This window comes from Mobula hypostoma, chromosome 16 (genome assembly GCF_963921235.1).
Source record: "Mobula hypostoma chromosome 16, sMobHyp1.1, whole genome shotgun sequence".
Classification (NCBI taxonomy): Eukaryota; Metazoa; Chordata; class Chondrichthyes; order Myliobatiformes; family Myliobatidae; genus Mobula; species Mobula hypostoma.
This window is the reverse complement of record NC_086112.1, coordinates 36,391,815-36,659,399: the sequence shown is the minus strand read 5'-3', so window position 1 is coordinate 36,659,399 and position 267,585 is coordinate 36,391,815. Positions and strand designations below refer to the sequence as shown.

The 267,585-nt window shown below is 40.7% G+C and overlaps 3 protein-coding genes across 10 annotated transcripts; all 3 read left to right on the top strand.

Moving 5' to 3' along the window:
* Positions 1-9,007: 9,007 nt before the first annotated feature.
* carnmt1 (carnosine N-methyltransferase 1) lies at positions 9,008-49,090 on the top strand. Of its 4 annotated transcripts, none has more exons than XR_010020646.1 (9): positions 9,008-9,138; positions 15,618-15,822; positions 17,708-17,874; positions 18,752-18,892; positions 24,005-24,183; positions 30,751-30,864; positions 31,335-31,396; positions 41,349-41,452; positions 46,007-46,038. XR_010020646.1 is itself a non-coding variant. In XM_063069179.1 (8 exons), the coding sequence occupies exons 1-8, from the start codon at positions 9,011-9,013 to the stop codon at positions 46,145-46,147; spliced, it is 1,179 nt and encodes a 392-aa protein (XP_062925249.1). In that variant the 5' UTR covers positions 9,008-9,010; the 3' UTR covers positions 46,148-49,090. The 4 variants fall into 4 exon arrangements, 2 of the variants coding, with proteins under 2 accessions (XP_062925249.1, XP_062925250.1); XR_010020647.1 differs by lacking the exon at positions 46,007-46,038 and adding an exon at positions 31,161-31,228 and having other exon boundaries at positions 41,349-41,399; XM_063069179.1 differs by lacking the exon at positions 31,335-31,396 and having other exon boundaries at positions 46,007-49,090.
* Positions 49,091-68,119: 19,029 nt separating this feature from the next.
* Positions 68,120-76,827, top strand: LOC134357549 (uncharacterized protein C9orf40 homolog). Its single transcript, XM_063069178.1, has 2 exons — positions 68,120-68,600; positions 76,383-76,827. Exons 1-2 carry the CDS (start codon positions 68,211-68,213, stop codon positions 76,557-76,559), a joined length of 567 nt encoding a protein of 188 aa, XP_062925248.1. The 5' UTR covers positions 68,120-68,210; the 3' UTR covers positions 76,560-76,827.
* An 11,049-nt stretch (positions 76,828-87,876) lies between these two features.
* Positions 87,877-267,272, top strand: trpm6 (transient receptor potential cation channel, subfamily M, member 6). 5 transcript variants are annotated; one of them, XM_063068751.1, is made up of 39 exons: positions 87,877-87,971; positions 139,974-140,053; positions 140,413-140,451; positions 147,161-147,341; positions 152,426-152,639; positions 155,067-155,191; positions 158,378-158,549; positions 159,061-159,235; positions 162,174-162,297; positions 170,976-171,048; positions 171,140-171,240; positions 178,324-178,458; positions 184,872-184,925; positions 186,269-186,409; positions 188,124-188,267; positions 192,842-193,122; positions 196,722-196,950; positions 202,548-202,703; positions 203,503-203,646; positions 204,050-204,178; positions 210,947-211,198; positions 212,409-212,583; positions 215,349-215,463; positions 217,645-217,844; positions 220,411-220,543; positions 222,746-223,890; positions 231,476-231,576; positions 233,862-233,958; positions 235,366-235,463; positions 236,751-236,806; positions 237,430-237,452; positions 238,353-238,403; positions 241,064-241,129; positions 242,235-242,521; positions 245,709-245,791; positions 253,258-253,463; positions 259,886-259,937; positions 260,705-260,811; positions 262,063-267,272. In XM_063068751.1, exons 1-39 carry the CDS (start codon positions 87,969-87,971, stop codon positions 262,143-262,145), a joined length of 6,030 nt encoding a protein of 2,009 aa, XP_062924821.1. In that variant the 5' UTR covers positions 87,877-87,968; the 3' UTR covers positions 262,146-267,272. The 5 variants fall into 5 exon arrangements, with proteins under 5 accessions (XP_062924821.1, XP_062924820.1, XP_062924822.1 ...); XM_063068750.1 differs by lacking the exon at positions 87,877-87,971 and adding an exon at positions 97,493-97,722; XM_063068749.1 differs by lacking the exon at positions 87,877-87,971 and adding an exon at positions 99,886-100,615.
* Positions 267,273-267,585: the final 313 nt, after the last annotated feature.

The following is a 267,585-nucleotide window of genomic DNA, read 5'->3' as shown; positions in this document are numbered from 1 at the left end:
TCACCTTCAGCAGCGCCACAGAGGGAGGGGTTCCAGAGGGTCCTGGGGGCACTGGGTGAGTTCCAAGCTCCTTGTCAGTCTACATTGCTCTGCCATTTGCCTCCATCTACAATTCCCGTTCCAAAGCCCAAGGCTATGCATGTTGACTTTACCTGCCTGACGCCAACTGAAAATCAAAGGAGAGTCAGCACTCATTCCTATCTGTACTGTGGCCAACCAGGCCATTTCATCTCCACCTGCCCAGTAAAAGCCAGCGCTCACCAGTAGGATGAGGAGTACTGGTGAGCGTGATCCCTGTCCTGCCCTCCTTGACACCACTTACTTTCATACTCGTTTCTCTGGAGTGGGGCATTCAACGCCAAGCAGTCTCCGTCTTGGTTGATTCTGGTGCAGAGGGGTGTTTTATTGATTCCAGCTTGGCTGCCCAGTGGAGATTACTCACGTCTGCTCTCCAGTCACCATTGATGGCCAATCCCTTGAATGGTCAGAGACTGGCTAACATCACCCACTTCACGGCCCCAGTGAGTCTCAGTTTATCCGGCAACCATCATTAACAGTTAGCCCTTTATGTTATTGACTCTTCTGAAGCTCCCATTGTCCCGGGCCATCCCTGGTTAGTTAAACACATCCCCAACACTGACTGGCTCAGTCGCAAGATTGTAGGCTGGAGCCCATTCAGTCACTCCCACTGCCTCTGCCATGCTCAGATCCCCTTGTCTCCAAGCTCAGATACCCCCGAGGAATTTCTGGACCTTAGTGCCATCGCTCCTGAATACATAGACCTCAAGGCTTTGTTCAACAAGTCCCAGGCCACTTCCCTGCCACCTCATCGTCCATATGATTGCGTCATTGACCTCTTGCCTGGCACATCTCCCCCAAGGGGCTGCCTGTATTCCCTATCTGTACCTGAAACAGAAGCCATGAATAAGTACATTCAAGAGTCTCTGGCTGCAGGCATCATCTGGCCGTCTTCCTCCCATGCTGGTGCTGTTTTTTTCTTTGTTGAAAATGAAGGACAGCTCCTTGCATCCATGCATTGATTACCAGGGACTGAATGAAATCACTGTTAAGAACCGTTACCCTCTTCTGCTCATGACCTCAGCAGTTGAACTCCTACAAGGACCCTCAGTTTTCACCAAGCTTGATCTCTGTAACGCCTACCATCTTGTCCGCATCCGCGAAGGGGACGAGTGGAAGACGGCCTTCAACACCACCTCAGGCCATTACGAGTATCTGGTCATACCATTCGGTCTCACCAATGCTCCTGCCGTCTTCCAAGCCCTGGTAAATGACGTACTCAGACATGCTGAACCAATTTGTTTTTGTGTATCTCGATGACATTTTGATTTTTTTTTCCCAAGTCCCTCGCTAAACACACAGGTCAAGTCCGCAGAGTTCTCCAGTGCCTTCTGGAGAACCAGCTCTTTGTAAAGGCTGAGAAATGTGAGTTTCATCGCAATACAGTCTCCTTCCTGGGGAGTGTAATTTCAGGCGGTTCCATTCTGATGGACCAACAGAAGGTCAAGGCAGTGGTCAAATGGCCCCAACCTTTGATTCGTCGGGAGTTACAACACTTCTTGGGCTTCGCTAACTTCTATCGCTGCTTCATCAGAAATTACAGTACACTGGCTGCACCACTCACTGCTCTTACCTCATCTGCTGTCAGATCCTCCTGGTCCCCTGCTGCTGAAAAAGCATTCCCTGACCTGAAGGAACGTTTCACCTCTGCCCCCATTCTGCTTCAACCCAACACCGACCGGCAGTTCATTGTAGAGGTGGATGCATCTGACATTTGTGTAGGAGCTGTTCTCTCTCAGCGCTTGGCCAAGGATGAGAAGGTACACCCTGCGTCGCCTTCTCTCACTGCCTCACTCCCTCGGAGCAGAATTACGATGTTGGAAACCAGGAGCTGCCGGCTGTGAAGCTAGCTCTGGAGGAGTGGAGGCTTTGGCTGGAAGGAGCAAAGTTGCTATTCTTAGTCTGGACTAATCCCAAGAATCTGGAATGTATCCATACGGCCAAGTGTCTCAACTCCCGTCAAGCTCATTGGTCCTTGTTTTTCCTCAAGATTCAATTCTACTCTGTCCTTCCACTCCAGTTCCAAGAATGGAAAACCTGATGCCCTCTCCCAAAGATTTCCTTCCTCTGAGACCCCTGAGGTACCCGATGCCATCCTCCCTGCTTGCTGTCTATTGGGTGCAGTGCAATGGGACATTGAAGCCATGGTGCAACAGAACGAGGCAGCCCCTAGTCAATGCCCCACTAGCTGTGTTTATGTTCCCAGCTCTCTCCGCTCACAGGTATTGCGTTCTTCCTGGTTATCCTGTCACCCTGGAACCAAACGTACTCAGGCCTTCATCAGTCGGCGGTTCTGGTGGCTCTCCATGGGAGATGACATTCGCAACTTTGTCTCAGCCTGCTCAGTCTGTGTTCAAGGCGAGAACTCTAACCAGTCACCTGCTGGTCTGTTACAACCCCTCTCTATCCCCAAGAGACCCTGGTCCCACATTGCCCTGAATTTTGTCACCGATCTTCCCCCATCAGATGATAATACCACCATTCTCACAGTAGTTGATTGTTTCTCCAAGTCTGTACACTACCTAAACGCCCCTCGGCCAAAGAAACAGCCATATTACTAGTACTGCAAGTTACATGGTTTACCTCTAGATGTTGTATCAGACAAGGGCTCTCAATTCGCATCCAGCTTCTGGAGGGCATTCTGTAATTTTCTGGTTGCCTCTGCGAGTCTGTCTTCAGGATTCCACTCACAGACCAATGGCCAGACTGAGCGGGCCACCCAACAGCTAGAGACAGTATTGTGGTGTCTGGTCTCCCAGAACCCCTCTGTGTGGAGTCAGCAGCTACCTTGGGCCGAGTACGCCATAAATTCTCATCCGTCCTCATCCACCGGTCTGTCCCCTTTCGAGTGCTGCCTTGGCTACCAGCCTCCACTGTTTCCTGCCCAGGAGGAGGAGGTTGGCGTTCCATCTGCCAAGGCATTCAACCGCCGTTGTCAGCAGACGTGGAGGCACACTCGCTCTGCCCTTCTCCATGCCTCTGCTAGGATCAAGCATCAAGCTGACTGCCACCGCTCCAAGGCCCCATGTGGCCGCCAGGGACAGCATGTGTGGCTTTCAACCTGAGACCTGCCCCTCAAGGTGGATTCCTGCAAGCTAGCCCCTCGATTTATCAGCCCCTTTCTCTTTGCTAAAGTCGTCAGCCCTGCTGCCGTCCGTCTCAAGCTCCCCTCCACTCTCCGTCGCATTTGTCCCACCTTCCATGTATCCCGCATCAAGCCTTTCATCAGCCACCCACTGTGTTCTGTCCCCAAACTTGCCCCTCCCCCACAGCTCATCAATGGGTCAGAGGCCTTTACGGTGTGTAGACTGCTGGACGTTTGACACTGGGGCCGTGGCCTCCAGTACCTTGTGGACTGGGAGGGCTACGGTCCTGAGGAGAGGTGCTGGGTCCCCACGCATAACATTCTGGACCCCTCTCTTATCAGGGGCTTTCATCGCCAGCACCCAGCTCTACCTGCCGTGACACCAGGAGGTGTCCATGGGAGGGGTGGGGGGGGGGTACTGTCAGTACCTCCAGTTGAACTCTGTCTTTTTGTGTGTTCCCCCAGCTGTCAGTCTGTGGTTTTGTATTCCCATGTGCTCCTGCTCTACTCCGGCCCCTGTATTCCTGAGTACTCCGTCTCTCACCTGTTTCTCATTATTACCTGTATTGCTGCCACCTGTGTCTCATTGTGCTCCACCTATCATCTGCCTCTCTGTTTATTGCTCAGTATATTTCATTCCTGTTTTTTCACATCTTTTTTTTTCTGCCAGATTGTGCCAGTGAATTTTCCTGAACCTTTCTAGCGTTTGTATCTGTACTCTGTCTGTCTGAATATCGACTCTGCCTGTTTCCCTATTGTTTTTTGGATTTCTCTGGATGTTTTGATCTCTGCCTGAACTTTGATGCCAACTTTGCTCCTTGGGATTTGCTACTCAGGATCACTGTGTGCATAGTGCTGGGTCTGCAATTGAATCCTACTCCAGCGTCCTGACAGGTGGTTCTTGGAGAGGATTTCACAAGCCCATTTGGGCCCTTGCTATGTCTGGGGTGATAGAAGCATAAAGCCCAGAAAATCAGAAGCCAGAGCAAGGAGAGGGGATTGGAAAACTAGTGTGCCAGGAGGTAGGGAGGAGAAGAGAAATGAGATTGTAAGTTCAAAGATGTATGAATGGGTGGAAAATGTATGGATGGGTGCACAGCCCTCCGGTGAAAAATGATATTGTATCCGTTAAATAGGAGCCATGGACAATTCTGATTTGATGGAGACAGACGTGAAAGCACAGAGGAACATCTGGAGAAATTTCTGAAACACTTGTTCACTACTGTCGTTACTGTCTGGTTGGGAATCTTCCGGAGGGTAGGCCTCAAAATCCCCGGCTTTGCCTGCTGTTGGCGACTGAAATTGAGGTCGAATCATCGGACAGAGATGGCGCTCAGTACTCTGTGTCAGAGAGCTGATTCAGAGACTCGAAGTTTTCGGATGACTCAGAGATGGATTATGGTCGGGCATAGCAGGGAGAGTTTTTCTTCCTTCTCCCGTCTGCGTGAGATGTGGAACATTTGAGAGACTTTGAACTTTTACTGTGTTCATGGACTTCTTCATCAAGTTATGGTATTGTTGCACTGTTGTAACTATATGTTGTAATTATGTGGTTTTGTCAGTTTTTTCAGTCTTGGTCTGTCCTGTGTTTTGTGATATCACACCGGAGGAAATATTGTATGCATGCATTACTAAATGACAATAAAAGAGGACTGTGTGTCTTCATAATCTAAAAAAGACTTTTTTATGAGCCGGGGATATTAAAATTGGAGACAAGCAAGTGACTGAGCATTCGGGATAGGAATTGATGATTCCAATGATGAAGGCAAGAGGTAGGGCTGAGGGAATTGAGGGTAGGCCAATGAGTGCCCAGTGGGTAGGGGTTGGGGAATGTCAGTTGAATAGCTGGCAAGATCAGGGACTGACATTTTTAACAATGCTGATCTTAATGAGTACAAAACTAGAGTTGGTAGAATGGACCAGGGCCTCAAGATAAAGTCAAGTCATTTATGTACCTTGTCAGCATGCTATTTTAGTAACAGTATGATAAAACTATGTCCTGGGTGTGCCAGAGGAATGTGAGCCATGGAGCCTTACTCCAAAAGAAATGTTTTGTAGAAAATGAGTCCTCTTCAAGCATCCAGTCATTTCTAAAATAACACAGAACAATGTGGAAATGGTGAATGTGTGTATCATTTTATGATTCTAAAAAGAAAAATTTCAGTTGTGTTTCCAAAAACAAAAGCAGTACATGGGCTGCTTCATTTTCTAAGGAGTTATGAATGGAATTGAATTCCAGGCAATCAGTTTAGACATCCCATTTCTGACCTTAGCTTGAAATTGTACACCACCAGTCAATTTGGCAGGGCTGCAAAGCTTTGATAGAACTGTTGGTTGGTGGATTGCTTAACTATCTGTTTTCTGGTGTTTTTGCCGTTGAGTGAGCATTCAGATTGTTGTCTTGTTTTACAGCTTCAGAAGCGTGCTACATTTCTGATACAGGTCCCCCTCTGCTCATTAAACCAGCATTGATCCCCTGGCATAATGTAGAAAAGTATAAGCGGAACTATGAGATACAAATGGTGGTAAATACATTATTGTTGGTGATGTGTTGGTCACACACAAGTTTCTGGATGCCAGCTTTGAACTTTCACATCTCCCTTTGTCACAACGATAGTGACATATATGATGATGGGTGAAGAGAGCAAGCAGCTTCAAATTCCTAGGCATTTACATCTTGGATGACCTGTTCTGAGCTCAGCACACAGATGCAAACAAAAAGGCATGCCAGCACCTCTCTACTGTCTCAGAGTGCATTTAGGGAAGATGTTAGCTGATAATAAAATACTGATATCCTGGCCCATTTTTGACATGATGTTTTAAGTCATTGAAGATTCTCAGTGCCACTACCACCATTCCACCGCTTGTGCTGTGAGATGGAACCTAAACAGTGTTGTAATGGAGAAGTCTGGCATGTTACCTGTAAAGTATGATTCTGATACAATTGTGTGAGGTTGTTGCTTGACCAGTGCGTAGGATATTTCTCGCAGTTTAGACACTAACTCTTGGGTGCTTGTATGAAAGAACACAAGGTTGGCTGGGCTGGGATCAGCTTTGCTGTCCTGGAATTCGGTGCCTCAGCTGGTGCCGGGCATTCTGCAGGGCTTATTTCTGTTTAAAACAACAGTTTGGATACAATTAGAAACGCTTGTTTCTCTGTGTTGGTGGGTGACGGACTATGAGAGGAAATCTGTGTGGTGGGGAGCATTTAAAGTGGAAAGCCGTTGCACTGGAGTATTTCCACTCCCTCGACCTCAGGAGACCGAGTCCAGTGGTACGAACAAGTGTCACAAACTGGGTCGTCCTTGGTGAAAGTGAATGACCATGCTGTCTTCTGTTCCTTGTCATGCCCTTTGCTCTCCACGGAGCGTTGCAGTACCGCCTTCCCAGCCACTGGATCTCACTATGGATCTCATCCGCCCAGTACGCCAGAGCTGGCTTCGCATGCTGGAACGTGGAATGTCCCAATCTCACCAGACACGAGGCCGCCGGCTGCTCATACCTGGTTTAGCTTGCCTGTGGAAGCGGTGTACTGGGGGATGGCCACTGTCCCTTGGAGCCGCAGGTGAGAGCAAAGTGTCTGGTGGGATCCAAAGGTGCATGAGCTGCCCTGGAATGGACTCGATAAGCCCCCTCGACAGAGGTATTACCCCTCCCTGGATGCCCCATCCAAATTCATGTTCAATCAAATGTATTCTTACAATAGTCAGGCAATTTTGCACTATTTTTAAAAAGGAAATTCCAGATTATTAACTTGCGTCTCTGGTTTGTTAGTGAAGGTTTCTTGATTATTAATCCACAGTTTAAACTAAGCAAAGAATCCCAGAGGACAGAAATGAATGTTCGTGCATTCCAGGAAGTGGAGGTTCTGGTCTGCCTCCTCCAACTTCACTGCACTCTTTACCTGGATAACAACAGATCTGAATCTAAATAATTGATCTAAATTAGAAACAATTGTTATTCCAAGAGTAAGTCTCAGCCTCCTGACAGTAACCCTATGTTTTTATTTATAAGTAAATTTCCCTTTATGCCAATATCCTTGGGCTTAATTAATAGTGTTGAGCTTCATCAAATACTTATATAAACACAATAAACTACAGGGTCCAACAACACACACAAAAAATGCTGGTGAATGCAACAGGCCAGGCAGCATCTATAGGAAGAGGTATAGTTGACTTTTCGGGCTGAGACCCTTCGTCAGGACTAAGTGAAATAAGAGATGGTAAGAGATTTGAGAGGGGGAGGGGAGATCCAAAATGAGAGGAGAAGACAGGAGGAGGAGGGATGGAGCTAAGGGCTGGAAAGTTGATTGGCAAAAAGGATACAAGGCTGGAGAAGGGAGAGGATCATGGGATGGGAGGCCTTGGGAGAAGGAAAGGGGGAGGGGGGGAACCCAGAGGCTGGGCAAGGAGTTATAGTGAGAGGGACAGAGGAAGAAAAAAAAGGGGAAAGAAAAAATATAATAAGGGATGGGGTACAAAGGGGAGGTGGGGCATTAATGGAAGTTAGAGAAGTTAATGTTCATGCCATCAGGTCGGAGGCTACCCAGACAGAATATAGAGGCTCCAGCCCCCTGGTATGAACATAGAATTCTCCAACTTCCGGTAATTCCCTCCCCCTTCCTTCCCCTATCCCTATTTCACTCTGCCCCCTCCCCCAGCTGCCTATCACCTCCCTCATGGTTCTGCCTCTGTCTACCACCCATTGTGTTTTCCCCTATTCCTTCTTCACCTTTCCTGCCTACCACCAACTGGCTTCCCCTCCCCAACCCCTTTATCTTTCCCCTTACTGGTTTTTCACCTGGCACCTACCAGCCTTCTCCTTCCCACCCTCCCCCCACCTTCTTTATAGGGCCTCTGCCCCTTCGCTCTTCAATCCTGATGAATGGTTCCAGCCCGAAACGTTGACTGATCGTTTCCACGGATGCTGCCCGACCTGCTGAGTTCCTCCAGCGTGTTGTGAGTGTTGCTTTGACCCCAGCATCTGCAGATTATTCTGTGTTTACGGAATATAAGGTGTTGTTCTTCCAGCCTGAGTGTGGCTTCATCTTGACAGTGGAAGAGACTGTGGATAGACAACTACAGGGTCCACCACGATTAAGTTCTTATTTAATTAAAATCATGGAGATTGCTTGGACTGTATTTATACATCTGTATTTGCTGCTGCTTACTGGCTTATTTTTCCATAATCCTGTTGAACACTCTAAAATTTGATTTTACTATTTGCAGTGATTTTACTATTTACTATTTTCTTACCTAGAATTTTTCTTCAGAACTTTGGAATTAATGTTATTTCAGAAATAATTCAAAAGTCGATTTGTAGCACCAAAGAACTAATTGTTAATACTTCTATTTATATCAGACGTTTCCTGCTGTGATGTTTAAATAAGTTTTGACCCAAAATGAAAGCATTTTGACAGGTAAACACGAGGAATTCTGCAGATGCTGGAAATTCAAGCAACACACATCAAAGTTGCTGGTGAATGCAGCAGGCCAGGCAGCATCTCTAGAAATCGACGTTTCAGGCCGAGACCCTTCGTCGACTGTACCTCTTCCTAGAGATGCTGCCTGGCCTGCTGCGTTCACCAGCAACTTTGATGGGTGTTGCATTTTGACAGGTCCATCCTGCCTTTCTCCGTGTCATGTGCGATCTCGGGAGTTGTTCAGTGATCCTCCAGGCCGGCAAGTGTCGCTGTTTCGCCAAAGTCTCGGCGATTCCTCAGCACTGGACGTGGTGGTGCATCCTCCGAGTAGGCGGGTGTCGCTGTGGTGAGCGTGTGACGTTTGTGCCGCCGTTTTCGTGGCGTGGTTGTGAAGGCGTCGTTACGCTGCCGGTGGGGGGGAAGCGATGGAGAACGAGCGGGACTGTCTCTGCCCCATGGAAGAAAAAGAAGAGGCAAAGCAGCAAGAGGACGAGGAGGAACGGCTGGAGAAAGAGCATTTCTGGAAAATCATTAATGCTTTTAGATATTATAGGTAAACTTGAAAACAAAACAGCCGGCAACCGACTGAGTGAGAGGGTGGGTAAGACACGAATCCAACTCAGGCCTGAGCTCCGGGGTAGAGGAGGTGAAGAGGGTAGCCGGTCGCAAGGCCAGACTGACATTGGCACCGGCAAGTCTTTAACCACTGGTTACTCGGAGATTGTTAATGACCTGAACATTTGTCCCGAGTCTTTCCTTTTCAGGAAAAAAAAATGTTTGGTTTCAGGGTTGGTGGGCTTCCTCAAATGGCATAACATATTTATTGGAGTATGGGCAATTGGTCCCACGGTTAAAATGTAATTTCGCTGATTGGTTATCTAAACTTGGGGTAGTTTTTTTTTTCTCGCGGAACTAGTAAGGCAGAGAACACCATTACAAAGTCTTGGTTCAAATTGAATGAATATCCTTGAGATTCTTCATGTCACCTATGTATAGCCCTACTTCGTGTTTGTATCACCCTCTGTCGTTTATGCAGTTTTAGGATAGAGCTTAAGCCAATTTGTAACTGATAGTTAATGCCCATCTACTTTTATTATGGCTGGGGATTTTAGAATACTTAACGTTTTCTTTATTTTATAAATTATGATTTCAGTGCACAACTCTTGCTAAATTAGGTGTTCCAGCTTTATCTAGAATAATTATGTTTTATAACTGAACTGTTTTAAAAATAAAATATATAATTTTCAATTGTTTCTTTGCTTTTTTAATCTTTCAGGCTTTGGTAATATTTTCCTTTATGCTTTGTAGTGTTTACACAGTGTATGAGAAATAAATAATAGTACTGATTGACTGTGTTTTAGTCTGTTAGCATTAATATCTACTGTACTTATTCACCACAAATCTGCCTTTTATTAGAATGCTTCTCAAATCAAATTTCAAAATTAGGGCACTTTCTTCTGCACTTTTGTCATGGAGCACCTTTAATTTCTAAAAATACCAATAACTGATATTTGACACAATAGATTTGTCCAGGAGCACCATAGCAAGATTTGGCCATTTGACCTTGGTCTGCTATTTAGATTATGGCTCACTTGTGACCAAAAAGCATAAATGTCTTTATCTTTTACCCTTTACAATCACTTTATTAAGAACATATCAATCTTTTATAATTGACTAAGCATCAATTATGGTTTGTGGAAGACTTCTCCAGATTCTGCCAATGACTGCATGTTGGTGTTTATTTAAATTTTACTCCCAAAAGATCATTAGACAATACTCCTTTTGCTATAGATTCCTCAGCCAATGGTCCCCATCAATTCTTCATAAAATTCCTTTACACGTACTATATGTTATGGAAATTAGCAAAAGGAGACGGGTAATTCAGTGTAAAATTCCTGTCAGTAAAATAACACATTTGGAGACAAGAAATCAGGGAAAGATTTTGAAATAAATTAATTTTAATATTCTACCTTAATAGTATCCATTACAATAAACTGTGATGTCTTGTGAAATGAGATTTTGCATTTACTCCATTACCATTCCATCATACACTGGAAAATAATATTAACTAGCTATGGAAAGAGCTATTTAGAGAAGTCAAAGTAAGTATTTTTACACGCACTAAAGCTATGCAAACTAAACAATAAAATTGCATAAATAGCATTGATTTTAAATATTGAGTCTGTAATATTGAGAATGTGTTCAAATTTATATATTTTAAAATTGAATGACTCAGTCTGAACTAATAGATCCAGGTTGCTAGTGCTCCCATCAAAATTATGAACATTGAATTTGAAACTGCAAGAAATTGAAGAAAAAAGGTAGAAAATGATAGAAACACAATGATCAAACACCATTTGTGGATGGAGCAACACTGCTGAGATAAAAGTGGACCGAAGTTGGGGAGAAAAGTTGCAAATTGAACATAATTTGGGGATGTTTGAGATTTTGCATTTGGTGAGATACAGCATGGAAAGAAAATAATAGTGTTCTTAGAGATGTGTAGGAAGAAGCAGATTTGAAGTAATTATTGACAGACCCTGAAAAGTTATCAGGACAGGTCAAAGAAATAGTTTAAAATTATCATCTGATGTTTTTATTAGCCAAGGCACATAATTTAAAAGTACAGAGATTATCCCGGCATTGCTCATAATGCTAGTCAGACCACGCTTGAGACTTGTGCAGTATCATAATCACCAAATTGCTGATAGGATATCAGTACTCTAGAGAGGATCACTGAAGATTTATACGGGTATTGCCAACATTGGAAAATGTTAGCGAAGACGAAAGATTGAGTACATTGAGGTGTGTAAAATTGATATGCCTAAATAGAAAGAACCTATTCTCATAGGAATTGAAAATCATAGAGCATTGATTTGAAATAATTGATAAAAGGTTAGAGTCGAAATGAAAATAAAAATCACTCAAGAGAATGGATAAAGGTTTGGAATACTGCCTGAATGGGTAGTTGAGGAAGGTACTCTCATCACATTAATGAAGTTCTGGCTGTGTTTGTTCATTTTCTCCATCTGGGATGGTCAAGTTGTCTTGAATCATAATTTTTCTATGATTTGTGTTTGGATCAATGACCTTTTATCATTGTTAGCAACAAAAGAAAATATAAATGGATGAGAGTAGGGGAAGAGGATATCTCTGCTAGGCTAGAATACGGTCAAGATTAACTACCAATGAGAAGCTGTAATGCAAAATACTGACTTTGTAATGTATTGCTCCAATGAACCACCCTCTTGCAAATAAACTAATGCTTTTATGATATGCAAATCACCAGATTTAAATGAAGAATATAAGGTATTACCATATTGAAAAAAAGCCTTACTTAGAGCAGTGCATAACCTCTGTACATCAGCCTACTTGAAATAGAATAAAAATGGTTAGTTGATAAATTGTAGTGGTTAGATTTTCTCACTACTTTCTTATAATAATGATCTATCTACAAGATCAATCTGTTTAAATGGTGTGGACAAAAGCAACAGACATAACTAGGAAACTTTAACTATAAATCACAAATTAAGATAGAGGCATGAAATTCTCATGGATTATTTATCATTCAAAAGCACTAAGGAAGGATATGCAGATGACATGAAGTATCAGTAGAATGCTGATGTTTCATGCTTAAACTAGTTGTCAGACATGCAATTTGATTATGAATTGGTTTTAGTGAGGAGATAGTGCATGGATAGTGGAAAACTAGGCTTTGTGAGATCACTGAAGTGCTTGGCATTCTTTTGAGTTTTGTAATTACACTGTCCCCATCTGTGTGAAGAATAATATACTTGATTTCATTAAACTATCCAGTTTGTTCAATTGAAGGACATTAAAATCACAGGAGCAGTGCCCAGTAGCACAGTCTGATGTCTGACACATCTAAGTTTTCAAGTGAAGATTTTGCATGGATTTGTAAACAAGTATATTGCTGTGTTATATAACTATTCAAAGTGATAATAAGTTGTTGCTGAAATAGAACCTTTAAGAAAGCACATTACATGGATTCTAAAAACTTAACTGTAGTTGCAATTTTAATTATATAACTGTTCTGTAACTACCCCAAAAGCATATTTTGGTGGTCTTTCAGATATTCATGTTGTATAACACTTGTAGTTTAAATATTCTTCAAAAAATGAAAGTTAATTATTGTTTTTCATTGTGTCTTTTATATATGATTAGCAGATAGACATAAGGTTTATTGTTACTGACTCATCTGAAATCATTCTTTTGTTCATGTAGTGAAAATCCTTGCAGTGCTGCAGCTTTGGGGTTGCAAGGCACAAATCAATTACTGTATCAGTTATGTTTTTTTCCAACTTAATTCCTATGCTATCCTTTTCTTAAGTGTCTGGCTATTTTCTGTTAAGTTCTGCACTCAGTATTTTAAATGTTGCCATTAAATAAACTCCACCCCCAGTTAAACAATGGAGCTGAATCTCATGCAGGTGATCAGGCTTAAATTTCAATTAAATGATAAGAGATTTCTTTATCTCACCTTAAGTATGTTTGTTGTTCTATTCAAGAAAAAGGTCCTTTTCGTTGAATACGCTGTTTCTAAAGCCATCTCCTGTTGCTTTGAATTTATTATCCCATCATCATTACTTGCTAATGTGTCTAAAACTGTGTATAGTGGCTGCAGCATATTAAAGTATTTGATGGCGAATACTCAGAGTACATTTAATTGCTGAATTTTGATAATTGTCGATGCTCTTTGGTATTGTTATGGTAATGTCATTTGTATTAACTCAAATACTACAGGTATTTCAGGTACCAGTTGCTTGTTTTATGTTATTTCCTTTTTGTAATTATAGAGTCATAGACAATTGGCCCAACAAGTTGGTGCCAACTGCTAAAAACCGATTTACGCATATCCTGTTTTAATTTGCCCATATTCCCTTTGTCCCTAGATTCTACCACTCACATACACACTTGGGTCAATTTACACAGTCAATTAACCTATCAGCTTGTAAGTCTTCAGGAGCAGGGTTATACGAAAGCAATGAAATTTAACTAATGTGCGTTCAACAGTGAGGAAAGTGAAATGTGAATTTTATACACGTCAGAAGTGATTCACAGTTGATATGAGTTTCAAATTAGAATGTTGGAAAATTCAGTGTGGTTCGTGGTTAAGTCTTTGTAGCCTGATTAGTATTCCTTGTATTTAGATTTGTTTAACTATTTACAGTGTGTATATTTTAAAGTTTATATGATGTTGTCCAGCAAGAGAAATATGTTTTTCAAATGGAAATGTGCTATCCAGAAGGTATCTTTTAGAAATAATAGCTAACATAAGGCTGAATTGCAGAAATAAATTGGCTCATCATTACTAGAAGTTTTCTGTTCATTGTCATTGTCAAGATGATGAAATGCAATTTCATTTGGATATATTAGGCTGTGAATTTAGACTTCATTTACTTATAGAAAATAATGTTTCCTCTTAGTTTGCAGGATTTTAGCTAAAATATGAATACTTTGTGCAGATGGGTTGAAATATTTTTTCCATTAAAATATAAGTGGGAAACATTCTATCTGGGTTTACCAATGCACTAAACTAAACTTATGTAAAATATTAGTGTAGCATTTGTTTTGGGCAGAGCACCATACCCTTGGAATAGTTGAAAGCTTTTGACAGGGTACAGAACTGTGGAACATGAATGGACGCGTTATGTTTACACAGACCAGAAACAGAATCTGGAGTTTCTCTGCTTAAAGCAGAAAAGGCTCAAGGGAATCCGGGAACCATACTTAAGTTACCTAAGGTGTTAGAGTGAATGGTTTAGAGCTAATGACAAGAGTACACAAATTTAGGGTGATTAGCAAATTTTTGTGTTTGGATTGTGATGAATGCTCAAACAAATAAGTTATTTTATCATTTGGCCGATAAAATCTAAAGTAATTTTTTTTTGTCATGTGACATGTAAGAAGATTTTATTTAACTTAAGTTATACTGGTTGCATTATTGCAGTCATTTTCTACTGTGTATGCATAAACATATGATTGGCATTGATCTGAGAATTCTTAATGCCAAGTGGATGGTTGGCATAGTTTTCAGAACATGAGAGCATGATGCAGTCATTTAAAAAAAAAATCAGTGTTGAATGAAACTGTTCAAAACCACTAAACTATAATAGATTGATAGGGATCAATGTAGAATTAGTGTAAATAGGCAGCTGATGCTCTGTTTGGATGGTGGGCCAAAGGCCAACTTCTATACTGATGTTTTTTTGACTCAGAAATAACTTTTCTCATGTCACCTTTGAATATGTCCACTCACTTCATTCTTATCAGTGGGAACAGTCTTTCTTTGCTCAGTTTGTACCTTTCATGAATTTAAATACATTCATCAGATCTTTTCTCAACCTATTCTTTTCCAAGGAAAACAATCTCACCTTCTCAGTCTATCCTGATGTCTCCAGAGCTAGTATACCTTTCCAAAAGTATAGTTCCCAGACTGTAAACAGTGCTTCATTTGTACCCGAGGCAGTGTTTTATACAATTTGTTGTGGCGTCCTTGTCCGTACTTTTTTTTGTAACCACTTTCTTAACCTTTCTTGCCACTTGACATTTCCAACAAACTACACATGTACCCGTAGTTCTCTCTGTAATTATACCCCTTTTGGGATTTCACATTTTCCAGCACCACTTTCAATGTTTCCTGACAGACTTTTATAGGTTGGGTTTAGGAAAGGCTGTCACCAGTACTTGACTCTGACAGCTAATTACTTATTTTCTCCAAATTTGTAATGGACTTTAGCCTGATATGTAGTGCACAGCAATTAATGGATTCTATTGTGTTTTAAGCATATTTTCATTTCTTACTGCAATATAGTCAAATACAGAAACTTGTAACTGTAAATGTATGCTCTGAAATGTGATCATTATAAGTGCAGACTTCATAAAAAAAGTATTTAAAACATACATGTAAGTTAAAAGCAACAAGATTTTAATTTGTAAGTTAAGTGATTTTGTCAATGCAATTATGTTCAAAATTTTTAAGCTTATTTATAATGCAATTTCACATTACAGGATATATGCACATGAGAGGGTAACTCGTTCTGAAAAGCAATTTCGGTCACTTCCAGCAGCTCATCGGAAGCTGCTTCCTAATTTTCTTCCTCATGTGAAAAAATTAAGAGAGTGTATTGAACATAACTATGAAATATTAAAAGAAATCATAAACAACTGCAATCATATGTTTGAAAATAAAGAATATGGATTCATTGACATGGAGGTAAGTGAAGCATTAATGTAACTTTTTGAAAACTGAACTCTATGTTGCCTTCAAATAATTGGATTTGCTTGCATTTTTAACTCAATTGTCCCGTGTTCTTAGCAGGTCTAAGTAAATTTATGCATGTGTGATCAAAATTACCCTTGGCAAACTTGGTGCAGTATTTTGGTATAAAATTGTAATGTAGGTCAGGCAGCATCTGTGGAGAGACAGAATTAATGTTTCAAGTCAATAACCTGTCATCAGAATTAGCTGTGATAAAAGTGCTAATAAATAGCATTCAACCTGAAAGTTTAACTTTAGTTTTCCACATATGCTGCCTGACATATTGATGCCTGATATGACATGCTGATCTTACTGAAGATATTTAATTTTACAGTATTTTGTTTTGGTATTCCTTCCTGACTTGGGTTAGTATAATTGTATAATATTAAAATTAGACTCTTTGTCCTTTACAATTCTATTAAATATTGTGACCTTATGATATATTTAACTGATGTCACCCAAACTCTAAAATTAGATAACAGACTTTAATTCAAATGCCACAGAGGCTTTATTTCTCATCTCTGAAGCTCTATCAATTCCAATAAAATCACTAAGTATTGTTTCTCAGTAGGTAAATAGTATAGCATTAAACTGACAAGTTGCAAGTTTTGAGATTCTGTCTCATTAAGTTATTTCAACTGGCATGAGAATTGGAATGACCTTTGTATCCCATTTGTGGGACAACATGAAAATGAACCTGACTTCTTTGATGCTAAGTTGTGAGCCCAGCTGGAAAATAAACTTGGGTGGACAGTACATGATGATTACCAACCATTTCTGCATATTTCTGGATTTAATATTTCATATTTAAATGACGTGTTGAGCTCAGGTTCATCAAAGCGAGTTTGTCAGGGTATTATTTCACTATTCGTATACATTTAGCTATTTTGCATGATAAATGAACCACCTTTGATAGAATTAGAGACAGGGAAATTTTGAGGTATCAGGCAGGGAGTGGTTCGGGTTTGCATTCAGAAGCAGCACCTAAAAGCAAAAAAAAAGTCATTTAGTCCATGAGGCAAATGTGTCAACATTGAAGGGGATATATTTCACTGGGTGCATGAGAAAATATAAGGAGGTACTGAAATTTAGGAATATTTTGCTTAAGCTAATAGAGGTAAAATAGAGACATCTGAGATTATGAAAAAATAATAGAATAGATAGATGTTCTCAGTATATACATTTAAAAGCAAGAAATTTAAGATTGGGTGCAGCAGGTGCTCGTATGCAGAGTAACTACTTAAACTGCCACTAATCTTAGAAAAGTCTGCCTTTACTTAGAAGACTGTAGATTGATTCTCAGTCCCGTATGTAATTTAGGTTGCCATTTAGTGTAGTACCAAGCAGTGTTGAATTATTGCTTTGTATGGTAAGGAATAGGAAGACAATGTCCCCTTTGATATTTTAGGTTAACTGAAGAATTCTGTGCCACAGTTTGAGGAAGAATCCAGCATTAATTCGCGTATCAACAATTTTTTTCTTATTTCTTGCTTTGTTTCATAGAGGTAAGGATATAATACTGGTGAAAGCAAGGCTATATCAGAGTTTAGGAATAGGTTCATTGGGTAGTTGAAGGAGAGAAAATGGAGATATGGAAAAGCAGACACAGCTATAGGAGCAAGAATTCATTTGAAAAATTAATGCAGAGGATGATCAGAAAGGCTAATTCTTGATTTATAACTTCTATGTAATTCTGATTAATTGACAATGAGCTGAACAAAACAAATATTTCAAGAAGCGAAATATAAATATTTTTGCAACAGGTCTTTCTTAATGGATTATTAATTTCCATGAGCCTTTCTCCCATTTGTTAATAAGTGATTATTTTTGGTTATAATAGACTGACTTGGGAAGATTAAAACCAGCATCCACCTTTGACATGGACAAACTCAAGTCCACCATTAAGCAGTTTGTAAGAGACTGGAGTGAAGATGGCAAGGCTGAGCGGGATGCCTGTTACCAGCCAATCATTGAAGAAATCATAAAGCAGTTCCCTCGAACAGAATGGTATATTATTGGTTCCACATATCTTGAACTTAAGCAAGTTGAGAGATAGATTTGTTTTTGAACTTGTTTAATTGTTTTTGAAATGCAATTAAAAAGAAATCATTGTGTGTTTCAGTTATCATTCTGGAAAGATACTGTGCTAAGGCAATATTTACTTTAGCATAGAAACCTTCTGAGTGTAACTTCTCTTCTTACTCTTCTCAGAAGTCCTGTTCTTTCAGAGAAGCTGCATTTTTATGGCTAAAAAAACTTAGCATCTTGTGTTTGCGTTTATGCCATTTGTTATTTTTGCTAACATGAGAGCTTTTGTAGGAACCTCCAGATTTAATGTGTTTTGCACTCCAAATGAGGAAAATTAGCCGTTAACTTATGTATTTATGTCATGTACTTGTATAGAATGGGAAATGGGCCTACCAGTTCATGATGTCGTGCATAGCACTAGCTCCATCGAGCATAATAACAATAATGGAATATGTTGTGATATTTCTGTGCTGCACAGTAAATAACTGAATTTTTAGTAATGTTTCAAAATTTTGTGTCTTTTGAACAAAAGTACAGTTTATTAAAATGAGCAACTCACCACTTCTGTGTATATGTAGTCACTAACCAGGAAGAGTTGTTAGTAGTGGTATGAAATATGTGTTAGCCACTTACACAGAAACTTTTGGAGCATACATTGTCAAACAAGCCATTGTCTCCCATAGATTTGAAAACAAAATCAGTAAGATTAATTGTTGCTGTTTAAGATGCAGTGAGATTAACAAGTTGAAGGAAAATCCATGCAAACGATTTGAAATGCTACTAATAGAATATTTCATCTCCCAGCTTAGTCCTTGCACATCAAATTAATTGTTTCATTTTGCTTTTTTCAATGAAGCAATCCTGCTGATTTGAACATCCTTGTACCGGGAGCAGGACTTGGAAGACTGGCCTGGGAGATTGCTCGACTGGGTTATAGTTGCCAGGGTAATGAATGGAGTCTATATATGCTCTTCTGTTCACATTTTGTACTCAACAGGTAGAGTATAACTACAGAACTTGAATCCTCTTTGTTTATCGTACATGATATTAAAGTATTATTCCAATTTGAAATGATTATATAGGATTTGTTTTAGAAACCAAAAAAAACAGAAATTGCTGGAATGCACACTTAAGGCTGCTACACCAATTCAATTAGATTATGCATAAGAAGCAGTCCGTTAGTCACTTTTCTGCCTTATCTCAATTCTTCTCATAGCCAAAAATCTAAGTGTTAAGTGTTCAGTATTCTCACTGAGTATCTACAATTATTCATTGTTCCTCTGTGGTCACTCTTTCAATGAAAGGGTACTTATTTTGTATATCTTCTCTCTATGCATATTCTCGTCATTCAAAGACCTGCCAGACAAAGTTACTCTGTTTATTCCTTAAATTTGCTATTGATACAAAGCTGTATGGGAGAGTAATTTGTGAAATGACAAAAATCTATAAAGAGAGGTAGGCAATTTAGGCACATGGACAAGAATATAGAGATGAAATATAAAATGGGGAAAAGCTGAAGTGGGAAGAATAGAAAGTTTTTTTATGTAAGAAACTAATAAATATTGATGTATGGATCTTGTTTTGCTGATTAATGAAACAAAAAACACAAGTAATAAAACAGTTGGCATCAAAATTAAGTGAACTTTGATACAATTCTGCAGAATTTTGATGAGAGCACACCTGGAGGGTTTATGTGCATTTTTGGTTTCCAAAACTAAGGAAAGAAGTACTTCCCTTTGAGATAGTATTTGTGGTTTTACTGGATCAATCCCTGGGGAAGAAAGAGAGAATAAGACCATAAGATACAGGAGCAGAATTAGGTCATTTGGCCCTTCGAGTTTACTCCGCCATTTCATCATTGCTGACCTATTTTCCCTCTCAGCTCCATATGCCTTACCCCCATATCCCTTCATGCCCTGACTAGTGAAGAATCTATAAAGACTTGGACTTCACAGCTGTCAGTGCAACGAATTCCACAGATTCACCACTCTCTGGCTAAAGAAATTCCTCCTCATCTATGTTCCAAAAGGACACCCCTGTATTCAGAGACTGTGTCTTCCGGTCTCGGACTCTACCACCAGAGGAAACATCCTCTCCACATCCACTCTATCAGGGTCTTGCACCATTCGATAGGTTTCAATGCGTTCACCCCTCATTCTTCTGAATTCTAGTGAATACAGGCCCAGAGCCATCAAATGCGCTTCATATGACAAGCCATTCAATTCTGAAATCATTTTCATGAACCTCCTTTGAACTCTCTCCAGTTTCAACACATCCTTTCTAAGATAAGGGGCAAGTGAAGCCTTACTAGTGCTTTATAAAGTTTTAACATTACATCCTTGCTTTTATATTCTAGTCCTTTTGAAATGAATGCTAACATCGTATTTGTCTTCCTCACCACAGACTCAATCTGTAAATTAACCTTTAGGGAATCCTGCACAAGGACTCCCATATTCCTTTGAGCCTCAGTTTTTTTGTATTTTCTCTCCATTAGAAAATAGTCAACCCTTTCATTTCTTCTACCAAAGCTTAAGGTAGAAGGAGATGAGTTATACAGCTCTCGTTACATGCATGTGCAGTTCAACTCTTTGAGTGATTATGCAGAAAGTTTGAAGTTAATAACTCATCTCCTTCTACCGTAGGCCACAAACTTATCAATCACCCCTGCTGTGGACCACTTTCTGGAGGTCCAAGACGCTGACTTCTACAAAGAAGGGATCCATATGCTCCACGACTGTTGGACTACGTGTGTAAATGTAGGAGGGGACTATATTGAAAAATACATGTGCAAGGTTTTCTAAAATTGACTCCTTCTACCTTATGTCACGAACTTATCAATCACCCCTTGTATTATGATTACTTTCCCCTAAGGAATCTTTTACCTTGAGGTCTCTAATCAATTCTGGTTCATTGCACACCACCCCACCCCCCCCCATCCAGAGTAGCTGACCCCCTAGTGGGCTGCTCTAAAAAGCCATCACATAGGCTTTATAGAAACTACCCCTTTTGGAACTCTGCAGCAACTTGATTTTCCCAATCTACCTGCATATTGAAATCCCCCACAACTATTGTAGCAGTTCCCTTTCAGCATGCATTTTCATTTCCCATTAGTAGATTACATCCTTACTACTGTTTGGTGGTCTGTATACTACTGCCATCAGGGTCTTTTTACCCTTGCAGTTTCTTAGCTCTATCCACAATGATTCCAACCCTATGTAACCTCTTTCGAATGATTTTGAGTTCATTTTTTATCAACAGAGCAATGCCACCCCTCTGCCTTCCTGCCTCTCCTTTTGATATAATGTGTATTCTTATAGCTCCCAGCTATAATTTTCTTTCAGCCATGATTCAGTGATGCCTACAGCATCGTACGTGCCAATCTGTAACTGATCTACAAGTTCATTTGCCTTATTCCATATACGCCGCGCATTCAGATATAACACCTTCACTCCTGTATTCACATATTTTGATTTTGTCTGCCTTTTACATTACAACCCATCCTGTTGACTGCAATTTTGCCCTAACATAGCCTCTCCTCATTACACATTGCCTTTGTTTGTAAACCAACTGCCTTATCTTCAGCACTATCACTCCAGTTCCCATACCCCTTCCAAATTAGTTGGTCCTCCTGAACAACTCTAGCCAACCTGCCTGCAAGGATATTGGACCCCCTTGGGTTCAGGTGTAACCCGTCCCTTTTGTACAGGTCGTACGTTCCCCAGAGGAGATCTCAGTGATCCATAAATCTGAACCATTGCCTGCTGCACCACTTCCTCAGCCCTGCATTCACCTACCAAATTCTTACCCTCACTATCACATGGCACGGGCAGCAATCCAGAGATTATTACCCTGTAGGTCCTGTTGTTTAGCCTTTAGCCTAGCTTTCTAAAATCTCTCTTCAGGACCCCTCACCTTGTCTACCTATGTTATTGGTACCAAAAGGTACCAGGCCTTCTAGCTGCTCGTGCTCGCCCTTGAGAATGCAATGGACCCGATCTGGGACATCCCTGATCCTGGCATCCAGGAGGCAACATACCATAGATTCTTGATTGGTCAGGGCATGAAGGGATATGGGGAGAAGGCAGGAGATTAGGGCTGAGAGGAAAATTGGATCAGCCATGATGAAATGGTCGAGCACACTCAATGGGCCTAATGGCATAATTCTGCTCCTATATCTAATGGTCTTGTTGTCATCTGGGTGTCTCTATCACGCCCACAGAACCTCATCTCTGTTTCTCTGACTATGGAATCTGCTTTCTGCACTGCAGTCCACTTCACCTCTGTGCTCTCCTCAGTCGCAGGACCAGACTCAGTGCCAGAGGGCCAGTCACTGTGGCTCCCCCTGCCCCCCAGTAGGCCGTCCCCCTCAATTGTATCTAAAGTTGCATACTTATTATTGAGATGAACGGCCCCTTCCTTCTTCTGACAGTCACCCAGTTACCTGTCTCCTCCAATCTAGGGGTGACTACCTCCCTGTAGCTCCTGTCTATCACCTCCTCACTCTCCCATATAAGTCAAAGGTCATTGAGCTGCAGCTCTGTACACTTGGTACAGATGTGTTCATCTGAGAGTCTAGAGGTCTCCCAGACTTCCCACATCCTACACATAATACAAAACACTGCTTCTGGAGCCATTCTCATTGAACTACTATGCCCTGACAGATGAGGAATGAACAAATAAGAAAACAAAGAGAGTAATTTACAAGTTACTTTAACTCACCCAAGCCTAATCTCACCTAAACCAGATGAGCCATAGCCACTTTAAACACCGGCACTTTCTATAGAATGGCCATTCCACTTGCACTTGGCCCTTTATAATGAATCCTTCTTGCTGATTGATTGCTCCTCAACTCAGAGAAACTGCCGTGAAGCTCCACCTTTACAATCTCAATCACCGTCCTGATTGAAAGCTAACTCTTTTTATGCACCTTTCATATTGATTGTCCAACTCAAAGAAAACTACTGCGAAACTCTGCTTTTTAAATCTTGAGTGCGGACGTGACTGAAAGATAGTTCTTTTTACACTCTGCCTCTTGCTGATTTGGCACACCTCAACTCAGAGAAACTGCCGCGAAGCTTTCCCTTTAAAATCTCAGTTGTCCTTATTGAAAGTTAGCTCCTTTTATGCACCCCTGACGTTGATTGTCCAACTCAGAGTTTGAGTTATAGTCACAAAAGATAAAAGGATGGAGATAGGAGAGTAGATGCTAAGAGAGTGATATCTTAAATTTAGAGGTGAATGATGAGGACTGATGAAGAATTTCTTTCCTGTATGTAGTGAAAATTTTGAGAATTTTCTGTGCTGGAGCTCTGTGGTTATTTAGAATACTGAACACAGATTTTTGGCTTCAAAAGGGATTGAGGAGTGTGTGGATCAGGCTGGAAAATTCAAAGTTATTGTTATCAAAGTACATATATGTCACCATATACAACCCTGAGATTCATTTTCTTCTGGGCATACTCAATAAATCTATAGAATACTGACCATAACAGAATCAATGAAACCTCCCAACCAGAGTGCAGAAGACAACAAACTCTGCAAATACAAAAAGAAGAAATGATAATAATAAATAAGTAAGCAATAAATGATGATAACATGAGATGATGAGTCCCTGAAAGTGAGTCCATTGGTTTTGAGAACACTTCAGTAATGTAGCAAGTGAAGTTGAGTGGTTATCCCCTTTGTTTCAAGAGCCTGATGGTTGAGGAGTAGTAACTGTAACTGAACCTGGTGGTGTGAGTCCTGAGGCTCTTGTATCTTCAGAGAGTAAGTCCTGGATGGTGAGGGTTCCTGATGACAGATGCTGTTTTCCTGCGATGGCGTTTTATGTAGATGTGTCAGTGGTTGGAAGGGCTTTACCCATGATATACTGGGCCGTATCCTCTACTTTTTGGAAGATTTTCCATTTAAGGGCATTAGTGTTTCCATACGACCTTAATGTACTGCATTAGCCATAATCTACATGAATTAGTGGAGCAGCCTCAAAGGCCTTTAATGACAGTGTTCATAGGTTCTTGCTGTGTATTCCCTGTTGTCATGTTTGTTTTAGGGTACCAAAATTTACATTTTTTATATGAGTATGCTCATAAGATTTATCAATTTTTTTTAGATGTTCTGGAGTCAATACAATGACTATCTATCCTTGGATCCATCAATTTAGTAACAATAAGCGATCAGCTGATCAGATTCGACCCGTACGTTTTCCTGATGTTGATTCTCACAGTCTTCCTCCTCATGCTAACTTTTCTATGACAGCAGGAGATTTTCAGGAGATATACACAGAACCAAGTAAGTACATCATCTCTTGATCTGTGAATATTATTTTTATATCGTGTGTGTATGTATCTAATATATATATATATATATGTATATGTGTGTGTGTGTGTATATATATATATTAGATGTTTAATAATGAACTGTAAAACGGTTGTGTTAAGGTGTTAAGAAACCTTATACTTTTTTAAACATCATGTTTTATTGCAAAGCTAGGTAATGTTTTTTAAATCTTTTATGGCCTGGATCATGGTGGGTGCAGCCACTGTCTCCTGCACTACTTACAGTTTCATTGAACAGACATGCACCTGGTCTGAATTTGGAGAACCAAACGCACTGGCCTTCAATATCTTTGAGTCCGGCAATAAAGCCTGAAGTAACAAATTATTATCATATATAATATTTTGTCAAAGGGTGTTAAAAACCTTGTATCCATCGCTTTGAGGAGGATTGGATGAATCCTTTATGATAAGAATGTTAACAAGGATATGTGAAGAACAGAAGAATGGGATTAATTATTTAGGATACACATGCTTTTGAAATACATGCTTCTGGATACTGTTGACCTATACGGAGAAAGCTGCAATGATCAGGTCTCTGGCACTGAGGCTGGCTCTAACTCAGAAGAGAAGTGGGGGAAGAAGAGGAATGCAGTAGTGATAGGGGATTCCATAGTTAAGTAGGAGAGGGATAGGAACAGACAAGTTAGGAAAGCGTTTAACTAGAGTAAGGGGAAATATGAGGCTATCAGGCAGGAACTTGGAAGCAGATGTTCTCAGGGAAATGTACGGAAGAAATGTGGCAAATGTTCAGGGGATATTTGCGTGGAGTTCTGCATAGGTACGTTCCAATGAGACAGGGAAAGGATGGTAGGGTACAGGAACCGTGGTGTACAAAGGCTGTTGTAAATCTAGTCAAGAAGAAAAGAAGAGCTTATGAAAGATACAAAAAGTTAGGTAATGATACAGAGCTAGAAGATTATAAGACTAGCATGAAGGAGCTCAGGAAAGAAATTAGGAAAGCCAGAAGGGGCCATGAGAAGGCCTTGGCGGACAGGATTAAGGAAAACCCCAAGGCATTCAACAAGTGTGTTAAGAGCAAGAGGATAAGACGTGAGAGAATAGAACCAATCAAATGTGACAGTGGAAATATGTGTATTGCACCGGAGGAGATAGCAGAAGTACTTAATGAGTACTTTACTTCAGTACTCAGTACAGAAAAGGATCTTGGCGATTGTAGGGATGACTTACAGCGAACTGAAAAGCTTGAGCATGTGGATATTAAGAAAGAGGATGTGCTAGAGCTTTTGGAAAGCATCAAGTTGGATAAGTCACCAGGACTGGACGAGATGTACCCTAGGCTACTGTGGGAGGTGAGGGAGGAGATTGCTGAGCCTCTGGCGAGATCTTTGTATCATCAATGGTGACGGGAGAGGTTCTGGAGGATTGGAGGGTTGCAGATGTTGTTCCATTATTCAAGAAAGGGAGTAGAGATAGCCCAGGAAATTATAGACCAGTGAGTCTTACTTCAGTGGTTGGTAAGTTGATGGAGAAGATCCTGAGAGGCAGGATTTATGAATATTTGGAGAGGCATAATATGATTAAGGATAGTCAGCATGGCTTTGTGAAAGGCAGGTTGTGCCTTACGAGCCTGATTGAATTTTTTGAGGATGTGACTAAACACGTTGATGATGGTAGAGCAGTAGATGTAGTGTATATGGATTTCAGCAAGACATTTGACAAGGTACCCCATGCAAGGCTTATTGAGAAAGTAAGGAGGCATGGGATCCAAGGGGAAATTGCTTTGTGGATCCAGAACTGGCTTGCCCACAGAAGGTAAAGAGTGGTTGTAGGCAGGTCATATTCTGCATGGAGGTCGGTTACCAGTGATATGCCTCAGGGATCTGTTCTTGGACCCCTACTCTTCGTGGTTTTTATAAATGACCTGAATGAAGAAGTGACAGGATGGAAGATGTTATATTTAAATGCATGCAGTATATGATATAAGGTAGAAGATCTTGTAGCACAGTTAGAGATTGGTAGGTATGACGTTATGGACATCACTGAGTTGTGACTGAAAGAAGATCATAGTTGGGAGCTTAACATCTAGGGGTACACTTTGTAAAGCATGGGCAGGTAGACAGAGGGGGTGGATGCCTCTATCAGTAAAAAAATTACAGCAAATCCTTAGAGAGAACTTCTGGGTAGATTTAAGAAACTGCAATGATAAAAAGACCGTGATGGGTGTTATATAAGCGTCTTTGAACAGTAGCCAAGATGTGGGGTACAAATTACAACAATAGGTAGAAAAGCATTAAAAAAGGGCAATATTACAATAGTCATAGGGCATTTCAATATGCAGGTAGATTGGAGAAATCAGGTTGGTGCTGGGTCCTACAGGTAAAATTTGTTGATTGCCTATGAGATGGATTTTTAAAAGAAGCTTGTGGTTGAGCCCACCAGGAAAAAGGTAATTGTGGATTGGGTATTGTCTAATGAATCAGATTTGATTATGGAGCTTATAAGGTAAAGAAATCCTTAGGTAGCAGTGATTGTAATATGATAGAGTTCACCCTGCAGTTTGAAAGAGAGAAGCTAAAGTCAAGAGGGCACAGTCTCAGAATAGAAGGACGCCCCTTTAGGAAAGAGATGAGGAGAAGAAATTTGTTTGGCCAGAGGATGTTGAATCTGTGGAATTCATTGCTACAGTGGGTGTGGAGGCCAAGTCATTGGGTATATTTGAAGCCAATGATAGGTTCTTAATTGGTAAGGATGTCAAAGGTTACTGGGAGAAGACAGAAGAATGGAGTTGCAAATCATAAACATGAGGAAGTCTGCAGATGCTGGAAATGCAAAGCAACATGCACAACATGCTGGAGGAACTCAGCAAGTCAGGGAGCATCTATAGAAATGAATAAACAGTCAAAGTTTCGGCTGAGATCATTCATCAAGGTTGGAAAGGAAGGGGGAAGATGCCAGAATAAAAAGGATGAGGGGAGGGGAAGGAAAATAGCTGGAAGGTGATAGGTGAATTCAGGTTGGTGGGAAAGATAAAGGGCTAGAGAAGAAGGAATCTGATAGGAGAGTGGTCCATAGGAAAAAGGGAAGATGATAGGCAGGTGAGAAGAGGCAAGAAGCCAGAGTGGGAAAGAGGGGAGGGGGAGGGAATTTTTTTTTAAAGAAATTGATATTCATGCCATCAGATTGGAGACTACCTAGACAGAATATAAGGTGTTGCTCCTGCACCCTGAGGATGGCCTCATCTCGGCTTGAGAGGAAACTGTGGACCGATATGTCAGAAGGGGAATAGGGATCAGAATTAAAATGTTTGGCTACCAGGAAGTTCTGCTTTTGGTGGATGGAGTGGAGGTGCTCAACAAAGCGGTCCCCGAGTTGCAATGGGCCTCATCAATGTAGAGGAGGCTGCATCGGGAGCACCCCAGCAGATTTGCAGGAGAAGTGTTGCTTCACCTGGAAGGACTGTTTGGGGCCCTGAATGGAGGTGAGGGAGGAGATGAGTGGGCAGGTGTATCACTTTGGCCGCTTGCAGGGATAAGTGCCGAGAGGGAGATTAGTGGGGAGGGACAAATGGACAAGGGAATCACGGGGGAAGCGATCCCTGTGGAAAGTGGGGGGGGGGGGCGGGGTAAAATGTGTTTGGTGGTAGCATCCCTTTGGAGATGACTGAAGTTATGGAGGATGGTATGTTGGATGTGGAGGCTCATGGGGGTGGCAGGTAAGGACAAGAAGAACTGATATCACTGTTAAGGCAGAGAGAAGGTAGGATGAGGAAATTCAGTGCAGTGCAACGACAGCAGAATGACAAGGCAATGTTTGTGTGTGTGTGTGAATGCACGTGTGTAAGGAGTGCATTTAAATAGTGCTCTCTGTCACAATCCAGAAAGTGTGAAATGAGGGCAGCGTCTATGATGACGGAAAGGAAACCGCGTTCTTTGAAGGAGGATATCTCTTATGCCCTGGAGAAGGGATTTGAGAGGGTTAATAAATCAGCCATGATAGAGTGGTGGAGCAGACTTAATGGGCCAAATGGTCAAATCTGCTCCTGTTTCTTCTGATCTTACGTCTTATTTTTGGGAACTTAATCCAGAAATTATACCTATCCAAATAATTAGCCACTTCTCTGCACTTAGATGCAAAAGTTCATGTGAAAGAATCAACAGGTCTAGAAATAAGAAATTCTATTCATGTTAGGTGACCAAAGGAAAAATGGCTGGAGTCACTTTGCATTTTAGTGCAAGAGTATTTATTAGGTGCATCAAAAATCCAACTTACAAAAAAAAAGCAAAAATGCTGAAAAGTAAACAGCCAATATTTACAAAAAGGTATCTATGAAAAAATAATAGCTCCGTACTTATTCTTGCCAAGTGTGAACTCCTGGCAACCCCATCTCTCTTCCCTACTGAGGGCAGTCAGCAACTTTTTTATACCGGGACATACTGTCTTGAATTACCGACAAAGTTTACTTAAGACTACACATACAAATTGCTGGAGGAATTCAGCAGATCAGGCAGCATCTTATGGAAATGATAGTTGATGTTTCTGACTGAGACCTTTCTTTAGGACTGAGAAGGAAAGGGGAAGATGCTAGAATAAAAAGGTAGAGGGAGGGGAAGGAGGCTAACTGGAAGGTGATAGTTAAAACCAGGTGGGTGGGAAAGGTCAAAGGCTGGAGAGGAGGGAATCTGATAGGACAGGAGAATGGACCATGGGAGAAAGGGAAGAAAGAGGGGACCCAGGGGGAAGTAATAGATGAAAAGGGGTAAAGACTACACATGAATGCACCCCACAATGTAGTTACAATCATATTCTTAAATAAACAGAAGTATCAACGTTAAATACAGTATACAAACATTATATACATATTATCATAGCTCTATTACTAAACAAATGGAATATTCTGCCTTGTATGGCAGGAAAGGCATCATAAAATAAAGCAAACCCGAGTGCATCAGCTTGGTTTAGGACCCATTATGAGAATATTCCATGAAAGACACTAAAGTGCATAAACTCAGTGTAGTGCAGCAACAGCAGGATGACAAGGCAACGTTTGTGTGTGTGCGAATGCGCGTGTGTAAGGAGTGCATTTATTGAGTGCTGTCTGTCACAATCCAGAAAGTGAGAAATGACTTATGGTCAAGTGTCCAGGATGGTGATGGGGTGATAACAGGGGGCTCAGAAGAAAAATATCTGTTTGAAATACATTTTACATATAATCCGTAAACTTGTTGGAATCTAAGAAACATCATCTATGGATAGCTTTCATATGTATACATCACAAAGTATATATGCAGGAAGTGCAAAAATTAGGAAGTCTATTGGCATACTAGCTTCTAATGCAAAGTGATTGGACATTTTCAAAGATTTTAGTAAATTGCTGTAAACACACAGGCCCTTCCATTCTTGTGCACCCCTTAAAACTGAACCATTTAATATGTTTTCATGTGAAAGTGCCCTTTTTCACTTTTCTGTTAAAGTCCATCTGCTAGCTTTCTAATCTTAAGGCAACCTTCTCCTATCTTCTCCCGTCCACTATTACCCACATTGGAATTTACTACCCTCTCAAGTTTTATGTTATATATATATATATATATATATATATATATATATATATATATATATATATATATACACAGATATATATATGTTTATTATTGTAATTTATAGTTATTATTATGCATTGCAATGTACTGCTACCACAAAACAACAAATTTCAGGATGTTGTGTATGCCAGTGATATTAAGATGGATTCTGATTCAGATTCAGTCTTTGGTTTGAAAAATAGCTATTAACCACTACTTTCACTTTACTATCCATTCTGCTACTAATTGATGAATTTCATTGGGCCTCAATTTTGTTAATCTGTCTTTTCTATGAACCTTTATCAAATTCTATTTGAAAATCCATTTAATTAATATTTACTGCAATCGTTCTGTTTGCCTTCTCTCTCCCTACTGAATAATATCAATTTGGTTAGTTGGACAATTCCCCTTTGACAGTTCTCTGCTGACTTTCCTTTATGAACTAAGTTTCTTTAAGTTTCTATTTTTTTCCCCCTAATCCTCATTTCTAAAACTTTTTCACAATTGAAGTTGACTGCCTTGGAAAAGTGTCTTTGTGTCCCTGTGTGAATAAGAGTATTACATTTGTCATGTTGTGTTTCTTTGCAACACCCATATCAATGGAGCAGCAAAATCTTATGGCAAGCATTGTTACAATATCCAACACCACCAAGTCCAACAACACAGATCAGATACTTGTTCATTTTAAGTATAGTTAGTCTGTCCTGCATCTCCTATCCAATTTTCACACTGTCCTGTATATGAGATTTTGGCAATATCTTCTTTGGTATAGTCTGATATAATTACTCATTTTTCCAATAGTACCTTGTTTCTGTATGCTCAAGTTAACCTATGTTATAAATATAAGTTAACAGCATAAATTGTAATGACTGTTTTAGTGCAACTGAATCTGAATTTTATATTATAGCCTTTATTTTCTTGCGTTAGCAATTGTTATAAAAATGGGAGAAATATTTACTTCAGCCTTTCTATTTTATCAACAGATGCATGGGATTGTGTGGCAACATGTTTTTTTATTGACACAGCTCATAATGTTATTGATTACATTGAAACTATATGGAAGATTCTGAAACTTGGAGGAATATGGATAAACCTTGGTAAGTACTGTCTAAATAACATGTTTATATATAAAATTACTTTTTGCTAACCATCTAAAATAGTATACTGTGCATCAACAAATATTATAATTATAAATTGAGTACATATCCCATGGTTTAAGGCTGAAATGTTTTAACATTTGAAACAGTTTCAGGGACTGTTTAAAAAAGAATACTGCGTTAGCTGTTTAGAACGTTTCCATTTTTAAACCTCTGGCATATAAATGACAATGACAAATCATGAATATATATATACTGAGGAAATCATTTTGTATGTCTTGTTCTGTTTTCTTCAGAAATAATGATCACATCTGCCTTGATTCCTTGAGGGATAGCCATGACAAAGTAAAATGTGAACATAATGGTATCTGCATTAATAAATGTACTTTAACAATATTAAATGTAACAGAGCACTAGTGGTATTTTAAATTATGTTCCTCTGATGCTTTTCCACCTATTTCCTTATATAGACAACACAAATACTTCGTGCAAAGTGCAAAACCTGATAAAGAAAGCACCTTGAAGACTCTTTGTAGGTGACCATTATTCTGCAGATTGTTTTATTTTACTTTTTAATTTTATATATAAACTAAGCAGATTGGAGAAGTGACATAAACCAAAATGTGTATCATCATAATGAATGCTCATTTATGAAATTATTAATGATTTGAATGGAGAAAAAATATAGATACTGCATCTTATTCTCCTTAAAGGAATACTGGGATATCAGTGGGGCAGTTTCAGGCTACAATACAAGTATTGCTTATTCAGACATTTTCATCGAAGTAATGATGAACAATTTTTTTATTTAAAAGACTAGATTAATATTGAAAATACATATATTGCAGAGATATTTTAGAGAAGTGTAAAATATGTAACTAAGGAATGTGGACTATTCAGTTTTAAATTTTGGACATAAAAATTATATTTTTATACATTTTTCTAACTAATATATTTTGTTCTCAAAGGGCTAGAACTAAATATTTTTTAAATGAATGTTTTGTACTGTTGATTGAATCAAGTATATGCATTTGTATGAAAGGTAGCCTGTCACTATTTCAGTAAGTTTTCCAAAGAATACATAGCTAAAAAATATCCTTGGACCAACGAGGCTTGTTTTTTTTCACATGCTGGGGTAATGTGGCCCTACCATGCTTAGTAAGTTTTATGTAATTATCCTTTGATTGTGCTTCTAAATATGCACATCTAATTGTTTAACCCATAGTATTCATTATTACACAATTGCTTTTTATAAGTATTTTTGTGGTTCCAGTAACGTAGGAATAATCTTATTCCATGCTTTTTCTTATACTTTTTTAAACCTCCCCTTTACCAAATGTTTTAAGCTATTAATGCAACTTTTCCTATATTTACATGTCTAATAAGTGGAGAGAGATTTCTTGCTATTTTCTAGTCTCCTTAATTTTACTCTTGAACTATGCTTTCCACTCTAAACTAAATGCTCAGTTTTATCTCTTAATTATCTGAATCATTAAACATTTTAAAAGTCATAATTACATCTCCCTTTCTAGTTGATCTAGAGAATAAAATTTATTCTGAGGTGCCTTCATAACTTGAAGCTCTGGATATTTTATCACTTGTCACACTTCTCCAAATTCTCTTAATTGGATTGGTCTGCTTTGAAACAGGGTGGAACAAACATTAAATGTTGTTCAACAAATCAGTGAGGATTTAAATATCTTTTGATGTATTCAGACATGTTCAGATACAATGCCAGATGATTGTTTTATACAGTAATGTGCTTAACTGGTACAGTTTTAGTATAACTCTTTCTTAAACTAGTTGCCAATGAAGCATCACCACAACTTTTTATGTAATTTCACTACACAATCAACAAAGTTTGCATATAAGTATTGTCCATCCTTAGAAATTGTATTTTGTTTAAATCTCAGATATAAGGTTAAATGTTTTCTTTTGCTCTATGAAATGAAAAAAATATATATTCACCTCCCAGAGATAACTATTTGAACTGTTTCTGCAAGGATTATGTTCTTAACAAAAAATTCAAAATTGAAATATAATAGTCAGCTAAAGCTTAAACCAGTTATCAGGTTGACACACTTGAAGCCAGATTTCACAACTTTTGGAATTGGAATTGAAAATGTAAATTAAGTAAATAGTATTATATGGTTAGCTTTAGCACCATTTTATTAATATGTCTCATTTGTTTCACCATGATGCGCACAGGAAACAAAATATATTATTTTTGAAATGTAAGTCAAAAAGTAGTATTTCTGGAAAGAACATTAAATATAAATGGTATAAGTTTTATTTCTTAGATTAAAACATGTAATTACATTTGACAGCACAAGAAACTAAACTAAAGTCGTCTGTTTTTTTTAATCTTCAGTCCTTGTTCTCTGTGGTTTTCAGCAAAATCTCATTTTGGAATTTAGATAGGTATTAATTTATAGAAATTTAGAACAAATTAAAAAGTCCTAAGGGATTCAGGCCCAGATACCCAATACACAATCTTAGCACTTAAAGTTTTGTAACAGAAATGAAATCTAAGTTTAGTCTTCTTTTCGACTTGAAGTTTCATTGGAAGAGTAACTTTATTTTAAACAAAGAGGCAAAGCTAAAAAGATCATTTCTCGGATTAAACCACCATCGGTTATGATTCCTATAGGTTTGTTGTACTTATTAATGTCTACTTCTTTCTTTTCTCTGCCAATGTGTCTCTTACAAAATTAAAAGTCGAATTTTAATACTAATTTATTTCATACTATTAATATTAAAGTAATCCAGTGTATTATTTTTTATATGTGTATATTAAAATGTTGGATGAACTTATCCATTCAATTTGCTGTGATCCCTTTAGCAATTTGATTCACAGTGGCTTGGCTCACTGCTACCTCTGTCCTGATAAAATTAAAAATAATTTACAATGCAATAGTCATTTCAGACTGAAAGGGAAGCATCCTTGTCAGCTCCCTAACTGATAAAAAGTATTCAAAAAGAAAATATATTACTTATAAATGCACCAAGGTTTCTGCCAGAACCATGAAGCTTGTCATGCATTTTAATGTATCCAGTGACAGTACACATAACATGACCAGAAACTTAATTCAGTAAGTTTGCAATCACCTGAGAAAAGAAGAAAAATTCCAAATACCTAACCTGCTTTTACCACTGTGCAACCTATACAGTGCTTGATTTACTCCATAGTATTCAGTCGTTATCAGCTGTCATTTTGAATACAAGCTTATTTTAAATATATCTATTACATCACACCTTGTATCTTTGTATGTCTATATTTTTTAAACTTATCTGACTAATATAGATTAAATGTAGAAAATGCTTATCCGACATGGCAGCATATGTGTAGAGTAAAACAATTTAATGATCTTTGTTCAGAACTGGAAAATGGTATTGGTTTATTATTGTCATATGTACCAGTGAAAAACCATGAAGTTTTGCAAATCATCCATACAGATCATTTCAAAACATAAGTAATACCAGGAAAAACAATAACAGAATGCAGATATAATAGCTGCAATTACAGATAAAGTGCAGTGCAGGTAGATTGTCAGGATAAGAATTTATCTTTAATGTATATGAGGTTGGTGTTATAGCAGTATAGAAACTGTCCTTGAGGCTGGTGGTGCATGTTTTAAGTTTTTGTGTCTTCAGTCCATTGTTGTGGTTGCAATAGATCTTAAAGATTGCTCACCTAATCTGTATGGAGGTGTTTAGCAAAATGCCCACTGAATCAGGAAATGTAAGAGAGCGGGTCTTTAGGGCCTGAAAATGATAAGATACTGTGCAGTATGTAGGTAAGTGTTGTTAATGAATACTTGGGAGCATTCAAAGAACAGAATAGATCTAGCATTGAGTATAAGTTTTAAAAAATGTAACTATTATCCATGATAAGCACAGTAAATGAGGAAGCATGAAAGGCTTTAGTGATTTTGAAATTGGGTAAATTGCTAGATCTGGACAAAATATATCCCAGACTTTTAAAAGAAGCAAGGAAGAAATATGGAAGGGCTTGCTATCATTTTCATAATCCTTGGCTACAGGAATAGCATCGAGGATTCGAAGACTTCTAACGTACTATTGTTTAAGAAGGAAAGAAAGGATAACAGCAATTACAAGCCACTTAAGCAATGGAGGCCAAATTACTGAAATCATTTCTGGAAGATATTAGAAACCATCATTTAGAAAAGCATCAATTAATCTAGAACCAAATAAGAGAAAATCTGCAGATACTGGAAATCTAAGCAACACATAAAATGCTGGAGGAACTCAGCAGACCAAGCAGCATCCTAATGCAGACAAATCAGGTTAGTGTAGCTGGGTAAAACTTGCATGGATGAAGTTAGACTGAAGGTGTAACTCTGAGTTTGATCTTAAGATAGCAGTAAGGTCATTGTTGAGGCAGGTGAAGATTGTTGGGCTTTGGAGTCCAACAATCATTTTCCAGAGCTGAGACAAGTGACCATCAACAATTATAACTGATGTCCTATGTGCTTTTTTTTCCTCTTTGAAGCCTATTGATTTTGTTTTTATTGAGCCCTATGATCAATTGTTAAGTTCATGACAGCAGAGTTATTTTTACTTTACCAAGCTTCTGAGATCTGTCCAATTTATCTGTTTCAACCGAAGCAATAGAAGGATCTGGTGTCTAGTTATCCTGGGAAAACACAGTAGACTATTGCCAGCTAAGTTATCAGTGAGGAAGCACTACTTGCTCGCCACTTGATTACGTTGCTGATGTCTGGGAGGAGACAGGTGGTTGGATTTTTCTTGTTTTGTTTATGGGCAGGATGTACCTAGGTAGTTTTTCATATTATTACATCAATGCCAATATGTAAATGTCCTTCAACAGCTTGGCTTGCAGTATGATTAATTGTGGAAGGCAGATTCACAAAATGCAAACTTCTCATCCCACAGTCTTTTAGTATATGATGCTCTGAGCTAATTCTTAATATCATGTGGAATTAATTGAATTGCCTGTAGATTAGCTTTCTTTGAACAGGTTTGTCTTTAATGCTCACATACTGTCCTCTGCCATCTTTGAGGTGCCTCCCTGTCCCTCTGAATTGTACATCTGGCCATAGTTACAATTGGATGTGGCTGAATTGTGTAGATTTAATCTGATTTGTTTGTTGTGAGATCTCTTAGTCCTAATTTCTGTTCACTCTTCTTTGCTATTTAGCATACCTATAGTCTTGTGTTGTACAGTAGCTTCACTAGCCTGACAGCTCATTTTTACCTACATTTACTGATGCTTCTGTAACGATTTTCTACATTGACTTTTGACCGCATATCCTCATAACATCAATTACAAAAAGAAGAATGAAAACTTTCTGCATGTTTACTGCCTGCGATTCGCTTCAGCTGATAAGCTGGTGTTCATCCATGATGATCAATACTTAAAAGCAATGTAGGCAGCAAGGATGCAATATCACGCTGGTGCTACTTCAAAGTGCTATTACCAGTATGGCCTAACACTGGCTTTGGTGAACTGAATTGCACTGCACCGTACAGATCTGAGCAACACATCTACCAGACTGGGCCTGCAGGAGAGAAGTTCCTTCCATGAGGGCATTAGTAGGAGTAACAACTGCCCAGTTTTTGCAGAGACAAAATCTCCTTTTCACACTGACAGTGTAATTCTGTTTGGCAGTAGGATTTCGGGTAAGGATGGTGCTGAGCTGTGGTCTCCGTCAAGGTCGTAGCTTAGTTGTACTTTAGGTTCATAAGGATGGTTTTAGGGTCAGAGAGGGGAGTTGGGGGTTAGGCTAAGGTTTAGACACAGGCTGGAGGAGTTAGAACTCAGGCTAGAGTCTGGGTCTCTGTTCAGTGCTTGTAGGCCAGAGACATGGACATAAGATAAAGGACACCCGTAGGTGGATGTTGGGCTGTCAGACTAGAAAAGACAAAGACTGGTGGCCACCACCCCTTCATCCCAAGTCAGTAAATCATTGGCATGTTTCAGGAACAGTATTCCATGTGGGCAAGATGTACAAGCGATGGTGATGGCCTAGGTATGGGAGTCGGCAAAGACTGGGGGCCTGGTGCTCGGGGTCTCGATCATCAGAAAGTACAGCATTAGAGGCCTGGAGGTCAGGGTCACCATTCATCATCATTGGTGAGTCCTGGGGTCGAATTCGAAGATCAAAGCCAAAGGTCAAATGGAAGCCCAGAAGTCGAGGCCTAATGGCTGAAGTCTGTGAGTCCACGAGGGAAGTTGAAGGCCCGATGTCTGCAAATCCGTGAGTCTGCCGGTGGCCGAAGACAGCCGGTCCTGGGGTTAGAGGACTGTGTGTCTGTGTATAGAAGGAACTGGGCTTTTTTTGTTGCTATTCTGTTGTTTTTGTGAACATGGTGGGCATGCTATGTTGGTGCTAAAATATGTGCCGACACTTGCGGGCTGGCCCAGCACATCCTTAGTTTGTATTGGTGGTTAATGTAAATGATGTATTTCACTGTATGTTTCTATGTACATGAGATAAATAAATGAATCTGAAACTGACAAATTGAGACCAGACCTAACAGTTCAAAACTGTCTTGTTACAGTATTGTATATCAGCTGTAAAAGGTGGTAATCATGCATAAGGTTTCCATTCCTCTGTTATCCACTGATGCCATGAGAATATGGAGTCAAGAGTCAATATTAAAAATTTCCCAGCCTCTACATCTTGAGATACTTCCACTGTACCGAAGATATTTGATGGAGGAGTCTATATTGAGTAGTCGTATTATTAGTCTTTTGCAGCATTAGTTAGTGGGGCAGCTCTTGTAAAGCGGGCTTTACTGGATAAGCTAGGTTAGGAGCAACACTGCTATATCGGAGTCTGAGTTAATCTACTATTTTTCCATCTTTACTGAGATAAAGTAAACACAAAATACTCTGCAGATGCTGGGGTCAAAGCAACACTCACAACACGCTGGAGGAACTCAGCAGGTTGGGCAGCATTCGTGGAAAAGATCGGTCGATGTTCCGGCCCGAAACATCGACCGATCTTTTCCACGGATGCTGCCCAACCTGCTGAGTTCCTCCAGCGTGTTGTGAGTTTTGCTGAGCTAAAGTAAGTTCAGTGGAGCATAAACAAGCTGAAATAATGAGTTATCAAGATAGGTCATTAGGACTAATTGTAAAAGTCTGAGTCAGTCTGTTTTGAGTTACAAATTTTTAGACTAATGTGAGGTAAAATCTCCAAAGGAAATGGACATCAACAGAATGGAAATCGTCACTTGATGTGCAGTGGTTGCTTGTGGTTGTCGGTGAAATAATGCTATTTCATTTGGTCCTCTATAAGTTAGACACCTTTTCATCATACAACTGATTTGCTTTTGAGTGTGGATTTACTAACAGTGTCACAATTAGAATGAAACATTGCAAATTCAAAGCGAACTATGCAGAAAGCTTATAACAACTCATATTGTGCCAATTGTTCTCAGTGTAGAGGTCCAGAAACCATAAAAAGCTGATATCTGGTCCAGCTCTGATGAAAAGACTGAGCACAACACAGTGAGATTAAGAGTGCAAGTATTTTCAGCCCAACATCGATTTGACCTTTCGTTAAAATATTTCCTGTTTCCCTATCACAGCTCAGAAGAGTGAGGCCATAATAAAATAACTAGAAGTAACAATGAGGTTTTCACTGCTCCCCCCCACCAACATTAATATTCTCATTAATCAGTAATGTCAAAGCTGATCCTCTATTTCAAATGCACGTTCCTTCTCAATTCCTGTATATCTCACTTCTGTTGATTTGTTGATATATTAGGCAGTTAAACATCCATAGCCATTGGGGGCAGAAACTTCCAAGGATTTTCAACCCTTTGTGAACAAAATTCTGTTGATCTTAGTCTTAAATGATGAATTTGTCATCATGCTTTGTAACCTAAAAACGTTTGGCTCTCTACTCAAAATGTAGGAGTTGTATGTCTGTGTGATGTAAGAGTGAATGACATTAACATTCAAACAGCATCGTATTTTTTGAAGTTAGATGCAACTTTCAAAATATTAACCCTTAATCTTATTTATTTCCCCATACCTTCACAGTCCTTTTATTTTATCTGCGAACTTATCGATCATTCTTCCAAATGAACATTTAAGTCATTAATGAAGAAAGTAAATAGTGATAGATTAACAACTAGTCCTTATAAGGAAACCATTTTTGTATTTTAATAGTGCAGGTGTAACGTAATGACATATTACATATTCTGGACATTAAATCAGGGATACTGATAACCTAACATTAATAATGCCATAAAAGGCCACATAAAAAGTTTGTGCAACCCACACAAAATACTGGAGGAACTCAGCAGGCCAAGCAGCAACTATGGGAAAGCATACAGTCAACGTTTCGGGCCTAGACCCTTCAGCAGGACTGGAGAGAAAAAAAGATGAGCAGATTTAAAAGGTGGGGGGAGGGGACGGAGAACACGAGGTGGTAGGTGAAACTGGGAGGGTGAGGGGTGAAGTAAAGAGCTGGGAAATTGATTGGTGAAAGAGATACAGGGCTGGAGAAAGGGGAATCTAATTGTTGAGAACAGAAAGCCATGGAAGAAAGAAAAGGTAGGAGCACCAGAGGGAGGTGATAGGCAGGCAAAGAGATATGGTGAGAGAGGGAAAAGAGATGGGGAATGCTGAAGGCAGGGAGGGGGCATTACCAGTAGTTTGAGAAATGGATGTTCATGCCATCAGGTTGGAGGCTACTCAGACGGAATGTAAGGTGGTGTACCTCCAACCTGAGTGTGGCCTCATCGTGACAGTAGAGGAGGCCATGGACTGACATGTCGGAATGTCAGTTTACTGTCGCAATGAGGCCACACTCAGGTTGGAGGAACAACACCTTATATTCCGTCTGAGTAGCCTCCAACCTGATGGCATGAACATCGATTTCTCAAACTACTGGTAATGCCCCCTCCCTGCCTTCAGCATTCCCCATCTCTTTTCCCTCTCTCACCATATCTCTTTGCCTGCCTATCACCTCCCTCTGGTGCTCCTCCTATCTTTTCTTTCTTCCATGGCTTTCTGTCCTCTCCTATTAGATTCTCCCTTCTCCAGCCGTGTATCTCCTTCACCAATCAACTTCCCAGCTCTTTACTTCACCCTTTTCCCTCCCGGTTTTACCTAGCACCTTGTGTTTTTTCCTCCCCTCCCCCCACCTTTTAAATCTGCTCCTCATCTTTTTCTCTCTAGTCCCGCTGGTCTCGGCCCGAAATGTTGACTGTTCTCTTTTCCATAGATGCTGCCTGGCCTGCTGAGTTCCCTCCAGCATTTTGTGTGTGTTGTTTAGATTTCCAACATCTGCAGATTTTCTCTTGTTTGTGATAAAAATTTTATGCTCTGGTTTGCAATCTAAATAAAAGGATTAAATCAGAAGTGTGTTTTTTAAAGCGCATCATACATGAACTATTCTCAGTTCATGGAGTAGCAATTATTGGAAATGATATCCAAAGTCAAGATTATCTTGGTTCATCCACAAAATTCTTGTATGCTGAATAAATTAAAATCTTTGAAAGGTTTGCCTTTCACCTCCATTTATGGAAGGCTGAATGGAATTTGCGCATGAATAGCTTAATTAAAGAACAAAGATACTAGCTCAAAACTGGGAATACCAGCAATGTGAATGAGACAGGAATTCTGTAAAATCCAGGTACTTTTCAAAGGTAAAAATAAAAAGCATAGTGACAATTCCAAAGTTTTTGGAACTTCTATTTTATATAGAATTATGTAAAATACTATGTGTATAACACTGCAATAATTTATATTTTTACAAGTTGAATATAATTGTGCAGAAATAAACCAACCAACTAAAAATGCATCCATAATAGATGTTATTGCAAATTCTCTTCTGTTACCTCTGAGCCAGTACATATTTTTTCCAATTATTTCTATTGTAATTGACTATCATGGTTAGCTTTCTGCAAAAAAATACAACTATCCCCAAAATACTCTGACATCATAGGAGTAATTAACATCAACAGGCAAAATATTTTGTTTCAATTAACAGTTGATAAAATTTAAACTCCACATATTGTTTTCAAAGGTAGCACGAATGTCTATAGAATTTAAAAATAATTTAGCATTTCTAAGTGGAAAGAAAGACAATGCTAAGAAATTGCTTCAGAACATCATTAAAATGACTTAAAACAATGTATGATTTTTAATTTTCATTCTAAATGTTGATTATATTTATAAATAAAGCCAATTGTGTCATAATGGAAGCAATGATCAAGAAGGACTACAAATGTAGTTGATAAATGTGAATTTTCAAAATGAAATTCACATACTAAAAGTAGAACAGTGTGACAAAATTCAATGTATATTTCTAATGTAACAAATCACAAATGTTCTAAATGATACCCTATTACCTAACTCTCCTTTTATAACCACTTTATATGCAACTTCCTCTGCATTTATGTGGTGCTGTGATCCTTTTTACTTGTTATCTTGTAAATTAATTAATGGATTATTACTCAAACAACCTTATTTCTCCTAGGTCCTTTACTCTATCATTTTGAGAATATGGCAAATGAAAAATCAATAGAACTGAGTTATGAAGACATTAGGCATTGCATTCTTCAATATGGATTCAAATTGGAGGTAAGAACATTGACTATGAATAATTTTAAGACTAGAAAATATGACAATGAATATATATAATGTATATACGGTTCTTTTTATAAATCAATTTAAGCACATGATTTTGCACTATATTATTTATTTTTATTTTATCTACCACACATGATGAGAGAAGGAGGTAGCATATGTATGGATGAAAATGTTGCCATGACCTGAAACTGTGACAAAGTTGGCATGAACTCCTGTCCTCCCAACTGGTATACCAGGAACCTGGCATGAACTCTTATCATCCCTTTTGCTGTGTACTGCTGTACCGGGAGCCTGGCAAGAGCCAGTCAATGGATCGTCAATAAACTTATCAGCCTGTAACCACAAAAATTTGGTGAATAGTTCAGTTAAAATCGAACTGCCACCGTAGCACAGCGATTAGCGCATTGCTATTACAGCCCGAGGTGTTGGAGTTCAATTCTGACATCAGCTGTAAGGAGTCTTGTTCCTCCCCATGAAATGCATGGGTTTTCTCCGGCTCCTCTGGTTTCCTCTCACAGTCCAAAGATATACCAGGTCAGTAGGTTAATTCGTCATCGTAAATTGCCCTGTAAGTAGGCTAGGGTTAAATTGTGGTTTGCTGGCTGGTGTGGTTTCAATGGCTGCAAGGGCCTATTCTATGCTGTATCTTCTAAATAAAGTAAAATAAAATAATTAACTTTTTCCGCAAGTGCTAACAGAGATGTAATGTTTTGTTTTTAAGATTTATGATTAGTGGGGAGGGAATTTCATGGAACTATATACTTGCTGGTATCCTTCGGTCTCTGTTTTACAAAACTATCCATGGCCTCTAAGTCCTGCTGTGGTTTAGCTTCCCAAAATGCAACACTTCATGCTTGTCCGGGTTAGACTGCATCTGCCATTCCTTGGTCCACTTCCCCATTTGATCTAGATTTTTTTTTGTAATATTAGAAAATCTTCTTCATTATCAACCTCATACCAATTTTGGTGTCATCCGCAAGCTTATTATGCCAACTACATTCTCATGTAAAGTGTTAATAAACACTCAGTGGTCACTTTGTTGGGTACATCTGTTCATTAATGCAAATATCTAATCAGCAAATCATGTGGCAGCAACACATTACGTTAAAGTATGCAGGCATGATTGAGAGGTTCATTTGTTTAGACCAAACATCAGAATGGGGAAGAAATACAATCTAACTGATTTTGACCATGGAATGATTGTTGGTGCCAGTCAGGATGGTTTGCATATCTCAGAAACTGCTGACCCCCCGAGATTTTTGTGCACAACAGTCTCCAGAGTTTACAGCGAATGGTACAAAAAAAACCCAAAAAAAAATCCAGTGAGCAGCAGTTCTGTGGACAAAAACACCTTAATGGGAGAGGTCAGAGGAGAACGGTCAGACTGATTCAAGCTGACAGAAAGGCAACAGTAACTCAACCGTTGTGTGCAGAAGAGCATCTCTGAACACACACAGCATATCAAACCGTGAAGTGGATGGGCTATTGCCGCAGAAGACTACAAACATACACTCAGTGGCCACTATATTAGGCATAGGAGGTACCTAATAAAATGGTCACTAAGAACTAGTGCAAGGTAAAACAATAACAAAGTGCATAATAAAATGTTGCAGTTACTGAGGAAGTTCAGTATTGGTAGATGATAAGGTACCAAGGTTATAACAAGGTTGATTGTGAGGTCAAGAGTCTATCTTATCATACTAGCAACCATTCATTATAATAGTGGGTTATAGGCTGTCCTTGTACATGCTTCTGGGCCTTGCCATCTTAGGCTTGATGGGGATGGGAAGGAGGGAAAAAGGGAATGTCCAGGTGCATGCATGGGGTCTTTGGTTATGCTTACTACTATACCAGGGCAGTGAGAAATGTAGACAATCTATTGAGGTGTGCTGAACTGAATACACAACTCTCTGCAGCTTCTTGCAGGCATGGACAGAGCAGTTGCCATACTAAGCAATAATGCATCCAGATAAGATGCTTTTATGGTGCTTGAATCAAAATTGGTAAGGGTCAAAAAGGTATGGCAATTTCTTTAGCCTCCTGAGGAAGTAATTATGAGTTGGAGTACAGGAAGACAATATAGAGCTGGGTGACATGGAGTCATGGTAGGAATTTTCACTCCACGTCAACTAAACAAAAGGGCATATTATTGACTTCAGGAAGGGGAGTTGTGTACATTGATTGTGCTGTGGTCAAGAGGGTTGAATGCTTCAAGATCCTAGAAGTGAACTTCACCAATGGCCTGTCCTGGTGAGCTTTCCTGGCTGTGATGTCAACATATTTGGACCACGAAAGAGGGCTTAGGATACAGCCTTGTTGCGGATTAGTATTGAAAGTTAACTGCAGCAGAGGTGCTGCCGCCTATTCTTACTAATTTTGGTCTGTTGGTCAGGAAGTCAAGGATCAAGTTGCAAGTGGAGGTGTTGTGTCCTAGGTCTTGGAGTCTCAAATGACTTATTGAAGGCAGAGTTGTAGTAAATAAAGAATCATCTTTCATAAACGCGAGATTCTGTAGATGCTGGGAATCTTGAGGAATACACACAAAATGTGGAGGAAGTCAGTAGATCAGGTACCATCTCTGGAGAGGAATTAACAGTTGATATATTGGTTCAAAACTCTTCATCAGGACTGGAGAGGAAGGGGGAAGAAGCTAGAATAAGTAGGCGGGAGTGGAAGGAGTATGAGCTGGCAGGTGATAGATGAAACCAGTCGAGGGGGAAGGGTAATGAAGTAAGAAGCTGGGAGGTAATAGGTGGGAGAGGTAAAAGACTGAAGCAAAAGAAATCTGATAGGAGAGGATAGAACCTTGGGAGAAAGAGAAGGAAGTCACTAGAGGGAAATGATGGGCAGGTGAGGAGAAGTGAGTGGTGTACGAGAGGAGCCAGAATGGGGAATGGAAAAAGAGGAGGGAGATGTTACTGGAAGTTAGAGAAATTGATGTTCATGCCATCAGGTTGGAGGCAACCTAGACAGAATACGAGGTGTTGCTCCTCCAACTTAAGTGTGGCCTCATTATGGCAGTTGAGGAGGCCAGGGACTGACCTGTCAGAATGGGAATTGGAAATTGAATTGAAAAGGGTTGCTACAAGGAAATCAGAATCAGGTTTATTATCACCAGCATGTGACGTGGAATGTGTTAACTTAGCAGCAACAGTTCAATGCAATACATAACCTAGCAGAGAGAGATAATAAATAAAATAAAACATAATAAATAAACAAGTAAATCAATTACATATATTGAATAAATTTTTTAGAATGTGCATAAACAGAAATACTGTGTATTAAATAAAGTGAGGTAGTGTCCAAGGGTTCAATGTCCATTCAGGAATCGGATGGCAGAGGGGAAGAGCTGTTCCTGAATCGCTGAGTGTGTGCCTTCAGGTTTCTGTATCTCCTACCTGATGGTAACAGTGAGAAAAGGGCATGCCCTGGGTGCAGGAGGTCCTTAATAATGGACGGTGCCTTTCTGAGACATCGCTCCCTAAAGATGTCCTGGGTACTTTGTAGGCTAGTGCCCAAGATGGAGCTGACTAGATTTACAACCTTCTGCAGCGTCTTTCGGTCCTCCATACCAGACAGTGATGCAGCGTGTCAGAATGCTCTCCACGGTACAACTATAGAAGTTTTTGAGTGCATTTGTTGACATGCCAAATCTCTTCAAGCTCCTAATAAAGTATAGCCACTGTCTTGCCTTCTTTATGACTACATCAATATGTTGGGACCATGTTAGATCCTCAGATCTTGACACCCAGGAACTTGAATCCTGCCTTTTGTGATGGACAGAGTGAAGGTGCTTGACAAAGCAGTCCCCCAATCAACGTTAGGTCTCATGGATCCATGTGCAGCTGGAGTACCAGATTGTCTTTATTATCCAAATGCTCCAGAGATGAGAGTAGTGCCAAGAAGATAGTGTCTTGCCGTTGACCTGTTTCAGTGGTGTGCCAGAGGGGATGGAGGAGTGTAGACCATGTGCAGGCAGTTGGGATTAGTTTACTCAATCCATTCTTTTTCAAGGAGCATAACTTGAATAAAATTATAGTTTTTGCTTCAGTATTCATCCAATAGAACTATATTTCAATTTTCCTTTTTAACCTTCTTCAACAAGTCGAATTTGGGAAAGTAAGAGGTACAATACATTTATGTATGAAACTATACCCACCAAACACTCTATTTTTGTGTCTATACTTGAGATAGTTTAAGTATTAAATATGGCAAAAAGAGGCATGGGGAAAAGAATGGGAAATTTTCAAAAAGGACAATTGCAAAATGAATGTGAATATCTAAAACAGAAAATAGGATCCAGCTATGGAATAAAAAAGTATGAAACAAAGCAATATCTGAAAATCTATAAAAAACAATTTAGAATAATACCTTGCATAACAAAATAGTTTATAACCTTTAGGAAAGCACCTATTTATGAAACAAACCTGTTTGCCCTGTAATATAGAAAAAAAAGATTTTTTTTTGTATTCTTGTCTGACAGAATTTCTGTACTATTTTCATAAATTCTGTGCTGTGATAAAATTATTTGCTTTTCTTTTTCAGGTAGAAAAGAACTCTGTACCATCAACTTACACAGAAAATGACCATTCCATGTTAAAATACCTTTATGACTGTGTCTTCTTTGTAGCCAAAAAACCTGCACATGCATCACCTCTAAATGGCTTTCCACCGGTAAACAGTTGAGAAAGAAAATGTTCATCTTTTCTGTGATTACAGACTTTAGATTATGAAAATGGAGAAAGGAGTTACTCAGAGTCAGGACAATCCAATGACTCCAGAGACCACCGTACTCTTAATAGTGCCTTTTTCTTTCTAAGTTACTTCAGGAATTCCAATCTATTTCAGCCGTGTTTTGGGACAACCAGAAAAGTGCAATGAAATAATTATCTGTAAGACTGGCAAAATGAGCAAAGTTGAAGAGAGGAAGAAATAAAATATGATACTCAGTGTTATTTTCTGCTGAAGTTACCATGTTGGTATTTGTATGCACACCTTTGTACCTTTTGTTTTAGTTACTGTTGTGCCCCCATGTCCAGCTAGCCAATTCATAACTGACATTATTTCATGAGGTAACCCACTCCCCCGTGCGTGCATGTGCGGACATTCACTCCATGTGTTCTTAACCTCGATACATTGTATTATCATGGTTCATGTACTGTACTTTCATCTTGTTGAGATCGGAATGATAATGAATTCAGTACTTTTTTTGTCGACTTTGAGCTTGTTGAATATTTTGTGTGATATTACAGCTAGATACTTTTTCAGTTTCAGCTGAATGAATCTTCCACGTTTACCATGTAATTTTCTAAAAGCTGGAATGGGAGATCTGAATTAGGTTATGGGAATCTATTCAGGTTGGGGTTTAATTAAAACAACATTGTTTTATCAATGTAAAATGCTCAAAATATGCTATATTGTCTGACTTCTCAGCTTTGTGGTTGCTGTATTTTAAAATTCATTAGTTGGCATTGTTCTTATGGAAGCAGTTATGGATTCTTGATGGAGCATTGTTTCTAATATAGCATCATTCAAAACAAAAGCTTTGAGCTCTATGGAAATGAATGATATATATTTTGGCTTTCTTCGCTTGGAAAATAACTACTGTTTGCTTCAGCAGTGCAATTTAGCCAGTCCTGCTGAAGGGTCTCAGCCCAAAACACGACTGTACAGTCCTGCTGAAGGGTCTTGGCCCGAAACATCAACTGTACTCTTTTTCCATAGGTGCTGCCTAGCCTTCTGAGTTCCTCCATCATTTTGTGTGTGAGGTCTGCTTGAGCATCTTGCCAAAACACGTCAACATAGTTGAAAACATTAACAATTTTCTTAACATCTTATACTATTAAGCACAATCTAATTGCAGTCTATGTTAACTGTTCTTTGTAGCATGGGGTGAAGTACAACCGTGTGATATGCAAATCATGTTGTTTCATTGCACAATCTTACTCCGCACAATCCAACTTAATCCCCACTTTAAAAAAGGCAAGCAAAAGATCCTCATAAACTTAGTTTCCATAGAAACACACTGGCTAAAGGATTATTGAAAATAACGTTCTTTCAGGATTATTTTGATAACCTTTACTTCAATATGTATTTTAATGCATTGCCATGAAACTCATTGTAGTCTATATGATAGAATCTCACATGAGTTATTAATATAATTTATAGTCACATAGCAGTAAAATGAGTCCCATTTGTTACTCATTGCTGTAGGGTAATTTAACGCTTCATATTAGAATCCAAAGGATGTGACAGAGAGGTCTCATAATTAAACTTCCATGACAAATGCTTGTATCAATCACTACTTTGTACTTTCATTACTCACATTTGGTGTTGTGAATACAGTGTAGCATCAGTTGTTGGTGACTGGGTTGTTATCCTTTAGAATTGTCAGAAGATTACTTGCTCCCTTTTAATTGAAGAATACCTTGCACAAATCAGTATGATAGCTGTAATTCAGAACATGTTGATTTGTAAAATGCATTAGGGTAATACGGTTAAAGCAAAACCCAATAAGACAAAAAACAAAATATGCTTACTTTTAAAGCTGTAATACTGATGTGTTTATTCTGAATTTTAATTATTTTAACAAAAATCTGCTAAACATATGAAGCCAACTTAGTTCCTTAAAATGTTTCCATTTAAATTAAGGTTAAACTGTAAACAAATAATGTGGTATCTTTGCAAATCAACATCGTTTTACACAATTTGATTGTAAACCGTGAATGTAGAATATTTGCAAATATACTTCGGTAACTACAAACGTACAATTTTAATTAATATGTTAAAACTTTTGCAGCTGGGATTCTTGAATATTAAACAGTTTGATGCAAAACAAAATTAGGAAATTATTTTTGTGACCTTAAGATAGTAGTTAATGTAATCAATATTCCTGTTGACTTGTCATTGTTTCCACACATCTGAAAACATTGAATTGCATGTAATGAAAAATGAAAAAAATTGCAATTGTATTGTTAACCACTACCTCCTGTTCTCCCAAAGTAGGAAAAAGTACAAATCCTTATGAATACCTTTCATAATCATATGTTATCTAATACAATGCCAATGACTGGCTTTATATTTTTTTAAAAATTCTCGTTCTGCCTACTCTCAGAAGAACTTTTCAGTTCCGGTTAATTGTTGGGCTACCATGAAATGGATTGCTTCCTTTAATCTTAAACTTTAATTGCACTCCAAACAAATCTAGGTGTAGTCCCAAATTGGAATTGACTGTGTTTTGGATTTCACCTTTATGTTTTCCTCCTGAGTTTCATATACTCTTCCCCTTAGGGGAAAAAAGGGGGTGTGGTTATGCTTTAAAAATTCAGGAAAGCTCCTTTCTGACTAGGTGATAGAAATTGTATCAAAACTGATGACTGTTATTTCAATTTTAACTTCAGTGTGATGGAATTGTTTAAAGAAAGGCATATCCTTTATTACTGCTTTCTTCCTTTAAATGATTGCCAAATGCTTTTCATAAATTTACTGCCAAACTGAAATTAACAACAGGATTGGTGTTGATGAATTGATTAAAAGCACCTCTTGTCTCACCGGTGCTCATTCTTAGTTGAAGTATATTGTTATAATACTAATAACTATTGTATAAACAATTTAAGAATTAGCTTGACTAAATTGAATTTGCGTTTCTGGTTTAATTTCATTTTGAAGGATAATGTCCAATTTGAATCTTGTTACCATGAAAAGTAAGATGCCAGCATGAAATTGTAAAATCAATTTAATAGGTTACCAATTCTTTTAAACACTATTTCAGCAAGCAGACTCCACTAACGGATTTTTAAGTAAGATTTGTGCAACTTAAAATGTAATTTGCATCCATACTCGTTTATTTGTGGCTCAGCTCTCTTTAAGATTGTACATTGGTTTACAACTGCCCTATTAGTATTTCATAAGATTGGTTAATATATTTACCGGTTTCATCTTGCAACATAATTGCCTTTAGTGATGTGATAAGGCTCCAACTGAACTACTGGCGAGAGTAGGCAAATACATGGGTAAATAGCAATAGATATGTAGTTCCATGTGGAATTGAATTAATAATACATTGCAAACTGAATGTCAGCTTATTGAAAAGTATATAACACAGTATTGAATAATATTAATTATACAAAATTATACTTAAAAATTATATAACAATTCAAGCAAATTGTCAGTGCCTTCAACATTTAAAAAATCTATCATAGTTCAGGCTAGAAATTTTATTTCCAGCAAATCTTTAACAATTTTGTCATTAATTTTTTTTTTAATGATGCTATAGAAATTCTTTAAGATGTTACAAAATTCCAGTGGAATTGTGTGAATAGGATTTGTTCTGGAAATGCAAACTATATTTTACATTTTCTATTGATTGTGCTTGAGATGAGTACAAGTGGTTTAGGTGAAAGGTTATTGACCTGAATATTAACTCCATGTTTCTCTCTGCAAATGTTCTTGCCATACCCACGGATTGCCATCAATTTCTGCCTTCAGATTCCTACACCTTTGGTACTTAGTTTTTACTTCATACCTGCATCTTTTTGGCAGTTTACCAGTGGACATTTGAAAACAAAATAATATCCATATAATTTTATTCTGAGTCCAGTGACCACATGCTTGAATGGAAAATAGAGACTAAAACAAAATATTTGAATACAGTACAACTCCAGTAATCTGCATGCTAAGGATATTGACAGTGCCAACCAGGCAGATTTTCTGAACTATTGGATGCTCTTTCTGTTGAGGCCTCAACACTTCATAATTCATTTTTATTAGATGGTATACACTACGTGGAACAGCTCAAGTCTCATGTTTGAAAATGGAGCACAGGTAAGTGGAAAGGGAGTGTAGAAATCATTACTGAGTGAGTCAGATGCTGAACCATCATAATTTCCTAATAGTCATATAGTGGTTTATCAGACTTTTAATAGTAATGCATTTTGTGGCAAGAACTATTACAATTATTGCATCTTTGACATGTTAATATTTCAATGCAATGTTCTGAAACTAACTGCAATAGTGAACCACAGAAGCAAAATTAGAGCAACAAAAAGTAATTTATATTGTATATTATATTAAAAGAGGAAAGTAATTTGGAGAGGTTTATCAAGCACGTGGAAGTGCAGGTCCAGCTGCCTTTCCGATGGACTTCGAGTTCTGTGGCTTGAGGTTTGAGCAGAGTAAGATTTGAAAACAAGGATGAGAATTTTAAAAATTCCCAAAACATGTAAATGTTATATATCACAATTAACACCATTTAAAAGCCATGGTAAAGAGAGTGACAAACTGATTCATCAGAATTTCCAGGCAATGTCCCTACTCCTTGATGGCTTGTTCAGTGAAAATTATTTTATTCACCTACTATGGACAATATTTGAAGTACAATATTTTGAACCAGTATTTGCAATTAAAAGCATTGTTCAGATGCTCATTGAAGTAACTCCATTTCTGTAACCGAGTTTTGCAAAACGAATAGTAAGAAACTCCAATAAAATAATATTAATATTTCCCTATGTTCTGTTCTAATTGTAAATATACAGTGGCATGCAAAAGTTTGGGCACCCCTGGTCAAAATTTCTGTTTCTGTGAATAGCTAAGCAAGTAAAAGATTAACTGATTTCCAAAAAGCATAAAGTTGAAGATGACACATTTCTTTAATATTTTAAGCAAGAAAACTTTTATTTCCATCTTTTACAGTTTCAAAATAACAAAAAAGGAAAAGGACCCAAAGCAAAAGTTTGGGCACCCTGCATGGCAGTACTTAGTAACACCCCCTTTAACAAGTATCACAGCTTGTAAACACTTTCTGTAGCCAGCTAAGAGACTTTCAATTCTTGTTTGGGGGATTTTCGCCCATTCTTCCTTGCAAAAAGCTTCTAGTTCTGTGAGATTCTTGCGCCGTCTTGCATGCACTGCTCTTTTGAGGTCTATCCACAGATTCTCGATGTTTTGGTCGGGGGACTGTGAGGGCCATGGCAAAACCTTCAGCCTCTTGAGGTAGTCCATTGTGGATTTTGAGGTGTTCTTAGGATCATTATCCTGCTGTAGAAGCCATCCTCTTTTCATCTTCGGCTTTTTTTTTTACAGACGGTGTGATGTTGGCTTCCAGAATTTGCTGGTATTTAATTGAATTCATTCTTCCCTCTACCAGTAAATGTTTCCCATGCCACTGGCTGCAACACAAGCCCAAAGCATGATCGATCCACCCCCGTGCTTAACAGTTAGAGAGGTGTTCTTTTCATGAAATTCTGCATCCTTTTCTCTCCAAACATACCTTTGCTCATTGCAGCCAAAAAGTTCAAAGGAACATCTAAACAAGCCTGATGTATTTTAGAAACAAGTCCTGTGGACTGATGAAGTTAAAATGCTTGCCAAAGGGAGTGTTACTAAATACTGCCCTGCAGGGTGCCCAAACCTTTTCTTAAGGCCCTTTTCCTTTTTTGTTATTTTGAAAGTGTAAAAGATGGAAATAAAAAAGTTTTCTTGCTTAAAATATTAAAGAAATGTGTCATCTTTAACTTCATGCCTTTTGGAAATCAGTTCATCTTTTACTCGCTTAGCTATTCACAGCAACAGAAATTTTGACCGGGGTGCCCAAACTTTTGCATATTTTAATATTTTTCTTGCCGGCCTTTGTAATGAAAATGAAATTCCAACTTCCTGGAAATTAAAATTACTTCAGAACTTGACCTCTTTAAGAAATGTACATTTTTTTAATTCAACTACAGCTAAATCAAAAAGCAAAGGACTCAATGGACAATCTTGTCTAGTTCCGCAGTGAAGTTTAAATGGTTTGGAATTTTGAAAATTAGTAAGAACTCGAGCAGGAGATAAATAAAGTAATTTAATCCATTGAATAAAATTAAAATTCTCAAAGGTTTTAAGTGAATAATGCCATTCAACCCAATCAAAGGCCTTCTCAGCATCTAAGAATATCACACATTCTGATATTTCCTGAGAAGGAGAGTAAATAACCTTTAATACATAGCGTATATTAAAATGGGAATGTCGGATTTTAATAAATCCAGTGTGATCATCAGAAATAATAGAAAGTAAAATATTTTCAATCCTACAAGCCAGAACTTTAGAAAGAATTTTAGTATCTACATTAAGTAATGAAATTGGCCTATATGAAGAACATTCAGTTGGATCCCCTTGTTCTTTTTTAGGATAAGCGAAATAGAAGCTTCATAAAAAGATTGAAGCAAACTACCCAATTTGAAAGAATCCAAAAAGACAAGTGTAACTGCGGTATAATTAATGAAGAAAAAGCCTTATAAAATTCTCCAGAAAATCCATCTGGACCCAGAGCCTTCCCCGAGTGTAATGAACATATAGCCTTGGCCATTTCCTCATAAGAAATGGGTTGATCCATCTGTTCGCAATTATCTGCAGAAAGTGCAGGGATATTTAATTGATCTAAAAATTGTTCATTACAGTATTTAGGGGAGTCAGAACTATAAAGTTTAGAATAGAATTCTCTAAAGGTATCATTTATTTCAGACTCCTTGCTATTGCTTTTCAAGAATCTAATGATATCCGTGGTATTTCAAGGAGAGGTATCACCCACAAAATCTCGCTTTACGCTGATGATATATTGCTTTTTATCTCTAATGTTGAGATTTTGTTACCTTGTGTACTTTCTTTACTCTCCCGTTTTAGCCAGTTTTCAGGATATAAATTGAACCTACATAAGAGTGAATTATTTCCTTTAAATAATTTGATATTACTTAATACTAACCTTCCTTTTAAAATTGTATGGAATCAATTTACTTATTTGGGTGTAACAATCACTAAGAATTACAAATACCTGTTTAAAGAAAACTTTCTTACTTTTTTGAACCATGTAAAAAAGATACTATTAAATTGGTCACCTCTTTCAATATCGTTGCTTGGACGAATTAATTCTATTAAAATGAATATTCTACCTAAATTTATATCTCTTTATCAGGCTTTACCCGTTTTTATTCCTAAATCCTTTTTTGACTCTTGAATCTATTTTATCCTATATATGGAAAAATAAATGTCCTCGTTTAAATAAAGTTCATCTTCAAAAACCTAAAAAGTCTGAGGTTTAGCCTTACCTAATTTTAGGTTTTATTACTGGGCAGTTAATATACGATATCTTAACGTTTTGGATATATTATATTAATCGTGTAGACTGTCCGGTATGGGTTTCTTTAGAGGCTAATTCAACTACTGGCTATATTGGTTCTTGATCTCTCAAGAGACCACAGGGATAATGAGTACGAACAAGAATTAGTCTGGTTTTAAATTCAGCTAACAAAATTTTGCATTACCATAATTTTATGTATAACGTTTAGGCTAGCGAGCAAATCAAGTCCAGAGGTAACAAAGACATTTTAGAAGATTTTAGCAACAGAGAGCTAGGATTGTGTAGTTCAATGCTTGGAATTGTACTATGTACAAGGGAAGATAGTTGTGATTGTTGCTGTTCAATCATCCCAGGTTCAGCACATCACTGCAGGAGTTCCTCAGGACTGTCTCACATATGGGAGGATCAAACCATTGTGTTGGCGTTTAAAGACAATTACATTCATTGAGAACCAACACCATCAAAAACCTGGTTGTTACAATCATTCAGAAACTCAGTTAGATCTGCCACATAAATATGCCTATAAACAGGTCAACGTTTGGTGCCTCCTTCCAGGACAAAAGATCCCCATTAACCACTCCAAATATCCATTCTCTCCATCCGTGGTCCACAGGGGCTGTAACATGTGCTATCTACAAAATGCACTGCAGTTACCCAGGTTTTTCCAACAGCACCTCCCAAACTGTATCCCTTATTCCCAAAAAGGACTAGGACACAATGGGAATACCTTCACTTGTAGGTTTCCCACCAGGATGCACACTATTCTGACTTGGAAATATATCATGTGTCTAAAGCAGCATTTCAAGGTAGCAACTTATGGCCACATTCTCAAGAACAAGTAGCAAAGAGCAATAGCGGCTGATGTTGCCAGCAACCTTACGATCCCAAAAGTTTTTTTCAAATTCAGGTTTTTTTAGCAGGAGTGTAAAAGTGGCCAGTCTACTTAATTTAAGCAATGTACATATACTTAATTTAAATAATGTTTCCAAATGCACCACCAGTTCCTGTACTACCGAACGATCACAGGTTAATTTATCCCATTCCGTGTGAGCATGGTTCACCATATTTTTATATTATTAGGACACTCAGTCCTCATTTATTGTCATTTAGAAATGCATGCACTAAAAAATGATACAACGTTCCTCCAGAATGATATCACAAGAAAACACAGGACAAACCAAGACTAAAACTGACAAAACCACATAATTATAACATATACTTACAACAGTGCAAAGCAATACCATGATTTGATAAAGAGCAGACCATGGGCACAGTAAAAAATAAAGTCCCAAAGTCCCGATAGACTCATCATCTCACGCAGGCAGCAGAAGGGAGAAACTCTCCCAGCCATGAACTTCCAAGGGCCACCAACTTGCTGATGCAGCACCATTGGAAGCACCTGACCGCAGCAGACTCCGAGTCCATCCGAAAACCTTGAGCCTCTGACCAGCCCCTCCGACACAGCCTCTCTGAGCACCATCCTCTGCCAAGCGCTTTGACCCTCCCCCGGCCGCCGAGCAACAAGCAAAGCCGAGGACTCGGAGCCTTCTCCTCCAGAGATTCTAGACCACACAGTAGCAGCAGCAGCAAAGCAGGCATTTCAGAAGTTTCACCAAATCTTCCTCCGTGCTCTCACGTCTGTCTCCATCAAATCAGGATTGTGCATGGCACCCTACTTGACAAATAACAGACATCACCACCGGAGTGGCCGCCGCGAGCTGTGCCATGCTGCCATCTTCTCCCGCCAAAGAAGTGAACCAATGGGAAACATGACAATACCTACACAAAGTGCTGAAAGGACTCAGCAGATCAGGCAGCGTACGTGGAAGATAATGGAAAGTTGACATTTTGTCTTAAGACCCTTCATCTGGACTGGGGTCAACCTGAAACATACTATTTTCTGTCACGGATGACACGTTGAGTTCCTCCTGCTGTTTTTTTTTGTTTCTCTAGATTCCAGCCCTTGTGCTTCCATGTGGCAGCATCTAATCCAGATGTACACATAAACTTTTCCAGGCATTTCTTTTGAAAGTCTAGAACTTTTCATCCAACATTAATAGATATTTTCTCCATCCATTAATGTTGGATGAAAAGTTATTGACAGTAATGATGGCAACCAAGCCATTGTCAGGAGTCTCCTAGAACTAAACACACTCCCTCAATGAGTGACCCAGGACATTGTGCAGTCAGAAGTTGACTGCTGGTAAAGAAATGAAATCGAATTTTTAGAAAAAGGTGACATAAGATCCGAAATTGGCGAATCCTCCTGGGTAAAGTTAAGAAACCGCAAGTGTAAGAAGACCCTGATGGGAGTTATTCACAAGCCTCCAAACAGTAGTTTAACTGTTACAAATTACAGTGGGAAATAGGAAAACATGTTACAAAGGCAATGTTATGTTAGTCATGGGGGAATTTCAATATCCAGATAGATTTGGAAAATCAATTTGATGTTGGATCCCAAGAGAAAGAATCTGTAGAATGCCTCTGAGACAGGTTTTTGGAGCAGCTTGTGGTTGAGCCCACTGGGGGATCAGCAATTCTGGATTGTGTGTTGTATAATAAACTGGGTATGATTAGGAAGGTTAAGGTAAAGGAACCTTTAGGAGACAGTGATCACAATATTTCAGAATTCACCCTGCAACTTGCGAGGGAGAAGCTAAAGTCAGGTGTATTAGTATTATAGTGGAGTAAAGGTAATTAAAGAGGATGAAAGATGAGATGGCCAAAATTCGTTGGGAAAGAACACTGGCAGGGATTATGACGGAGTAGTACTGGCTGGAATTTATGGAAGTAATTAAGGAGCAGGATATACACAAACGTTTGTACATCCCAAAGACAAAAGTATTCTAAAGGCAACATGGCATAACAGTGGCTGAGGAGGGATGTAAAAGTCAACATAAAAGCAAAAGAGTGCATATCACAGAGCAAAAATTAGTGGGAGGTTAGAAGATTCAGCATTTTTTAAAAGCCAACAGAAGGCAACTAAAAACAAACATAAGGGAGCAAAAATGAAATACAAAGCTAAGCTAGCCAATAACATCAAAGAGGATACCAAAAGTCTTTTTCAGATATATCAAGAGTAAAAGAGTGTCAAGAACTGTGTCCAGTTCTGGTCGGCTCACTATAGGAAGGATGTGGAAGCATTGGAAAGGGTATAGAGGAGATTTACCAGGATGCTGCCTGGTTTAGAGAGTATGCATTATGATCAGAGATTGAGGGAGCTAGGGCTTTACTCTTTGGAGAGGAGGAGGATGAGAGGAGACATGATAGAGGTGTCACCATGGGAAAGTGAGCCTGGAGAGAGAGAAACAGGAGAGATAGTAACAGGAGACAAGGAAATGATGGATGTACTGAATAAGTATTTTGCATCATTCTTCACTGTGGAAGACACCAGTAGTATGCCAGAACTTTGACAGTGTCAGGCGACAGAAGTGAGTGCAGTTGTTATTAATAGGGAGATGGTAGCTTGAGAAACTGAAAGGTCTGAAGGTAGATAAGTCATCTGGACCTGATGAACTATACTCCAGGGTTCTAAAAGAAGTAATGAAGAGATTTTGGAGGCATTAGTAATGAACTTTCAAGACCATAAGATACAGGACCAGAATTAAGTCATTTGGCCCATTGAGTCTGCTCTGCCATGCAATCAAGGCTGATCATTTTTCCCCTCCTCAGCCCCACTACCTGGCTTTCTCTCCATAACCTTTGATGCCATGGCCAATCAAGAACCTATCAATCTCCACATTAAATACAACCAATGACCTGGCCTCCAGAGCTGCCTGTGATAACAAATTCCTCAAATTCACCACCCTCTGGCTAAAGAAATTTCTCTTCATCTCTGTTTTAAATGGACAGATCTCTATCCTGAGGCTGTGCTGTCTTGTCCTAGATTTCCCCACCATGGGAAACATCTTTTTCATATCTACTCTGTCTTGGCCTTTCAACATACAAGAGGTTTCAATGAGATCACCCTTCATCCTTCTAAATTGCAGAAAGAACAGGCCCAGAGCCATTAAATGTTCCTCATATCTCATATGATAACCTTTTCACCCTTCCAGAATCATCCTTATGAACCTCCTCTGAACCATCTCCAATGCCAGCATATCTTTTCTTAGATAAGGAGCACAAAACAGTTCACAATACTCAAAGTGAGGCTTCACCAGCACCCTAAAAGGCCTCAGCATCAAATCTCTGCTTTAATATTCTTGACCTCTTGAAATGAATGCTAATGTTGCATTTGCCTTCCTCACCACTGACCCAACCTGCAAGTTAACCTTTAGGGTATTCTGCACAAGAACTCCCAAGTCCTTTTGCATCTCAGATTTTTGGATTTTCTCCCCATTTAGAAAATGGTCTGCACATTTATTTCTTGCGTGACCATGAATTTTCTAACCTTGTATTTTATTTGCCACTTTCTTGCCCATTCTCCTAATCCTTCCAAGTCCTTCTGCAGTCTTCCTGTTTCCTCAACACAACTGTCCCTCCACCAATCTTTGCATCCTCTGCAAACTAGGTAAGAAAGCCATTTATTCCATCATCTAAATCATTGATATACAGCATAAAAAGAAGCAGTCCCAACACCGACCCCCGCAGATCACCTCTAGTCACTGGCAGCCAGCCAGAGAAGGATCCTTTTATCCCACTTGCTGCCTCCTACCAATCAGTCAATGCTCTAACCATGTCAATATCTTTCCCGTAAAATCCTGGGTTCTTAACCTGGTAAGCAGTCTTATGTGTGGCACCTTGTCAAAAGCCTTTTGAAAGTCCAAATATACAACATCCATTGCATCCCCTTTATCTATCCTACTTGTAATCTCCTCAAAGAATCCCAACAGGTTCGTCAGGCAAAGATTTTCCATTAAGAAATCCATGCTAACTTTGTCTTATCTTCTCCTGTGTCACCAAGTACTCATAACCTCATTCTTAACAATTGACTCCAGCATCTTCCCAACCACTAATTGGTCTATAATTTCCTTTCTGCTTCCTCCCTCCTTTCTTTCTTAAAGAGTGGAATGACATTACAATTTTCTAGTCCTCCGGAACCTTGCCAGAGTCCAATGATTCTTGAAAGATCATTACTCATGCTTCCACAATCTCTACCGCTACCTCTTTCAGAACCTTAGGGTGCAATTCATTTGGTCCAGGTGATATGCACCTTTTGGTCTTTCAGCTTCTTAAGCACCTTCTCTTTTGTAATAGAAACTGTACTCACTTCTCTTCCCTCACACCCTTCAATATCTGGCACACTGCTCATGTCTTCCACAGTGAAGACTGATGCAAAATACTCATTTAGTTCATCTGACATCTTCTTGTTCCCCCATTATTATTTCTCTGGCCTCATTTTCTAGTATTTCTATATCCACTCTCATCTCTCTTTTATTTTGTATATACTTGAAAATGCTTTTTCTATCCACCTTGATATTGCTTGCTAGCTTGCTTTCATATTTAATCTTTTCCCTCCTAATGATTCTTTTAATTACTTTTTGTAGGGTTTTAAAACCTTCCCAATCCTCTATCTTCCCACTAATTTTTGCTTTGTTGTATGCCCTCTCTTTTGCTTTTACATTAGTTTTGACTTCCCTCATCAGCCTTGGTTGTACCATTTTGCCATTTATGTATTTTACTGTATTTGGAATACATCTATCCTGCACCTTGCTCATTTTTCCCAGAGACTCAAACAATTGCTGATCTGCTGTCATCCCTGCCAGCAGCTCCTTGCAATGTACTTTGGCTAACTCCTCTCTCATACCATTGTAATTTCCTTTACTCCACTGAAATACTGCTACATCAGACTTTACTTTCTTTTCTCCCTATCAAATTTCAAGTTGAACTCAATTATATTGTGATCACCTACCTGCATCACCTACCTACCTACAATGCTGTCATCTACCTGCTGAACAGCACCTACTCCTATTTGAATAAGCAGGGCAGCACTGTGAGAATCATCTTTTTTGACTCCTCAAATTCCTTCAATACCACACCGCCCTTATTACAGGGGGAAAAGGTCCTTTCAATGCAGGTTAGTTCTTCCATTGTATCCTGGATAATGGACTACCTGACCGGCAGACCACAGTTTGAGCAGCTTCAGATCTGTGTGTAGCCCTGTAGTAAGCCTCAGGCTCGCTCAACTCGTTTTTGCCTAGGGGGAGCAACCTTCGGCCCCGTCAAACTGGGTAATCAAGTTTGTGTGAATGCTGTGTGATGTACCCCACCCCGCTAAATAACAGACAATAAACCATATGCGATTAAATGATTACAATTTATAGATCTTACTGGAACTATGTAATTAATAGAGGTAAAATATAAAAGGAAAGTAAAAGGCACCAAACTTATCAAAGTTCAACCACTTCTTCTTTGCACCATTTGATCCCCTCCGACCACCTCGACCCGCTGCCTGGGACCAACCACGGTGGTCAACCAGACCCTCCACATGAGTCTGTCTTCGTCTCCTCTCCTCGCTGAAGACCCTGGGCCTCGGACTCCCGCTCGGAGTCCGTCCTGTCGGCCAGCTTACAGCATCATGTCTCCTCTCTCTGTCCCCATTGTGCCTTCTGCCTCAAAGCCCGCGCAAACGATAGCTTACAGACACACAAGAAAGAATAACATCTATCCCAATTGGTTAGCAAATGAATACAATTCTCTTTATAACCCAAACAAGCTGCTAGAGAGAGAACTTTCTCAGCAGTTAACATAACAAAGAAGCCATTCTGATTAGCCTACGCAGTAACATAAAAGAAGAAACCACTTACATGTGTGTCAGACATGGCTATAAGCGGCACTGGGGCCCCACAGCGGACTGTATTGGCTCTCTTCCCATTTACCTTGTATACCTCGGACTTTAGATACAACACTGAGTCATGCCATCTGCAGAAATTCTCTGAATACTCAGCAATAGTTGGGTGTATAAAGGGAAGATGGGAGGATGAATGCAGTGCCCTGGTGGAGGATTTTGTTAAATGAAGCAAGCTGAATTCAAAATCAGTAAGACATAGAAAATGGCGATGAACTTTAGGAAGACTAAGTCTACATGGCTCCCTGTTACTATTGGTGGTGAGGATGTGGATGTAGTGAGGACCTACAAGTACCCGGGGATGCACCTGGATGACAGACCTGAGTGGAGCACCAACACAGAGGCTCTGTTCAAGAAGGGCCAGAGTTGCTTCTACTTCCTGAGGAGATGGAGGTTCTTTGGAGTATGCAGGCCTCTCCTTTACATGTTCTACCTGTCTGTTGTCACCAGTACAATCCTATATGCGGTGTGCTGGGGCAATGGCATCAACACGGGTGATGTCCACAGGCTCGATAAACTGATTAGAAAGGCTAGCTCAGTTACAGGAGTCAAACTGGACACACTGGAGGCTGTGGTAGAACAAGGGACCCCATGGAAAATTCTGGACAATATTTCTTACCCTCTGCATGCTACCTTGGCTTTTAGTTATAGACTAAGATAACTGTTCTGCTCCAAAAGGCGCTATACAAGGTCGTTCTTATCCTCGGTCATCAGGCTCTATAATGAGTGAACCTATAGCCAAGGAAGTGATGATTCCCCGTGAGTCTGTTTAAAGTGATTCTTTTTTATATTCTTTCTTATTTCTTTTCTGATATTTGTATATCTGGGTACTTATAATGCTACTGTGACATGTGATTTCCTTTGGGATCAATAAAGTTTCCTTCCTTTCTTCCTTCCCCTTCCTCCCTCCTTCATTTCCCCTTCCTGTTCCCCATCCTCTCCCCTTCCTCTCCCCTTCCTCTCCCCTTCCTCTCCTCTCCTCTCCTCCTTCCTCTCTTCCTTCCTCCCCTTCCTCCCTTCATCCCTTTCTTCCTCCTCCTTCCTTCCTCTTCCTTCCTACTTCATATCTTCCTGTTCCTTTTTCTTTCTTCCTTCCTTCCTTCCTTCCTGTTCCTTTTTCTTCCTTCCTACCTTCCTTCTTTCTTGTTCGTTTTTCTTCCTTCCTTCCTTCCTGTTCCTTTTTCTTCCTTCCTTCCTGTTCCTTTACCTTAAGCTCCTTAATCACCTCCAGTTCATTACATAACACTCAATCCTGTATAGCTGATCCCAAATAGGCTCAATGTCAAGCTGCTGTAAAAAGCCATCTCAACAAATTTACTCTCTTGAGATCCATTATCAAACTGATTTTCCTAATCTACCTGCATGGTAAAAACACCTCCTATGACTATCATAACATTGCCCTTTTGATACCACTTTCTATTTCCTGTTATATTCTGTAGTCCACATCCAAGCTACTGTTTGAAGGCCAGTATATAACTGCCATCAGGGTCATTTTACTCTTGCAGTTTCCTAACTCAACCCACAAGGATTCAACATCTTCCAATCCTATGTCACATCTTTCTACAGATTTCATGCCATTCTTTACCAGCAGAGCCACCCCACCCCCTCTGCCTACTGTCTACCTTTCTAAGTTCCTAACTCTCCAATACAATGTGTAACCTTGGACATTCAGCTCCCAACTACAACTATCTTTCAGCCATGATTCAGCAATGGCCCACAACATCATACCCGACAATCTGTAAAAGTGCAACAAGGTCATCCACCTTATTTCTTATACTCCATGCATTGAGATATAACACTTTGAGTATTGTATTTGCTTCTCTTTTTGATTCTGCATCCCTAATGCATTAATACTCTCCCTGCTGGCTGCAATTATGCCCTTCCTAACAGTCTGACTGCATGCTATCTTTGCTTTTTTACCACCTGCCCTATTCTGAGTCCCTTCACTCTGGTTCCCATACCCCGGCCAAATTAGCTTAAACCCTCCCCAACAACTCTAACAAGAGTATTGCCCACAAGATTATTGGTCCGTCTCAGGTTCAGGTGCAACCCGTCCCTTTTGTATGGCCCATACCTCCCCCAGAAGAGATCCCAATAATACAAGAACCTGAAGCCCCTACCCCCAGCAACAGCTTCTCAGCTACACATTTATCTGCCAAATCATCCTGTTTCTACCCTCACTGGCACGTGAGACGGGTAGCAATCTGGAAATTATTACCCTGGAGGTCCTGCTTCTCAGCTTTCTGCCTAGCTTTCTCTCTTCAGGATCTCTTTGCTCTTCATTCTTATGTCATTGGTACCAATATGTACCAGGACAACATAAACCATTTCCTCTTTGTCTATTCTGCTTGTTATTTCTTCAAAGAATTCCAACAGATTTGTCAGGCTAGATTTTCCCTTGAGGAAACCGTGCTGACTACAGCCTATTTTATCACGTGTCTCTAAGTACCCCAAGACCTCATCCTTAAAAATTGACACCAACATCTTCCCAACCACTGAGTTTAGACAAATTGACCTATAGTTTCCTTTATTTCCTTCTCTCCCTTCTTGAAGAGTTGAGTAGCATTTGCAACTTGCAACTTTCCAGTCTTCCGGAACCATTTCAGAATCTAGTGATTCTTGAAAGATCATTAATAATGCCTCCACAATCACTTCAGCTACCTCGTTCAGAACTCTGGGGTATACATCATCTGGTCCAGATGATTTATCTACCTTCAGACCTTTCAGTTTCCCAAGAACCTTCTTTCTAGTTATGGTAATTTCACACACTTATGACCCCTGACACCTGGAACTTCCACCATATTGTTAGCGTCTTCCACAGTGAAGACAGATGCAAAATACTTATTCAGTTTGTTTGTATTTCATTGCCTTTAGTTGGTTTTTAAAAGTGTCCAAATCCTCTAATTTCTCATTAATTTTTGCTCTATTATATGACCTCTCTTTCTCTTTTATGTTGGCTTTGACTTTTCTTGTTAGCCATGGTTTTGTCATCTCTCCTTTAGAATACTTCTCCCTCTTTGGGATGTATATACCCTGTGACTACGAAATTGCTTCCAGAAATTCTAGCCATAGCTGCCCTACCATCATCCCTGCCAGTGTTCTTCTCCAATCAATTCTGGCCAATTCCTCTCTCATGGCTCTGTAATTCCCTTTAGATACACCTGACTTTAGCATCAGCTTCTCAAATTTCAGGGTGAATTCGATAATATTATGATCAGTTTCCTCTAAGGATTCTTTTACTTTAAGCTCTCCAATCAATTCCGGTTCATTGCACAACACCCATTCCAAAATGGCTGATCCCCTAGTGGGCTCAGCCACGACCTGCTCTAAAAAGTGATCTCGTAGGCATTCTAGGAATTCCCTCTTCTGGAATCCATTACCAACCTAATTTTCCCAATCGACCTGTATATTGAAGTCCCCCATGACTATTGTAACATTTCCCTTTTGGCATGTATTTTCTATCTCTTATTGTAATTTGTAGACCCTTTCCTTACTACTGCTTGGGAGTCAGTACTCAACTCCCTTCAGTGTCTTTTTACCCTTGCAGTTCCTTAGCTCTATGCAAAATGATTCAACACTGATTATGGGGAACAAGGAAATGCTAGACGAGTTGAACAGGTACTTTGGATCTGTCTTCACTAGGGAAGACACAAACAGTCTCCCAGATGTAATAGTGGCCAAAGGACCTAGGGTACTGGAAGAACTGAAGGAAATTTATATTAGGCAGGAAATGGTGTTGGATAGACTGTTGGGTCTGAAGGCTGATAAGTCCCCAGGACCTGATGGTCTGCATCCCAGGGTACTTAAGGAGGTGGCTTTAGAAATCGTGGATGCATTGGTAATCATTCTCCAGTGTTCTATAGATTCAGGATCAGTTCCTGTGGATTGGAGGATGGCTAATGTTGTCCCACTTTTCAAGAAAGGAGCGAGAGAGAAAACAGGGAATTATAGACCAGTTAGCCTGACGTCAGTGGTGGGAAAGATGCTGGAGTCAATTATAAAAGATGAAATTACGACATATTTGGATAGCAGTAACAGGATAGGTCCGAGTCAGCATGGATTTACAAAGGGGAAATCATGCTTGATTAATCTTCTGGAATTTTTTGAGGATGTAACTATGAAAGTCGACAAGGGAGAGCCAGTGGATATAGTGTACCTGGACTTTCAGAAAGCCTTTGATAAAGTCCCACATAGGAGATTAGTGGGCAAAATTAGGGCACATGGTATTGGGGGCAGAGTACTGATGTAAAATTGGTTGGCTGACAGGAAACAAAGAATAGCGATTAACGGGTCCCTTTCGGAATGGCAGGTGGTGACCAGCGGGGTACCGCAGGGTTCAGTGCTGGGACTGCAGCTGTTTACAATATACATTAATGATTCAGATAATTAATGTATTTGCAGATGACACAAAGCTAGATGGCTGTGAAATGTGAGGAGGATGTTATGAGAATGCAGGGTGACTTGGACAGGCTGGGTGAGTGGGAGGATGCATGGCAGATGCAGTTTAATGTGGATAATTGTGAGGTTATCCACTTTGGTGGTAAGAACAGGAAGGCAGATTATTATCTAAATGGAGTCAAGTTAGGAAAAGGGGAAGTACAACGAGATCTAGGTGTTCTTGTATATCAGTCACTGAAAGCAAGCATGCAGGTACAGCAGGCAGTGAAGAAAGCTAATGGCATGCTGGCCTTCATAACAAGGGGAATTGAGTATAAGAGCAAAGAGGTCCTTCTGCAGCTGTACAGGGCCCTGGTGAGACCACACCTGGAGTATTGTGTGCAGTTTTGGTCTCCAAATTTGAGGAAGGACATTCTTGCTATTGAGGGAGTGCAGCGTAGTTTCACAAGGTTAATTCCCGGGATGGTGGGACTGTCATATGTTGAAAGATTGGAGCGACTGGGCTTGTATACACTGGAAATTAGAAGGATGAGAGGGGATCTGATTGAAACATATAAGATTATTAAGGGATTGGACACACTGGAGGCAGGAAGCATGTTCCCGCTGATTGGTGAGTCCAGAACCAGAGGCCACAGTTTAAGAATAAGGGGTAGGCCATTTAGAACGGAGTTGAGGAAAAACTTTTTCACCCAGAGAGCGGTGGATATGTGGAATGCTATGCCCCAGAAGGCAGTGGAGGCCAAGTCTCTGGATGCTTTCAAGAAAGAGATGGATAGAGCTCTTAAAGATAGCAGAATCAAAGGTTATGGGGATAAGGCAGGAACTGGATACTGACTGTGGATGATCAGCCATGATCACAGTGAATGGTGGTGCTGGCTTGAAGGGCCAAATGGCCTACTCCTGCACCTATTGTCTATTGTAACACCTTTCAACCCTATGTCACCTTTTTCTAATGATTTGGTTTTATTTTTTACCAACAGAGCAGCACCACCCCCTGCCTTCCTGCCTGGCCTTTTGATATTGTGTGCATCCTCATACATTAAGCTCCCGGCTATAATTTTCTTTCAGCCATGATTCAGTGATACCTACAACATCATACCTGCGGATCTGCAACTGCATTGCAAGCTTTGGTCTCCAAATTTGAGGAAGGACATTCTTGCTATTGAGGGTGTCCACCTTATTCCGTAGATCAATAGATCCTGGCATGGTTCCAGAGGATTGGAAAATTGCAAATGTCACTCCACTCTTCAAGAAAGGAGGGAAGTATAAGAAAGGAAATTTTAGGCCAGTTAGCCTGACATCAGTGAGGATTTCAGAGTCGATTTTAAATGATGTGGTTTCAGGATATTTGGAAGCACATGACAATATAGGACAAAGTCAGTATAGTTTCCTTAAGGGAAAATCTTGCCTGACAAATCTATTGGAATTCTTTGAAGAAATGACAAGCAGAGTAGACAAAAGAGAATCAGTGGATGTTGTGTATTTGCAAAAGGCCTTAGACAAGGTTCTTCACATGAGGCTGTTAAACAAGATAATAGCCAAGAGTATTACAGGAAAGATACTAGCATGGATAGCGCATTGTCTGATAGACAGGAGACAAAGACTGGGAGTAAAGGAATCCTTTTCAGATTGGCTATTGGTGACCGGTGATGTTCTTCAGGGGTCCGTGTTGGGATCAGTTCTTTTTACGTTGTATGTCAATGATTTGGATGATGAAAAGATAGATGGAGGGGCAGGTAGTGTTGAGGAAGAAGAGAGGTTGCAGAAGGACAGACAGATTAGGAGAATGGGCAAAGAGGTAGCAGATGAAATCTAGTGTTGGGAAGTGGTTGGGCATACACTTTAGTAGAAGGAATGAAAGCAATAACTATTTTCTAAGCGGGGAGAAAATGCAAAAATCCTAGGTGCAAAGGGATTTGGTAGTCCTTGTGCAGGATTCCCTGAAGGTTAATTTGCAGGTTGAATTGGTGGTCAGGAAATTGAATGCAATGTCAGCGTTTATTTTGAGAGGACTAGTAAATATAATCAAGGATATAATGCTGAAGCTGCATAAGGCCCTGGTGAGGCCTCATTTGGAGTATTTTGAGCAATATTTAAGAAAGGATTTGTTAACATTGGATAGAGTTCAGAGGAGGTTCATGAGAATGATTCCAGGAATGAAAGAGTTATCATATGAGCAGTGATTGAAGGCTCTTGGAATTTAGAAGAATGGGAAAGGGGATCTCATTGAAACCTATCGAATGTTGAAAAGCCTGGACAGAGCGGATATGAAGGGGATGTTTTCTTTGGTGGGGAAATCCAGGATCATGGGACACAGCCTCAAAATAGAGGGACATCCACTTAGAACAAGGATGAGGGGATCTTTTTTTTAGTCAGAGGGTGGTAAATCTGTGGAATTTGTTGCCACAGGTGGCTGTAGAGGCCAGATCACTGGGTGCATTTAAGGTGGAAGTCGATAGGTTCTAAATTAGTCAGGGCATGAAAGATTATGGGGAGATGGCAGGAGAACAGGGCTGAGAGTGAAAATGGATCAGTCTTGATGAAATAGTGGAGCAGACTCAATGGGTCGAATGGGCTAATTCTGCTCTTATGTCTTATGGTCTTAGAGTCTTAAGGACCGAACCAACCCGAAGTCTGCATGTGTGGGACTGAAGTTTGGGCTGTGGTGGAGAGAGGACAACATACGCAGAATGCTGGGGCAACTTAACAAGTCAATCAGCATCGATGGAGGAAAATAAACAGTCAATGTTTCAGGCCAAGATTCTGCAATGAAGACGAGAAAGAAAAGGAGCAGAAGCCAGAATAAGAAGGTGGGGGGAGGGGAGGAGTACAAGCTGGCAGGTGATAGGTGAGACCAGGTGAGACCAGGTGAGGGGGAAGGTGGGGGTGTGGAATGAAAGGTAATCATGTCAAAAGCTGGGAGGTGATAGGTGGAAGAGGTAAAGGGCTGAAGAAGAGAGGATGGTATCAGCACAGTTGCACTTGCGTGGAGACATTTCCCTCTGCACCCCGGATTGGGGGTACTTGAACCCAGTTCACAACTCAAACTGAGGACTTAAGGCGTCCTCCTGGTTGGCTCCAGGGCTGTTACGCTGTTGGAAGTCAGTGTCAGGCATTTATTCCTCCCAAATAAATCAAATGGAAGTTGAAGGGTTGTCTCTTTGTGCATTATTATTGACTGGTCCCTCTAATAGCCTGCAAATTTATCTGAATGTCTATTTCTGTTTCTGCCCCTACAGATACCGCCTGACTTGTTGAGCATATCTCATTATTTTCTTTATTTATAGATTTATTTCGATGGTTTCGGCCTCCAGACTCCGGGGGCACTATTGCATTTTTTTTGTTTCATATTGGAACGAGTGTGCCTGTCAAGAGCTCCGGTTGAAAGGTTAGAGGACTAGAAAGGCGTTTGAATTTCGTGGAGCGAAAAGTAGTACAACTTTAAGCGCCAGCTGATGTCGAAGAGGAAAGCCGAAGATATTCTATCGTGTTGCCCCACCAGCAAACGCTTCATTTCCCTGTTTGTCGACTGTAAGAGCGTGAACCCGCTGCTCAGCCGCGAGCGGACGAAGAGGAAGCTGCACGAGGCCGAGCTGGGTCCGCAGCCCGACTACAAGAGAGTGGAAGGCGCGAGTCGCGGCCCGAATCCCTGGGACCGGAGCGCGAGCCGCGGCCCGAATCCCTGGGACCGGAGCGCGAGCCGCGGCCTGAATCCCTGGGACCGGAGGGCGAGCGGCGCCGCCTGGGCACCGGCTGTGCGGGAGACGGGGACGCAGGAGCGCCGGGGCAACCGCACAAGCAGTAGCAGCTTCACTGGCTCTGCGCTTCCAGCTGCACGGCCGCCAGTGAGTCACGTTTGTGCAAGTAATGCAGATTGTGTTCGAAAGAGCGGCTTTGGTTGAAATAGCTCTTTTGTTATTTTTGCAGAGTGACTTTGGTCAATACGACTCGACATGCTTTCCAGTGCACACTGAGGTCTGTGTATATGTAAGGAATTAAGAAACACACATCAAAGTTGCTGGTGAACGCAGCAGGCCAGGCAGCATCTCTAGGAAGAGGTATAGACATTTCGGGCCGAGACCCTTCGTCAGGGTACTACTTCCTGGAGATGCTGCTTGGCCTGCTGCGTTCACCAGCAACTTTGATGTGTGTTGCTTGAATTTACAGCATTTGCAGAATTCCTCGTGTTTAAGGAATTAAGAATGTAGTTTTCAGTGCTATTCAGCGGGACAAACCGGTTGTAGTCATCATTGCCTGACATTAAAAGCCGTGCATGCCTCTTTTTTTTAAAAAGGACAATCCACTTGAAAGGAAAAGTGCTTTAATTTTTTCATCCAAGCAGCCATTTAATCAACAAAGGTGGGGGGGGGGGTGATGGTTGGAGGGATGAATGTGTGCCCAGTCTTTGCAAGTTTCGCCGAGGGAGAGCCTTTTCACATCCCTCTATGGTCAAGCCAGGCACTTTCTAAATGGTAGCTGCCAGCAGCACTGATTAGAATACTTGGAGCCACTGACTATAGGAGCAGAATTAGGCCATTTGGTCCATCGAGTCTACTCTGCCATTTCATCATGGCTGATCCAATTTTCCCATCAGCCCAAATCTCCGGCCTTTGCCTTGTATCTTCCTGCCCTGACCAATCAAGAATTCATCAATCTCTCCCTTAAATGTACATAAAGACTTGGCCTCCACAGCTGCCTGTGGCAAAGAATTCCATGGATTGATCACTTCTGGTTAAATAAATTCCTCTGGATCTCGGTTCTAAAAGTTCACCCCTCTATTCTGAGTCTGTTTCCTCTGGTTTTAGACTCCCCCATCTTAGGAAACATCCTTTCCACATCTACTCTATCAAGGCTTTTCACCATTTGATAGGTTTCAATGAGGTCACCCCTCATTCTTCTGAATTCTAGTGAATACAGAGCCAGAGCCATCAAATGCTCTTCATATGACAAATCATTCAATCCTGGAGTCATTTTTGTGAACCTCATTTGAACCCTCTCCGGTTTCAGCACATCCTTTCTAAGAGAAGGGGCCCAAACCTGCTCACAGTACTCTGAGTGAGGCCTGACCGGCGCTTTATGAAGTTCCAACATTACATCCTTGCCTTTATATTCTAGTCCTCTTGAAATGAATGCTAACATTGCGTTTGCCTTCCTCACCACAGACTCAACCTGCAAATTAATCTTTAGAGAATCCTGCACAAGGACCACCAAGTCCCTTTGCACCTCAGTTTTTTTTTGTATCTTCTCTCCATTTGGAAAACAGTCAACCTTTTCATTTCTTCTACCAAAGTGCATGACTATACACGTCCCAACACTGTATTCATTTGCCATTTCTTTGCCCATTCTCCTAATCTGTCTAAGTCCTTCTGTAACCTATTCTACTTCCTCAAAACTACCTGCCCCTCCACCTGTCTTCATATCGTCTGTAAACTTTGCAACGAACTTATGAATTCCATCATCCAAGTCATTGACATATAACATAAAGAGAATTGGTCCCAACACAGACCCCTGTGGAACTCCACTAGTCACCAGCAGCCAGATTGAAAAGGCTCTCTTTATTTCCACTCTTTGCCTCCTGCCAATCAGCCACTGCTTTATCCACATTAGAATTTTTCCTTTAATACTGTGGGTTCGTAGCTTGCTAAGCAGCCTCGTGTGGCACCTTGTCAAAGGCCTTCCGAAAATATCAACATAATATCAACTGATTCTCCTTCATCTACAAATAATTCCATCAGATTTGTCAGGCAGGATTTTCCCTTGAGGAAACTATGCTGACTGCGGTCTATTTTATCATGTGCTTCCAAATACCCCGAGACCTCATCCTTAATAATCGACTCCAATATCTTCCCAGCCACTGAGGTCAAACTATCTGGCCTATAGTTTCCTTCTTCTGCCTCTCCCTTCTTGAAGAGTGGATTGACATTTGCAATTTTCCAGACTTCCAGAACCATTCCAGAATCTAGTGATTCTTGAAAGAACATTACTAATGCCTCTGCAATCTCTTCAGCCACCTCTTTCAGAACCCGGGTGTACACCATCTGGTCCAGGTGACTTCTTTACTTTCAGACCTTCCAGTTTCCCAAGAACCTTCTCTCTAGTAATGGTAACTTTACTTGCTTCATGCCCCCTGACACCTGGAATTTCAGCCATACTGCTGGTGTCTTCCACAGTGAAGACTGTTGCAAAATGCTAAGTCCATTTGTCCCCTATTTCGTTGTCCCCCATTACCACCTCTATAGTGTTGTTTTCCAGCAGTCTAATATCCACTCTCACCATGTTTACCTTAATGACTTTTTAGACACCCTCTGTTGGTTTTTTAAAGCTTCCCAATCCTCTAACTTCCCTCTAATTTTTGTTCTATTATATGCCCTCTCTTTGTCTTCTATGTTGGCTTTGACTTCCCTTGTTAGCCATGATTGTGTCATCTTCCTTTAGAATACTTCTTCCTCTTTGGGATGTATATATCCTGTGCCTTCCAAATTGCTTCCAGAAATTCCAGCCATTGCTGCTCTGCCATCATTCCTACCAGTGTTCTTTTCCAATCAATTCTGGCCAACTCCTCTCTTATGACACCGTAATTCCTTTTACTCCACTCTATACAGATACATCTGACTTTAGCATCACCTTCTCAAACTTCAGGGTGAATTTGATCATATTATGTTTACCTGTCCCCAAGGGTTCTTTTACCTTAAGGTATCTGATCAATTCTGTTTCATTATATGACACCCAATCTAGAATAGCTGATCCCCTAGTGGGCTCAACCACAAGCTGCTCTAAAAAGTGATCTCATAGACATTCTAGAAATTCCCACTCCTGAAATCCAGCACCAACCTGATTTTCCCAATCTACCCACATATTGAAGTCCTTCATGACTATTGTAACATTTCCCTTTTGGCATGCATATTCTATCTCCTGTTGTAATTTGTAGGCCATATCCTTACTACTGTTGGGGGGTCTGTATACAACTCACACCGGGGTCTTTTTACCCTTGTAGTTCCTTAGCTCTATTCATAATGATACAACAGCTTCCAAACCTATGTAACCTCTTTCTAATGAAACCAGCACAGCACTGCCTTTCTGCCTATCCTTTCGATACAAGGTGCCTATCTATCTACAATCTTTCAGCCACGAGTAAGTGATGCCTTCAACATCATACCTGCCAATCTGCACTATGCTGCTAGTTCTAGTATCTTATTCAGTATACTGTACGCATTCAGATACAACACCTTCAGTCCTTTATTCACCTGTTTCAATCTTGTCCACTCTTATGTTGCAACTCATCCTTTTGGCAGTAGTTTTGCCTTATCAACAGCCTCTCCTCACTACACATTGTCTCTAAACCAGCTATCTCATCTTCAGCACCATTATCCACCTTTCTTATGATCCTTTTTGCATTTAAATATAGGCAGATCTGGACACTAGTCGCACCATGCTCAATTTTTCAATTCCTAACTTTGTCTGAAATCTTACCAACATTTGCCTCCACAACCTCTCCACTGACTGTTCTGGTTCTGTGGTTCCCATCCCTCTGTAACTCTAGTTTAAATCCCATCGTGCAGCATTAACAAACCTTCCCGCTAGGATATTAGTCCCCCTCCAGTTTAGGTACAAACTGTCCCTTCTGTACAAGTCCCATCTTCCCTGGTAGAGAACCCAGTGATCCAAAAATCTTACACTCCTCCTCCTACACTGACTTCTTAACCACGTGTTAAAGCACGTGGCACGGATAGCAATCCTGATATCACATCGCTAGAGGTCCAGCCCTTTAATTTAGCACTTAACAGCTTGAACTCCCTATGCAGAGCCTTGTCGTTTGTTCTACCCATGTCATTGGTACCTACGTGGCCCATGACTTCTGGCTGTTTGCCCTCCCACTTAAGAATGCTGAGGATTGGATCCGAGATATCCCAGACCCCAGCACCCAGGAATCTTATTCTCGTCCACAGACCCTCGTGTCCATTCCCCTAACTAATGAATCCCCATCACCACAGCGTGCCTCCTCTTCCCCCTTCCCTTCTGAGTGACGGAGGCAGACAGTGCCAGAGACCTGACCACTGTGACTTTTCTCCACTAGGTCATTTCCCCCCCCCCCCCATGATAGTATTCAACCTGTTGTTGAGGGAGATGGCCACGGGTACTCTGCACTCGCTCCTTAAACCATTTCCCCTTCCTGACTGTCACACAGTTTCCTGTGTCCTACACCGTGGGTGTAACTACCTTTGTATATGTCCTGTCTGTCACCCCCTCAGCCTCCCGAATGGTCTGGAGTGCACCCAGTTTCAGCTCTATCTTCTTGTTATAAGCTGCAGCTGGATGCATTTCTCACAGTTGTAGTCGTCAGGACACTGGAGGTCTCACTGCCTTCCCACATCCTGCAAGAGGAGCATTGTCCTATCCTGTCTGTCATCCCTACTGTCCGAGCTGAGTAGATATATAGGAGAGAGGGAAAAAAAGCTTGAGCTTTTCTTTCTCTAATTGAGACTTCTCTTGGCTGAGCTAAAGCCTTAACATCACCACTCTGACTATCTCCACTGACGACGGCCATTGTGCTTGCCCTGCCTTCCTTTAATTTTCTCTTACGGATCAATCCCAAACGCCGATTGGCCACTGGTCAAAGCTTAAATTACAGTGCCACGATGAGCTCCTGCTTTTTATCCTCGGTCAGTGGACTTAATTGAAGTCCCGTCCTCTCCAAGCTTCCGATGACCGGATTGGCCGCTGGTCAAACCTCTATTAAGCATGACCTTCAGGGTATTCCACAATACTGTCTTGGATTCATTCAGCCTGGGATTGATGTTTATATTACACGGTTTTCCAGGCAGATTGTCATCCTTTTGCACCACTCATCACACCTTATCAATATTAGTGTCATGTACTTCCTGAAATCCCACTCATGTAATATTCATTTTCTATTAATCCATCATTCTTTGAGTTCTAGTATTTGCTTTCAGTGCCCTTCTATGGTTTTGCGTTTAGTGCTGCCATCTACTATGATGCTTCTGAAACCACTGACTGTTATGGTGGTGCAGTCCTCTCCACAACCAGTGTGGCTTTTTATTTCTGTCAACAGCTTGTTTCCCACATGCCATAATGTACTTCTATTGGCTTTAATAACCCTTCTACTGGCATCATTTAAAATGTATCTCAGATGACTCTTCCGGCCCTATCACCTCGCCTTGGGGATGCAACCATCTTTCATCCTGTGCACATGTCTGTGCCAAGGATGGCCCTTTATTTCTTTATTAATGCTTGGGATTATGCCATCATTGCATCAGAGAGAGCTTTTATGTTGGAAATATTTTTTCTTTCATGAGATGCCACGGATAGTCAAAAGGATAGATTGCTTGCCATCCTTACGTTGTGAGAACTTGGATGCAAATTTCCTGCTGTGGTTCCTACAACACAGCAATGCCTGTAATCAAAAGGGCTTCATTAACTCTATTTTCCCAGGCCAGATCCCCAGGTTTAAGGGTCACTTGCTACCAGGATAATTGTATGCAGGCCAGTGAGGCCGAAATGGGACCCAGAGAGTCTGCAATGAGGAAGAGATACTTTAACATGGCGTGCTGATAAGAGTGAGTTGGTGCATTGCTGCTGCCATTTACCCTGTGCTTCTCTTCCCGCTCAACAAATGGACACCCCAGCTGCCTGTCGATGATCCTTCAGCCTAAACAAAATCCCTAAACGAGGTGCAACCTGACTGACTACAAGGCCACCTTTAAACCCACAGAACCACTGTCTTAAACTTGTGCTTTTGTTTCTGAGATATCTCAGACGCCACTGTCACAGCTGGTCAGCACTGAATTAATTTTGGCTGTGAGGCAGCTCGGCAATACTGAGATCACTTCCATACGAAAACGTCACTGTTTCTTCTTGCTGTGGAATTTCAGCCGAGTCATGCATTAAGGTCAATGTAGAGCAAAGTTTTTATTAGAACGTGAATTGAATTGTCACTGGGAAAGTAGAGCAGGGCAGACTTCCCCTGGGACTGGAACGCTGAAAGCTGAGTAATTCAGCAGGGTACCAGTGAGTGTGACAGCACTTCATTTGCCACAGAGTCAGCGACATCTTTATTCCTCTAGAAAACAGAGGCCTGGAGCCATTTTAGAATCTAAACGTAACTAACAGTTTCTAGTAATTAAGTAAATCTGGAACTAAAAACTTGGTACCATTAATCGAAGCATGGAACTACTGGATTGGTTATTTTAAAACAAATCTGAGTTGATTACTGTCCTTCTGAGAAGGGAATTGTCATCCTTACCTGGTCTGCCTATATGTGACTCTAACCAGCTGGTGCAGTTAGTTCTTAATCCCCTGTAGTTGAGCAATAACTGTGACCCTTTGGCAGCCATTCCCAAATCCCATAAAGGAATAGAAAACAGACAAAGTACAAGAATACAGTAATGATAAGGGATTCAGTAATCTGAGAGAGAAAGACAGTATGGTGTGTTGCCTTCTTGGAGACTGAGGAAAGACATCAAGGAAAAGTTGTAGGGGAATGGGGAAGAGCCAAAGGTTGACACCCATGTTGAAACTGTCAGTGTAGAAAAGGAGACTGATTAGTATTGCAATAATGGTTAAGGAGCCAAGGAAGAAGCTAAAAATACGTTCGAAGAGTTTGTCATATTTGGATCAGTATGAGGGTCATATGCTCCTGCCAATGTCAAGTTTACTGTCAAACGGAAAAGTACATGCATAACAGATGGAACACAAACAGATAAGCAGCATTCACAAGAAGATCATAACTTAAACTATACACAATTTTTACAAGAAAGAACACAATAAAGACATTAGAAGTCCCTTATAGTGTAAAGTGATCATAATGTTGCTACACTGATTTAGTGATTAGGGCCATGCGGTTTGGTTCAAGAACTGAATGCTTCAAGCGAAGTTGCTGTTCTTGATTCTGGTGATGTGGGACTTCAGGCCACTGCACATCCTGCCTGATGGATATTTAAACAGAGCGCTGCGTAGGCAGGGCACTTAGCATTGTCAGAGGTCCCTCCTATCCGTCCAACAATCTCTGAACCTCCTACCATCAGGCAGGAGGTACCATAGCATTAGGACAAGGACGGTCATGATGGGAAACAGCTTCTTCACTCAGACCATGAGACCACAAAACTCTCTGCCACTACCTTCATCACATATGAAGCACTAGTAGTGTTATACTGTTTACTTTTTAACTTATGTCACGAATGCACCTTATTATTTGTTGTAATATTACTTTTGTGTTATGTGTGAGGTATTGTGCACCGTGGTCAGGAGGAAGGTTGTTTCATTTGGTCGTGTACATTTGTATGGTTGAATGACTTGAAGATGGCAAGGCCCTGATGGTGAAGATTATTGATGATGGATGTTGTCTTGAATGAGTGCCACATGTAGGTAGGGAGAGATGTGCCCGAGATATATTGTGCTGAATCTGGCCGCTGAAATTCTAAGATATGTCAAGTTAAGGTACAGGAGGAAGAGCTTCAAATTCTTACGACATTGGCATCAGTTGTGTGGCCAGGTGGTGCTGTTCAAGATAGATAGGCAAAGCAATGTATTTGGATGATCTGTGTTTTGTATTCTCAAGCTGGGTTTCGGCATTCTTTTAAAATTAATTTATATTTTGTTTTTCCTCCTAGAATGTCCCAGGGGATGAAGTGTCTTCTCAGTACAATTCATTTCAGTTTTGGAGAGTTCCTTTACCTAAAATTGAGTTGGCTGAGATTGAGGATATTGGGGATATGAAGATGATTGAAGAAATGAACTGTGATATTCCAGAAGAGGCAACAGAAATAGAGATGGAACTACAAAACTGAGATTGTGATAATGTTTAAGAATAAAATTGTTTCCATGTTTTGAAATAAATAATGCTAGTTTTTGCTGGTGGAAAGAGGAGATTGCAGTAGCCATCTTTGTTTTTTTGTAGAAATGTTCATTCTTATGACTGACAAATTTTTGTATATAGCATGTCTTGTGCTTTGCAGTATTTGGGGAGGAATTTGGGTTTTTTAAAGGAACGGTACTGTACAAAGATGCATGTAATCCTACTATAAAGTTGTAAATAAATGGGTCTTCAAAATCTGATACAGAGATTGAAATGATTGGAGTTAGACATGATCAGATTCATTTCTATGGTATCGAGTCCAGATAAAGAGCAGTCTTATGAACAACTTCAGAATGTCACTACGATTTGTTTTATGGCTAGTTCCTCAAGTTAGTTTTAATTTTCATTTGAAAAGCTGATGTCAACAAACAGCTGAGTTGGTTGAGGATCATTTCAACATTACTATGAAACAGCAGCAATTCAATTTTAAGACCCCTTTTCCATATTCAAAGCATTAACCTTTCCAGATATTTTTTCCCCATTTGACACTCTCATTCTCCAGTATCTCATCTAAAGAGTCCTTTTCATATTTGAGAGTTTTTTTTTTGGTGAGTTTCTGATGAGGTATCAAAGCCAAGAGTTGCTGAAACTGATGTACTGCCTTGAATCAATGAGGGGAGAAAAACAAATAATGGCTAAAACATTAGAGTTAACTCTGAAGATTGCAGCTGATTTGATTTTTTTGGGGATTTGTTGGGCTGTTCTGAATTTTATTTGTTAACACTAAGTTATGAAGTGTTCATTGTGTGAAGTGTGCCATCCAGCTTTTACAATTCAGAGTTATATAAAGGTCTAAGATAAAAAGAGAAGAACCAAAGAAAGTATAGGCTTATATTTTTAATGAAGGTTTGTACTTTAAGTGTTTATAGCTAATTTGTTGTATAAACTCCATTAATTTTTTAAGAGGTGAAAATAATGAGGTTTCCCTTGAATGTGATAAAAGTATTAAAAATAGAGTTCATAAATGTCCAGGATATAAACTGCTGTGAATTCACTGATTTGTGCGATGATCTTATGAAGAACTATGAACTTGAATGATTTCCATTTATGTTCATTTGCCTTTATTGATTTTCTTTTACTATTTACAAAGCAAGTTTTGGGAGAATACTTTTCTCCAAGATACTTTAACACATTTCTGAATTCCAATATGCTTGAATTTGATTTTCTTCACCTTCAGTATTACTGTTAAGCTAATGTGATGCTTTTTGCTAAAATAATTACTAAAATTAATTGAATGTAACTGTTAAAGTAACTCCATCAGAAATAATAGGTGCTACGGCTTCAGGACTTGAACAATGGAATCTCTGTGAAATTATTTAATAGGTTGGGGAAGCAATTTAGATTTCAGATGGGTGCGCCAGAATATTCCACATAGGTTGGAATTGTGCTACTTGATGTATGAATGAATTCTTCTTCAAGCCATCAGAACCAGAAGAAGAAATGCTTTATCTCAACTAGTATGAAAATTAACATTTTTTAAAACACTGATTTTTCATGAATTTGAACAAAACTATTTTCCACTGGATTATCACTTCCTGTACATCTCAAGTGAAGTGTATTTTGATCATTCTTGACTGATGTACAGCTGGTTATTTAGCCAAAACGTTTAAGAATATCAGTGTATACTTGAAATTAAGGTCTGTTCTAAGTTGTGCATGTGAGAAGATATTTAATTTGTTTTCAACTTTTGACAATATATGTAAGTGAGAGTTACAAATTGGATAAATTGAATTTCTACTCTTAAAAATATTCCTCGCATTCAAGTTCTTATTTGGCAGATGCTTTCTCTTCTCTCTATATGCATCCCTCTTCCATCCCACATTTCTGTCTTTTGAATGAAGGAAGATGGGATCCAGAATCAAAAATAGCTATCCCTTTGGTAAGAAAGGAAAATAATGATTCTGGATCCCATTGGAATGATCACTTCCTTTGCAGAACCTTGCAGTTTGAAAGTTACATTTTATTCCTGGCAACAAGAGAAAGGAGTAAAATTGTTGATTTTTCAATTACAATAAAACAGTTGTGCAGCTTCTTAGATTCCTTGATCTCACTGACATGAGCACTAGGAAGGCAGAATCAAAACTACATGTTCTTTACTAGGTGTACCTCTCATTTAAAATAAATTTTAATTAATTTGCACTATGTATAATACATGTTATATCCACCTAATACTGTGATAGACTATGCAAGTACAATGACTTAATCAGTGATGGGAAGTTTACTGCTTCATCTTCCTGTTCAATAACTTAATGATTTAAATTGCCTTTTAAAAATCTGAACACAATCAAATCCAGAGCAACACGCACAAAATGCTGGAAGAACTCAGCAAGTCAGGCAGCATCTATGGAAATGAATGAACAGTTGGATGTTTTGGGCCAAGACCTTTCATCTCTGCCCGGTGTCCAAATGGTTATTCATTTCCGTACATGCTGCCTGACCTGCTGAGTTTGGTATTTTGTGTGTGTTGCTCTGGAGTTCCAGCATCTGCAGAATCTCGTGTTTAAAATCAAATCTATATTTCTTGCAGACCTGTTAACTTTGCAGTTCTATTCCATTGCATTTTTGTTTAGTATTTTTTTTTTACTTAGCCAATTTCTTTTAAATACAGCGATAAGTCATGCATTTCAAACTGATAAGATATTTTTCTTCTATTTTTGGTATTGTTAATATATTCATTTTTATATCCTTTTGGGTTCTGTGTTTTGACATGAATAAAATTTTGAATAATGTTTTTAATTATTTGGTTCCAGGACTAATTTGTTTCAAATGTTTTATTGGTTTTACTTAAATCATGTAACGGCAAGAATATGGAAGAGTTAAATGCATTGCTGCTGTAAAATGTAGAGTGCATTTTCAGACATCCCACCCTGCAAAAACTCATTTTAGGGAGGTAGCACCATCAATTTGCAGGAGACTTCTGGGAGAGGTGGAATGTCTGCAATAGAGTAGCTCCTTAGCAGCTAGTCAGCTAGGTTAAATAACGTTAGCTATGCTAATGAACGAATGACACCTGTTAAACTCACCTCAACATGTCTTTTACAGTCTTAAACCACCATGGGCAATAGAAAAGTCACTGTTGCAAACAGTGCAGCGAGCAACACTATCATTATTTTTGACCCTTATTAGGCAGGGGTACACTTTAGTTTGGAGCGAGGTATGTTTTATATTTTCTTGGAACACTTTGCCATGGCGTGCTCTCTCTCTTGCTCTGGCTTGCTTTCTCTCCTGTTTTCTTGCGCTCTCTCGCTTGCTTTCTTTCTCGCTCTCGCTCGTGCTCTCGCTCTCGTGGTCGCTCTCGCACTTTCTCTTGCTTTTGCTCGCTTGCTCGCTCTCAAAAAAATTGATTTCCGTGATACTGTATATAATTTGCGGGCATCAGGGAGCCACTATTCATATGCGGGAGACTCACGGAACTTCTGGGAGAGGCGGGATGTCTGCATACTATGTGAAATTTGGTACTCAGGAGGAGGAAACAGCGTTCCATGAGCCAGCCCTCATCAGGGAATCGGAGGTGGAGAGGGTCAGCAACTTTAAATTCCTCAGTGTTACCATTTCAGAGGACCTGTCCTGGGCCAGCACATAAGTGCAATTATGAAGAGAGCACAACAGTGCCTCTACTTAGGAGTTGGCAAAGTTTCGGCATGAAATCTGAAACTTGTGACCAACTTCTATAAATGTGGTGGAAAGTATATGGACTAGCTACATCACAGCCTGGAATGGAAACACCAATGCTGTTGAATGTAAAATCCTAGAAAAAGTAGTGGATATGGCCTAGTCCATCACTGGTAAAGCTCTCCCCAGCACTGAGCTAGCACATCCACACAGAGCATTGTTGCAGGAGAGCAGCATCCATCATCAGGGACCCACGCCACCCAGGCCATGTTCTCTTGCTGCTGCTATCAGGAAGAAGGTACAGGAGCCTCAGGACTCACGCCACCAGGTTCAAGAACAGTTAATACCTGCCAGTCATCAGGCTCTTGAACAAAAGGGGATAACTTCACTCAACTTGTCCCATCATTGAACTGTTCCCACAACCTATGGATTCACTTTCAAGGACTGTTCATCTCATATGTTTGTTATTTATTATTTCTTACTATTATTTCTTTTGTATTTGCATAGTCTGTTGTCTTTTGCAAACTGGTTACACAGTTAGTGTAGTCTTTCATTGATTGTATTATGGTTATCGGATTTATTGTGTATGCCTGCAAGTAAATGAATCACAGGATTGGATATGGTGACATGTATGTACTTTGGTAACAAATTTACTTTGAACTTTGTCAGAATCCCCTGGTCACTTAAGTGGTGTGGCCATTCCTATCTCTTAAATGTGTTTTTATTTTTGCTGGTTATTTAATGACAGTCTTTGTGGAATTTGTAATTTTTTCTGATGAAATAAGTTCAAAAGAGGAGGCCTTAAGTCATTGCGATAATGGTGTACCTGATATGTATGTGTCTCAAAGGTAGCTGTCCCAGAGTTACTATCAGTTTAACCCAGTTTAAAGGTGGAGCCTTTTGAAATTATTCCTGGAAAGGAACTGGGTGACTAACAGGCACAGTCAAGTATTGTAATTTTAACAGTTTAGAAGTTTGGCAGATCAGTATTTACTACATTTTTTGCATCAAAAGATGTAAGGTATTAACTAAATCCAACTCTAAATGTGGACTATTTCAGGGGTACGTGGGAAAGATAACCAATTTGTGCTCTATTATAAAGTCCTTCCAGTCAGAAACAGTTTTTCTTTCCTCGATAATGACTATAAGGAAAGCGCAGCAATAAACCACTCAGCCCATCGTGCCTCTTCTGCCTTTCAACAATATTGTTGCTGTTTCAATTTTGCTCTTTTCTGAATAAGGCCGGTACAATCTTTCAAAAAGCATATCTTAATGGCATCTTTTGAATCTGTTGGTACCACTCCAAATCCTAAAGACTTTTGAAAGCCCGCAACCAATGCATTCATTATTTCTGTGGCCATTACTTGGTTGAAGCCATCTGGGCCAGAGGGACTGATGGCCTTTGTCTGTTTATTTGTAATTGTCTAGTGTTGTGATAATAGTTAATTCCTTCACAGCATTATCCATAATCAATTGGATTTTTGTAGCATCTTCTTCCATAAAGACTTATGCTATACATCTTTTTAAACCCCTTTGCCAATTTCTTCTTTACTGTATAACCCTCCAGCCTCATGCTCTAAACATCCAACGTTCACAAAGATCTTTCTCTTAACTTTATATGTATTTAAAGCAACTCTTATGATCACTTTTAGTACTTCTCAGCAGTTTGTCCATGCAGTTTACACACAGCGGCCTCTTTATTGGGTATCTTCTGTACCTACTAAAGAGGCCACTGAGTGGATGTTGTGGTCTTTTGCTGCTGTGGTTTGATGTGTTGTGCGTGCAGAAATGCTGTTGTGCTCAGCACTGTCGTAACACGTGGTTATTTGAGTTAATGTCACCTTTCTGCCAGCTTGAACCAGTTTGACCATTCTCTGATCTCTCATTAACAAGGTGTTTTTGCCCACAGAACTGATGCTGACTGGATATTTTGTTTTGTTTTTCACACCATTCTCTTTAAACCCCAGAAACTGTTATGCATGAAAATCCCAGAAGATCAACGGTTTCTGAGATACTCAAATCACCCTGTCTGGCACCAACCAACATGCCACAGTCACTTAGATCACATTTCTTCCCCATTCTGATGTTTGACCTGAACAACAACTGAATCTCTTAATCATGACGTCATGCTCTTATACATTGAGTTGTTGTCATGTGATTGGCAGATTTAACAAGCAGTTGTACCTAATTAAGGGGCCACTGACTGTACTAACTCCTTGATTATTTTGTTTTCTTGACTTCCTTTCTTGCATTCTGGGTTTATCTCAACCTTTGGGTCTGCCACTCTTTTGCCACCTTGCTGTTTTCTTTTTCAACTTGATGTATTCCTAAACCTGTCCTCTACATTCTCCTGTCCTTAGAGTCTTTCTTCCTCATTGGGATGTAGTTTTGTTGAGAGTTATGAATTATCACCATGAGTGCCTTTCATTACTTGTCCTATTTCCCAGTTCACTTTAGTCCATTGTGTGGGCACGTGGCCAAGTGGTTAAGGCGTTCGACTAGCGATCTGAAGGACGTGAGTTCGAGCCCCAGCCGAGGCAGCATGTTGCGTCCTTGAGCACTTAATCACACAGTGCTCTGCAATGACACTGGTGCCAAGCTGTCTAGGTCCTAATGCCCTTCCCTTGGACAATGTCGGTGTCGTGGAGAGGGGAGACTTGCAGCATGGGCAGCTGCCGGTCTTCCATACAACCTTGCCCAGGCCTGCGCCCTGGAGAGTGAAGACTTTCCAGGCGCAGATCCATAGCCTCGCAAGACTAACGGATACCTTTACTTAGTCCATTTAATTCTCATTCCTTTGTGATTCTCCTTATTTATGTTTAACAAATTGAAAACTCAATTCTGTCATGTTGTGATCTCTCCTGAAGGATCCTTCACTTTGAGCTTATTTATTAAATCTATGTTTCATATGACCAGATCAAAAACAATCTGTTCCCAGGTTGGCTCCATAATATATCCCTCTGGGAAACAGTCCCATATGCACTCTCATGGCCAATTTCCAATTGGATGGACCCAATATAGAGGAAAATAAATTGCCATTTATCTCATTTCTACAGTGTGGCTTCAATTCAGGGGCAGGGGTCTTGGAACCACTGTCTTTCCCTTGCCACATCTTCCCTATACCCACATAGGCTGTATGTCTTTTAAAGCTAGATTGTCACTCATGCTGTGCTTGATTCATCTCTTATTTGCAGTGTAATGGACTTTTTTTCCTAATTGTGTCATTCCTTATAAATACTGCGGGAACACTAAGTTCCCAGTATGATTTCCGTCAAGTCCTGTCTTTGTAATGGTTACCAGATCAAACTTTTTTTTTCTCTATTTGTGTTGTTTGTTCATTGATTTTGTTTCAGAAACTATGTGTATTTAGATATGTTTCTTTTTACTACCTTTCCTTTAAGTAATCCTATCCATTGGATCTATTTTTGGTCTATTGCTTCTTATTCCTCTTTCCCATTTTGTGCTTCTGTCAATTTACTTTTCTATATTTTATTGCTATCCTTTTTTTTCTAATTCTCTGCTCGGGTACCCATTGCCATATACTGTATACTGTAGACCTCCCCTAGCAAGCAGTTCTGTGATGATTAACCCTGGTTCTACCTGGAGGTGACTTGTTCATCTTGTTTAGGGGCACTTTCCCCTCTGGTCCTCAACTTACTGCCATTTTGGGCAGCAATTACGGTTTTCTTCATTGCAGTATCCATACCAATTTTTTTTGACCAGTCAGGGTTGTTAGCCCTCAGCTGAACCCCCAAACCTGGAGGACTGGTGGACCACTCTTAGTCTGGCCTCTACCCTTTGACCTATATGGCATTTGTGACCCTACCAAGAGCCAAAGCACAAGGCCCTGATTCTAGCCAACATAGCTCTCTGGATCACTGAGGTATGCAAGCCTCCAAACCTTACGACAAGGTTGTGGTCCTCTTGGAGGTCTGGCCCTTAAACCTTGAATATAAATCCCATCTTCCTACACCAGACATTTATCTTATCTATCCTGCTCCTGCTCTTGCTGGTACATACTATTTCCCTTTCCTCTCCTGACTTGCTGAGCTTGGATTTATACTTCAAATTTGGCAACTTCTACACTTTATCTCTATACACATTTTGTCTATATTCTTCTCTACCTGCACCCATTAACTCATCAACCAGAAAAACCTTGTTTACAGCATATCCTCATGGCCAGGTTAATTTTACTCCATCAAAGGTATCCCCCTTCCCCTCTCTCCTTGCAGCTTAACACATTTCTTTTGTACCCTTTCCAGCTAGGACGAAATGTCTTCAAGTTGAAATATTGGTTCTATTTCAGATGTATCTTGACCTGCTGAGTATTTCCAACATTTTCTGTTTTTATCCCGTGATGAAGAATGACTACATGGAGTAAAAACAGAAAATACTAGAATACTCAGATGGGAGGACCTACACTCAATGTGTTAGGACTTGCTTCTTCTAGTAATTTTTTCTTGCACTGTATTACTGCTGCAAATGAAACAAATTTTACAACATACATGCCAATAAACATGATTCTAGTTCTGATGAGGAATTCTTAGCATATCACCTTTCGAGGTCCTGTTTTGTAAATCTATCTCCCATTTTCCTGGATTCAGCTTCCATGCTTTATCCACCTTTGTTTTTTTCTGGTAATGATCACCCCTGGCCTCCAGAATCTGTTGCAGCCATTTCCTGGGGTGATTGACCCTAACACCAAAGATGCAACATACCACCCCAGCGTCATGTTTGTGACAATGGAAGTGCCTGTTTATTTCCTCTCCAACTGAGTTACCTATCATCGTTGCTCTCCCACTAGTGTCCTTCCTCTTTTGTGCCACTAAGCCACCCTAGGTGGCGTAGATTTGACTCTTGCTGCTTTTCCCTGTGAAAATATTTCCCTCCACTGTATCCAAGGTCATATATCTAATGAAGAAGGGGAAAGCACTTAGGGAATGCCTACACTACCTGTCATCTACTCAGCCTGGCGATAGCCCCAGTTCAAGAATTAAGAATGACTAAATGAAGAACCAATTCCAATTGTTTTGTTAAATTAATATTACTACCATATATTTTCATATTCCGTAATTGTATGTGCTTGGCACAGCACTAAGGTATGACTTTGAGCTATTATGCAAAAGCAGGTGCCTCCACATTTGGCTTTTGTTTCTGCCTCACACTTCAGATGCCATCACCATTCTACATGAATGGACCCGAGTCCCAGATGAAGTCAATCATGTAGCATGATGTGGAGCACTCAATATGCATGCACATCAGTTTTCTAAAGTATGGCACTTAAATGCTTCAATCAGCAAATATTGTCAACCTGTATTGAAACGCTATTGTTCACTCTCCTTTGTTAATGCATTCATTTCCGCTTAGATTTGACTTCGGGTTTTATTCTCTGTATTAATGTTACGAGATGTCTTTCTCTTTCCATTTGCTTGCTCAGACGTATATCAAGCATCCAAACCTATTCTTCGCGTGGCCAAGTGGTTAAGGCTTTCATCTAGTGATTTAAAGGTCGCTAGTTCGAGCCTTGGCTGAGGCAGCGTGTGTGTCCTTGAGCAAGGCACTTAACCACACATTGCTGTGCGACAACACCGGTGCTAAGCTGTATGGGTCCTAGTGCCCTTCCGTTTGACAACATCGGTGGCGTGGAGAGGGGAGACTTGCAGCATAGGCAACTGCCGGTCTTCCATACAACCTTGCCCAGGCCTGCGCCCTGGAAATCTTCCAAGGCGCAAATCCATGGTCTCATGAGACTAACGGATGCCTATAAAAACCAATTCTTCATGTTCCCATTTCAGCATTATGTTTCAGCACTGATACATGACTTATCTTGTTTTCGCTTTAAACAGTGTCCGTGCATTTCAGAATTCCATAGCTTTTTTTTTTGCTGTATCTATGTATTAACTCATGCTTCTATTATACTTTATTCCTGCTTTCTCAAAAACCCAATCTTCCAGCTGGATTAAGGATTCTTTGTTAAAGAGCATCCCCATATTTTTACTTCTTACGCAGAAGAAGCATACACCTTCAGAGTATAAGGCAGAAAAACAGATGTATAAAATGATGAGGCATAGATTGAGTGGCCAGCCAGCACCTTTCTCCAAGAGCAGAAATGGCTAATACAAAGTACATAATTTTAACGTGATTGGATTAGTGAATGGGGGTGGGGGGGTGGGGGGATGTAAGACATCGGCTTTTTACACAGAGTGGTAGGTATATACATGGAACACTCTGCTGGGGTGGTGAAAGTGCAGGGACATTAGGGACATTTAAGAGACAGGCACGTAGATGAAATACAATGGGGTATTATTTGGGAGGGAAGCATTAGATTGATCTTGAAGTAGGTTAAATATTCAGTACAGCATCGTTGTATTGTGCTGCACTGTTCTGCGTACTATGTAATATACTTTACAGTATTTAACAGTTATAATTGTGCTATTATAAAATGGGATAACTCAAATGATTTTTCTTGCATTTTTATTATACTGGCAGGTATAAACTTCTAGCCAGTAATGTGAAGATGAACTTGAGGCTTGCTATCATGAAAATTTGATAATTTATTTCTATTTTCAGCATGGAATAGGTAAGTAAAGCTCTCAAGACAGTCCATGAAAATAGCCCATAATTTTTCCCATGGTATTCCTGTTTTTACCCTAACAGAGAAATCCCATTTGCCCTATTCACCCCAAACCAGTCTCTCGGCCTTAAAACCAATGTTTTCTCTCTTTTCCAGTTCTAAGGATCCCAGACTTGAAATCCTATCTCCTTTTTTTCTTCGCGGAGCTTCTGATCTGCTGAGCGTTGTATTTTGTATTACTCGCCTTAACGTGTGACACCTGTGTTTTGTTAGTTCACTCTGTACATCACTGGTGGGCTTGTTAATGAAAGAAGTTGGTAAATTATAAACTAGCACTGCATTTCTGCATTGGTTCCAGTATCCAATTCTTATGGAGAGGTGTGCACAAAGCAACACGAGCTAAACATTCCTGATAATTTCTCTGTTTAGTATCTACAGGGTATTTCAAGAAATTTATGCTGGAATCGGTACATCTGTTCATCCAGCCTTGTGCTGATTTTATTTGTAAAACTATTCTAACACTAGTCTAACACATTATTAGCATTAGAAGAGGAATAACCTACAGTCTTGATTTAATTCAACGTGAAGATAAGGTGGTTAGGAAGTAAGTTTGCCCATTTGTGGCGTTCAAAACCGAGCACTCCTTTGCTGTTCGGCTTTAGTTCCACAAGCTTCTGCAAAACTGAAATTTGACGGAATTTATTGGAGATACTTCATGTCATAAATTGAACTTGAATGAACTTGAACCTTGGTGTTTAATTTCATTGCACCATCGGCGGTATTATTGCACCAGGTGTAATTATATAAACAGGCTCTAGGTGGCATCGAGTTAAAACCAGATTATACAGAATCCTTAAAGTCAATCTCGTCACCTTGTACAATTATGATTCCTGGAAAAGCCTTCGGGCATTTACGCACACTTCTAAATAACGTGCCGATGTCATGAAAATCAGCTGTTATATTTTATTGCTTGCAGCACAGTTTAAAATTGAGAAAACCTTTGCTGTGTGTTCATTTAGAAATGAACGCTTTGTTCTTTGTACTACTGAAATTTCTGAGTTTTGAAAGTTGGATGACTGAGTCAGAGAAACATTAAACTTTCCAGTTTAATGGTCAGTGCAGACTCCTGTATGATAGATTTTTGTGGAGTTCAACATGGTAAGTTTTCAACTTTTTGTTCGACTTTATATGGAGTTCCAGTATTCCAATAAAGACTTTATGTGTTGTAATTTCCGTTTTTATGTATTGGATTTAAAATGCTACTGCAAAATATTATCGAGGCATTCAGTACATTGATAATTTAATCTAATGGCATTAATTTCTTTCGGAGCACATTACCGTTAGTTGAGATTGGAAGCTTGTAAGGATGTAAGCACATAATTTTGTCTTACTAAAGCATTTAATATAATAGATTCACTAATTCTTGTATTTAGTGCTAAATACTTGGCCAAATTAAAACCTTTACAATCCCAATCAGATCATAAAATTTAGGTTTTTAATCATTGAAAACAATATTACAATTCAGTATTTTAAGGAAGTACTGGACTTTGTTATTACATTTGCAGTGGGGTGAACTAACACCCGAGACCAGTGTTGAAGATATTATCTGAAATTCGTTTCCAATTGACCCCTCAACTGAAATATTGTGTATTCAAATTCAAAATATGCTGGAAACTAAATTCTAGCTTCAATTTGTCAATGAAACGCACTTTGGTGTTCTCCCTTTGCAGATCACTCATGCTTCTCCAAACCTATTCTGAAGGGAGGGGGGTGACCAGCCAGAAGTCTTGGTACACGGCGGTACCAATGGCATAAGTAGAAAAAGGGAGGAGGTCCTGAAGAACGAATTCGGGGAGTTGGTTAGGAAGCTTAAAAGCAGGACCTCTAGGGTAGTAATCTCAGGATTGCAGCCTGTGCCACGTGCTAGGGGGTGCAAAAATAGCACGATCAGACATATTAATGTGTGGCTGAGAGACTGGTGTAGGGGGCAGGACTTCAGACTCCTGGATCAGTGGAGCATCTTCTGGGAGAGGTACGACCTGTACAAAAAGGACGGGTTACACTTGCACCCAAAGGGGTCTGATATCCGAGCGGGAAGATTTAATGGAGTTGTTAGGGAGGGTTTAAACTAATTTGGCAGGGCAAGGGAACCGGAGTGATAGGGCTGAGGAAGGGGAAAACAGAAATAACTCAAAGATAGCGTGCAACAGAGATTATAGAAAGAACAGGCAGGAGATGAGGCTTAAATTAATCAAAGCCAGTGGCATGAGTTACAGGGCAATAGAGATGTGGTGCAGTTAAAACAGAAAGCAACAAATACTGGACTGAGAGTGTTGTATTTGAATGCACACTGCATAAGAAATAAAATGGACGATCTTGAAATTCAGCTACAGCTTGGCAAGTATGACATTGTGGTCATCTCTGAAACTTGGCTAAAGAATGGCTGCCATTGGGAGTTGAACGTCCAAGGATACACAGTGTACCAGAAAGACAGGTTAGTTGGCAGAGAGGATGGTGTGGCTCTGTGTATAAGAAATAATATTAACTCATTGGAAAGAGATGACATAGGATTAGAAGGTGTAGAGTCCCTATGGGTTGAGTTAAGAAATGGCAAGGACCCTAATGGCAGTTGTATACAGTACAGGCCTCCAAACAGCAGCCGGGATGTGGATTACAAATTACAGCAGAAGATAGAAAAGGCATATCAGAAAGGCAATGTCATGATAATCGTTGGGGATTTTAACATAAAAGTGGATTGGGAAAACCAGGCCAGTACTGGACCTCAAGAGAGAGAATTTGCAGAATGTCTAAGGGATGGCTTTTTAGAACAGCTTCTTGTTCAGCCCACTAGGGAATTGGCTGCGCTGGATTGGGTGTTCTGCAATGATCCAGAGGTGATAAAAGAGCTTAAGGTTAAGGAACCCTTAGGGAACAGTGATCACAATATGATCGAGTTCACTTTAAAATTTGAGTGAGGAAAAAATAAAATCTAATGTGTCGGTATTTCAGTGGAATAAAGGAAATTAAAATGGCATGAGAGGGAAACTGGCCGAAGTTCACTGGAAAAGGACATTTGCAGGAAGGACAGCAGAGCAGCAATGGCTGGAGTTTCTGTGAAAAATGAGGGAAGTGCAAGACAGATATATTCCAAATAAGAAGAAATTTTCAAAGGGAAGAAGGACACTACCGTGGCTGACAATTGAAGTCAGACCCAAAGTAAAAGCAAAAGAGAGGGCATACAAGGAAGCCAGAGGTAGTGGGAAGATAGAGGATTGGAGAGCTTTTAAAAACTTGCAGAAGGAAATTAAGAAGGTAATTTGAAAGGAAATGATGAATTAGGAGGGGAAGCTGGTGACTAATATCAAAGAAGATACTAAAAGCTTTTTAAGTATATAAAGGGTAAAAGAGAGTTGAGGGTAGATATAGGACCAATACAAAATGACGCTGCAGATATTGTAATGAGAGATGCAGAGATGGCAGAGGAACTGAATATGTATTTTGCATCAGTCTTCACAGTGAAAGATGTCTGCAGTATACCTGACATTCAAGAGTGTCAGGGACGTGAGGTTTGTGCAGTGAAAATTATGACTGAGAAGGTGCTCAGAAAGCTTAATGGTCTGAGGGTGGATAAATCTCCTGGACCTGATCGAGTGCACCCTCAGGTTCTGAAGGAAGTAGCTGGAGAGATTGCAGAGGGCGTTAACAATGATCTTTCATGAATCGATAGATTCTGGCATTGTACCGGATGACTGGAAAATTGCAAATGTTACTCCACTATTTAAGAAGGGTAGGAGGCAGCAGGAAGGAAACTATAGACCTGTTAGCCTGACATCAGTGATTGGGAAGTTGTTAGAATCGATTGTTAGGGATAAAATTATGGTGTACTTGGAGGCACATGACAAGATAGGCCAAAACCAGCATGGTTTCCTGAAAGGAAGATCCTGCTTGACAAACCAACTGCAATTCTTTGAGGAAATTATAAGCAGGGTAGACAAAGGAGATGTAGTAGATGTAGTGTACTTGGATTTTCAGAAGGCCTTTGACAAGGTGCCGCACATGAGGCTGCTTAGCAAGATAAGAGCCCATGGAATTACAGGGAAGTTACTAGCATGGGTGGAGCATTGGCTGGATGGCAGAAAACGGAGAATGGGAATAAAGGGATCCTATTCTGGCTGGCTGCCGGTTACCAGTGGAGTTCCACAGGGGTCGGTGTTGGGACTGTTACTTTTTGCAATGTATGTCAATGATTTGGACCACGGTGTTAAGGGATTTGTGGCTAAATTTGCTGATGATACAAATATAGGTGGAGGAGCAGGTAGTGTTGAGGAAACGGAGAGCCTGCGGGAAGAATGGGCAAAGAAGTGGCAAATGAAATACAATGTTGGAAAGTGTATGGTCATGCACTTTGGTGGAAGAAATAAATGGGCAGACTATTATTTAGATGGAGAGAGAATTCAAAATGCAGAGATGCAAAGAGATTTGGGAGTCCTTGTGCAAGATACCCTAAAGATTAACCTGCAGGTTGAGTTGGTTTGAAGAAGGTGAATGCAATGTTGGCATTCATTTCTAGAGATATAGAATATAAGAGCTGGGATGTGATGTTGAGGCTTTATAAGGCACGGTGAGACCACACTTGGAGTATTGTGTGCAGTTTTGGAAAAGATATACTGACATTGGAGAGGGTTCAGGGAAGATTCACGAGAATGATTTCAGGAATGAAAGGGTTACCATATGAGGAACGTCTGGCAGCTCTTGGGCTGTATTCCCTGGAGCTCAGGAGGAAGAGGAGGGGATCTCATAGAAATATTCCAAATGTTAAAAAGCCTGAACAGATTAAATATGGCAAAGTTATTTCCTATGGTAGGGAATTCTAGGACAAGAGGACACGACTTCAGGATTGAAGGATGTCCTTTTAGAACTGAGATGCGGAGAAATTACCTTAGTCAAATGTTGGTAAATCTGTGGAATTTGTTGCCATGAGGGGCTGTGGAGGCCAAGTCATTGGGTGTATTTAAGGTAGAGATAGATAGGTTTTTGATTGTCCAGGGCATCAAAGGGTATGGGGTGAAAGCAGGGGAGTGGGGATGACTGGATGAAGTGGATCCGTCCATGATTGAATGGCGGAGCAGACTCGATGGGCCAAATGGCCTACTTCTGCTCCTATATCTTATGGTTACTTTGAGCAAATGTTCTGCAAGTTTTAATAGATATTGACCGTCTTGATGACAGGTCTCGGGTAACGTCGTCTCTGTTGGTTCCATTGATGCTGCCTGATTTGCTGAGTTCCTCCAACCCAGAGCGTGTCACTGCGTATTTCCAGCATCCGAAGAATCTCTTGTGTTTATCATACAGGTGCGATGTCCCAAACGAGCAGTGATACCCATCTGCTTTCACAGTTTACTCGGTTTCCGGATTAACAAGAAATTTTGAATAATGAAACACTCCGTCAAAATCATTCTGAAGGAGACCCAGTTTTAAAATATGAACTAAAATTCTTTCTCGAGTTCATGTGCACCTCCAACATTTATGTGTATTAGTTACATTCACTCGTACAAAGAACATGGTTATTGGCAGTCCTCTAATAATGGAAGACGAAATTTTAAAAAAAACTGGAGAGGCTTGAAATCAAAAACAAAACAAAACACAAAATCAGCATACCAGGACCATTCGGGAGGTCAAGTAGTGTCTGTGGATTGGTTAAAGGTCAAAGACCTTTCCCTTCATGTTTTTTTCCATAAACATCTGTTACGTTCTAATTATTTTTTAGTGCCAGTTACTTTCAAATAGTTAACATTTAGAAAGTGCAGATGTGATATGTACTCCTAATAATTTTGTGACAAAACGCTGGAAGTGAAAGTTTTCTCCTGTTTCTCTTCTCACCGCACTGTTGTGGCATAAGGTTGGTAGGCTATTTGTTTGTTCTTCACGCAGCAAGTTAAGCGATGGCGATACAGAAGGTAGCTGCTAGTTTAGTTTAGAAACGTGGAATTGATTAAAAAACTTGATTACCGGACAGAACGAACGAGTTCCCGATTGCTTACCATCAGATATTCGATTGCATCGGGCACACTAACTATTCGTGTCGTTGGATACCAATGATTGATGTTAGTCTGCAAATTCTCTAACTTCTCCTAACATTCTCTGCACATTTTGGTGCTATCCAATTGAAAAAAAAAGGCCACACGTGAAGTTAATTTAATCTTGAACCGAACTCTCAGAATTTGAAATTTCATTACAAGCGGCAGAAGGTCCAGCCGCGTAGACGAACTATTAAACTCATTGATTGTCAACATGGTTGATAAGGAATCATTGAGTCGTAGAGCACAGAAACCCGTTTTTCAGCTCACCTCGTTATGCCGACCATTTCGTCCATCTACACTAATCCCATTTGACCTCATTAGGACCTTGTCCTTCTATGCCTTGCCAATTTCAATGACCGTCTAAGTGTCTCTTATCTGATTCCATTCCCCCCTCTGGGAACGAAGTAACAGATGTCAAGCACTCTGTGTGTGTGTGTAAAAAAAGAATCCATCGGATCCTTAAAACTCCTTCCTCACCTGTCTCATTATGCCCTGGTGTTTTTGATACATCTACAGTGGGAATATACTTTGACAACAACACAAGAGAATCTGCAGATGCTGGAAATATAGAGTAACACACAGAAATGCTGGAGGAACCCAGCATGCCGGTCAGCATCCCTGAAGATGAGCCCGAAATTTCAACTCTTTATTTCTTTCCATAGATGCTGCCTGATCTGGAACAGGTTGCTCTGCTTCCTGACTTGAGGATAATTGAGGACACTTGCGAATGATACAAGCTAGATCATTTGAAACACGAAAAATAAGATTATTTAATGATTTGGGGAGATATTCAAATAAAATTGAATGCAGAAGCTCGATGAAATCAGGAGGCAGTTTATGAACAGCAGAACATTATAAAATGTGGCCCTCTTCCAAACGACCCAGAATTTCATTTTCAGTTGCCAGGTAGAAGATCTTCTCTGAATCACAACTTTGGCGTACATGCATTTATATTTTTTCAATTAATTTTTACTTTTTATTACAAACAAACAAAAAAATACAGCACATCCACAAAAACCACAACCATAACAAAATCAAATTAAATATTGAGCAGCAAAAGGGAGGAAAATATTAAGGCAAAAGTAAACATACACAGGTGCACTGCACCAAAAAACCTCAGACCTCACTCCGTAAGAAAGTCCAATACAGGGCCCCATATCCTTTCAAAGATGTCCCCTCTGTCCTTATTACATAGTCCCATTCTCTCCAAATGTTAAGTATTTGCCAGTTCTCTCAGCCACAGATCGTAGGTAGGCACAGAGTCCATTTTCCACATTTTCAGGATTAGCAATCACCATCCCAAACAATACAGCCATTTTTCATACATATTGGCTGAAGATAGGGGGCTTGTTGCTCCAAGGATGGCTATGAGTGGGTCTGGTTCCCACCGCTTCCCAAAAGCCTCAGAGAAACAGTGAAAAATACTTTTCCAGTATGCATAAAGTTTACAACATGACCAGAATGAACATGACAAGTTACTATTCACAGATTTACATCTGTTACAAACTGGTGAAACATCAGGGTAGAAAACTGTGCAACTTTTCTTTGGAATAATGAAGTCTATGTATTGTTTTTAACTGTATAAGTCTGTGTCTGACATTGATCAAACAATCATGTATACTCTTTAAACACTCATCCCAGACCTCCTCTGTCAGTTCATCCACCCATGCCTGTTTAAAACCTGCAGTATTCACCCGAGTTCCATTATATAGACTATAAGAAAAAGGAGCAGAAGTCGGCCATTCAGCCCATCGAGTTTTCTCCGCCATTTTATCATAAGCTGATCCAATTTCCCATTTAGTTCCACTCCCCCGCCTTCTCACTACAACCTTTGATGCCCTGGCTACTCAGATACCTATCAATCTCTGCCTTAAATACACCCAATGACTTGGCCTCCACTGCCGCCCGTGGCAACAAATTCCATAGATTCACCACCCTCCGGCTAAATTATGTAGGATCTGATAAAAATAGGATACCGCACTATGAGTAACAGGATCACATTTATTTATTGCCTCCAGAGACTCATGTTTGTCTAAAATTTCGAAGTTGGGTATATATTTCCTAACATAATCTCGAATTTGTAAATATCTAAAAAAAAACTAGATTGCGGGATATTGTAAACTGCTTGTAACTGCGCAAATGAGGCAAAGTTTCCATTAATATATAGGTCACCTACACTACAGATGCCTCTCTGCTTCCAGGTAGAAAAAACAGTATCATACAGGCCAGGCAAAAAGGAATGATTGCCACAAATCAAAGTGTCAATATAAGTTTTTGGGGCCTTAATGTGTAGTTGAATCTGCTTCCAAGACAGCGCTGCTAACCATGAAGCTGTTACTAAAATGTGACTTATTAACTGCAGTGGGGCTATTAAGGAGAGCTGGTAAGGAAATCTTCTTACAAAGCATTCGCTCTATGAGTAACCATGCTGGGCACAAGTCTGAGGTAGAGGGTGGGCCTTTTTCCCACCATGCAAGAATGGATAGGTGGGCAGCCCAGTAATACACTTCAATGTTCTGTAGGGCAAAACCACCTGCTTCCTTGGGTTTTGATAAATTTTTTTTAGTAATTTTAATGGCTTTATAATTCCAAATGAAGGGTATAATAATTGAATCCAATTGCTTAAAATATGACAGAGAAATAAAACATGGAACTGACTGGAAAAGATGAAGAAATCGTGGTAGTACAATCATCTTGATTGCGTTAACCCTCTCCACCAATGAAATTGGAAGGGTTTTCCAAAAGTCAATATTGCGTTTAACCTGCTCAACTTTCTTTCGCCAATTCACTTGCAAAAGGTCATCTAGGTTTTTTGTAAAAGTCACACCAAGATAGGAAAAATTAACATAAGTTATTTTAAAGGGAATGTACTGTAAATACGCTGTATTAACCACTGCAGTGTCTGGCATTAGTTCACTCTTATCCCAATTAATAGAGAAACCTGAGAAACTACCAAAATTATTAGAGTCAGAAGGGCGGGTATTGATGTTTGTGGGCTAGGGATATATAAGAGGACATCGTCAGCGTATGACGAAAGGTGATATTTATGTCCATGCATATCAATGGGAGATATCAAAGGGTCCTGTCTGATGCTAACAGCCAATGGCTCAATGATAACTGCAAACAAAAACGGAGAAAGGGGCAGCCCTGACGAGTCCCACGATGAATTGCAACAGGGGAGGAAATATTCTGATTAGTGACAATAGAAGCAGATGGGTGTGAATAAATTACCTCAATCCATTTAATGAAAAATGGTCCAAATCCAAATTTCTTAAGTACAAACATCATATATGGCCATTCCACTCGGTCAAACGCACGTTGCGCATTTAATGAAATGACTACAGCCTCATCTGCATGTTTTGTATATAAACTATTGAAAAGACGACGCAAATTAAAATACATATGTCTACCTGGCATAAAGCCAGTTTGATCTGGATGAATAATAGAACAAATGTATTCTTTTAACCTATTGGCCAGGACTTTCCCAAGAACTTTGGTTTCAATGGGCAGCAGCGAAATGGGGCGATACGATGAAACCACCTCGGGATCACGGCCTGGTTTTGGAATCAGAGAAACATTGGCTTTACATAAAGTGGGTAGCAATCTGGAAGCTATCCTAGAGTGATTCAGCATTCGTAAGAGCAGAGGTGACAATTTTGGACCCAATACTTCGAAGAATTCCATGCTAAATCCACCCGGACCCGCTGCCTTATTATTGGGGAGGGAAGAGATGACCTTCTTGATCCCATCTAGGCTTATATCAGCATCAAGTGTATTTACTGAATCTGTTGACAGCGTGGGCAGATTCAGATGATCAAAAAATGCTTCCATAGCTTCAATGTCCGGACCGCCTTGTGATTGGTAAATATTAGCATAGAACTCCGCAAAACACTTATTATTTTTTTTCCGGGTCCGTCAATAAAAAGCCATCTTTCGCCTTTTATACGATGGTGCATTTATTTTTTTTACATGGGAGGATTGTGCGGATCATGTGATTCAATCATGCGGATTGAATAACTTCGTTTTATTCCCTTCCCGGTTCTCTTGGTTGTTTTTATTCACCTGTTCCCCCACTCCTACTTCAGAATTAACTTCCGCCTGAAAAGAAAACTTGCATAAACTCTCACCTTGCTCTTTGGGTGACAATCAAAAACTTTATATAGTTTTTTTTTGGTTGAATAAGGGCCAATAGACGTATACTTGTCATTTCTCATCGTTTCTCCTTTTTACCGTAGGAAATTAGGGGGCTCGTGTCCTTTATCTATCTATTGCTTTCCTGATTTTGCTCTTTTAAGAAACCCAATTGTTGAAAGAAATCTTTTTGTATAAGAAGAATTAACCATACTTTGGAGACGGCTATGATCAATGCCGAAGAAATGTGGGGGAATTCGAAGTTGCACTTGTTCAAGAACGGCTAGCTCACGCCTTAATTCCTGAAGCAAAGTCTGCAATATACAGCAGTTATTTCAAAAGATTATGAACAGCGATCATGCAGGATCATAAAACATTTATTGAACTTGCGCATTGAACTACCGATCAGCAGAACCCTGAAGTGAAACATTCAGTTATATAACCATTTGCATCAGAACAACGTTACCACCCCCGGGGTTCAAGGGTCGGGGCTGTTCTCTCAATCTCGCAATCGTGTAATAGTCTGCGAAATGTTGGATAATGGTGGCACTGTGTGATTTACGATGTCTGGGGAGATCTATCTTTCTGTCAATACTTTGGAAGTCGACGAGATTTCATTGTGGCAATAGGATCATCCAAAGACATCGTTTGTCCCACTTACGCTGCAGAAGTGGAAGTAAATGAAGGTTCATTGTAAGGTAATGCACTTCGCCCTGATCTGTAAAGTTAGAACACTTCCCTCGCGAATCACGACAATCTAACTCTACTTATTAATTTATTTATGTTCACGGGATGTTGAGGGTTTTGCTTTCCATCTTTGTGCTTGTGTCAAGTGGCGGTGAAATATTGGGGCAGTAGTCTGTAGCACGAGTTCACAATGTTTGTGGAATGCGATTCGAAAAAATCCACAGCTCCCATTTAATACTTCACCTGCTTACTTTCGCCGTTTGTGATTCCAAAGTTCAATTCTTCTCTCGGGAACAGCTCCTTCGCCAATTTCACCTGCAGAGAGCAGATAAACAAGGTTTAGCTCTGGATTCAGCAGGGGCGAAAAAAAACAGACGTGCAGTATAAACACAGTTGAGGCAATAAATTGTCGATGGACGTTGTTTTGGAAATGCATTTTGATTATGGAGCAAATGAATTGACAACTTAACATCTTAATAAGTACTTCTCGAAAATGCCGGTTTCAAGACGCGAGCAGAAGTGAACAGTATTACTTTTAGACAAGAGTACTGTCTTCTGAAAACACGTGTTGCAGTTATTCAGATAGACGCATTAGTGAGCTGGAATAGTATTCCTGGATGGTTTTGCTTTTGCCTTTATTTTCAGCGAAGTGTGCGAAAACTGCATTTCCAAATCGCCTGCCAAGCTATCAACCGCACCGCCAGTGTTGGCACTCGGCAGGCCACTTTATCAGGGTCTCTATGTTTAAACATGGCGCCCCGAAGAAACACTCCGCGTTTATCTCACCAATGACTTCTGAAACCCCTTCGTTTCCTCCCACATTTCTTTTATTTTATCTTACGGATCAGCCTGCCACGTGGGACTTTGACAAAGGCAACTTGTAACTCAAGAAACTTGTTGACCTCAAAACAATACATTTAAGTTAGTCAGGTCGGCTTGCTCGAACGACGCTATCTGTTCTTGATTGAATTCTGGTTCTGGTGTGGGTGTGTCTCTGAATAATTTGCTCATTAATGACGTGAAACTCCAGTTACCCTGTGTGTTCCCCGTTATTATTGTAAACATTGGCACTGCATAATCATTCTCCTAATCCATCCCAACAGGATTGGAAAAGGAAAGTCTGAATCTGCACTATTCTTTCTTTTGCTTCTTATAAAAAAACGCCTGGACTGGGCGATTTATCAACTATTTAAGATGCTAAAAGCTAAACATACAGTTTATGTATTAATTGTTTCATCACTTCATATTCCTCCTCCTGAATCTCAGTATGTTCACGCTCTCCATGAAGTCCCTACGCGACTCCCTTGTCCATTCATTCATCCCTCATGGTACTTGCAAGCAGAACAAGTGCTACACCTGCCTCCAAAAAGTCCTTCCAGGTGAGGCAACACTTCACCTGCAAGCAGGGCCGGATTTAGTGGGGCCAGGGCCCCTGCTGACACCGTAAAATGCTGCTGTACCAAGCAAAAAAGTGGCAAGAACAAGAGCAAAGCTCGTACTGGTCTAAATATCAAAGCTGAGGACCAAAACATTGGTTTAGTACAATACATAGGCTGTAAACTTACAGGCCTTAAGAGGGAGGACATTAAGTAATGCAGATTCTTAGTCTGAAGGACAGCATCTAAAGCACTCAAAAATTGACCTAGGCTTAGTTGGCTTAGTAAAGTTATGAGGGAGACGAAGTATAATGTACCCAATCTTAAATCTTTATTTAGCTCTTGTTGCACATACCATAGGCCCTATTTCTCAAACAATGCCAAACCATTTTTATCTCGGTATTTTTCTCAGCCGTGTGTTCTGAGAAAGTAAAATGGAAATAAGAGACAAAAAGGCCAAGCGAGATGGCACTGTGGCAAACTAGGAAACTTGACAATACTCCAACAATCTTTTTGAGAAATGCGATCTAGCACATATTAACCTATTGCTGTACTGTGTGGCTTGCAGAGTAAAGATCACTTATTACTTACTAGGTTTGTAAACAGTCAACTATTAGCCTGCCACAAAAACAGCAACAGCACTGACACACAAGCCTAGGTACTTACAAAGTCAGATGCTTGTTTTTCAAAATTAAAGTCTAGTTCTTCTGGATTTCTTCACTGCAAAGTCCTTGATCAGATCACCAAAATCCAGTTTCTGAACAAGATCACCTTCAAGTGACATCAGAGTAAGATGATTCAGCCTGTCCTGTCCCATTGTGGATCTGAGCCTGTTCTTCACTAGCTTGACACACTCTGACTCAAACTGTTCTTGCAGTTCTGTATCTATTCTTCCGCTGTCAGACGCTAGTGTAGCGTAGGTCAGTATCGTTTTCCTGCGGTGTTTCATGCTCTCCTATGCGCTCAGCGGCATGTTTCCAGTCGCTAAAGCCAGTTTCGAAGATGGACTGACAGTTACCATCACTGAAGATGCGACATGCAAAACAAAACACACAGCCGGTGGAAGGGGAATATAAGAGCCATTGCCTTGATATGTACTCACCATTTACGAGCTAGCATTTGAAGTGAAATTTGGAGAAAAAATGTCTCTGCTGTTTGTATACTCGTTCCGAAGCTTTGATATCCACACCTTTATTCTGGCAGGACTCCGGTCCTTTCTTAGCCCAGTATGCTCGGACTGAATCATCTAACGTTTCCTTTCCCCAGCGAGGACGATCAGTGCTGGAAGGATCCTTAGTAGCGGTAACGTTAACATTAATGGTGGCCCGACTTGGTTGTTTGGAAGTCTCTGTGGTCGGGAATCCCAAAGTCATACTCTCTGCCTCTTCAACGTTAGCTGCTGACTGTGGCAACGATGGTGATCCTGTGCTAACGCTGGTGCTAGCACTAGCTGTTGAACAAGTCTCCATTTGTCCACAGGTCTCAGACTGTAACAAGAGCGATGGTACTGCTGCATCATCGAGAACAGGTTAAAAAAATTCTGTCAATTTCAATGACTTTTTTAATGCTTCTTTCTCACTGTCCCCTTTTTCTTGTTTCTTTTTTCTTTTCTGTGCTCCACTCTCGTATTTTTTTTTGTCCGCCATGATGATAGCTACCTATTTTGGGCCTCTCTGCAGCTCTGGCCCCTGGGCTGCAGCCCAGCCTAGCCCTGCCTAAAATCCGGCCCTGCCTGCATGTCTGTTGGAGTCATCTACAGTATCTGGTGCTCCTGGTGTGGCCGCCTGCATATCGGTGAGATCCAATGTAATTGTGAGACCACTTCGCCGAACACTAATGCTCTGTCCGCCAGAAAAAAAATGCGGGATCTCTCAGTGGCCACTCACTTCAATTCTACATTCCATTCCCATTCCGACATGTCAGTCCACGGCCTCCTCTACTGCCGCAATGAGGCTACACTCAGGTTGGAGGAGCAACACCTTATATTCTGTCTGGGTAGCCTCCAACCTGATGGCACGAACATAGATTTCTCAAACTTCCGGTAATTGCCCTCACAATTCCCCATTCCCATTTCCCTCTCTCACCTTATCTCCTTAGCTGCCAATTACCTCCTTCTGGTGCCCTTACCCTTCCCTTTCCTCCATGGCCTTATGTCCTCCATCTCCCATCCCTTTATCTCTTTCACTAATGGACTTGTCAGCTCTTTACATCATCCCTCCCCCTCTCAGGTCTCATTCACTACCTTGTACTTCTTCCTCCTCTTCCCTCACCTTCTTACTCTGATTTTCCTAGTCCTGACGAAGGGTCTCGGCCCAAACCGTCAACTGTTTAACTCTTTTCCATAGATGCTGCTTGGCCTGCTGAGTTCCTCCAGCACTCTGTGTGTGTTTCAATCTTATGAAACCTATCAAATATTGAAAGACTTAGATCGAGTGGATGTGGAAAGGATATTTCCAATCAGGAGAGAGTCTAGGACCAGAAAGCACGGCATCAGAATGGAAGAGAGAGGAAGATGAAATTCTTTAGCAGAGGGTGGTGAATTTGTGGAATTCATTCCAAGAGTGCAGTGGAGGCCAAGTCACTGGGTATATTTAAAATGGAGTTGATAGATTGGTGATTTGCAAGAGCATCAATGGTTATGGGGAGAAGAATACCGTTGAGAGGGAAAGTAAATCAGTCATGATTGAATGCAGAGGACCCAATGTGCCAAATGGCCAATTCTGCTCCTATTTCTTATGATCCTGTGGTCTTATTGACTAGCACAAAGTATTCATATGGGATGATATACCCTTCTTCCACCTCAGCACTGTGCTGTTTTGATCAATAATTTGACCATAGGTCAGCGAGGTGGCAGGTAAATTACTGGAGCTGTGCTTATCATGCATAGTTTACATGGTTTTCGGCAGATGAAATTTCTCACCAATGTCAGTTTTTTAGGACACAACAATGACGACAGATGATGGCAGGGTGGTAAATTTGTCTATATAGACTTTGATAATGCATTTGACTAGGTCCCACTTGATAGGCTGATCCAAAATGCTAAGGCACATGGGACACCAAGTGATCTGGCTGGTTGGAACCGATACTGGTTTAGTGATGGGAGGCAGTGGGTAGTGGTAGAAGGAGTGTTTTCTCATTGGAAGTCTGTGACCAATTGTGCACCAAAGGATCAGTGCTGGCATGCTTGTTGTTTGCGACACATGCTATACATATGTATGTATATGACTTGGATGTGAATGTAGGAGGTATGATTAGTAAGTGTGAAGATGGCTCAGCAGGTTTTAGTGTTGTGGAGTCAATTCAGTGCAAAAATGCGTTACCCCACATAACCATATTTTACCCCACATTACAATGATGATCATTTATTGTGTTGTTTCCTTCATCCATAAAGCAACGAGGTTACATATGCCATTAAAAGATTATTGGGGAATGTTTTGACATTAGCAGAACAGTCTTTGATCTTTGTTCATTTAAAAAGATAATCACTAGAAATTTTCAAACTTTTCCTCAGTGACACCATTCTATAGTAAATATTTCATACTTTAATATTTCCTCACACTACAGAAGAAGGCTCTTTGGCCCATTATGTCTCTCAGAGCAGTCCCTTTCCTTGTTGAATTCTCTCTCACATCCACCCTCTCAACCTCTCCTATTTAGTCAGTTGGTCTTTCCTTCCTGCTTATACCTGTCTAATCAAGATTGCTCTGCAACAATGTTCACTTTGCAAAGAGCTGAGAATGTAGCCCTAGCCTGAAGAGTAGGGCACAGCAGGAGTGAAACAAAGGTGTGTATTTATCTTCCATGTTCAATGATAGGCCCATTTGTAAGCTTTGAACATTAAGCTGTTTGATAGAATTATGTCATTGAGATTGACATACTTGCTTGTCGAGTAACCAGGAGTTAATTCAGTTAAGACTGTTTGGTCAGGTATTGGATGGAAGTGCAAGTTAAGCTATGATTCATGTTCTAAAGAGCATTTTGCAGATTCAGCTTTTGTAAATTGTTCGGGTAATTATTCAAAACAGTTTTTTGGACTTGTATCTAATGATTTATTGAAACAGTTGCAGCTTGACATTTTTTAAATTTCCCATGAGTAGAATTTGTAGGGATGACTGAGCAGTGCACAGGGATTTTGTTAATAAGTGTTTAAAGTCTGCTGTAAGGTGCTCCTTCTCATTTAATGAGGTAAAGTACAGTACGTACTTGAGTGGTAACATGATATGATGATTAAAGTACTGATAAGTATAGTGAAATTCAAAGTTCAATCAGTCAATCGATTATTTTGAGAGTGAGTTCCTACTCAGTATTGGAACCTGGATCCTTCTATCACTGATATTGATCCTAAATTAGCTGATGGTAATTCACAGGAAATTCCCTATTGAACCAATCCTGGGCTATGCAGCCTTAATTAAATTAACTCCTGGTTATCTTATCATTTGAGTTACCCCAGTGGAAAACTATAACTTCTTTTTCTCAAAACTCCACAAGCAAACATCAATACACTGCAGCAGAGCTTAATGAAATCTATCATTGATTTATTTTTCATGGTGATGCTGTTTAACCCTCAATAAGAAAGAAAAGCCCAGGAGATCTTCTCAGATTTCCATATCACATTGGCAATGCTACAGATCCTATATTGGATGCTACCAACAAGTACAAGTTCCAAGACCACCAATTAATTAGACATGTGTGTAATAGAGTAATAAAGTCATAGAGCACTACAGAACAGAAAAAGGTCCTTCAGCCCATCTAGTCTGTGCCAGACTATTTTTCTGCCTAGTCCCATCAACCAGCACCTGGACAAGAGTTCTCAATGTACCTCCCATCCATGTACCTATCCAAATATCTCTTTTAAAATGCAAACAACAGGAATTCTGCAGATGCTGGAAATTCAAGCAACACACATCAAAGTTGCTGGTGAACGCAGCAGGCCAGGCAGCATCTCTAGGAAGAGGTACAGTCGACGTTTCAGACTGAGACCCTTCGTCAGTCTCGGCCTGAAACGTCGACTGTACCTCTTCCTAGAGATGCTGCTTGGCTTGCTGTGTTCACCAGCAACTTTGATGTGTGTTGCTCAAATATCTCTTTTGATAGGACTCAAAGTCCGCTGTGGTTGGGTGCTTCCAATGGTGCTGCATCGGCGAGTTTGCAGCGCTTGGAGGTTCATGGCAGGGAGAGTTTCTCCCTTCTGCCGCCTGCGTGAGATGATGAGGCTATCGGGACTTTGAGACTTTTTTTCACCGTGCCCATGGTCTGCTCTTTATCAAATTGTGGTACTGTATTGCTTTGCACTGTTGTAACTATATGTTATAATTACATAGTTTTGTAGGTTTTAGTCTTGGTTTGTCCTGTGTTCTTGTGACATCATTCTGGAGGAATGTTGTATCATTTTTTAATGCATGCATTTCTAAATGACAATAAACGAGGACTCATAATCTAAATCTAAATCTAAATGTTGCAATGGAACTGGTATCCACCACTTCTGCCGGCAGGTCGTTCCACACTCAAACCACTTTCTAATTGAACAAGTTCCCCTTCTGGTTGTCCTTAAATATTTCACCTTTCACACTTAACCTATGAGCTGTAGTTCAAGTCTCACCAACCTCAGTGGAAAAAAAAACCTGCTTGTATTGACCCTATTTATAGCCCTCATTATTTTGTATATCTGGGTAAAATCTCCCCTCATTCCCCTATGCTTAAGGGAATAAAATCCCAGTACTGTATATTCAATCTTTCCCTAGTACTCAACTTGCTCAAGTTGCATCAACTTCCTTGTAAAATTTCTCTGTCCTCTTTCAAGTCAAGTCAGGTCAAGTCAAATCACCTTTATTGTCATTTCAACCATAACTGCTGGTACAGTACACAGTAAAGACGAAGCAACGTTCCTCCAGGACCATGGTGCTACATGAAACAGCACAAAACTACTCTAGACTACCTGAAACACCACAAAACTACATTAGACTTCAGACCTACATGGGACTACATCAAGTGCACAAAACAGTGCAAGACAGTACAATAATTAATAAACAAGACAATAGGCACAGTAAAGGACAAATTACAATATAATAATAAATGATGTAAAAGTAAATGTAAACAATGTGTTACGTACCCCGTAACTGGGTTGCCAAACCAGCAGAAATGGATCACTCAGTTGGAGTCTGGATTACTAGAACTAAGAAAGTTTTATTCAAGAAACAAGCAACACAGTGCTCTAATCAAAAGGATAATAAATGCAACAGTTCAGCAATGATAAACACACATGTACACAGAATTAAGATAACAGGATCAATCAAGCTCTACCGTTGTCTAGGGGTAAATGACCAGTTTCAAAGTGATGCAAAGTTCAGTTCAATTTAGTTCAGTTCAGTTCGCAGTAATCGCTGCCGTGGTGATGGACAGTTGGGGGGGGGGAGGAGAGAGAGGGCAAAACGAATGAATATTCAAAACGGCTTCCACACAGACCTTCACAGTCAGCTTTCGGGCGAGTCCTTTGTGATGTCATCTGAGGTCACCGACCGTGACCCCTCCGTTTCCAGATACGATTGTTTCTCTGCGGTAAACCTGGCACCCAGACAAGGGTGGACACACACCAGGTTCCCGCCGATTGTGCCTTTCCACCCTGAGCATCTATGGCTTGATCCCGCGACCAGCCGTCCAAAAACTTCCCACCGGCTTGTGAGAGACACACCACTTCCAGGGTCTCGTTACCTCGGGGTGTGGTGTGTGTGTCGCCTTAGCGAACCTGTCCCTTTTTATCCCCCTGCTGGGGTATCACCTGTCCATCACTTCAAACAGTTCAGGGTTCAAAGGGGGAGCCGATCTTGACAGCTCTCCTTCCTTCATTAACATCTCCAAATGCTGCTCCATTGTTTTCCTTATCTCTCTCTCTCTCCTGAAGACAGGTGGCAGACCAACTGCTGATCCCACTGGTGCCAGCACGGGACAGCTAACATCTTAATCTATGTGTATTCTCGTCACACTTCCCCCCTTTAAGGATTTTTACCGGGGTAAAAATTACAAACATGAATACATTATTTGATACACACAAATACACATCTTTATCAGCTATTTGGCTAATACAGCGAATTTGAAGTTGTCAACACCTGACAGACAGTCAGCCATCACATTTTCTGTTCCTTTTATATGTGTTATTAATAATCCCTTAGACCAGGCTCCAACTTAGCAAACTTCATAGTGGCCAGAAACACTGATGAATTGCAATCAATGTAACCTCTCATTGGGTTTCGTCCCGGACCACAATAACAAGGGTCGTCCCATTCCGACTTAGTTTCCTCTCGCAAGGGCTTAGTAGGAGGGGCAGGGGTAGTAACCGCAGAGTTATTGCAAAACTTCCTACAGTACCCCACCATCTCCAAGAGCCTTCTGAGAGCCCTTTTGTCTGTTGGGGTTGGGATGTCAGAGATAGCCCGCACTTTAGCTTGCATCGCTGCCAGCTGCCCCTGTGTCACCACAATTCCCAGGTAAGTGACCTTCGTGTGGCTGAACTCATTTTTTTCAAGGTTCACTATCAAGCTGGCTTCAGACAGCCGTATTACATCGCCAATACACACCTCTGTGTTCGTCAGCCTTTTTAGCCTAGTGTAACAAACACCACCCAACGTCCCAGTTCTTTGCATCGCCTCGGGATAATCAAACACACGTGTGTGAGTCGTTTAATTACTTCTCCTAAAGAGTCGCTTTGTTCGGGGATTAAGGGAGAGACCTTATCAGCAGCGCTGGCCAAAACAATAGCCTTCTCCCATCTGGTCGATACCATACTCATCTTTTCAAAATGGTTTTTTTTCTCTTATCAGGGGGCCCCTAGCTTCATTGATTTCCGTGCTAACACCGACTAGGTTTGTTAGCATATCAAAAACCTGTGACCGTCTCAGTTCGCTTCAGCCATAATCCATAACATCCTTCCTCCGGTGCAGCCGGTAAACCTCTTTCATGATTCCACCAACTGTTCCCTCCAGCACCGCAAAATATCCACCGGGGGGTACCTTGTGGGCCAGGTTAAAAATCTCATCCCCATAACTCTTTTGCACCACCCCACATTCCTCATCTGCAGGTACGGTATTTGGTTTCCCTTTCTTCCTTAGCACTTCCTCCTCCACACAATAGCCTACTGGTTCCCTTGTTAATTCTGAGTCAGAGGGAGCTGTCTCTGCCAAAACCATCAGCCCCTCGTCTCGCTCGTGCACCTGCACAAATTCTTTCCTAGCTAATGCTAAGTCTGTCTCAGCTCCCTCCCTACCACTTGTTTCACTACACTCCTTCTTTTCACTTTCTACCCACTTCTCATACAAGGCTGGCAGAAACGTCTCAGCTAAATTTACTACCGCAGTCCCATGATGAACCTGTGAGCCCATGGGCAGGGCCTCAATGCTGGCAGGCTGACCTGTTAATCTCATGGCTGGGAACACGATTCCCCCGGCGAGGTCATTACCGAGCAAGACTTCCAATCCTTTCATCGCTAGTTCGGGCCTCACCCCGATCGTGACTAGTCCAGAGACCAGGTTGCTTTGTAAGTGTATCTGGTGCAAAGAGACGGCCTCTGTCCCTTCCCCAATACCTTTGACCTTGACCTCCCCAGTCTGGGTCTCTGAGCTAAACTCTAATACACTCTTCAGTAGTAGTGACTGACACGCTCCCGTGTCTCTCCAGATCCGCACTGGAACTGGTTTTAACCCCTCCTTCACTGACACCAATCCGGCCGAGATAAACCTCTCGCGCCCTTCCTGCACTTTGGCAGACCTGTCCTGTCCTAGCGGTTCGTTTACCAGCTCGATACAGCCAGTCAAAATCGCCGTTTTTCCTTTTCCCGTCTCCTTCTTTGGGGCAAAGCACCTGGATGCAAAGTGTCCGACTTTCCTGCAATTATAACAGATGACCCCAGGAGACTTCCTACCAGACTGCTCCCGGTCTACCTTATCCTTCTCACTAGTCCCCGGCTTACTTTCTGACTTTTCTGGCGGACTCTCCCCGCCGTCCTGACTACCCTTCTGGTAGCCTTTACTCGGGGCAAACTTCATTTTATGAGTCAACGCATACTCATCCGCTAACTTAGCAGTTGCGGCTAACGTGGCTGCCTCTTTCTCATCTAGGTAGGGTCTCATACCCTCAGGGACACAACCTTTAAACTGCTCAATCAGGATCAGCTGTAGCAGTCTGTCATAATCCCCCTCTACCCCCTTCGAGGCGCACCAACGCTCACAATATGTCTGCATCTCACGGGCAAACTCTAAATACGTGCGGTTCCACTGCTTCCTCGCATTCCGGAACCTCTGCCGGTATGCCTCCGGGACCAACTCATAAATCCTGAGGATGGCCTCTTTCACCACCTCATACTTCTGGGCATCTTCCGCGGACAAAGCTGAGTAAGCTTGTTGGGCTTTCCCTTTCGGTACACTCTGAAGCAAAACAGCCCACTTATCCCTCGGCCAGTCCTGACTTGTAGCAACTTTTTTGAAATGGAGAAAGTACCGATCCACGACGGTATCGTCAAATGGGGGAACCAGCCTAACCTCCTGGGTCGCCCGGAACCCTCCACCTTGGTTCAGCACGGGCCCCTGCTCTGCCCTTATCTTTAACTTCTCCAGCTCGAATTCCCTTTTCCTCTGTTTCTCCTCTCGCTCCAACTGCCTCTCTCTCTCTTTCTCTTCTCGCTCCGACTGCCATACCCAGAACTCGTGCTCGAGTCTCAGTTTTTCAAGCTGCACCTGTACTGCGTCTCCAGCAGGTTTTTCAATAGACACCACCTCCAGCTCGCCTTGGGGAAACACACCTTTAGATACATAGTGCTCTATGATAGCTCTGTGTATCTCCTCTCTCCTCATTGTCGACTTCCCCTTAGCAAGATTCAACCGTTTGGCCACAGCTACCAATTCCGATTTCCTGGCATCCTCTAATGTCTCCAAGGTCGGCGCCTTTATAAATTCCTCAGCCTCCATTTCTGCTGTTTGTCTTTTCTTTCTTTCGGGAATTTTGACCCAATCAATTTACTCCGTCCCAAATTTAGCGTTCAAAATCGCGGACGAGAACCCCACTTATGTTACGTACCCCGTAACTGGGTTGCCAAACCAGCAGAAATGGATCACTCAGTTGGAGTCTGGATTACTAGAACTAAGAAAGTTTTATTCAAGAAACAAGCAACACAGTGCTCTAATCAAAAGGATAATAAATGCAACAGTTCAGCAATGATAAACACACATGTACACAGAATTAAGATAACAGGATCAATCAAGCTCTACCGTTGTCTAGGGGTAAATGACCAGTTTCAAAGTGACGCAAAGTTCAGTTCAATTTAGTTCAGTTCAGTTCGCAGTAATCGCTGCCGTGGTGATGGACAGTTGGGGGGGGGAGGAGAGAGAGGGCAAAACGAATGAATATTCAAAACGGCTTCCACACAGACCTTCGCAGTCAGCTTTCGGGCGAGTCCTTTGTGATGTCATCTGAGGTCACCGACCGTGACCCCTCCGTTTCCCGATACGATCGTTTCTCTGCGGTAAACCTGGCACCCAGACAAGGGTGGACACACACCAGGTTCCCGCTGATCGTGCCTTTCCACCCTGAGCGTCTATGGCTTGATCCCGCGACCAGCCGTCCAAAAACTTCCCACCGGCTTGTGGGAGACGCACCGCTTCCAGGGTCTCGTTACCTCGCGGTATCGTGTGTGTGTCGCCTTAGCGAACCTGTCCCTTTTTATCCCCCTGCTGGGGTATCACCTGTCCATCACTTCAAACAGTTCAGGGTTCAAAGGGGGAGCCGATCTTGACAGCTCTCCTTCTGTTACTCTCTCCCGTCCCTTCATTAACATCTCCAAATGCTGCTCCATTGTTTTCTTTATCTCTCTCTCTCCTGAAGACAGGTGGCAGACCAACTGCTGATCCCACTGGTGCCAGCACGGGACAGCTAACATCTTAATCTATGTGTATTCTCGTCACAAATGTAAACAATGTTTTAGCAGGAATTGAGAAAGAAATGTGCAAAAATTGCAAAGGGAGTAGAGTGGTGTTCAGTTGAGTGTCAGTCAGCCAGTCAGTGGGTACCGTCCCGAATCCGGGGTTGGCGGCTATGCACCTCCATCTTCTTCGATCTTGCACTCCTTTTCTGGCCTCAGCATAACTCAACCCAGTCCATTGCCTCACATTATCGTACCAAGTGGTTCGCTGCCTTCCTCTTTCCCTCTTTCCTTCTATCATCCCTTCCAATAACAATTTCGGCAGTCCACCACCTCTTACCAAGTGCCCGGCATATTCCAGCTTCCTTTTCTGCACATTCTTCAGCAACTCCTTTTCTCTCCTCACTCTCTTCAACACTTCCAGATTACTGACCTTCATCGCCCATCTAATTTTCTGCATTCTCCTTAAACACCACGTTTCAAATGCCTCCAGTCGTTGTTGCACTTCCTTGCGTAAGGTCCATGATTCGACTCCATACAACAGACTGCTCCAGACATAGCATTTCCAAATTCTACAACACAGCCCAAAGTCCAGCCTCTTGCCACACAGCACGTCACTCAGGCTCAAGAACGTTGATCTTGCAATCTCAATTTTTCGTCTATTTTCTGTATCACATTTCCCATCCTCTGTGACCATCTGTCCCAAGTACACAAACTTCTTGACTCGCTCTATGCCTATGCCATTAATTTTGATACTGATTTTGGGGACTTCTTTCTTCCGTGAAACTACCACCATCTTTGTCTTTGTAGCATTTATTTTCATTCCAAATCGTTTTCCTTCAGCATTTATCTTATCTACTATTCTGAGTAAGTCTCGGCTAACAACACTGGATCATCTGCATACCTCAAATTGTTCACCGTCACTCCACCAATTTGGACACCAGCTTCAACATTCAACACCCTGAAGATTACCTTTGAGTAAATGTTAAATAATAAAGGGAAGATAATGCAGCCCTGGTGAACCCCTTTTTGGATCTCAAATTCCGGTGAATTCCCACCACTAGTTCTTATTACTGCCTTCTGATGCCAGTACAAACTCGCAATCAGTCGAACATCTTTCCCATCCAGCTCCAATGAGTTCAGGCAATTGACCCGTTGTTCATGATTGATTCGGTCAAAAGCTTTTTCATAATCCAGGAAGCACATGTAAATATCTTTTTTTTCTAGACCTCGTTCGCAAATTGAAAATCCCTTCACGGGTACTCTTACCCAGTATAAATCTGCTCTGGCACTCATTAATTTCATTAAAAACTGTCCTTTTTATTCTGCTTAGAAATATTCATAACAAGATCTTGGAGGCATGACATAAGATTTATAGTTCTAAAGTCTGAGCATTTCGTGCTCTTACTTTTCTTTGGGATCATAACAAACTCTGACACCACAAAATCTGCTGGCCACTTTCCTGTTGAGTAGATTGTATTGCAAAGCCTTGTGATCTTCTCAACCTCCGAGTTGCCAAGGCATTTCAATATTTCAGCTGTAATACCATCTACACCACAAGCTTTACCAGTTTTTAGCTTTCCAATAGCTGCTCTTACTTCTGCTACCAAAATTTCCGGACCTTCCGTGTTCTTCTCACTCTGATCATTTCTAGCATCGTAGTACAATTCCCTAATGTATTCCATCCATCTACTTTCCACCTTGTCATTCTGAAAGGGTATGTTTCTGTCCTTGTCTTGAATAATGCCAGTCCTTAATTGTTTCTTGTTCCTGTTGGTCATCTCTGCAATCTCCCTGTGCATATCCCTTGAATGATGCAACATGTCCATGGTCTCTATCTTTTCACACCGTTTGATAAACTATTGTTCTTTAGCTTTTGCACATTCTGCTCTTATTTGTTGGTCCAATTCCTTGTACTTAGATATGTCCTTCTTGTGCTTCCTTCTCTCTTCCATGAGCTTCAGAATGTGATCCGTCATCCAGGCTTGTCTAGCTACACGCCTTCTTTTGGGGAGACATTCTTCAGCTGCCAATTGCATACAGTCCTTCAGGATTGACCACATGTTGTCTGGTGTCTGCTCCATGTCATCTACTCTCAGTCCTTTAAACCTATCTTGTACCGCTGCAGAAAATCTTTCACTATACTCACTCTTCTTCAGTTAGTCCATATCCAGCCTGGCTTTCTTGGTTGCAGCCTTAATCTTTGTCTTTAGTGAAATCTTCACCCTAACAACCACCGAGTTGTGATCCGAGCCTATATCGGCACCTGGATAAGTCTTGGCCATCCTAATACTTCTCCTGAAGTGTTTCCTCACTGCAATACGTATAGTCAATTTGTCTCCTTCCAGTATCCCCAGGCTTCTTCCAAGTGTATAATTTTCATTTGGGTAATTTGAACCATGTGTTTGCTACCATCAGCTCATACTGTTCATAAAATTGTATAAATCTTCCCCTCTTTCATTTCTCTCATCTAAGCCATACTGACCAATGGTATCCTTGTATTTCACGTTGCCTACTCTAGCATTCAGATCTCCCATAACGAAAAGTACATCAGAGCTCTTTGCATTTTTAAAAACAGATTCTACGTCCTCGTAAAACCACTCCACCTCTTCATCCTCATGCTCACCTGCTGGTGCATACACTTGGACTATGGTAACATCAAAAGGCTTTCCTTTTAATTTTATCATTATGACTCTATCAGATATAGGCCAAAACCCATCCATTGCATTGTAGATTTTCTTCTTCATAATAATTCCAACACCATTGGCATGGCTCTCTCCCCCAGAGTATATCATCGCAAAATCATTCTTGTCAACTGTTCCAGCCTCTGTCCAACAGACTTCGCTTACTCCCATAATATCCAGCTTCATTCGAGATATCTCAAGAATTGCATTATCAAGCTTCCCTGCTTGATACATTGTTCGAACATTCCATGTTCCTATCCATAAGATACTTCCCTAGTTTTCAGTCTATCATTAACCGGTGCCACACGTCCTTTTGGATTTGGTGTGCCGCCTTCATTCCCAACAGGCCTACAATTCCCAAGGTTGTTATCTTCTTCCTTGTGGCTATGTACAGCAGAATTGCTCGCAATGGGCCCAGGATCACCTGCACAACGAATGTCTCTTCTAACTAAGTGCATAGCATACAATTCGTAAGAGGGAGATACGTGCTGAGGCTTTAATCTCTTACACGGACGATAACCGTTGGCTCACAAGGAGCTCATCCGCCCTTTGTCAGGTTTTGTTTTTTAGTTCCGCTGGGTGTCCTCGCACCCTCCTCACCAGACTGAGTCCAGTGGGGGAGCCGGTTTAGTCGCTGACCACTTGACCATGAGCATGTTGTACTGGATTACATGGTTACCAGCAGGGATGTGACGGCTGTTCGCCCGCTCGGCTCTGAGGAGAGCTTCTGGATCGATGGCATCGGTGTTTTCGGTCGTGCACCGGGTGCTCGCCTCCCGTTGAATCTCTCCAGTCTGCCACTCAGAGAGAGAAATGCACTGCTGGAGCTGTGACGGCCACTCTCCCGCTCCCACCGGCAGTTGAGTGGATGTGTGTGTATGTGCGTGTGTGCGTATACGTGCGTGCGCGCGTGTGTGTGTGTGTGTGTGTGTGTGTGTGTGTGTGTGTGTGTGAAAACTTATTGATATTCTTCCTGTAGGTAGGTGACCAGAGATGCTTACAATACTCCATATTTAGCCTCATCAATGTCTTATATAACTTCCACATAACATCCCAACTCCTGTACTCAATACTTTGATTTATGAAGGCCAATATGCCAAAGCCATCTTTATGACCTCATTTACCTCTGTCTCCACTTTCAAGGAATTATAAGACAATGAGACATAGGAGCAGAATTGGGCCATTTAGCCCATCAAGTCTGCTCCACCATTTCATAATGACTGAGTTATTATTCCCATTCTCAGTCTCCTGCTTTCTACCTGTAACCCTTGATGCTCTGACTAATCAAAAACCTACCAATCTCCACTTTAAATATACCAGCCACTTAGCCTTCAAAGCTGTCTGGGCCAATGAATTCCACAGAATTACTACCCTCTGGCTAAAGAAATTCCGCCTCACCTCAATTCTAAATGGACATCCTCTACGCTGAGGCTGTGCCTTCTGGTCCTAGACTCCCCCCTAAAGGAAACATCCTCTCCACACCCACTCTACTTAGGTCTTTCAGCATTCACTGGGTTTCAATGAGATTCCGCGCCCCCCCACCACCATTTTTCTTCCAAACTCCAGCGAGTACAGGCCCAGAATCACCAAATGCTCCTCATTTGTTCATCCTTCTATTTGCGGAATCATTCTCGTAAACCTCCTCAGGACCTTCTCCAAAGCCAGCACGTCTTCACTTAGTTAAGGGGCCCAAAAACTCCTCACAATACTCCAAGTGCAGTCTGACCAATACCTTATAAATTCTCAGCATTACATCATTGCTTTTATATTCTAGTCCTCTCAGGATGAATGGTAACATTGCATTTGCCTTCCTTACCACCAACTCAACCTGCAAGTTAATCTTTAGGGAATCCTGCACGAGGATTCCCAAGTCCCTTTGCACTTCTGGTGTCTGAATTTTCTCCCTGTTTAGAAAATATTCTATGCCTTTACTCCTGTTACAAAAGTGCATACCATATACTTCCCTACACTCTATTGCATGTGCCACTTTTTTGCCCATTCTCCCAATCTGTCTAAGTCCTTCTGCAGACTCTCTGCTTCCTCAACATTACCTGTCCCTCTGTCTGCCTTCATATCATAAGACCATAAGAGATAGGAGCAGACTTAGGCCATTTGGCCCATCAAGTCTGCACCGCCATTTCATCATGGTTGATCCAACTTTCCAATCAGCCTGAATCTCCTCCCTTCTCCCCGCATTCCTTCATTCCCTAAACAATCAAGAATCTATCATTCTCTGCCCTAAATGTACATAAAGACTTGGCCTCCACAGTTGCTTGTGGCAAAGAATTCCACAGATTCACCATTGTCTTGCTAAAGAAATTCCTCCTCTAAAGGGATGCTCCTCTAATCTGAGACTGTGTTCTCTGGTCTTGTACTCTCCCACCATAGGAAACATTCTCTCCACATCCACTCTATCGAGGCCTTCCAAGCATTTGATAGGGTTCAATGAGGTCACTCCTCATTCTTCTGAATTCTAGTGAATACAAGTCTAGAGCCGTCAAATGCTCTTTACATGACAAGCCATTCAATCCAGGAATCACTTTTGTGATCCTCCTTTGAACCATCTGCAAACTTGGCCATAAAGCCATGAATTCTGTCAACCAAATCGCAGACGTATAATGTGGAAAGAAGCCCCAGTACTGACCACTGCAGGACACCACTAGTAACTGGCAGAAAACCAGAATAGGCCTCCTATATTCTCACTCTTTGCCTCCTGCCAGTCAGCTGATCTTCTATCCATGCTAGTTTCTTACTTGTATTTCAGTGGAGTAAAGGAAATTACAGTGGCATGAGAGAGGAACTGGCCAAAGTTGACTGGAAAGGGACACTGGTAGGAAGGACGGCAGAGCAGCAGTGGCTGGAGTTTATGCGAGAAGTGAGGAAGGTGCAAGACAGATACCTTCCAAAAAAGAAGAAATTTTTGAATGGAAAAAGGATGCAACCGTGGCTGACAAGAGAAGTCAAAGCCAAAGTTAAAGCAAAGGAGAGGGCATACAAAGAAACAAAAATTAGTGGGAAGACAGAGAATTGGGAAGTTTTTAAAACCTTACAAAAGGAAACTAAGAAGGTCATTAAAAGGAAAAAGATGAACTATGAAAGGAAGCTAGCAAATAATATCAAAGAGGATACTAAAAGCTTTTTCAAGTATATAAGGAGTAAAAGACAGGTGAGAGTAGATATAAGACCAATAGAAAATGATGCTGGAGAAATTATAATGGGGGATAAGGAGATAGTTGAGGAACTGAACGAGTATTTTGCATCAGTCTTCACTGAGGAAGACATCAGCAGAATACCGGACACTCAAGGGTGTCAGGGAAGAGAAGTGTGCGCAGTCACAATTACGACAGAGAAAGTACTCAGGAAGCTGTATAGTCTAGGGGAAATAAATCTCCTGGATCAGATGGAATGCACCCTCGTGTTCTGAAGGAAGTAGCTGTGGAGATTGCGGAGGAATTAGCAATGATTTTTCAAAAGTCGATAGATTCTGGCATGGTTCCGGAGGACTGGAAGATTGCAAATGTCACTCCACTATTTAAGAAGGGGGCAAGGTAGCAAAAAGGAAATTATCGACCTGTTAGCTTGACATTGGTGGTTGGGAAGTTGTTGGAGTCGACTGTCAAGGATGAGGTTACAGAGAACCTGGAGGCATATGACAAGATAGGCAGAACTCAGCATGGTTTCCTTAAAGGAAAATCCTGCCTGACAAACCTATTGCAATTTTTTGAGGAAGTTACAAGTAGGCTACATAAGGGAGATGCAGTGGATGTTGTATATTTGGACTTTCAGAGGGCCTTTGACAGGGTGCCACACATGAGGTTGCTTAACAAGATAAGAGCCCATGGAATTACAGGAAAGTTACGTACGTGGATAGAGCGTTGGCTGATTGGCAGGAAACAGAGAGTGGGAATAAAAGGATCCTATTCTGGTTGGCTGCGGGTTACCAGTGGTGTTCCACAGGGGTCCTTGTTAAGGCCACTTCTTTTTACATTGTACATCAACGTTTTGGATTATGGAATAGATGGCTTTGTGGCTCAGTTTGCTGATGATACAAAGATAGGTGGAGGGGCAAGGAGCGCTGAGGAAACAGAGAGTCTGCAGAGAGACTTGGATAGATTGGGAGAATGGGCAAAGAAGTGGCAAATGAAATACAATGTTGGAAAGTGGATGGTTATGCACTTTGGCAGAAGAAATAAATGGCAGACTATTATTTAAGTGGGGAGGAATTCAAAGTTCTGAGATGCAACGGGACTTGGGAGTCCTTGTGCAGGATACCCTTAAGGTTAACCTTCAGGTTGAGTCGGTGATGAAGAAGACGAATGCAATGTCGGCATTCATTTCAAGAGGAATAGAGTATAGGAGCAGAGATGTGATGTTGAGGCTCTATAAGGCACTGGTAAGACCTCACTTGGTGTACTGTGGGCAGCTTTGGGCTCCTTATTTAAGAAAGGATGTGCTGACGTTGGAGAGGGGTCAGAGAAGATTCACTAGAATGATTCTGGGAATGAGAGGGTTAACATATAAGGAACGTTTGTCTGCTCTTGGACTGTATTCCTTGGAGTTTAGAAGAATGAGGGGGGGACCTCATAGAAACATTTCAAATGTTGAAAGGCATGGACAGAGTGGATGTGGCAAAATTGTTTCCCATGGTGGGGGAGCTTAGTACGAGAGGGCATGACTTAAGGATTGAAGGGCACTCATTCAGAACAGAGTTGCGAAGAAATTTTTTTCGCCAGAGGTTGGTGAATCGATGGAATTTGTTGCCACGGGTGGCAGTGGAGGCCAAGTCATTGGGTGTATTTAAGGCAGAGATTGATAGGTATTTGAGTAGCCAGAGCATCAAAGGTTATGGTGAGAAGGCAGGGGAGTGGAACTAAGTGGGAGAATGGATCAGCTCATGATAAAATGGTGGAGCAGGCTTGATGGGCCGAATGGCTGACTTCTGCTCCTTTGTCTTATGGTCTTGTAATACCATATGCTCTTATCTTCTTGAACATCCTCATGTGTGGCATCTTGTCGGAGGCCTTCTGAAAACCCAAGTAAAGAACTTCCACTGACTCTGCTTTGCTTCTTCTGCCTGTTAGTTCCTCAAAGAATTCCAACAGAAGCACTTCCGGCGTCGAGTATGCAGTGTGTTGGTGCGTGTGACTCCCGATTTTTATTGAAAATCTACCTGTTTATCTTTGCCGTATGCTCGAGATAACTGGATACTTACCATTGTGAACAACGCGGGACATAGCTGGACATTGAAATGGCAAGTAGAATGTACCTTCGAAGTAAAGCTGGGGAAAAGATAGCGAAGCCTCGAGCAAGAAGGCGGATGTTACAGTAATGGCGCCGTTGCACGCTGCTGGAGCTGGTCCCGGACCTGCCCTACCCGATGACTTGGAGAGGCTTCGTTTAGTGCTTATTACTGACATGACGCAAGCGGTGCATTCTGCCCTAAAAAGGGAACTTGAAGATGCTTTATCACCAGTGACTGCTACCATGGAACAAATTATGTCTGCTTATGAGACACACGACGAACGCATTCGTGAGGTTGAAGACGGCTTGAATGATTACAATGACCGACTGGTGAGCGCCGAAGCCGCCATTGCAGCGTTGCAGAGCGAAAACGCAGTTCTGAAGGGAAAGCTTGATGACCTCGAAAATCGGTCGCGGAGATCTAATTTGAGAGTGGTCGGCATTCCTGAAAATTTGGAAGGTTCGGACCCTGTTAAATTTATGACCGAGTTTTTTGACGAAGTGCTGGGGGCAGATTTTTTCCCAAGTCCTCTCGTACTTTCGCGTGCTCACCGAGTCGGACGTAAACCATCCGGTGTCTCTGGAGCCAAGCGAACGAGACCAAGAATGTTCCTGGTTTGCTTTCACTCCTTTCAAGATAAGCAACGCATCATCAACAGACGGAAACAGGAGCTGTATTTCCGCGGACACCGCGTGCTTTTTTATGAAGATTTTAGTGCGGAGCTGGGGAGAAAACGAGCAGCTTTCAAGGAGGTGAAATCCCTGCTTTACGGGAAAGGGGTCAGGTTTGGCCTCTTGTATCCCGCCCAGCTCCGGGTCATGCATGAAGGTAAAAAGCATTATTTCGATACACCAGAGGCGGCCAAAGAGTTTTACCATTCACGCTGGGGAGAACAAGAACGAGAAGAGCAATGACTTTTTTTTAGGTTATTCGTGCAGCATTGAAGGGGCCTCATGCCGAAGCAAACTGTTAATTTTCACAATCCACTTCTTTGTTCATTTTTTCCAGTTTAATTTGTGGAACGCGATCGGGTCGAACTGCTATGCTGCCGAAACTGATTAACAAAAACTTTCAACCAGCAAAATGTAAATATTTGGGATTTATATCTCGGGTGTTTAAGTTGCCCAGTGTGTTTTTTTTTATATTAAAGGTAGTATAAGTGATAGGATAAATTTTAGGGAGGGGAGCCACCCTAGATTAGATTGAAAGTTGGGTTGTATGGGGGACGCCTTGGAAGTTTTTTGTTGGGTACTGCCTGCGATCATCCTCAATTGGGGAGGTAGATCTAGGCTTCGGAGGTTAATTGGGTTTTTTTGTTTGTGTAAAGGGGTGGGGGGAGTGTTTTGGGGGATTACCATGGCAGTTTATTCTTTTGTGTGTTACGGATTGATCAGACTTTATTTTTATTGTGCGTTATTGTGTGCAACTTATACCCTCGCACTGTTTTGGATTGTAGGCCCTGTGTGTCTTTTGATATAGTTAACATGAGTGCAGCTGATGGAGGCCACCCTGTGAGGTTTATTTCTTGGAATGTAAAGGGGCTTAATGGTCCGGTTAAAAGAGCTAAAGTTTTCTCTCATCTGAAACAATTAAAAGCTGATATACTATTTCTACAAGAGACACATTTAAGAGTGGAGGACCATAATAGACTTCGTAAAGCATGGATTAGTCAGGTTTTTCATTCCAGATTTAATAGTAGGTCCAGGGGGGTGGCAATATTAATCACCAAAAGAATGCAGTTCACACCATCTGATGTAATCAGTGACCCTAATGGTCGCTTTATTATAGTCTCTGGCTCTCTCTTTCAGATACCTGTTATTTTGGTAAATGTTTATGCTCCTAATTGGGACGATGTCCAATTTGCAAATAGGGTTTTGTCATTAATACCTAACCTGAATACACATAAACTAATCTTTTCCGGAGATTTGAACTGTGCTATTGACCCACTGCTTGATAGGTCTTGCCCTAGGGGAACATTTTCTGGTATGGCAAAGGCCTTCTCGATGTTTATGCAACAAAATGGTTATATGGATCCTTGGAGATTTTTGAATCCATCAGTTAGGCAATTCTCTTTCTTCTCTCATGTTCACCACTCCTATTCCAGGCTAGACTATTTCTTTATAGATAATTCCTTGATACCTATGATTAGACAAATTGAATACACTGCTATAGTTATATCTGATCACTTGCCCGTGAAACTGGACCTATGTTTTCCTTTAAACGTTAGAGAACGGCCTCTGTGGAGACTTAACCCCCTTTTGCTTTCTAATGAGAAATTTTGTAGTTATATATCGGCTAACATTGACACATTCTTCGAGACTAACAAAACTGAGTCGGTATCGTACTCTTTGGGAAACTTTAAAAGCTTACTTGAGGGGTCAAATAATATCTTATACTTCACATGCCAATAAAGAGCGTAGGAAGGAAATGCAAGTGTTATTGAAATCTATTTGGGACCTGGATAGAAAATACTCTGAGGCACCCACTGCGGAATTATATAAAAGCCGGGTTGATTTGCAAGCGAAGTTTAATCTTCTATCTACAAACCTATCAGAACAATTAATTCTTAAGACACGTGGCCTCTATTATGAATATGGTGACAAGGCGAGCCGGCTTATGGCTCATCAGTTGAAACGTCAAGCTGCATCACGACTTATTCCTCAGGTAAGAGACATGCACCAGAACTTGACAAGCAATCCAAAAGAGATTAATAACATCTTTGCAACTTTTTATTCCTCTCTGTATGCCTCAGAGTTCCCCTCAGATAAAACAAATATGGAACGTTTTTTAGATAATTTGGAAATACCAACTCTTGAACCAGAGGAAGTGGAGAACCTAGATCGGGCTCTTGGGCAGGAAGAGATTAATAATGCCATTATGGCTATGCAGAGTGGTAAGTCCCCAGGTCCTGATGGTTATCCAATAGAATTTTATAAGAAATTTAAGGATAAGCTCACACCGGTCCTTCTAGAAGTGTTTCAGGAATCTTTGGAGAATGGCTCCTTACCCCCTTCTCTTTCACAGGCAGCTATTTCACTACTTCTTAAAAAGGACAAGGACCCGACTCAATGTGGATCATATCGCCCCATTTCACTTTTGAATGTAGATGTGAAAATTTTGGCTAAAGTGCTTGCATGTCGTTTAGAACATCCCCTTCCCAAGATAATTTCAGATGATCAAACAGGTTTTATTAAAAATCGCTATTCTTTTTTTAATATCCGTCGACTGGCTGATGTGGTTTATTCACTGAGTGATTCTCCAAGTCCAGAGGTTGTTATCGCCTTGGATGCGGAGAAGGCATTTGATAGAGTGGAATGGGTATACTTATTTAGTGTTTTGGAGAAATTTGGATTTGGCAGAATATTTATAGCTTGGGTTAAGCTATTATACCACTCGCCTTCAGCGTGTATACAGACAAATTATTTTCGATCTGGCTATTTCCCATTAAAACGTGGCACTTGCCAAGGCTGCCCACTGTCCCCTCTTCTTTTTGCAATTGCAATTGAGCCTCTTTCTATTGCAATTAAGTCAACTACATTATTTCAAGGTGTTATAAGAGGGGACATGGAACACCGTGTTTCCCTATATGCTGATGACCTCTTACTTTATGTTAGCGACCCTATAGGTAGTAGTCCTGCTATTGTGTCATTATTAGGTCAATTTGGAGCCTTCTCTGGCTATAAACTGAACTTTCAAAAAAGCAAATGCTTTCCCATTAATAACTTGGCCCTACAGATCCGACAGGAATCCTTGCCCTTTCCTTTATCTCAAGATGGTTTTGTATACCTAGGAATACATATTACTCGCTCTTTTACATCTCTGTTTGAAGCTAACTACAGGCCTCAGGTTAGCCAAATGAAGGCTGATTTCGAGAGATGGCACAGTTTACCCCTTACTATAACTGGGAGAATTCAGTCAGTGAAAATGACTATACTTCCTAGATTTCTCTATTTGTTTCAGTGTTTGCCAGTTTTCTTATCTAAGTTATTTTTTAAATCAGTTGATCAAGCTATAACCTCCTTTATTTGGGAAAATAAGGTCCCAAGGGTTAATAAGCGCATTCTTCAAAGAGGTCGTGACATAGGTGGAATGGGTCTTCCCAGCTTTATTCATTATTACTGGGCATCGAACATTCAAAAAGTATTATTTTGGCTTCACCGGCCAGATATAATCTGGTGCCTGCTTGAGTCACGATCTTGCCACTCCTCGTCTCTCCCAGCTTTGGTGTATTCTTCCTTACCATTGAAATCCTCTCAATTCACATCTAACCCGGTCGTGCTCTCTACCCTCAAAATTTTTAATCAATTTCGCTGCCACTATAAGTTCATATCAGCTTCAGTTTTGGGCCCCATTCATAAAAACCATTTATTTCCTCCCTCCACATTCGATTCAGCTTTTAGACAATGGGGTTTGAATGGTCTTATGCGCATTAAGGATTTGTATACTGATAACATATTTGATAGTTTTGATAACCTGCGCGGTAAGTATGGCCTTCCGCATAATCATTTTTTAAAATACCTGCAGATTCGCCACTTTGTCAAGGAAAAATTTCCCTCTTTTCCTGTTCTACCACCTGCTATGTTATGGGAAAAATTCACTCTTAGCTTTAACAATAAGGGGCTTATTTCTGAACTATACTCTCAGCTGATGTCTTTGGGAGTTCAAGATCTAAACAAAACTAAGAGTAGGTGGGAGGACAACCTCGGTATGGACCTTGCGGAAGAATATTGGGCAAAAGTATTGAATAGGGTTCATTTCTCATCATCATGTGCTAGACTGGGGCTCATACAATTCAAAGTTTTACACAGGGTACATTTAAGTAAAGCCAGACTGGCAGACATATACCCTGGGACAGACGCTAGCTGTGACAGGTGTTCCTTCTCTCCGGCTGGTTTAATACATGCATTTTGGTCATGCCCTCGGCTTGATGACTATTGGGCACTGGTTTTTAAAATTATCAGTGAGGTTTTGGGGGTGACACTGAGACCTTGCCCACTTATAGCTGTATTTGGTGTGGCAGATGATGATTTGGGTTTAAATGCAAGCCAGTCGGATATCATTGCATTTACATCGCTATTGACCCGTAGGAGAATTTTGCTGGTTTGGAAATCTGCCACTCCCCCAACTGCTGCTGCTTGGTTAGAAGATGTAATGTTTTTTCTGAAATTAGAAAAGATTAAATTCACTTTGAGGGGGTCTGTGAAAAAGTTCTATTCAAAATGGGGACCTTTCTTATCATATTTTGGGAGTCTTAAGGAATTACCTACTAGTTGAGGGCATTTGATTGTACTTAGGAAGTTGCCTCCCATTTAACACACTTATAATTTACCTCACAGGGTGGTTGATGAATTGTAAATATGAGTGTATTTTGGATCATCTGACATGTTGCAGATGTGTATGAGCTGTCGTATTGAAGTAGTGTGGGGGTACGGTTGTGAAATGTCCATACTTGTATTTGTGAATTGTTGTGTTGTAGATATATTAGCTGCCATGATATGTTCGGGGAGGGTGGGTGGGGGGGAGGTTTGTTTTGGGGGTACGATACTAAAGCAAAATGGAGGAAAATGTAATCCATTATATATTCTGTATTGTGTCATTCCTTCAATAAAAATAAATATATTAAAAGGTCAAAAAAAAAGAATTCCAACAGAGTTCTCAGACAAGATTTCCTCTTAAAGAAACCATGCTGTCTTTGGCCTATTTCATCATGTGCCTCCAAATCCTTAATAATAGACTCGAACATCTTCCCAACCAAGCACTGAATTCAGGCTAACTGGCCTATAATTTCCAATCTTCTGCTTCCCTCCCTTCTTAAAGAGTGGAGTGACATTTGCAATTTTCCAGTCCTCCAAAACGATGCCAGAATCTAGTGATTTTGAAAGATCATTACTAATGCCTCCATAATCTATTTAGCTACCTCTTAAAAAATCCTAGAGTGAACCAGGTGACCTATCCATTTTCAGACCTTCAGCTTCGCAAGCACCTTCTCCTTAGTAATATCAACTACACTCACTTCTGTCCCCGACTCTGCTGAATTTCTGGCATACTGCTTCCACAGTGAAGACTGATGCAAAATTCGTATTCATTTTGTCCACAATTTCTTTGACCCCCATTGCTACCTCTCCACCATAATTTTGCAACAGTCCAATATCCACTCTCATCTCTCTTTTTCTCTTTATATATCTGAAAAAATCTTTGGAATCCTCTTTGATATTATTGGTTAGCTTACATTCATATTTAATCTTTTCTCTCTTTATGGCTTTTTAGTAGCATTTTGTTGGTTTTTAATAGCTTCCCAATCCTTTCACATCCTACTAATTTTTGCTCTATTATAGTCCCTCTCTTTTCCTTTTATACTGTTTTTTTTACTTTGCTTGTCAACCACGGTTGTGTCTTACTTTCCTTTAGAATATTTCTTCATCTTTGAGGTGTGTCAATCCTGTGCCTTTGGAATTGCGCCCAGAAACTCCAGCCACTGCTGTTCAGCTGTCATCCCTGCCCATGTCCCTTTCCAATCAACTTTGGCCATCTCCTCTCTCATGCCTCTGTAATTCCCTTTACTCCACTGTAATACTGATAAATCTGACTTTAGCTTCTCCCTCTCAGGGGTGAATCATATCACTTTATGATCACTGCTTCCTAAATGTTCCTTTACCTTAAGCTCCATAATCAAATCTGCTTCGTTATACCACAGCACCCAATCCAGAATTACCTTTCTCCTAGTGAGTTCAATTACAAATTGCTCTAAAAAGCCATCTTCTGCAAATTCCAACCTGATTTTCCCAATCTACCTGCATACTGAAATCCCCTATGACTATTGTAACATTCTCCTTTTAACATGGCATTTTCTATCTCCGAATGTAACTTGTATGCCACATCTTGGCTACTGTTCAGAGGCCTGTATAAAATTCCCATCAGGGTATTTTTATCCTTGCAGTTTCTTAACTCTACCCGCAAGGATGCTACATTTTTTGATCTTATGTCACCTCTTAAAAAGGACTTGATTTCATTGTTTATCAATAGAACCACCCACCCCCTCTGCCTACCTGTACATTCTTTTGATACAACGTGTATCTTTGGATGTTAAGCCCTCAACTATGATCTTCTTTCGGCCATGACTCCTTGATGCCCAAAACATCATACCTACCAATCTCTAACTGTGCTACAGAACATCTACCTTATTTACCTTATTCTATATATTACCTGCATTCAAATATATTCAGAATCAGGTTAACTATCACAGACATATATTGTGAAATTTGTTGCTTTGTGGCAACAGTACCTTGTAATACATAACAATAAAAACTATAAATTACAATAAGTAGATACATAAATTATATTATGTAAGTTGTGCAAAAAGAGAGGATGAAATACTGAGATAGTGTTCATGGGTTCATTTATAGATCTGTATTCCCAGATCCCTCTGTTCTACTGTACTCATATGTGCCCTCCCATTCACTGTATAAGTCCTACCCTGGTTTGCCATCCCAAAGTGCAACATCTCACAGTTACCTGCATTCAATTCCATCTGCCATTTTTCAGCCCATTTTTCCATCTGGTCCAGATCCCACTGCAACAGCAATCTATGTCAGAACTGCAGCTGAAGAGATTTAGTGCAAAATATATTATGAGTAAAAAAGCTGTCATCCAATCTACATCATTCTGAAGGCTCTCTCTGTAGATAATGGCTATTGCATTGCTCACTAGGCCTGTAACTTTACTTGATGTAAGAAGGTAGTTTGGGGATGAGGCACAACTTTAACAATAAACAACTGCCAGAAAAATGGTGACATGCCATTTTCAGAGTTTCATGCCTTTTCTTTAAATTGTGTACATACATCTACTGATGCCTCTGGACACATCTTCAGTGATGTTCATGGAATCGTCGAAGTTTAAATCCTTGGTGTAGATTCAAAGAAGGTATATTCACAGACTGCTAGAGGAATTTGAGTATGAACATTTAGTGCCTTTCTGGATGCAGGGGGCTGGAATATGATATGGAGAAATGGAATTGTTTACAGGGGATGGCATCTGCTTACATTCTGTGAGAGGTCAAGGGAACTGAAGGTGAAATTTTAAATATTAAACTTTGTTTCTGCATATAATGATAGTAAATTAGCCAAACTCTGCACTAGAAGCCATTAAGCAAGTTATTTTGTAACACGAAGCAGCAAGCCTGAATTTCGATTTACTCAATGTGATATGAAGACTCAGTTGAGAACTCTGGAGATACTATACACAGGCAATTTGATCAGACAACGTCCCGGCTGTAGCACTGAAGACCTGCATTCTGAAAGAAGCTGTGCCTTTAGCCAAGCTGTTCCAACACACTAACAGAATGGTAATATCAAAAATTGGCCAGGTAGGTCTTGTTCACAAATCCAGTGTAGCTAATTACTGTCCACTAGTCACATCAGTATTCCAATGGAAAGAGTCATTGACGGTGCTATCATGTGACACATGATCACCATGCCCAACTGGATGAGTAACTGCTGTATATTTTGTAAATGGCACACTTGTGTTATCGTGCTCCTGTGGTGGAGGGGCTGCGTTTTTAAAGCAGTGGGTGTATTGTCAATCAAGTGTTGAAGACCATAAGGCCATAAGGTCATTGAAAGTGGGCATGCAGGTACAGCAGGCGGTGAAAAAGGCGAATGGTATGCTGGCATTTATAGCGAGAGGATTCGAGTACAGGAGCAGGGAGGTACTACTGCAGTTGTACAAGGCCTTGGTGAGACCACACCTGGAGTATTGTGTGCAGTTTTGGTCCCCTAATCTGAGGAAAGACATCTTTGCCATAGAGGGAGTACAAAGAAGGTTCACCAGATTGATTCCTGGGATGGCAGGTCTTTCATATGAAGAAAGACTGGATGAACTGGGCTTGTACTCGTTGGAATTTAGAAGATTGAGGGGGGATCTGATTGAAACGTATAAGATCCTAAAGGGATTGGACAGGCTAGATGCGGGAAGATTGTTCCCGATGTTGGGGAGGTCTAGAACGAGGGGTCACAGTTTGAGGATAGAGGGGAAGCCTTTTAGGACCGAGGTTAGGAAAAACTTCTTCACACAGAGAGTGGTGAATCTGTGGAATTCTCTGCCACAGCAAACTGTTGAGGCCAGTTCATTAGCTATGTTTAAAAGGAAGTTAGATATGGCCCTTGTGGCTACAGGGGTCAGGGGGTATGGAGGGAAGGCTGGGTTCTGAGTTGGATGATCAGCCATGATCATAATAAATGGCGGTGCAGGCTCGAAGGGCCGAATGGCCTACTCCTGCACCTATTTTCTATGTTTCTATGTTTCTATAAGACTTAGGAGCAGAACAAGGCCGTTCAGCCCATCGAGTCAGCTCTGCCATTCCATCATGGTTGATCACTGATCCCACTCAACCCCATACACCTGCCTTCTCGCCATAACCTGTGATGCCCTGACCAATCAGGAAACTATCAATTTTTGCTTTAAATATACCCACTGTCTTGGCCTCCACAGCTGTTTATGGCAGAGCATTCCACAGATTCAATACTCCCTGGCTAAATAAATTCCTCCTTACCTCTGTTCTAAAAAGTCTCCCCTCAGTTTTGAGGCTGTGCCCTCCAGTTATGGATACCCCCACCATAGGAAACATCCTCTCCACATCCACCTTATCTGATTCTCTCAATATTTGGTAGGTTCAATGAGATCCCCCTGCATTCTTCTTAATTTCAGTGAGTGCAGGTCCAAAGCTGCCAAATGCTCGTCATATGTTAACCTCTTCATTCCCAGAATCATTCTTGTGAACCTCCTCTGCACTCGCTCCAATGACAACACATCCTTTCTGAGATATGGGGCACAAAACTGTTGACAATACTCCAAGTGCAGCTTGTCTAGTGTCTTATAAAGCCACAGCATTATCCCTTTGTTTTTATATTCTATTCCCCTTGAAATGAATGCCAACATTGCATTTGCCTTCTTTACCACAGACTCAGCCTGTGAATGAACCATCTGGGAGTCTTGCACAAGGCCTCCCAAGTCCCTTTGCACCTCTGATGTTTGAATTTTCTCCTTATTTAGATACTAGTCTGCACTTTTGTTCCTTTTACCAAAATGCATTATCATACTGTATTCTATCTGCTGCTTTTTTGCCCATTGTTCCAATTTGTCTCAGTCCTTCTGCATTCTGCAATCGCATTGCTTCCTCAGCACTACTCACCCCTCCACCTACCCTCATATCATCTGCAAACTTTGCCACAAAGCTATCAATTCCATTATTTAAATAATTGACAAACAATATGAAAAGTAGCTGTCCCAATACTGACCCCAGATGAACGCCACTAGTCAGTGACAGCCAAGCAGAAAAGGCCCCCTTTATTCCCACTCACTGCCTCCTGCCTGTCAGCTATTCCTCTATTCATGCCAGTCTCTTTCCTGTAATGCCATAGGTCTTTATCTTGTAAAGCAGCCTCATGTGTGGCTCTTATCAAATGCCTTCTGAAAATCCAAGTAAATGACCACCACTGCCTCTCCATTGTCTAGCCTGCTTGTTACTTCCTCGGCGAACTCTGACAGATTTGTCAGGCGAGATTTCCCTCTACAGACACCATGCTGACTTTGACTTATTTCATCATTGGTCTCCAAATACTTCAAAACCTAATCCTTAATAATGGACTTCCCCAACCACTGAGGTTAGGCTAAATTACCTATCATTTTTTTTCTTTTGCCTTCCTCCCTTCTAAAAGAGTAGAGTGACATTTGTAATTTTCCAGTCCTCCAGAACCATGCCAGAATTAAGTGATTCTTGAAAGATCATAACCAATGCATCTACTATCTGTTAAGCAACCTCTTTCAGAACTCTGAGATGTAGTCCTTCTAGTCCAGGTTGCTTTTTCTTTGTAATAGCAATGGCATTCACTCCTGCTGCCTTACACTCATGGACCTCTGGCACACTGCTAGTATCTAGAATGAAGGCTGATGCAAAGTACTTGTTAAGTTTGTCTGCCATTTCTTTGTCCCCCATTATTACCTCACCAACATAATTTTCCAGTGGTCTAATATCAACACTTACCTTCTCTTCACTCTTTATATAACTGAAAAAACTTTTGGTATCTTGCTTTATATTATTAGCTAGTTTGCACTTATATTTCATCTTTTTCCTTCTTATAGCTTTTTTAGTTGCCTTTTGTTGGATTTAAAATATTTCCCAATCATCCAACTTCCCACTCATTTTTGCTACATTATATGCTCTTCCTTTGGCTTTTATGCAGTCCTTAACTTCCCTTGTCAGCCACAGTTGCCTACCCCTGCCATCTGAGAGCTTCTTCCTCTGTGGAACATATCTATCTTCGCCTTGTGAACTATTCCCAGAAAATTCAGCCACCTCTGCTCTGCTGTCATCCCTGCCAGTATCCCCCTCCAAACCACCTGGGCAAGCTCCTCTCTCATGCCTCTGTAATTCCCTTTATTCCATTGCAATACTGATACATCTGACTTATTCTTCTCCCTCTCAGATTGCAGTATGAATTCAATCATATTATGGTCACTGTCTCCTAAGGCTTCCTTTACCTTAAGTTCCCTAATAAAATCTGGATTATTAAACAACACTCAATCGAAGATAGCCTTTCTCCAAGTAGGCTCAGGCACAAGCTGCCCTAAAAAGCCATCTCGTAGGCATTCAACAAATTTCCTCCATTGCGATCTGAAACCAACCTGATTTTCCCAATCCCCTAGAATATTGAAGTCCCCCATTACAATTATGACATTAGCCTTACTACATACCCTGTCCCTCTCCCTTTGCAATCTCAACCCCACAGCTTGACTTAGTTGGAGGCCTATATATGATTCCCATAATGTTTTTTTTTTACCCTTCTTATCTCCACCCACTAATTTTTGACATTCTTTGATCCTATGTCACCTCTTTCTGAAGATGTAATTCCGTCTCTTACCGACAAAACTACACCACCACCTATGCTTTCCTGCCTGTCCTTTCAATATAAAGTATATCCTTTGCTATTAAGCTCCCAATTATCACCTTCTTTCTACCACGACTCAGTGATGCCCACAATGTCATACCGACCAAGCCCTAATTGTGCCACATAGAAACATAGAAAACCTACAGCACTATACAGGCCCTGTGGCCCACAAAGCTGTGCTGAAAATGTCATTACCTTAGAACTACCTAGGCTTACCCAAAGCCCTCTATTTTTCTAATTTCCATGTACCTATCCAGGAATCTCTTAAAAGACCCTATCGTTTCCGCCTCCACCACTGTCACTGGCAACCCATTCCACGCACTCACCACTCTCTGCATAAAAAACTTACTCCTGACATCTCCTCTGTACCTACTTCCAAGCACCTTAAAACTGTACCCTCTCGTGCTAGCCAATTCAGCCCTGGGAAAAAGCCTTTGACTATCCACATGATCAATGCCTCTCATTATCTTGTACGCCTTTATCAGGTCACTCCAAGGAGAAAAAGTCGAATTCACTCAACCTTCAGGCAACATCCTTATAAATCTCCTCTGCACCCTTTCTATGGTTTCCACATCCTTCCTGTAGTGAGGCGACCAGAACTGAGCACAGTACTCCAAGTGGGGCCTGACCAGGGTCCTATATGTCTGCAACATTAACTCTCGGCTCCTAAACTCAATCCCATGGTTGATAAAGGCCAATGCACCGTATGCCTCTTAACCACAGAGTCAACCTGCATAGCAGCTTTGAGTGTCTTATGGACTTGAACCCCAAGATCCCTCTGATCTTCCACACTGCCAAGAGTCTTACTGTTAATGCTATATTCTGCCATCATATTTGACCTACCAAAATGAACCACCTCACACTTATCAGGGTTGAACTCCATCAGCCCAGTTTTGCATGCTATCAATGTCACCCTGTAACCTCTGACAACCCTCCACACTATCCACAACACGCCCAACCTTTGTGTCATCAGCACGAATTCATCCACCTTATTCCAAATACTATGTATATTTAAATACAGTACCTTCAGTCCTGCATTCTTTACCCTTTTGAATTTTGCCTCTGTGGTACAATTTAACTCTTTCACTATCTACATTTGAACCCAGTCATTGGCTTGTCCTTCCTTACATTCATGTTACACCCTTCACCTACTTGTAAACCTGCTGGCTCATCCTCAGCTCGAACATATTGGTTCTCATCCCCCTGCCACATTACCTTAAACCAATCCCCACAGAATTGTGAGGACTTATCTACATAATTGTGGGCAATTCCACCAGGTTCCTGACTTGAGCTCTATGGCTGGTAGAAAAGCTTTGGAGTCTCAGGAGGTAAGTCACTCTCATATACCTCTCCTTATGACACATGGAAACTATGGAGTACAGTAGTTAATTTCCTATTAACTAAAATAAAATTATTTTATGTATTGATCTATTTGTAGAATTTCATTAAATCTATCTGCAGGGAAATTGAAAGTGACATCATCATGATGATGATCTAACCCAGTGGTGCCCAACCATTTTTTGGTTATCATCCACTTGGCTCCCAGACCACATCCTCAGAGCCCCTCTCTCCCGTTCCAGCCATTGCGTAAAAACTATAAAGAATTTTGATTTACGTTGTACAGTGAAAGAAAATCTGAATTGCAAATTCAAAGCAGTGACAAATAATTGCAAAAATTATTCAGATCTATTTAAAGTTAAAATAAAAATTATTTAATTACAGTTGAAGCAGTTTTCATCAACAATTTTAGAGCATATAGTAGCTCAACTATTCACTACTTCATTGCTTTTTCACCTTTCACTGAGATGGATGAGATTGGTGGGGTAATATCGGCTTCTGAACATCAGGCTGAATGTCACTCTGTAAGTGTCTCAGATCCCCAGTAATCTGCGGTTTGCTCATTGCTTTCAAAGAAGTTGGGTGACTGCACTGAAACTGCGTTCCACTAAATATAATGTTGGAAAGGCAATAAAGAACATCTTGAACTTCTTCACATTCAGAGATTTCTTTCTGCCACCAAAAGTCTTGATATGATTTTTTTTGGATCTCGGCTTCAGTTCAAAGTCACCTTGTAGCGAGATCAGTTCTTCTTCCATCTTTCCTGGTGAACAATTCCAAGTGTTCAGGAATGGATTTATTACCTAATCTAGAATTGGGATCTAGAGAAGATCCTGAAATCTCTCTGACTTGTCTTTTTGCAGGCCACCCAGGTGGACACAATGTACTTGAAAGTTATCATCTGGTATTATTTCTTTCAGAGAGGCTTGGAAATTGGAAAGGCTTGAAGATCAACGTTGCACTTAAATAGGGTTAACTTGGACAAAAAAGTGGCAATTGGCTGATTTGACTTTCACTATGATTCAAAGCATTCCTTGCAACTGAAGTTTGATTTCATTAAACCCTGTGAATAATTCGGGCAAATAAGCAATGTCATGCCTAATATTTTTGAATTGATTACTGAATAAAGCATTTAATTCTTCAAAAAATTTTATCACAGTTTCAAAAAGTGCATGAAGTCATCTCAGGCAGATTCCCTTTGAAAGCCATCTGACTTCTGTGTGCAGAAGCAAGCATTCAAACTGTTTACCATTCTCAAATCAAAGCTCTCTAAATAGTTGGGAATTGAGAGCTTGGGACTTTATTTTAGTTGCTGCTGTGATAACAGTATTTAGTGATTTGTATAGCTGATCACTTAGGTGTTTTGCGACAAGATGTTGTCTATGAATTATATAGTGAATGATGAATCTGCTATGCACAGCTTTTTTCAAGAAAGTAATAACCCCACAGTGGTGTTGTTGGTACCCCATCTGTTACCCAAGCAGGAATATTGGTAAGCTGAATGCCATTCTCTTTGAAAGATACTGTTTCTAGTCCTCTTGCAAATAACAACTCTTGATCCACGCTTTCATCTTTTATGAAGTGAACATAACCAAGAATCAAAGAGTTGCTTCCTAGCAAATTGACTCATCTATCTGCAGGACAAATTCAGTTGTCCTGATGTATATTGTACAATGTATATTCCACATTTTTTAGACATTTCATCTATACATCTTTGAACAGAGTTGTCACTGAGCAGAATCACTTTAGTTAAAACTTATGCAAAACCTTACGCAGAACCTCCTTTACTGCTGGCAGAATCAGTTCTTTTCCAATTGTATGGGGTTTTCCATATTTAGCATGAGCAATGAAATGGTGTCTAAAGCATGCAAACGTTTTGTTGTGAATTGCAGGCAAATATGTTTTGAAGTTTTTTCCATCTCCGAAAGAGATGAAGTGATTATGTGATCATTGTAATCACTTATAAGGCACTGAGGATCAATGCTTATTATAAGTAATGCATTTCTTAAACTAAGCCTGTAGTCCCTCAGACACCCCCCTGCTACTGAGCCCTGCCCCCTTTATCTTTATTGTCCTCTTAGAAACCCCATCACCCCCCCCCCAGGGGAGCAATATCACCCACTTTTGTAACCACTGATCTAACCTCAATTCCTTTAAACCTTTTCACCATAGCCTTTAAACTGCTAATGATGTCATACAGAGTTTATATTAAGACAACTTCAGCCGACTCACAGATTTTATTTTAGTTTGTCAGCTTAGGCTTATATTATAGCTATGAACATTTCAGTAAGTGGTTCAAACTATCATGATCTACTGAATTTAAACAATTGTTATATTGGTGGTGTGCTTCTAATCAGGGTTTGCCTGCCCTGTATTTGTAAATTTCATATAAATCCAATAAAATATACTGAAAAAAAACAGGCAATTCTGGTTATTGTTGAGTTTCAGCTGAGGAATGCAGATATACCTGTATTTAAACCCCTCCACAAACCAGGGAGTTGTGGAGGGAAGAAGGTTTAACCTTTTATCTACTTGTTGTCTTTTGCTGTTTCTAACAAAGTAATTCATTTCTGTATTGCAAACTGTGTCAAAGAATCCTGTTTTCTTTTAAATGATGAAATTTTACAAAATACATGTTGGAAGACAGAAGGAGAGGAAAAATTGCTGTGCACTGAACTGAGGTGCCTAAATAAACTGGTGGATTTTACGTAGTGTCTTGGAAGGGTTAAAGTATGTCACTAGATATGTCCTTGACATATGCACTTTTCACAAAGGTCTTGTCGATTTAGCAGTTGGTAGAGCCTTTCCTTGTTTTACTGCTAATGGCTTTACAATTTCTCTGAATTTGTGGATGACAAATGGGGAGTACATCATCTATTATAGATGGTTTGTTTTTCTGTTTCAGACTACATACTATTGTGTAGTTCTGTGCTCATGGGTGTTAAAACCAAGCAAAGGCATTGCCTTAGTATTGCTACTGTGCTGTAGATTTTTGTGTTCCTCCTTCTGTAGAGTACATATTTCAAAAAAAAAGGCTTACTTCTTCAACAATTTGGAAACTAATACAATTGATTCTAAAATATGGTAAGTCACATTATTTTTATGAACCAGATCTTTGATGTTGATAATCTGTTTCTAATAGTATCTATGTTCATGTGTTCTTCATGAGGGCAGTTGTTAGTGCTAACTGTATGCTCAGTGGTAACAAATACAGACCCTAAGTTTGTACTAAAATGCTAACGTTGGCATATTTAGCAATATGAACATTTTCTGAATTGCTATCTATTTCTGAAGTGCAGTTTATTCACATCAACTTTGCAGTTTTATTTGTGATTCTTAAATTGAGCAGTTACCAAAGTAGATTGTAGTCACTTCCACCACCTAATTGCTTTACAGTTAGATGTTAATGTTTACCCCGATGCTTGAGAGTTTAATTATCACCTGGTATATAAAAATACCTCCAATTATTTATTCCTGCTATCACTGTAATGGAAATAAAACTCCTATCCTTTCAATGCAAGCTGCAACCTGCGTAGTGCTGCATTTTATTAGTCACTTCTTGATGAGTTAAACTTCCAGGGGTGTTATTGAGTATAAAGTTGATATATTCAATCACACTCCAGAATATATGCACACAATTCAGGTAGCACTTTAGTGCAGAGGAAATACTGCATTGTCAAAAGACACTGTGGAATGTTAATTCTACAGCAATCACATATAATTTGAAGAAGAGCCAGGTATTACCCAAGTCAACGATACTCTCTTAGCTTACAGTTTAAAAAAATCAATCACCTGGTCATTCATATCATTTACTGTTTGAGGAACTCTGCTAATTAGCTATGTTTTTATATACTAGTGATTACTGCACTGCAAGAGTAATCCAGTGGTTAGTTACACTTTGTGAAACCATTCGTTTGGAAGAAATTACTGAGTAAATATTCTCTTACTGTCACTGCCACACCTGTAGTTTCTATTTTGTATTCCAAAGGCTTACTGCTTTATTTATCAAGGTACTTCCTTTTTCTACAACAAGAAACTGTGAATTAATTCTCTTTCATCTGCTGCTTTAAAAATATGTTTTATATATCAATTAATTATGAAGAATAAGGCAAGATATAAGAATAATTTAAAGATGGGAGACACTTCTATCCATCCACTTGGTTTCATCCATTGTGTGGCCAAGCCCCCTATTTGATCTTTATGATAATGTAACCACTTTTTCATTTCTCACTTTGCCTCCAGCATTGCTCAACTTGAATAAATGCCCCACTAAGAGATATTCGATAGTGTCCAGGAAATTCGTTCAACTCCGGTCCAAAGTGAAAATGAACTTTAACTGTGTTCTCTTCCTTTGTTTCCCCCAAAGGAGAGCTTGATAGAATGTTTGTAGCTGGCATTACCAAACAGATTGTGAGGCTGCTATTTAGAAGTATTTCTGGAGTTTTGGAGTTAATTAGATGGAAAATGTGCTGGTGTGGTAGTGGAAAGCATTATGAACATTCAAAGTGAAATTTTAATCCCAACTTCATTCACCTTCATTTCATTAAAAATAAAAGGCTGGTGCAATTGTCAGCAACCTGAAGAATAAGATAGAATGTTGACTGATAGCATATCCGAGAAAACAATGGATGATAAAACACCATCAGCTCATCAAACTATTTTGGCTTTATCAGCTCAACTTATAGCCTACTTAACTTTGCAGCAATAGTAATGGCAAAGAAAACCTGAAGAACAAAAAACTAACTAATAGTTTGATATCAACCACGTGCGTCAGATATATTAGATTTCTTCAGCGTGTAGGCAGGAAAGACTGCAGAGGTGGCAACCACGCTCTGGAAAATGATGACAGGAGAGCTATCTCTAAGATGTCTAAGTACTGAGGTCCATGGCATCTGTAAACTGAGCATTGGTGGTGCAGGGGTAAAATATTCACTTTTTGCATGAGTTCAATTCCCAGCCAATGTATTAGGTTTGTTTTTTGGTATACAAAATTATGATGGGTATAGAACCATAGAACCATAGAACACTACAGCACAGAAAACAGGCCATTGGCCCTTCCAGTCTGTGCCGAAACATTATTCCACTAGTCCCAATGACCTGCATCCAGTCCATAACCCTCCAGACCTCTCCCATCCATGTACCTATCCAATTTATTCTTAAAACTCGAGTGAAATTTCAATAAAAAATAAATTACAAAAAAATCTTAAGCGTGAGCCCGTATTTACCATGTCAGATGACAGCTCGTTCCACACTCCCACCACTCTCTGAGTGAAGAAATTCCCCCTAACCCTTTCTCCTTTCACCCTAAAGCCATGTCCTCTCGTATTTATCTCTCCTAATCTAAGTGGAAAGAGCCTATTCACATTTTCTCTGTCTATACCCCTCATCATTTTGTAAACCTCTATCAAATCTCCCCTTATTCTTCTATGCTCCAAGGAATAAAGTCTTAACCTGTTCAATCTTTCCCTGTAACTGAACTCCTGAAGACCCGGCAACATCCTAGTAAATCTTCTCTGCACTCTTTCAATCTTACTGATATCCTTCCTATAGTTAGGTGACCAGAACTGTACACAAGACTCCAAGTTTGGCCTCACCGATGTCTTATACAACCTCCCCATAACATCCCAACTCCTATACTCAATACTTTGGTTTATGAATGCCAGGATGCCAAAAGCCTTCTTTACAACCCTGTCTACCTGTGACACCACTTTCAGCGAATTATGTATCTGAACTCCCAGATCTCGTTGTTCCTCCGCATTCCTCAGTGCCCTACCATTTATTGTGTATGTCCTACCTTGATTTGTCCTTCCAAAATGCAACACCTCAAACTTTTCTGCATTAAATTCCATCTGCCATTTTGTGGCCCATTTTTCCAGTTGGTCCAGATCCCCTTGCAAGCTTTGAAAGCCTTCCTCGTTGTCCACAAAGCCTCCAATCTTAGTGTCATTAGCAAACTTGCTGATCCAATTTACCACATTATTATTTAGATCACTTATATAGACAACAAACAACAATGGTCCCAGCACTAGTCACAGGCCTCCAGTCTGATAAGCAATCATCCACTACCACTTTCTGTCTTCTCCCACACAGCCAATTTTGAATCCAGTTTACAACATGTCCATGGATACCTAGTGTCTGAACCTTCTGAACTAACCTCCCATGTGGGACCTTGTCAAAGGCCTTACTAAAGTCCATGTAGACAACACCCACAGCCTTTCCTTCGTCTACTTTCTTGGTAACCTCCTCAAAAAACTTTACAAGATTCGTTAAACACGATCTACCACACACAAAGCCATGCTGACTATCCTTAATCAGCCCTTGGCTGTCCAAATACTTGTATATCCAATCTCTCAGAACACCTTCCAATAAATTACCTACTGCTGATGTCAGGCTCACCGGCCTGTAATTACCTGGTTTACTTTTGAAGCCTTTTTTAAACAATGGAACAACATGAGCTACCCTTCAATCCTCAGGCACCATACCCGTGGCTAAGGACATTTTAAATATTTCTGCCAGGGCCCCTGCAATTTCTACACTAGTCTCTCTCAAGGTCCGAGGAAATATCATGTCAGGCCCGGGGGATTTATCTACCTTTATTCGCTTTCAGGCAGCAAGCAACTCCTCCTCTTTAATCTCTATATGTTCCATGACACTGCTGCTTGTTTCCCTTCCTTTCATATACACTCTGCCAGTTTCCTGAGTAAATACTGATGCAAAAAAATAGTTTAAGATCTCCCCCATCTCGTGAGGCTCCACACATAGACGACCACTATGATCTTCTAGGGGACCAATTTTGTCTCTTACTATCCTTTTACTCTTCATATACTTGTAGAAACCCTTTGGGTTTACCTTCACATTATCTGCCAAAGCAACCTCATGTCTTTTTGCCTTCCTGATTTCCTTCTTTAGTATTTTCTTACATTTTCTATACTCTTCAAGTACCTCGTTTTTTCCTTGTTGCCTACACCTGCTGTACACCTCTCTCTTTTTCTTAACCAGATTGCCAATATCCCCTGAAAACCAAGGTTCCCTATGCCTGTTAGCTTTGCCTTTAATCCTGGCAGGAACATGCAAACTCTGCACTCTCAAAATTTCGCCTTTGAATGCCTTCCACTTACTGATCACATCCTTGCCAGAAAACAATTTAACCCAATCCACTCTTCCTGGATCCTTTTTCATTTCCTCAAAATTGGCCCTTCTCCAATTTAGAACCTTAACTGGAGGACCAGGCATATCCTTATCTACAATTAACTTGAAACTAATGACATTATGGTCACTGGACCCAAAATGACAGGGAATATGCAAACACACTTTTTCCCTTGAGACTGGGTGAGAATACAACCCGAGGTCATTGGTTAAGGGTGAAAGGTGAAATGTTTAAGAGGAACCTGAGGGGGAACTCTCCACTCGAAGGATGGTGATATGTGGAACGAGCTGCCAATGGAAGTGTTGGATGTGGGTTCAATTTGAACATTTAAAAGAGGGTTGAATAAGTACCTGGATAGGAGAGGTATGGAGGGCTATGGTCCAGGTGTGGGTCCATAGGACTAGGCAGAATGATAGTTCAGCACAAACAAGATGGGCCGAAGGCCCTATGGCTCTATGTTATCTGGATTTACTTATAACATTCCACACTATAACATCATTTGAGAGCAAGGAGCACTCTGTCAAGTAAGAAGCTGCTGAGCAGAATTTGGCAAGTTACAACTGAACAGCAGTATTTCAAACATTTTAAAATTTGAGACACACAAGGCTGCAGATGTTGGAATCTGGAGCAACACACAAAATGTTGGAGGAACTCAGCAGGTCAGATAGCATCTATGGAGGGAATTGGACCCTTGACATTTTGGGTCGAGGCCTTTCATCTGGATTTTTAAAACTGTGGTTCACTGTGTGGCAAATTGCAGCAAAAAATCCCGTCAGTAAAATCCTAAGTGTACCCATAGCTTCTGATGTGCATGTTTAACTAATACCATAGAAACACTGTGCGAGGAGTGCGCCCCACACAGCCTTCCAATCTGTGCTTTGTAAGGCATGAAAATGCCTGATGCTGGCCTCTCAGGCCTGAGTCGACGTCATCACCACCATCATCATCATAGAAAGGCTTGCCTCCTGTACTCCCGAATCTATGCAGCTTGAATAGGTGAGGCTCCAACACAGATAACAAAGGATAGAACTTCAGAATCCTCATAGAAAGAAGCTCCTTGACTCATTTAGCCCGCATGTACTTTTTAAAATCCAGTTAGTGTGTTCTCAGTTTCTTTCTCTGTAGCTCTGTTACTTTTGCACTTTGGACTAATCCATTTTCCTTCACATTAAATCTGTTTCTATCAACATTTCAATCAATCTATTCCACATCTTGCAGTGTCAAAAAGTTTTTATCTCATCAGTCCTTTTCAATAACATTGAATCTATATGCCCTCCGGTTCTCTGATATTCCATCATTGAATCACCACCTCTATTCACTTTGTCTGGACAACTTCGCTTCTGAGGAGCACAACCCCATATTGTTACTCGATTTACATGGACAGTGTACCTTCAGCCTATTTTCCCAGTAATAAGGATACAGCAGAGTTGTGAACTTGTTAAAGAAATTCTTTATCAAAATCATGTAACTTCTGTGCCACTGGTCCATCCACTTGAGCAAGCTAATTCCCAGCAGGCATTTGCAGCCTTTGCGAGGCCATCACAGGTTATGCATCAGATTTCATTCAAGAAACCATCCAGTCTATTTGAAACCATGAAAAATATTAATTAGATTTTTCTCTTATTTTTAGACTCAGAAGTCATGGATCGAAGATGTCTTCTATAAGCGAGAATGTGGAAAAATTATAACAAGTTCAAGAGATTCACACAGGTTAGATGCCTCAGATACACTTGTAAGGATTGGAGGAACTATTCCTCTGCAGTCAGGGGGAGCTCAGGGGTTATTGGTATTGGAAATGGTACTGTGGTGTGGGTGGGGGGGGTGGGTGTTCGCGGAATGATTTGAAAATTCGCAGCTGAGGACCAGTAGAGAGAATCAACCTTGTGGGTGGGTGTGTTCTATCTTGTGTTGATCATAATGTTAGGTCCTTCAGTGAAAAAGAGCTTCTGTTGCAAAACTGAAGAGAGAATATAGGAGATGCAGAAAATATAGTTTATAATTGCATTGATTTTAAATAGTATATGGATAGATTGTGGAAGAAAGTGAATATGAATTCTTCTTTATGGCAGGTGTCTTCCAGGATGCCAGATTTGCCAGAACCTGGTGCGGTAAGTACAGGAAATACTTCTGTCATTTATGACTTTTCTAAGCAATAGATGAAGTCTGAATTTCAGGTAACGAGACCAGAAATCCTTAGGCTTTGTGCTCCTCTGCAGAAGGGGATCTCTGTTTTGCTGCTGACCACTGTACTGCAGAAATCAGGGCCACCCTAATATTAATCGTTCTCCATGTGGGTGCTTGACAGGTTTCTGGGAGGGTGTGAGAGGAAGGCGGCTGAAGTTACAAAATATGGTCAGGTGTGTAGCAGAAGCAAGATGGAAACACTCACCTTAATGATACTCCGGAAAGTCAATCAATTTAAGTCCATTTACAGCCTTCAATGGCAGTTTTGTGAGAGAATACAAGCTTTAGGCACGTTAATAACCTCTATTCCCTGTAATACCTTCCACTCTGATGTCCTTCTGCTGTTTAAACTGAGTGATAGAAAGCAGGATGTCACTACTCTTTGCGTTTTAGGAGAATGAGAGGTGATTATTTTGAGGTACACAACTCCATTTTTTGTTTGAAATCTAACAAGTGGCCAAAACTTAACAAAAATCAATCATTTTTTAAATAATCAAGAAGCGGGCCTTAAATAGACTCAAGGACTGAATGTCCGAAGCTGTCTGTGGGAGAGAAAACCAAATATTCACCGGTACCTAGTGTTAAATTCTCTGCAAAATGATGGGAGGTTTTCAACTGTGGAATAGTTTGTGGTTCCCATGTTGGCCTCATGAACACGAGAACCCACTAAACCTGATTGGAAGCTAGTTACATTTGGTCCTAAAAAAAACAAGAAGAAAGATTAATTAAACAATGCTTCAACAGCTTTGATAGAATAAGATAGTATTTTATGTTTAACCTTCCTCTAAATAACGTGACTAACTAGTCCACACAATGGTCTGGTATATATAACCAAAACCCTTTAATTGCCTTTCAATGCAATTAAGCATTATAGTAAAAAAAATTGTGTTACTGTACTGTACCATGTTAAATTAGTTTTGCTAGTTTGCCAACTGAATCATACAGGGAGTCACCAGTAATTTTTGCTGCATTCCAGGAAAAGTACTTTTTTATTTTTGATCATGGTAGGACAAATTCATCCATTTTTAATGGCAAGAATGTAGCAGAGTTTTTCTGATGAAACAATATACAGTTTTAGCTAATGAACATGATGTGTTTTAGTATGGTCCTTTCATTTAGGTTTGAGAAAATAGCTTGATAATAAATCAGATCAGTGGGAAGTGACCATGAGGTACTTATTTACCATACTAAATCAGGAGTAGATCTATCTCAGCTGTTTGGTACATAGTTACTAGAAGGCAAAAATCTGTGAAGGCATTGTGCCTGACCATCTTTAAGTTTGGAATAGAATTTGAGTTAATAATAGTGAATTTCTCCTCTACTACCCTCGACAACTTCACAAGTCCCACCCTCAGCGACAAACTGCACCCTGCCTGTTCCTGTAATTAATAGAGGCTCTGGCAACTTTCCTTGTAGCATTCCACTAGATACATCTTACCAGATTTCTTTTATTTTCTCCCCTCTCACCTTAACTGTGCCCTCTCTTGTTCTAGAGTCCCCTGCCCTGGGAAAAACTTTTTGAGTATCTACCGCATCTATGCCCCTCAGAAATTTATAAACGTGTATCAAAGGTCCAGGTATGTTTATTATCAAAGTGCATATATGTCACCATATGCAACCCTGAGATTGATTTTCTTGCAGGCATTCACAGTAAAAACTAGAAGCACAATAGAATCAATGAAAGACCACCATTGTATGGAGAACAATCAATGTGCAAAAGACAACAAACTGTGCAAATACAAAGAGAAATATAGAATAATAATAAATAAATAAACAATAAATATCGAGAAAATGAATTGTAGTGTCCTTGAAAGTGAGTCTATAGGTTGTGGGAACGGTTCAGTGATGGTGTGAGTGAAGCTGAGTGAAGTTATCCTCTCTGGTTCAAGGTCCTCATGGTTGAGGGGTACTAACTGTTCCTGAACCTGATGGTGCGGATCCTGATGCTCCTGCACCTTCTTCATGATGGCAACAGCGAGAAGACAGCCTGACCTGGATGTTGGGATTCCTTGATGATGGATGCTGCTCTCCTATGACAGCACTCTGTGTAGATGTGCTGAATGGTGGGCAGGGCTTTACCTTGCCATGCTATGTTTCAATGAGTAAACCCAGCCTATGGAATCTCTCCTTACAACCACAGACCTCCATGCCAGACAACACCCTGCTCAATCTCTTCTGTACTCTTTCATTTTTAAGTAAATTCTTCCTGTAATGTGCCAACCAGAAAAGTATACAATACCCTAACTTTGTCTAGATAAAGATTTAAAAAAATCAAATGACATTGTTTCTGGGAATATAGTACCTCTTTCAATTAGCTAACTTCAAGGAACTTTTTTTTCTTGTCAATTATTCTTGAAGGTTCAAATTAAACCACATTTTTCAAATTTTTTCCCCCAGCTGCTATGACTTACCTTGTCAAATTTATTGTTGGATTAACTTTTTTCCACCTGCCAAAAGTAATCTCACTGTCGACTGTCAATCACTTTGTGGTTTAGGGCATATTTGTCGAGACTACCTGCATGCATTTATTTGCTTGCCTTCTGGTGTTTACTATTCTTAAAATCATGGAAACGGAATTGGCACAGCCAGGAAATAGCCATTCTGCCTTTTGAGCTTATGCAAATTCTGAGTAGCACAGTTCCATTAGTCACTCCCTGCATCCCTTCAAAATACTCTCTCTGAATTGTCTAGTCAATTCCATTTTGAATATTTCCACCATCCTTTCAGGTATTGCATTACAGATCCTAATTACTCAATAGTTCAATAGTTCCATTTCTAGTCAGAGAAATGCATACAATATACATCCTGAAATTATTTTTCCTCACAGACATCTACAAAAACAGAAACCAGCAAGCACAGCTCCCAGTAAAGACCATGATCAACAGTACAACAAAAACTAATCATTCACCCCGGACAATTTGACATACCACAGGCTCTCTCTCTCCCTAATAAAGGAAAAAGAGATGTCCTTGTTTCGCAGCGAGAGAGGAGACATAACAAAACAACTCGCTGATCTATGGTGTTAAAAGTCTGTCGTTCTTCTCAAGTTTTTCTCAAGTCCCCTTTACGAAAACAGTGTCTTGTACATTATTACCAACTCTCCTCTTAACCTTCATTGCTCCAAAGAGGAAAACATCAGAACTTCCAGAAAAATTACAGTATAAATTTGAAAATTTTAATCAGAAATCTTCTGGAATTTATGTGCTTCTGTGTTTCAAATTCTTACTGTTTAGCAACCAATTTTTAACAAATTCATGAACCGTTCAATAAGGTTGATTGTTGAATAACTATCATCATCCAGACTTTAATCTCTTCTCACTGCTGCCAGTGGGAAGGAGGTTCAGGAGCCAGGTCCTGTGCCCCCAGGTTCAGGAACATTTAATACCCTTTAACCAGTGAACTCCAGAGTCAGCATGTAAAACTTCACTCATCTTGATGCTGAACTGATCCCACAACTTATAGACTCACTTTCAAGGATGCATGTTCTCAGTATTATTTATTTATTTATTATTATTATTGTTGTATTTTTATTATTTTCCCAGCTCAAGCTGGTAAAACCTGAGGTACAGACATAACCAAGCACACTCATTGGTCAAGTGGTAGGAACGTTCAGACTATTCTACTCGTGTTTGGCATTGTGTTTTTCTAGAGATTTATATAAATATTTCTGTGTAGACCTAATTGTTTACTGCTATTATATAATGACTTTGGAATGTTACCAGTTGTAGATATTACTATTGGGATACCCTGTTCATGTTCCATAGTCTTTCAATTTCCACTTTTTAATTCAACATACTTCTGGTGTTTTTCACTTATTGATTTCTGTATGTTAATATGTGTTTGGAATGACTATATCCACTAAATAAGTTGTTCTTGCTTGTTTATCCTGTATTATTATATCCGGACGGTAATTGTGGATTGTTGGTTGTAATATAATTTGTGAGACTCTAACTCTAAAACTGAATCAGGCTTGTAAGGTATAGTGTCTTTTATGAGTTTGCATTTTGATTTTGGTGAATGATGTTCTCACTTGATTGTGCCCGTGTAAATAATCAGATTGAGCTAAACTGCTGCAGGATCCTGTAATGTGCTGGATTGATTCTGGTTTCTCTTGGCATTCTCTGCATTTATTATCTTGAATTTGTTGACCTTTTATTATGTATGTTTGATCATTTTTTGTGTTGACCACCTGGTCCTGTATTGCCACAGGGAGCCCCTCTGTTTCTATGAAGAGGTCTCCAACTCTGAGCTAGGTGTTCAACACTTCCTTGTCAATGTCTAGTTTGCTCAGATCATGGGAGTATCAGCCATGGAAGGTCATTCTCTTCCATTGGTTGACTTTTTCTTCTATAGTGATAATTTCTTCATCCTCTCTGGATTGTGCTTTCATTTAAGTTTAGTGGTGTGTACTTATCAGAATTGCGTATGCTTGCATGGAGTGCTGAATCCTGTTTTTGTTGATGAAAATATATCCTCGGAAGTTTTGTCTGAGTTGTGCAACTTTTTATGTCTGTTGCTCATCTTCCTCCTTCTGTCCTAGTTAATGTGTTTGTAATCTGTCCTAAGTGTGTTTGAGTGTACGTAGTGTTTTCTAAAATCTGTCATTTCAGTTCTTATTTTTCTTTGTATGTTTTGCAGATCAGTTTCAGATTAAGATTATTATTATTATTATTATCATTTGTACTTGTATTTGCACAGGTTGTCTTCTTATGCAAATTGGTTGTTGTCTTTGTGTATAGTTTTTCATTGATTCCATTGTATTTCTTTGGTTGTCCTGCATGCATTCACAGTAGAAAAATCTCAGGGTAGTTAGTATATGGTGACGTTTATGTATTTTCATAATATACTTACTTTGACTTTGGCTTTCACTTGACTTTGTTAGAAATTCCCGCCAGAAAAACGCTCCATTTTATGAATAACTTTTTTCTGCTCTCAATACCTCTGTTCATTATTCTTTTGCTGGGTAGAGTGAGTAGGTGGATAACATAATCGCGTATACATTTTGTTGAACCATTTTTTCTCGAGCCTGAGTGCTTACTGTCCTTAACAAATACTTTCTTAACAAATTTTAAAGACATTTTAAAAGTAATCAATTTAAAATTGGATTCAACCATCTTTAAAATTGCTTATAACCTTTAAGTTAGTCCACCCATTTAAACTTCGCAGCCTCATACCATATTACAGAGATTCTACTGATTTTCTGGATGAAATTTAAAATCATAATCTGAACTGTTTAATTTCTGTGATAATAACTCTTCAGACTATCAAGCACATTTTTCCTGCACTTTTATCAATTATCAATTCCCTTATTTTGTAGTACAATCTTGTATTCCATGCCATGCTCCTACGGCATCATCTGTATTTTTTCCTGTGACTGTGTTTTATTGTTACCTTATATGTGCTATATTATCTTGTGTGGTTGCTATTGTTTTGCACCATGGCCCCGAGTAACGCTATTTCATTTGGCTGTATCCATGATAATTCATGTGTGGTTGCATGACAATTGAACTTGAACTTCTCTGTATGGAAAGCTGTCAGGAGCACTCTCGATGCGACCACTGAGATTGCGACTTGTGGAATTACAAAATGTGGGTTTTGCTGATAAGTATCCATCTTTCTACAAGTAAATAAGTGTAATGCATGCCTATTCTCTATTGTTGACGCCTTGATAAAATGGAAGCTAAAAGGAGACGGAAAAAGCACAATCTAAGCACCTGTTTAAAGAAAAGAGTAATGTTGTTATTTAACATATTCTTGCATCTCTTGAGAAAAATCCATCTTGAGGATGATTTTATTCTTACAATTTTTGGAAATAAATGAGATTCATAGTTTATTCAGCTTTACTGCAAAATTCACTATCTGTTGCAAATACAGTCATTCAATCTTGTAGAATATTATTTGTTTTCAAACCACACCAGTTAAACACTTGCAAATTTGCTCAAAGGCTAAAGTATTCTATCTGAATAGTAGTAGGAGTAGAAGGCAGCCATTGATTCCAGGGGATCATGGGATTGCGCCTCTGGTGGACTGTGTCCCCTTCTGAGTGGAAGCCTGGGTGGGAAGATTTGAAGAACCGGCTGTTGCCATGCAGCGGGTTCCCCCTCTCCACGTCCAAGGGAAGGGCAAGCGCCGATACAGCTTGGCACCAGTGCCGTCGCAGAGGTTGCCAGAGTGAGGTTGTAAATAACATCAAACTGCCTTAGGGATCCCGGCTCCAGATTTCTTCCTCGGGGTTTACTCCCAAAGCCTTTCCCATAGGAGGGTATGGCCACAAGGCAGCGGAGGTTTAACATATAGATAGAACAGCACAGTACAGGCCCTTCGGGCCAAAATGTTGTGCTGACCCTCAAACCCTGCCTCCCATATAACCCCTCACCTTAAATTCCTCCATATACCTGTCCAGTAGTCTCTTAAATTTCACTAGTGTATCTGCCTCTACCACTGACTCAGGCAGTGCATTCCAGAGTTTTCCTTCTCCTAGGCAGGCTACTGTCCAAGGCTGACGAGCCCCACCTGCCCAAATAACTGAACACATGATGGCAATTTATAAAATATCTGCTGTAACCTGTCCTTTTGTTGAACTCAAAAACTGCAGCTTTAAAACTGAGTTTCTTCTTTGTATTTTAACTGCAGATGCTGCTGTGGCAGACTGGTTGGGGATCACTCTGGCTTGGATAGTAAATTGCCCGTCTATTTATCAGCTCATGATAATGAAGAGGAGCAGTGGTGTATTGAGAATCACACCACTACGAGTCCAACTGATGCTTTTGGTACCATAGACTTCCAGGATGGTGCTCATTCCTATCGAGCTAAGGTTAGTTGCATTTAGACCACAAGGCCATAAGCCAGGAGCAGAACTAGGCCATTCAGCCCATCAAGTCTTCACCATTCAGTCATGGCTGATTTATTATTTCCTCTCAGCCCCACTCTCTTGTCTTCTCCACTTAACCTTTAACATCCTTACTAATCAAGAACCGTCAACCTCCACTTTCATTATACTGTACCTGATTACTTAGCCTCCACAGCTGTCTGTAGCAATGGTTCACTACCCTCCAGATGAAGGATACTTCCTCATTTCTATTCTAAAGGGGTGCCCTTTTATTCTGAGGCTGTGCCCATTGGTCCTAAACTCTCCAGCTACTGGAAACATCCTTTCCACATCAACTCTATACAGGCCTTTCCATATTCAGTAGATGCCAATGAGCAGGGGTGCAGTGCTAGCTGGAGCGCGTGCGGCACATCTCTAAGAAAAAGGCCGAAATAAACAAGCTAATTAATTAGGTGTCGCCCAGGGTGATTTGAGTATCTCAGAAATACTGATCTCCTGGGATTTTTACGCACAACAGAGTCTGGAATTTACAAAGAATGGTGCCAAAAACAAAAAAAAAATCCAGCGAGTGGCTGTTCTGTGAGCGAAAACATCTTGTTAAATCCACTCGCTGGATTTTTTTTTGTTTTTGGCACCATTCTTTGTAAACTCCAGAGTCTGTTGTGCATAAAAATCCCAGGAGATCAGCAGATTCTGAGATACTCAAATCATCCTGGGCGGCACCTAATTAATTAGCTTGTTTATTTGGGCTTTTTTCTTAAAGAGGTGCCAGATGCACTGCAGTGTGCTCCGGCTAGCACTACACCCCTGCCAATGAGATACCCTCTCCCAATCCATGCTTTTAAACTTCAGTGAGTACAGGCCCAGAGCCACCAAATGTCCTTCATATATTAACCCTTTCATCCCAGTGCTCATTCCCATAAACCTACTCTGGGCCTTTTCCAATGCCAGCATATCCTTATTTAGATATAGGGCCCAAATTGCTCACGATACTCTAAATGTGGTCTGCCCCACACCTTATAAATCCTCAGCATTACATCCTTGCTTTTATATTCTAGTCCTCTTGAAATAAATGCTAACACTGTGTTTCCATTTGCCAAGATTTAACAGGAAGAAAGGTTCAGCAATAAGCCAGCCTTCTAACACAGTCTTTTATTAAAACATTTATTATTCCCATATCTGTATCGAAATATCACAATAGATTTCATTGGTTTTAATTAAAAAATTTCAGGCCAAATTTGATTAGGGAGGTAGTTAAACATGGGGTGGACAGTTACACAGTCTGATCCCAACATTGCCCATGTTAACCTGCTGTTTGTGCAGGTGATACCTGAAGGATCATAGCCAAGTCTTTCTGCAGACATTAAAACCCTGCTGCAATTTTAGTCAGATGCAAAGAAAGCCGTTTCCTTATAGGACTGTGGGCTCAGAGAAGTGCGGATAGATAACTTTAAAAAGTAATTTCAGGCTTTCTTGTGGTCCCACAAATACAGAAGTATCCCAAGAGAAAACTTTGATCCCCTCTTGCTGGAACTCCCATTTAAAAAATGTATTTTTTTTACTGGTGGGATACAGTTAATGATTTGAATTGAATTGACTTTATTACTTACATTCTTCATATACATGAGGAGTAAAAATCTTTATGCTGCATCTCCATCTAAATGTCTAATGTGCAATTTATAGTAATTTATAATAAACAGTGTGTACAATAGGACAGTCAATATAACATAGAAATACAATTGTTTCAGCATGAATTAATCAGTCTGATGGCCTGGTGGAAGAAGCTGTCCTGGAGCCTGTTGGTCCTGGTTTTTATGCTGTGGTACTGTTTCCCAGATGGTAGCAGCTGGAACAGTTTATGGTTGGGGTGACTCGGGTCCCCAGTGATCCTTTGGGCCTTTTTTATACACCTGTCTTTGTAAATGCCCTGAATAGTGGGAAGTTCAGACCTACAGATGCGCTGGGCTGCCTGCACCACTCTCTGCAGAATCCTGCGATTGAGGGAAGTACAGTTCCCATACCAGGCAGTGATGCAGCCAGTCAGGAGGCTCTCAATTGTGCTCCTGTAGGAAGTTCTTAGGATTTGGGGGTCCACACCAAACTTCTTCAGCTGTCTGAGGTGAAAGAGGTGCTGTTGTGCCTTTTTCACCACACAGCCGGTTTGTACAGACCACGTGAGATCCTCGGTGATGTTTATGCTGAGGAACTTAAAGTTTTTAACCCTCTCAACCCCAGATCCATTGGTGTCAATAGGGGTTAGCCTGTCTCTATTCTTCCTGGAGTCCACAACCAGCTCCTTCGTTTTTACTACATTGAGGGAGAGGTTGTTTTCTTGACACAACTGTGTCAGGGTGATGACTTCCTCTCTGTTGGTTGCCTCATTATTATTTGAGATTAGGCCAATCAATGTAGCATCGTCAGCAAATTTAATTAGCAGGTTGGAGCTGTGGGTGGTGACACAGTAATGGGGATACAGAGAGTAAAGGAGGGGGCTTAGGACACAGCTCTGAGGGGCAGATATGTTGAGGATCAGAGGGGCAGAGGTGAGGGAGCCCACTTTTACCTCCTGCCGGCAATCTGACAGGAAGTCCAGGATCCAGCTACACAAGGCAGGGTGAAGGCTGAGGTCTCTGAGCTTCTTGTCGAGCCTGGAGGGAATTATGGTGTTGAATGCTGAACTGTAGTCCAAGAACAGCATTTTCACAAAAGCATCCTTCTTCTTCAGATGTGTAAGGACAGTGTGTAGAGCTGTGGCTATTGCGTCATCTGTCAAGCAGTGTATGTAGAGTTCTCCCTATGTAGAGTTTTGTGGTACGGTAGTGTATATAAGGAGTTATCTTTCCGGAGGTTAGTTTATACTTAATGATCTCCATCCACAGTTACCAATTTTGATTTGAGGGAAAATATTTACTTAGGAGTTATTTTAAATGGAGTTGCCTGTTTGTATTTGCTACCATTATGTTTTTTTTTGGGATTTATAGCACTCTAGTAGATTGGGAACAGGCAATGTAAGATGCTCTTAGGAGCAAAGTTGTTTTACTGCCAGTTTCTACAGCAATCATGACATCCGCAATAACTGTGATCTTGCAGACAACAGATCTCTGATATTCTATCCCTGATTCTCCATCTCACTTACTCTCCATGGCTGCCTTCTTTTCCAGCTCCCTCTGTAAATATTGATGATCTTTCAACACCTGATGAGAGAGCTTCAGGTGTTTTGTAGTGCCATATGTTAAACTGTGAGCACTTTATCTCTCCAAACCTAGAACGGCAGAAAATAATCTTATGTTTGAGGTAAAATAATAAATGGCATATCCAAAAAAATGCATTCGTATTGGTAATTGATTTATTATTGTTGCACATACTGAGACATGCTTGTTTTTGGTATGCAATCCAGACAGATCATTTCAAGCATAATTACATCAGGATAGGACAAAAAGAATGCAGAATATTTGTGTTACAGTTAGACAAAGTGCAATACAGGTAGACAAATAAAATGTGAGGACCTTTGCCACAGAAATGACTGAGTGTACTGTACAGTTTCTTCAGTTGAAGATAATCAATTATATTGAGCAAGTAGGATCCGAGTTGTTCATTCACCTATTTGATCTCATCCTCAAAGGCTTGGTGTTGTTGTGAGGCTCACAGTCACATGACATGCAACCATGACCACTCTGATTCATACAACCATGGTAGCCATATTGTTGATATATACAGTAGTGTGCAAAAGTCTTAGGTACGTATATAGCTAGGGTGCCAAAGACTTTTACACAGTACTGTAGTAATTTCATGTATTGCACTGTACTGCTGGAAAAAAAAAAATTTCTAAACCAGATTCTGATATAGGTCTCTTGTGGACTGAGAGTGGGAAGGGGGCAGGGAGAGGAAAATCATGGATGGTAAAGGGGGAAAGCAGAGGGGAGGGAGTGGAAAGCACTAGAGAGGCATTTTGTAATGATCAGTAAACCAGTTGTTTGGAATTAGAAGTCCTTGCCTGCTGTCTTGGCGCTGGGTGCGACTGCACCGACACCATACCCTCCTCTGGCACGCCTTCCCTGCCACCTGTCACATACCCCTCTGTGGCGCACCACCCTCACTATTCCAACAACCTCTGCTCCTGCCGGATTTACAAACTCGCCGTCTGCTCCTCGTTGACAAATACAGTACTGTACAAAGGTCATCGGCACCCATGCTGTATATTTGTGTGCCTGAGACTTTTGCACAGTATTGTATTGCACACTATTCATGACAGCCCTTACCTCTGTCTCTGGAAGGTCCTGATTCCAACAGGTTTACAGTTGTGATCACATTCACAATGACTGACAATGCAGTCTCTGTCTTGTTGCGATTTTTACTACAAGAATTGACAGGGCTCTATAACTTCTCTGTGAAGTACAAGCAACCCCAACAGAGAATGAGGCAAATGGCTTCCAAAAATATGATAGTACTTTACCCTCTCCCTCGATCCCTCTTCTACCCGCTTGTCCTGTTTTGCGGACTCTGCTTATTCTCTGTTGTGCTGGATTTGAAGAAGAATGGTCAATAATACATTACGTCTGGGAGATGTTGGTTTATGCAGAAATCTTGCAGCTGAGGGAAAAAACAAATCTTACAATATCTACAGTTCAACCCCATGTAGATTTTTGAAACTTAGGACAACTGGGAAAGCCATCAAACGCGTGCACAATTGTAGCAGTTACTGGCGGAGATCAACAAGCAATTTACAAACTCTTTTTTAATTGTATCTCTGACAGACAATTCAAGTTTTTTAGCAATGTGAGGTCAAGTGAATGTGTCAATTGGAGTATTTGGTCTCATTCTTTCTCCTCCATCACTCATCTTCAAATTGGTTTTTCTTTTCTTGTGATTTCTCTTGCCTGCAATGTGGACAAGCAATGGAAAGCTTGCTGACTCCATTCACAGTCTTTAACTGATTGTTTGTCATTCCAGACAATTTTCTGTCAAAACTGCTGTCAGTCTCATTTTGCAATAATATTAAGTTATGACTAGGGAGATTTATGGTAAATGCATTTAACATTATTTTAGCAATCATTGTAAATTCTCTTCAGTATATCAGAGTCTCGTATGATACAGAAACTCATCAGCTCCTACATCTGATGCTGAAGGAATGGCTGATGGAACTACCAAAACTGCTGATATCTGTCCATGGAGGTAGCCAAAATTTTGAACTTCCTCCCAAAGTCAAACAAATCTTTAGCAAAGGACTTATCAAAGCAGCTGAGACCACGGGAGCCTGGATAGTGACTGAAGGCATCAATACAGGTGGGTATGATTGTACTTATCACATTTAAAATGCAGAAATTTGGAATGCCAGGGTTTTTAGATCCCAAGATCATAAGATATAGGAACATATTTAGGCTATTTAGTCTGTGCTATCATTCAATTACGGCTGATTTTTTTCTCAATCCCATAACCCCACCATTTCTCCATAACCCTTAACCCCTTACCAGTCAAAGACCTATCAATTGCTGCCTTAAGTTTACCCTGTGACTTGGCCTCCACAGCCCTATGTGGCAACAAATTCACAGATTCACCACCCTCTAGCTAAAGAAATTCTCCTCATCTCAGTCCTTAATGGATATCCCTTTATTCTGAGGTTATGCCCTTGGATCCTAGGTTCTCCTATTAATGGAAGCCACCTTAACAGGCCTTTCTGTATCTGCTTGGTTTCAATGAGATCCAACCTCTGATGTGGATCAAAATCCAAAATCTACAGACTATCTTACATAGCCATTGTGCAGAGTTTAAGGGTGCTTATATTTTGGTTGAATTATTTACATTTTGACCAATTTATCACAAAAATGTGAGATTACTACATTTTGGGTCATTTTTACAATAGTGTTTACAGAATGTTTTGGTAAAGGTAAACAGATACTGGTGAACATTTATTCAGGAAGCTGTGAATGGGATAGTTATGGGAAAAGTGGTAAACCATGATGAAACTAGTCCTACATGGACATAATGAATGGATTGAGCTGGGAGGAGAGGAGCATTTTCTTTTAGACTCTTACAGTGGGCCATCTCAAGCCTTTTGTTTGGCTTTCTCAGATGGACTCTCACCATTTTTGTTGTTAATTTTAGAAGTGAATACATACACAACACAGGAACAGGCCCTTTGTCCCATGTCTGCACCAAATATGATGCCAAATTAAATAATCCTTTGCCTGCACATGACCCCATCTCTCCATTCTCTGCATATTCATGTGCATATCTAGAAGTCTCTTGAACACCACAATAGTATCACCTTCATGACTACCCTGGGCGCCCACCACTCTTTGTGTAAATAAAAACTTGCCCCACACACCACCTTTACGCTTTCTCCCTTTACCTTAAAGTTATGCGGTCTCTGGTATGCAACCTTTCTACCTTTCAACCCTGGGACAAAGATCCTGGCTTAAAAGTGTATCCTTTACTTTAAAGGATCATTCAGATGACATGATTGTTAAACAAATGAGATTATTATGAGGTGAAAAGGAAATCATAGCTAAATGATTTTATGCCTCATCCATTTCTTTTTGGTCTAATTGGCTAAGTCTTCTAGGTATTCATTCTCTCCAGACACCTTGGAAAATTGAGTGATAGCTTCACCTTGGAACTGAACAACTAAACCACTGTCAGTGTTTTGCCTCTCCCTATCTCATTAATCCTCTCTGGTAATACAACATAACAAGATGTTTGTAAGTCCGCAAGAAAAAGCGGGCTCTCCAGATGGCCACCCATTTCAATTCTGCTACCCATTCCCATTCTAACATGTCAGTCAATGTCCTCCTCTGCTGCCATGATGAGACCACACTCAGGTTGAAGGCTGACTAACCTGTCAGTCCATGGCCTCCTCTGCTGCCGTGATGAGGCCACACTCAGGTTGAAGGAACAAAACCTTTTATTTCTTCTGGGTAGCCTCCAACCTGATGGCATGAACTTCAATTTCTTGAACTTCTGGTAATTCCCCCCCACCTTTCACTATTCCCGTTTCCCTCTCTCACCCGCCATCACCTCCCACTGGTGCTCCTCCCCCTTCCCTTTCTTCCATGGTCTTCTACATTCTCCTATCAGATTCCCCCTTCTCCAGCCCTTTATCTCTTTCACCAATCAACTTCCCAGCTCTTTACTTCATCTCTCCCTGCTTCTATCACCTACCATCTTGCATTTCTTCCTCCCCTTCCCCTTCCTTACTTTGATTTCTCATCATTTTTTCCAGTCCTGATGAAGGGTCCCAGCCTAAAACATTGACTGTCCACTCTTTTCCATAGATGCTGCCTGGCCTGCTGAGTTCCTCCAGCAGTTTGTGTGTAGTGCTTGGGTTTCCAGCATCTACAGATTTTCTCTTGCATGAGATCTTTGTATTCCTCCAATTCTGGCCTCTGAGCATCACTGACTTTAATGTTCATAAATCTTTAATTATCCCAGTCCTGAAATTTCCATCCTAGACCCCCTCTGTCATTTTTTTCTATTATTTTTGCTCATCAGTGTTTGGCAACTTGATCAAACTTTTGGTTATCTGGTCCGATCTGATTTGTGTTGTGGTGTCAAATTCAATTTGATGACGCATTTTTTGCAGAGTACCTTGGGAATGATATACAAATGCAGATGGTTTTATTGTTGTTGTCTGTTCAAATATTTAAATTAAATTCAACAAGAGCTATGTTCTTTATCTTCATCTGACATAAGAATGTTGTGCTTTTAATTTAGGAACTTCTAGACATGTTGGTGATGCAATAAGAGATAATACTTCTCCATATCTACGGAAAATCTGTATAATAGGTATTACTCCCTGGGGAGTCATTGAAAACAATGGAGATTTGATAGGAAAAGATGTAAGTAACCAATCAAAGCCATTCTGCCTGATAAAGAAACAATGCTTGTGATAATAACTCCACTTAACCATATGTATTGTAATTTGAGATCTTTGTACTAACAGATATGGCCCTCAAGTGAATCAAACTGCCCAGTAAAATGAACAACATACTTTATGAAATAATGTATTAAAAAGTCGATTGAAAATGATATGGTTGATTGATAACTGTAGGTAGATGGCTGATTTGGGTGCCATTGATAATCAAGCTGCAAATTGCGCATTAAATTCAAAGTTCAAAGTAACTTTATTATCAAAGCACGTATGGGTCACCTTATACAGCCCTGAGATTCATTTTCTTGTGGGCATTCACAGTAAACGCAAAGAAACACAATAGAATCAATAAAAAACTGTACACATCAGAGATGGATAAAACAACCAATGTGCAATGGACAAAAAAAGGTGCAAATACAAAAAGAAAAAGATAAAAATAAATAAATAAGCAATAAATATCAAGAACATGAGTTGAAGAGTCCTTGAAAGTGAGTCCATTTTAGTGAGAACAGTTTAGTGTTGGGGCAAGTGAAGTTGAGTAATGTTATCCCTTTCTGATTCAAAAGCCTGATGGTTGAAGGTAATAACTGTTTCTGAACCTGGTGGTGTGAGACCTGAGGCTCCTATATTTCCTTCCAGATGGCAACAGCGAGAAGAGATCATGGCGTGGATAGTAGGTGTCCTTGAAGATGTCTGCTGCTTTCCTGCAACAGCACTTCTTATAGATATGCTTTATGATGGAGAGGGATTTACTTGTGATGGACTGGGTTGTATATACTACTCTTTGTAGGCTTTTCCATTCAAGGGTATTGATGTTTCCATACCAGGCTGTGATGCCAGTCAGTATACTCTCCCACCACACATCTTTTGAAGTTTGGCACAGTTTAAGATGACATGCCAAAACTTCACAAATTTCTAAGAAAGTAGACTTGCTTCTTAGTAATGGCACTTATCTGCTGAAATTATAACACCGAGGAACTTATAGTGATGACCCTCTCAACATCTGATCCCCTAATGAGGACTGGCTCATGGACCCTTAGTTTTTCCTCCCATAGTCAGTGATCAGCTCTTTGGCTTTGCTGACACTGAGTAAGAGGTAGATGATGTGGCACCATTCAGCCAGATTTTCAATCTGTGTGCACATAGGGTGACCATGCAAACTTCCTTACAGAGGACACTGGAACTGAACTCCGAACTACGATGCCCTAACTGGTACACTACCTTGACGCCCTATTGTCAGCAACTTAAATATGATATTGGAGCTGTGCTTAGCCTCTCATTCATAAGTATAAAGTGGGTAGAGCGGAGGGCTAATTATACAGCTTTGTGGTGCACCTGTGCTGATGGTGATTGTGGAGATGTTGATGTTGTCAATCCGAACTGACTGGAGTCTACAAGTGAGGAAATTGAGGATCCAGTTGGACAAGGAGGTATTGGGGCCCAGGTCTTGGAGCTTATTGATTATTTCTGAGGGGATAATAGTATTGAATGCTGAGCTGTAGTCAGTGAAGAGCATCCTGATGTACACATGTTCACTGTCTAGATGTTCCAGAGTTGAGTGAAGAACCAATGAAATGGCATCTGCTAGTGACCTGTTGTGATAGTAGGCAAATTGGAGAGGATCCAAGTCACTCCTCAGGCAGGAGTTGATATGCTTGATCACTAACTTCTCAAAGCACTTCATCACAGTGGATGTAAGTGCTACTGGATGATAGTCATTGTGGCAGGTTACTACATTCTTCTTGGGCACTAGTATAATGAAGACTGCTTGAGGGAGATGGGGACCTCATAGTGAGAAGCTAAAGATATCAGTGAATACTCCAGCCAGTTGATCAGCACAGGTCTTCAGTACTTGGCCAGGTATCTCATCTGGACCAGATGCTTTCCGTGGGTTCATTCTAAAGAAGAACCATCTGGCCCCAGACACCAAAATCACAGAATTGTCAGAGGCTTTGGGAGTTTGTGAAGGAGCCTTCATGCTTTGGTGGTCAAAGTGAGCATAAAAGTCATTGAGCTCATCTGAGAGTGAAACTTGGTTGTCAAATATGTCGCTCGGTTTTACTTTGTAGGAGCTGATAGCATTCAAGCCCTGCCACAATTGTCAAGCACCCTTCCATGTTTCAAGTTTGGTCCGGAGTTGCCACCTCTCATTTGTGATGGCTTCATGAAGATCAAACCTGGACCTCTTGCAAAAATTTTGTAGGACTTATTATTCAAGTGTTCCCTGAAACTTGTTTAAAACCCTCTGCACAGATGGAAGGCAATTCATGTGCTGTACCCAGGATCGCTCTTAACAGAATTGTGGAACATAAGTCTCCAATTTTTTTGTTTTTATGTTGTTCTTTTTGTGCCTATTCAAATCAGTTTTAAAATTATTCATGAAATTGGCTTCTGTGACATTTTTGAAACATTCCAGTTCTTGACAAAATTAAGATAAATTTTTGCTTTTTTTCTTCACTCTTGATTTTTTAATAATGATTTTAAGTCAATAGCTTTTTAGTTATCAGAAGAAAAATATTTCCATATCTACACTACTCAAACCTTGACCATGGAGAAGGTCAAAGTCAAAATTTCCTCTTCAGACTATCACTGGGTTGAAATCTGGAACTCCTCACTCAACAGCATAATGGATTTATTAGATGGATCAAAGTGGTTCAAATCAGAAGCTCTGTATCACTTTCTCAACCAGAGATGTTCTATAAAAATGTAACTGGGTGGAAAGTAGAAGCATCCTTTGCAATTTTGAGAGTGTGATATGCATTGGCATTTGTGGGGTTGATTGTACTATAGAGGCTCAGCTATTTTAGCGTCAGACCTGTAGGTGTATTTACATCAGGCAAAGATAGACCTTTAAACTTGAATCAAAGTTTTCAGAGGGCCTTAACACCCGTTACTGTAGATTTAATGGGTTAATTTTGTGAGCACGCTGGTGCTCAGCTCTTGTATAATTTTCAAAATTTTATCAGCATTGGAATGCAAATAAGTTGATTTATTATCATGTACTTATATAAAGTTGAAATATATATCGTTTTGCAAGTATTAATGTGTGTTTTTAAGAAATATGTCCATAATACAAGCACTCGGGCAATTCAAGTGTAGTAAAATGAAGATTTGGAATATTTTAAAACTGGTTGTCTATCATTTATTTCCGAAGGCCATCTGTCCGTATCAAATGCTTGGCAATCCCCTGAGCAAACTGACCTGTTTAAACAGCAAGCATTCCCATTTCATCCTGGTAGATGATGGGACTGTTGGCAAGTATGGCAACGAAATGAAGCTGAGAAGAAAGCTGGAAAAATACATTGCACTGCAGAAAATCCATTCTCGTAAGTATAGGCTGATAATCAATCATTGTGTTAGTGTTTGTGGGTTAATCCTCATCCAATTTAGGTAGATGACACTTGCATCTAGCAGTTAATTTTTCAGATCTTTGATTTCCAAGGAGCATTCAGTTCTTTGGGTGCAAAGATTAAAAATCAATCTCCTTGTAACGTCCATGCCCAATTTCTATTACCTCAGGATCTTACAGACTATTCTGTGGCAGTGGGGGATAAGGAGATAGGTAAAGTTAGTGTTCAATGTTTCTGCCTCTTGCTTCATTTTCTTGTGATAATGGTCATTTAATTCAATGCACCAGGAAACATTGCAATAATATAAATGAGGCTCCTGGATCATTTTCAGTTCTAGTGTTCATTATACATCCTACTACAGCACTGGTTGTGACCTGGGCTGCTACTCCAAGCAGAAGATGGGAGTTTCAAGGCTAGTCATAAGATGTTTAGGTAAGTGATTTCCTTTAGTGTTATCAGCTCCATTTGATGTTTTTTTTCAACTTAGGAATGGGTCAAGGTGTCCCTGTAGTAGGGCTGGTGATTGAAGGTGATCCCAATGTCATCCTCACAGTATGGGAGTATGTCAAGGAAGTTCCTCCTATACCTGTTGTTGTGTGTGAAGGAACAGGCCGAGCAGCTGATCTCCTGGCTTTTACCCATAAACATACTGCAGATGACAGGTATGGTCCCGGTTCACCTGCTCTTTACATATATTCAGTGACTTGTGGGGTACGTGCAATTTATATTACTGTACCAGATCATCCAGTTCACTAATAGACTGTACTTCATGGATGACATATATAGAGAAAATTATAGTGACATATATTTTATATATATATATATATACACACACACAAAAAAGTGCCAGAAAAAGACCAGCAATATCATGGAAGACCCCACCCACTCAACTCATGGACTGTTCCACTCCCATCAGGGAAGACATGACACAACATCCATGCCAGGACCACCAGACTCAAAAACAGTTAAGTTAAAAGTAAATTTATTATCGAAGTACATCTACATCACCATATACAACCCTGAGATTCATTTTCTTGTGGGCATACTCAATAAATGCATAATTGCATAATAACCATCATAGGGTCAATGAAACACCGCACCAACTGGCCATTCAACCTGTGTGCAAAATACAACAACTTGTGCAAGTACAAAAGAAAGAAATAATAATAAATAAATAAGCAACAGATGTCAAGAACACAAGATGAAGAGTCCTTGAAAGTGAGTCCATAGGTTGTGGGAATATTTTAGTGATGGGGCAAGTGAAGTTGAGTGAAGTTATTCCCTTTGGTTCAAGAGCCTGATGGGTGAGGGATAATAATGACCGCTTCTCCCAAGCCATCAGGCTAATCACCAGCTCCACACATTAACTCACCTCACCACACTTCCCACCGTCACTACTTTATCATTTCCTGTCAGAGTCACCTTGTATACAGATACCCCTGGACCTAGTGTCACTTTAAATACATATAGTCAGTCTATGTATGTAAGCTAACCTTGTGTATTTATATTGATTGTGATTTTTATTGTGTTCTTTATGCTTATTATGATTATTTTTAATGCTCCAGTGGATCTGGAGTAACAATCATTTTGTTTCCCTTCACACTTGTGTACTGATGACTAATGATAAACAATCTTGAATCTTGAAGGCAATCTATCAGTGTTGCCATGTATGATGCTTTAGATCCAACCCTTAGTTATCTTTTGACAGTGACACCCAGATCCTGTGAACAAATAGAGTAAAACTATTGTAACAGGAGTTCATGTCAGACCACTGATTAAAAGGACTTGAGTAAGTTAGATCTATTTTGGTTAGAATATACTCCCAAAAGCATCATATTATTGTCTTTTTATTGTACCATGAAAATTATACATTGGGTATTCTATTTACAGGCATATTTATGCTTATCCATAATGTGTTTAGCCAACAATTTGGAAGATTCTTGGAAGAGATGCAAGGAGCTTGGAGGACTGGTGGAACAGGGAATGTGGGCCATTAATACAGCAACTTATGAAAAAAGCTGTCAGGAAGCTTTGGAGAGTTAGGTATAGGAAAGGCAATCATTTTGAGGTGTCCAGGATAATGTGTTCATTTTGATACAGTGTGGTTGTGACAGCGACTGAAAACTCCACAACACAGAAGGTATCAATGACTCACCAGAGAAGCCATGGTAATATTCTTGCTTTGTTGAAATTTCCATATAATTTAATTTCACATGTGGCAAGCCTTTATTTAGGCCCTTCATGCTCTGCAGAATTTGATGATGAAGCTTAGACTGAAAACAAGAGAGCAGTGGCATAACAACTCTGACCAAGGGACTTAAGGAACCAAATGAACAGACCAATGGATTAGTATGAAGGTTGACCTCAAAGGAGGTCAATATTATCTCCAGATCCATTTCTCCTTACTGAATGACAGTGAGAAGTGGTGTTTTATTAAATGCTCATTTATGTGGACTCTCATTCAATCATGGCTCCACTCTCAAAGCAGGGCAAAGATTGTTTGTTCAGTGGTTTCAAAGTTCATTCTTGCCACTTCCAAGCTGAAGGTATCTTGATGTGGCTCTTTATTCTCCTTTGCTTTTCTGTTGCTATCTGGCCATGTAGTTCTTGATTGTCTGAAATGAACAGTAAAGCATAGTTTGTAGGGAGAGGAAGAAAATCACATTTTCACTATGTGCAGGCTGTAAGACAAGATGCTGTCATATGAAGAGAAGGATTGGTTATATGTATAATTGCATCTTCATTGGGTTTTGGGGAATTACTACTCCTAATGTGAGGAGCACGGATTCTTCTATTAAAAGAGCTGTTCTGATAGCTGTATCTCTTCCCAGTTGCTTAGCTACTGCTACCTGTGTTGGTGCATTACTTGAATTGCAAGAAAAATTGGTGTATTTTCGTGAACCTTGCACAAATGTACCTGTCATAACTTAGCAGGCTGTGTGATTTAGTTGTGAGCTTCCAATGAGTTGGAATGTAGGAATATTGAGTGAGAGTACTGATTAATTAAGATAGCAAGTGACTAGTGAAGATGCAGTACATGGAGTAATGTTTGAAGCCACGGGTTTAAGGATGCTTAAGGATATGATGCCATAGGGTTTAAGGATGCGTTCTCTGATCTTCACCATTCTGTAGAATTTTCCAAAACTCTCTCAGTCATTGAGGTTTGACTACTTGTATTGCCTGCCACGGGCTTCTTCTCCCCCATTGTCTTGGTAATTTGTCTAAAAGTTCTCTTGGCTTTTTGTGGAAAAGAACATTTCTCTTTCTCTGTGCTTCTGCAGAAAGGCTTCTGACGAACTGGCTTTCAATGCAAAAAGCAGTTATTTGTGGTATGTTTCAGGGTATGTATTATCATGCACTTGTAGTGGGGAACTTTAATAGCCACATGTGGGTCCATAGACTCAGCTTTCCATTTATTGAAGAACACCACTTGCAGTTTGCAGAATGAAAGCATCTTCTAACAAATCAGCCTTACATGTGGATCATGATGTTTCAAGGTTTCAGCCTATGTGAATTCAATAAAACTTTGAGAAGATTTATCAATACAGTGCATGTCTAATTTACATCTATTATTCAAACACAATCTTTTATTTGTAACAGGAAATTGTATCCTGGCTTGGAAGCTGAATTAATATTAATGATCCAGAAGACCTTTAATTTTGGACAGAAGCAATCAGATCATTTATTTAAAATTCTTATGGAATGTATGGAGCATAGAGAATCAGTGAGTATGTTCAAGTTACCTATCAAATAAATGGGCAATGGGTTTTTCCAAAGATCCTATGAGACGTTAGTGCAGGCGCTTCAGTACAATGCCACTTTAAACAGTTTGTTTAAATTGAAACTCCAATTCATACTCCTGTGTTGAGTTTGTAATTACTAATAAAAGGTTAAAGGCGGTAAAGGGAATATTTTCACATTTTGTTGTTTAAGTTAAGTTTATTTTGCTGAAGTACTTTAGGAAAGAGGGTTTTATGGTGCTGTGGATACCACAGTCATATTGAATAGCAAAGAAGTAATTACATTTATGCCATTTTATCTGTGTTTAATTCTGTGAAATTTTTAAAACTGTGACAACAAGGTACAGTAGATAGTACCTGATGTGTAAAGTTTACTGTGCTCTTAAGATTGATAAAATTGTATCAAGATGTGTTTAAGAGACTCTTAGATAGGCTCATGAATGGAGAGAATGAAGGGTCATGGACTTTGTGTAGGCTGAAAGGATTATTTTAGTTAGGCATTCAATTACTGCTTTAATTGGTTTGGCATTACATCATGGGCAAAAGGTCTATTCCTATGCTGTGTTGTTCAATCTTCTATTTTCTAATGGTCTCCACAAGTAAAACAAAAACTTGAGCTTGCCTGCATCTGGGTCATACTCACTTCAGTCTAGAAGGTAATAGGTGATTTATCTGATGCACTTAGATCAGAAAAATTAATGTTTATGGACCGGAGACTTCAAAGAAAATTTCCTCTTAGTGAAGAAATCAAGAGCTGGGAGTAAGATTGTCATATCTGAGGTAGGCCGTTCAAACCTGAAATCTAGAAGTAATACAAAGGACAAGAAAAAAGTGTGATGATTTGGAGCCTGTGTTATTTGAAAATTTTAGATTTGTGCTGATGTTCCTTTTTAACTGGTAAAGATAGTAGGGATAAAGTTCAAAGATGGGTGTAACGTTCAGTTATATTGGCTCATGTATGTCTAGGGGAAATCCAGCCCAGCACCTGCCTCAACACTCCCCACAGGGTCAGTCGCCGCCCGAATCAATCACAACGTCAATCATCAGCCAGCACACCCAGTAAATTTTAACAAATACACTTTATAGATATTACTAATTCTATGACATTAATATACATTTGATACAGAGAGGAAAGTAATGAAAAAAAAAGGCGCCAACACTTATCAAAGTACAAGTTCTTTTCGCGCTACGTTGGAGCTCAATTCGACTTCAAACGACCACCCGAATTCCGTTGACTCACGGCTCGGGACCACCCTTAGTGATCGACCAGAGCCTCTCCACACGTCCGCGGTCTTCCTCGTCTCTCCTCCGACTCCCCGCCAAAACTCAGTCCACAGTCATATCATACAGCATGGTATCCGAAAACAAAACGATACATAACCACCCATTGGCCAATAGAACCCTGTTATCTCATTTTAAAATAAAACAAACTGTTAGCGCAAACTCTCTTCAGCGTTAAAGCACAACAAAGCCGCATTCCCCAGATTAACATAACAAAGTCGCCATTTTAAATGTAACAAAAGAAAGACCCCGTACACTCTCCCCCCACCACAAAAAGTCATGCCCTCATGATGTTAACAGAGTTCACCAGTACTCCTTGTAAAACACAAAACCCAACCCAGGTGCATAAAGCAGTGACATAACTTTGCAGGGCAGTAGATATCACACCCTGCTCTCCCGGCGCTATATAAGTGAGTCTTTCCGGGGGATGCCTACTCCTCTGAGGCTTCTGTACTTCCTCTGCTGACTCTCCCTGTTCAGACACCCCAGTTGACCTCTCGGGCCTATCTGTCAGACCTTCCCCTTCACCGGGATCCCTCTGCCCCTGTGAGCCCTCTGGCTCGGGTTCTGCCTCCACCCTCTCCTCCCCCAATCCCGGCTGTAATACAGGCGGCTCTGCAACTCCCTCCCCCAATCCCGGCTGTAATACAGGCGGCTCTGCAACACCCTCCCCCAATCCCGGCTGTAATACAGGCAGCTCTGCAACACCCTCCCCCAATCCCGGCTGTAATACATGCGGCTCTGCAACACCCTCCCCCAATCCCGGCTGTAATACAGGCGGCTCTGCAACACCCTCCCCCAATCCCGGCTGTAATACAGGCGGCTCTGCAACACCCTCCCCCAATCCCGGCTGTAATACAGGCGGCTCTGCAACACCCTCCCTCGGTTCCCCTGACTCAGTGATGGAAGGGCCAGGAGTCTCTTCTCCCGGCACCGGGGAATCAGCGAACGGAAGCAGGTACCACACGTCCGACTCATCATCTTCCGATGACGTATCCCTTCTCGAGGTGGGGACCGGCCCCGTTTTCTTCGCAGCGGGCTCCTCCCGCGCCCCGCGCCCTCGCAGAGTCCTCGTAATAGGAGTAAACTCCCATTTGGGCTCTGGGTCCATCTTCACCTCTCGACCCAGAGGCAACAGGTGGTTCCAATGGAGTACCTCGACAGGCCCCTGCCCACCCTCAGGTCTCACCCGGTAAACCGGGAGATTCGGCATCTGACTCTCCACCACATAGGGGGTGGCTGCCCAACGGTCCGCCAACTTGTGCTTACCCTGTAGTCCTAAATTCCGGATAAGGACTCGGTCTCCCGCCAATAGCTGGACGAACTTTACCTTCTGATCATACCTCCTTTCATTCCGCTGGTTCTGCTTGGTGGCTGCCGCCTCAGCCAACTCGTACGCCCTTTTCAACTCTCTCCTCATATCGGACACGTACTTCAGACATGGCTTCAAAGGTATTTCCCCCGCTTCAGTCCCAAAACACAGATCAATGGGCAACCTTGCTTCCCGTCTGAACATCAGATAGTAGGGTGAGTACCCCGTAGCATCACTGCGAGTACAATTGTAACAATGAACCAAATTGGCAATGTGCCGACTCCACTTACTCTTCTGTCCAATCTCCAAGGTGCCGAGCATGTCCAGCAGAGTCCGGTTAAACCTCTCGGGTTGAGGATCACCCTGCGGGTGATAGGGGGTGGTTCTGGACTTTTCAACCCCAAGCATATCCAGCAATTCATGTATAAGCCTGCTCTCGAAGTCCCGTCCCTGATCACTGTGGATCCGCCGGGGAAGGCCATAATGAACAAAGTACTTCTCCCATAACACCTTCGCCACTGTAGTCGCTTTCTGATCCTTAGTAGGAAAAGCCTGCGCATATCTAGTGTAGTGATCCGTGAGGACCAAGACATTCACGGTATTGCTGGTGTCTGGCTCAATAGACAGGAAATCCATGCACACCAGGTCCATGGGTCCCGCACTCTGCAAGTGGGATAACAGGGCTGCCTGCGCAGGCAGGGTCTTCCTCCGGATGCAGCGACTGCAGGTCTTACAGTATTCTTCCACCTCCCCCCTCATCCGGGGCCAGTAAAACCGGTCCTTGACTAATCCATAGGTCTTCTCTACCCCTAAGTGCCCGGAATCATCATGTAGAGCCTGGAGCACAGTCTTCTGATACTTCTCAGGCATGACCAGCTGCCAGCGCCGGGGGTGGTCCGGAGGCGACGTGACCCGGTACAGGACGTGGTTCTTCAGCTTCAACCGGGGCCACTCCTTCAGTAGTAGTGGAACGGAGGCGTGTTTCGCCTTCTCCACCTGCCCCATATCACCCTGGCTAACCACGTACCAGATAGTGCCAATGCTCGGGTCATCACGCTGAGCTGCCTCTACTTCCTGGGGGCTCAACTCCGGCAGCTGCCTGTTCCTCAGAGCAGTCACATTACAGTAAACAGTGGGTAGCGCATCATCGTCAGCCCCCAGTTGATCTACTGCCCGATCCGTTCCCATCTGTGCTCCTGCTTCCCTGTCGCTCCCAACTTGACACATGCTCTTTACTCCCGGGGCAGGGACACTCTTCCACTCCTCGGCCGTGCCCAACTCGTCGTGCGCCCGACGAGACAGCATCTGCATCGATGTTCCGACTCCCCGGGAGGTACTTCAGGCTGAACTCATAGGCAGACAAGGCTGCTAACCACCGGTGCCCAGTAGCGTCCAGCTTCGCCGAGGTCAGGATATAAGTGAGGGGGTTGTTATCAGTTCTCACCTCAAACTGGGCCCCATATAGGTAGTCACTCAACTTGTCCACCACCGCCCATTTCAACGCCAAGAACTCCAGCTTGTGAATGGGATAGTTTCTCTCAGATGGCGACAAACTCCGACTGACAAACGCTACCGGCCTCAATCCGTTTCCCTGTTCCTGGTACAGAACAGCCCCCAGACCGTCGTGACTGGCATCAGTGTGTAGAACATACGGCTTCCGGGGATCAGCAAATGCCCACACTGGGGCCTGTGTCAGCGCCCTTTTTAGAGATTGGAACGCCTCCTCACATTGAGCATCCCACCTCAATCCAAAAGGCTCTCCCGGGTTCAAGTATCCTCCTACCTCCGACCCTCGGTCTCCCTTCCTCCTCCTCCCCACAGGTGGATAGCCACACAGCAGCTGGTTCAATGGATGACTCATTTTCGCATATCCTTTCACGAACCGCTGGTAATATCTGCAAAACCCCAAAAACGAGCGTAAGGCGCTCACCTTCTGAGGTTTCGGTCAGGTGGTGACTGCGGCTATCTTATCCGGATCGTTGGCCACTCTATTTCGCGAGATTATGTGCCCAACATAACTGACTGACGTCTTGCAGAACTGACATTTATCCAGGGAAAGTTTTAATCCTTCCTCCTTCAGCCGACTCAGCACCTTCAGCAGCCGCTCCTCATGTTCCTCCAACGTAGATCCAAACACTATCAGGTCCTCCAGGTACACCAATACCTCCAGCAGGTTCATGTGCCCCACTGTTCGCTCCATGAGCCGCTGGAAGGTGGCTGGGGCCCCCGAGATGCCTTGGGGCATTCGTTCGAACTGGAAAAACCCCAGGGGGCAGATAAAGGCTGTCTTCTCCTTATCAGTCTCGCTCATCGGAATCTGGTAATACCCACTCCGCAAATCCAATACACTGAACCACTGTGCACCACTCAGACAGGCCAAGGCATCTTCCACCCTCGGGACCGTATATTGGTCGGGGACAATGCGGCGGTTCAGGGTCCTATAGTCCACGCACATGCGTACCTTCCCATTTTTCTTCCTTGCCACCACTATGGGGGACACATAGGGGCTTCGGGGCTCCGCGATAATCCCTGCGTCTTTCAACTGCCGCACATCTTCCACATCTGCTGGGGCCAACCGCCGCGACCTCTCCCTAAACAGGTGTCATTTGTTACCCGAGTGGTGTGCCGAGTGCTCTTGGAACACCCTACATCAAACTCGCCCTGAGAAAAGACGCCCCCTAACTTCAGCATCTTCTCCACCAGCCTGCTCTTATACTCAGGCGGTACAGGGGAGTTTCCAAAATTAAAGGCCTCCTCGGTCAGCCGCCCCCCGTTCTCCAATAGTTTCCCTCCAGTGGGCTTCACAGGGGCGCTGGACATCACCATCACCGGGAACAAGTGCGCGAGGGGCATCCCGCGCTTAAAGGTGATCTCCCTCTCTGTTATGTTCCTTACCATCACCCCCACCCGCCGTGCCTGGACAGCTGAGGGCCTCTGCAATTCAGGTCTCACTAGCGCCCCAGCCGGGAACCGGGACTCCCTTTCCAGGTCGTCGGGGGCGTCTACTAGCAGGGCCTCTCCCGGCGGTAATCCGGGGAATCTGGGGGTCCCCATCACTAATGCCGCCTCCCCTGGCCGTATCACCTTAGGCCTCGCCTGAGTGCACCACACCGTCCCTCGTTTGCACTCAGGATCCAGCCCCTGGGGGTCACTCATTCCTTCGTACACCGCTCGGAACACGGGGTGTACCGAGAGGGTCTCCAAAAAGTTCTCCCCCCCCCCTTCTTCTTACAGGCTCCCAAGAGCCGTCGCACCAGAGGGGAGTTAGTCCCCACCAACAGGGCAGCACCACCGGTCTCCACCGGGACCAGACAAACCAACACCAGCGTCTCAAAGGCTTCCGATACTCCCACATCTCCCTCCGAAAATTCCAATCTCACTGACAAGTATCCATCGTACGGGTAATCACCATCATTTATGCCCCAAATCTCCAATGCGTTAAACGGAGTTACTGCCAAATGTTTCAGATATTTGTTGTAGAACGACCGGTACAGTAAGGTAACCTGCGACCCGGTGTCAAGGATGGCTTTCGCAAAGATTCCCTCTATCCGTAGGGACACGCTGGAACGGGGTCCCACCAGTCCATCAGGAATTTGGGCTTGTTCTTTCTGGGGTTCCATAGCGGTTTTCTGGGAACGTGTTCCTCCTGAGACTCCAGGCCGTTCCCTCACTGAGCCTCTCCTAAGTTTCCCGACACCTCTCCCTTCTTGGTGGCCCGGGGGCCCTCCCCCCTCGGCGCATCTCGTCTCTCACAATCCTTCCGCAAGTGGCCAGCTTCCCCACAGCGGTAGCACGCCCCCCGGCCACTCACATTCCCGGCGGAAATGCCCCACTCTCCCACAGTTATAGCACCCACTACTCGCTGCCTCTCTCCTCCCGATACGGCCCCCCGGAGACCCCTTGGATTTCTCTGGTCTCACCCCGACTACCACCTCCTGAACCGCTGAAGACCGTTCCTGAGGGTCCGAGCCCCCTGGCCGGCCCAAAGCACACTCCTCGGCCCGTACCTCTCGGATCAGCTGTCCGAATGATGGAGGGGGGCTCTGCTTAAATGACGGCCGTACACTCCAAGCCACTCTGTCATCCTCCCGGGAACCGCTACATATCTGGCTCATCCTTAACTCCGCCACTTCGTCCTCCTTCACTACCCCTCGTCGCAGCAACCCCATAAGCTTTCCTTCCAGCCTGAAAGCATCGTCTGAGAGCTTTTCCCCTCTTCTCTGCCCCATCCGTTGAAACTCCGCTAAATGCCGCCAGGGATCCCCTGACAGTCCAAACACTTCCTCCAAAGCGTCCAAACACTCCGATAGGGAAGCCAGGGGGCGTGCCGCTCTCAGATCGCGGACCACCCGGGCCGCCCCACCCCTTAAGCTTTCCACCAATCGCTGTCTCTTTTCCTCATCCGAAACTGACCACACCTCTAACAATTGGGATGTATCTTCAACCCAGGTATCATAGTCATCCTCCCCTTCCGGGGTGGGCTTGGCTCCCGAGAAAATTCTCAGCTTCGGGCGGTGCCCCTCAGGGAGGTAATGGCAGCCGTTAACTCCGCAGTCTCATCCCGCCCATGGGGGCCCGGCCTGGCCAAAACTTCCCACTCCACACTTCCACCCCGGCTACTGGCACTTCCCTTGGGGCCTCATCTAGCTCCTCCTCCTCCGGCACCTCCTCGCTTGCGTCCTCGGGGAGAGTGTGGAGACCCCACGGCTCCGCCTCCCCCGGCGCGTGTACTGTCGCTGGTAATTCTAAAGTCATGACGTCGGCACTCGTCCGCACCAACATCCAGCTAGCCTCCAGTTCTTTCCCACCCCTTCTGGCTACAAGTTCTACCTGCCCGATACCTTTAATCAAACTCAACCCTCGCACCAGTACCTCTGCCGAAATGCGATAATCGACCCCGCTTACCACACACGCATGATTCACCGGTACCTCCTCCAATTCACACCAACTTACAGTCTTATCTCGATCCATCTTCACACCACTTACCACAACGACAAGTACAACTTTCCCGAAAAGTCCAAATCCAGGACGGTAGCCCCCACTTGTAACGTTCAGTTATATTGGCTCGTGTATGTCTAGGGGAAATCCAGCCCAGCACCTGCCTCAACACTCCCCACAGGGTTGGTCACCGCCCGAATCAATCACAACGTCAATCATCAGCCAGCACACCCAGTGAATTTTAACAAATACACTTTATAGATATTACTAATTCTATGACATTAATATACATTTGATACAGAGAGGAAAGTAATGAAAAAAAAGGTGCCAACACTTATCAAAGTCCAAGTTCTTTTCGTGCTACGTTGGAGCTCAATTCGACTTCAAACGACCACCCGAATTCCGTTGACTCATGGCTCAGGACCACCCTGAGTGATCGACCAGAGCCTCTCCACACGTCCGCGGTCTTCCTCGTCTCTCCTCCAACTCCCCGCCAAAACTCAGTCCACAGTCATATCATACAGCATGGTTTCCGAAAACAAAACGATACATAACCACCCATTGGCTAATAGAACCCTGTTATCTCATTTTAAAGTAAAACAAACTGTTAGCGCAAACTCTCTTCAGCGTTAAAGCACAACAAAGCCGCATTCCCCAGATTAACATAACAAAGTCGCCATTTTAAATGTAACAAAAGAAAGACCCCGTACATGGGTAAACAGCTTGGAAGACAAATTAGCCAAGGTTTAGTAGTACATCAGAGTTGCTATGAAAAACAGAATGGTTTTCTTCTGCTCCTATGAGCCAGTCCAGTTGTAATTTCTGTTTAACTACTGAAGGTATCTGATTACTTCATCTCAATCTTCCTTCTATGAAATAATTGCCAAATTCAATAGCAAGGCTCAAGCAGCAGGACTGATAATATGGACAACGAGAATATGGACTATACTGTATATTGCAAAATGACAACATCAAACCCAAAAATAAATGGAGAACAACTGTACTAAAATAGGAGGAGGAGTTGAAGAAAAAATCAATGGGAACAAATAATTTCAAAAGGGAAAGAAAATGATGAGCAAGTTAAGTTTGTGTAGAAAAGGATAACAGCTCCTTCTACTCTTGTGCACACAGATTACAATTTTTGATGCAGACTCTGAAGAACAGCAGGACATTGATCTGGCAATTTTGACAGCTCTCCTCAAAGGTACTAATGACTCATACATAGCTTCTCTGAAATACAGTACATCATCCTTAATTCCATGATATCTCAAAGTACACTCTCTTGTTTTCTGAAGGTACAAATACTTCTGCGTCAGACCAGCTAAGTTTGGCACTGGCATGGGATAGAGTGGACATTGCTAAGAGAAACATTTTGGTATACGGACAACATTGGAAGGTATTCTACACAATATATGCCCAACTTGCTCAGCATGTCCAACATTATTATCTGAGTTTTCCAATATTTGCAATTTTTAGATTACTGAAGGATATTCAGTATTTCAGTATCTTTAGTGTTAAAATGTAAAGGACTCTTTTGAAAATGTACCGTTGAAGTCAGAAGTTTACATAAACCTTAGTCAAATACATTTAAACTCAGTTTTTCACAATTCCTGACATTTAATCCTAGAAAACATTCCCTGTCTTAGGTCAGTTAGGATCACAACTTTATTTTAAGAATGTGAAATGTCAGAACAATAGTGGGGAGAATGATTTATTTCAGTTTTTATTTCTTTCATCACAATCCCAGTGGGTTAAAAGTTTGTTAGTATTTGGTAGCATTGCCTTTAAATTGTTTAACTTGGGGCAAACATTTTGGATAGCCTTCCACAAGCTTCTCACAATAAGTTGCTGGAATTTTGTTCCATTCCTCCAGACAGAACTGTTGTTCCTGAGTCAGGTTTGTAGGCCTCCTTGCTCGCACACGCTTTTTCAGTTCTGCCACAAATTTTCTATCGGATTGAGGTCAGGACCTTGTGATGGCCACTCCAATACCTTGACTTTGTTGTCCTTAAGCAACCTTGCCACAATTTTGGAGGTATGCTTGAGGTCATTGTCCATTTGGAAGACTCATTTGCAGCCGAGCTTTAACTTCCTGGCTGATGTCTTGAGATGTTGCTTCAATATATCCACATAACTTTCCTTCCTCATGATGCCATCTATTTTGTGAAGTGCACCAGTCCCTCCTGCAGCAAAGCACCCCTACAACATGATGCTGCCACCCCCATGCTTCACGGTTGGGATGGTGTTCTTTGGCTTGCAAGCCTCACCCTTTTTCCTCCAAACATAACGATAGTCATTATGGCCAAACAGTTCAATTTTTGTTTCATCAGACCAGAGGACATTTCTCCAAAAAGTAAGATCTTTCTCCTCATGTGCACTTGCAAACTGTACTCTGGCTGTTTTATGGCGGTTTTGAAGTTGAGTGGGCAAAGTGGTCCCGACCCTCCAAGCAGACCATTGCCTTTGTCAGAGCTGGGGAGCAGCCAATACCTGTCAAAAGAACATATGCAGGCATTCTGACCTCCGCAAGGGACTGGCAGCTGTTGGTGGACCTCGAAGGACAGCTGAAATTCCCCAACCATATCGCAGCCACCACCCTGCGACCAGACATTGTCCTAGTGTCTGAGTCTACTAAGCAAGTGGTGCTGCTGGAGCTGACAGTCCCATGGGAAGATAGCTTGGAGGAGGCCTTTGAAAGGAAGCTCTCCAAGTACGCAGGACTGGTCAGCAACTGTCATCAGGCTCGATGGAGAGCGAGGTGTCTCCCAGTGGAGGTTGGTTGTAGGGGATTTGTAGCCCATTCTTTAGTTAGAGCCTTCAGCATTTTGGGCATCGAGGGAGAGAGGAAGAGGAGAGCCTTCTGCAGTACCACCGATGCGGCAGAGAGGGCCTCAAGATGGCTGTGGCTCAAAAGAGGGGAGCCATGGAGTCATAAGTAGCTAGCCATCTGGACACAAGCTGGGGGTCTGATCAGCCCTGGCTGGGTCACCTGGAGGAGGTTGTATGATGTTGAAAGACCCGAAACACCTGATGATTCCAGGAACATCACTGAAGATGTGTCCAGAAACATCAATAGATGTATGTACACAGGAGCAGTGGCTTCTTCCCTGCTGAGTAGCCTTTCAGGTTCTGTCGATATGGGTCTCGTTTTACTGTGGATATAGATACTTGTCTACCTGTTTCCTCCAGCATCTTCACAAGGTTCTTTGCTGTTGTTCTGGGATTGATTTGCACTTTTCACGCCAAAGAACGTTCAGCTCTAGGAGACAGAATGTGTCTCCTTCCTGAGCGGTATGATGGTTGCATGGTCCCATAGTGTTTATATTTGCATACTATTGTTTGTACAGATGAACGTGGTACTTTCAGGCATTTGGAAATTGCTCCCAAGGATGAACCAGATTTGTGGAGGTCCACAATTTTTTTTTCCGAGGTCTTGGCTGATTTCTTTTGATTTTGTTTGTAAACTTCTGACCTACTGGAATTGTGATATACTCATTTAAAAGTGAAATAATCCGTCTGTAAACATTTGTTGGAAAAATTACTCGTGTCATGTACAAAGTAGATGTCCTCAACGTCTTGCCAAAACTATAGTTTGCTAACATGGGATCTGTGGAGGGGTTAAACAATGAGTTTTAATGACTTCAACCTAAGTGTATGTAAACTTCTGACTTCAACTGTATATTTCACTAAACATCTGTACTTTGGTCACTTGTCATGGCTGTGTGAGCCACTGGCAGAAATTCCATGGTAAAGTCAGAGAAGTGGTTAGTTAAATACTTGATGGCAAGCTTACCTATCTCCTGGATTTTTAGAAGTTATTTTTCAAGTAAGGATTCATGTTTCCAGTCCTAGCAGCCTGAGCAGCAGAAGGGAGGAACCAGCCGCATTATAAACTTTAGCAGGTACAAAAGGGAGCATTTTTGAGAGTGGCTGTGTTTGCTGTGGTTGATTGAGTATACAGTAAGTGCTGAGGCTTTGGTTCAAGAGGCTTACATAGAATATAGAACAGTACAGGCATTTCAGCCCACAGTATTGTGCCAACATAATAACCTACTCCAAGAACAACCTAGCCCTTCCCTCCTTCTGTTTTTCCATCATCCATGTGCCTATCTAAGAGGTTCTTAAATGTCCATAATGTACCTGCCTCTACCACGACCCCTGGCACTGCATTTCATGCTTTTTCCACTCCTTGCAATAAAAACCACCCTTGACATCCCCCTATATTTTCCTCCAATCGTCTTAAAATTATTAGCTGTTGACAACTCTAGAAAATAGGTGCTGGCTGAAGGTAAAACGTCTGACAAAATGGACAGGCTTAAGTGTGTATTTTAAGAGAGGGGATATTATGGGGGATCATCACTCTGATGGGATTATACCGTAGACCCTCTAAAAGCCATCAGGACATTGAGGAACAGAAATGCAGGCAGATAAAGGAAAAGTGTAAAATGTTATCATGGGTGACTTAATTTCCCTAATCTAAGCTGGAAATTTCCTTACTGCAAGAGGTTTAGAGGGAAGCAGAATTTGTTTAGTGCATAGAGGAGGGCTTCTCAGTTCAAGGTGTGGATCGTCTAACAAGAGGAGGGGGGCGTGCTGGACATGCTGTTGGGAAATGGCCCTGGCCAAGTGACTGACCTTTCAGTTGGAGAATATTTTGTATATAGTGACCACAACTCCTTAAATTTTAAGTTAGTTATACTGTAGATAAGGAATTGTATGGACTTTGTGGGTGAGTATTAAATTGGAGCAGGACAAATTGCGAGAGTATTAGGCAGGAAATCAGGAGAGTTAATTGGAAAAAGCTGTTTTTACCACATAAAAACAACTTTACTACACATAGAGTGATAAGTACCTGGAATGTGCTTTGGGGGCAGGGGGTGTGCGGTGGCAGCAGATATAATCGAGGTATTTAAGAGGTTGTTAAATACGCACATGAGCGTGCAGAGACTGGAAGGGATTATAGAGATATTAATTTAGCTGTGTGTTTAATTACTAGTCTAATTAGTTGAGTACAACATCATGGGATGAAGGGCCTGATCCTGTGCTGTACTGTTCTATGTTCTAAAGAAGGGAAGTGGGACTAACCCTGGGAAGTTGCTTTGGACTCTCGTAGAACCACCCTGGCCTGAGTGATACTTTATTTGCTGTAGGATTCTGAGATCCTCTAGATCTACAAATTTGAAAAAAAAATCTGTGTAAAACCTCTGTGTGATGCAAATATTCTATAGTCAATGAACCATTGCCGTGGCGTGGAAGGCGCTACCTTTTCAGTGAAGTGTGTTGCTTCCTGTTCAGCTTGATGTCATGTGTACTTTGCAAAGAAGAACATGGTGTTGTCCTGGCAAACTGTTTCCTGTTTTGAATATCCCCAAGAACAGATTGACTGGTTCCTCATCCATCACAGAGTCTTGCTCGGTGCAAAATATTATTGGATTTTTCTATATTAAGGACTACAATAGCAAATCTGCCATCATCCAGTGTATATGAAGAGCTATGCGATGTTCTGAGATGCAAAATAATGTTTCTAAGTGATAAATGAAATAATAAATAAGATTCTCCTGAAATACATTTCACAAATATCAGGTTGTCAGTACATTAAAAAAGGAAAAGTCTCCGAGTACACAATTAGTATAGCATTCCCTTTCAAAACAGCACACCTGCAGAATCTAAAATAACCAGTTTCCAGTAAGAGGCATTCAGTTGTAGCAAAATGTCTTGACACTGAGGTCCCCTGAGTACAACTTGTACTATGCTAATTGGACAACTCTGGGTCTTTGTGGAAGCCTAGAACTCCTAGATATTATCATATAATGGATCAGTAGCTTCTTCCCCATTCCCTTTGAGGTTATACTTACACAAGGTGTATCTTCTGGGAGAAACCGGAACTGTTAATGCACACAGCAGATAGGACGTGTTTCTTCAAAAAAAAAGTCTTTCACTGTGGTAATCAATTTTATTCTTTTGCACTGAAGGGTAAAATCAGTTTTTGCAACCTGTTACTCTGAATTTGGATGTGATCAACTCCTCAAAGGATTTTGCAAAGGGAGCCAGAGATTCTCCCAAGATTGGTGAATAGTTTCTTCTCCTCTCTTTCCCATTTGACAGGGACTCTTCCTTTCCCAACTGATTAAAATTAATTCCGAGACAACTTTTACTTGGAGCAAAAGTATTTACAAAGTTATGTGGATCTCTAGAGCAATGTGTGTGATTTTCACCAGTCTCATCACCCCTCCACCCACCACCGCTATTTTCGGCTCTGTGACTGAAATTGTGACTGTGGTAGAATAGGTTTTCACTAGTACCTTTGTTCATCTAATATTTCATTCTTATTTGTTTGTATTTCTGGTGAAAAAACATATCGGAGAGATTTTCTATCTCGTTGGAATTTCCACCTTGATGCCCTTCCTTCTTTTGCTGGAAATGATGACTGAAAAACTGCAGCTCCAAATGATGTGTATTAAAAGAGATGTCCGACCACAGTAGACACTGCCATCTAATCAGATTCCCTTATCTCATGGTCACATTTTCAGCAGGAATCACAGAATGCAAAGAAATTGGATAAAGCTGAGAAACAAATACATTGACACAAAAACAGTACTTAGCCAGTTAGGCAGCATCTGTGGAAAAGCAAACCAGCTGATGTTTCAGGTTAAAGGTTCTTCAATGGAACTGGGAAAGACAGAAAGTAAGTTTGTCGAAGTGCTGGAGAACGTGGAGAGGGTAGTGGGTGGAACAAATGTATTGTCAATAATAGAGTGAAATGGAGGACAACCATTGAATGGACAATTAAGTCCCTTGTCAGTGTTGCTCCATTGTAAAGTCTGGTCATGCTTTGTTTTTTGGTCTGCTGAGATGTGTTGAGCAGGCCAGAATGTACAAATGAAATGAAAAGTGGGAGAGATACGTGGGAGGTAAAAATGACCAGCTGAGAAAGAAAGAGCAAGTTATCTGAAGTTGGAGAATTCAACAGGGAGTCCTGCAGGCAGACACATGGCCAGACAGAAGATGAAGTGTGGTTCTTTGTGCTTGTATTGATCCTCCTTGTAATACTGCAGAGGGCCACTGATGGAGAGGTCAGAGTGGAAGTTAAAATCACACTATTAAAATGGAGCTTGGCAAGATAGAAATTGGGACTCTGAATAGAGAAGATTAAGCTAGGATTCAATAGAATTGTTGCAACCTGAGAGGCTTGAATCAAGGAAAAGGAGTAAGCTATTTCCACAATGTCTATAACTGGAAGAACTGGAGCTAAAGTACAAAGTGTACAAAGAATATGTTCTCCTACAGCATGTAAGGTGGGAATATGTACTTTGTGTGTTTTGGTTAGTGAGTGTGGGGTTGTGGTGAATGGATTCTCTTCAGCCTGAAGGTCGCCGATATAATGGGGAAAACTGTCATTTACCTGAGACAGTTGTTATGCTTCTCCGAGCATGTCAGTCGCTCATTCCACACTAGCAATGGATGACAGCAGCCCACTTAAGAACAGACACATTGCCTGGAAGAAATAGATATATTTTATTGTTACTCCTTAGGAGGTCAATATCCTACTTTAATGATTTGGGTAAGGGTGAGGACTTTTACAAAATCCCTGTGGTTTACATGCTTAAGCTTAGATAGTGATGAGGCTATTTAGGACTTGCAAGGTTGCTTTGGTTGACATTCCTGTGGAAACATCCGTAGATGATTTTCCAGAAGCCAGATTTCCTTCTGTGCTTTTCATAAGATGGAGTTCTGGTCTCTTGTGGGACCTGAGGCAGAAAGGGCTGAAAAATAGAGTTCACTTTCTAGTGTTGGAGGGTACTGGGACATTTTTTGTATGTTCCATTACACTATTCTTGAACTGTGATTGGATTAGAATTGATCCCATCTGACTTCTGATTGATTCAACTTACTTGCCAGGAGGCTGGTCAACCCACATTTGGTGAGCAGTGGATTCCCATTTAAGTTCTCCAGCCGATTGGTGACATGGCAGAAGTTTGTAGAATGACTTGGGTCTTCTGCTTGTAAAAATGCCCACTCATTTTACCCCTTGAACTAAATCTGCTCACATGAGTTAACTTAGTTAACATTACTATGGAACTAACAGAAGCAACAATTTTCCAATTATGATCACTACCACTTTGAACAGAACAAAAGCAACTCTGAAAAGGTTGCAAGATATGGAGGTTTTTGAGGGATTGATGAATTAATCAGGTACTGAGTTGAAGGTGGGCTTGGGGCAGGCATGAAGTGACTTTTCCTTATCTGATCCTGATTGAGATGCCCTGCTTTTTAGAATTTGCATTTTACCTGCAAATTTAATTGTGAAACTTATAATCCTTACTTATTATTGTGTCTGCTCTGGATTTATATGATATGTTTTCTTTGATAAAGCAACTTATAGTTTTAATTGGAATTTATTAAAATGCACTTGTTGGGTTTAGAATTGCGTAAATATATTTAATCCCTCAGAACATTGTTTTGCTTTGATTGTGTGTAGGTGGGCTCACTGGAGCAAGCCATGCTTGATGCTTTGCTAATGGATCGGGTGGACTTTGTGAAACTACTCATTGAGAATGGAGTGAGCATGCATCACTTTCTCACCATCTCCAGGCTCGAGGAACTCTACAACATGGTCTGCAAACCAGTTACATTCTTTAAATGCATACAGCTTTCTTTCATGTGTTAGGACATTTATTTACAGAGGATAGCAGCAAGGTGTACATTCCAGGATGACTTATTTGGGAAAAAAAGATCTATTTTTATAGAAAGGAAATTGTATCTGCCAAATTTCCTGGAGTTCCTTGAAGGTGGCAAAGGGGAAGTGGTAAATCAAAGGTTTTCAAAGGTACATTTAATGTCAGAGAAATGTAAACAATGTACATCCCAAAATTCTTTTGCTTCACAACTATCCACGAAAACAGAGGAGTACCTCACAGAATGAGTGACATTTAAATGTTAGAACCCCAAAGCCCCCTCCGCTCCCCCCACGCATAAGCAGCGATAAAGCAACGATCCCCCCCACCAGCAAAAAATCATCGCCCCCTCCACCCCCCACTGAGCACTCAAGCGTGCAGCAAAGCATTAATAAAGACACAGACTTGCAGTACCCCAAAGTCTACTCGTCCACCCAGTAATTCGACATACCACAGGTTCGCTCTCTCCCTAATAGGGGAAAAAGAAGTATCCCCATAGTAGACGTTATGTATTTGGATTTTCAGAAGGCATCATTAACTTAGAAGATTAGTTCATCAGGTAGGAACACTTAAAATTGGGAATGATATATTAGCATCGATGGGGGAATGGCTAAACAACAGAAAAAAACTGAGTCTGGATAAAAGACAAACAAGGCTATTGAGGTGTGTTTAAACTAGAATTGCTGGGGTGTGGGAACCAAACTGAAGAGATGGAGGAAGGGGCGGTTGGCTCACAAATAGAGAAAGCTTAGAGACAGTGCAAGAGGGAAGACAGGCAGGTGATCGAGAAGGGATGTGCTCAGACAGATGGTTTGAGATGTGCCTATTTTGATGCAAGAAGCATCATGAACAAAGTTGATGAGCTTAGAGTGTGGATCAGTACTTGGAGCTATGATGTTGTGGCTATTACAGAGACTTGGATGGCTCAAGGGAAGGAATAGTTACATAGAGTGCCAGGCTTTAGATGTTTCAGAAAGGACAGGGACGGAGGTAAAAGAGGTGGGAGTGTGGCACTGCTGATCAGAGACAGTGTCACGGCTGCAGAAAAGGAGGAAGTCATGAAGGGATTATCTACTGAGTCTCTGTGGGTGAGAGGTAGAAACAGGAAGGGGTCAATAACTCTACTGGGTGTTTTTTATAGACCACTCAATAGTAACAGGGATATCGAGGAGCAGATAGGAAAACAGATTCTGGAAAGGTCGTAATAATAACAGTGTTGTCGTGGTGGGAGATTTTAATTTCCCAAATATTGATTGGCATCTCCTAGTAGAGCAAGGGGTTTAGATGGGGTGGAGTTTGTTAAGTGTGTTAAGGAAGGTTTCTTAACACAATATGTAGATAAGCCTACAAGAGGAGAGGTTATACTTGATCTGGTATTGGGAAATGAACTTGGTCAAGTGTCAGGTCTCTCAGTGGGAGAGCATTTTGGAGATAGTGATCACAATTCTATCTCCTTTACCATAGCATTGAAGAGGGATAGGAACAGATAAGTTAGGAAAGCATTTAATTGGAGTAAGAGGACATATGAGGCTATCAGGCAAGAACTTGGAAGCATAAATTGGGAACAGATGTTCTCAGGGAAATGTACGGCAGAAATATGGCAAATGTTCAGGGGATATTTGCATGGTGTTCTGCATAGGTATGTTCCAGTGAGACAGGGAAAGGATGGTAGGCTACGGAAACCGTGGTGTACAAAGGCTGTTGTAAATCTGGTCAAGAAGAAGAGCTTACGAAGGGTTCAAAAAACTGGGAATGATAGAGGTTTAGAAGATTATAAGGCTAGCAGGAAGGAGCTTAAGAATAACATTAGGAGAGCCAGAAGGGGCTATGAGAAGGCCTTGGCGAGCAGGATTAAGGAAAACTCCAAGGCATCCTACAAGTATGTGAAGAGCAAGAGGATAAGACGTGAGAGAATAGGATCAATCAAGTGTGGCAGTGGAAAAGTGTGTATGGAACCAGAGGAGACAGCAGAGGTACTTCAGTACAGAAAAGGATCTCAGTGATTATAGGTATGACTTGCAGCGGACTGAAAAGCTTAAGCATATAGACATTAAGAAAGAGGATGTGCCGGAGCTTTTGGAAAGCATCAAGTTGGATAAGTCTGGGACAGGATGAGGTGTACCCCAGGCAACTGTGGGAGGTGAGGGAGGAGATTGCTGAGCCTCTGGCAATGATCTTTGCATATCAATGGGGATGGGAGAGTTTCCGGCAGATTAGAAGGTTGCAGATGTTGTTCCCTTATTCAAGAAAGGGAGTAGAGATAGCCCAGGAAATTATAGACCAGCAAGTCTTACTTCAGTAGTTGGTAAGTTGATGGAAAAGATCCCAAGAGGCAGGATTTATGAACATTTTGAGAGACATAATATGATTAGGAATAGTCAGCATGGTTTTGTCAAAGGAAGGCCATGCCTTACGAGTCTGATTGAATTTTTTGAGGATGTGACTAAACACATTGATTAAGGTAGAGCAGTAGATGTAGTGTATATGGATTTCAGCAAGGCATTTGATAAGGTACCCCATGCAAGGCTTATTGAGAAAGTAAGGTGGCATGGGATCCAAGGGGACCTTGCTTTGTGGATCCAGAATTGGCTTGCCCACAGAAGGCAAAGGGTGGTTGTAGACAGGTCATATTCTGCATGGAGGTTGTTAACCAGTGGTGTGCCTCAGGGATCTGTTCTGGGACCCTTTCTCTTCGTGATTTTTATAAATAACCTGGATGAGGAAGTAGAGGGATGGGTTAGTAAATTTGCTGAATACACAAAGTTTGGGGGTGTTGTGGATAGTGTGGAGGATGTCAGAGTTACAGGACATTGATAGGATGCAAAACTGGGCTGAGAAGTGGCAGATGGAGTTCAACCCAGGTAAGTGTGAGTTGGTTTATTTTTGTAGGTCAAATATGATGGCAGAATATAGTATTAATGCTAAGACTCTTGGCAGTGTGGAGGATCAGAGGGATCTTGAGGTCCGAGTCCATAGGACACTCAAAACTGCTGCGCAGGTTGACTCTGTGGTTAAGAAGGCATACGGTACATTGGCCTTCATCAACTGTGAGATTGAGTTTAAGAACTGAGAGGTAATGTTACAGCTATATAGGGCCCTGGTCAGACCCTACTTGGAGTGCTGTGCTCAGTTCTGGTCGCCTCACTACAGGAAGGATGTGGAAACTATAGAAAGGGTGCAGGGGAGATTTACAAGGATGTTGCCTGGATTGGGGAGCATGCCTTATGAGAATAGGTTGAGTGAACTCGGCTTTTTCTACTTTGAGCAACGGAGGATGAGAGGTGACCTGATAGAGGTGTATAAGATGATGAGAGGCATTGATTATGTGGATAGCCAGAGGCTTTTTCCCAGTGCTGAAATGTCTAGCACGAGAGGGCACACTTTTAAGATGCTTGGAAGTAGGTACAGAGGAGATGTCAGGGGTAAGTTTTTATACAGAGAGTGGTGAGTGCGTGGAATGGGCTGCCGGCGACTGTGGTGGAGGCAGATACAATAGGGTCTTTTAAGAGACTTCTGAATAGGTACATGGAGCTTAGAAAAATAGAGAGCTATGGGTAACCCTAGGTAATTTCTAAAGTAAGTACACGTTCGACACAGCATTGTGGGCTGAAGGGCCTGTATTGTGCTGTTGGTTTTCTATGTTTTATGTTCTATGTTCTAAGAGAAAATCTGCAGATGCTGGTAAAGATCCATTTTGTATTAGCTATCAGTTATCAGTAGAGTACTACAGGGATCAGGGTTTGGGCCTCAACTGTTTATAATCTGTATTAGTGAATTGAATAAAGAGACAAGCTATATGGCTGCAAAGTGTGAGGAGGGCGCAAAGACCGTGCAAAGGATATCGATCAATTGAGTGGGAGGATGGAGAATAATTCCCCAGTTCCCTTAGATTAATTCTCATCATCTCTCTCTGTATCCCATACTTCCTGCGACTCAGAACTACATGTTCTACTGACTCCTCTTCCTGACTTTCCTCACACAATCCTGTCTGGTGTTTCCCTATCATTTTCAATGTTTTGTTTAATACACACTGCCCCAGCCTTAATCTAGTCCACACAGTTTCCTCTCTTCTGTTTCCACTACCTACCCTAGTACCTGCAACACTTTTTTGTATTTGATATAAATGCCTCCCTTTCCCCTCCCTGTCCCATCTTTCTTGCCACACTTGGTTGATTTTTTTCCCAGATTACACACTTAACCTCTGCTTTACTGATGAATGAAAAAAAAACTGATTAGTACTTTGTGACTACAGTGAGACTACAAAATGTTGTGGTCCAATGTAATCTGGGAGACCTACTAGAAGAAACACGGGAAGTTAGCGTGCAGGTAATTAGTAAGGTTAGTGGTCTGTTCTCTTTTGTTGCAAGGGGTATATCTGGAAGTTATCATGTAACATTACAATGCATCTGTCCACACACCATGGAATACTGTGCCCAGTGTTCATCCCCATTTTAAGAAAGAATGTGCTTGCACATAAGATTTTATGAGGCATTGATTGGGTGGATGTTGAAAGAATGCTTCCCTCAGTGATGGTAAATTTGTCCTATCTATTCCAACAGGAACAATCAGACTGTGGAAAAACTAGTTAAATTCATTTTTTAACTTTTTAAATTGTGTTCACTCTTTTACATATTTTAGTCAAATTTTCTTTGTTATATTGAAATTATTTGTATTTATTTGATCTTTCTATGGTTATCAGAAGCATTTAAAAGGGATTAAAGCCTTTGACAGTGTTTGTTTTCCAGGCCAGGACTTTAGATTCAGTTGTTTGAGGCCTACTCAATGCTTGCATCCCCTACCACACAAGATACCTCTTGGTACAGACAGTCAGTTTGCTCAGTCCTTGATATTTGGAAAAAATTATGATCTGGTGGGAGAGCATGAGTCTTATTCACGCTGACCAAGATCCAGCCATCTGTTTTTCTTCATCACAGTTGCAGCTGGATCTGCTGTAAATTTTCTGGAGCCGTAAACAACATTCATTAAAAAAAAATATGTGAAATGGTTAATCCCTCAATGTTACACAAAGTGGGCACATTGATTATAATTTACTTTATAGTTCATGAGTAAGTGTTTCACTTGTTCCCTTTCGTCCACTATTTTTGTTATTCCCTAACTGTAGGGCTGCAATATTGTTCTTTACAGACCTATAGAGAGTTCCAGAAAATTTGAATTCATTGGATGACAATCACAAAGATAAGGGATTTGTTCCACTTGCAATCGACAGAACACATGTTTTCTTACACCTCCAGCCTTCATGCTGAGCATGATGGATTGTGTCAGGCAGTTTTTTGTCTGGGGACCAAAGATCAGTCTGTGAATGTGCCATGCTGTGCTGAACCAATAGCCCAACATTTACAACAGATGTTGTGTTTCACTGTTGTCCACATCTTTATCTTTATTAATTCATATTGCCATCAGCATTTGTGAACATTAACAACTATCTGGCATATTTACTAACAGAAAATAGCAAATCAAAGTACTGTGCTGTACTTGAATTCTCAGTTAAAACATTATGCCAGATTGCATGAGAAGTGAGCCCAAAGTTCAGTCGTTAAAAATATCTGCATGATTCCATAGATATTGTAAGGCTTGTCTGTAAGCAAAACAGTCCTACTATTTAAATTGCGACTTGTAGCTCTATTTCTATTATTTTTACAATAACGAGAGACAATATTTCTTCTCGTTTTCTGGTATATTCCCAATTATGGGTGATGCTGACAAGGTCCCATTTATCACACTGCCCACTCCAGTTTCTCTGACAAAGCAATAGAATTTTTTAAAATTGCCATTATTAGCTGTTCATACCACCCAAATGTTTGTGCCTGTCAAAGATTTCTGTATATTTGAACCACCAGTAACAAATTGGATGGAGCATAAATCAAGCTGGCAATTTGCTATTTTCAATGTGCATCGTTTTCGACAATGGATGCCATCCTCGTATGCACACTGATCTTCCCGTCGTCCATGTTCACAGAAGTCCTTGGTCAGGATGGAGAGATTGAAATAAGATCAGTGACTTGCTATCCTGCTTCCTCTAGACAAGATGAATTAAAAGCACAGTGCACTAGAGGAGGCAAGACTGGAGATAGAGCGGCACTGATCAAATGATCAGCTCGATTTGGCTAATTTAGGCAGTTCGTCAGTTTAGACGGATTAGAACATTTAGACAGTTCTGCTAATTGCACACCTGGGCAAATGGTAAGTAATGTATGAAAACCCTGGAAATAGTGAGGGCTATTTCTTAAGTCAGTTGAATTCTGGTCTTTGCTGTGATGATTAATCTGTAATGTTAACTTTTATCTGCATTCCAATTGAAAATATACTGATATATAAATAATTTAATCCACAGAAACAAGGTCCAACTAATCTTTTGTTGCATCACTTGGTCCGAGACATGAAGCAGGTAAAGTTGGGTACAGAAACACTAGCAAAGTAGAAAATAGTCCGTAGTTACTCTGTTTGAGCAGAGTGTATCTCTACTTCCAAAATTCAGCTTAGTTTCAGAATTCCCAAGCAACTACTCCTAGATCGTGGAGAGAAAAAGAGAGAGAGAGAGAGAGAGAGTTCAACTTACACTATCCTATGTGACTTCTGAACAGCCTGCATTTAATTTTAAGGTACACTCTCTCATTCTGGATATTCCCATTCCATACTCTTATCATATTTTTTTCACCCTCTATCCAAAATCAAATCCCTTAATCATTTTTCTCTCATTTAAGTAACTATGTCAGTAGCAGCATAAGGAGATAGTTTTACAGTATCCATATGGTACTGTAAAAATATCATTTCTGGGTGTTAAATGAGACAACTTTCTTGCTGAATTTGCATTTGTGTTTATTTGGAAATGCAGAAAATAGTTCCTGTTATTAATACTGATAACACATTAATAAAATTTGTTCTGAGGTACTACCATGTCTTGGATTTGTTATATGAAACTATTGCTTGTGGCAATTGTAAATTGTGATTGGGATTCTTTGCTATATTGAATTATTTAGCCCAATGACAGATTTATAAAACAAAAATCAAATCACTTAGCTGCATTCTGTGCCAAAGGAAATGCTAACACGTTAAAGGCTGGAAAGTAGGTTACTTGGCTGCACCAGGAGATAAGCTGGGATAGAATTCTTGAGGAAATAGTTTAGACATCATTGAAGCACCCGCCATCCAATTAATATGAAAATAAACAGTCCTGTTTAAAACTGTCAATTGTACTGTTACAGATAAGACAACATCTGAAAAACTGAGAAAAGATCTAACAGGGGAAAGATTATGTCTAGAGGATTTTTGACTCTTTGGAAGAACATCAATAATAATTTTCCCACTCACTGTTGTTTGCTGGGTGGGGGATTGTCTTTGGTCATTCAACTAATAGAAGAGTCTTTTTCGTCTGCAGTTCTGTATCAGGCACCAAGTATCCTTCTCTTTACATTCAGTGGGGGTTGGCGGGGGGGGGGGAAGTTTCAAGGCAATAATCTCAAATTGTAACAACTAGGTAAAACCCACAACTACATCTCTGTGAAATATGACCGAGCGTGTAATATCAGGTCTCAACAGCTGGCAGGAAGCTGGAGGACTCTTGACTGAGGGTTTTTCTAGCCTCAGTCACGACCCCTTATCTGTCAGGAGTGCATGGAAGCTCACTCATTAATTTAAATAGAAGGTGATGAGATGGTTGAAGAGAATTTTACAGCACAAATATATCATGCCAATTTTATTGAGAATTTTAATACCAGCATTTGTTTCTAGAGCAACCTACCACCTGGTTACAAGGTTACCCTGATCGATATTGGATTAGTGATGGAATACCTGGTAGGAGGTGCATACAGAAGCAGCTATACACAGAAGTCCTTCAGAGTCCTCTACAACAGCCTCTACAGACAGCACAAGGTATCAAAATGATCAATTTGTCCTTCTCCTTTGGGGTGTTCTGTTGCTATACTGATAGCATCAAACTCGTTGATTATTATTAATTTTTTGTTAAGTATTTTATCAATAATTATGAGTTTGTCAATTCTGGAACAGGCAAAAGAAAAATAACTGCTGATAAAATTATTTCTACAATCAAATCTTTTGATATTTAATCAAACACTTTTTCATAACCTTTCTGAGGAAGATGTGACTTCTTGAGTGTTGGTACTGTTCATGCTGACTTTTCTGTCATTCAGCAGGGGACAAGTGTGTCAGCTTTTTTCAGCTGTTTGAAACTTCATAATAAAGTTTGAATGCATAATCAGTATAGTTCAAATATACATGTTCCAGGGGATTGTTAATAACCTAGTGGTAGATTAATTTGGAAAATTTCTGATGCCCTAAGATACGCACAGGGATTGATGACATGACTTTTGAGTTTGGTCCAAAATTCAACACTAATGTGGCTAAAATTTGCATAGTCCTCTAGTTCTTTATTCTGTTAGTATGCAAAACTCTACCAATTGAAAATATTTAATAATAATAATAATATTTAACTCTTCACACCCTTATGAATTCTTAAGACTGTGAGAGAGATTTTTTTTTCATTTCAGCCGTCGTATCCAATCATCATCTAACTATGATCCTTAGTTTTTGATGCCCGACCTGCATCTGTGATGAAAGAAACAAGGTGACAGGATCATGGTTGATGCGACCTGGATCTTAGCATTTAACTTGTCAAATCCGATATAAATTTTATGTTTCTGTTACCTCCTATTTTTTAAAACCCAGAGAATATAGGCCCTCCAATCAATCACTTCTCATTGGATAGCCCTCTCACTCAGGAAAGTAATCTAATAACATCTTTGTCACACCATCTTTGAAGATAATATGGTTTAAGAGACCAAAGTATACAAATGTAATCATCTCACTAAAGCTGTGTACAAGTATGCTTTTAAAAAGTGTTCGTACTCTTGTGTGCTTCAACCTTGCAATAAAGTCCAATTAGTCTTACTAATTGCTTGCTGTATCTGCTTATTAACTTGATATTTGTACATGGATGAAGCACTTTGAATCTTTTAAATTTATTTTACCAATCTTTCACTTTTTATCTATTGTGCTTTCCTATTCTTCCCTTCAAAATGATCAAATTTCTGCTTCTTACATTCTCTCTGAAATTATTTTAGAAGGCTTTTAAAATTGTCAAGCTTTTTTAATGGCTGCTGCCTGGGTGTTTCAGAGCCATCTCTTCAAATAAAATCTTCTGGTATGGAAATGTTCCTTTGGTGTGTTGTAGAACCTTCAGGAAAATCAGTCAATGAGCTAAGTTCACTTTTCTTCCTTTAGTTGAATTGACTTTAACGTTAGATTGCAAACTACAGCAATCTGTCAAAGTGCAACTTCAGGATTTTCCCGTTAGACTAGAATGTGGAGACTCATTCTCCTGACTGAGGTTGGTTTCACATTTTTGAGGAAGTAGCAGTAATCGCCTGTAATTTTTCCACCACCCTACCCCCTGATCTGCAGATTGGTGTTAATCACTCATATATATGTAAGGATAGGGCTTCAATGTTTCCTTCTTAAATCACAAGTCAGAGCGATACATATAAAATAATGATTCTCATAAATATTGTCAGTTTATATGCAGAAATATTACTAAAACAAATCTTGGAAATAAATGTATTTTTCATAGCGAGTTGGCCGTCTTTGTGTAACCAATTTCACTCAAAGCTGGAGCCATCATTCCCTGCACAGAGAACCAGCTTCCATAATGGGAAATAGTGAGCCGAGACTACATTCCCAGTTCATTAGAACAGCTCAACCATACAAACGCAAGGTACAACATCCTACAGTTGTGTTTACTTTGCAACATGTTATGAAGAATGTTTGTGATGAAGATGCAATTTCAACCAAATCTTCTCCAATCCTTAATAAGCAACTCAAAATCACAATATTCAGGTCATCTTTTGTCTTAAAATTCAAATTTTATATGCAACATATAATGGATATTGAGAACGTTGTTAGCTCCTACAATATAACCAATAACATTTCATCACATAAGAACTTCATTAACTGTTGGAAAGAGATTTTTTATGTTCTTGACAATTTGGACTGAATGCATTGTGTATTCTGTATAACTTAATGAAACTGCCCTTTACTGCTTTGAGTTTGGTACAATTGTTACTCTATTACTGCAAATCTTTCATTCTTGAAGTGAAATTAAAATCTATAAAAGGAAGAATAAGTTTTATTGAATGCATTATTAATTTCTTCCATGAATCATTTGTCCACTCTATATACCTTCATGACGACTTCACACAATTTCTTAGTTTCTCACCTAATAATATTTAGGAAATATAAAAACAGATTATTAGCAGATAAATCATTGGAAATACATAATTTAAAAATTGTTTTCCTTAATTTGATGTGAAATGATGCCTTGTCCTTCCTTCCTTCCTTCCTTGTGCCCTTAACTCCTGGTGGAGTTGTCGGGGCGCTGTCATGACAAGCTTTGCACCGGTCTGTTCCGTCTGTCGCGGTTGTGTGCTAGAGCCTGGGTCACCGCGAATGTTTTCCCTGTCCATTCTTTAATGTTGTCCGTCCATCTTTTCCTCTGTCTACCTCTCCTTCTTTTCTCCTCCACAGTTCCTTGTAGAACGGTCTTTGCAAGGCCACTGGATCTTGTTACGTGGCCGTACCATCTCAGCTTTCTTTTCTTCACCATTGTGAGAAGGTCTTCATGGGGGCCAACGTGGTGCTGGATGGTCTTGCGGACCTGCTCGTTTGTGATGCGGTCCAAGTATGAGATGCCCAAGATGTTACGATAGCATCTCATTTCCAATGCCTGTATCTTCCTCTGTAGCTCTGCTGTGAGGGTCCATGTCTCACAAGCGTACAGGAAGATGGAGAATACCAATGCACGCAGGAGTCTGATCTTGTACTTCACGGTGATGTTGCTGTCCCTCCATATTGTCTTGAGTTTGGATAGTGCAGTCATTGTGCGGTTCTTGCCAGGATTTCTGGTTCTGGTGCCTTGTACTCATGGTAATTAGATCCTTAAGTGCTGTATGGAACCTCTTTTAGACTCTCTTGTTGGGCAAGACTCCTCATCAGGAACATGCATTTTTTAAACTCGCCCTATAGCATTTTATTGTATAAACCTGTTGTATAATGAGTCTGTGGATAATGCATGGATTTTCATGGGGCCAGTGAGCCAATTGAGTATAAATCAATTAGTTCACTATTCCATCCAGAAAAATTGGCAGGGACCCAATGGTGATACGTACCTACAGAAAATTGTTTGGGACCTAATTAAGTTTGAATCTCCGTCCAGCCAGAATATGAAGGGCCAGCTGAGGAGAACTAGTGTTTAGTGTGTTTATTTTAGCCCCACTAACTGGGATGCCTGTTTGAAGCTGGTGGACAGGAGACTGGAATGCTGGGAAATTGCCAAGGAGCTATTCTGATGTCCTGATTTTGGATTTTCAATTTGGAAAGTTTTAGAAATACTCACAGGGGCCAATCAGGAAAGAATTTTTGTACTTAATGAATATCTGGCCAATTCTGCATTTATACAACTGAGTTGTCACTGTTATTACCCTCTTTACTTGAATTACTGAAGAAAGTCCAGGAATTCCATTCCACGAAGAATAATTCATAGCCTACAGAAATCCTGCACATATTTTGATTAGTTTAAAATTACCAGAAAGTGGGCAAAAACTCTTCCTCAGAATCTATTGCTTTTCTATTTCTCTTAACCGGAGGTCACAGATCTCTCAGTGGGTGAGCATCTGGGGGATAGTGACCACCGCTCCCTGGCCTTTAGTATTATCATGGAAAAGAATAGAATCAGAGAGGACAGGAAAATTTTTAATTGGGGAAGGGCAAATTATGAGGATATAAGGCTAGGACTTGCGGGTGTGAATTGAGATGATGTTTTTGCAGGGAAATGTACTATGGACATGTGGTCAATGTTTAGGGATCTCTTGCAGGATGTTAGGGATAAATTTGTCCCGGTGAGGAAGATAAAGAATGGTAGGGTGAAGGAACCATGGGTGACAAGTGAGGTGGAAAATCTAGTCAGGTGGAAGAAGGCAGCATTCATGAGGTTTAGGAAGCAAGGATCAGATGGGTCTATTGAAGAATATAGGGTAGCAAGAAAGGAGCTTAAGAAGGGGCTGAGGAGAACAAGAAGGGGGCATGAGAAGGCCTTGGCGAGTAGGGTAAAGGAAAACCCCAAGGCATTCTTCAATTATGTGAAGAACAAAAGTATGACAGGAGTGAAGGTAGGACCATTTAGAGATAAAGGTGGGAAGATGTGCCTGGAGGCTGTGGAAGTGAGTGAGGCCCTCAATGAATACTTTTCTTCGGTATTCACCAATGAGAAGGAACTTGATGAGGGTGAGGACAATATGAGTGTGGTTGATATCCTGGAGCATGTTGACATTAAGGGAGAGGAGGTATTGGAGTTGTTAAGATACATTAGGACAGATAAGTCCCCGGGGCCTGATGGAATATTCCCCCAGGCTGCTCCAGGAGGCGAGGGAAGAGAATGCTGAGCCTCTGACTAGGATCTTTATGTCCTCGTTGTCCATGGGAATGGTACCAGAGGATTGGAGGGAGGCGAATGTTGTCCCCTTGTTCAAAAAAGGTAGTAGGGATAGTCTGGGTAATTATAGACCAGTGAGCCTTACTCCTGTGGTGGGAAAGCTGTTGGAAAAGATTCTTAGAAATAGGATCTATGAGCAGTTAGAGAAACATGGTCTTATCAGGGACAGTCAGCATGGCTTTGTGAAGGGCTGATCATGTCTAACAAGCCTGATAGAGTTCTTTGAGGAGGTGACCAGGCACATAGATGAGGGTAGTGCAGTGGATGTGATCTACATGGATTTTAGTAAGGCATTTGACAAGGTTCCACACGGTAGGCTTATTCAGAAAGTCAGAAGGCATGGAATCCAGGGAAGTTTGGCCATGTGTTTTCAGAATTGGCTTGCCTGCAGAAAGCAAAGGGTCGTGGTGGAGGGAGTACATTTGGATTAGAGGGTTGTGACTAGTGGTGCCCCACAAGGATTGGTTCTGGGATCTCTATTTTTCATGATTTTTATTAATGACCTGGATATGGGGGTAGAAGGGTGGGTTGGCAAGTTTGCAGATGACACAAAGTTTGGTGGTGTTGTGGATAGTGTAGAGGATTGTTGAATATTGCAGAGAGACATTGATAGGATGCCGAACTGGGCTGAGAAGTGGCAGATGGAGTTCAACCCGGAGAAGTGTGAGGTGGTACACTTTGGAAGGACAAACTCCAAGGCAGAGTACAAAGTAAATCGTTGGATACTTGGTAGTGTGGAGGAGCAGAGGGATCTGGGGGTACATGTCCACAGATACCTGAAAGTTGCCTCACAGGTAGATAGGGTAGTTAAGAAAGCTTATGGGGTGTTAGCTTTCATAAGTCGAGGGATAAAGTTTAAGAGTGGCAGGATAATGGCGCAGCTCTATAAAACTCTGGTTAGGCCACACTTGGAGTACTGTGTCCAGTTCTGGTCACCTCTCCATAGGAAGGATGTGGAAGCATTGGAAAGGGTACAGAGGAGATTTACCAGGATGCTGCCTGGTTTAGAGAGTATGCATTATGATCAGAGATTAAGGGAGCTAGGGCTTTACTCTTTGGAGAGAAGGAGGATGAGAGTAGACATGATAGAGGTATACAAGATATTAAGATGAATAGATAGAGTGGATAGCCAACACCTCTTCCCCAGGGCACCACTGCTCAATACAAGAGGACATGGCTTTAAGGTAAGGGGTGGGAAGTTCAAGGGGGATATTAGAGGAAGGTTTTTTGCTCAGATAGTGGTTGGTGCGTGGAATGCACTGCCTGAGTCAGTGGTGGAGGCAGGTACACTAGTGAAATTTAAGAGACTACTAGACAAGTATATAGAGGAATTTAAGGTGGGGGGTTATATGGGAGGCAGAGTTTAAGGGTAGGCACAACATTGTGGGCCGAAGGGCCTGTACTGTGCTGTACTATTCTATGTTCTATGTTCTAAGTTCTCTGCCTCGTCACGATAATGAATTTTTGAGAGTAATAATTTAAAATGAATCTAGTGCCAGATAGCACAAAAAGTGCTAAAAGAATGTTATACTAATTTATGAACTTTATCTATGTGAAAGTTATGTTTGATTTCATTTATCTCGTTACAGTTTTTGTTGCATATATCTACTACACATTAAACCTAAAGTTTAAAATATTTAGAAAGACAATATATTGCTACCAATATTTAATTGTGTGCTACTTTCAGAACCTCAGCTAAAACTCTTTTAATCTAAGTTTTTTGTGCTCAACTATTGAAAACCTGGCCTACAATAGATTTGCTCATTTTTATCTATTCTCATCTGCCATTTTGATTTTTACAGGATAAGTCTGTTTTACTTTGTAAATCAAAACGGAAGCAAAAGGAAGAAGTAATGTTTTCAGAGGATCATGATTCTGCAGGTTTTATTTATCCCTATAATGACCTGCTGGTGTGGGCAGTGCTGATGAAACGGCAAAGGATGGCCTTGTTTTTCTGGCAGCATGGCGAAGAAGCCATGGCGAAGGCAGTCGTGGCCTGCAAACTGTACAGAGCCATGGCTCATGAGGCTAAGCAGAGTAATATGATGGAGGATACCTCAGAACAGTTAAAACAATATTCCAAGTAAGATTACTCATTTTTCAGCTTTTACTTCCATCTTCAATGCAATGAAATGGCTAAGAATAAAGTTGAAAGAAGTTGCATTATCCCGTAAGTTAGCTACGTAATTGTGGACAGGCTTAGGATTCCTTCATGATTGTGTAAATCCCAAGCTCGTCTGGTGAGCTCTGCTATTTGTGACCTGCTACTGACCTCCATCTGGAACCTAAAGACAAAGCAAGAGCTTTTTGGTAAATTCACAACAGTTCAAAGGTTTCAAAGGTACATTTAATGTCAGAGAAATGTGTACAATATACATCCTGAAATTCTTTTTCTTCGCAACCATCCACGAAAACAGAGGAGTGCCCCAAAGAATGAATGACAGTTAAATGTTAGAACCCCAAAGCCCCTCAGCTCCCCCTCCCATACATAAGCGGCAACAAAGCAATGATCCCCCCTCCCACACCAGCATAAAAAAAGCATCGCCCTCCCCCCACGAGCACTCAAGCATGCAGCAATAAAGAGATAGACTTGCAGTACCCCAAAGACTACTCGTTCATCTGGTATTTGACATACCCCATGCTCTCTCTCCCCCTAATAAGGAAAAAAGAGGCGTTTCCGTTTCGCAGGGAGAGGAGAGAGATAATAAACAACTTATTGGTTTACGATGTTAGAAGTCTGTTACATCGCTTTTTCTGAACTCTGTGCCCAATGAACTCGGGTCTCTGGGCACACAGCCAGAGATCTTCTGTCTCCCACGACACACCGATTTCCTGCAGCGGCACCAACCTCAATTTCCCCTGCCTCCAGAGCCACAAAATCCCAAAGCTCCGAAGGCGAGCTAGTCTCTTTGGCTGCGTCTTCGGTATATTGAATAACGGCCAGTCGTGAGACCCCGAGAGCGGGTTCCGTTCCTGCGAAGAACCAAAGTCAGCATGTTACTCCAGGTCAGGGTCTTCAAAAGACCCTGAAAGGGAAAAATAGAGGTACTAAAGATAGAAATAGAGCTGTTTCTGAAGATGCATGCAAAAGAGTCACCATTAGGCGCCATTGTCTCTCCTAAGCTCTGCCCCTTTGTGAACAAGAACTGCTTTCTAGACATCAGTGTCAGAGTCAGAGCAAATTCAGGTTCTTTGGACTAAATTATGAGCTACTTCTTTTAAGGAACATTAGAACTCTTGTGCGTATGTGTTTTGACATATTCTGAGAAAGCTGCACTGCACATTTGAATAATGCTATTGTCAACTTTCTGTTTCAATCTGATATCTTAACTCAGGTATGGCACCTCTGACTCTGAAGTGTCACTGAGGTGGTCTGGAGTTCAGCGTGAAGTCATAGCCTTTGGACTTGCCATTATCAAAGACAGTGACAATTTGGCTCAATTTTTCTTGTGTTTATGTAGTTCTTATAAGATTATCGATAAGAGTAAATTTATTCTCAGTGACCTGACCTACATCCATTTGGGTTTGTATCTTTGCCATAATGCATATACAGAAGATAATTTGATATGTGTGTGGCTCCTTCTCTCAATGTTTAGAAATAGAATGAAACATGGAATACTGAGGGGAGATTTGACAGAGGTATACAAAATTATTGAAGGCTAAAGATAGGGTAAATGCAAGCAGGCTTCTTCCACTGAGGTAGGGTCTGACTAGAACTAGAGGTCATGGGTTAAGGGTGAAAGTTAAAAGTTAAAGGGGAGCATGAGGGGAATCTTCTTCACTCAGAGGATCAAGAATGTGGAATGAGCTGCCACAGGTTGTGCATATGAGCTCAATTTCAACATTTAAGAGAAGTTTGGGTAGGTGCATGGTAGGCAGAGGTATGGAAGGCTATGCTGCAGGTGGAGGTCAATGAGACTAGGCAGCTTAAATATTTCGGCATGGACTAAATGGGCCTAAGAGTCTGTTTCTATGCTGTTTTCTATGACCCTATAAAAAGACAAGACTCCTGGAGCATGATAATTGGCTTGCAATTGTTGTGAAATAGTTTCCTAATTGGTCTCCACATCTGTATTCAAAATGACTATCGTTCAGCTCTGACCCACAGATTCTTTGGGTTAGTCAAAGTTGAAGAAGACTTATCCTTCTGTCACTCTGGTCTGGGCACTAGGGTATCGATAAAATAAAAATGTCTCTTCGTCCTGTAGCTCCAGGCCAATCTTCAGCTGCAATGAAAACCTAAAAATGCCAGAGTAGGATTAAAGTGTTGGAGACAGGTGACGAGTTTCCTCACCTTCCAGTAACTAGCAAACAAGTACACGGACATACATTAAACATTTGCCAAAAGTGAAAATCTATTTTACAAGCGAAAGAAAATCGGCAGATGCTGGAAATCCAAGCAACACACACAAAAACTGGAGGAATTTAGTAGGCCAGGCAGCATATATGGAAAAGAGCCAGGAAAAGTGGGATCTCCCAGTGGTCACCCATTTTAATTTCACTGCCCATTCTCATTCTGACATGTCAGCCTGCTACTATTCTGATGAGACCACACTCAGGGTGGAGGAGCAACACCTTATATCCTGTCTGGGTAGCCTCCAACCTGACAGCATGAACATAGGCTTCTCGAATTCCTGGTAATGCACCCCCGCCCTCCTTCACCATTCCACATTCCCATTTCCCTCTCTCACCTTATCTCCTTACCTGCCCATCACCTTCCTCTGGTGTTCCTCTCCCTTTTCTTTCTTCCATGACTTCTTTCCTCTCCTATCAGATTCTCCCTTCTCCAGCCCTGTATCTCTCACCAATCAACCTCCCAGCTCTTTACTTCACCCCTACCCATCTCCCAGTTGCACTTATCACCTTGTGTTTCTTCCTCGCCTCCGCCCCAGCTTCTAACTCTGACTCCTCATCTTTTTTTCTCTAGTCCCAATGAAGAGTCTTGGCTTGAAACGTCAACAATATTCTTTTTCATTAATGCTGCTTAGTCTGTTGAGTTCCTCCAGCATTTTGTGTGTGTGTTGCATCTGCTTTACAATCTCTCATTCTCTGCACACAGCACATATTTTCAAATAATGTTCATGGTAATATTCTTAAGCCTGTGTGCGAAGTTTTAAGTTAATTGTTCCCTTTAAACAAAATGCATTGCTTTTACATTGCAATAACTAAAATCTTTGAGTCAGTGTTGGATTGGGGTGTAGAATTGTTATTTTTCTTGTAGTTTAACTTTCCTATGCTTGCATGCAACTTTATATATCACTTATATACCTGTAAATTTTTCAGTGAATTTCCAGTGATTACACTAACCTTGCTTCTGTATTTTTCAAGAAACTTCTCAGTAGCAGGTGTCACACCACTGGAATCTGGCTATTTTACAGGTTAATTGTTATCATATATAATTTTTGGTTATCTCTAGTGTGAGTATGAGATTGTTACAACTATTTTTTCTTTATTCATGTGACACTTAAGCAATACGCTTAGTGCCTCAGTCCTGGCTTCCAAAGAACCACAGGATTTCAAAAGCATCAGCAGCCAACAGCAATGGAGTCACTTATTGTATTCTTTCCCTGCTGTTCCACTGCTGTCGAAGAATATTGGCAACATTGATCGTTGGTGAATTGGCTTATTTCTTTGCAGTACTACTCTTATGTTCTTTCATGTGGAAATATTTTTATCTGTTAGGGAATTTGGCCAGCTTGCTGTGGACCTTTTAGATCATGCGTTCAAGCAGAATGAGCGAATGGCCATGAAGTTGCTGACCTATGAGCTGAGGAACTGGAGTAACTCTACTTGTTTGAAACTGGCTGTGTCATCTCGACTTCGACCATTTGTTTCCCACACCTGCACTCAAATGCTCCTGACTGATATCTGGATGGGACGCCTGAACATGAGGAAGAACTCGTGGTTTAAGGTAAAGTGAATTCTAGCATGTTCTGTATACCTAAGCTGTTTCTGGAATCGGTTTTTTCCCTTGTAGATTGAAGAAGTTCATTATGTTGTTCAAATTGGCTCACTTTGATATTGGTCATTAGTTTATTATGGTCATATGTACCAAGATACAGTGATAGGCTTTTATCTGCAGGCTCAGAGGATTCTTGGGGACTAGGTAGGGTTTCTTCAGTGTTTAAGAATTTATTACCATTTTTAAGGTAGCTTAATTGTATATTATGTTGTGGTATTTTATTATGTGGAGATAGCAATTTGACATCTTGTTTCCAGGATAATGCTTCTAATCTTAGACTACGTCCACACTACGCTGGATAATTTTGAAAATGAAGCTTCTTCTCTTCGTTTTGACCTTCTGTCCACACTGAAAGGGCGTTTTCAGCCCTCGAAAATGGGGATTTTCAGAAACGGTCTCCAAAGTGAATAAATCTGAAAACGCCTAATATCCGTTGCAGTGTGTACAGGATAACTGGAGCTTTTTAAAACTGCTGTCATGATGTGCCAGAACAAAGAGTGGCAGTGCGGCATTTCATTGTTTTCTTCTTATCCTTATTATTATTACTACTTTATTGTTTAGAGCGTACAATCATCGCAGCGATATTTGATTCTGCGTTTTGCAGAACCTAACAATTTCAGAACAGACGGCAACGAGACTGAAGCCAGAAGAGTTAGAAATATACTCACCAAATACTTCGACCCATAGCTTACTGAATAAATAAGTATACCCATTTTGCCCTGTTTTATGTCCTTGCTTGTATGAAGGTAAGGACAGAAAACACCCTCCGCCACCTCCAGTTTAAATTCCATGCGGAATATTTTGGAGGATCAAGAACCAAGAACCATGGTGATTTACCTATTTATGCAAGTACTTTTCTTACAATAGATGTGTAACAGCTTAATGTAACATTGTATGGAAATACAAGATAACACTGATGCAGACATGTTTTATACATTTAACAAGGTGCTTTATTAATGCAACAGAATTAGTCAGTTTTTCAATGTTCGTCATCAGCCGGGTCATACTGTCCGTGAACTCCTTGTCAGTTGCTTCCATACGCTCCAGTATTTGTTTTTTTTTGGTCTTAAATCCTCCTGCGTGAGAGCCAAGAGCAATTCCTTTGAAATTTTTCTACTCTGTAACTGGACAAACGCGCACCAAGTATATTGTTTCCTCTTCGCTTGTTTTCTGTGTGTCCTGCGCATGCCCAGTAGGAGGAGATTCGCCCAGATATCCGTCTAATGTGGATGGAGATATTTTGGAAAACGTTTAGTGTGGACGCCTGTCATTTTTACTTGAAATCGGCGTTTTCAAATTTATCTGGCATAGTGTGGACGTAGCCTTAGTCTGGTAAAACATTAGTTATTTTCCAGTATTGTGCTACACTGTACTTAATGAGGTGTGAAGAATGTCTGTAGCAACTTCCTCCACAGTGTTTTACCTTTTGTTTTCTTATGTATGCCATTTGGATGTGTTCTATTTTGCTCAATCTCCATAAATATTCATGTGAAAATTTTAAAGCAATTTTGTGAACCTCAGTTTCTCACGTTGTTCTAGATCGAAGGTCCCAATAGTAACTGGTGTTCTAAACTATTTTGCCATATTATTTCCCTCATCTCACTTTTTTCCAAGATGGAGCCTGTGAACCATCGCAATATGATGCGGGCTGCTTACAAAATTTCTAAATATATTTCTTTTTGAATTAAAGTCAATGCAATCTGCAGCCTGTAATTTCCCTTTAAGCAACATTCTTTCGAACTGTCATAATGAACTAGTGATTTCACGATCTTCTGAAGGACTCAGTGGACTTGACTCAAGCATGCAGGTATGTTACTTCTAAGCAGATGAAGGTACATCGCCATAGACGGAAGAGAGGGAGGAGGGGAGAGCTTCAAGCCAAGCTGAAATGCCAAGCAATGAGAGTTCCTGTACCCAGCATCTCATTAGTAAATGTACAGTTGCTGGAGAACGAGGCTGAGGACTTAAGGGCAAGATTGCTGTGTTGGAGGGAAATGAGGAATTGCTGAGTTTTGTGTTTCACAAAGACATTGCCCGCTCTGAGCACACCGGATCATACCCAAGGACTTTGTGATACACAGGATGGACCAAATTGCTGACTAGGAGAAGGCAAAAAGTGGGGGATGTGTTTCATGATAAATTCTTTGTGGTGTCTTGGTCTTTTCACACTCCTGCTCCGCCAACCTGAAACATCTAACAACTAAGTGCCACCGTTCTACTTACCAATAGAGTTCTCCTCTGTGATCTTGACTGCAGTTTACATACTTCCAAAAGCCACTGTTGTCCAGGCACTCGAGATATTGAATGCTACCTTCACCATGCAAGAAACAGCTCACCCAAAACATTTCAAGTTATAGTTGGGGACTTCAGTCTGGCTTGTTTGAAGAAATCTCTGCTTAATTATCATCAGCATATAACCTGTAGCACCAGGGATCCCAACATACCCGATCTCTGCTATACTACAGTTAGGAATGCCTGTTGTTCCATGCCTAGACTGCATTTTAGGAAACCTGCTCACTTGGCTATCTTTCTCCTATCTGCATACTGGCAGAGGCTAAAAAGCGAGGTTCCAAAGATCAGGACAACAGAGATAGTCGTGGGAGGCACAGGAGTGGTTACAGGATTGCTTTAAGTCGGTGGACTGGGCTATGTTCACGGACTCATCAGAGGATCTGAATGAATACCCCATTGTTGCCACAGACTTTATAATAACAGTAGTGAATAAGTGTGTTCACAGAAAAACATTCAGAGTCTTCCCTAACCAGAAGCCCTGGATGAACCAGAAGATCACCTTCAAGGGCCAGATCAGTGGTATTCAGGTCTGGCAACCAAGTATGACCTCTGGAAAGCTATGTCACGGGCAAGTGGCAATTAGAGACCAAACCTGAGGTTCTGTGAAATGCTCATCAGCTGTGGCAGAGCTTGAGTGCCATCACTTCTTAAAAAGCGAAACCAAGCGATGTGGGTGACAACAAGGCTTCGCTCCCAGATGAGCTCAATGCCCCTATGCTCATTTTGATCATCAAAACACGCAAGAACCTTCACAAACTCCCACAGCTGTCGATGACTCTGTGATTTCCGTCTTTGAGCTGACGTGAGAGCATCCTTCTGGAGAGAGATCCCATGGAAAGCATTCAGACAGTATAGGCTACTGGCCGAGTACTAAAGACCTGTGCTGATCAACTGGCTGGAGCGTTCACCGATATTTTTAACCTCTTTCTTCGGCAGTCTGAGGTACCGACCTACTTCAAGCAGCTTCAATTATACCGAAAAAAATATGGTAACCTGTCTCAATGACTATTGTCTAATAGAACTTACATTCACAGTGATGAAGTGTTTTGAGAGGTTGGCAATGAAACATATCAGCTCCTGCCTGAGAAGTGACTTGGATCCTCTCCAGTTTGACTACTGTCACAACAGGTCAACAGCAGATGCCATTCATTGGCTCTTCACTCAACCCTGGAATATCTGGACAGTGAAGATGTATACATCAGGATGCTCTTCATTGACTACAGCTAAGATTTCAGCGCTATCATCTGCTCAAAACTAACCAATAAATTCCAAGGCCTGGGCCTCAATACCTCCTTGTGCAATTGAATCCTTGATTTCCTCACTTGCAGGCCCCAGTCAGTTCCAATTGGCAACAGCATCTCCTCCATGATCTCCATCAGCACTGGTGCACCACAATGCTTTGTACGTAGCCTCCTGCTCTAGTCACTTTATACTGATGATTGTGTGGCTAACCACAGCTCCAGTGTCATATTTAAGTTTGCTGACAACACAACTGTTGTAGGCCAAATCGAAGGTGATGATGAATCAGCATATAGGAGGGAGATTGAAATCTGGCTGAGTGGTCTCATAACACCAACCTCTCATTCAATGTCAGCAAGACTAATATTATCAAAATGGTGAGGTATAAACAGATTTTGAAAAGGGAAATCAGATCAATTGAGAGTCTAATTATTTAGATAGTTAGGAAAGTTCAAGGGAGCTGGGAGCTTAGCTACTTAAAGAAATCATAGACAAGATGGGCTAAATGGCATTTCCCAAGCTGCTTCTTTTTTTGGTTCTGCACTAAAATAATATTTAATATATTCAATGATAAATTACTGAATGCAAATATCCCATCTCACTGATATTCTTTAAAATGTAGTGTTGTTGATTCAAAAGTACATTTATTATCTATTATCAATGCAGTATACGACAATGAGTTTCGTCTTCCCACAGACAACCATAAACCAAAGAAAGAAAAAGGAAAACCATGGAGCCCATTCAAAGAAAAACATCAAATCCCAATATGCAAAAAAAAAGAACAAAATATGCAAATAGTAAAAAATGAGCAATAAATATAGAATATAAAACACAAAACCACCAATCATCAAACGAATCCAGGCATATTCAGTTCAGCTCAATCTCACTCGTTGACATTCATTAACTTCAAGCTGCAGCACCGGTTCACCACAATCAAAAGAAAGAACAAAAATAGCAATGGAAAAGGGAGCGACCAGAAACCAGAAGCACATCACAACATGAACTACAGAGTCAGGACTCCGGCACCATCCTCCTGCAGCATTGAGCGAGAGAGGGAGAGCGAGAGAGGCACCATTCGAATATAGGGATCCTTCGTCTGGGAGCAGTGGACGAGAGGAAGAGAGAGACCATGACATGCAGACATCTTCCTCAAGCAGCAAGCAAAAGGGAGTGAGAGAGACTGGCTATCTGCAGGTAGACGGTGCTGAACACTCGCACGTCTTCTGCTCTCTTCCTCAATGAGTTCAATCTTCCTTGATGCTTTAATTTGCAAGATTGGAGAGAAATGGATTTGATCATGGGCTCACACATCAACCATCTCCAGGCTTCTTGGCCTCCAGCCCACCACACACTTCACTCGAAACCTTACCAAATCCCCTCAGAGACAGCAAAGTGCAGATGGCTCAGTCAGCCTGAAACCAATATGTAGATCACAGACACCAATAGTCACAGAACCACATTTGAAAAAAACAGTGAAAGAAGTAGTTTCTTCAACCGTCTGAAGGATGTCGCCCTTGGTCATGCTTGCTGGTGACATCTCTGACATGTTCAAAGCACTTCTTAAATGATGATGTGGCTGCTTTCACTATGGTTAATTAAACATGCATGAATCAAATATTACGCTTTGTTAGTTCAATCAGTAAAGTCTAGTAAAAGTCCTCATAAAATTTCTTCTCATCTGCCACCTATTCCTTCCCGGATTCTTATTACATTCCTCCACTCCCACAACCACCCCCCTGACCTGTTTTCATCTATTACCTGCCAGATTATACTCCTTCCCCCTTCCCCCTGTTATTCTGGCTCCTTCTGCCCTTCCTTTCCAGTCTTGATGAAGCATCTGGGACCAAAGCATTGAGTCTTTGTTCCCCTCCATATATACAGCCTGACCTGCTGAGTTCTTTCAGCATTTTGTATGCGTGTCTCTGTCTCAATGTCCAGTAACTATGGGTTTGTTGAGCAAACCATGCAGGGATGGTTTCGTAGTTTTATTCTAATGTGACTTCTCTCATTGTCAGGTCATTCTGAGCATTCTTCTGCCTCCCACCATTCTGATGCTGGAGTTTAAGAGCAGAGCTGAAATGTCTCATATACCACAGTCTCAGGAATCACACCAGTTTTCTCGACAGCACAGTTTCCAAAACTCCAATGCTGTTAACAATAAACAGCCTTCTGTAAGTTTACTGGGTTACCTTCAGCTTGGCTTGGAACTTCTAGTGGGCTGTTGTATTGGTATTTCCTGTATGTTTCAACCATTATTGGCCAAACCATTGCAAAAGATTTCAGAACCTCAAGCTTCTTGCACATTCACTACAACTGTTCTGTTTCTGACGTTTTTGTATTATTTGAATAAGCGTTACATTGATCATGCTCCTGACTGAAATAACCATCAAGGTGATTATCTGCTAATTGTACTTGCTACTAAATTATTTGAAAAAAAAATCTCTAAAGTCAGTTTTAAGTGTGTTTAGTTAGGCTTCTTTTATATTTCAACTCTGGGATTCCTCACTAATGCAACTACTAACTTTCTTGTCTACATTTTTTCCATTTATGTCAACTTCATAGTTATTGCCATTCAAAATTAGATACTCACAAATTGTATTCCAGGCACACTGATTAATCAAGGTTTCTTTTTGTGATTAAACCCATTTTCATCTGCATCAATAAAATTGCATCAGATTGCCACAACCAAAGGAATAATCTTAATTAAAGTTTTAAAAAATTCTCAAATTCCAATGTTACTAAACAATTCAGATTGATTATTTATCACAAAAGATTTGTCTTGAAATTGTTCCACTTTTTATTTTGGGGACCCAATTCGATGTACCAAATGTATGTGTAATTTGTCTTCAAGGCAAGAGGTTATGTACTTGTTTATACTTTAAGGTGTATTCAGCACTCGGATAGCTTTAATATCTATTCATTAGTTAACAATCGAGGTTTTAAAAGTGATTTTCATTTCTCTAATAAAAGATGGATTATGACTCAGAAAAAGGAGGAGAAAAATCCAAAAGAAGTCAAAATGAAATCGTTGGTACAAGACAAAAGGGGCTGCCTTGGACAAGAAAAGCCTATGAATTTTACAATGCACCGATTGTCAAGTTCTGGTTCCACACGGTTTGTCATCATTTACAAATGCTTTTGCAATTAAAATATTTTATAATGCTGATTGGCATGAATGAGTGGGATTTAGGATTTATCCTCTAGTAATTGGAAATGGTTGTCTGGACATCAACTCACGGTGTGGGATCATTGGCTCTATAAGAAAATGTATTTGTTTCATTTGAAATTGTTTTCATAACAAACATTTTTGAAATTTTGAACGCGTGAACTGCAATGTGAATATGCCAGATATATCTGCATATTCTTTTTAACCAATGTCACAGAAGTAAGAATTTGGGTTTCTTCTCTTTTCTAGTCCCAAAGGAAGTAATTGAATATTGCAGCAACAATCTTTGTATGAATTTTTTTGAAATGTTCCAGAGCAAAAAATTCTTTTTTCCATTTTATTCTTTCACAGATTGCCTACTTAGTATTTCTGATGCTGTTTACCTACACAGTGTTAGTGAAAATGGAGCCCTTGCCCAGTGTCCAAGAATGGATTGTCATCATTTACATTTTCACAACAGCTGTGGAGAAAGCCAGAGAGGTGAACATGTTTGAATCTACTTTTACCTTTACAGAATAAATCATATAACAAATATTATAAAGTATTAATGGTATACTGCTTTAATTACACATAGAGAAGATACTAATAAAGAATTGGATCAATGATTAGGACTTTTCAGATATGATCTCAGTCATTGCTGGGCTTATTGATCTTATTTGGGTTGCTCTTCAGAAACGACTTTCTTTTTTAGTGCCACACTAGGGAGGAAAGAATAACTTATCAAGGCTCCCACTTTTCAGTCATTTGTGCAAATGTGTAGCATTTACTTTAGACATTGAAAAAATAACGACATTGGGAAATTGTGTGTTGAGGAATAACTTCCAAGTTGAACTTGCAAGCATTTTAGAATGGAACAGTATTTGTAGCTCTTATTCAGTCTTGGAAGTGTTTCCCTTGCTCTATGTACCAGATTATAACAGTTTGCTGAGGAAACCAATTTGTCCTATGCTGCTTCACATTTTCACCAGTTATCCAATTTCAATGTTCTCTTATTCTTTAGTAACATAAACTTCACATATTTGTGAAGACCTTAGTGGCTTGTGCTACTACCTGCAAAATTTGTGTTTGTGAAACCCTTGGAGACCCTCTGTTCCCATGGTCTCTTAAAATTCTTACCATGAAATTTGAATTGTCCTTAGTTTTAAAATTCTGAAGCATATTACTTCACTCTTATCTGTATTAACCTTGCGTCAAACAATTTCGTCTATCTGTGAATGTCAGTTGTTGTCTGTTACTATTGCTTGCACTTGTTACAGCATAGGCAAACTTTATGCATACCCTGACAGAGGTCAGTAATAAGTATTGAACAATTAATGGACCCAACACCAACCCCTGGTGGCCATCATTACATATTTCTCTCCAGCAAGGAAATCAATCACTCACCACTGTTCTTTATTTCCTGTCCCTTGCCCACACAGCCTCTTGTGTCTTTAATCTGATAGGTTTTGATTTAAATATAAAAAGATCCAAATGAAGTTTTTTTTAGGGGAAAAATGTCCTTGACAGTTGTGCCTTAAAAGGACTTTTTTTTGCCTAGGTTTTACTGAGATATTGGAATGTGCATTCCAAGATATAATGAGAAAAGGGTATTTGACCTTATTGCTGCAGACAATGAGCAAGAATGCCTTGAGGATAGTGGCCTGATGCCAGCGGCCATTTAAGACCTCTCACATTTTGTTGCTTCATAGCTGCTGTTTTATGGCCAGCTATATATGGATCTGTTCATGTAGATGCAATTAAGTAACTATGAGTAGCAAATGGTGTATAATGGTACACCTTTAGGCTCCTTATCACCTTAATCTTCCAATAAAGCTACTAAATTAGGGGTTGTTCACCATGTTTCAAGGGTACATGTATGAGTATTTAATGCTAATGATACATTTACCCACTGAACCTGCTAATGTTCTCCCAGGGCTTGTTAGACTAAACTGTCCTTAGTGTTTGTAAATGAGGTAGCACTAAACTACTGTGAGATTAATTGACCAATTATATTATAGTTTTCACATCACATTGACTCAAAGATGGCTGTGCATCCTCAGAGTCCTTGACTGCTATCAAATTCTCATCCCCTGTTTTGGCTCCCATGTCTGTTTGGCTTTTGCAGAGAAGCTTGATATTACTCCTTGGTGGTTCTTTAGCTATAATCTATCACTTTATTTTTAAACAAGTATTTTTTTTATTTTGCCATTAAAATGGATGACTTAGCCTTTTTATTCACATTACATTCCACCTGCCATGGCCTCAGTTGTTTACTTAACCTGTCTCCCCTTATTTCTTTGGATATATCAAACTTGGTGAATCATTGATATAACTCTGATTGCTGATGGCTGCTGAAGAAAAGCAATTTATTTTAGGGATTATTGAGATGCCAGGACTGGAGGACAGCAAACACCTTGCAGCGTTATGGATCTAGGAAGTTTTGCAGATTAGGAAGAAGTATCCACATTAAAAGTAAGGATTGTAACCAGCAGTAAAATACAAATGAGAATACCTGGACTGACAAGATTATGCTGTGCAACTTTAACTTGAGAAACAAGCTCTTTGGCCCACTACATCTATGTTGGCCATTGTGAGAAAGTTTTCTTGAGGTCATATGCTAAAGAATGAATTGGTGAATCAGGAGTATTATTTGGAGCTGCAGTCTCTTTATTGTTTTAAGTAGCATTGTTTTTACATCTGTTCTGAAAATAATAAATCTATTTTTCTAAGTTCTACAAAAATATTAGGTGCCAGTTAAAATATATAGTAATATGCAAAGTAACATGAATGTAAATATTGCAGCCCATTTGATTGCCTCCTGTACCTTTAGTTTGCCTGACAAGAATAGATACGTCTGAATCTAGATCCAGTAAATTTTGGAAGAAGTTTGCTCTGCCAATGGGTTCTTGTACTGTATAGCTACTGTGTAATATGGGACTACTTAATGTTGTAGGGACACATCGTTGTATGCGCTATTAGGCGCGTATTGATCTGTATGTGTGTGTTCAGTTGGGTTTTAGTCAGTAAAGAACCCTTAGCTCCTGTCTCCAGCATTTTTATTTATAGCTTTGTTGTGTAACCCGGCCACATACACAACAAATTGGCGACGAGGTTAATGAACCTACATCATATCGGAACGCCGTGTTTTAATTGATAACGACACTTGGAAGAAGAGCGCAAGGTCGAGCCAAGGCAGAGCGTGGCTGCGAGTCCGAAAGGAATCGGAAGCACAGCCGCAGGTCGGGAATGTCAGGAGACCAAGAGACACAGTCGAAGCCACAGCATGTCTAGCTAAGGCCACAGCCGACGCGGAAGCCCGGGGATTGAGGGTCTACCTGCCCCAGAAAGGAGATAAAATGAAGTGACACACATATCTAGACGCAGTGCGCTCGTGGCGCTAGCAAAGACAACATGTGAGTCAAAAAAGAAAATAAGGGGAGAATGGGACTTAATTAACATAACAAAGATAGTGATGATTGGAACCATTACAGCATTTGATAGTGGCATTGAAGACTGGGCAACTTACATTGAAAGAGTGGAGTTATATCGCGATGCTAACAATGTTCATGATGAAAAGAAAGCCAGCGTCTTACTTAGTATTATGGGAGCAATAACATACGGCCTGCTACAGAGCTTGCTGACCCCTGAAAAGCCAGCTGACAAAATGTTCAAGCAAATAGTAGACACTCTCCAACAGCATTTAAACCCCAAACCACTGGTCATTGCTGAAAGATTTAAATTTCACAATCGGAATCAGAGCAAAAATGAAAACATTTCTGAATATTGTGCTGAATTGCGCAAATTATCAGAACACTGTCAGTTTGGAGCTGGTCTATCAGACGCATTGAGGGACAGGTTAGTGTGTAGCATGCACTGTGAAACCACACAGAAGAAGCTCTTGGGTGAAAAAGACCTTACATTAGAGAAGGCGCTGAACATTGCAATATCAACGGAAATAGCCGCACGAGGTGCTTTCGAGATACAATAAAAATTTCTGGAATATGCTACAAATAAAATGTCACCGAACAGAAATGAAGGAAAGAAACATTACCGTTGAGGGAACAGGTCACATGACCCAGATGACTGTTGGTTTAAAGACAAAGAATGCAGAAACTGTGGCAAACAGGGCCACATTGGCAGAGTATGCACAGCTAGTAAACAGCAGAAAAAGGACAAAATACAGAGAAACAAGAAACCCCAGAAAGGAAAACACAACAATGTACACAAGATGGAAGAAAGCAGTTCTGATGAAAAAGACTCAGATGAAAGTGAATTGTCTTGTCTGCAACTTCACAGCGTGAAAGATTCAGATGATCGAAGAATAATATGGATCACTCCACAAGTGGCAGGCGTGAGACTGAAAATGGAGTTGGACACAGGCTCAGCTTTAACAGTGATCTCTGTACATGACTACAAACAACTGTTTTCTCACGTACCTCTGAAACGAACTAAACTACTGCTAAAGACTTACACAGGACAGAAAGTGTACCCCAAAGGTAAAATTAAGGTGACAGTAACCTAAGGAGACAAAATGCAGCAGCTGAGCCTCTATGTACTGAGAAATGGAGGACCACTGTTGCTGGGACGTGAATGGCTCAGGAAAATCCAGTTCGATTGGCACACCATCAAGGCACTAGATGTGTCAACAAAGGAGGGCAGCTCGACGAGGAAGATGTCCACAGCTCTCCTCTCACCCATTGTTGATTATTACAATGACGAGGAGGAGCTAGACAGTGTCGACAGTGAGACAGATATTGCCAATAAGCAGGATGATAAAGACTACCTGGAAGTAAAAGAGCAGATGTACCAGGAGAAATTGACATCTCTGAAAAGACAGTTACAGCAGTTACAGGAAGGCACTTTGCAGGAGTATCAGAAAAGGATGAAGAAACTAGATCAACAATACAAGGAAAGAATACGAAATCCAGAGCTTTTTCTGCAACTGGAGACAGAACAAGGGGAAAGGAATTATATTAAAGAGAAGAAAGCAGCAGTGAGGAAATTTGAAGATAAAAAGATTGAGTTAGAAGAAAAGAAAAAGATGATTGAGAATGAGAGGCTAACAATGGAACTCACGGGAGATTCTGTGGAGGTAAAGCCAATAATGACTAGGAAACTAAGGAGGAGACCTAATGACCCTGTTCCAATTTCAGACAAAAAACAAAAACCTGCACCTGCGCAGTTAAATTACTTGTTAACAGATGAACAGGTAATGTAAGATCTGCGAACTCTCAATAAGCTTAAATCTCCGAAAAGACCAGCATCTCCGTCTTCTCCTGAACAATTTCCTTGGGAAAGATCGATGAAAATTGGTCATCCCTTAAAAGCTCTTGGACAAAATCAATTCCATTCAAACAGAACAGCTTTCACACAAGGTAAATCTTGAACCAATCATTTCCTCCATTGAGAATCATACACTTAATCCTTTGCAGTAAGTTTCTTTTGCACGTACATATTTTGAATCCTCAGCCAATGTGTCTTGTTTTGCACCAAGAAGTTGGGAAACAGCATCACAACAGAGGCAAATTCTGGCAATAACCTGTAAGGTTTCTCTTGTTATATTTTCACACTTGTGCACCTGAAGGAATTCTTCCTCTTGAGCCAGACAGATAGCACTGCAGGTACTCCTTAATATCAGCAAAACTGTACTGTAACAGCAGTTTAAGAACAATGGAACGAACAACAGGATTTCAATCAACTGCTGCTTCAAATGGTGAAAGATTACTGGTAAAGTACTGTTCTTCCTGTGAGTCATTAGATTGCCCCGACTTTTGAATAACTGGCAGAGACAGCAGATCACCAACCACTTCTTTTGTTGGTGGCAAGTCATCTTTGAAGCAGACCATGGAAACTGTAGCTACGAAAAATGCATCACACCTCTTACGAAATATGGCTGATTTTGCTACAGCTTTTCTTGTTTCTTCTGTTACCGCTGGTACATAATCGTCATCTAGAGAAGTATGGCACAGTGGGCAGAGCTCCCCTCACAGAGACTTGAGTTATAAATGGGTCTTAAACCAAAAGTAAAAAAAAAGGCTTGTTATAATTTCATATTATTATGTTACTTTGATATAATTTGATATTATTAAATTGCTAAGTAAACAATTGGTAGGCGTTTGTATGTTAAGGGTAAACATACTTGTTTAGCGTAGTGCCCCAGCAAAAAAAAGTTGATACAGTATTAAAATAAAAGGGGAGGAGTGTACTGTATAGCTACTGTACAATATGGGACTACTTTATGTTGTAGGGACAAGTCGTTGCATGCGCTATTAGGCACGTATTGCGCTTGTGCTATTAGGTACGTATTGATCTGTACGTGTGTGTTCAGTTCGGTTTCAGTCAGTAAAGAACCCTGTTAACTTAACTCCCATCTCCAGCATTTTTATTTATAGCTTTGTTGTGTAACCCGGCCACATACACAACAGCTCTGAAGGCAATTTGAATGCTTTTTATCTCCTCCTGATGTTAGGTTGGATGTTCCACTACTGAGGTAGAATTTTGGAGGCTGAATTGACCTCTGCAGCTGAAGCAATTCCTTGCAAAAGTATGTAATGATTTCAGGTGTCTATAGCACATGGGAATAATGAGAACAAAATCTTGAGAGAGAGCGATATGAAACATAATATTTAGATGGTAGAATACAATAATAAAATTACTGGATTTCCAGTCTTAAAATTACTCTCTTTAATCCAAGAAACCAACTTTACTCCAGTTATTTTCCATTTATCCTTTGCAAAGTTATTCACAGGTTTGTCCATGAACGTTAATGACATTTCTCAAAAGCAATCACCATCTTTAGTGTGCTATTAGTAGCTTATTCACATGGTTACTTGCAGTTTTGAATAACTTTGCTTTACTTTTTGGAGCCATTAAACCTAAGGGGAATTCACAACTCATAATGTTAATTGACCTGCTCACTGTATCAATTTGTCAGTACAACTTAATTGACGTACAAAGGCCAATGAGCTTTTCGGAATAAATAACCTTCTTTTGTGATTAATTACAGCCTTGAGTTGTTGTTCAGCGTTATTTTGAAGTTCATTTTTATTCTAATGCTCTCTATGCAATTTACAGCTAATATAATATTTTCAAAAGATTTTTGCCTGCTCTGTAATGTAATTTTGGGATATGATGTTTTTTTTGTCTCCATCTCTGATTACTTGCATACGGCAGTATTTTAATTCCAAAGTGAGAGATAAAGTTAGCTTTATTCAAAAGCAGTATTGAAACTGGCCCAACTTTATCTTCATTTCTGCCTTTATTACACAGATCTTAATATCAGAGCCAGGAAAATTCAGCCAGAAGGTTAAAGTTTGGGTCCAAGAATACTGGAACTTCAATGATTCTGTGGCTATAATTCTGTTTGTTGTTGGATTTGGTTTACGCTGGACTAACCAACCATTGCAGATTGCTGGAAGGATTATATACTCCTTGGATATTATATTTTGGTTTGTGAGGCTTCTGGATTTCTTTGCCGTTAATCAGCACGCAGGTCCATACTTGACAATGATTGGGAAAATGGTATGTTTTTAAAATCTTTTCTGGCGTGATCTTCCACTTAAAGTAATTTTGATCTTTCATTAGGTCATCCGTTAATAGTTTTGCCAGCAGCTTTTTTTTGTTCATATTATAGCTCTAATGAATCAGTTTATCATGTTTTTTGTTACTGTTTCTTGTGATAACCTGAATAGTAAATAAATCCTTGTCTGATTGCATTGAATGACAATGATCATACATTGACCAGAATCTCATCTGGTCGAGCCACATTTGGGCTGATCATTACTATCACTTGGCCAATACAGCCGTTGCTTAACCTGCTGAGTTCCTCCAGCAGTTTTTTTTTTGCAACCACGTAGATATTTTGTCGTGTCAAAGCACATTGGAGATTGGGTATTTGGCATTGAGCACTGACCTCCTTATTCCCCCAAACCTTTCCTTCACTACAAGGCTCAAGTCCCATGCATGATTGAAAAGTCTGCACTTGCTCCTGAGTGAGCGACACTCTAACAACGCCGGCACCATTCAGATCAAAGCAGACTGCTTGATCAATATCCTGTCCAAAACTAGGGCACTGTGAATTCATATCATAGATTATTTGCAATATGAACATAACAAGCTTGCAAGGCTTCTCCGAGAGTACCTCCCAATCCTGTGACCCGTACAGCTCAGGTGACCAAAGGCAGCAAGTGTCAAACACTACTTTTTGTATATTTCCTTAATGCACAATATCCTTAAAACTAAAACAAATACCTGTAAAGTAATATTTTGTAATTAAAGTTGGAGCTATTTTTATTTGTAGTTGTACGTTAGATGCTTCAGTGTCATCTTCTAAATGTAGGAATGCTTTTGTAGATCTGGCCAAAGTCTCACCAGCACAAGAACATGCTAAAGAAACAGAGGTCCTCTACTTGTCACATATATTTGGGTGGAGCTCCATGAATATACTCCACAAGCAATTATAACAGACTCCGCAGTGAGAAATGTTGTTATCATGCCAACATAGATCCTGATTTAGAATCTGACTCCTGAAAAATGACCAACACCCTCTGTACCAGTTTTCTCTCTAGGGAATTAAAATCCTTGATAATTATATAAAAATAGTAAGGCCAGGGTAAATTTTAATCCCTCTTAACTTGCACTAATTTAAAACCATTCTAGGCTCTAGTCATGCACTTAATAAATGCAAGTGTATTATAAAGAAATATTTAGATGTATTTTCTTTTTTGTTTAGACAGCTAACATGTTCTATATCGTGATACTGATGGCAATCGTCCTGTTAAGCTTTGGGGTGTCCAGAAAGGCCATACTTTCTCCATCGGAGCAGCCTTCCTGGCGTCTGGCTCGGGATATCGTTTTCCAGCCTTACTGGATGATATTTGGTGAAGTCTATGCCGGTGAAATTGATCGTATGTACACAGATGTCTGCAATTACAAATGTAACATATAAATGTTTCAATCGAACACAGAATGAGAATAACACTTTGCCATGTAATATACAGAATATGAATAACAATATTCTACATTATTATGCAAAAGTTTGCAACTTCGGCTAGTAAACTAAACAGGGTTGTGTTTTTGTGTTCCTTATTATAAATTTTGCTGGCAGTTGCTTCACACTGAGCTGCGATAACAATACCACAAAATGGAGATAGAACACTTCAGATGAGAGACTGGAGAGGCTAGGGTTGTTCTCCCTGGAATGGAGAGCTGTATTGAGGTATATAAAATTATGAGGAGTATGGAGAAGGGAGACTGCAGGAAGCTTTTCCCCACACCAGAAGTAGATAAAGTTACAGTACAGATTTAGGGTAAGGGCTAAGAGACTTCAAGAAGATCTGAAGGGGACATTTTGCACCTAGTGTGTGGTGAGTATCTGGAATACACAATCTGAGAGGATGGTGGAAGCTGAGGTGCTGACAACCATCGAGATGAGCATTTGAATTGCCTCGGTATGGAAGGCTACGGGCAAGTCCTAGAAGGTAGGATTCATAAGAATAGGTGCCTAGTGGTAGACATGGATGTGGTAGATTAAATGGCCTGTTTCCATAATGTAAAACTCTATGACTCTGTAAATATTTCCTAAAAGTAAAGAACTGCACAAGATGGAAATCAGAAATAAAAACAGAAAATCTTTAAATACTCGGCAGATCAGGTGGCATCTGTAGAAAGACAAAGACTTAATGTTCCAAAAGAACTGGAAATTGAACATGATTCTGCAGCAAAAGTGAAGGGGTGGATGGATGGGAAGAACAAGGTCAAGTTTATTGTTGTCACAGGCATACGTAGTGTATAAATGCCATGAAATCTAGCATTTTGCAGCAACAGCACAGAACGTCACAATGCAAGATTATTCATTCGTTAATATAAAATTAAATTAACATTAATTAAATCTGTGTGAAACAAACAGCAAAAATAAGCAATAATGTGTGTGTGTGTGTGTGTGTGTGTGTGAAAGATGGATAATGCATTGCAGATTTTATAGTTCAGAACTTGATGGCAAACAAGATGTTATATAGTCCAATGGCCTGATGGTGATCTGACTATGTCTCCTTATCCATGCTGACATATTACACGCTACCACAGCTAGACAGAGAAGCTGCGGAGAAGGTGATTCTTGATGTGCTGGAAATGGAACGGACATGGTTGAAAGCCCTGTCAACAATGTGTAAGATGTTATGATCAGAACTGACACAACAGAGCTGAGAAATTAGGAGAATGGAAGAGATATTTAGCAAGATGCAGGTTAGGAAGCAGTGTCGTTAAAATAGCTATGGGAATCAGCTTGCTTATAATGAATATTGGTAATCAACTGCTAGAAAAACTGAAAAAGGGAAAGGAAGAGTTAGAGTCAGGTTGGTCAAATTGAAAAAAGGATGCAAATTGGCAGCAAATACATCAGGAAGCAACAACCTATAGTCATCTATGTACAGATAAAGAGCTGGTGGAGGAGGATGAATGGGCCTGTGTTTTAATTTTCATTAAAAAACTTTAGCAAAAGGTAGTGCAGTACATTATTAGTTCAATGTCTTGGAGAGGAAACTTATTAAAGTAAGGAAATAAAACTCGGCAGAAAGGCTGTTTGTATCTTTCTCAAGCTATAGATGACACACAGATGTAACTTTGCTTTTTACATTGTATAAATTTGCTTAATTGTTTGTAATTATTCACATAATTTAGAATTGTCAATAAATAGATCAGAAAGGAATTATGAGATCTGTACTTTTAATGAGGCTTATTCGGGTATGAAATGCTTTGCTACAGGAAGATGTTATTGCATCTTATAAGGGGAATTGATTAAATATTTTGAAGCAAAGAGTGCTGGTGTTTTGGGTTTAGTTTTGTTCTGGAAAAGAGTCAGCAAAGCCTAACAGTAGTCCAAGAGAAAAAACTCCAGGTGAAATGGATACAGTGCTCTGAAAATCCAGAAGATAAGACAGACAATACTGATGAAAGGTCACTGACGTAAATTATGACCCCATTTCTCTCTCCAACGATGCTGCCTGACCTGTGGTCTATTTCCAGCATTTTCTATTTCAATTTCAGAATCAATGATCAAATTGTTTCCTTCACTGTTGCAAATTGTTTTGACTTTATGATTTTATATTGATATGTGACCAAAATATGTGTATTAACATTAATTTGAATGTTCTATTGAAAACGTTTTTATTGCTGTATTCACACCGGTGCAGTGGTCTGCCATTCTGCAGAGTGCCCTGCTCTTCCTCTTCTAGTTGGTCATGAATATGCAGCCAGACTCCAGTGCATGCCACCTTACTGGATATCTGATGTTGCGTTGTGTGTGTTGTACCCAGATTTACTAGGTAGAATAACAACATGGGTACACATAATGAGCAGGCTTAAGTTTTGTGAAGTCCAAAAGAGAATGAATGTTTCTCCTGGACTTCACAGGAATATTGCATGGCATGGACCCCAGTCTCACTTGATTTGAAGTCTGTGGTGAATTATTACACTGGACTGCAACAATGGCAAGAGCTGGATGAAGTATTTCCAGTATATTGTCTGATAGAGAAGTCTGCATTCTATTCCTGTTATATGTGACAGGCAAAATACAGTGGTAAGCTCTGAAGGATTTACTTTAAATCAGCAGCTAAGTGTTTTGCATTTACTGATTTTTTTCCCCATTAACACCGTTGTTCTGTTTTAACTGCAGCTTGTGAAGAAAATGAAGACTGCCCCCCGGGTTCATTTCTTAATCCGTTCCTTCAGGCTGTTTACCTGTTTGTACAATACATTATACTAGTCAATCTGCTCATTGCTTTCTTCAAGTAAGAATTACTTTTTAAAAGACATGTATGATATTCCTCTTTCTGTGAAATTGCAGAGTTCATCAACTTTGAGGGAAACGTCTTAAAGAGCTAAAAAGTATTCTATAAATTTGTGATAATCATGTGGTCGAAAAGTAGCACTTGGATTCATAATCTGAAAGCTATAATTAAGGATGAGAAATTCTGTGAAAGCTGAAGTCTTCAATGCCTTAGAGATTAGTGCTGAAAATTCATGAAAATTCATTTAGGCACAAGGGTCTTTCTCAAGGAAATAGCTGTAATGGACTCACCTATCCCTAATTACCCTGTAATCACTGGCTTGAATAGGCTACAAGGGACAGCAGCTGAGAATAAATTCATATTAATGCAACAGAGTTAGTCAATTTTTCAATGTTCGTCGTCAGCTGAGTCATACTATCTGTGAACTCCCTGTCGGTTGCCTCCATAAGCTCCAGTATTTGTTTTTTTTTAAGTTTTAAGTCCTCCTGCACGAGAGCCAAGAGCAATTCCTTTAAAGTTTTTCTACTCTATAACTGGACAAATACGCACCAAGTATATCGTTTCCTCTTCGCTTGTTTTCTGTGTGTCCTGCGCATGCCCAGTAGGAGGAGATTTGCCCAAATATCCGCCTAATGTGGACGGAGATATTTTGAAAAACGCTTAGTGTGGACGCCTGTCGTTTTTACTCGAAACCGGCGTTTTCAAAATTATCCGGCATAGTGTGGACGTAGCCTAAGTATGTCAGGGACAGAAGATTTCCCTCCAAGCCATGTCATCTAAAACTTTGACAAATTTCTATAGATGCATGGTGGAGAGTATCCCGACTATTTGCATCACAGCCTGCTATGGAAACGCCAATGCCCAAGAACAAAAAAAGTCTACAGAAAGTGGTAGATACAGCCCAGTCCATCACAGACAAAGCCCTCCTCATCATTGAATACATTTACAAGGAGTGTTGTCACAAGAAAGCCCCACCATCCAGGCTGTGCTCTCTTTTCACTACTACCATTGGGCAGGAGGTACAGGAGCTCTAGGTCCCACAATACCAGGTTCAGAGAGTTATTGTCCTTCAACTGTCAGGCTCCTGAACCAACATGGATAACTTCATTCACCTCAACACATAACTGACTCCCGAACCTATAGACTCACTTACAAGGATTCCACAAATAAGTATAATTTTATTAATTTATTATTTGCACAATTTGTTCTCTTCCACATTGGTTGCTTGTCAGTTTTTGTTAAGTATAGTTTTTCGTAAATGTTATTATATTTCTTTATTTTCCTGTAAGTACCCACAAGAAAATGAAACTCAAGGTAGTATTTGGTGAACATATACGTATGTACTTTGATGATAAATTTACTTTGGGCTTTGATTTCCTTGAAAGACAAAGTAATAGGATTTTAATGGCAGCTACTAATAGAGGTTTTAGTTCAATGTCAGCACAGTAGCTCGATCAGTAGAGCCACTGCCTCAGGGCCAGAGGCCCAGTTTCAATCTTGACCTTGGATGCTGTTTGGGTAGAGTTTGTATGCCCTTCCTGTAACTGCATGGCTTTCCTCCCACATTCCAAAGAGGTGTAAGCTGTAGGTCGGTTGGCCTCTGTAAATTGCCACTGTTGTACAGCTAAGTGGTAGAATCTGGAAGAGTTGATAGGAATAAGGGAAGAATGAAAAAACAGGGTTAACATTTGATTAGTTTAAAAAGTGATTGATGATTTGCACACACTCAGGGCTGAAAGGCTTGTTTCTGTGCTGTATCTCTCCGTGACTCTACTTGGATTTAAATCTTTCAGCCACTATGATGGGATTTGAACTCTACCTTTGTAATTCCAGTGTTAAACTTCAATTTAACAGCAATGCTATCATATTCTGTATTCTGTGCTAATTACTACTTAACTTTTAATTGTTTTTCAATGATCTTAGTTGACTTGGTTTTCTTTTCCGATATATTTAATATTAAAATAATTGTTTAAATAATTTTAAGTATTAAATTTTTTTGAATATAAAGGTCATTCAGAAGTATTTAGAACCCTTGACAGAGGGCAAAGCTTGGGCTAAGAAATTATCATCTGTCAAAGGTTTTCACAGGAATTTTGGCAGGTGTCAGGTTTTGGGGAATGGGGATGTTGGTTGTGGCTTTAATTTGTCTTGCATTAAGAGTTGAAATTGTTTTCTTTACAGCAATGTGTACTATGAAATAAAATCCATATCTAACAAACTCTGGAAATATAATCGTTACCGCTACATTATGACCTATCGGGAAAAGCCAAGGCTGCCGCCACCACTAATTATTTTCAGTCATGTGGCTTTGCTTTTGAGTCGAATTTATCAACATCAAGCAAAAAATGAGGTGGATCAAGAGGACGAAGATGTTGGCTTAAGTGAGTAATTATATTCTTCCAGTTTTAATAATACAACACACTAGCGTATCAGTTAGTGCGACACTCTTACAGCTTGGATCATTCTGGAGTTCAGAGTTCAGTTCTGTCCTGTAAGGTGTCTCTGTACGTCCTCCCTGTGGAATACGTGGGTTTCCCCTGGGTGCTCTGGTTTCCTCCCAGAGTCCAAAGATGTACTGGGTAGGTTAGTTAGTCGTTGTAAGTTGTCCCGTTATCAGGTTTGCGTTCATTGTGTTTGTCGGGGGTTGCTGGGGCAGCATGGCTTATAAGAGCCAGAATGGCCTTCGCCGTGCAGTATGGCTAAATAAATAAACATGAAACTTGGAATGGTGGCAGCACTTAGTGGTTTTCATCATGTGGTTTCTACAGGTAAGGCGCCTCACAGGCTGCTTTATTGTTGCCATATGCTGAAGATGACAACTTTTTTTTTGAGAACGCAAATTGCTTTTTTCTGTTAGTAGATCAGTAAACTCAATTCACATAACTGTAGTTGGAGTCTTGATAATGATTCACATGCAGTGTTGCATGAACAATTACAGGGCTCATACTGGAGATCAATCCTGCCAGCATTCTGGTTTTCTGGTTTGAAGGGAGCACTGTGGTTTGTATATGTATATAAGCAGTAAATGGGATCAGTGGCTTAACACACCACAGTGGCCACTGCGTGGAAAGTTGTATCATAGAAGTAGCTTGTCAGCCTTGTCAGTTTGGAAAGTAATATCAGGCAGGTGAACCCCAGCCAGATGTTTCCTCCAGTCCTGGTGTGCAATTTACTTCCATAGTTCTGTGGAGAAGTGCTACGTAAAAAGCAAGAGCTCCTCGCCAAAAAGTGGTTTGTCTAGGGAAGGAAGGCAAACAGGGTCCTAGCCACGTACAATAAAGGTTGCTCCTTTTATCCCGACTCATAAATCTGAATTTATTTTTAAATAATATTTTGAGGGCCCAACTTGTAATCACAGTCTGGGAGATTAGTTGAGCCCTGACCAGTCTTTGAGCAAACTGAAATTTGTTTAACTAAATCTGACCTATTGATAGGGTCTTTTAAAAAGTTTTGGTTTCTGGGGTCATATGATGTGGCTTTCTTCATATGAAAGAAAGCAGAATTTTTTGTACATAGCTGGAATGAGTTGTGTTTGGGCATCTGGCTGATTCACATCAGATTTCCAATGAAAGTGCATCAAAACAATGCAACGAAGGTCTTTGACCTACTACTTTAATGTTTTACTGGAAGCAGAAAGTATATAAAAGCTTTTGCCTCAGCAGTAGTGTTACTTTGCTGCCCTCCACTGGACATTGCATGAATTAATTCTTAGTGGCAATGAGTTTGTGCAAAAACATACCCAAATATACTTAAATCTCTTTCTCACCGCCCCTCCCCACCTCCACCTCCAGATGGTGGATAGATTATATACACTGCAAAAAAACTCAAACATATACACATGTATCAATTAAAGAGAGTGAGAACTCAATTCTTTGAATAACACGGGATTTTACATCAAAGTTTATTTGTTGTCATTTCAAAGAAGGACAGAGCATAGGTGCTGTGAATAAGTAGTTTAGTGTTTGAGACAATGTCAAAGGTTTTTTTTCGGCACAACTGAAAACCTGGCTACAAAACATCCAGCTCAGTGAGTAGGAAGGATAACAAACATCACACAAGGCATCAGGTTCATTGTGGAGCTGGAAGTTCAAGTTTATTATCATTCAATCATACACCAAATGAAACAACACTCATCCAGACAAGATGCAAAACGCAGTGCATATAACTCACACGCATAACATATAAAGTAACATTACCACAGGTAAGTTAAATAATAACATGTATTTGCAACACAGGTTAAAAAAGTAAACAGTATAACATTACTGGTGTTTCATCCATGATGAGACCTCAGTGGTGCCTGGGAGTTCAGTAATCTCATGGCCTGTGGGGAAGAAGCTGTTTCCCATCTTACTGTTCCTGTTCTTGTCCCAGTGCTATAGTACCTCCCACCTGATTGCTGGGAGTCAAAGAGATTGTTAGACAGGTGCTAAGGGCCCAGCGTATGCAACTGTCCTGATAAATAGACGGCAGGGAGACCCCAATGATCCTCTCATTGGTTAGAATGGGGGAGGAGGACAAAGCCTCACTTGCCTCCGTCTCCTCAGAAAATGGAGTCAGTGCTGTGCAATAGTGTCTGTGTTTAACAGATATCAGGTCCACACCCAATATCCTTCTGCCTGTTCTCAAAGTGAAACTACCTGATTCTGAGGATGTAGGGTGTGAGGGAAGAGGTTGTTTGACGAGGTACTTTCAGATACATGGTCATGGCAGGGAGCAAACCAACTGATGACTAATTTAGAAGATTTATCATGAGATCCATGCTGTAGGAAGCCAACAAGGAAAATGATTTTTAAAAAAAATAAAAGCATTTTCTTTCTTTTTTTATCATTTCAAATCTTCAGCATTTGTGATTTTTTTGACATTCAGCGAATAATTAATTTTAAAAATCTGGTGCACTTGTTCATTGCTGAATATTTAAGTGGTAAACTATGATTCTGTTTTGAATAGAGTTGTACCTGAGTAAGGAGGAGTTGAAAAAACTGCATGACTTTGAGGAGCTATGTGTTGAGAAATACTTCCATGAGAAAAATGAGCATCTTCATTCGAGTGACAATGAAAGAATTAGAGTAACAACCGAAAGGTATATCTCCAGCAGTTGCTTGATTTATTGTATTAACCATAAGCTTTCTGCTCATTAAAGTGAGGAATGTCTATGCTGAGACTATTTATCACCCAGTGTCAGCAGCAAACACTTCTGGATCATACTTGACTGCAACGTGAGCCTCACTCAAATCTAGTCCTGAAATGCATTTTCTTCCTTTTCCTTACTGCACCAATATGACACTTCCTTTCATCAGATTTTGTGTGATTGATTTTTATGAGCCTTGAGTTTATATTTACAGTGAAATATATTGATTCTATATATTGAAGACAGGATGCCTTTATCCATCAGTCTGGGCTAGATTAAACACATGGTTTAAATCTAAAATAACAATGTGCTAACTAATTGCAATAATAAATTTATATCATAGTCTCAACTTGGTAAAATAGACCTGGTCATCCAACTACCCTGTCCTCGTTATTAGTTTTATGATTATTTGTGGACAAGGTTACCACAGAATTTTAAACAGAAATTTAAATTACATTATTGGAACAATTCTAACTTACTTTGGTTGGCAAACATTTTGAAAAATATTTTTGAAAACTAAGAGAAAATAGCATAGCAGGGGATAGGTTACTTAAACAGTAATCTAGATATCTAGATTATCAATTCATTCAAATTTTGTACTGTGGTTCTAGGAGCAGGGTAGAGACCTTGTGCTGCTCAGGACAAGCGCATTCATGGATGTGGTACCATATTCTCCACTTGCTTTGATGAGTGCTGTTCCAACAGTGTGCTCATAGCTCACCAGGACAAAGCAATCAGTTTGACTTGACTTGTACTTCATCCATCACCATCAATATCCAGTCTTTCCACCTTGAATTCCACCTATCTGCAGAGTGGACCATCTCCTAAATTCCAAACAGCAACCCACCATGGCTTCTGAGACACCGCATCCCATTCCCATGATCCCTAGTACACGGAAGAGCAAGGGCAGCCTGGAGTGCCCGAGTATCACACTGTCCTACATCTCAGAAAAAAGAGGAAAGCATTTTCACAGTATAGATATTATGGGAAATTATATTATCAAACTGGGTAGTAGTGTGGAGGTGCTTGGATTATTGTTTCATAGTTCCTGGGTGAATAATGCCAGCATTTCAAGTAGTAGCACATGAACCAGATGCCTATTTTCAAGCCTTGTGAAAAGTCTTTACTGGTATGTGTTTCATATTCAGTGAAAGTGCTTTCTTTTGTGTTTGTATTCCCTAGACCTCAGAAGGTCTTTTTTTACCCAAGGGCTGACAAAGATGTTTGGCCTGATTTAATTGTGCTTCTTTTGAGGTCAGTTTGACCACTCTGAAGCTTTGGGGTACAGGTTTACCCAAACAGGGCCTTACTGCCTTGCACCGGTTCCATTAATGCCATGTAAGTTGCAGGTGCCTCCTCTAGCATTCTGGTTATGAAACAAGTCTCAAGGTTAGATTCTGTATATCTGATAAGCAGGAAGTGCTGGAATTGTTCACTAATGAAGCACTATCTACGAACAAGGAAACTGAGTTAATGTTTTACGTCTGAGAATCCTACTTGTGCCTTGGTGTAATCCCTGGCTCATCTGGTGCACTCTGTCATGATGAAGCAATGCCAGAGAAGGTTGTGGATTTTGTAATTACAGGTTGAAACTCTTAGGGCTGGCAACTTCCATGGGCATGAATTTGTAGAGCAGATCTGTACTAATTAAGATCCAAAATAACTAAAATCCATGACTGTGTGGGTTTCCTTTGTGTGCTCTGCTTTCCTTGCACTTTCCAGAGATGTATGTTCAGGGTAAGTGAATTGTAGGCATCTTATGTCGGTGCCAGAAACGTGGTGACACTTAGCACAATCCCCGGACTGTGTTGGTCATTGATGGAAACAATGCTTTTAACTGTATGTTTCAATGTACATGACAAAGCTAATCTTTATTTTTTAATCTGAAGCTAATTAACTTACCAATTTTGCCTATAGACTTGCCAAATCCATGTTACTTTTCTGACTGGAGCATGGCAGAAAAAGCCCAGCCATTGGATGGATAATCGCTGTCAAGAGTTGTGCTTGATTTGGCTCAGCAACAGAATTTTTAAATTTACTTAGTAACTTTAGTATGGTACAATGTTCCAAAGAATTCCAGGTAGATGTTCTTCCTGGCTGCTTCAGATCACGCAGTAAACTCGTGGAAACTAAAACGTGCCTTTTGTTTTCTAGAGTGGAAGAAATGGCAATGAACTTGAAGGAAGTAAATGAGAAAGTGCATTTTGTCAAGGAGTCATTGCACTCTTTGGACAGTCAGCTGGGACACCTGCAGGACCTCTCAGCTTTCACTGTGGACACTCTGAAAGTGATTTCTGCTGTGGATAGTTTAAAAGTGGATGAAACATTTCTGGGGAAGAACATAGAAAACAGTGACATTGCAAAGTTGCCACAAGGCTGCACCAATGACATTTATTTGAATTCCTTGGACAATTTTTCTGTTGAGGTTCAAGCAAAGCAGAATTATTATAGTAATCCACCTTCAGTCCTTCAGAACTTGTGTTATCTCAGTCCGTGCACTATAACTGAATCACCTGCATCAGAAATGCATGGTGATAACGATCAGACAGTGTGCTTTGACCAAATGGTTTCCAAGCAAAAAGAGTTGGAAGCTGGTACAGTCATGTCAGTTGTGTCATCTGAGCCCATGTCCCCTCATAAATGTGAACAGTTATTCCTAATCCCCTCTCCTCTCGAAAGCCCAAAGTGTACAGAAGTCCGCTTTAATGTGTCACTTCCGTGTACTCCAACATCAACCAAGTTAAACTTGCTTGTTCAGAAGCAAGCTGATAGTCCATGCAGCATCCCAGTTCAGCTCAGCTTTCAAAGGATGGATCCTAACCACAATGAAGTTGACAATCATGATGGAAAACAGTGGGATATTACTCCTGTGTCAACTGGGAGGGCTGATAAACTTTCATTGGGTTCACTGGCTCCTCCTGTTACTAATGATTCTTCCTTGGTACCAGGCAGTGACAGTGAAGGTGGTTACATCAACTGGGCATTCAGTGAAGATGGTGAAGAAGGGATCTTCAGTGCAAGTTTAAAAAATCAAGATATAAAGTGTGTACATTCTTTGCTCAATGTGGATTGTCATTATGGGGATGGTGGATCATGTCATACTCATTCGAAAAAAGCTCGATCCTTGTCCTGGGACTCAGAAACATACAGGCGTAGCACAGAAAGCCTGGCATCTTTCTCCAAACACAGTATTTCCTATTGGATAAACCCACTGAGGAAACGCAACTCCTCTGGATGGAACAGCATCAGGTTAAAGATTCAAAAGGAAGAAAATCAGTGGCGGAAAAGTAAAATGAAAGGTTCTTTCTTTTTATTATATTTTGTCATGTTCCAACTGCTGAGATTCCTACCAAGTTTAGACAAAACCGAAAGTTCAAACATGATTACTTTACAAGTTGTTTCTTTAATAAGGACGTAAGAACATAAGAACTGGGAGCAGGAGTAGGCCATCCGGCCCATCGAGCCTGCCCCGCCATTCAATAAGATCATGGCTGATCTGTCCATAAACTCAGCTCCATCTGCCTGCCTTTTCCCCATAACCCTTAATTCCCTTACTATGTAAAATCTATCTAACTGTATCTTAAATATATTTAGTGAGGAAGCCTCAACTGCTTCCCTGGGCAGAGAATTCCACAGATTCATCACTCTCTGGGAAAAACAGTTTCTCCTCCTCTCCGTCCTAAATCTTCTCCCCTGAGTCTTGAGGCAACATCCCCTAGTTCCAATCTCACCTACCAATGGAAACAACTTTCCTACCTCTATCTTATCTATCCCTCTCAAAATTTTGTATGTTTCTATAAGATCTCCTCTCATTCTTCTGAATTCCAGAGAGTATAGTCCCAGACGACTCAAGCTTTCCTTATAGATTAACCCCTTCATCTCTGGAATCAACCTGGTGAATCTCCTCTGCACTGCCTCCAAAGCCAGTATATCCTTCTTCAAGTATGGAGACCAGAACTGCACACAGTACTCCAGGTGCAGTCTCACCAGTACCCTGTATAGTTGCAGCATAACCCCTCTGCTCTTGAATTCTATCCATCTAGCAATGAAGGCCAATATTCCTTCTTTTGCCTTCTTAATAACCTGTTGCACCTACAAGCCAACTTTTTGCGATTCATGCACAAGCACTCCCAAGTCCCTCTGCACAGCAGCATGCTGCAATCTTTCACCATTTAAATAATAATCTGCCCTTCCGTTATTTCTTCCAAAGTGGATGATCTCGCATTTGCCAACGCTGTATTCCATCTGTCAGACCTTGGCCCAATCACTTAACCTATCTATATCCCTCTGCAGACTCTCCACATCTTCTTTTAAGGAAGCAAACCTGCCCTTTATAACCAGTTTAATCTATAAATGATTATAAAAATTATAATCTATAAATCTATAAAAGCCACACCAGGTTGCTTGACTGTTGATCATTCTTAGGTACCTGGTGGAACAAATGGGAAAAAAAGGCTGACCTTGCAAGTTTGTCCAGAAGCTGAGAATAAATTTTAGAAGAATATTTGTAATTACGCAGTACAGATTCTCCCTTGGCTACAAGTGCCTGGCTTATACCTGGTATCTGGGAGATCAAAGGCATGGATTTGCCCATGGCATTTTCTGCTTTGTGGACGAGGTTCACTGCAACATCATTGTATCTTACGGAGAAATATGAATTGTTGGGATAAATGTCCTGGTCTAACTTTACACTGCTTCCAGTTTGTGTGTGTTTTTATTTAAAGATATTGCTGGGCAGCCACATTTCTAACTTGTGAATTGTTGGAGTTATGAAGGGACCCTGTTCAAACCTGGGGGTCTCTGTATGTAACATCACTATTTCATATTTGCATTGAAGTAGCAGAGGTTTTTAGGCTGGAAAACTTGAAATTTAGAAATTCTCATCCCTAATTTAGAAAGTACTATTCTTCAAAAGCAAACAATGCAGTTATTAATACTGGTAACACAGCTGGTGTGGCTGATGCTGTTTGTGTCCCTTTGGGTTGCAGTGTGTAGTTGTATTATTTGAAAGCACATAATACGGAGTGCCTCATTCGTGGTAGGGTCTTTAAACTTCAAAGGCATTAAACCAACAGAAGGCAAGTAAAAAGCCATACGGAGGGAAAAAATGAAATATGAAGGTAAGCTAGCTAATGATTTCGAAGAGGATACCAGAAGTTTTTTAGATATATAAGGAGCAAAAGAGAGGAGAGAGTAGGTATCAGACCACTGGAAAATGATGCTGGAAAGATAGTAATGGGAGACAAGGAAATTGCAGACAAACTGAATAAGTATTTTGCATCTATCTTCACTATGGAGAACACTAGCGGTGTGCCGGAAGTTTGAGAGTGTCAGGGGGCAGAAGTGAGTGCAGTTGCTATTATTAAGGAGAAGGCACTTGGGAAGATCAAAGTTCTGAAGGTAGACAAGTCACCTGGACTAGACGGACCTACATCCCAGGGTTCTGAAAGAGGTGGCTGAAGAGATTGTGGAGGCAATAGTAATGTTCTCTCCAGAATCAATAGATGCTGGCATGGTTCCAGAGGACTGGAAAATTGCAAATATTGCACAATTCTTTAGGCAGGCAGAAGAAAGGAAATTATTGACCAGCTAGCCTGACCTCAGTGATTGGGGAGATGTTGGAGTCAATTGTTAAGGATGAGCTTTTGGGGTACTTGGAGGCACATGGTAAAATAGTCCAAAGTTATCATGGTTTACTTAAGGGAAAATCCTACCTGACAAATCTGTTGGAATTCTTTGAGGAAATAACAAGCAGGATAGATATGTGGATGTTGAGTACTCAGATTTTCAAAAGGCCTTCGACGGGGTGGGGGGCTGTACATGAGGGTGCTTAGCAAGATAAGAAGTCATGATATTACAGGAAAGATATTAGCATGAATGGAGGATTCGCTGATCGGCAGGAGTCAAAAAGTGGGAATAATGGGAGCCTTTTCTGATTAGCTGCCGGTGATTGGTGGTGTTCCGCAAGGGTCAGTGTTGGGACCCTTCTTTTTATGTTTTTTGTCTGTGATTTGGATGAGGGAATGGATGTCTTTGCAGCCGAGTTTGCGAACAGTATGAAGATAGGTGGAGGGGAGGTAATGTTGAGGAAGCAGGGAGGCAGCAGGAAGACTCAGGCAGATTGGGAGAATGGGAAAAGAAGTCTCCGATGGAATATAGTGTCGGGAAGTTTATGGTTGTGCACTTTTGTAGAAGGAGTAAAGGCATAGACTATTTACTAAATGGGGGGGGGGTGGGGGTGGGATTCAAAAATCCAAGGTACAATGGGGCTTGGGAGTCCTTGTGCTGGATTCCCTAAAGGTTAACTTGCAGGTTGAGTCAGTGGTGAGGAAGGTAAATGCAATGTTAGCATTAATTTCAAGTGGACTAGAATAGAAAAACAAGAATGTAATGCTGAGGCTTTATATAAAGCACTGGTGGGGCCTCACTTTGTGTATTGTGAGCAGTTTTGGGCCCCTATCTAAGAAAGGACGTGCTGACATTGAAGAGGGTTCAAAGGAGGTTCATGAGAATGATTTTATAAATGAAAGATTTATCATGAGGAACATCTGAAGGCGCTATGCCTCTACTCTCTGGAATTTAGAAGAATGGGGTGATCTCACTGAAACCTATCAAACGGTGAAAAGCCTATAGTGGATATGTAAAGGATGTTTCTGATGGTGGGGCAGTCTAGGATAAGAGGGCACAGCCTCAAAGTAGAGGGATGTCCATTTAGAAAGGAGATGAGGAATTTCTTTAGCCAGACGGTAGTGAATCTGTGGAGTTTCCATGGGCAGCTGCAGAGGCCAGGTCATTGGGTGTATTTAGGGCAGAGCTTGATGGATTCTTGATAAATCAGGGTGTGAAAGGTTACGGGCAGAAGGCAGGAGAATGGGGTTGAGAGGTAAATGGAACAGCCGTGATCAAATGGCAGAGCAGATTTGATGGAACTGATTGACCTAATTCTTCTCATATGTCTTATCAAATGTTAACTCCAATAAAACATCCAGAGTGTTTTAATGTGCACTGGATACCAATTGGTAATTGTTACAAGCTGTTAGGAGATCTGGGAGACCTCCAGTTCTGTGAGAATTGCATGTGGGTACAATTCCTTACAGACTGTGTTTGGGAAATTGAGCTGCAAACCATGTTCGGGAACTGGAGCTGCAAACTGTGGGTACAGTTCCTTACAGACCGTGTCTGGGAAATGGACCTGCAGGTGGATGATCTACGGCTCATTCAGAAGAATGAGCAGAGGATAGGAGCTAAAAGGAAGCAGTCATACCTAGGGTGCATAAATAACAGGGTTGTTGTCACGGGTGACTTCAATTCCCCTTATACTGATTGTCCACTCCTTAGTTCAAAAGATTGAGATGGAGCAGAATTTGTTAGATGTATCCAGGGGGATTCTTGACACAATACATAAACAGGCCAACTAGAAGAGAGGCCATTCTGAATCTGGTACTACGCAATAAAAGAGGTAACTTTCATGTAGACTCAAATATGTCCAACATGAGGAGTCAGATCGGAACACAAGTGAAGAAGGATGCCTGGAAAGAACTAAGGGCTAAAAATAAAACTAACTCTGACAGCTGTTTCTGCCTTCAGTCCCATTTTATGGCCAAGTTGCAGGATTCAATGATTTGTCTTCCACTGCTTTTTATGGTAAAGAATCCAGCAGACTGACTATCCTATGAATTAAGAAATTCTCCTTATCTTTGTCTTAAAATTCTGGCTGTGTATCCTGTGAATGTGACTCTAAGCTTGAGATCCTTCATATAACCATATAACAATTACAGCACGGAAACACGCCATCTCGGTCCTTCTAGTCCATGTCAGTCAGGAGAAATATCCTCCCTGCAACCAGTTTAAGAAGACTTAGAAAAATATACGCTTCAATAAGACCACCTCCCATTCTGCTGAACTCCAATGAACAACATAGAACATAGAATAGTACAGCACATTACAGGCCCTTTGGCCCATAATGTTGTGCCGACCCTCAAACCCTGCCTCCCATATAACCTCCCACCTTAAATTCCTCCATATATCTGTCTAATAGTCTCTTAAGCTTCACCAGTGTATCTGCCTCCACCACTGACTCAGGCAGTACATTCCACGCACCAACCACTCTCTGAGTTAAAAACCTTCCTCTAATATCCCCCTTGAACTTCCCATCCCTTACCTTAAAGCCATGTCCTCTTATATTGAGCAGTGGTGCCCTGGGGAAGAGGCGCTGGCTATCCACTCTATCTATTCCTCTTATTATCTTGTACACCTCTATCATGTCTCCTCTCATCCTCCTTCCCTCCAAAGAGTAAAGCCCTAGCTCCCTTAATCTCTGATCATAATGCATACTCTCTAAACCAGGCAGAATCCTGGTAAATCTGCTCTGTACCCTTTCCAATGCTTCCACATCCTTCCTATAGTGAGGTGACCAGAACTGGACACAGTACTCCAAGTGTGGCCTAACCAGAGTTTCATAGAGCTGCATCATTACATCGTGACTCTTAAACTCTATCCCTCGACTTATGAAAGCTAACACCCCATAAGCTTTCTTAACTACCCTATCTACCTGTGAGGCAACTTTCAGGTATCTGTGGACATGTACCTCCAGATCCCTCCGCTCCTCCACACTACCAAGTATCCTGCCATTTACTTTGTACTCTGCCTTGGAGTTTGTCCTTCCAAAGTATACCACCTCACACTTCTCCGGGTTGAACTCCATCTGCCACTTCTCAGCTCACCTCTGCATCCTATCAATGTCTCTCTGCAATCTTCGACAATCCTCTACACTATCTACAACACCACCAACCTTTGTGTCGTCCACAAACTTGCCAACCCACCCTTCTACCCCCACATCCAGGTCGTTAATAAAAATCACGAAAAGTAGAGGTCCCAGAACAGATCCTTATGGGACACCAGTAGTCACAATCTTCCAATCTGAATGTACTCCCTCCACCATGACCCTCTGCCTTCTGCAGGCAAGCCAATTCTGAATCCACCTGGCCAAACTTCCCTGGATCCCATGCCTTGTGACTTTCTGAATAAGCCTACCGTGTGGAACCTTGTCAGATGCCTTACTAAAATCCATATAGATCACATCCCTTGCACTACCCTCATCTATATGCCTGGTCACCTCCTCAAAGAACTCTATCAGGCTTGTTAGACACGATCTGCCCTTCACAAAGCCATGCTGACTGTCCCTGATCAGACCATGATTCTCTAAATGCCCATAGATCCTACCTCTAAGAATCTTTTCCAATAGCTTTCCCACCACAGATGTAAGGCTCACTGGTCTATAATTAAAACTAAACCTTCTTCGTAGCATCAGTTTGCTATTCTAACAGCAATACAGTCACGTCCACATTTCCCGAGGTAAACAGTAAATAGCATAAATGGATAGTTGATTAAGGACTGTTCTGGAATAAGACCAAAGAGAACACCAAGTTACTAAGAACTTCAGTCTATAAATGCATTGAGAGTCAAGTACTTACAGGTAATTTATGTAATGACGCAGGATACGTAGGTTAGTTTAGGATTCATGCACGCTTCTAGGGAAAAAATATACGATATTGCCAGATTATTTAAGAAGCAGTTTACTAAGTGTTGTGTATAATTACTATGCAATATTCTGTTGGTGTATGAGGCGTTCAGGGAGGGGTAACACCTCTGGTGAAAGGGCTTGTTGAGCAGCTCACTTACTTCTGGTCCCCACTGGATACTCAGCTCTCACCTGCAGCTCCAAGTAGCTGTTTGCATGTGACAGCAGTCACAATGCCGTATATTTCTATGACAGGCGGGGTAAACCAAGTTGAGGGTAACCAGCTAGCTTCATACCCTGGTAAGATAGGGACATGCCTGCCCTAGCTTGCGAAGCCAGCTCTGGTGAACTTGGCAGGTAAGATCTACAGTGAGATGCGATGGCCAGGAAGGCAGTTTCACAATCTTCATGGAGAGTGACGGGCACGGCGAGGTACAGAAGACATTGTGGTCATCCACTGCAACGAATGAAAGCCCCAGTTGTGACAACTATTCGTACCACTGGACCCGGATTTCGGAGGTCAAGAGAGAGGAACTGTCTCAGTGGCTTTTCCACTTTAAAAACTCTCCTGCACAGGTTTCCTGTCATCATCAGATGCAATGGACAACCACCATTCCACCAGTGATATGGTGTACTAATTGGAAGTGGACACAAAAGTTGGCATGACAATAGACAAATGCATATAGAAAATCTGGAAAATGCTGATAAACAGCTTTTAAACAAGCTTTGTGTGATTCCAACAAAACTGATGATTGAATGTGCCCTTAATAAAGGCCCATCATCGAGGCAGTTGAGCTAAAACATGAAACTACTTAACCAACCATCTAATGAAAAGTGTCGAAAGAGCAGCAATTCCTGTTGCACAAAAGAGAAAACCTGCAGATGCTGGAAATCCAAACAACACACACAAAATGTTGGAGGAACTCAGCAGGCCAGGCAGTGTCTATCGACAAAAGTACAGTCGACATTTCGGGCCGAGTTCCTTCATCAGGACTGCTGCGTTGGGTTTTGGGCCACACACTGCAATCATGAAATGTTTTATCTCCTCCAACTTTAATTCTTGAGGTTTAAAATAAACTCTGTCTGGTTTTGCCTTTGTAAGGCAAGTGATTGTATTGTTCTGTAATCTTTGCATTGCCACCTGTATTCACTGAATTGATCCCTTTGTCAAACTGATGAATGACATCTGCCTCTTGTCAGTTGATGTTATGCAGGAATTCCTATTGCCCTCTGCAATGTTGTTATCTGATTTTCAGATCTCTCATTTGCTATGAGTCATATAATCTGCCAAAAATGAAAAGTCATCTCATATTTGCATTCTACCATGTATATTTTTAACTTCAGGATTTTTTTCTCAACTTCAGCCTCTACAAAATCATCACATCTTTACCACTCAATGACGTCACAAAATGGCAAGAAAGCATCATCCAGAGAACAGAAGAAACAGCCATATCTACAGGTACCGGTGAGTAAGAGAGGAAACGCACCTAGTGACAATTGTAATAATAGTGCTGTGTATACAGAATAGGACTTTCATATGTATACAGCAGACTTGCAGCAACGTGTTCTGGTACGCTTTTCTTCTGAAGTTTGTATCATCATAGCTCTTCAATTAGTCTCCTCACACAATAAACCAACATCCCCTTGCTGAAAGTAAGTACGTAAGTTGGGTAACCTTGTTACAAATCATGTTAATATTATTGTATTCAGCTGTAATGTAACTCCCTCTGCAGCTGGATCCCTGACTTCCTTCTTGGGGGACCAGTCAGTGCAGATTGGTAATGAAATCTCCTTGCTGACTATCGACACAGAAATAACTCTTTAATGTGTGCCGTTTTCACTACAGTACTCTCACTGCACTCATGACTAGTGACTAAGCATAGTTCAAACATCATCTATACATTTGCAAGTAATACTGTTGTTGGTAGAATCTCTGATGGTGACGCGTAGGCTTACAAGAGTGAGATAGATTGGCTAGTTGAATGGTGTCACAACAACGACCTCACACTCCATGTCAGCAAGACCAAGAAATTGTGTGTGGGCATCAGGTTGGGGAAACCGAGAGAGCATACATGTCCCCACTCAGGTTTCAGAATGCAAGGTGTGAGAAGAATCAAGTTCCTGGCCGTCAGCATTTCAGAGCATCTATCCAGGGCCTAGCACATTGAAGCAATCACAAAAGGGGCTTTATTGGGAGTTTGCAGAGGTTTAGTTTATCACTGAAGGCACTTTCCAATTTCTATAGATGCATGGTGGAAAGCATTCTGTCTGGTTGTATCACCCTGTGGTATGGGGGTGGGGGGCTACTGTATACAGGATCTCAAGAGGCTGCAGGGGAGTTTAGTCTCAACCAGCGCCATCATGAACAAACTCTCCTCCCATATGAGGACAAACTCAAGAGGCAGTGCCTCAAGAAAGCAGCTTCCGTTATTAAGGACCCCCACAAATTGAGACATGCCTTCTTCTCATTAGATCTATCAGGGTAGAGGTATACAGGCCCACTCTCAATGATTCAGCTTCTTCCCCTCCAGTCATCAGATCTCTGAGTCACTCATGAACTCATGAACACTACTCTCTTATTCCATTTTTTGAACTACTTATTTATTTCTGTAATTTATAAATTTTGTTATCTTTGCACCGTGCCACCCTCTCAAAAACAACAAATTTCATGTCATACGTCAGTGATAAATTTAATTCTGATTCTACTGTGTACGTCAATATCCTGTTCCATTCACTGCCACCTGCCCCAAGGGCAACCTTGCAACTTCTGCTCACGTAATTCGCTGATAATCTCAATCAGTCGGGTCATGGTGCTAAACCTCTTGCTTTGATAGATTTGTCATTGTTTCAATTCCCTAATGAGGCTGAATCTTTAAGCTTTTGTCATATTTTCTGTCAGATTGAGATTTGTTAGCAATAATGACATCAATACTTTGATTAATACTTGAGAAACTATTAAAGCAGACTTGTGTAATTTTTTTAAAATTTTAATTTATTGAGAAGTGCAAAATATTCCTTTATTCTCATAAATAACCCTAGAGCAATGGATAGTCTCAGAACCACATTATTTCATATTCACATTTTACCTTATTCCTTACCTAGGCTATGTAAAACTATGAAACAGAGGAGCAGGATTAGTCCATTCAGCCCATTGAGCCTGCTGTGCCATTTGATCTTAATTGATTAATCTTCCATCTAAAACCCACTCTCCTGCCTGCTCCCCGTAATCTTTGATGCCCTTACTAATACAGAATTTAACAACCTTCGTTTTAAATATACCCAATGACCTGGCCTCCACAGCTGTCTGTGGCAATGAATTCCACAGATTAACCATCCTTTGGAAATTCAGCCTCATCCCTGTTCTAAAAGGAGGGCCTTCTATTCTTAGGCTGTGCCCTATGATTCCAGACACTCCCCTTGTTTGAAAATTCATTTCATATTAACAGCTAATCTGCTTACTTACATAAAATGGATTCCAGACAGAACTCTTCAGTTAATTACAATCAATTGACTTTGTCTTTTATTGTTTAAAAAGCATTGATATTCTCAGGTTTTAAGAACTCTGAAATGGGATAAATAAAATAACCTTTTACTCCTCTACTGGCTGGAAGCTACTTCAGTTCTCCAGTACAGCCTGTGAGTTGGAGGCACCATAGCAACTGAAGGTTTTGGGTGTTTGAATGTTTCACCATGATTTGAGCTTCCTGCGTATTCTCCTCAGAATAAAGTGCTCAATGTGGTTTGATGCAGGTCATCACAGTGGATGGGTGCTCTCAGAAGAGCTCAGATACTGATCAACAAGACCAACAGCAAATTGGAAGCGAGGAGAATGTAGAAGAGAAAGAAGGTAACAAAAACTGGTTAACAGAGAGTGAGGAAGATTCAAACAAGAGGACATGGGTTGAGAATTAGAGGATAAAAGTTTAGGGGTAACATGAGGGGAAACTTCTTTACTCAGAGAGTGGTAGCTGTGTGGAATGAGCTTCCAGCAGAAGTGGTTAAGGCAGGTTCTGTGTTGTCGTTTAAAGTTAAATTGGATAGATATATGGACAGGAAAAGAATAGAGGGCTATGGGCTGAGTGCAGGTCGGTGGGACTAGGATAGGGTAAGAGTTTGGCATGGACTAGAAGGGCCGAGATGGCCTGTTTCCGTGCTGTAATTGTTATATGGTTATATGGTTATATAGTTTACACGATCAACCAGATCGGTATGTTTCTTTACACATCACTTGTACTTAAAGAGAAAAATCTAGGTGTAAACTAATCATTGGGGTGGATTTCATTGGCAGATCTAAGCAGAAATGCTAGTGCTTTTACAATTTACAAGTCAGTATGTAAGGCCTTTTACTCATGGGCAAGATGTCCTAGAGTTATTGCCTGGTGAGATTCCTCAGCATAGTGTGCGATCTAATGTAAGATCAGAGATTTTAGAGGGTTAGCAGTCAAAGGGGAAGGACAGTTAGTTTTATTAAAGAGTTATTTTGCTGTCTTTTAATATTTTCAAATGTTAAAGTTGGAAAGTGGAATATGAGAATTAAGTAACTATAAAAGTACTGAAATGATGTGAAAATGCCTCCACAAGAGAATCCCTCATCAGTTCCCTCGAGTCCAGTTGTGTCCCACCAGTTTAGTTTTGGAGCACTGCAGCCATTCCTTTGCACCATCAACAGACCCTAGGTGCAATTGAAACTTTCTCTAGTAGGGTTTAAGCATATCACAGAATCAAGTCCACTTCAGGCATTCAGTTTTCAGCTTGAAATTATCTCCCACTTTTGCACTAAATGTAGGGGTTCTCTTCTGGGTTATTTAAGCTTCCTTTTATATTTATTGGGATTGATGTACTTTTTGATTGAAATCAATTTGGGGGAAAAAGCCTTCCAGACAAGTTCAGTTTGTCAGTGTCTACTCTACAGTATATAGAATGTTTATCAATCAGTGGCATGTATCTGTAGAGATTTGCTTGTTTGTTTGATTGTTTGGAAGGTGGAAGAGAATTAGGAGTGAGGAAACTCTGGCACAATGTTATCAATTCTGTAAGCTGAGAATTGGTACGTAATTTTAACCTCAGTTACGATCCTGATCAAATCCTTTTATCACAGCTCAGTGGCCTTCAACTTTATGCATAATGAAAAGTAGTGTAATTTGTTCCATCACTTTGGACATAGCACAAAACTTTAGTCCAGTAAGATGCAATGTCATTCTGTATGAAGATCTACAGTACAGAAATTCTTGCTGCTTGTTCTTTACTTTAACAGGTCATGAGGCAGACAGTTGTTTAAATGAAAATGTTCACAATCAGGAAACCAGCACATTATCAAAGTCATACCATGGAGTCCTGAGGAGCTCATTTGAGGTGATGCATTCCTGTGAATGTTTATACAGTAATAGAACTTTAGATTAACATGGACAATTAGATTTGAACCTTCCTCAAACAATTGCATTAAAATTAATTTTTGTTGCACAAATAGCATTACTGAAATATCCTTTTTGAAGTGTGTAGTTTATCCATCTCTCACTTTTTTGTAAAGGTTTAAAAAACACATCTAAAGAAAATGAAGTACATTTGTCTTATTTTTCAACCTAAATGCTAACCTGGAAGGGAAAAAATACATTTTATGGTACTAGATCAGGAAACAATATCTGCTAAATGCTAAGGAATATTTAAATGTCAAGCAATGACTCCTGTCTTTTCCCCTAAGAAGCCTTGTGCTGTCTTCATTTTGCCTGTCACAGTGATCCTCTGCAGTGTTACCCAAATGGCCACTGCATAGTGGGTCTGGTGACCTTCAGTGGTGGCCTTCAATGGAGAAGATTGTAGAGAGACTCCAAGGAACGTTGGAGTATGAAGGCACAGATTTTGAATGCAATTTCTCAGCATGGTTGGTCTTGATAGTTGGCTTCAAAGAATAGCAAAGGATGGCATAGAAAGGCAGTGATGTATCAACAGTGCTGTTGTCATGATTGATAACATGATTAACAGAGCCACTGCCATTTCTCCATGGTGGTGTACCTGCCACTTTGTCAGGTAGAGAGATTTCTGGATTCAAATGACACCGTTTAAGCTTCTTTTGAATGTTGATAAACACAGCCGTGTGGAACTTTGCAGCACCATCCAGCCCTTCACTGTGGTCCCTGGCTTGTCCAGGCATTTGACTGGAGTTGCATAGTATGATTTACTGGAAAGGCCATAGTACTCAGTCCACAATCTTTAGAGGCCTTGCAAAAAGATCAAACATTGCAAACAGTTACCTACAATTTGAGAGAAAAGGAGCATGGGATATGCATCAGAGGGGAAAGGAAGCCAACTGCTATAATTAATTGATGTCTTTGGAAGTGCGCACACAAAGTAATTTAACATAAAGTATTCAACATTCAGAGTGAATAATTCATTCCTTATATGTTGATGAATTTGCATTCTCAACTTTATTACAATTTACAATTTTTTCAACAGTTATTGATAGAAACAAATCCAACCTTTTCTAAATCTTGTCATCTTTCTATCCTATGCTGCTTTGTGGATTGCTTATGTTTAGTGCTATGTAAAGTGATGTATCTGTGGCAACTTTTGACAAATGACAAAATTAAAAAAAAATCTGTAATGTATGAAACTGATTCAATGTAATATTTCTCATTGTTTAAGGACTTGGCTGAAGGATCGTTTTGGCTGAGTAGGAGTAAGTTAAGTAGAAAATCCTCGTAAGTATTTCAGTGATTTTCTATTTCACATTTGTCCACTTTCATGTGCCAACTTCTTACTGATAAGGTAGGAGTAAAGTTTCTTTGATTAATTCGGCCTCTGGAAGGTTCTGAAATTGCAGCTGTTCCAATTTATGCCAATTCACACACATGCACACTATTAGCAATCCACAGTATGTTAAGAGCAGCTATACTCTAGTTACCCCTAGTGCCCTGTCAAAACAATGGGTTAGAATTTCCTTAGAACTGCTCCCACTTTGCTGACAATGCTTTGCTGGTGGTGTGGTGGAAAATCTATTTCAGTGAGCAAAAAAGAGAGAGCTTCTTGGAGGGATTTCCTTGTCTATGATACTGGAAATACCTGGTTTCTAATAATGCAGTTTATATCAGGGTAATATTTTCTAACCTAGAATGTGATAGCATACTCATTTTCACCAGATATGGTAGTTGGATGTTAATTTTAATATTTTGAAATGTGTGGTGAAACAATACTTGAGAGTATTCAAAGCAGGACTTTCCTTCAATCTGTGAAGAACTCTTGTAAAGATTATCTTTCTGTGAGATACTTGGAAGTAAGTTGTTAATATAGCTTCACTATGTCTTGTTATATCCACCCACTACAGGTCAAGTTCATGCATTATTGAAGGTAAGCAATCATTCTTATCTATCTCATGCCATACTTTCAGCTGCCAAGGTCTTCAAGTTCTGGAGTTTCCTTCTTAAACCTCTCCATTTCTTTAATCCTCTTTTTCTCTTTAAAACCAATCTCTGTTATCAAGTTTTTGGTCATTGGATTTAATAAATCTTCTCTATTCCTACAAGGCCCATGAGGACCTTGTGACACTGATTTGCCTCACTGAACAACAGTTAGCTTCACTGTGTTGGTTCCACTATGTACTGTACTATTTTGGGAATATTTTATACAGTGAGATTGAATAAAACAACATGCATTTGAAGTCTTCTACCTATTTCTTTTAGAAAGCAAAGAATAATTTCAATGCTTTTTCACTTAATTCTTTTTCAAATCAGTATGACTTTCATAGTTCCGGATGCAATCACCTTTATTAACTCATTTCAAGCTATGCAGGAATGTTCTTTTATACTTTTCCAAGAAAAGGCAATTTTTTCCCAGGCTTTACAATTAGAGCTAGAATTTCTTCCCTCCACTCTAATTATTACTGGGATTTGCCCTCCTCATCTTCACAGCAATCTCCACCCTTACCCAACCTCATAAAAATGCCCTCAGTGCTGGGAACCACGGACCAGGTGGTGCATGTGGCTGAATCCAGGATCCTGCCGGAGTTCGTCCAGATTCCCTGGTCACTTCTAGATTTGGGACTTATGTGCAGCACGGTTATTCACTTTTCCCCCTCTGTAGAAGAAATGTGTGACCAGTTTGTCAATCAGAAGTAACGAAGGCAAGTGGAATCAACTGATGAAAGGGATAATATTTAAAAAACTGTATGTAATTTCAGTTTAAGAAGAATCTTCAAGAAAATATTCTAATCTTAATGTTTATTAATAACCAACATATATTTTGTTTCAGGATATGGTACCTCATTTAAAACATCACATGATCTGAACTATCATTACTCTGGTAAGTAAAAGGTAAACAGTTCCTACAATCACAAATTATCAGTTCCAAGTTCACCAACTAATATTATTATTGTTTACTTTGCTTAAAGTTGTCAATTAATATAATAAATTACATGGTAGCTAATACTTAATGCTAGTCAAATATCTTGTGTACTTTCATGCTGTGTTAACTAACTGATGACTGCACCATTGCTGTCGGTTGTGATTTTCCCCCTCCAACACTATTTTCTGACACCCGCCTACATTCTCTCCACCAATGACTGTGGTCCCATTCTTCTCTCCCCATCCCCTAGGCCTCTACCTGCCCCCTACCACCCTCTTTACTCCTTGAACTGAACACACAATCCTATTGTTTGACTGCACTCACACTGCAATGTTCAGAGGAAAGGTTACTGAGTGCATTCATGTTTATTTAAAGATGCATGGTGCTGTGGGCCTCGTGCACAAATTTTACCGTGACCTTGACATAATATTTGTTACCCTGATGTGTGTTTCACCAGGTACCAGAGGATTCCTGGGCCAGCAGCTCCAGGAGTTTCCATGCACACATCATGCATGCCTTAGGGGACAGCACGTGCTCATTGTGGAGACCCAGGTCTTCACAGCACGTGAAAGGCCAGCCTCATTGAAATGGAGCCCTGTGCAGTACTGCACAGCCTAGACTGTGTGTTAAATTCCTTAACAGTGGAAATTAAGAACCACCTGAATCAGAGGCAAGCATGCTATGAACTGAGACACAACTTGTTTTAACACGTTTATTTATTATTTATTGAGATACAGGGTGGAGTAGGCCCTTCTGTCTCCTTCAGCCGTGCCATCTGCAACTCCCGATTTAACTCTAGCCTAATCATGGGACACTTTACAATGAACAGTTAACTGGTACGCCTTTGGACTGTGGGAGGAAACCAGAGTACCCTGGGGAAACCCACGTTGGTCATGAGGAAAACGTAAAACCCTCAGCGATTCAGGAACAGCTTCTTCCCCTCTGCCATCCGATTCCTAAATGGATATTGAACCCTTGAACACCATCTCACTTTTTAAAAAATATTATTTCTGTTTTGCACTATTTTAAATTTAACTATTTAATATATATATTTACTGTAATTGATTTATTTCTATATTATCATGTATTGCACTGTACTGCTGCTGCTAAGATAACAAATATCATGACACATGCTGGTGATAGTAAACCTGATTCTGATTCTGAGCTCCTTATAGTCAGGAGCTGGAAATGAACCCAGGTTACCTGCACTGTAAAACATTGTGCTAACCACTACACTTTTGTACCACTCCATTTGCTACTAGTACTGCAAAGGAGTTACTTCTACACACACTTCCTAGTGAGACAGCATTATTTCCTGCTATGCCATGATTCAGTTTTACATCAATTTCTCCCTTGTAGTAAATTCCTATATCATCATCATTATGTACTGTGTCATACGACGTGGGAGATCATGGTCTTCCATTGTTGCCTATGGGGAAAACCCCCTCCACGCTGTTGTTCTTACTCTTTTCTCTATCCATGACTGTTCCTGGCAAATGTTTCCACAGAAGTGGTTTGCCATTGTCTTCTGGGCAGTGTCAGTAAATTCCTATAGCTACACGAATGATACTTATTTCCTTAATAGACCCCTAAGTGATCATGTAATCTGTTCACTGGTTTCTCATGATTTGCTGAAATATATATCCTGAATATTTTCCCCTCAGTAATTAAAATTTCCATTTCCCTATCTGAATATCAATGAAACCAAATACTTAAAAGCATTTTAAAAGACATAAATATTTATTGAGACATTTTTAATGCCTTCATTAGAGACCTTGTTTCAAGGTTCAGTTTTTTCACAAAGCCTGGTCTGCTGGTTAGTACTTTTTTTTCTTGGAACTGTAAATTGGATTGAGCAAACTGACAAATTGCCATAGACACCATTTCCCAGGAACTGCTGAATCAGCCGTACTAATGCAGCAATTTTTAAAAAGTCTTATAACCCATCTAGCTCTGCTTTTGCTGAGATGATTTCCAAAGCTGAATTTCCAAAGTTCCTGAGAAGAACAAAGTTATGTGGCATGTTTTTGGAAAAAAAAGCTGTGAGTTACCCAGACATAGCAACGGACCTAAGGAAAGCAGTAGGACTGGAAAGATGCTCAAAGCCAGAGACAAAAGATCTTGATAAATTTTACTGCATGATTATTTTCTTGCATTTCCCACCCACTCAACAGCCACATGAGTTGATAGGTTAAACGTGGCTTTATTTTTGTCAGCCAAACATCACACCACATCCAGACTATCTGTGAACAATGCTACCAAGTGGGTATACGGTATACCCAGACTGTTTTCAGCATAGAGGTGCAGTCCAATAATAAAAGGGTTTTAAGAGACTGTGGAAATATGTAATATGGGAGAGAGTAGACGTTCAGTGTGATGCATCGAAGCAGCAAAAGAAACACTGATTTTATTGATCTCAACAAGGGGATTAACTGAAAAGTGTTTCCCAATAGGGAAGGAAATGAAGTGATATCCTAAAGAACCTGTCCTGTCACATTTTTAAAAAAGAACATACCGCCCACAGAGGAAAGTAAATGCGTTTGAAGACTTGAAAATAAGTTATTTATGAAGATTATTGAAACTACTAAAATCTGTTGATTTTTTTTTCTCTCTTGCAGCTGTTGAAAGAAATAATTTAATGAGACTTGCACAGACAATACCATTCACTCCTGTCGATCTCTTTGGTAATTTATGCAACTTTCTCACTATTTGCCTCTGAAGTTGCCAGTAAGGTCGGAGGTAGGCTGGAAATGGGAAGAACAAGAAGATGAGCACTATAGTTGTTTCAAGTTTATTCAAGATTGCTTATTGTCATTCTTCAGTATGCAATTGTAATGGAGAATGAAATGCTTATTACTCCGGATTCAATGCAGCTTAAAAAACACACAATAAGCATAAAGAAAATGATTTTTAAAAAATCAATAAATACAAACATAAAAGCAATTCAACAAAACACAAAGTACAAGTAACTGCTATATAAGTAGATAGATTGTATGTATATTAAATAATGCTTGGTGATATGTGGTGGTGGGTGGGATGGATGTCTTCAGGTGAAAGCATATGCTTCCTTACACTTGTCATCAAAATGCAACAGACTGTTGTCCTATCTTTGAGTCTAGAGAGATGTTCTTCTGCAGGGTTCTTGAATCATTTTCATCCTCAAAGCTTTGAAAAGCAGATAGGATATAAATTTGAAAAGGACAACATTTACACATCTGTGGGGTAAGATGAGAAGGCATAATAAGAAAGCTAGTAAAAACACAATGACATAAACAACTGTCTATATAATCTGATCTACATTTTAAAATATTCAATTGGATTAAAATGTGTGTTGAGCCGTAATCCCCTCATTCTGGATCTTATTCTACATTTGTGGTGTAATCTGTTCAGTCTGACCAAATCTGATGTTTTTTAAAGTCTTTGAAATAAAGTTGAATACTTCTCTTTCTTCTTATTCTCCTTTTTGTTATGAATTCCATTGTGGAATGTAGGAGTAACTCTGAAAGAGGTTTTCCATTGACTAAAAATGGGACTTTGATTCAAGTTTTTCTGCAACCAGCAGCATGGATGGGTGCATTGGGTTCATTTTATATATATATCTCTGTCAACAAGCAGCTCCCAAAACCTATTGGTGCACTGATTAGTTGAGCTGATTCATTGTTTACATTTATTTTTGAAAACAGTATTTGTGTTTTTTTTTGAATGTCAGATCAGAGATTAATGCAAATGCCTGGCTTTTCAGTCAATAACATTCTCAAGAAATTGTCTTCATCTTGTGTGACTGTGCAGCTGGTGAGGAGGTAACTATCTACCAACTTGAGGAGAGTTCATCCGTGAACCTGGACAAGAGCATGTCCTCCTGGTCCCAGCGTGGTTTGGCCGCCATGATTCACGTCCTTTCAAGGGAGGAAATGGACGGGGGTCTTCGCAGAGCTTTGAAGGTGTGTTGCACTTGGTCTGAAGAGGATGTGCTGAAAACTGGGCAGACGTACATCATCAAGTCTTTCCAGCCTGAGGTAGTCAAAACCTGGCAGAAAGTCTTTCGCGAAGGCACAGTCTTGCATCTCTGTCTGAGGGTAAGTGATTCAGAGCTGGATAGTTGTCACATTTTTCAATTCTATTCAAAATAGAATGAAGGTTAGCGTAAAGCCTGATTTATACTTCTGCGTCAACACGTTGCCATGAGTAGTGCGTCACCGCAAACCCTACGCAAAGCCGATGCGGATCCCTCCGCGACAGCCTGCGTTGCTGCAATGCGCACCTCTCCCCAAATGTAACTGCGCATCGTGGCAACGCAGAATGCAACAGCTGTGATTGGTCCGCTTGGTAGCATCGCATTTCATCCTACGCTGCAATAGCTTCCCATTGGGTGACTGAAGGGCAGGGAAGGAACTCTGGCTGCAATGCTCTCCATAAAGCTTTACAGACCTCCGAAATTATGGAGGACACATTTCGCTTTTATGAAAAAAGACGCTCGCTTCTTGTTTACCCCGAGGAAGGCTACCATGACCATGAAGCCTTGTGCGGGCAGGTGAGTGTGCATGCGTGACGTGCGCGAATTGCAGAGCGACGCAGACACACCAACACACAAGGATAAATGCTCACAATGCACGTGGGCCACTCGCGTAGGTTACGGCGTCCAGTTAACGCAGAAGTATAAATCAGGTTTAAGAGTTGAGGAGCTGAAACTTTGGCTCAAGTGGTTTCAGCAAGGAGTCCCAGGTCAGTCACAGATTAGCACAGGTGAGGTTTTTATTTTCCTGTTGATCCATGATCTTTGACATAGTGTAGACAAAATGGCAGTCATGGCAGTGGAATGCTCCTCCTGCAGGATGAGGGAATCACAGTCTCCCTGATTGCTGCATCTGGGGACAGGCATCTAGCGGCAGCTCCTGACAGACTGGTTCAAGAAAATGAAGGTGCAGCTGGATGTACTTGTGTTCATCCAGGAAGCTGAGGATATCATGGATGAGAGTTTAAGTGAGGTGGTCACACCTCACGTGCAGGCTAGAGATAGATGAGTGACCACTAGGAGAAGTAAGGGGAGAAGGCAGTCAGTGCATGGTTCCCTTATAGCCATTCCCCTCAGTAACAATTATATCCTTTGGATTCTGTGGGAAGGGGATTGATTTTTCAATGGCCAGTGACAGTGGCCAGGTTATTGGTATTGTGCCTGGCTCTGAGGCAAAGGAGGGAAGGATGAAGTCCGGTAGAGTGATTAGTGTTGGGGGACACAATAGGAGGAATGCAGTCAGGCGTTTCTGTGGCCACAGTCAAGACTCCAGGTTGATATGTTACCTGGCCAGGGACAGCTGCTACAGGGCATTCTGAGAAGGGAGATCGAGCAGCCAGTGATTGTCCATTTAGATACCAATGACATAGGCAGGAGCAGAGATGAGGTCCTACAAAAAGATTCTAGATATCTAGGTAGGAAGTTTAAAAAGTAGGAGTTCCAGGGTTATAATCTTAGGATGAGTATCCTGAGGTAAGGAGTAGATACATAGTGCAGGTTAATATGTGCCTAAGGGGCCGGTGCAGAAGGAAGGGCTTCAGATTTATGGATCATTGGGCTCTCTTCCAGGGCAGCTGGGACCTGTACAAACATGACAGTTTTCACTCAGAGAGGATCCAATACCTTCGCCAGGTGGTTTGCTGATGTTACTCAGGAGGGTTTAAACTAAAGTCGCAGGGGGATGGGAGCCACAGCAGCAGGGCAGTTTGAGGTATATTTGAGGGCAATAAAGGTGGTATGACAAGTAAGACTGAAAGGAAGGGCAGGCGAATAAATGTGGGACCAATGGGCGAAAATGTGTTTACTTCAGTGCTCGGTGCATTCTGTGTAAGGATGATAAACTTAGAACCAGGCTCACAGCTTGGGATTGTGCTGTTGTTGCCGTTACAGAGACCTAGTTGCATGAGGGACAAGACTGGCAGCTCAACATTCCAAGGTTTTGTAAGTGTAGATGTGATGGAGAAATGGGGTAAAAGAGATGGAGGGGTTACATTGCTGATAAAGGTGATTGTCACGACAGGACTGGACATGCCGAAGGGCTCATGTACAGAGGCAATTTGGGTGGAGCTCCAAAATAAGAAGGGTGCAATTATGCTGAAGGGCCCCCTATAGCCACTGAAAGATGGAGGAATAGATGTGTAGATATGGAGAAGTGTAGAAACAACAGGGTTGTCATAGCAGGATACTTTACCTTCCCCAGTATCGATTGGAACTTCCTTGATGATAGAGGTTTAGATGCAGCAGAAGTTTGTCAGTACTTCTAAGAGGGGTTCTGGAAACAGTATGTGGAGAGTCCAGCTAGAGGGGAAAATATACTGGCCTGGTTTTGAGAAATGAGCCAGGACAGGTGTCAGATCCAATAGTGATGAATATTTTGGGACCACATCTAATTATGTTCTAAGATGGTTATGAGTAAGGATAAAATCAGATCTTGTGGGAAGGTATTAAATTGGGTGGAGGCCAAATTGTGACAGGATAAGGCAGAAGTTAAGTGGTGTTGATTGGGAGTAGTTGTTAGACAAGTACACATTTGACATGTGGGAGTTGTTTAAAGAGTTCAGGATTAGTATGTTCTGGTAAGGGTAAGGGCTAGGATGGTAAGGGACGAGAATCTTTGTGACCCACGAGATCCTAAATTTAGTCAGGAAGAAAAAGAAAGTGCACAGATGGTTTAGGAAGTTAAAATCAGACTGGCCCCTTTTAGAATATAAAGATATCCAGGAAGTGCTCAAACAACCGATTTGGAAGGCTAAAAGGGGTGATGAAATATCTTTGGCGAGCAGCCATTTTATACTTCTTTTAAGAGTAAAACAATTACTAAGGAGAGGGTAGGTGTACTTATGGATAAAGGAGGGAATTTGTTATTGGAGTTTGAGCAAGTGGCTGAGGTACTAAGTGAGTACTTTTTGTTGATATTTGGAAGGATTTGGAGGATAGCAGAGAGGGGCATGTTAATGTGCTGGGACATTCTGAGATGAAGGAGAAGGTAGTTCTGCATCTTCTAAAAAGCACTAAGGTGGATAAATCCCTAGGGCCCAGTGGCATATATTCCAGGCTATTTTCAAGAAGCAACGAGAAAATTGCTGGGACTTTTACAGAGATCTTTGTGTCTCTGAGATCTTTCTCACGTTGTTCTCAAACATTCCATTAATAGATTAATCAAATAAAGTCCAATAATAATTGTCCTTAAGAAGGTTTATTTTAGTACATTTATACCAGAAATGTGTATTTGTGTGATTGGTTTCTTTCAGGAAATTCAACAGCAAAGAGCTGCACAAAAACTCATTCATAGATTTAATCAAATGAAGCCTCAAGCTATCCCATACACTCCAAGGTAAGATATTAGATGTAATAGGTGAATTTAAAAAGACAACTGATCATAGAATTCTCTTTGTGCTACATAAGTTATCAGTCTGCTGGAGCTGCATCAATGCATTGAGCAGATATCATAGATATCTATCCATGCATCCTTCAAAGCTGCCGTGCAAGTTGATAGGGTGCTTAAAAAGGTGTATGGTGTGTTGGCCTTCATTAGGCAGGATATGAGTTCAAGAGCAATGAGGTAATGCTGCAACTCTATAAAACTCTGGTTAGATCACACTTGGAGCCTTGTGTTCAGTTCTGGTCACTTCATAAAGATTTTCAGAACTCTTTAGAGAGGTGCAGAGGAGATTTACCACGATGCCACCTGGATTAGAGAGCATGTCTTATGAGGATAGGTTAAGTGAGCTAGGACCTCCCTCTTTGGAGAGAAAGATGATGAGAGGTAACTTGATAGAGGCCTATAAGATAAGAAGCATAGATCAACTGGACAGTCAGAGACAATTTCCCAGAATGGGAAAGGCTAATACAAGGAGGCGTAACTTTAAGGTCAAACAAGAGAATATCTTCAGATGCTGGAAATAACTTTAAGGTGTTCGGGTGGGGAAGTATGGGGGGATATCCAAGATTGTTTTTTTTTAGAGTGGTTGGTATGTGAAACGTGTTGCTGGGGATGGTGGTAGTGGCAGATATATTAGGGACTCTTGGATAGGCACATGGATGAAAGAACAGTGGAGAGCTATGTGGGAGGGAATAGTTGATTGATCTTGGAGTAGGTTAAAGGATCTGCACAACATTGTGGGCTGAATTGCTTGTACTGTGCTGTAGAATTCTATGTTGTAGACCAAACATCTAGATAACTTCATGCATGCAAGAATGGGATTCTTATGTATGATATAAGAACATAGGAACATAAGAAATAGGAGCAGGAGTAGGCCACCCGCCATTCAGTAAGGTCGTGGCTGATCCGTCCGTAAACTCAGCTCCTTCGACCTGCCTTTTCCGCATAACCCTTAATTCCCCTACTATGTAAAAATCTATCTAACTGTATCTTAAATATATTTAGTGAAGAAGCCTCAGCTGCTTCCCTGGGCAGAGAATTCCACAGATTCACCACTCTCTGGGGAAAAACAGTTTCTCCTCATCTCCATCCTAAATCTTCTCCCCTGAATCTTGAGGCAATTTCCCCTAGTTCTAGTCTCACCTACCAATGGAAACAACTTTCCTACTTCTAAATTATCGATCCCTTTCAAAATTTTGTATGTTTCTATAAGATCCCCTCTCATTCTTTTGAATTCCAGAGAGTATCCCAGGTGACTCAATCGCTCCTCATAGGTTAACCCCTTCATCTTTGGAATCAACCTGGTGAACCTCCTCTGTACTGCCTCCAAAGCCAGTATATCCTTCCTCAAGTATGGAGACAAGAAATGCACACAGTACTCCAGGTGTGGCCTCACCAGTACCCTGTATAGTTGCAGCATTGACCTCCCTGCTCTTGAATTCAATCCCTCTAGCAATGAAGGCCAACATTCCATTTGCCTTCTTAATAACCTGTTGTACCTGCAAGCCAACTTTATGCGATTCATGCACAAGCACTCCCAAGTCCCTCTGCACAACAGCATGCTGCAATCGTTCACCATTTAAATAATAATTTTCTCTTCTATTATTCCTTCCAAAGTGGATGATCTCACATTTACCAACGTTGTATTCCATCTGCCAGACCTTGGCCCACTCACTTAACCTATCTATATCCCTCTGCAGACTCTGCACATCCTCTGTACAATTTGCTTTTCCACACAGTTAGTGTCATCAGCAAATTTTGCTACGCTACAGTCAGTCCCCTCTTCCAAATCATCAATGTAAATGGTAAACAGCTGTGGGCCCAGCACTGATCTCTGCGGCACCCCACTCACCACTGACTGCCAACCGGAGAAACACCTAACTCTCCGCCTTCTATTGGTTAACCAATCTGCTATCCATGCCAATACACTTCGTCTGACTGCATGTGTCCGTATCTTATTTATAAGTCTCTTGTGCGGCACCTTATCGAACACCTTCTGGAAATCCAAGTATACGACATCCACCTGTTTCCCTCTATTCGCTGCACTCAAAGAACTCCAGTAAGTTTGTTAAACAGGACCTGCCCTTTCTGAATCCATGCTGTGCCTGTCTAAATGGAACCACTCCTTTCTAAATGTTTCGCTATTTCTTCCTTAATGACAGCTTCAAGCATTTTCCCTACTACAGATGTTAAGCTAAACGGCCTATAGTTGCCCGTCTATTGCCTGCATACTTTTTAAAAAAGTGCCGTGACATTTGCTGTCTTCCAAACCGTCGGGACCTGCCCGGAGTCCAGAGAATTTTGGTAAATGATTACCAACTCATCCACTATAACCTCTGCCAATTCCCTCAGCACTCTGTGATGTATCCCTTCAGGACCAGGGGACTTAGCTACCTTCAGGCCCTCTAGTTTGCTAATCACTATCTCTTTAGTGACAGTGATTTTATTGAGGTCCTCACCTCCCACTTCTTCCATAACATCATTCTTTGGCATATTAGACATGTCCTCCACCGTGAAGACCGAGACAAAATAGTCGTTCAATGCCTCAGTAATTTCCTTATCACCCAATATCAATTTCCCCTTCTCGTCTTCCAAGAGACCTACGTTGACTTTAGCCACCCTTTTCTGCTTTATATATTTATAAAAACTTTTGCTATCTGTTTTTATATTTTGTGCTGATTTACTTTCATACTCCTATCTTCCCTTTCCTTATTTCTTGATTCGTTGTTCTTTGTTGCTTTTTAAAGTTTTCCCAATCCTCCAGTCTCCCACTACTCTTTGCAACTTTGTACACATGAGCTTTTGATTCAATACTATCTTTTATTTCCTTAGTTATCCAAGGCTAGCTCTCCCCACACTTACTATCCTTACTTTTGACTGGAATATACTTTTGTTGAGCACTGTGGAAAAAATCTGTTTGAAAGTATTCCACTGTTCCTCAACTGTCCTACCAAATAGCTTGTGCTCCCAATCCACATTAGCCAACTCCTCCCTGATCATGTTGTAGTCTCTCTTGTTCAAGCATAATACTCTAGTTTTAGATCTAACTATTTCATCCTCCACCTGAATGCAAAATTCAATCATACTATGATCACTCTTTCCAAGAGGATCCCTGACTACAAGATCATTAATCTTACCTGTCTCATTGCACAGGACTAGATCTAGGATAGTATTTTCCCTTGTAGGTTCACTAACATGCTGCTCAAGAAAGCCATCACAGATGCTTTCTATGAAGTCCTCCTCAAGACTTCCTTGACCAACCTGATTCACTCAATCTATGTGGAAGTTAAAATCCCCCATGACAGCTGCTGTTCAGTTCTTACAAGCCTCAGTTATTTCCTGGTTAATCGCCTCTGCCGCTGCAATGTTTTTATTAGGTGGCCTTTAGACAACACCAACCACTGATTTTTTTCCCCTTACTATTCTTAATCTCTACCCAGATGGACTCTACATTCTGCTCCGTAGATCTTATATTGTCTCTCACAATCGCCCTGATCTCATCCCTAATCAAGAGCGCCACCCTACCTCCTCTGCCTTCCTGCCTATCTTTCTGTATTACCTGATACCCTTGGATATTTAATTCCCAGTTGTCTCCACCTTGCAACCAGGTTTCTGTAATGGCCACTAAATCATATGCCTTGGTACTCATCTGTGCCACACTTTCATTAACCTTGTTTCTAATACTATGGGCATTTAGATAAGTACCCTTATACTCATTGTCCTTTTAGAATCTAGAGACCTATGCGATTTTTGCTTTTTACTTTTATGCGCTCTACTCTTACTTTTTTCTTCACTAACTCAGTAACGACAATAGATTCTTAATGCTTTCTAAAAAAAATAAATGCCAACTGTAGTTCTACAGACTCAACATCAAGAGTCCCACTCCAGAGACAAGAGCATAGCAATATAGACTTTCATTCTGGTGCTGTATAGTTTAACATGCCATCATTCAGGTGTAAATGCTTTTGGAAGAACATTAGTGGAGCCTTTCCTATTGCCCAAATATAGAACACAGATTGTTTTATTTTATCCATTGTTTTATTTATTTAATCATTTATTTTATTGCTTTTTCTGTCAGTTGACCTTGTACAAATTGACAACTGTATTTCCGACACTGTGACTTCAAAACTACTTGTTTAATTTTAAAGGGATCAATGAGCTCGGAGACCAGAAAAAAAGTTCAGGATAAATGTATCACTATATGAAGTCGACTCTTTTTTATCTGATCTCTATCTGCTCCCATTGCACGGCAGTCCCTAGAAAGAATATTACTGTGACCGTGGTGTTGATGGGACTGGGGGGTTAGGATGTTGACTATTATTTTAAAATGCTTTCACCCCTGTTCTACCATCTAGCATGCTTGAAAACTCAGCTCTATCTTTTGGATCTTTGTTCCTAGGGTGTTAATATAGGTGGTGCAAACACTAGCCTGCCACCTCCCTCTCCCTGCTTCAAAGGGCAAATATGACTTTCTCATATCTTATCAGAAATGGAGATAATTGAAGGTGATTAAGGCTCCATATACAATATCATAAAATAATTCTGGTGTGAAGATGATCTTTTGTTGCCTCTAATCTATAATCTGTTTATAACATTGCAATCACGAGATGTTTGTCTTGCTAAATAGAAAAGAATATATTGGTGTTTAATCACATTTATATAGAGCAACTGCTGCTATTTATTCAGAATTCAAATAGATGTATTCACTCTCAAGTTTAGCATTAAATGAGAATTTCAAAGCTGACAAACTGCTACTTAGGTTGCAGTATGTTTTGGTTTTACAAGGTAATGATGCTGCCCATTTCAGAATAACGAATTTTCCATAAATTATGAAAAACATATAAAAGTAGAGCACAATATGTTGATTAAAGTGGCCTACCTACTTGATCTTTCCTTATGTAAATCCCCTTTATCCAAGGAATCAATTCAATGGACTTTCCCTGATCTGTTTCTAATACAAGCATAACCCACATTAAAAAAGGATACCAAAGCCATAGGAGTAGTCTCACCAATGTCCAGCACAGTTGTAGCAAGACTTCTTTAGTTCTGTAGTCAGCCACCCCTTGTAATAAAGGCCAATGTTCCATTTGTCTTCCTAACTACTTGAAATTGTTTCCACGTTTCATGTATGAGGAAATGTGGATTTCTCAGTATTGCTGCATTCTTTATTTTTTATCTATTTAAACAAAGATCTAATCTCCCATCAGCCTGCTGAATGGGATAACTTCACATTTGTCCACATTACATTTCATCTGCCATATCTTTTCCACTCACATCCTTGCCCATCTACAATGCATATTACTTCAGTAGAATCTTTCCGGCCTCTTCACGACTTACATTCCCACCTCTCTTTGTACCAAACTTGGCCATGGTGTACTCTGTTTATTCAACTAATTCACAAATGTTGATTATAAGTACATGAGAGGCAGCCCACTCTCTATACGACTACACCATCTTGCCTATCTGAATTTGAGACAATTATCCTAATGCTTTATTTTTTTTATTTAACCAATCATCTCTCTATTATGCTTCCAACTCCAGGAGTTCTTGCTTTATGCTGTAGCCTTTGTGGGACCTCATTAAATACCTTTTGCAATTCTAAATATATTCTATTTGCAAGTTCCCATGAATATATTTTGCTAGGTATATTCTCAAAGAACTCCAGCTTTGGCAATAGCAATAGCTTTCCCTTGTATCTGTTGAATTATATTATTATTTTTTAAATGTCTTGCTACCATTTCTTTAGTAGTGAATTCCATCAATTCTTCATAGGCAGGTATCAGATTAACAGGCCTGTGATTTCCTTCCTTTTCTTGAATTTGATGTTGTACTTGCAGTTTCCTCTAGGACCTCAGGAAAAAAATTTGGAAACACAGAACCAATTCATTCACTGTGTAGTTATTCCTTTTAAAGTTCAAAAGTTCAAAGTACATATATGTCAAGAAATACAACCCCGAGTTTCATTTTCTTGTGGACATACTCAATAAATCCCTAATAGAATAACAACAATCATTAAAGTAGTGAAAGACTACACCAACTTGGGCAAAAGACTGCAAACTGTGTAAATACAAAAATAAAGAAATAATGATAATAAATAAGCAATAAGGATCAAGAACATGAGCTGACGAGTCCTTGAAAGTAAGCCCATTGTTGTGGAGTGAGTCTATAAAACATAAGGATTAAGTCACTCAGGTTTTCTTTCCTTTGTTTTCCTTTTCCTCCAGTAAAAATGATAGTTTTATCCTCCACCCCTTTTGTTTCTTTCCTAATCTATTATTAAGATGCCTTAAATATTTATTTCAGTTAGAAATAAAACATTTGTTCAGACTCCCTGCCTCTTCATTTGTCATTATTACTTCTCTAGTTTCATTTTCTAAGGCGGGAGGGGTCCGGTACGGGTGGCGGTGAAGGAGTGCAAGGGGTGGAGGTTGGCACAGGTGCAGACGCACAGCCCTGAGACACCAGAGCAGGTCGCTTGATTCCTAAGAACTGGTTTATTGACCATTACAGAATGTCTCCCTTCTGCTTCCCACTCCCTCCCCATCTCCCTTCTGCTTTTCATAACCATGATTTCCCCTCTCCCTGTCCCCTTCTCATGCCTAGTCCACAACAGGGAACCATATTAGATTCAATTTTATCATCACTCACATGTCATGAATTTTTTTTGAGGCAGCAGTATCGTGCAATACATAAAATGACCATAGTACTGTGTGAAAGTCTTAGGCATCCTAACTATATATATGTGCCTAAGACTTTTTGTTGGTCGAGCAACACACAAAATGCTGGAGGAACGCAAAAGGCCAGGCAGCATCGAAGGAAATGAATAAACTGTTGACGTTTCAGGACGAGACCCTTCTTCAGGACTGAGAAGGAAGGGGGAAGATGCCGGAATAAAAAGGTGGGGGGAAGGGGAAGAGGCTAGCTGGAAGGTGATAGATGAACCCAGTGGGGCTGAGAAAAGTCAAGGGCTGGAGAAGAAAGAAGATAGGAGAGGCGAGTGTACTATAGGAGAAAGGGAAGGAGGAGGGGACCTGGGGGAAGTGATAGTCAGATGAGAAGAAGTAAAAGGTCAGCGTCAGGAAGGAGGGGGGGGGATTTGTTTACCTGAAGGAGAAATCAATATTCATGTCATCTGATTAGAGGATACCCAGATGGAATATATGGTGTTTTCATGTTTCTTTTTGGTTTACCCTCATAATCTATTTTCTTCCTCTTTATAACTTTTTTTCAGTCATCCTTGGCTAACTTCTAAAATGTTTCCAAATTATTTTGCCAACTCTAATCTTTGCTATATTGTGTGTCTGTTCCTTCAAGTTAATATTACTTATTTTCCAAGCTTACTTCAACAGCTTTAAAAGATCCTTTGAGAAGTGACTTCTGACCATACATTAATAGGAATGCTATGTTCTTTGATAAAGGTTTCTGGACGTTTTTCTAGTATACTGCCATTCTGCTGGTCAGTGGCTGACGATGGAGAAATACATGAATGGTGAGTTCAGAAAGTACAACAACAACAATGGAGATGAGATCGTCCCGACAAATCTCCTGGAAGAGACCATGCTGGCCTTTTCCCACTGGACATTCGAGTACACAAGAGGGGAACTTCTCGTGCTAGATTTGCAAGGTTAGTGTGTGGACCTTTGGCAGAAGATCATAATGACTTTTGTATTTATATTTTTAATATGCTCTTCTTCCTAATTCCATATTGCTTTTCATATGAGGGAATGGGGTTAGTGAGGAATACCAAGCCAATTGGTCATCGTAGAGCAAACTGACCCTAATAATATCTGGCACCAAGTCAAAGTCAAGTTTATTGTTGTATGCACAAGTACATGTATGTACCAGCACACTGAAACAGTTACTTACAGCTGCATCATGGTCATATATCATCGGACAAGCAGCATTCACGAGACAAAACATAAGCGATACCTAAGTTATTTACAATGTTTGCAAGAGGGAACACAATTAGAACAACAAAATAATGAAGTACACTTTAAAGTAAGGTGGTCATAGTGATGCAACATTGTAGTGAATAGGGTTGTGCCATTTGTTTCAAGAACCAAATGGTTGAAAGGGAAACAGCTGTTCTTGAACCTGATGTTGTTGGGCTTCAGGCTTCTGTATTTCCTTCCCTGTGGTAGCTGTCAGAAATCTGTACTGGGAACAAACTGCCACTGTAAGACTACATGGAGAAGTGAGTCAGTTTACAAAAATCAAGAGAGGCGTTAGACAAGGGTGTGTTTTCTCCCCTGATTTATTTAATATGTACAGTGAAACAATATTACAAAAAATAAGAGACATCTTGGGAATCAAAGTTGGCGGTGAAAAGATCAATAATTTCAGATATGCAGATGCCATTGTGTTAATTGCAAGTACGGAGGAAGAACTACAAAACTTAATTGATATAATTGTTGAAGAAAGTACAAAAATGGGTCTACCTATCAATTGCAAAAAGACAGAATATATGGTGATATCCAAAAAGAAGGAGAATCTTATCTGCAGGCTGAGAACAAATGGGGAAGACATAAAGCAAGTAATGAACTTTTACTACTTAGGAAGCTGGGTGACATCAGATGGCAGGTGCGACTTGGACATCAAAAGAAGAATAGGGATGGCAAAAGACACCTTTACGAGAATGAAGAGTATACTGACCAATACTAAACTAGGCATGACAACCTGTCTCAGAGTACTGAAATGTTACGTGTATCCAGTTATGTTATATGGCTCAGAATGTTGAAAATATCTAGTAACATGAGGAAACAAATTGTATCAGCAGAGATGTGCTTTTTGAGGAGGATGCAAAGAATATCATGGACGAAACAAATACCTAACGAGGATGTCATGAAGAGAGCAAACACAAAAAGAGAAATAATGTATGCGATCATGAAAAGGCAACGTAACTTCATTGGACATGTGATTAGGAAAGAGGAGTTAGAATGCACGGTAATTATGGAAAAGATTGAAGGGAAGAAAGCAAGAGGAAGGCAAAGACAAATGATGATGGAGACAGCAGCCAGAGACCTGGAAATGAATACCAATGAATTGATCCCCTTGACCTGAAACAGGAGTGTGTGGGCCATGGCAGTCAAAGCTCAAACTGGGCACGGCACCTGATGCTGATGAAGATGATGGTAGCTGTGAGAAGATGGCATGGTCCGGTTGATGGGGATCTTTGCAGATAGATGTTGCCTTCCTGAGACACTACATATCTACATCAGTAGTATGTAGATACTACTGACGATGGGGAGGGGTGTGCCTGTGAAGTATTGGGCAGAGTCTACTACTCTATACAACTTCTTATATTCTTGCACATTTGAATTGCTCTTTCAGACTATGATGTAACCAAGCATAACTGAACTACCAGCAAGAAACTTTCTTCAAAATGTTTGCGTCCTTTTATGTCAGAGTTGTGCAGGACAGAAACAGGCCCTGCAGGTATCATTAAGTACCCATCTTATTCCATTTACCAGAATTTATTCTGTAGTCTTAATAGGTATAAAGTATAATGGGTCAATGTTAGGAACTTGTATCACTAAGTCAATAGTCTGAACAGCCTGAATAATTTTTCATTGTTTTTATTTTCCTTAAGGGACCTGTAGGAATAATTGCTTCATTAAAAACTGGAGCATTTTGCCAGTAATTCTGGTTTCAAACTTGTAACTGCCCAATTATAAAGTATGCAGTGATCAGGATATATTTTTTTAAAAGTCACGATCTTGTCAAAATCTCCTTGCTATTGAGGAGATACAAGTGCCCAGAAACTGATTTGTAAATGGGAAGGAGAATAGATCTGGCAGGGATTGAATGGAGCTCATGAAAGTGGATTGATATAAATTAAGGCAAAGGTAGTTTATCCAAGACTGGATGGTGGACATACAGAATGGCAACTTGTAATGATGGCATCGTTAGGAGATACAGCTGTGAGGAAAATATTGGGGTTTTGGTCAGTATTGCCAAGGGAAAGCATATTCATGAGGGAAAAGTGGGGTGATAAAGAAAAGTCCTTTATAGATTTTACTGGAAATGTTGCATGGGTGAAGAAGCCATTGAAGTTGCTCTGGATATGAATGTATTAGCAACAGTGGAACAACATGAGGGCAGTTCCATACAACCAGATAAAGATGGAGAAATATCAGAGGAGGAAAGTGAGGTCAACTGGATCAAAAGCTGCTAGAATGATGACGATGAATAATCTATCTATACTCCATATGTCCTCCAATGTTTAATATCTGATCTAAACAAATCCTTGCTTTTAACCACAATTTTATTGCAAATGAACCCCCCAATACTTTGTAAAGATTAAAATGAATTCACATTTTGTAGATTATGTTGATCTTTATCCTGATCCATAGCCATTGTCATAGAAACCATAGAAACCATAGAAACTACAGCACAGAAACAGGCCTTTTCTGCCTCATTTTCTGCCTAGTCCCACTGACCTGCACACGGACCATATCCCTCCATACACCTCCCATCCATGTATCTGTCCAATTTATTCTTAAATGTTAAAAAAGAACCCGCATTTACCACCTTGTCTGGCAGCTCATTCCATACTCCCACCACTCTCTGTGTGAAGAAGCCCCCCCTAATGTTCCCTTTAAAGTTTTCCCCCCTCACCCTTAACCCATGTCCTCTGGTTTTTTTCTCCCCTTGCCTCAGTGGAAAAAGCCTGCTTGCATTCACTCTATCTATACCCATCATAATTTTATATACCTCTATCAAATCTCCCCTCATTCTTCTATGCTCCAGGGAATAAAGTCCCAACCTATTCAACCTTTCTCTGTAACTGAGTTTCTCAAGTCCCTACAACATCCTTGTAAACCTTCTCTGCACTCTTTCAACCTTATTTATATCCTTCCTGTAATTTGGTGACCAAAACTGAACACAATACTCCAGATTCGGCCTCACCAATGCCTTATACAACCTCATCATAACATTCCAGCTCTTATACTCAATACTTTGATTAATAAAGGCCAATGTACCAAAAGCTCTCGTTACAACCCTATCTACCTGTGACGCCTCTTTTAGGGAATTTTGTATCTATATTCCCAGATCCCTCTGTTCCACTGCACTCCTCAGTGCCTTACCATTAACCCTGTATGTTCTACGTTGGTTTGTCCTTCCAACGTGCAATACCTCACACTTGTCAGTATTAAACTCCATCTGCCATTTTTTAGCCCATTTTCCAGCTGGTCCAAGTCCCCCTGCAGGCTCTGAAAACCTTCGTCACTGTCTACTACACCTCCAGTCTTTGTATCATCAGCAAACTTGCTGATCCAGTTTACCACATTATCATCCAGATCATTGATATAGATGACAAATAACAATGGACCCAGCACTGATCCCTGTGGCACACCACTAGTCACAGGCCTCCACTCAGAGAAGCAATTCTCTACCACCACTCTCTGGCTTCTTCCATCGAGCCAATGTCTAATCCAGTTTACCACCTCTCCATGTATACCTAGCGACTAAATTTTCCTAACTTGGGACCTTGTCAAAGGCCTTACTGAAGTCCATGTAGACAATATCCACTGCCTTCCCTTCATCCACTTTCCTGGTAACCTCCTCGAAAAACTCCAATAGATTGGTCAAACATGACCTACCACGCACAAAACCATGTTGACTCTCCCTAATAAGTCCCAGTCTATCCAAGTGCTTGTAGATTCTGTCTCTTAGTACTCCCTCCAATAACTTACCTACTACCGACATTAAACTTACTGGCCTATAATTTCCCGGATTACTTTTCGATCCTTTTTTAAACAATGGAACAACATGAGCCACTCTCCAATCCTCTGGCACTTCACCTGTAGACAGCAACATTTTAAATATTTCTGCCAGGGCCCCAGCAATTTCAAAGCTAGTCTCTTTCAAGGTCCGAGGGAACACTCTGTCAGGTCCCGGGGATTTATCCACTTTAATTTTCCTCAAGACAGCAAGGACCTCCTCCTTGTCACCAGAGTTCAGTCTCTGCTGCACTAAATGGTGACATTAATCATTTCTCAGCAGAGTTCAATTGCATCCAATGCACTATGGGATTTAGGAATGGAAATGATAGTCTCTATACATACTATTTTAGGAAGTAACCTATATTCAAATAAAGAATGCCCCTTTCAAAGTTTACAGAGTGAGGAACAGACATTCTGCTCACATTTTTAAATGTTCCTGCTAAGCGTGGAGGAATGACAATAGATCAACAACCCAGTTACACTCTGCATGAAGTGAAGGGTCTTTTGTATCATCTTCACAGTGAATTTGCATGTCTCCTTTGACAGGCATGTTGCTGTTTGTTATGAGTGTCCAGGTATAAAAGCTAGTCGTCTTTGCATGAACACATTAAATTATTGTAAATTGTTGGAAAAGCTAAATTAGTTATTTAGAATTTTGTTCATGTGATCATTTCCATCTGAGAAGCCAGACCCATTTAATTTTGCTAGTGTCTTTCGTCACTGTCTGCTTTCCAGTATGTACCTGGCAGCAATTCCTTTTACCTTTGACTATTGTCTTTGTTTAATTGTTTGGAGAACATATCCTGAAATTTAACTTCACATTCTTTGAAAGGAAATAATACAAAAATGCCAGCACTGAGAGAAGATGCATTACTGCAATAAAGCCAGTTAGTTTCAGCTAAGGGAAAATGTTCAGTAGTATTATTATCTTGGTTTAACTCTGCCACCACCTTTTGATCACTTTGTTCATCCAGATCCTTTGGTAGTATTGGTAACATTCTTATCTTGGTTGTCTTTTTCCATGCTTCTTGGAGGCAATTGTAATAAAGACTTTTTTTTTGTGGAGATGGTAGTGTTTAATGCCTTGCATCATTCAATAAAACCAAAAGGTATAGGAGCAGAATTAGGCCATTTGTCATGAGTGATCCAATCTTCCTCTCAGCACCAATCTCCTGCCTTCTCCTGTATTCCTTCATGCCCTGACCAATCACGAATCTATCAACCTCTGCCTTAAGTATACATACAGATTTGTCCTCCACAGCTGCCTGTGGCAATCAATTCCATCAATTCGCCACTCTTGCTAAAGAAATTTCTCCTCATCTCCATTAGAAAAGGACGCTGCTCTGTTCTGAGGCTGTGTCCTCTGGTGTTGGATGCTCCCACCATAGGAAACATCCTCTCCACATCCACTCTATCAAGGCCTTTCACCATTTGATAGGATTCAAAGAGGTCACCCCTCATTCTTTTGAATTCCAGTGAATACAGGCCCAGAGCCATCAGACACTCTTCATATGACAAGACGTTGAAACCCAGAAACATTTTTGTGAACCTCCTTTGAACCCAATCCTGTTTCAGCACATCCTTTCTAAGATAAGGGACACAAAGCTGCTCACAATACTCCAAATGAGGCCTCACCAATGCTGTTAAAGTCTCAACATTACATCCTTGCTTTTATATTCTCGTCCTCTTGAAATGAATGCTAACATTGCATTTGCCTTCCTCACCACAGACTCAGCCTTTAGGGAATCCTGCACAAGGACTCCTAAGACCCTTTGTGCTTCAGTTTTTTTGTATTTTCTCTCCTTCTGTAGCCTCTTTACTTACTCAAAACTACCTGCCCCTCCACTTATCTTGGTATTGTCTGCAAACTTTGCAACAAAGCCATCAATTCCATCATCCAAATCATTAACAAATAACGAAAAAAGAATCAGTCCCAACTTGGCAGTATATGACAGTTTTCAGAAATTTAATAGATCTAAATCCCTTATATGGGGATGATGAAGCAATAAATTATATGACCAAGTTCTAACCAATTATGGCTCACCTGTGAATGTCCTGTCAGTCAATAATTTTCACCAAATTATTATTCAAATATAATGAGGGTATTTTGAAGGGTCTACACATAAAACATCAACTGTCCATTTCCCTCTATAGGTTTTGCCTGACCTACTGAGTTCTTCCAGCAGTTTGTTTTTTTTTTGCTTAGGTTTTGCCTCCCAGTTGCCTATTATTTGGGATCACTTTACTAAAAATATTCAAATTTGTACAAGCATTTGCATTTTACATTCAACAAAAAAGCCTTTTTTTCCTTCCTCACTAGGTGTTGGTGAAAATCTTACAGATCCATCTGTTATTAAAGCTGAGGAGAAAATGTGAGTTACATAAGTTTAATTCAATATGGTCTTTTAATTTCAAATGAGGCGGATTTGCAAATAATGCCAATGTTTTTTTTAAAGCCGAGCTTTGAAATTGAAGTGAGTTGAAACCAATTTAAAATCACATGATACAGATAGAACCACAAAAATGAAAAGCATCTCACAGCTCTTCACTTATGTTGGACAATGGACATAATGTGATGTGTGTTACTGAATAGATGGTGTATGAATGTGGCTGCTGGTGTTCGGGGCCTATCCATATCCCCATCTCCATGACTAAAGATGTGCCATGAAGTGAATGAAGCCATTTAGCCAGAAATTCTTTTTAATAGATTGCAAACATCAGGGGCAACTACAAGAATGACGTGTGCACAATTTTAATATCAGATAGCCCAAAATGAATCACCACATCAATTTTAATCTTATACAGATATTCTGACCATATCATTCCGTGAATTCTCAAATTCTTTTACCTTAACCCTAGAAGTGGAATCTTGAGGGCATTTATCATGTTTCTTGTTATTTTTACTAATCTTGTAAAAACTGGGAATAACAGCTCATAATACCGGCATCTTTGGTTTCATTCTGGAGTCCTTGTGGTAGTTTTATTGTGACTGGCTGTTCAGCTGAGTTTTAGACGTTCATACTTATGCCTCAAAATAGTGAACAATACTGAACAATAATAATATCTCTCTGACTATTTTCCATATGTGCAATGTTTCCTCCTTGTCACATTCTTCCATACTAACTTCAATGACATTTAGGTCACAGGAAATGGAGTTTGGCCCAGCTAACCTTGGAGAAGAAGCAATCAGAAACTTTACTGTAAAACACCACTGTAATACCTGCTGCAAGAAACTCAAACTCCCAGGTGAGATTAAAGATGTAGTACAAGATGGGGAAAAAGCACACTGTAGGTACCACTGTCCCTCTGCTGAGATAAAGCAATAATATTCTAATTTATGTATAAAATACTGCAGATGCAGGAAATACGAAAAATATGCTGGAAATACCTTACAGGCTGAAGAGCATATGTGAAAGTGAACCACAGTTAATAGCTTGGTTGAAGATCTCTTATCAAAACTGGAAAACATTGGAGAAAAACCATTTTTAAAGGGCAGAGAAAATGGGGAAGGGGGGTAGAACAAATTAGGCAAAGTGTATGGCATGGTGGAGAGCAGGAGAAGTTAAACGATAAAGGGATTAGCATTGATTGACTAATGCTATTTTACCCTTGAGTCTCTGGGAAAAAATTAGATGAACTTTTTATAATAGCAAGTTGTTTGACGGTGCTCTCCATCTGATACATAGTTAAACATGGAAAAAGTCACATTCAACAAAATTAATAATTTGATTACTTTGAAGATAAAGTATTTGTTTTTCCTGTGAGTGGTGAAGGAAACATTCCCAATAGACTATCAGTAATTTTGAGTTGCATTCAACAACTCTGAAGTAGAATCCATGGCATCCGTAATTGAGTAAAACAACATGGAAACTGTTCAACCAAACAGGTTGTAAACTTGATGGCAAAATAGTAATCAAAATAAAAACATAAACTCTTTATATATTAGGTTGTAACAGGTAAGTGCTCTGTGTACAATATTTATTGTTCAAAACCTGAGTGAAAAATACAAGTGAGATGGAAGGTAGAGGAGGCTGTGATCAGGCCATCTCTCCAAAGAGCAAAGAAGCATCATCTTGGGGAATATCAGCAGGAACTGCACGTGGCAGGGAGATAGGCTGAGAGTTTGAGTTCCACCCATTGACTGATGTTTGCAAGCTGTGTGTGGAGAAGGAAGATTGTATTTGTGGGGGGTGTGGTGAGTGCGGGGTGGGGGGAGAGAAATCGATTGAGACAGAGGACAATGTTGTGCTCTTTACACTCTGATTTTTTTCTCTCAATGTCACCTTCTAGTCAGGAAGAATTGTGGTGGATACAATACAGTGATTTGTGATTTCATTTACATATATTTCCTCCAGACGGTGCTTGTTACACATATTCTTGAGGCTGTTCCTGAATAAATTCAAGACATTCTGCAATGTATCTATCATAGCATTGCATGCAGAGATCTGTGTCTTTTTCTATCTAATTTTTTTCCAACCCTTTTTTTCTCATTTGCAGATTTGAGGAGAAATTTTTACAACCCAGGGAGAATAGATGCCTCAGTTGAAGATGACGCCACAGAAGTGAACACACAGTTGTAATTATTAGCTTCTAGCAGTTTTGCATTGAGGAATACCTGAACCTTTTTGTTTAATGTTACAGAAAGCCTCCATCATGTGGAATGTTCAATGCCTTTTTTAATATTATTGATTATTAATAATAATAGTCCAGGCGGTTATCTATTCCATGATTGTGGTCTTGCCATTATTAATATTTTTCTGTTACATTTGGTATTTCTTTCATGTTAAAATACACTAGCAGTCACTGCCATTAAGAAATGTATTTCTCTGTGAAGGACAGTGGATTCTGGTTAATTAGGCCATTGGTTAATCGGGGCAGCCACTTGTTTGGGACAAAAATTAAAGAACAAAACTAATTGAGAAAATAGCTGGGATTTCGTTCATTTATTTGGGACACTATGTCACTTAATTGATTGGGATAGGAGACAGTTGCTGAATAGTTTATAACTTGTATCAGTTGTGTGCACTTGTGTGGCAATTAGACACTACAATGTGTTTAGAGCAAACAGATTTTAAATAGTGTCAGTTGTGTGAACTTCCGTTGAAAAAGCAGTGATCTTTGTCATTAACAGTTGGCAAGACATAAGCAGTAAGGCAATTCACAACTGTTTTGCTCTCTGCGGTTTCAGGCATTCAGGCTTGAAGTTGTCAGAAACGGCCGGGAGTAACTTCAACAATTTATGAACTACAAAGAATTTAAAGTTCAAAGTCAAAGTTTGAAATAAATTTATTATCAAAGTACATATATGTCACCATATACAACCCTGTGATTCATTTTCTTGCTGGCATACTGAATAAATCCATAATAGAATAATAACTATAATAGAATCATTGAAAGAACGCACCAATTTGGGCGTTCAACAAGTGAGCAATGACAATAGACTGTGCAATTACAAAAAGAAAGTAATAATAATGAATAAATAAACAATAGCTATTGAGGACATGAAATAACAAGTACTTGAAATGAGTGCGTAGGTCGTGGCAACATTTCAATGATGGGGCAAATGAAGTTGAATGAAGTTATCCCCTTTGGTTCAAGAGCCTGATAGCTGAGGGGTAATAACTGTTTCTGAACCAGGTGGTGAGAGTCTGGAGACTCCTGTAGATATGCTCAATGGTGGGGAGGGTTTTACTCATGATGGACTGGGCTGTATCCAATACTTCAAGATTTTTTGGTCACGGGTATTTGTGTTTCCTGATGCAGCCAGCCAATATACTCTCCACCCCACATCTATAGAAGTTTCTCAAAGTTTTAGATGTGATGCTGAATTTTTGCAAAATCCTAAGGAAGTGGAGGTGCTGCCATGCTTTCTTCGTAATTGCACTTGCATGTTGGGCCCAGGACAGGTTCTTTGAAATGTTGACACTGAGGAATTTAAAGTTGCTGACCCTCTGATCCTCCAATGTGGACTGGTACTTGGATGTCTGGTTCCCTGCTCCTGAAGTCAATAATTAGCTCCTTGGCCCTGCTGATATTGAGTAAGAGGTTGGCATGGCACTACTCAGCCAGATTTTCAATCTCCTTCCTATATGCTGATTTGTCACAAACTTTGATTCGGCCTATGACACTGGTGTTGTCAATAAACTTGAATATGAAATTGGAGCTGTGCTTAGCCACGAAGTCATAAGTGTAAAGCGAGTAGAGCAGGGGGCTAAGCACACAGCCGTGTGGTGCACCTGTATTGATGGAGATTGTGAGGAGGTGTTTTTGCCAATCCAAACTGACTGGGGTCTGCAAGTGAGGACATTGAGGATCCAATTGGGCAAGGAGGTACTGAGGTCAAGGTTTTGAAGCTTATTGATTAGTTTTGAGGGGATGATGTTATTGAATCCCGAACTGTAGTCGATAAAGAGCACTTTGATGTATGCATTTTTGTGGTCTAGATGTTCCAGGATTGAGTGAAGAGCCAATGAGATGGCACCTGGTGTGTACCTATTGCTCCGGTAGGCAAAATGGAGCAGTTCCAAATAACTTCTCAGGCAGGAGTTGATGTTTAATCACCAACCTCTCAAAACACTTCATAATTGTGGATGTAACTGCTACTGGATGATAGTCATTGAGGCACGTTACCATGTTCTTCTTAGGCACCAGTGTAAGTGAAGACTGCTTGAAGCAGGTATCTCAGACTGCTGAAGCAAGAGGTTAAAGATCTCAGACTGCTGAAGGGAGGGATTAAAGATCTCAGTGTTGATTAGCACAGGTCTCTTAGTACTCTACCACCTACCCCGCCTGGGCCGCTGCTTCCCATGGGTTCACTCTCCTGAAGGCTCCTTTCACGTCGGCATCAGAGATGGAAGTCACAGGGGCTATGGAAGTTCATGATGATTCCTCCCATGTTTTGACAGTCAAAGTGAATTTAGAAGGCTTTGAGATCATCTGGAAGCAAAGCCCTGTTGACGCCTATGTCGCTTGATTTTACATTATAAAAGGGGATTGCATTCAAGCTCTGCCACATATGTCAAGCATCCTTCGTTGATTCAAGTTTAGACTGGAATTGCCACTTCTCCTGTGAGATTGATCACCAGAGATTATACTTGGACCGCTTGTAACTTTCTTGGTCACCAGACTTGAATGCCTCCAACTTGGTCCTCCGCCAGGGCTTCTGGTTGGGGAAGACTCTGAATGATTTTGTGAATACACTCTCATCTACAACTGTTTTAATAAAGTCCATGGCAATTATGGTATTCAGATCCATTGATGAAGCTTGAGTCATTGAATCTTGAGGATATCGACAATCATCTTGAATGTTACAATAAAGATGAAGATTTGGATGATGCCATCATCTATAGAATTGCATGAATGCAGTCCATTATCTGCACTAGGTGTCTGTGCTGATTTTGTTCATGTACAATCAGTCAAAAGGACACGGCAGTGTACACTGGATGAATTTCTCCATTAATAACTGGAACTAATACACGGTTTTATAGTAATGTAGTGATATTGGTAGTGTTCTAATTTATTCTGTATTTCATTTAATTACATAATTTCTTACTCAGTTAAACAGTAGGTTGTCTTTTTGTACCCTTTTAAGTAGTTCCATGAAGCTTCGGCTAATTGGGGCAGCCGCCTAGTTGGGCCAGAATGTATTAGTCCTGATGTATCCCAATTAACCAGAATCCACTGCAATTGTATCAATGTCACCAGACGGACAAGCAATTTTCAAAGTAGTATCGACTGAAATTGCAAACACCAGTGAAGTTACAACAGAGGATCCTCTGATGAATTTAGTTAACCACATTCAAGTAAAGCACTTTACAAACACCTGGAAGCTCTTTAAAAAATTATTAGTGGGCAAATTAGCAAACAAAGTTATTTCTACAAATTAGCTATTGAATATTTTGACATCACTTTCAGGAATGTGTCATTATCTTGTACTTATCTCTGAATAATTTGGAAGGCTGGAGGCCATGATATATTTCTGTATGTTCTAATGAACACTGCTGCAAGTCAAGAGTTAGTTGCTATTCCATTGAATTATATTTGTTGTAAGGCAGATCAGTATTATTGATGACAACATTTTCTATGATGAACAGTCCTGCTCTTATATAATTTCCCTCAATGCCAGCTATTAATTAACCCATTTGATATTTAATTAGAGCTGTGAAATTCTACAAGAAGCTCCATTAGGCTTTTATTGACACTTTGGCAAGAAACATAGAAACATAGAAAATAGGTGCAGGAGTAGGCCATTCGGCCCTTCGAGCCTGCACCGCCATTTATTATGATCATGGCTGATCATCCAACTCAGAACCCCGCCCCAGCCTTCCCTCCATACCCCCTGACCCCCGTAGCCACAAGGGCCATATCTAACTCCCTCTTAAACATAGCCAATGAACTGGCCTCAACAGTTTCCTGTGGCAGAGAATTCCACAGATTCACCACTCTCTGTGTGAAGAAGTTTTTCCTAATCTCGGTCCTAAAAGGCTTCCCCTCTATCCTCAAACTGTGACCCCTCGTTCTGGACTTCCCCAACATCAGGAACAATCTTCCTGCATCTAGCCTGTCCAATCCCTTTAGGATCTTATACATTTCAATCAGATCCCCCCTCAATCTTCTAAATTCCAATGAGTACAAGCCCAGTTCATCCAGTCTTTCTTCATATGAAAGTCCTGCCATCCCAGGAATCAATCTGGTGAACCTTCTTTGTACTCCCTCTATGGCAAAGATGTCTTTCCTCAGATTAGGGGACCAAAACTGCACACAATACTCCAGGTGTGGTCTCACCAAGGCCTTGTACAACTGCAGTAGTACCTCCCTGCTCCTGTACTCGAATCCTCTCGCTATAAATGCCAGCATACCATTCGCCTTTTTACCGCCTGCTGTACCTGCATGCCCACTTTCAATGACTGGTGTATAATGACACCCAGGTCTCGTTGCACCTCCCCTTTTCCTAATCGGCCACCATTCAGATAATAATCTGTTTTCCTATTTTTGCCACCAAAGTGGATAACTTCACATTTATCCACATTAAATTGCATCTGCCATGAGTTTGCCCACTCACCCAACCTATCCAAGTCACCCTGCATCCTCTTAGCATCCTCCTCACTGCTAACACTTCTGCCCAGCTTCGTGTCATCCGCAAACTTGGAGATGCTGCATTTAATTCCCTCATCCAAGTCATTAATATATATTGTAAACAACTGGGGTCCCAGCACTGAGCCTTGCGGTACCCCACTAGTCACCGCCTGCCATTCTGAAAAGGTCCCGTTTAGTCCCACTCTTTGCTTCCTGTCTGCTAACCAATTCTCCACCCACACCAATACCTTACCCCCAATACCATGTGCTTTAAGTTTGCACACTAATCTCCTGTGTGGGACCTTGTCAAAAGCCTTTTGAAAATCCAAATACATCCACTGGTTCTCCCCTATCCACTCTACTAGTTACATCCTCAAAAAATTCTATGAGATTCGTCAGACATGATTTTCCTTTCACAAATCCATGCTGACTTTGTCCGATCATTTCACCGCTTTCCAAATGTGCTGTTATCACATCCTTGATAACTGACTCCAGCAGTTTCCCCACCACTGACGTTAGGTTAACCGGTCTATAATTCCCCAGTTTCTCTCTCCCTCCTTTTTTAAAAAGTGGGGTTACATTAGCCACCCTCCAATCCTCAGGAACTAGTCCAGAATCTAACGAGTTTTGAAAAATTATCACTAATGCATCCACTATTTCTTGGGCTACTTCCTTAAGCACTCTAGGATGCAGACCATCTGGCCCTGGGGATTTATCTGTCTTCAATCCCTTCAATTTACCTAACACCACTTCCCTACTAACATGTATTTCGCTCAGTTCCTCCATCTCACTGGACCCTCTGTCCCTTACTATTTCTGGAAGATTATTTATGTCCTCCTTAGTGAAGACAGAACCAAAGTAATTATTCAATTGGTCTGCCATGTCCTTGCTCCCCATAATCAATTCACCTGTTTCTGTCTGCAGGGGACCTACATTTGTCTTTAC

Excerpts from the sequence above, each read along its gene's own strand:
- carnmt1 (XM_063069179.1), top strand. The coding sequence starts at position 9,011 with ATGGAGAACGAGCGGGACTGTCTCTGCCCCATGGAAGAAAAAGAAGAG. Across the intron at positions 17,875-18,751 it reads CAGTTCCCTCGAACAGAATG|CAATCCTGCTGATTTGAACA; the intron begins GTATATTATTGG and ends TTTTCAATGAAG. Across the intron at positions 30,865-41,348 it reads AGGAATATGGATAAACCTTG|GTCCTTTACTCTATCATTTT; the intron begins GTAAGTACTGTC and ends TATTTCTCCTAG.
- LOC134357549 (XM_063069178.1), top strand. The coding sequence starts at position 68,211 with ATGTCGAAGAGGAAAGCCGAAGATATTCTATCGTGTTGCCCCACCAGC. Across the intron at positions 68,601-76,382 it reads TTCCAGCTGCACGGCCGCCA|AATGTCCCAGGGGATGAAGT; the intron begins GTGAGTCACGTT and ends TTTTCCTCCTAG.
- trpm6 (XM_063068749.1), top strand. The coding sequence starts at position 100,589 with ATGGTACTGCTGCATCATCGAGAACAG. Across the intron at positions 204,179-210,946 it reads CTGTGGAGAAAGCCAGAGAG|ATCTTAATATCAGAGCCAGG; the intron begins GTGAACATGTTT and ends TTTATTACACAG. Across the intron at positions 241,130-242,234 it reads CACTCCTGTCGATCTCTTTG|CTGGTGAGGAGGTAACTATC; the intron begins GTAATTTATGCA and ends GTGACTGTGCAG.